The sequence below is a fragment of the Dreissena polymorpha genome, chromosome 8 (genome assembly GCF_020536995.1).
Source record: "Dreissena polymorpha isolate Duluth1 chromosome 8, UMN_Dpol_1.0, whole genome shotgun sequence".
Lineage (NCBI taxonomy): Eukaryota > Metazoa > Mollusca > Bivalvia > Myida > Dreissenidae > Dreissena > Dreissena polymorpha.
In genome coordinates, this window is record NC_068362.1 from 4338198 (window position 1) to 4626555 (window position 288358).

Sequence of the window (288358 nt, forward strand, 5' to 3'; positions counted from 1 at the left end):
GTCTATGTGCAACCTCCATTGAACTACGCGTAGATGTTAGTGGATGTTGGCCGAGCTCCACGAGAAGCGGGTCCGGGATTCTCGTGGATGGGAGAGTGCAGCCAAACAGCCCTTCCTAGACCAGACGCTCACGAGTGAGGACGTGTTGAACTGTTGTGCACATTAAAGAAGCCGGGAAACGTATCGCATCGTAAGTCACCCTTTATCATTTTTCCTGTTTAGTCTACCAGTACGGTCCACGAACACCAAAGCTAACCGGGATAAAACACAACATTGGCGTTGTCGGCAGGATTCAGTGTCTCATGTGTTTTTGTTTCCAGGTTTTGTCTTTTGGTAAACCACGTGGTGGACCACATGTTGTAGTTTAACAATTTTGTTATTGGTTTGAACCTGCCACGCAACGTAGGAATACTCTGACGCCATACTCCATTTGAAATTTTATTTGAATTTCCCGGCCACGTGTTAACTCGTCCGTGTCGGCCATCTTTGTTGTTGTCACCACAATTGAGGGCTTAAGTTCACGTGAAAGATAGGCACATGATAGGAATTTTATTTTATTTTTTTGTTTTGAAAAACGTTTTCATTGTCCTTACCATTGTAGCACAACTTTTCATTTAAGAATTTTTTGATTAAGTAACTTCAAGTCCGTTTTTATTGGTTTTGTTTAAATTTTCTTTATTTACCCTTTAAAGTTCTAAATTAACAATGGATATGGGAAGTGGATATACCCCACCATTTTCACCGGTAGCCCCCAGGAAAGTTCGTGTGAATTTTGACACTCCCACTAGATTATGCAATATTCTGGGGGTGGGCAGACAACTGGCACAGGCCATTGTTGTGATACGGGAAAACACGGGAAATTTGGTACCAAATACCTTGGGTACAATTATAGGGCGGCCGCTGACCTTGGGTGACATGACCGAGTTAGATTTTAGCACTAACCCCGCATTATTTAGAGAAACCCTGTGGTATGGGGGCGGTGCGGAAAATGCAAGTAGTCCCATGTACCCACACGGAAGGCGAGCAAATATGCCTGTGTTGGAGGATCCGGTAAGTCGCGAGAAAGCCCAACTTATGGCCCAAATTACAGCTCTTGAGGCTGACTTAAATGCTAGTTATGAACGTTTTAAGTCACAAACAACTTCATCCCGCTCATTAAACTATGGGCAAGATCCCCAAGAGGCAAAAAACTTGGCCCGGCCAGAGTCCTATGTGACATTGTCCCAGACCCCAAGGATATCTAGGGAATTTAATCTGCCCCCGGGACGACCAGATAGGGAACCTGTGCTAAGGTGGCACAGTCCAGTGACGACGCTCAAGACAGAGACCCGTTCCCCAATAACTCGTCCCCGCCTGCACTTGGGCGTGTTAAGTGACGACAATGAGGCCTTTTTGCATCAACTGTCACTTTTAAACGCTGCACGAGCTCTCCCAAGTTCTCCGGTGACAAGTACTCCAGCCACAATTTATCCCCCTGTGGTGTCTGGCCTAGTTACGAACAACCCTCCAGCTACAAACAACACACCAGCTCCAAACAACCGCCCAACTATAAGTAATTCTCCAGCTCCAAATATCCCTACTGTCCCAGCAGTAATGACAATCCCGAGTAACCCTCCAGCCCCAAATATTCTTACTGTCCCAGAAGTAATACCTGTAACGAATAACGTCCCTACTTCCGTCCCACTTCCGCCTACCATACCACATACTACTTCCGTCTCACTTCCACCTATCACACCAAACCTCCTTACCCCTTTAAAGAGGGATGTACTCACCAAGCTTCCCAAAGCTTTGCAATTTGACGGCCGCAGCAACTGGCCAGTCTTTCGGGGTAAGTTTGAAGGGTACGCCAAGTTGAACAGATGGTCAGACGAGGAAAGCGCAGAGTGCCTAGCCTGGTGTTTAATAGGAAAGGCATCAGATTTTTACGCGGTGTTAACCGAAGGAAATACTAAAGCACAGTACGCTGATCTTATGCAGCGGTTGGAGGAGCGTTTTGGGGCAAAGGAGCTCCCCGCCACGGCTCAGGGTCGTTTTCAGGTTGCCCACCAGGCATCAGGTGAGTCCCTGGAAGATTGGTCAGACCGTGTTCTGACGCTGGCAACTAAAGCCTTTAGGGACTTGCCTTCAAAATATGCTACCGAACAGGCGGTGGCAGAGTTTTGCCAAGGCCTGAGCGATAAGGAGGCAGGCAAACATGTGAGCCTACAAGTACCCACCTCAATGGGGGACGCCATGAACAAAATTAAAATGCATAATTATGTCCTCGCAGCATGTGCCTCTATTCCCAGGGATGGTGCTAAGGTAAGGCCAGAAGACTCAAAGCGGGTGCACGCCGTAAATATAGAGCCAAACCCAGTTGCAGTGGATGGGTCTATTGTTGGTAGGTTGGTTCAGGCGGTAGAGCGCCTAGAGGGCGCTATTGGGCATTTGTCCGGGGCCGTGGGAAATTAGGGCGTTGATCCCAGATCCCAACAACTGGGTCAGCCGCCCCGTAATAGAGGTTTGAATAATTCTCCCTATCAAGGGAACGCCCCTAATCGGGGATTTTATGGCCAAAACCAGGGTAGGTACGCCGAGGGTAGGGGTGCCGGCGGTCCACCTAGATACCCGAACCAGTACAACCCCTACAATAATCGCAATGCAATCCCAGTGGGTGCGCAGCGCGGAGGGTATAGTGGTGCTAACAGAGGTAGGTACCCTTACCAGCCTGTAGCGAACAGGGGGGTCGCCCTGGCTATGCGCCTCCACCAGGACCCGGAAGACGCGGAGGTGGAAGGCAAGATGTGTTATGTTATAGATGTAGGGGTTTAGGTCATTTTCAGCGGGAATGCCCACAGCCCGCCCCTGCCCCTCAACAACCTTTAAACTAGAAAAGGTCAGGCTTCGCGGCCCATGTCCGACCTTGACGTCCGTGGCCAAAAAGGGGAGGGCGCCGCCTGTGGAGGTAATAACAAGTGAACAGTCAGGTCAACCGGAAGTGGTTCATGTTAACCAACTCGGATCGGTTTCACAGTTTTGCATGAAGGTTCAGGTAGGCGACATAGTGGTAAACGCGGTGGTTGATTCAGCTGCCGAGGTCAGCATTATTTCGGATAAAATATATAAATCCATGAAACATCCCCCTCCTAAGCTACGTGACGTCAAACTGTTGACTGCAGGCAGGAAATTGTCCATGCATGGTTCTATTGTAGGCCCAGTAAAGCTACAAATTGGCAACTGTTGGTATACGGAAAATGTGTATGTTGCCCCAATACATACAGATATGCTCCTCGGTTTTGATATCTTGGTTAATCGTGGGAAAGCTATTCTTAACATGGCAGAAGCCATTCTAATTTTTGATGGACAGGTTCTGAGCCTAGACATAGGGTCAACAGACGGACATAGGCAGATCGCGGAAGTGCGAGTGGGGAAGAGGCGTGTAGTACCCCCAAATTCAGTTATGAAGGTTAACTGCCAGATGCCTAAATCTGAGACAGATTATGTGGTTGAATCTTTTGGTAACTCGAAGCTACTTGTCCCTAGGGTGGTACTGTCTGCGGGTTCTGATCCCGTATTGTGCCTAGTCAACCCTACGGACCGCTTTCAACTGGTCAAAAAGAATTCTCTTATTGCAAGGGCGTATCCAGTTGCAGAGTACCTATCCAAGGATTCTTTTGCCCCAGATTCAATGGGATGCCGGGTACAAGCTTGCTCTCGCGTGGATCCGGTGATGACGAAAGCATTGCCGGAGCACATCCGGGAATTATACGAACGTTCCGGAGAGCATCTAAATGAGTTAGAGCGGAAGCAGTTAGCGGACCTGCTGACCGAGTATCAAGATGTGTTCGCCAGGGATGAGTTTGACCTGGGTAATTTCACAGCTATCTCACACACTATTGATACCGGAAGCGCCCTACCGGTCACAGAGCGTATGCGGCGGACACCCGCCATGTTTGTACAGGAGGAGGAGTCTCATCTCGATAAGATGTTGAGGGCCGGTGTGATTGAGGAATCGACATCGGAGTGGTCCTCAGCCCCAGTGTTGATCCGGAAGCGAGATGGAAGCGTCAGGTGGTGTATTGACTACCGGAAGTTAAATGACGTCACTGTTAAGGATGTATTTCCCTTACCTCTGATCGATGACTGTCTAGACACTCTAGCAGGCAGTGTCTGGTTTTCTAAGCTCGATGCAAACTCGGCTTATTGGCAGGTGAACATTGCGGAGGAGGACCGGAAGAAGACTGCGTTTGTAACGAAGTACGGCCTCTTCCAACATGTAAAAATGGGATTCGGACTCTGCAATGCCCCCGCGACCTATTCCCGGGTAATGAACCTGGTTCTTAGGAGTCTCAATTGGGAGACCATGTTGGCTTTCCTGGATGACGTCATGGTTTTGGGTAGCTCATTTGCTGATCATCTGTCAAATCTGCGGGACGCTTTTTCCAGATTTCGTTTGCATGGTTTGAAGTTAAAGGCCAAAAAGTGTGTTCTTTTTCAGCGACAGGTTGAGTTTCTGGGTCGCAGAGTGAGCAGCAATGAGATTGCCATGACAGACACCGACATTCAGGTTGTTTTAGATTGGCCGATACCTAGGTGTGCCAAGGAGGTTGAGAGGTTCACCGGTTTAGCAAATTATCACCGAGTTTTTATCAAAAATTACTCTGATATAGCGGCGCCATTGTATCAGGTCACGGGCAAGAGTCTCTTCCGGTGGGAATATGAGCAACAAAAAGCGTTCGATGCATTGAAAAGGGCATTGACGTCTCCACCCTTACTAGGGCTCCCAAATCAGAATGATGAGTTTATCCTGGATACCGACGCGTCGGATGTTGCCATAGGAGCAGAACTCATCCAGCTTCAAGATGGGGAGGAACGGTTGATAGCGTACGGTAGCTACGCCCTGACCAAAGAACAGAGGCGTTATTGCACTACCCGGAAGGAGCTACTGGCGGTAGTACGGTTTACGCGTCAATTTAGACACTATTTGTTAGGTAGACCTTTCACAATCAGGACTGACCACTCGAGTTTAACGTGGCTGTTGCGCTTTAAGCAACCACAGGGACAGCTGGCTAGATGGATGGAGGAATTATCACAGTTTAATATGGTGCTGCAACACAGGGTTGGCCGAAAGCATGCGAATGCGGATGCTCTTTCCCGTTTTCCCTAGGGCTCATGCGATATTCGGTCTGGAGATTTGCCTTGTGGAGGGTGCAAGCACTGCCAGCGTGCGGATCTGTGGGATGCATTCACTGAGGACGTTGATGATGCCGTTCCATTGGTGCTGCCAACAGTGCAATCAGTCGTCCGTGACATTGGGGTGTTCACCGACGAGAGCACTGAAGGAGACAATGGTGAGACTGGCAGCGTCAGTGAGGTTATAGGAGCAGCAACAGGAGACAAGAGTGGCAAGTCGGATCCTGAATTGCAGGAGGAAGACCTCATTTTGAAAAATTTGTTTCAGAATTCATGTCAGGTTGATGTGTTGACAGTTGGTGGCGATTTTTGGGTATGTGCCTGTGTTCCAGAACCGGAACCGGAGGTTCAAGCCGGGCCAGCCGTGTCGGAACCCAGCAGTTGGGGTTTCACATGTGTGGATTTGCTAGAGGCGCAAAGTCAGGATCCGGATTAAAGCTTTGCTCTGCAGTGGCTGAGCAAGGGGATCGAGCCCGGGGAAGCGGAATTGTTTGCAGCCAGTCCAGGTGCTAAGTTTCATTGGTTAAACAAAAGTCAATTGTTATTAATTGATGATGTTTTATATGAAAACAATCCTGTGACTGGAGATAAGCTGTTGGTAATGCCAAAGTCCCTGAGGGAGGAGGCAATCCGGTTGAATCATGATATTCCCTCCGCGGGCCATCAGGGCATCAAGAGAACCAAGGAGAAGGTCAAGGAGAAATTCACCTGGTACGGTATGAGCAAAGAGGTGGCCGGATATGTGTCCGTGTGCGAGGCCTGTAACCGGAATAAAAAATCCGATCGGAAGGGAAAAGGTCCCATGACAGAGTATCAGGCTGGAGCTCCCATGGAGAGGGTCCATTTGGATTTTTTAGGTCCATTACCAAAAACATGCGATGGCAATGAGTATATACTCATGATGGTGGACCAGTTCACTAAATGGGTCGAATGTGTACCCCTCCCAACGCAGACGGCCGAAGACACAGCTCGAGCCGCTGTAAATCATTTTTTCTCCAGATTTGGTTTTCCCCTTCAGGTTTGTTCTGATCAGGGACGAAATTTTGAATCCAAGCTCTTCGCAGAGTTATGCAAGGTGCTGGAGATTCATAAGGCTCGTACCACGCCGTACCGTCCTTCAGCTAATGGCCAAGTAGAGCGTTACAACCGAACGCTAATGGACGCTGTCCGGTGTTATATTGGCAAACACCAGAACCGGTGGGACCAAAACCTACAGCAAATAGCAGGCGCACTACGTGCTTCTGTCAACCGTAGCACAGGTTTCACGGCAAACAGACTAATTTTGGGTCGGGAAGTAAATACTCCAGCCAATGTAATGTTTCCTTTAAATGGGAAACCTATGGAAGAAGAAAATTATGCTCACCAATTGGTGAATGATCTCCAAACCGCACATGAGTGCGCAAGGAGCAAACTAAGGGCCACCACAAAGCGCTTGAAGCGCAATTACGATATGCGTTTGTTAGAACGTAATTTCTAAGTTGGGGATGCAGTATACCTCCTTGACACCGCCACTATAAAAGGTAAGTGCAAAAAACTATGCCCTCCTTGGAAAGGACCCGGACTGGTGGTAAGAAAACTATCACACCTTCTCTTTCAAATCAAACCAAAGAATGCAGTCCTTGTCATGAACCATGATCGTCTTAAACCATGTAGGGATAGAACCTTGCCAGCCTGGCTAACAAAAGAAAGGGACCAGCCCGAATCTGACCTTGACGAAACGACAGATGGGCAATTATACTGTCTATGTAGGAAACCTTGGCAAGGCCGATTCATGATCCAGTGTGATCATTGCGATCAATGGTACCATGGATCATGTGTGAATGTTACGGCCACTGATGCTTTGGACATTCAAAAGTACCGTTGTCCGAAATGTTAATTTTAATGTTAGAAAACAACAAAACAAACAACCTGTTAACACTGATTATCCTGTGCAATGTGCGCAGGCTGATCAATGTTTACAGGCGTTTTATCATTTGTCTTGCCATGGTCATTTCAGGATCAATGGCGCTCAATGCATGTCTAATTGAATTAAACTGTGAACACTAATTAAACCGTGAACACTAATTAGCCTGTACAGTGTGCGCAGGCTGATCTTTGATAGTGTTTCCGGAATTTGTTTAAAAGAGAGTCTCTGTTATAAGTCGGGGATAAAAGTAAATGTATACGCATTAAGCCCTATTCTCCAAAAATCTATTTTTAAAGATTTTAGAATTGGAAAAAACAAACAACACTACAACAACTTGACTTGTGTTTTAATTCTACCCTTATTGTTTTAGGATGGATTCAGATCTAATAACGGTCGAGGAAGTGGAGTCTTCCTTTGATGAGGAGTTGCTGTTAGAGCCAGAAGGTGAGGGTTCTACACCCAGTAAAAGCTGGGCTGAGCAGATGGATGAGAGGGATAGGGTGTGGACCGCGGCAGCCCAGCGCATCATAGCTGAGCGGTCCGGTAAAGTGCCCACTGCATGCTCACCAGATGTTGAGGTATTAGATGCCAATAACAACATAAGTGCCTCCCCGGTCGCTGGCCATAGTAATGCTGACCATAACCAAGCCGCTCCGTATTCGAACGGTCGCGGTTATGGTAGGCCTTGGTATGGTAGGCGGCCGCGTGGGAGAAGAAGTTTCGATCCCCGCCGTTGGGAAAGATCCCAATCGTTCTTTAATAATAAGGGGAAATATGTACAACCTGTCCCAAAATTTGAAGGGGACAAAAGGGGAAAATACAATTTTGTACAACCTCTCCCACTTCTAGACCCACGAATAATGCCTGTCCGGAGCAATGAAGGGTTTAAGAAGAGGCCTCAGGCCCAGCGGGAAAGATATGGGGGGAATGATGGGGTTTCTTCCATTAAAAGGCCTAGGGTAGATTCGTGTTGTCCGGTCCGGGGTTGCGGAGAGACCTTTGACTTGAGACACGTTCTTAAATCTCACGTCCCGCAGGTCATGGACCTCAGGGTCCCACTAAGTGAGTCCCTTACACATAGAAGATTAGCATTTTTGATGGCGCTGGGGGTCAGGGTTGTCCGGGATGGAACGTCTGTAGGGGATTTGGCGTTGTTTGCATATAAGATGGGCTATGTACCCAAGGGGGGTGGGGAAAAACCCTCCCAGGTTGGGGCTGCAGAAGCTATTTCGAGATTAACAGGGGAAGAGGCAAATACCTTCTTTAGTTTATTGGACTGGAGCGTATTGGGCCGACTATGGGCCCTTCTTACTTGTGATGAGCAAAAGTTTTTTCAGGAGACTTATTCCCTGACAGCTGAGGAACAGGAGTCCAGGTGGCAGGTGGCTGTTGACAGCCATTGCCACTTGGACAGATGGTCTATCAAAGTGGGGGTGAGCCTGGATGGCAATATATTGACTAGGGATGGCAACGAATACCGATATTGGTATTCGGATATTCGGTCATCCTTCCGAACGAATATTCGGATATTCGGTCAACATCTGTTAGAAAAAAATCAACTTTGTTTACCGTACCATTACTCCATGAAATCTACTTTCGTTTTTACCGGAAGTTCCCCGGAAGTGACTTAATATTGACACAGCATTGCCGTCGCTAATTTTTAAAATTGAATGACGAAAACTGTTTTTTAACTTTTAATATTGTACATCAACAATAGAACGAGAAACATAATATTTATATGACGACAAAGCAATTACATAACAAAACAGTTAGATCTATAAATAATTCAACCTGAACTTAAACGTAGTATTTACATAGCGAACACGTGCTTTAATATTGTACATCAACAATAGAACGAGAAACATAATATTTACATGACGACAAAATAATTACATGACAAAACAGTTAGATCTATAAATAATTTAAACTGAACTTAAACGTATTATTTACATAGCGAACACATGCAAACAAAACACCGTTGCCACATTGAAAAGTCACTCGGATCGGCGTCACTGGGCACATGAACATTGTTCTTATTTAAAAACACGATTGCGTCGACCAGATCACTGGCGAGTCTATTTATTAGTTTATTGATGAGCAATCCAGTGGTTGAGACTAAGCGCTCAGATGGCACAGAAGTTGCAGGTACAGATAGAACACTCCTAGCAACATACGCGACTTAAAATATAATACCTCATTGAATATTGAGTAATTAATTAAAGCTTGGACCAAACGATACGCAAATACTCATTAGAGGTTGAGTAAATTATTTTCTAAAAGCTTTTTGATTGGACAACTTGATTATAACCATACGATCTTTTTTGTTTTTCACACCAAGTCGGCACTTTCCTATACTCATTTAATCTTTGATCATGTTAAATGTAATTCGAGTCTTTAGATCAAGACAGGTTGGTGTTTTAATTGCCATACGGTCTTATTTGTTTTTTACACCAAGTCGGCGCTTCCTTTACTCATTTAATCTTTGATAATTTTAAATGTAATTCGAGTCATTGGATCAAGTGCAGGTCGGTGTTTTGATTGCCGATGCGATTTGAACCTATCATAATTTTGACACAAAGTGACTGTCTTTGTTAGGCAATTAGCGGGATTTATGACCGGTATACTGTCATCACCATAGCGACGAAATATCCGGACTAAACATTATGACACGAGGAACAACTTTTTTACAATGTTTGAAGCAAATTTCACGAATACAAAGTCTTTGAAATTACTCGATGTTTTTTTATATTTTTTCTTCCGAATATTCGATTCGGAAAATAGTATCCGAATATTCGGTCCGGGACCGAATATTCGGATATTCGGAAATTCGTTGACATCCCTAATATTGACTCATCTTAAGGACCACTCCCCTTTGGTAGAAATAGAGGTAAACGTGAAGGCTATGGTTACCAATTTTTGTGACCCCCCACATACCCTGATGTTTCCCTACTGAAAACACTATCCTCCATGCGGTGTTTTCCCACCATTGGTTTACACCCTAAGGGGGCCTCCAGGTATTCAGACACCGACATAAATCAGTTCGCCAAATTACTTGGCAGGCCCGAGGTAGTGGGGTTTGGGGAGGTGGGTTTGGATCACTCTGTGCCCTATACAGAATGGTTGGGGCAGTCCATTCTACTAAGGCGTGTCCTGGGCTTTCTGGAAGAACGGCATGTTTTGATCCTTCACTGTAAGGGGTCAAAGGGAGATCAGGATGGCAGGGAAGTTAATATGCGCCTCCTATCAATACTTCATGGATTAATTAGTCCCAATCAGCGAATCCACCTGCATTGTTTCCGTGGAGACCTGGAAATGCTCCGGGCCTTCACGGATTCATTCCCAAATACTTATGTTGGGTATACCCACAAAACTAGTGATTTGTCACCAGCAGCGCTACTAGCATTGCGCACAATACCCACAGAGCGATTGCTCGTGGAAACAGATGCTCCTTATTTTGTCAGCCCTACCATTGGTCCTTTTTCTTCACCGAATGTGGTGGGGCTGGCAGCCAGGAATGTGGGAATGATAAGGGGCGAAAGCACAAGGGATGTGCTCACAGCCACTGTGTCAAACTTTGAAGATTTGTACCGCCTTAAGTTATAAAGTGCGATGTGTATTGCTAGCAGAATTTATGTAATGATATTACATCATAATTGCTATTTAAGTAAAAGCAAAATAGGGCACAAAATATGTGCAGACAGTGTTTATAAAATTGTTATTGCATTTGCGTAAAAATATTACGTTATTGCTTTATCTTTGTTGTTTTAGATGATGGTTCCACCTCTGGTCGCACCTGATTTCTTGTTTCTTCTTTTTTTTTTTTTTGACTTGTTTTCTAATTTTGGGAGGTCCCCGCTGTTGAGCTACGCCATTTTTTTTTTATGTAATCCCAAAATTGCTGAAATATCCATTATATAAATTCAAAAACAAATGTTAATGAATAAAACGAATTCATCTTAATAATGTAATATAAAGACTCATACAATTAAAAAATAATGCACAAAGCATGTGCTATCAGACATTGTCTAATTTCCAGAATCCGTACCGCCTAAAGATTTGGCAGTGAGGGTGGGAGTATTGTTATTGCAGAATTTGCACATTTTTAGCAATTGTAAACATTCATATTATCGTAATGTATACACATATATCTAATTCCTCTGGGAAGTAACCACTTTCGCCAAATCATACAAATGTTAAGATTCATACAAAAATTAAGACTCATACAAATATAGAGACTCGTATAATTTAGAATTATAATGTGTAGAATACAGATACTACTGCACAAACCACTGACTCATCAGCTGGGAACTGCCTATCATCAAGTGTTTCTATCCTTTAATCCCAGGACACTCTCCGGGCAGTGGATCCGTAGTGTTGGCCAAACACTACGGGTCAGTGGTTTAGCGTCCAGCTCTTCTCCTCTCGCATCATCCACAGCCAGTTGGATGCTTTTTCTGCAGCTTGTCCAAGTCTGCCTACAGCCCTCTTCCTGTCACCTCCCTTGATCCCAATGTTGCTGAGCATTCTCCATACTGATTGGGCTGGAAATCCTCTGCACCCTATTTCAACGGGGAACAGCCAGGCACTCCAACCGCGACTTTTACACTGTTCTTGTAGCTCAGTGTACTTTCCCATTTTCCGCTCGTAGGCCTCATCACACCTAGTCTCCCAGGGTACAGTGAGTTCTATCATCACCAGTTTCTTGTCCTTGGGAGACCATATAACTATGTCTGGTCTCTGTGTGGTATGGACTATGTCTGGGAATACCAGCTGTTTTCCTAGGTCGACCTTCATCTCCCAACGCTCTGATTCATCAAGGATAGATGTTGCTGCGGTTCTTGCCTTCTTGGCAGTTTGTCCTTCCTTGACGAATTTAATTGTTGGTACTGCCTTCTTGTTGGTAGGTCTTGTCTTCCTTCTCTCCCGCTCTAGTATGTCTGCTAGCTCCTTGAGGACTGTGTCGTGCCTCCATCTGTAGCGGCCTTGTGTTAGCGCTGTCTGGCAAGATGAGAGGGTGTGCTGCATGGTTCCTGGTTTGTCGCACAGCTGACACTTTGGGTCTTCCACTAACCCCCATCTGTGTAGATTGACTGGAGATGGCAGCAGATCATATACGGATCTCAGTAGGAATTTGAGTCGTAGTGGTTCGTAGTGCCAAATGTCTACCCATGTCAGGTGTCTTTCTGTGGTCTGCCATTGTGTCCATGCGCACTGCCCTCCCATCCCGACTGCTCTGGCGCGCCTGTCTTCCTCTTCTGAAAGCCTGATCTCATACTGGACCATTTGGCTTCTTTCTTTCTTACCGGCAGTGCTCCAGCGTTGTGGTTTTGAACTGCCCAGGCCTTGTCTTCCTATAGCTGTGGTGCCTACGATGTCTTTGTGTCGTAGCCTGCTTTCTGCCTGGGCGACTGCCTGGCTTGCTGACCACTTTCGCCCTGTGCGTGTCTCGATGCCTAATATAACACAACACATTAATAGTATATCAAACATTGGTCATTTTTATTCACCGAATGTGGTGGGGCTGGCAGCTAGGAATGTGGGAATGATAAGAGGCGAAAGCACAAGGGATGTGCTCACAGCCACTGTGTCAAACAGTAAATTATACATATAACACAACACATTAATAGTATATCAAACAGTAAATGGATGAAAACAAAAGTCCATAAATAAATAATAATTTATTAATGTATGTATACCTGTTATTTACCCAAGTTATTAAGTCATTTTTCGGGGCAGGAAAAGTAAATATGCGCCTCCTGTCAATACTACATGGACTAATTATCTTTTCTTTCTTTCTGGAAGAACTGCATGTTTTGATCCTTCACTGTACGGGGTCAAAGGGAGATCAGGATGGCAGGGAAGTTAATATGCGCCTCCTATCAGTACTACATGGATTAATTATCTTTTCTTTAATAATAAGGGGAAATATGTACCGCCTGTCCCAAAATTTGTCCCTGACCCGTAGTAGATTAGCATTTTTGATGGCTCTGGGAGTCCGGCTATCGTCCCTCCCAGATTGGAGCTGCGGAAGCTATTGCAAAATTCACGGGGAAAGATGCAAATCCCCCTGTTGTGTCTGGTCAGGCCAAAGATAATCCCTTAGTTACTAATAACCCTCCGGCCATCAGTATTCCTCCTGTCCCAGCAGTGATGACCATCACAAGTAAATAGAAATTCTTCCGTCGCCTTCGACATCGGCCACTTGAACGTATTCCTTTTTGTTATGAATGATGTGCTTTGTAAACAGCTGACTGTACAGATTTACACACTGGTCACAGAATAACCCACACTGTAGAACTCTGTCTCTGTTAAAGAATCATTGCTGAGAGTAATGTAATGTAGAAATAATGTAAACAATAATGTTAATTCTGTATATAAAAAAATGTTAGTGACCCCAGTTAAAAGAAAAATAATAAATAAAACATTAATATATATTAAGTATTCATCATTAAATATTTAGATAATAAAGGTCAGGTTATAATATAATACATAGAACTATTCCTCTAGTTACAGAAGGACTACAGCCTTTGGTTTTTCCTTTCTGGGAGAAGCTATTGACCTAGAGTTTGCCCTCTAGTTTCAGAACAAAACAGCTTCTTTGTTTATATTTATTACAGATGCTATGGCTTTATTTCACTGAGACTAAAATCTTCCTGTTTCGCAGGTCGACGTCCAGAGCACAGAAACAGTCTCTACCTCTGTTCTAAACTCTGCTATATAACCGACTGAGTTATTTCCGCGTCTTGAGTTTGAGCGGTATTCCAGATTGAACAAATGGTCGGACGAAGAGAACGCAGAACAGCCTCTGTTTTTCCTTGTGTAGGATCTCCACTAACCTTCTGCCATCTGAGTAAACAACTACAAACTGCAACTTTTTCCAGCAAAACAAATAGGTTTTTCCTTCAGTGCAACGGGCGCATTAATGAGTTTAACTCTTGCTGCAAAATCATTCTCCGCGTACTTTAGGTAATATTCATTTATTGTATGGAGGCAGTATATGTGGAGTTCTTATTAGGTATTTGGGCATAATATATGATATAAAATATATCTCCCAGGAAACAATCATTTATTTATGAATTCATTTAATGAACTTTGTCTTCATTCGTCCATTAAAATTTTCAACATTACTCTAGAACTTATTTTCATATCAACTATGCTTTTACTATAACTACAACTATAGTAACTACTACTATAGCAAAACTTTTACTACTACTACTACTACTGTTGCTGCTGCTGCTGCTTTTGGTGTTGCTGCTGGAGTGTACCCTTACTATGGAAACCGTTTTGGTGCGGTGTGATGTTGAGTTATTAGATACCAATAACAACATTACCGAGCAAAAGTCAGTTGACTTATTTACGCAAAGGGGGCCTCCAGGTATACAGACACCGACATAAATGCCTTTCGTCCGATCTCTCTTTCTGCGCGACGTCTGCAGTATACCACAACTAAAATTAATTCATCTCCATTAAATGTCAATAACCCCCTTTTTATAATCATAGAATAATAACCCACAATTGGTTATGCCTTGGTGCAAATAGGCTTGCTTACAAAATGCAAAGACATAATAAACAAAAACAGTTTCAGTGAATGGCTAATTTGCACAACTATGAAACTATACGCTTTAACCATAAAGCCATAATTAAATGAAATCAATGGTCACTGTGACTGTCTTTAATTTGATTATGCATATAAGCCTACAAATTGTGTAAATACAAATCTGCAAAAACAAAATCATTTTCCAAACAAGGTCCTGTAACTCCTGCCCTTTACAGGCTCACAGTTACAGACACACATATACAATACAATACCATATAAAATATACAGGCTCACAATTCCTCACACAATACTCACATTGGGACATAGACATACCCCATTAACTCAATATGCCTCTAAACCCGAGTGTATCAATACAAAAATCAACCCAGGTGCCTTGCTGTTTTTCAAGGCCATTTCCATACTTTGCCTGCATAAACGCTTTAAGAACTTCATCTTCCCGGTTTTCTCGTCCTGGCTGTTCAGGCTTTTCCCTGTTCCCTGGCCCCGAGAAACGAGTAAACTATTTTCAATTGAAATAATACTCGAATTTCCTGGCCGGCGAATTAATTGTATACCCGGTAAGCACATTTTTACGGCTTACGGGACATTTTAATTAATTATTGCAAAACACACAAAACAAAATGCGCCAATCAATTTAATTCAGTACAACAATTACATATTGTGAGGTCATTAATAAGCAATAAACAAATATAATAATTATAATCCATTGAGTTATGTCTGTTTTAATAGCTGAACAATTTGGGTCACAAACCACTTCATCTTCATTAAACTATATGGAGTTAAACCCCATTTTCTTGGCACATTGTTTACATTTTTATATCAGCGACGTAGATATTGTAAACATTCAGGTCATCAGGTCATCTGGTGCACTTTAATCCGCACCACTGATCACGCGACCTCGAAAACAGACAATATATATTCACGTCTAGACGGCTTGTAGCGTATCAGACGCCTAGCATGTCTAAAAATAAACTGCTCTACCTGAGCAGACGATTAGAATAGGCCACTGAATATTGAAAATGTATTTAAACAACAAACAAGACAAATACTCTGATGTTTCTTTACTGAAAACTCTATCCTATTCGCGGTGTTGATAATGTACATGTATTACGGGGTACGCGGAGTATAAAAGTAAATAGTTATCTTAAAACATTTTGAGAAAATTAATTTAATTGTTTTGAATAGGTATATGTCCTATTGTTTTATTTTTAACTCGGGTTTTTATCACAATATTGTCGGAATTACAAAATTGAAATTAATCTGAGTAGTGCTCTGCGAAAAGGGGTTTTAATGCATGAGCGTAAGGCATCGTCCCAGATTAGCTGGTGCCGTCCACATTAAACTTCCTGTAATTCTCCATTATATGACAGAGGTTTAAAGTGCTTTTGCACATTCACGGATGTGTTTATTTCCCGTGAAGTGGGTCTTTTTCCACTAAAAGGCCTAGGAAAGATTCCTGCTGTGGCAGATGAGTTTTTTTCGGTACAGCGCTTCCTTCTTTTTGAGATGTTCCCGTACATTCACGGATGTTTTTGTATTTTCTTATTAAATCCAGTCTTTTCCTGGTGGTCGTATGTGACAGTGCATAGCGACCACTGCTACAACGAACCACTGGATGTAGTAACTATTGTTGTGGTCCGCGAACATTCGCCATTGTTTTGGTACGGGAAAATACGGGAAATTTGTACACAAATACTTGGGTGTTTCCTGCAATATACCCATCTTGGCATCTCCGTCATCTTTTATTCTTCCATGTTAAGATTCGTGAATCGATCTTACTTAAATCACTTCGTCATTTCTGTATCATGTCATTTATTTTAGTAACTTCTGTAAATGAATAAATTTACCAACAATATGCTTAAGCAATGTCCTAGAATTTTGTCGCATGAGTTTGTTTCTTATAGGTGACAGTGCTTGACGACCACTGTCACACTCCATACTTAAAAAAAAAAAAGTAATAAAAAAAAATAAAACAGGGCCGGAAGTGTCTTTTTAAATTTTTATGTTACCGTGCTTGACGGCAACTGTCTGGTAGCTTCACTTTGATTTTTTGAATGACAGGAGATGTTACCCGGTGCATGTACACTTTAATTTTGGTTTCATTTTTGTAAAGTACATTATTTCTGAGTGTGATCTCCACATTCTAATACATAAGTGACTGTACTTGTTGGACGAAAGCCAACAAGAATGTTTTTTCTTGATTAATTAATTGTCGGACGATAGCCGACATTAATTTTTTTATTTTTAATTATCTAATGTGATGGAATTTTAAATATGCAAGAAACATATTGGTCACTAACCGCTAGAATGCAGCGGTCTGTATGTACCCCGCTGGACAAGGGCACTCCTGTGCCTGCGGGAAGGGGGAAATCATGGTCCCATTTGAGTCTCTGTCTCTGTGTATACCCCGCTGGGCAAGGGCACTCCTGTGCCTGCGGGAAGGGGGAAATCATGGTCCCATTTGAGTCTCTGTCTCTTCTGCCTTGGGTGCGACCGTACGATTACCATGGGGTGGCGGCCTAAGAGGAGAAAAGTGGGAAGAGTGTAGTGCCGGGCACCAGTCGTCTATGTGCAACCTCCATTGAACTACGCGTAGATGTTAGTGGATGTTGGCCGAGCTCCACGAGAAGCGGGTCCGGGATTCTCGTGGATGGGAGAGTGCAGCCAAACAGCCCTTCCTAGACCAGACGCTCACGAGTGAGGACGTGTTGAACTGTTGTGCACATTAAAGAAGCCGGGAAACGTATCGCATCGTAAGTCACCCTTTATCATTTTTCCTGTTTAGTCTACCAGTACGGTCCACGAACACCAAAGCTAACCGGGATAAAACACAACACTGCAGAACTGAACATCTGTTATTTTGTTTTATTGCAGCAATTTACCACATACATTGAGTTGAATCTAAGAATAAATACTGAATACCACCACATACAGTGTTCTTTTTCGACACGATCGGTCCGCTATCTGTTTCCAGAACAGAAAAGTAAATTGACCTACACTTTGCTAGTAGCAGATGGAGATGACTGGTACTGGACATCGAACAAAATCCACGTTCAAAATTGGTCGCACTAAAGTCTCATCTGTATTTCAACCGGCTTAAGAAAGTTTATTGTATGTCAACACGGCATGTACGTCCGTTTTCTGCAAAAGGAAGGGCTCTTTATGAAGAGAGAATTGATGACTTTAGGAAGCGCTGTTCTGCTTCATGGCGCAAAGTGACTGAAAGTTTGTGCATAGTAAGTAGTTTAACTTATGAGAGTAATGTTGGTGAAATTAACCTGATTGAACAGCAATTACCTATGAAAGTTACGTAAAAGTTAAAGACGAATTTGAAGTGTACTTAAAAAATGTGAAGTGAAGCGAGTCTTAAAGAATTATCGGCTCTCACTACAGACATGTCGCTACAGGAAAAAGCAAAGTTACATGCGCTGGAAAAGATTGACCAAAATAAACAATCAATATTAAAAAAAGACATATCCAGCACGAAGCCAAACTCTGTCCATGGTGGTGTGAAGACACACAGTTCGAGATCCTCTAGCCGTAGAAGTGAACTCATCGCATTGAAACAAGCAGAAGCCGAATCTGCCAAGATAAAACTGAAATATACTCAACAAGAAGCAGCTCTTTTGAAACAAAAGGCATAATCAGAAGCGAATCTTCAAGTTGTTTCTCAGCAAAAAGCTTTTGAAGCCGACGCTGCAGAAGTAAAGGTACTAGAAGAGCATGATGTTGAAGGCTCAGATGGGTCAGAAAATCATGTTGCACCAGACATTAAATTCAAATTGCAAACTTTGCCTGTTGTAAAACCTGACGATCTAGTTCAAGAATTCATCAAGAAATCCACAAACAATCCAACAGTATCTGACACTAATATGGTAGAAAATCTGTGCAAATTTCTCCTTAAAAAAGACTAAGCTCTCTCGCGACTGACTATATTAAGTGACAAAACTTTTTATCCCTGGAAATGTTTGTATGAATACCAATGATGACAATTTATAATAGCTGTATTAATACAAGTATCAAAAATGTTGATTTTGAATGCAAAAAATGACTTTGTTTGTGAAAATGTTCGTTTAAATACGAACAAAGATGACAGTTAATAAAAGTTCGTATTAATACGAAATATCAAAAATGTTGATTGTTAATGCAAAAAAAAGAACTTTTGCCTGAAAATGTTCGTACAAATACCAACAATGATGACATCTATGAATTTATCAAGTATTTCTGAAAAAAATTTATAGTGCGTAAATTTACGAAGTATGGTTATGTTAAGAATCTATGAATTAAACAAGTATTTCTGGTTGTTTTTAAGTGCGTAAATATACGAAGTCTGGTTTTGTTAAGAATCTACGAATGCACTGAGTACTTCTGAAATTGTTTAATAATGCGTAAATTTAGGAAGTCTGGTTTTGCTATGAATTTGCCAAGTACCGAGTATTTCAGAAAATATATAATAGTGTGTAAATGTACGACGTATGTTAAGAATATATGAACTGACCAAGTACATGACTTTGTGTTTCTGAAATTTTTTAATGCAGCATAAATTTACGAAATATGATTTTTTTGAGAATAAATGAATTGACAAAGTACGGGGTATTTCTGAAAAAATATAATAGTGCGTAAATTTACGAAATATGGTTTTGTTAAGAATATATGAGTTGACCTGGTATTTCTGAAAATTGTTAATAGTGCGTAAATTTACGAAGTAAGGTTTTCCTGAGAATATATGAATTGATGAAGTAATTCTGAAAAAAAATAGTAGTGCGTAAATTTACAAAGAATGGTTTTGTTAAGGATATATGAATTGACAAAGTATTTCTGAAAAGTTTTACTAGTTCGTAAATTTACGAAGTATGGTATTATTAAGAATATGAATTTGCCAATTATGTCTGAAAAGTTTTAATAGTGCGTAAATTTACGAAGTATGGTTTTATGTAGAAGAATATGAATTTACCAAGTATTTCTGAAAAGGTTAAATAGTGCGTAAATTTACCAAGTATGTTTTTGTTAAGAATCTATGAATTCACCAAATACTGAAATTTTTTAATAGTGCGTAAATTGACGAAGTATGTTTTGTTAAGAATCTATGTATTCACCAAGTATTTCTGAAATTTTTTAATAGTGCGTAAATTTACGAAGTATGTTTTTGTTCAGAATCTATGAATTTACCAAGTATTTCTGAAAGTTTTTAATAGTGCGTAAATTTACGAAGTATGGTTTTGTTAAGAATCTATGAATTCACCAAGTATTTCTGAAAGTTTTTAATAGTGCGTAAATTTAAGAAGTATGTTTTTGTTCAGAATCTATGAATTTACCAAGTATTTCTGAAAGTTTTTAATAGTGCGTAAATTTACGAAGTATGGTTTTGTTAAGAATCTATAACTGTTGTTTTTTTTAATAGTGCGTAAATTTACGAAGTATTTTTTGGTTAAGAATCTATGAATTGACAAAGTATTTCTGAAAAGTTTTACTAGTTCGTAAATTTAAGAAGTATGGTTTTGTTAAGAATATGAATTTACCAATTATGTCTGAAAATTTTTAATAGTGCGTAAATTTACGAAGTATGGTTTTATGTAGAAGAATATGAATTTACCAAGTATTTCTGAAAAGGGTAAATAGTGCGTAAATTTACGAAGTATGTTTTTGTTAAGAATCTATGAATTCACCAAATACTGAATTTTTTTAATAGTGCGTAAATTTACGAAGTATGTTTTGTTAAGAATCTATGAATTCACCAAGTATTTCTGAAAGTTTTTAATACTGCGTAAATTTACGAAGTATGTTTTGTTATGAATCTATGAATTCACCAAGTATTTCTGAAAGTTTTTAATAGTGCGTAAATTTACGAAGTATGTTTTTGTTCAGAATCTATGAATTTACCAAGTATTTCTGAAAGTTTTTAATAGTGTGTAAATTTACGAAGTATGGTTTTGTTAAGAATCTATGACTGTTTTTTTTTAATAGTGCGTAAATTTACGAAGTATTTTTTGGTTAAGAATCTATGAATTTACAAAGTATTTCTGAAAATATATAATAGTGCGTAAATTTACGAAGTATGGTTTTGTTAAGAAAATATGAATTGACCTCATATTTCGGAAAATTGTTACTAGTGCGTAAATTTACGAAGTAAGATTTGGTTGATAATATATGAATTGATGAAGTATTTCTGAAAAGTTTTACTAGTTCGTAAATTTACGAAGTATGGTATTGCTAAGAATATGAATTTACCAATTATGTCTGAAAATGTTAATCATATATTTCTTAAAAAAAAGAAGTTCATAAATTTATGCCACATGGTGACAAGCAATGAAAAAAACTACTGATTTTTCTCCCTTAAAATGTTCGTAAATTTACGAATAATTTCTTAGTTGATGTCAAATGTGTTCTTTTTGCATTAAAAATGTTAGTAAATTTACGCACTTTTTTAGGAAATATACAAGTTTGATAATTCCTGTTCATGCATTTTGATTCAAGGTTAAATTTGTGTGCAATAAAAGTGAGAAAAAAACACCTGTTTTTCTTCATTTTGCAACGAAAAAAGGGAATATCAAAGGATATTCCCTCATAGAATTCCGATGCGTTCTATTTAGTATATTTTGACCTAAACATTTACTTCAGCAGCAACTTCCCTGTATCTTGCAACTATGCTTTCAGCGCCATCGGCGATCTCGTTTAAGATAGGTGGTACAGAAAATACACGTCGAATACCTTTTTAAAGATATTTCTTGTTATATTTGATCGAGAATGTAACCCGCCTCCCAGTTTCGCTGAAAGGATCAAGTTCCCCGCGGGTACTACTTCCCCGTAGCCCCATTTTTTTCGTATCCTACATTTTTCGTACCAAATTATTTTTTTTCGTACCCAAATTTTTGCTCGTAACCAAATTTTTTTTCGTACCCAATTTTTTTCGTACCTAAAATTTTTTCGTAACCAAATATTTTTACATACTTAATTTTTTTTGCATAATTGTTGTACCAAAAATTTTCGTACCCATTTTTTTTCTACCCAAAATTTTCGTACCCACATACGCAATTGTGGTGATGTAGATAAACTTAAATAGATGCTTTTATATCAATCCTCTTCAAAAGCATCGTCACACCAGTACTGTCAGTACTTTGATTTTGTTACTCTACTAAAATTTGCTTTTAATGTTTGGGTTTTTCAAACTCTGAAGTTATTGAACAGGTGAAACTGATTTTTTTTATTATATGTGTTGTAATGAGTACTTTAAATTAATAAGAGTACGTGGGTTTTGAACGCTGAGGTGTATATGACGGTGCATACGAATATATAAATAGTTAACGTTTATACTGCTTAACAAGCACATGCTGTAGTAGACTACGCGATATGATGTTGAACACATATTCAGATTTAACACACGGCTGTCATAGCGTAGATCTGTCAAACGGCTGTCACAGCGTAGATCCGTCCTTCAGAATATCGGACGGATGTGATTTCCACCAGATACTCCGACCTACCCACCACCCTGTATCCCCATCCATTTAGGACATAGTCGAAATTAATACTGTTTAGTGCATTTATGAAAACATAAGTCTGTCAGAAATGCATTATATCAATCGAACATAATGCATAATACAATATAGAGGAATACCAACTGATATAATTAAGTTAAACAACTTGAAATGTTAATAAATAAAATGCTAGGTGTCATGAATGTCAGAGTGCATACTAGATTAGCATTTAGTAAACTGACAATCATCGGATTATACATTATGCTCTTCAAACATAGACAGTGCACGTGTACAGTGCATAATTTTACTGAATAATACAGTTTTCGTTGCAGATCTGAGTCCTTACATAAAGCAACATCGAGTGCAAAGGAATGCCAGATGCAATAAATACGTTTAGCAACATAAAATGTTGAACAATAAAATGCATTGTGTTATGTATGTCCCAGTTTATATTAGATTAGAATTGATCTGTTTTCATCGGATTATATCAGTATGCTTTTCTCACATCACCAATTCACGTTTACGATGATTATTTTAATGAATAATGAATATTTAAATAATTAGTGGAGGATTGCGGTTTTTAAGAGCTGTATAATTCCAAATTAACATACGCATTCTCATCTTTTTTTAAGTCAAGTTCCATGTCCAAAACCTGATTGAAAGGCGCATTATTTTTCGCTTTGCTTCTTGAGTATCGTTTGGTGTCAAATACGAATAAACGTGGAATGACGTTTCAGCCAGTGATTCATATTGATTCACACGTTGGGATTCTGAAAAAAGGAACGGTGGTTTATTGCATGGTGTATATTCTTTAGATTGTCTTCCCAATGCGTGTGTTACTTGAAAAGCATGCTTCAGAAAATAGACAATTAAGTGCTCTTGTCTACATCCAACAATTTAGAAAGTCTATCGTAAATACATTTAGATGTTTTTTTAACATATTCTTTATTATTGTGTTGCTTAAAATGAATTCATATTAACACTTCAATGTTAAACGAATAATTTCGGACGAAACTTAAGGTTTGGATTTTCTAAAGAATCCGATGTGTTTTTGAATTGACCGTTCCAATGCTATGTCATACGGTTGTTTTACTTCTGTGATTTTGGTTTAGGGAATTGCGTAAATTTGCCATTTTAGTGGACAACACATTAGGATATGACATTTCAACAGTTCCGAGGCGATACACACAGTTTATCCAGTTGTTTATGTTTATTGCGTATTTGGCGCGTGTTTGCTGTATCTAATGTGTTTATGCTGTTTGGTTTTTTTATTTCTGGTCAAAAATATACCACCACTTACTTTAAAATGGTTTCTCTCCTTCTCCTGCAGCTTAAGGTTAACTTCATTTTAAACTCGAGTTCTTATATTGTTTTGTTTTATCTTTGCACATCTTCGACGATTTATACAGTGGATCAGATAAAAAGTAAATGCTTTTACTTTAATAGTCAAAGCTTCTACGGCAATAATCAATGCTTGGAAAAAATAACGATCGTAATAACAGGCAGTTAATCAAACAACCCTATATAGTATTATATTAATATTCGGGAAAAATGTTTGTAAAATAGACTAGGGCATTTTTGTATAAGATTGGTTAATGTTTATGCATGAACGTTTGTTTCGTTCCATATGATATTCCGTAATATTTTTCAAACGTAAGATTATCAAATAATGTATTGATTTACTTTTATGAATGTGTTTCTCCATCAATTATTTCAAAATTAAAATGAAAATGCGTAAACGCAAGAAGTTGGATGTTTCATATATCTTTAAATGCATTTTATGTTTGAAATTAATACGCTTAAACTAAATTCATGAAGTGATTACTTCACAGGTTTGTAAGCTTTGACCACGCCATACTTCACATTTCAGAAGGATATCCGAAAAGAACCAGATGTTATAATTCAACCAATGAATCCGGAAGGTTTGAATATATGTCAAATGGTATTTTGATCCGTTGCATGTAACGATTTTTTTTTTTAAATAGGTTGTTAATTAAATTTCCATGTTTGTCATTTAGAAAAACTGCGGTTAAACTGTTAAAATGTCAAGCCATCTAATGCAGTTACTTGGCATTTCTGTTTTTAAACTCAAATGTGTATTTTTAATGATCATACCGACTGTGCAGGTGTCGTATTCAGCATTCTGATTAACATATTGGTTGTTCGTTCTGGAAAAAAAATGAATTGATTTTAACTTTGCTTCACATAATAGCATGTATTGCATTGAATAAAATAAATATTATACTAAATAAATGTGCATAATTACTTAGTTCATGTATATTAATAAAGAAACGAAAAATACATACTGCGGTCTAAATAAGTCATCATAAAGGGATGCAGGGCTCGGATCTCCTGAAATATATTACCAGCAATTATAATAGAACAATATATATATTGTAGTGAGCTGGTTTTTAAGTAAAAAAATTGTCTACCTTTTAAATACTTGTGTGTACAGTGACATTCGGTTGGTCTGGTGTTTTTACAAACATAATAAGTAGAATATGCATATGCATCTGATAATACACAGACCCACTAACATATAAATCAAACCATGTTTGTAATTTACCATTTTTGACCAAGAATCCTGCCAATGTTCTTTCTTGTAAAGTTGACTTGAAAACGGTCCGCTCGTAAACACACTTTTACTTCAATTATCTATGTTTAACACTGAATGTTTATAGCTTAAAATAACTCTCCGTGAAAGTTGAGTACACATATTTCGCGAATCCATGCTTGTTATACGTATATCTTCATTATTTGTATTGTTATTTGTAATGTTCAGTAGTAATCGGCATGTGATTTTTCCACTGTCCGCCATCTTGGAATGTCGACTTGTGGGTAATTTTTGCATAGCAACACACAGCGGTGTAAACATAAATCTCACCGGCGCTATATTTAAGCTTTAGGTAAGAAAGCTGCACTATTTTTAGCAGACATAAGGTCATTATTTAGTTCATATAGTCTGTTTTAAATTGTTTTGCCATTTAAAGTCTATTTTATTATTTATAAGTGTTAAGCGTGCGAGCGTTCCATAATTGGTCACGGCAGTTATTGTGACCCGTTTTTGGTCACACTGTGACCAATATTTGGTCACAGTGACCAACTTCTGGTCACAGTGACCAATTTCTGGTCACAAGTGGAACGCCGCGGCTATATAAAGTGACCAAATTTTGGTCACAAGATTCATTCTAGTCAAAACCTTAAGGCAGGCAACATCCACGCCAATTTTTTTCTTAAAAAGTACTTTTTCTTTTCGTGAGTAATTTAAGTAACTTATAGTAACAGTAATACCTTTGTAAGCAGATAATAAAGCGAACATTTAACATATTTCATTAAACTTGAGCATCCGTTAAAGTATTCAATCTATTTTGGTTATGATCGTTGGCAAGTGTCATTGTTCCTTAAATTCGACGAAGTCGCGTTTACGAGTGTAATTTTCATTGTCAAAAATATCACAGTGTGCGCTCAGTTTACCGTCGCAAGATTGAAAGTACTGTAAAACCTTAATTAAGGTTGCATGTCATTTTGTTGTTGGAAATATAACATTTTGTTAAATTATTCGTGGAAACTGAATAAAAGTTGTTTGAAAATGAATCGGACTTTGAGTTAAACATTAACCACCATTGATAAGGAGCGCACTAACGGAGCGTAACAATATATATTCAATTAGAACAATATAAACATAAATATCTCAATAAACTAAACTTTAATTTTAAAGTACAACTCATTTCGTACATACGTTGCATATTTTTCTTATATTTCCAAATAACTAGCACCAAGCGGACTGCCACAAGAGTTCCACCTACAGCCCCTCCTACTGAAGACCCAATTAACGTAGAAGAACTGCCACCTATCGACAATTGTACTATAATTACATACGATACTTTAACACCTTTTTATATGTTCAGAGTTTTAAATCTGTTATAAAAGTGTGTGTGACGTGTTTGACATACATAATAAATGACAATTACTTATTTAAACGCATGCCATTAAGCAATTGTTCGTTAACTAAAATGTTAATATTGTGCGATCATAACAATCATATTTAAATTATCAAACTCTTACAAACAAATAATATTACTACAGGAGCAAAATGTGCTCACTCAACTGTGTTTGTTAATGGCGTGATGTCTTTAAACAACACAAAAACCATACAATGCAATGTAAGACATACCCGATACAGCAGTCTTTGTCATCACACTTAGCTTGATGGTCTCATTCGATTTTCCTACATAATTTTCTGCATACAGTTTGACGTCGTACGTGGTGCCCGTAGCTAATTCAACGATAGTCACTCGAGATACTGTTGACTTTACGGTTTTGTAAGTCCAAGTCTCATCGGCTACCTTTTTATAACCTATTACGTACTTTTGGTCTTCATCACCGTTAATTCCAGGCATCCATTCAATTGTCACAGAATCTTCAGTTACCATGGCATAAATAACGTAAAATCCTTGAGGCATAGCGGGTGGCTCTTTCAATAAAATTTATTGTGAAGTGTTTCATTTATATTCGCATATGGCGTATATTTTTATTTTTTCAAAATTTGTTTTGCCCTTATACATCTAAGGTCCGTATATGCATGATAATTATTTGGTATCATTATAATCTAGGAATTTCATGTTTCAAGATAAGTTGGATATAAAACTACTGAATAAGAAACGTATTTGTTTCAGAATACGCAGTGAAAAATAAAATGTTAAATAGACATACCATTTTCTCGAAGGACAAACACATGTTCTGTAAAACCAAGGTCATTGTAAACACGAACCGAAGAGTTTGTAAAGTCATCATTTTGTAGTTGTGCCAATCACAGACTTGACTGAAGTCTGTCGTCTGATATGCTGATCTGATGTCTGCTGGTATTATTTAGTGGTTCCCAGTATTGTTCAACAAGCTTTCGCCAAGAATATGCCGTTTTACCATTTGGTGGAGGATACGCCACAATTGTGAACGAAAGAATAACGGAAGTATTTATTTTTCTAAAAGAAGTTTTAATTGGGGGAGTAAATGGTGATGGTCTCGGTGAACCTATCGAATGTAAATAAATTCTTAAATACAACTAAAACGTATACATTAACATTGGACATAATAATAAAAATATGAGCAATCCAATTAGTTTTGAGCTCAAAAAAGTGTCCTCCAAGTCAATTGTGTTTACAAACAATCAGTTTATTTACATCGCTGTTTACTCGCGAAAGAGAAAGTGAAAGTGACTCAGGTCACCAAAAATATAACGATGACTTTTAACGTTTTCCGGTATCACTCACAAAGTTGGTCTCTTCTAAATGATTAAAACGTTTGTAGTGATCTAATAAGTAACTTTCTGCTGGTAAAAAGTTGTTAAAATAGAATTAAAATTGAAATTTCTTTCGGCTTTTTTTAGCATATGTCAACGTTCTGAGGCTACACATCACGTTAGTTGCAAAAATGTAAACATTTCTTCCAATTATGAAACGGGTTTATCTTCCATAATTCTTGACAACGTTGTACCAAAGCTGTGTTATTAGCAGTTGTTATGTAAGAGTAACTGAAATCCGGTAAAAAGACCAGTTGATATGCATAATAATTGGATGTGTGACCTTTATAGAGCCTTTAACTATTTGAAAGATTTTGACAAATCTCACAATTAGCCATGGTAATCATCTGAAATATTCAATATCCATCACAGCAAAATCTTATCCCTGCATGGGGTCGTTTTAATGCAAATGCATGCGTCATAAAACTCCTTTTTGTTTAAATAATTAAGAATGCAGCAATATACAGATTTAACTCAGGACGTAGCGCTATATAGAAAACTTTCGAGAGCATAGTACTTCATTTCAGGAAGAAGTCGAAATGCAGAGTACATAATATCTCTGATTAACTACATGGATTAAATCTGCATATAAATACGCAAACCATTGAACAAGTAAAATATTTTAAAATATAAATAACATTTTTTAGGATGTACAAAATGCTGACAAGATATTCTTAGAATGAAAAAAACAAAGACACATTAATACCAACGGGATTCAAACCGTTGCCCTTTGCATGAAAGTGAAAGCGCTTTAAAAGTGCATATCGGGAGCTAATTATATAAACGAATGAACATACAGTACTTTAATTACATCGTAATTAATTGGCACTTTTGATTTAGATAGAGTGGTACAATTATTAACAAGTACGCGACATGTCTATGCGTGACTTCGAATTTCATTGGAGGCGTGTATTGAAACAAATCTGTGTCGGGATTGTTTGTTTTGTATTAATGATTTTACAAATATATCATGATAACCAAATAAACATATTATTTAAGAAATATTGCATTATTATTTGCTGCTAGGCGAAAAATGTCAATATGCGTCTTTCATATGACGGTCACGAGGATTATGAAACAAATATTTGATACCTTCTTGCGTGTACCGCTTGTTCATGGAGTGCATCATTTTCAAATGAATAATATTCCTAAACGATACTATGTTTAAGTATGATATGAATGTAATATCGCCCCCTGTTCAAAAGTTCTTACTTAATTATGATCTTGAGTTATTCGAAAATATGTTAACAAATATATTGAATGGACCCTGATATATACATATATACAAATATAAAATGTGCTAACTTACATAAGATCATGATTTCAAATTCCATCACTTGTTTTACAGCATTGTAACTGTTGTTTCCTTTGCATTGGTAGACACCCATATCGTACTCACATCGTGCATTTGAAACTTCGGCGGAAATTGTGTTGTCGTGTATTTCTCTCAGTAAGTGTTCACTACCGCGAGTTTTATTTACAATTTGCAGTACCGCTACAGGGTCACTGTCAGCTTCGCAGTAAAACGTTACATTCTGACCTTCGGTTATGGAAATAGTATTTGTAGAAAATAACCCATCGATGTAAAATCTTTTTATGGTGGAAGGGTCTACAATATTAAAATAAGATATTACACAATGTGTTACATGTCTATTAAACAACAATGTGCATTCAATGTTCCTGAATAAAAATGACATGTCAATGTATAAATAGTATTGCTCGTACATTTCACATCCACGTAAAATGTTGTTTCATCGAATGCCTCTTCAATGTCTCGTCCTGTAGGGTCCAATATGTTGCTTATTTTGCATGTGTAAGATCCTTCGTCAGCGGTCTTCAAACTTGTCAACAACAAAGTTTGCTCTGATCTTATCAAGGATGTATTTCCGCGAAACCACATGAATCTTGTCTCTGGTGGATTTCCTGGTATGTACGGGCACACAACAGACAACGTTGTGTTCAATAAAACTGTGTAATTTTCAATGAACTGAGCAGCAGATGGTGCTGAAATAAAGAATAGAGTGCCATTATAAGAAAGAAAGTGTGCCAATTGGGCCTTTTTCTTGTATCATTTCATTTCATGTCTACAAATCATAAGATGTCGGACTCGAAAATGCATCGCAGTTTTAGCTGACCTCTACACCTCTCAATACGCTTATATTTGCACTATTCTACTACATATATAATTCAATCTAGTACAATTTTAATTTTACATCAAACTTACATAAAATTTCAAATGTAAACGATGTAGTGAGATTTCCTTTAACAATCTCATCTGAAAAGGTTGCGTTCATTTCATTGATCACTTCAAATGTGTATACATTGTTACTGCTTTCCCGCAACGTTTTAATAGTGAGTTGAGTTCCATTCTGTTCCTCTCCCCAACGCAGTTTCCATTCATAGCGCAATGGGGCTGGGTTGCTTTTGCTGGCACACGTCATTACGAAACGGTCATTTTTTTACAGCTCGTATAATGTTTGATTCTATGGCACTTTTTCCGATTTGACACAATGAAATAGACGGTGGATCTGAAAAAAATATTCTTATTTTCAAATAATTTATGATGACATCTGCAAGACATTTATGTAAACGTACATTTTAAGTGTGCACATAATTGTATAATTGCGACTAAGATCTGTTACGATTTGTTTTATTATTTATTACTAATCACTAATTTGAACAATAGGTAAAATCAAATATCAATATATCGTCTCAGAAACGAAGACCAATTATACCGTTTGGTTATGTACATACAGGATATTTGACACTTTAACAAATAATGCAGGATATATGACTTGAAACTATGTGATTAATCAGCAACCAATATACTTTCGAGTGATTTATTCTTACCATATTAATTTTAACGCAACAGAGTCAGAGTATATACTAAAGTGTTAATCTTATACTTACTACATCTACGTTCGATTAGGAATATTCTCTATTCATTTGTACACTTCACATTTATTGAAAGCACTGGTTTGTATAAAGTATCAGTTAATATATGTTTAAACCACAAACGTATTGCACTAAGATAGAAAAAGGTCACTTATGGGATGTACTTCTCCAGAGGATAATATTATGACTTCGAATCGATTGAGTATGGATTAACAAGAAACGAGTGTTATATAAAATTACTCAAGAATCTATAATAAAATGTTCTTACATAAAATGTTCACAAGCAGGGTTGATGCATTCACAACAGTATACATATATCCATGCGTTGGGGTAATTACGCTTGTAGCACTGCAGATGACTTGCTCTGAAATGTCTGTTTGTTCCAGTTTCAGAGATATTACCGTATTGTTTATTATGGAACCATTTGGAAAAGTCCACGAAATGATTGGCGATGGATTTCCAGACGATTTACATTCAAGTGAAACAGTCTTGTTTTGCAGCACATATATACTTTCTGTTACAAGAAGCGCCCAGTAGAGAATCCACGGTTTACTTGTAATGCCTAAAACCACAAAGCGATATACATATTTATGACACAAAATACATTGTATAACGCTGCATTATGATCGATTGGAAATACTTTAGCTTTTGAACGAATAGCCTTAATTAAGTTCACATCTTTTTTCCGTATGTATTGCAATTATTTTAAACAAAGCTATGTAATTAATATTGTAATTTATATCATTTTTCTCGCACACCGTCAACATATTTGCTTTTTGTATCGCGGTATATAAGACTGATCTCAAACTACCTAAAACGTTATTAGAAAATAATAATAATTTCTAATAGACGACAGCTATACACATACCCAACACATCGATTAGCAATGTCCGTTTGGACATGATCGGTGTATATCCGTTTGAAACATTACAGTAAATCCGTTCACTGTGCTCTTTAGCTGTAAATGCAATTGAGAGACTGCTTGTTGTGACATCGGCGATCACAGTATAATTGCTATTCCCAGTAAGGTTCACGTCATCCGAGTAATTAAACGGCGTTCTATTGTCAAGATACCAGGTAATTGTGGACGTTGGACGTCCAATTGATGAAACACAGCTGATGTAATTTATTACCACACCGGGAAGGACGGACACTGTTTGAATTTCTGGTATTAAGGTTACATTGTCCACTGGAACTATATGATTGAAAATATTCATACACGTTTCATGTGCTGCTTGAATAGTAATTATTTCTCTTTATCAAATACAGTTTGGGTTAATTACAAATTTGGGAAATAATGTACTAATTAAAATGAAGTACTTTCACATGAAATGCAACCCTATTTTTAAAATCTAATATAGTAATAAACACATATTGTAACGAAATAACTCAGTATTATGCCATACAACGAACTATTAGATGTGGTAACGAAAATGGAAACAGCAGAAACACACATCTAGGCGTGTATATTTGAAAGTATGTATAACAGGTACACCAGTTGGATGATTTTCAAACATGTCCTTAATTTATTACTTAGACAGTTGATGGTTTCATGTTCAATAACTATAACACAACTTAACACTTTGGTGTTGTGGATGATTATCATTGTGATTGTTATTGTTATGTTGTTGATGCTGAAACTTCTGTGAGCGGTGATGATGTCTATGAAGTCTCTTCACAAATCAATTATCGTTCGGGGTATCAATAATCGATTACTTTCAAAAAGTGGCAAGCCCTAAGAGTGTGGTTGCAGACTTATTGTTGTAGGCGGAAATGTATGTGTGTAAGATTACTTCAATTTAGGCACCTGGAATGATTACATAATGAAGAAAACAAATGGTGCTCGTGTTATGTACACACTATTTTGATAACATGTAAACAAATCGAATATAATTTTTTTAATCATTGCCAGGATACATGTCGCTATTTTGACTATAACAGAAATGGTGTTATAAAACGCCGCGATAAAATTACTACGTAGAAAACAACAGAATAGTGCTACAAATTACAAATATAAAGTGCATACATAACATATACCTATAATATACGTGTATACACACAATCACAAAGTACTCGCTTTCAATATAATTACATTTGATTGATGATGAACATCAGACGGATATCATTTTCCAACATAATTAATGGAAATAAAAATGCTTTTTATATTTTCAAAAGTTTACTGACACCACACATCCATTGTCTTATAAGTAGAAATTGCTATTTGGTTGTGTAAATAATTTTTCATAATTGTGAACACCTCTAAATACTTTACAATATCTTGAAAGCTGAGATGCGCATACTTACTTGCAATTGACATGGTTAATTACAGAAACAAATGACCATACCTCATTTTTCAGTATTATAATATTGATAAGTTGTGCCCAACACTATGTTATGACTTTTTGAGCTTGTATCATGAGATGGACGTACGGGATTATGAAAACAACACTCCGCACAGGTATTCCATTAAAACATTGCACAACGTTTTGATCATAATAAATGGATTTTTTAAACTCTTAGATGAGCCTTGGAAATATATCCATGACCTTGGAGCTAAAAGGCTGGTTCTGTACCAGGACTTTCTGATGCCATGCTAGTCACTTTCATCAAGTTATTTAAAGATCCATCTGTTAAGGATCAAACACGTTGTTATGTCCCGGATAAAGTGTTTATTTTTACCTTTGATTTTTGGTCTGGTACAAGTACTCAAAACATGGCTAACCTCTAAATTAAGTGATTTTATGATTCATCCATACTGGACGAAGTTATTCTTCTGACAAAAAATTTCGTCAACAGTTTTCCGCCGATTCAAATTGTTGGTTTTTCATATGGTGCGTATGAAATAAGACAACAGAAAGTACCGTAAAAATATAATCGAATTTAATTACACATTCAAAAAGTAATATCAGCCACAGTTATTCTTCAATTGTTGGTGTAAAAGCATTGCGTTAATTATTAACTTACCTTTCAATGTAAGGTACAATGACGACTTGCTTGTTTCATTGATGAAACAGGTATATGTTCCGATCGATGCGGTTGAAAAGTTGAGAACTGTCAAGAAAAGTTCTGATAGTACTTGTCCATACGAAAGGCTCTCCAGTTTGAACGAGGATGAGTTTCGGACAGATGGAATATCGAATATCAAAACCGCAACACGTTCATCATTATGGCGGTACTCTATTCTAGTTCCTACCGATACATTGCAAACTAGACAAGAGAGAGTGATTTCAGAGTTCATATCCACAAAGTTGGTTTTCGATGTCAGTCACACGCTGCATGAATCGATATCTGAAGAGAAAATACAACCGAGTGAAAACCATCACTCCCTGTTGCTGAAGAAGCGTTAATCGTCAGACTATAAATATAATTATGTTAAACATCAATGAATAAACGTAATTTAGAATAAGCTACATTATGCTGTTATCATCACTTAGAACTGTTAAAATTATTGAAATTTGTCACTCGTATGTTGCAACTAAATTTCAATGGTGAACGGATTATCATAATTAAACCTCAACACATGAAATACTCTAAATTAAAAAACGGTGTATTTGTTTAGACGTAAATATTCCATTGGCATTATTGTAAACTATAAACAAACATCGCGCTAATAAAAATGAAACTTAATAAACATAACAGGTATACAATTGACAGTATGGACATTTCATAACATTAAAAAAACACCAAAAATGATTACACGGTCATCGCCTTGAACTGTACACTGTTAACCGGTTTGAAGGCGCCACAAACTCTACGCGTTACCCCGACTACATCGTGTTATTTTTTGGTCATAGTATTGCAAATCATATCACAAATAAATGAATTTGCAAATATATTCGCTTGATTTGGAAATTAACAACATTACTGGTTTTATACTTACCTGTGCATATAAATCAATGCTCGTTGATAAAGCAAGGTGCACAATAAAGTTTTATATAAACTGTACATAAAATTGACCTCTGTGGTACTTATAATACACATTTTGAGTTTTTAATTAATTAAACAAAAACACATTTTTAATAAACATTGTATCTTTTGACAATTATCCTCGACGTTGGAATTTCGTTGCCCCGTTGTCCGCAACAATTAACGTAGCCTCTCAAGTACCTTTCCTAATATATTTCCGCTGATTTATATTACTATAGAATCATATGTGACAACTTGTATTCTTTCTCACGTGCAAGTACACCGATCTCTATTCACATCTAAAATATTAAATGATACTTTAATGTTGTTTATCCCAGTTTCATTGAAATGGATAACGATTAAGCATCCGCCTTCGGTTGGCAGCTGTTTTAAATTACACTCGTCTCGGGGTCTCAATCAAGTAACCGGTTCGAGCTTAAGACATAGTTTTGCCTTCATAACTGGTCCTGTATTTGACACCCTTTCTTGAGCTAACGTATGCTAAGCTATTGGCTATATTTATATAGCGGATTTATTTTAGGTGTTTTCAGCATTCATCATCATCCATCCAATTACATATTTGGCCGTTGGGGGCAAATGTGGGACAACGATATAAAATTCCTTTTTCAGTGAGGTCTGTTGTTTGCTATAGTGAGTAATTCATCCATAGGAAAGGATGTCCACTCGTGTTCATTTTCCATTCAGCTTTTCTCCTCACGGCCTCGAGGTCGACCTCTCTCTTGCGTGCCCTGGAGAAAAATCTTGCACAGAGGGTCGTGCCTGATGACGTCTCCAAACCAAGCTAGTTGTCGTCGTGTGACGGTCGCCGGTAAGGGCTCTTGTGGACCAACATGTGTTGAGGTCATGGTCCGGACGTACTCGTTGGTCTTGGGCTCCGTACAGGAGATGCGAACCTGTCATGGCATACATGTATGTTTATATGAATGTATTCTGTGTTATGTGTCCACGTGAAGCGTCCAGGTCTCGAAGCTGTTGAGTATGATGGAATGTTGTTGAGCCTGTACTTGGCGGGGAAGCTGAAGAAACTGCTTGTCCACAACCTGCTCAGTCTGGCCATCGCTGCGGTCGCCATGGCAATTCTCATTCGGACCTCAGCGGTACTGCCGCCATCCTTGGACAGGGTTGCGCCACAGTGCTTGAAGCTGGTCACTAATTCTCGCCGTTCATGATGATGTCTGAACTGGTGTCGGTCGTGCTGTTCACCATGATTTTATACTTCTCCGTGCTGACCTCCTTCGTGAATGATCTTGTTCTTTCATACAGTCTGTTGGTGAGATCTTGAAGTTAACTGCCGGTGCCACCAATGAGGTTAATGTTATCAGCGACTCTTAAGTTGCAAATGGGTTAACTACCGATGGTTATAGAATTGTGGTGGCCATGAAGAGTCCCTTGAATTATCTTCTTAAAGAAAAGGTTGGACAGGACGGGAGAGAGAATACATTTCTGACTAACACCCACTGATTTCCTGAATAAGTTCCCCTGTTGTCTGACAAGTACTGCACTGCTGTCGTTTAAAAAGAGTTCTTAAATGCCCCCCTCTGTCAATATTGAATCATCTCATAACATACCATAGGCAATCATGCAACACGCGTTTGAAAGCTCTTATAAAGTCAATGAAGTTGTGGTAGAGCTTACGTTGGTTTTGTATGAGTTTTGCAGTTGAATATCTGTTTCATTGTGCTCCACCCAGCTCTGAGTCCGGCCTGCCCTCCTGCAAGAAATTCATCGGCCTTTCTTTTCAATCGATTAAATATAATGCGTAGAATGACTTTGCTGGGATGACTGATGAGACTGATGGTGCGGTAATTCTCGCACAACTTGAAGTTGCCCTTTTTCGGTAAGGGTATGACCAGTGACTGGGTATACTCCTTGGCCCACTCTTTATGCTCCTCCTAGATCTGTCGGCATAGTGCCGTCATCGCAGCAGTCGTTGCAACTCCTACATGCCTAATCAGCTCGGAAGGGACGTTGTCAATTCCAGGAGAGTTTCATGCCATAAGACTAAACACTGCCTACTCCGCCTCTGTCTTAAGTATTGGCGGACTTTCGTCGTCCGCTTCTGGTTTGGGACCGTTCTGAGGGAGACTGGAGTCCGGTTGAAGCGGATAGTTGTATAGGTTACTGCAGTATTCACTTAATCTTTTTAGGAATTTGGCACTCGGCACTTATGTCAGCGTCTGATATAACACTGGTCTTGGGCTGCCTGGTCTTCGTGAGGGTCTTGAGGGTGCTGTATGCCTTCTTACTGCTGCCTGCGGTCATCTCTTTGTCGATGATTGTCAATTGTTCCTAAATCCATTTCTCCTTGGCCTCGTTCATCTTCTTTCTTACCTCCATGTTTGCTTGTTGCTAATTTGCCCAAGAGTCCAGACTGGTGTATTAATCATACCTCAGCTAACTTCTTTTGTCACAAACGTCCATGATATCGGTCGTTACCAATGGCTTGTTCTTTCTTTTCTTTCTCCCAAGCACTTCTTTGGCCGATGACATTAGGGCATCCTTGTTGATGCTAATGCTGTAGATGTCATTGTCTAAGATGTTTAAAGTTGAAAACTTGCCATCTATCTGTGCTTGAAATATCTCTGCTATCACTGGATCTTTTAATTTCTTGAAGTAGAATCTCACACGAGAGTTCTATGGGATGCGTTTGCTCTTTAACTTAAGCGTAATAGTGATGAGCACTAAGTCATGGTCACTGCCGATGTTTGCGCCAGGAAACGTTCTTGTGTTCGCCTTGTTGATGCTGGAATTGAACCGTTGAGGCGCCTGTATGAAATCGATCTGGCTTTGTACTTTTTCGTTTTCAGCATGTTTTACGTTCCTGCTAAGTTGCGCAGTGCTTGTTAAATGGAATATATAAATCAAGGATATGGTATAATTACCTTTATAAACGCGTTCCTATAAAACATGTTAACGTGATCTTAAATATAATTGGATAATCATGTTTTGTTTCCTGTTGCCATCGTTCAATTTGTTTGCATTTAAATTTACTGAGCAATATCCAGCTTTAACATGTTCAACTGTTTGTTTTTTTGAAACTCTATTACAATACAATCCTCCTTATCGCTCACTCCATCTAAGAGCGCTCGCTCTTTCGACCATTTCTCGTGCGCGTGAAACTGTTGGCAATGCCTATGTGGTGATTCAAATGAGCCACATTATTTTCAATCTTTTCTCCATGATGTTGGAAACAAAATGCTATACTAGGCAGCAATTGCGCCCGTAAGGCTTTTTCAGCTTATCTTCTCGTTCCGAAGTATAAACGAGTATAAAGTATAAAACATATATATTTTCCTATTCCACTGGCGCAACCTTACTGCGAGTTGTCTGTAAACGTTTAATAACTTCGAGACAATATCTAGCTTTAATTTAAAATGGTGGCATTTTTTAAACCTTAAAAGTCAATTTATGCTTCAGAAATTGAAAGGAATATTTGATATTGAATTTTGAGATGATTGAAATTGTTTGCTTATACAATTATTTTAGTTGTGTTCAACTTAAAATAACGTTATTTTGCTAAATTAAATACGCTTTGTGAGGACATTAAGTTACACGTACATAAAACGTGAATTCCACACATTGTATTGCGGACATTTTTTGCGCTCGAACTTCAAATGTGCAAGTACGAATTGTGTGACTTTATACAACTACTCTCGCGTTATATTTAGAAAAACATCACTAATTTATACCTTCTGCATCGCAATATGTATTTAAACATAAAACTCATTTAACATACGTGTATCCAGACAGTTATACAGAATCCATAACACAATGTTCAGAAATAGTAAAGCCATCACTTTGTTGTTTTTTTACGAACAATATAATTACAGTGGTGAATACGAACGACTTTTGAACAAACTGAAACATAAACCCATGTTCAAGCATACAGACAGTTCATCAGATATGTGATAAGGAAGTTATTAATACTCCTTTTTCGTCATCGTGTTTTGTTATGTACCAAAAGGGAAGTTTAGTAGGCCTTTAACTAAATGTGCGACATACCAAAAAGGTGTTTATATTTTATCATACAAAATACGCTTAACATCGCATTTCTAAATGAAACGATTATTGTCCATTTAATGTGGATTTTCGCTGTTGCTATTGGTCGGGGAAGCATTTATAACATTGCGTCGCAGGTAAAGATATTCGGTTAATAATACTTATTGTAACTCACTTGAAAATGTTATTTTGTTTAAACCTATATAAATTATTCGCCATCAAATTGCGTAATGCCACCTTATTCTGCTGAACACAGTATTGACACATTATAATCAAAATGTATTTATAATAAAATGATTCCAGATTTCCCGAGCATTATATTAAATATAAGCTATATATTACATTAACATATACCAGTTGATTAAATTAACTTAAACCATCTAGGGTTGGATATAAGACTGATCTAATTTTGGTTAAAATGCGCCTAAAAAAAGACAAGAACAATTCAGGATACTGATTTAATAGCTATCGATTTTGGCCATGTCTTCAATTTGGTTAAATGTAAAGGTATTATTATTATAAAAAAGTAATTTGTAAATTTTCGTTTATTGTTCATTTTTTATTTATCATTTTGCAAATGTATTGCAATAACTTGAATATCATTTAAAACTTATGAGCGCCTACGATGATTGAATCAGGGTCTTCTGTGTCAAAATCAGATGCTGTTACTATGATTCTAAAGGTATTAATGATTTGAACTGCTTTAAACTTTGACGTTTTTGTATGTTACACAAAGGCTTAAGAAAGTGAAATTGATCGGTTAATTATGCCCACGTGGTTAACATACACCAACGGAAGTTATAAAGAGCTCTTCAGACGCATTGATATTTACATTATAGAAAACGTTGAAATGGCAAACCAAAGTGTTTGGAAGTTGAATCATTTGTAAGCAATGCTTTTACAGGAAGTTATACAAACAATATCTTGTATACATGGATTTGAAACAATATTTTTCACATATTTGCGCGATGCTAATCATGGACCACTTCGCTACATAGATACTCCGACAAATACTATATCAACTATTTATGCATACCTCAAGACGAATTACGCCAGAAAAACCATTTTATTTGAAGCGCAGTGTTATCTATCTTCTTGCGTTATAGGTTTGTTCACAACCAAAATGCGAGTTTTTGGCTCTCAATTGATTTGGTTCCTGTTTTCTGTTTCCAGGCCTTTAGGGAATAAGCCATAGTGTTAATCCATCAGGAACACGATTATTCATGAAATTTAACGAAATTCCGATTTAACGTTTAAGTATTTTAGCTCGACCATAATATATGAACTATAAATAGTCGAGCTCTCCTACTCACCCCGGCGTCGGCGTGAGCGTTAGCATGCGCTTGCGCGTGAGAATTGGAATGTTGAAGTTTACGTACCACCTCCAATATTTTCTATTTCCCTTTACAAATTTCTTTTATATTTTGCATACTTCTTTAGCAACATGCCTCCAATCTATAAACAAGAGCAGACAACTGTATCAAGCATTTTGTAAGAATTATGGCCCTTTTTTCATTTAGAATATGCATATTAATGATAAATATATGTTAAATGATACGTACCATCTCCAATATTTAATATGTACCTTGTACATATTGCTTGTATAATGTGCATACTTCTTTACCAACATGACCCTAATCTATACACAAAAGCAGACAACTGTTTGAAGCATTTTGTAAGAATTATGGTCCCTTTGTATACTTAGAAAATTGAACATTTGGTCAAGTTTTGTGTTTTGGTCCATTATACTCCTATAGTAGAATAGCTTTTGCTTTCCGACTTGAAAAACTCGATAACTATGATCAGGGGACTGTATAGGGCAAGTTGCATAACTCTGGTTGGCATTTATACGGAATTATTGCTTTTTTGTCTTAGTAACTTTGAATATTTTGTTGCATTATATGTATACATCGACGTTCCTTCTAAAGTATCGAGGCTTTTGCTTTCAAACTTAAAATACTTTCAAATAAATAAAGTGCGCTAAAATTGCCATAACTTCTTTATTAATGATCATATTTGATTCATACTTTGACAAAACAACACTTACTTGACATACTACACTGGATTTTACCTAAACCATCCCCTACGCCCCACCCCAGACCCAACTCCCCCATATTTTTTTTAAATTTGTTTACTTAATTTTGAAAGATTATCAAATAAATGACCACACCCTCACATTAAACTCCCCTCAACAACCACCCAGCCCTCCCCCAACCAAAAATACATTTTTTTGGAAATATTGTTAAAGCCACACACCTTGAAATGAAGTACATGTTAATCAATACATATAGATGCAAATTGAAATTGTGCAAGATTGTCATTAAATCTATAGCCTAGTTAGCAAGTAATTGTTGTTTTTTTTTAATTTTAAAACCGAAAGTAGGATTTCTAGACATATACGTCCATTTCGACAAACGCGATTATTTTTAAGTTGTAAAGCGCAAAAAACGGATTTCTACCTTGTAACCACCAGATGTATTCTTATTGAACGGCCACCGGAAAAACTTTGCGAAACCGAAATTTCGCAAACTTAAGTACCCTTTTTCTTGAAGGTTTGCTTATTTGTGATAAAGTATAAGATACAAGTCTAACTTGTGATTAATAATTGGTTATTTTTGCTTGTTAAATGCGTTTTCTTCACTATGAACTTTATTTGCAAAGTTGGGGTTCCCATGGGATTTTTGTAATAACCCATGGGATTTTTCATTATCCCATGGAAATTTTGGTTTCTCCCATGGGATTTTTCTCCAGCTTTTTTTATGGGAGAAAAAATCCCATGGGATTTTCAAAAACATAAAACACGTTCGTTTGTGCTTAGTTATCGATTTTAAGCATTGTTAAAACATTTGTGCTTCAATTTACTTTGATAGAAAAAAAATCCCATTTTTTTATGGGAAAAAAAAATCCCATGGGATTTTTTTCTGATTTTTAGAGATTTATTCATGTAACCTTCAGAAACACTACCTTTTAACAAATGATGAGCATTTCTCGCGATTTCAACGCGTTAAATCGTGTTAAAAAAAAAAAAAAATCCCATGGGTTTTTTTTGTCCCATGGGATTTTTTTTCCCATGGGATTTTTGTTCCAATGGGATTTTTTTTTAAGGTATAAGTTTCTAAAAGCTATATAATAATAATAATAATAATAATAATAATAATAATAATAATCGTGCTCAATATGATGAATTTGTACTTTTAATTGACTAACATTTTTATTCGAGCCGATCGTCGAGTCCGAATGGTGAGTATAAGAGCAATTGACCAGTACAAATAAATCTCACTTGTGTAGAGAACGCTACCGTACTATAAAATAATCTTGATAATAAGTCATATCATTCCTCGACAGAAAATGAAAACAGTATCCATATTGATGTCAGCAATGTCCCCTGCTATGATAAATATTGACAAAATGAAAAACCTTGACAATAATTCCGTGTCGAATACGCATTAGATTATAGCAATCAAATTCATATAAGCATTGATAAGATAATATGCGAAAATGGGTCTTATGTCAAAAACGGCCAGCGTAGCTCCATTCCATAATGTCCGGTATTAAGTCACGTCAAGTTTCGTGGTCGAATTATAGCATAATAATCATTTTCACATTACGCGAATCATATGAGTTTCCCTACATATATTGTGTTAAAATTTATGTTACACTAATGTGCGATGAGGAAAAGGGGATTTCGGTAATTCTACATTTGCCCGCCTAGTACCGAAATCCCCATATTTACGCCTTAAACGGTCAATAGGTCATCGGTATGAATGGTTTTTGACTTCACATGAATGTTAAGGTGCAAAAAAAATGATATTAATTTTAATTATTAAGCACTCTTGACAGCATTAAGTTGCCTCTCAGTGGGGATTTCGGTAATTTTACACTAGAACTTAAACGCGCGCCGGTACCGAAATCCTGCTGTACAAACCTTCAAGTGTCAACAAAATTATTATAGTGTTTTTTTTCATTAGCAACCAGTGACATGTATTATCTCCCATTCGGTTACTTCTTTTGGAAAATAATTAGCGGGGATTTCGGTACTGCTACATTCGTACGCCCAGAGCCGAAATCACCCATGTTTACGCCAATCCCCATATTACGCCTTAAAGGGTCTATATGTCATTATGTTTGGGTTTTGGCTTTGCATTAATGTTGATTTGTACACAATCATATTAGTGTTAATCATTTAAACACTCTTATCAGAATATTTTTTCCATTATTAAATAGTTTATTAATGTGAACAATGTGTAAACGAATGTAAAAAAGGTAAAATGTACATTTAAAACATTGGTTACACAAAAGTATATGTAAGTATAACATGACATAGTAATAATAAGTCTTCAGAAAGTATTTTCCAAACAAATCTGATGAAACAAATGCTATCGTACTACCTTATTAACAATATGCTATACACTTTTGCAATTTAGTTATCAATGTTTAATCAAAGCATAAATCAGCATATGTTGCCTCTTAGCGGGGATTTCGGTAATTCTTAACAAGCACATAAACCCGCGCCGGTACCGAAATCCCCGCTGTACAAACCTTCAAGTGTTAAAAAATACTGATTTAGGTTTAAATAAAGGGAACAATAGTATTTTTGGCCACCAAAAAGCACTTCCGCGTCAACAAAAAGATTGAAATTATGTCAGAAACCCAGCTTTGCATTGTATATATTGCAATACACCATCGGCCGCCGAGAGCGGAATACTGCGCTTGGCCGCTAAACAATGTGGATTGCATCAAATTAAATGTCAATTTTCGATTTTATTACAAAAATAAACACTGCCTTTTTACAAACATGTCAAGCACGTACACTTAACAAAAAAATCGATATATCTTTATGTAATGTAGAAAAGTAAAGCGCTTTATATATAACAATGTTTTATAATGTCTCTCTGGTTGAGAAAAAAAACTAAACAAAACCATGTAGAACATATAATATGTTTTCATAATTAAAAAAAAAATATTTAATGATGCACGTGATGTTTTATAATTGATATAAGTTCACGTGTCATTGAACGAGTTAAGGGAGAGATGCGAATTAAATTACACATAATTAAAAACTGATACTATACTGTCAGCTTGATTTATAAATTGTGTTCCATCGCGCCAATATATTCATTGTTCCATGAAATTGTGTATAAAAGCAAAACGATTGAAATTATGTCAGAAATCCTGCTTTTCACATGAAATGATCTTTAACACTTTATTTATTCCAATCAGGTAAATAACAAATACAATAATAGGGGAAGTCTATACTGTGTATTAGAAACTTGTTGTGGTGATCCCTATCTTATCCGCTCAATACACATCCACCTGGCTACTGTACAGAAAAAAAATAGATTTACTTCCAAAATAACTGATTTCATTAATTGCTAACTTGTTGTCTACATTTTAAATTAACAACGATAATGGATCAACATCACCGTTGCACAATTATTAAGTTCACAGTAATCTGTACTTTAAATAGAGGTAGACTAATTAAAGACGGTGCTAATAAAGAACAAAGCGTGAATGTGGATATTAAGAAATTAGATCCTTTTTTGCATGACACTGGCAGTATATCATTTTATCTTATATAAATAAGCCACATTTAAGATATGGATAAAATTAAAATAAGACACATTTGCATCTTTCATTTCTTGAAAAAAAAATAAGCACGCAGTCACATATAAATAAGATACATTGAAGACACAGAAAAAAATAAATAAGACACATTTGCATCTTTCACTAAATTTTCTTAAAAAAACATGTGAAACTGAAGAAAAACATTTATTACTGACACATTATTCTAAAAGTCGACTGACAACTTAAGTTCAAAGAGGGATTTACAATTAAATAAGATCCATTTTCGCATGATGCTGGTTGTAGAGCAAGCAATACATTTCTTACTGACACATTATTCTATAAGTCGACAGGCAACATAAATTCAAAGAGGGAACCACAATTAAATAAGATCAATTTTCGCATGATACTCGTTGTATAGCAAGTAGTCACATATTAATTACAGCTTGCATTAGTTGCAATAATTTTGTTAAGTGCGCGTGCTTCTGAACGTTGCGTTAAGCGAGAGTGTTGTCATTTTGTTAGTTTTATATTTTGGTATTATGTATGATTATTGCTTGTTTTGAATTTGAAATAAACGCTTTCTGGCAAATAAGCATCGTCTTAATTTTAATACAAATAATGAACATTTGACATACAAATTGTCCAATAACATACCGGCAATAACATTATATATATGTTAATTTCTTTGCATGTTTATACCGAAATTATAGCCGACATCGGCAGTTAGGGAAATTTTGTGACACACTTTAACACATCAAACATGCATGATAGTTCTTTTTTCATATGATATTCCCCTGGTTGCTTACCGGTGTATTGTTGCAGTTGATAACCCCGCCGGGACTACAGTAGGGTGCCAATACACACGTGTATCGTGTTCAATACAATCGTCTTAATTTTAATAAAAAAATAATGAACATACAAAATGTCCAATAACATATCGGCAATAACATTATATATATGTTAATCTCTTTGCATGTTTATACCGAAGTTATAGCCGACATCGGCAGTTAGGGAAATTTTGTGACACACTTTAACAAATCAAACATGCATGATAGTTCTTTTTTCATATGATATTCCCCTGGTTGCTTACCGGTGTATTGGTGCAGTTGATAACCCCGCCGGGACTACAGTAGGGTGCTAATACACACGTGTATCGTGTTCAATACCCGATCCATGCTACAACGTGTAAGAACGGGAATTTCGGTAATTCTACCTTTTTAAGCTTGCGCACCTCTAATGGGCACATATCCAAATATAATTTAATTAATTATTTTCCTAATCAGCATCATTTCACTAAACTACATGCAAATTTGTAGGTAGGCTTTCCATGCTTAAAAAAAAATAAACCGATTTTTTCAAAACCTACCTCACGCTCGGCTTTTGTCCAGTTTATTTTCACCCCTGGGGTATATAAAAGTTCCATAATTCATTCAAATTTCCAAATATGGGCATGCAGTTGGTGTGTACAGATGCAGTAAAGGTGTTTAAAGTTTAAACAAGATGAAATAAGTATTCTTTTACAGACATTTATTTTTTACAAATTTTAATCTATGGAATAGCGCCATGAAATGTAAGTGATTTCAGCCAAGTAAAAATTGGGTCGGTTAAAAACAAAGTGTCATAAAATTCAAAATAGTATCATTTAAGTTATATTTTAAACTAAGTTTTTATAGAAACACTATATACAGCAAAAATACCAAAAAATAGACAGATTTACCGTTTACTTTTTGAAATAAAAATAAAAATGCAACATGCATCATTCGTATTTTCAGAAGTAAATTAATCAATTTAGCCATAACGTTGTTTTAATTTTAAAATTGAAGGATGTGCATACAATTGTCAACATATTTAACAATAAACATAGCTTATGTGCTATATTAAATCAAATTACGTTAGAAAAGAAATAAAACGCGTCGCAAAAAGTATGCGATGTCGGCAGGAATCGAACCTGCGCGGGAAAATCCCAAAAGATTTCAAATTCATTGCCTTACCCACTCGGCCACGACAACTTCACATCTGTGTAACCTTAAATTAGATATATATAAGTAAACAGGTACAAAGGCTCGCTCGATCTTTGAAGAAATCGCGAAATTGTATTTTTCTGATGATAATTGGATCAAAGTCAATATTTATAGTGAAAATAATGTAATCTAAATGAATAAGTTAAACATATATCAAAATTCGAAGTTTGAAAAAAATAAAATGCATCTCTCGGAAATAAGCGATCATTGAAGATCGGCAATGGCTTATGTATGAAGTGAAAGGACAGTTGAAAGTTTCCATTTTGCACGTTAATGATTCTGATAATATGGTGACAAAGGCAGCAGTCCTATGTAGTATTGTGTTTGACCGGAGAGTAGCGTGATCTGTGTCGGTGTTGGGCGCTCTGAGGGCGCAATCCGGCTACATAGGTACATAGGAACCTCTTGTGGCTATAGTCCATGGATCGGGTTCGGCAGACAGGGAACATGTAAATTTTTATATGTATGTTTTATATCTTAATTACCTAAACGTATATTTATCCTGGTTACTTATTTACTGAGGTTTGAGTTAGTCGCAATGATTGTAGATACGTTGTACTATATTTAGTAAGTATTTGGAGGACGAGTGGCACGGGCACGCGCTTTATTATCACTTGTGCAAGGAACGCGTTTTGTTTATATACGTATTTTTGATATTCCGATAGGCTTAAGGGAGGTAACTTATTCAAGTAAAACGCGATATTTTTTGCAATGCCTTTTTATAACTCTTGTTTAATTAATTACATACGAATATACAGCTAAATTTAAGATGATTTTTACCAGAAAAAAATTTCGGAGAAAGATATATTGAGATTTTGATATTCCATAGAATGCGAGTCTCCATATATATTTCCTATTGCAGGGGAGGTAATTTTAATTTTTTAAAGTCTCCGAATTGGTCTTTGTTGTATCTATTTACGTTTATTTTCAAGCTAATGGCGATTAAAAAATTAATTATTATAAGTATGTGCTCACATGGATATTGGTACGGATATATCGTGTTCATATAACTGTTACTACATCCATTTCATTCATCATTCAGGTTGGGCTACACAAATCTCGTGAAGAGGCCAGTAGGACCTGTAAACAAACTCTCATACGCACACTCTTCACTCATCGTGGCGCTCTCGCATGTCTGAGGCGATATGTAAGACCGATGTCATATATAATACTGTATTCGCTGGTATTTTCGGTTGATATGTTTGATTGCTTAGGACGCAATGAATATAGTGTATTTATATTTAATCGAAGTGAGCTCATTGTTGTTTCTGGCGGTATTCAATTTCTGGTAATAGTTTCGCGATTAAAGACGTCGGTTCTCGGTTAGGTGTGGAATGTTCTTATTTGTTAATGTTCCAAGTGCTTAAAGGCGGTTTATCGCACTTTATTAGTCGGCGTTTCAAGAGAATGGGTAATAACTGCAAATCAGTAGGTGCTTAGAAGACTTAAGTACGGCAAGAACCACAACTCACTCTGCTAGGAACGATTACCACTGCCTGTCTGCAGCAGACGACAATTGATTCTGCTCTAGCAGTGAATGTATATACCAGCTTGTAAACGCCATTGGCCAGTCTAGTGTTTATCATTAAAATATGCACATATTGGCTGCTTTCATGGAAAACGAGGCTTAATGCACGTCAATTAAGATTAGCCTGTGCACAATGATAAGCATATGCAATGCGAACAAGCTAATCAAGGACGACAACAGCGAACAACTTCAGTGCCTTCAGCGCTTTGATTTATAATATACATTATGTCCTATGTTATATGGCGTATAGCTACTAATATATGTGTGTATAAAATATGTTAACCGTCTTTATTTTTTAAATAAATGAAATCATACTGAAACTCTACGAATTGAGGATTTACATGTTTTATGAGCTGTCAAAGATTATTACAAACAACAATTATTATCTTTTTTAATGCAGACACTTTAAAAGACTGTGGGTGCGGACCCAGGATCCTGCGATAAATCAAACGGAAAGGTACTTTAGGTACTTAAGCTACGTTGAAGAAACTCGGACATTGTTGACGCCCTGTCTTCAATAAATACTGTTTTTGAGTGAGGTAAAACTTACAAATGTATTTGTTAGCCAATTGACGTGTATCGTGGTATTTTGAAATTATTTTTAAAATAACTGGGCTAAGCATTGGTTTCGGTAGAAAAGTACTGCAACAATTTCGCTAGATTTGAACACATTTTAACACTCCGCATTATGATATTTTGATTCAATTTTTCATATTTATACCAAGTGAGTTTTCATTTGACCGCCTTGCGGATACAGATCCATTAGCATGTGCTTGTGTATTATAATAACAATTAATGAGTTAATTTAATACTTACAGTATCGTTATTTTCATCAACATCATCGTTTTCATCGTTATCATCATCATCATCATCAACATAATCATCATCTCATCATTATCATCATCATCATCATTATCATCATCATCATCATCATCAATCATCATCATCATCATCATCATCATCATCATCATCATCATCATCATCATCATCGTCATCATCATCGTCATCATCATCGTCATCATCATCATCATCATCATCATCATCATCATCATCATCATCATCATCATCATCATCATCATCATCATCATCATCATCGTCGTCGTCGTCGTCGTCGTCGCCCTCGTCCTCGTCCTCGTCCTGCTCCTCCGCCTCCACCGCATCATCAGCAGCAGCATCGTCATCAGCAACAGCAGCAGCATTATTGTCACTATCACCAACAACATCGTTATGGTCGTCATCGTCGTGATCATCATCATCAGTGTCATCATCATCATCATCATCGTCATTGTTATCGTCGTTGTTCTCCTCCTCGTCGTCGTCATCGTCATCATCGTCGTCATCGTCATTCTCATCATGAACAATTTCAACAACCGTAAAACCTATCGCTCAGCTCATTTTTGCAGTGAATTCGGATGTTATTTCAAATCTTTTTGATTAATAGAGTTTGCTGCTTAATGTATTAATAACTAAATAATAATATTGATAATATTGAAAATAAATGGTTTCAATTTTATTTATCCGTTTAAGATGCAGTATTTGACCAAGTCAATTTGTCGCTAAAAGTATTCATTACACATTCAATCCAAAAAGCGTTACGAGTTGCTATTGAAACTATAATCGCATTCCGATAAAAATGGTGTCTGTATTAGGGCCTGTTTAATTTCTACGCTTCATTGCAATTCATAAAAATATTTTTAAGGGTACCGGTATATCTAGACACACTCTGTTATCCAAACAATCCTTGTGATCATAAACACATAAACAATGAAATATAAATAAAATTAGATGATAAAAATGGTATCTTCCTTTTTGCTGTTGCAAGTTATCAACAGAGTAGCAAAACTTTTAAATATAAATTATATTCAATTCATAACACGCTTAAAGATTTGAAGTTAATCTAAATCTATAAGCACAAACATATTTATGTTTGTTAATACAAAGCTGTAGCAGTTTTTTGATTGCGCTTGAAAAGATGTGATTGTTGTTGTTGCATTAATAGTATCATTAGTTTGTATTTCCAGATTAGGTATTCCACCATACATTTTGTTTTTAATCAGATGTCTTATAATTGGCATTGCAATATTTCAATAACGAGTAATCAACACAATTGACTTTATGTATTTTAAATTGTTTATCCATATTATCATTAACACTTGAGGGAAAAATAAGCTGTGTCATTTTTTATTTTTTATTTTACTTATGGTTCAGACAACTCTGCTTTTACTATATGCCGTAATAATTATAAGTTTCCGTTCACTTAAAGATATTGTTTTTCGTGTTGGAAAATTTAAATACGAAAAATATTTAGAGACAAGTGTGTTATGTTTGTTTGTCAGTTATTTAATTGAAGTAGAAATAATACATCAGTGTACATAATTTTATTGTGTTGTTCCCTTCGTTGTTTACTTTAAAAATACAACTTAACAGCTTTGCAATCAACTGAAATAATATATAAAAAGTAAAAAACAATAAACGTTTGGCTTTCTTAATACGATATCATTTCAAACGCTGTTGGAAGGAACCATTGCTTATTAGAGGTTTACAAGGTAATTTACCCAAGTACGCAAATGTAATGGTCGATTGCCCTTAGGCATGATTCTGTTTTATTACTTTAATCCGGTTGTAAAAATGCATGACCGAAGGGTCATCAGATAAGCAAAAACAGGGCCAAAATCTGATAAAATAGCGCTGTTTAACTGACTGTACGAAAATCCGTTTGTCCGAAAATTTAGAATCATGAAAACATAAATATTTTGGCTTAAAAAGGAAATGTAAGAAAATTTAGAATGTAAGAGAAAATACGGTGGTTTTATGGTGTTTAAATCGATTAGAAATAGCAAAACCTAAAGACATTATCTCAAGTGTGATTTTCAAAAGATTTTATATGAATGTACACACACGGTAAAACTAGTCTATTAAAATGCAATACCTTCATAGGTTCTTATGTTTTAAATATTTATTAAACATAGGTATTTGTGAACACTTGTTGTTATATAATATTGAAATGTACACGCATACTGAACATAAAATCATTAGCATAACGGCTAAGTTGGTTTTTACTAAGATTGCAATAGTGTTTATTTTATTATTATGAATCTTATGAGGAACATTTTGAAAGTATGACACAGAGTATCTGAAGAAGATATATACATAATCACATATGTTGTTGTTGTTGTGGTTATTGTTTCAATATTTTTATAAGTATCATACATTCAATGACGAATAGCTATTACTTTGTCATACAAACACCATAATTATTATTGGATTGCGGAGATTAAACAAATCGATTCCCTAGTAACTGATATAACTGATACATTTTTTTGAGCGACAATTTGAAACTAAATCTATTATTATTTAAATTTGATTGTTTTAATTGCAGACTTTTTTTATTAACCCCAATTAATGTAAACGCAACGTTTCTTTTATTTAAATCGCTGAGTACGAAGCATCAAGCTATTTTTTAATTAATTGACAGTAATCTTTAATGTATGTCATAATATAAATTGAAATCAATCTTAATTAAAGCTTGAGTGGTTGGTTTGTAATAAGTTTTGTAAATGTTGCTGTAGGATTAGTATGCACAATAAATACTAACGCTCTGGCATATTGTGATGGTGATATGATTATATATTGCACAATGAATATGTGATGATGTTCTTGTGATAATATTGAGGCTATAATTAGTTTTTGAATTAAGCTAGCTAATTTCAAATAAGATACAAACACATCCCAATCCTAAAATTATCAGTAAGTTATAGTATTGTTTGCCTCTAGGCGCATAATTAATTGAAGGCCTAGTTTATCTGTTAATCCTCGCCCCATGTGGTGTCCCAGTGGGTACACTGATATTAATACACGATGTATTGGTCCACAATTAAATCTCTTATAAAAACATGTCTCTCAGGTGACTGAAAAATGGCTGTGTAGATACAACAAATACTACTACAACGGAGACTAAGATAACACATGTTACAATTAATTTGTCTTCCTTGCGTTCTTCTTATACGACAAACACTTCTAAAACAAAAAAGCAAAAAGCCGCTACTGCTACTGCTTCGGCTACTCTTACTGCTACTGCTACTGCTACTGCTGCCGCTGCCGCTGCCGCTGCCACTGCCACTGCCGCTGCCACTGCCGCTGCCACTGCCACTGCCGCTGCCACTGCCGCTGCCAGTGCTGCTGCTGCTGCTACTGCTAGTGCTACTGCTACTGCTACTGCTACTGCTACTGCCACTGCTACTGCCACTGCCACTGCCACTGCCGCTGCTACTGCCGCTGCTGCTGCTACTGATAGTGCTACTGCTACTGCTGCTGCTGCTGCTGCTTCTGCTGCTGTTGCTACTGCTACTGTTACTGCTACTGATACGGCTACTGATACGGCTACTGATACTGCTACTTCTACTGCTACTTCTACTGCTACTGCTAGTGCTACTGCTACTGATTCTGCTACTGCTACTGCTGCTGCTGCTGCTGCTGCTACTGCTGCTGCTGCTGCTACTGCTACTAATGATAATAATTCTCCTTCTACTTCTCTTTCTACTATTACTAGCGATGCTTCATAATTTATTTTTAAATGTATCATTTTGTTAATACAGGAAAGAACTGTTATATATATTTTCTTAAAGGTGTAAAGAATCTAAACTTTTCTGCGATTAAAGTTTTATTTAACTGGATTAGTATAGGCCACATAACAGACGCTATTGTACTGATTTGTACTAAACAACATTTTGTCATAATCAACAGTTTTAACATGCCGCAGTTTCCTCGGAAGTTAACCTTTGATTGGAGTTATGTATAAAACATTAACAAGGTATTTGTTGACAGTTTGTCCTGTCACAATTATATATTAGTTGAGCCAAACGTGTGATAAAGATCCCTTTTGGGGTGGCGATAAATACTATTTATATTGTTCAACAGTGGGAGACTGAGAAAACATATGTTACATTTAATTTGTCTACTTTGCCTGCTTCTTCTTTATATATTTTCCTTGCTAATCGTTTAAGTTTAGTTTTAGTTAAGTAGGTATATCAATTTACATTTTTTGATAGATATTTATTTGGATAGTAATAGTATGTTTTATTTGACTTGACATCATTGAACCGGTTTATTCATTGATAAGATCGGGATCTCCACAGGTGTTTAATCTCGATTGTTAGGTGGGGAGAAGGGTCCGAATGATAATGTTGTCGTCGGCTTACGAATCACATTTCACAAGTTTTAGACAAATATGCATACGTTATAAACCTAATTTAAGTATTACATAGATAATAACTTATCTTTATTTTGATGAACTACGTTTAAGGTATAAAACTATAATTATCTATGTGTTGTGTGCCGCATACATACCATCTTGCTTTTTTAAATTTGATCACAACGGTCCGAAGTCATAAACATTCATTATGCATGGTTGCTAAAGCACAGTGTATACTAACTAACCTATGTTTATTGTTGTTTGCTAGGGTTATTATTATTTTTATTTTTTTTTTATTTGGGGGGGGGAGGGCTTTTATAGAAGATTTCAACTAGTCCTTCAATTAACGAAAAAAATATTGGTATAGGAAATATAAAAGAGTAATAGACAGCTTCATTCATGCTGTTCTATTATGGTGTTTTAATGCATATAATTATGTATGGTTGATGAAGCACATTGTATGCTACCGATGTTTATTGTTGTTTGATGATGATGTTAAGTTGGTGTTGCTGTTGTTGTTAATGATGATGAGGAGGAGGAGAAGGAAGAAGAAAAAGATGATGATGATGATGATGGTGGTGGTGGTAGTAGTGACGACGACGACGATGATGATGATTTTGATTATGATAATGAGATTTGAATTAAATTAATGCGCAAAGATTTTTCTTTTTAGCGGCCAAGTGCATATATCTGCGCTCGGCCGCTGTAAGGGTTATGTAATATTTGCAATCTACATAGGAGTCAATAGCAGATACCAAGCACCATATGCTTATGAGAAACAAAAGCAAAATATTGGCAATCGCTGAAATCTCGAATATGACTTAATCATTTTATTAAAATGAAAACCGGTAACTATTTTAAACGGTTATTATATTGCAACAACTTAGCGTTGTTTATCCAAAAGACCATTGTTATAATTACAGGGACGTCAATAGGCCAAACTATTCAGGAAATATGATTTGAGTCGTCAAGGATAGATTTTGAGATCAATGTACGTCCGATGAGATTTAAAGGGAGTTGGAGGCGTAGGGACAGATTCGTTCGAGTACGCGATCATTTGAGAACAAATAATGTTGAAGCTTTATCGGAATTCCGGAAATTTGCGATCGGTACCGATTTTTCCTGGTTCTTTTTTATTGATTCTGATAAGTTAGCGGCCGGCACGGACATGAATATTAACTGACGAAAACCTCTTCGCTACTTTCCGAAAATCTTCGACATGTTGCAAATATCCGTAATATTCCGCATTGTACTCACCAGAAATTGCAACTAGAAAGACTACAATAAATCAATTAGCTACGGCTCGGGCGGGGATTTACCTTTTATCCCTGTAAGGGACCTAATGCCCCAGACTACCGGCTATTTTTTCCGGAATTCGAACTTGATACACTTGATATCCCTGAATTAAATATTTATATCCGCATTTTGATCTCTAGAGTGCTGACTGTTAGTATTGTATTTGACTGGAATGACTGTCGATTATGTGTTTTTAAGATTAAAACAAGCTTACGAAGAACTTTGTGTTTGCTTTTTTGTACGCTTTCTTTTTAAAAATGTATTGTCCGCCACGGACGCAACAATTGACCAAATGTACCAGATTGTGGTCTCTTTAAAGTGCTATGTTTTTACTGCCGTGATATCTTTAACAAACTACACATTATTGATCGTGGACGTTTTATACTCTTATTGATTTTGTTTCCCCAAAATATGCTCTTCTATTAGTAGATGTTTAGGTGACGATGTTCTAATTATAGATCTTACACGGCCAAGAAACACTAGATAGGTCTTTGCAAAGAGAGCTGTTGGATATCGTGAATGCGTTCAATGTGGCCTGTTTATTTCAGAAAGCTATGTGCAATGTTTTATGGGGATTTCTATCAAATTGCCAATTGCAAAATTTGATTTAATTCATTCGGACCTACAAGCGGGAAACTTCTTCATTAAAATTTAATGGGCTTTTAAGAAGTTCGTTGAAAGGCCAAATTTGACGTTAAACAGCAACGCCGAAAAAATTGCTACTCAGTCTTATTTATCACTTTTTTGTAAGATTTACCAGTAGACGTTCTTCAGTGAAATTAAGCAAACACACAGTGCCGACAAATATGGAAGGGTATTTAGGTAAAAATTACATCCTTCTTTGTGACTGTGTCATGATTCTTGATGGTACTTTCAATTAGTATGTAGACACCTTTTCATGCTTGATGACACTTACATCTTGCCTGATGTCCAATGTCTATTTACATTCTGCTTAATGGTATCATGCATGTGTACAGATGCAACATTCTTGTTCGTTAATTGCATGCTGCATATGTGTATGTTGGTTTGTGCAGAGAGACTTGTGCAATAGGCGCAGTGCATAATGTAATCAAATATTAATGCGTTTAATAAATTAACGCGATGGTAAGATGTGAGTTTCACCCAAGCACAAAGCAACATACTATCATGCATGATACAATGATGTCAATTGACAGTCATTCCGAAATGCTACGGAGGACTACGTAAATTTACGGCGTATAACGGAAATTTTATGTTATAGGAGAAGTTGCGCACCTTTGTAAGATATTTGCTACTGAACCGAAATTAACCGCGTGTTTGTAGACTTAACTTTTTTTGGTTAATGACTAACCATAATTTTTGTACAGTAATTTACCTTCAATAACCAAAGAAAGTCTATGGATATATTTCAATATATGCTACTAATGCATGTATGCAGAGCTCCAGATAAGACGCTTAAAGTCGTAAAACATTGAATTAAATTTAGTAAAAAAGTAGACTTAAATTCTGTGCGTACGGTTACACATTGGAAAAATAAAATAAGAATTCAAAATGTGTGATCATGCGTAAAACTCAATATCAATGCATATAATGTAAACATTTTATCAATGAGTTCCCACTCGTCTAGGCCCTCATTACAATTATGAAATCAACAGCACTTTAACTTTATTATGAATAACAGACCATCTTTACAACAGTCGAAAAGCCGAACGTTTTCCATGATCTGGTCCTTTTATCGCAAAAAGTCTGCTGTAGCCCGGCAATTGTCATGAGCTCTTCTTAGACTATAAACCTTAATGCGGATGTGCCAAAAAATATATTTACCTGATAAAAAAGAATTAATAATAGACTTTAAGGCTGGATTATTATAGAGTGTAAACCAAGATTTTGCTGAAAAAGTTATCTGGAACTTTGCATGTATGTTGAGAGGAAATCGATTACATAATTTCAAATTTACTAGAGTACTTTTATATTGCACCACATAAAATGCTATAAAACTATAATATTGAAGTGCACATATAAACTTTATTATAGATGGGTAGGTATTTCGTGTCAATCTCTTTCACATATGAAAGAGCTGTTGGCCATGCTGCTTTAAGTACATAAAGATGCATGACACAATTTAGATTAAGCAAAATAAAACACTAGGTATTTGCCAGGAGTCAAATATATACGAGCAGTAAGAGCGTAATCGTGCACAGCGAGACTTACTCATGTAGAATTGAAACTCTTATTGCTTTCTTTCGAAATAATTTCATGTGTCCGATCTAATATGCAATATGCCCGGTGTTTTTTTTGCGGATTAATGTTCCGTTTTAGATCCATAATTAACGAATGCCTCAATATTTTCAAAAATTAACACCGGAATAATGTTCACCGACATTTTTTCATACAGATTGGATATAAATATTATAGAGTTTAACAAAAAATACATTAAGCCCTGTTCTCCCTGCACACGTGCTGGACACACAGGTGGTTAGCGTGTGGCTATGATAATAATTAGTGAAAACATCTTTTTGAATGATAAATAATCATATTAAAACGAAAAATCAAATTTTCTATAAAAAAAATCACTATCGTTTTATATATAACAAGGTATCCAACTCGAAATCATCCGAAAACTGGGTGCATTGTTTTGAGCAGCCATTACTAAATTAATTTTGCAGCGATTTTCATGACCCGGTCTTATTCAACGCAGAAATGAATTTCCTTTTAGGAAATGTATATATATTGTTATATTTCTACACATGCTGGGTCAAATTTTAAGAAATAAAGCTATACATAATTCGCTTGACCCAGTTGTGATCGATCGGACCGTATTTATGAATGAAATCTCCAGTTGTAAAGACACAACTCCGCATTGGAGCAATGAAATCACTCTTGTGTTTAGAATGTCAGTTGGTTGAAATGTATGTAAACAAAGGTTTGAAAATGTTTGTTCAATACAATATCGTAAAATTGTATTACCTTTAAAATAATTAACAATGCTGCCTTTGTATAAGCGTTTTATACATTTATCATTGAACAACAAGCAACAGCCAAACTAAGTATTTTACAATTAACAGGAAATCATAATAATTAATTAAACAGACTGAATTTGCATGGGAACAATCGTCTTTTGTCCCAAAATCGTTAATAAAACAACCTCTCGACGATGTTTGAACATTAGATCTGTGCAATTCCATAGCTGATTTTGTTTACAGACAGACACATAAAAGCTCCCTAAAAATCTAAGTAGATAGAAATATGCGCGGCTGCCTCATCTCGATTTTTAACCATGAATATGGTTGAATTTAGTTTTAACCAACTTGTGGTTGACTTTGGTTTTAACCATTTCGTGGTTTAATTTGGTTTTAACCACCTTGTGGTTGAATTTAGTTTTAACCATTTCGTGGTTGAATTTGGTTTTAACCATTTTGAGGTTGAATTTAGTTTTAACCGTTTAGTGGTTGAATTTGGTTTTAACCATCTTGTGGTTGAATTTAGATTTAACCATTTTGTGGTTGAATTTGGTTTTAACCATTTCGTGGTTGAATTTCGTTTTAACCATTTCGTGGTTGAATTTGGTTTTAACCATTTCGTGCTTGAATTTGGTTTTAACCATTTCGTGGTTGAATTTCGTTTTAACCATCTTGTGGTTGAATTTTGTTTTAACCATTTCGTGGTTGAATTTTATTTTAACCACGTTTATGTAATTATGGTCATTTATGATTGCTTAACTACGTTATGGTTGAATTTTAATTTAAAAAATCCAACAAATTAAAGCCACACCTGAACCATGAATCTCGAAATACATGAAAATTCAATGAATTGACTTAAGTATTTTTTACTATATATAAAATGGATAGCACAACGGTACAAGAGTTGATTCAACGGCGTATTCAGCAAATTGAAAATCCACCACCACAAGATGAGCATCTAAATACATTTTTACAAGATTTAAAATGTTAACAAAAAATATTTAATAGCATACAATTCAAAAGTCGTAAAACTGTTAAAAACAGTTGGATTTATGATCCTCGTATTATGGATTTAGTAGATTATAAAACGGATTAAGGTTCATAACCAAACCCAGTTTGGGTTTGAAAATAACAATTACAAGTCTATTAGGCTTTTATTGTAAACCCATAAATTAAACGATTCGGGATAACCCAGCCACTGGACTAACGACTTGTTTCCGCGTTTTCAATAACTTTTTCAATTATATATACTTCTTGACTTGTCTTTTGTAGTTCTTGTCCATAAAACGTACCCGGTATTTCCTCACCATTATAATAAGTGATTTTATACGTTGGTGGATCCGTATATTGAACTTGTGACACTGTAAACACTTCCTCGGTCCATCTAGGCGTATATCCTTTTTCGAATATTCCCTTTTTTAGTGATTCTCACCTTATCGCCGACTTGAAATATTGGCTTACCGTACTTTTGAGGGTGTTTGGAGTACAAATTGAACCAAACTACGCTTTTGATCTTTTTATGACTAGCATCAAAAGGTGTCAGTTTGATTGATGAATGCTTTGTGTTGTTATAATCATTTACCATTTCATCAATGACATCGATATATTTTCGGATAGAGTTGGCTGAAAAATATTTGAACATCTTTTCCTTCATTGTTCTGTTCCACCGCTCTACCACGGAACTTTTCTCGTCGTTTTCTGTGGAATACAACTCGACTCCACTCCCAACGCCATTACATTTTTATTGTAGAACTCTTTTCCTTTATCGACCCACAACTTTTGGGGTTGCCTTTCCTAAAATATTTTGTAAAATGCTTCTGCAACCTCAACTCCGGTTTTACTCTTTAATGGGACAATCCATCCATATTTTGAAAATACATCTATAACTGTTAGCAAGTATTTTGCACCATTATTAAACTTAGCAAAAGCTTGCATGTCTACTAAATCAGCAGCCCATATTTTATCAATGCCATGGGCAACGACTATTCTTTTTCTAAAACGTTTTAGAACGGGTCTATGTAGTTCGTCTGCGAGCTGATCAGTCCATTTTAGTTCTTTAGCCACGACTTTTTTCCCCTTATAACCTAACCCAAACTTTGCCTTGGTAGATATTATTGGCTTTATTATACTACGCTCATTTTTTTCACGGATCGTTGGGTCTTTAATAGCATCCATTTGTACAAGCATACTTGTATCAGCTGCGTTTCTACTTGCTGTATCTGGAAAATGTTGGTAAGCTAAATCATGATGGTAGGCAGCATTATCAACTCGATCAACTGGTTTACTCTAGTTTTTATAAGCACCAGTTGAAGTTAATCGTTCGTTTAAATTAGTTCCAGGTCCTGCAAAGTTAATTCCTGGAATATGCATTATACCGGGAAATTTAGCCCACGGAAGCTTTACTTTACTAGTTACCGAATTTAACGACAAAACTAAGTCTCCTCTAGTTTAAGTATGCATTTTTACAAACTGTGTTTTAACACAACCGCAAACGACGCACTTTCCGCGAAGCATTGGTTTATTGTTTTTACTTACAACATTTTGCACATCAACTGTTTCAGTTTTGCTTTTGCACTCAATGCAAAACATTTTTAAATGAAAAAATAATTTATATTTAAATGGAAATTACAGATCTTTCGTGGAATGATGATATTTCAAAAAGATGCAACAATAGACTTTTACCGAGATCAATACGAGGTCTTATTATTGGTAAAAGCGGAAGCGGAAAAACTATACTATTGTTAAACCTTTTACTACGACCAGAATGGTTAGACTACAACAACTTGCAAGTTTTTGGAAGTCGCTATTTCAGCCGGAGTACAGAATTATTAAGAAAGCGTTTGAAGAAAAGCTGTCTAAAGAAGAGATTCTGAAATTGTTTGCCGAACAAGACTATATACTAGAGAATGACGTTTCACCAGTTCTTTTAGTTGAAGAAATGGCTAAATGTTTAGATAGGCCAGCTGATATTGAATGTATTTTTTTAAACGTCTGTTGATCCTAGAGACTTGAGTCGCTCTAAAAAGAATTTAATGATTTTTGACGACCTTTAGTTGGAAAAACAAAACAAATGTTGAACTTATTACATAAGAGGACGCCACAGCAATGTAGACTGCTTTTAATTCGCACAAAACTACTTTAAACTTCCAAGACAAACAATACGTGAAAATGCAAACTTTAAGTGTTTGTTCCCACAGGACATGAAAAATATTAATCACATCTACAACGGTCACGTTTCAACTGATATATAAGAAGAATTTAGAAGTTGTTGTAAAGTAGCCTAGGACCGTCCTCATGGATTTGCTGTTATAGATCTTACTAGTAAAAAAGTAGTGGTAGGTATAGATCAGGATTTGACTACTTTTACATACCTCACTAATTGAAAAAAAAATTTCTAAATAAAAATGGAAACAAGAGTGCTTGTGGACATGTTATCAGAATTAAAACAAATTAGGATTAATACAAGTCCGAAGAATTCTTTTCACATTATATTGAAAGGAAATAGCTCTCGAATTTGTACTTCATTAAGTCCAATAATTCAACTAGATGTAGACAAAAAATACGAAATGGCCTTAGTTAATTTGGAGACCTACTATTCATTTCCAAATAAAGACTCTTTTTCGCTATTGTCCTGACGGAGAAAAATGGTTTGATATTAATATTCCTGAAGGTTCATACGAAGTTGATGATATTAACGATTACGTCCAACAAATAATGAGGGAAAATAGGCATTACAATTTTGTCTCGGACGAGTACGCTATATCGCTAGAGTCAAACGACAGCACACTTATAACAGTACTAAATATTGCACAAAATTATAGAATAGACCTGACACCTGCAAAATCTATCAGAACGGTATTGGGGTTTAATGCAGAAGTATACGCATCAGGATATCACGAGTCAGAAAATATTGTAAATATATTAAGTATTAGTAGCTTGAGAGTAACTTGTGATATAATTAACTCATCATATGTTAACAATTCGACTGAAAACGTTATCTATAGTTTTTTTCCATCAGTCGGACCCTGGTATAAAATTATGGAAACACCAGTTAATTTGCTTTGTTTACCTGTTAGTTTATCGACAATTTCGTCAATTGAGACAAAACTCACTGATAAAAACGGGAAACTTGTAAATTTGCGTGATGAAGATCTTTCGATAAGATTTCATATAAGAGATAAGTAAAAATAAATTAAGTCCTAAATAAAATTAGTCATTACGAGAATGTAAAAGTAAATATTAGCGAAGGTCAGAGCGCAAAAATTAAAAAAGATATTCAAGCAGGAGAGGCAGTGGCTATCCTTTTAACACATAAGGATATATCCGGAGAAGGTGTGTTAGCCCTCACTCGAGCACAGATCAACACAATAACAAAAGCGTACCAAAGTTGAAAAGGAGTGACGATTAAAATGTCAAAAACACAAATAGAACACAACGCAAAAGTTGAAGGGGCATTTATTGGAGCTATTTTGTCGATGTTGGCAACCGCGGGTAAATTTCTGATGTCAAGCGTTTTATCAGGACTTGCAACCGGCTTACTAACCGGCGTAGGAGCCGCAGCCAGTAGTAAAGTTGTTAACAAATTAGTGGATCAGGTGTTATGTATTTAGAGAAAAACGGAAGAGGTTGTTAAGTAACACAAGCAGGTAAGGATTGTATTTAGCTCCGTGAAAGAAAGGTAGTTCGTTAGGAGAGGGGCTGTATCTTAAATCTGAAAAAGGAATGTACATGAGAAAGGGAACAGGATTGCTACTAGGACCAAATTCACCATTTAGCAGTATTCCAATATGAGGGATGCTTCTATAAAAAATATTTACATATATAAAAATGCAAAGATATAGTATGCTAATTCACAAGTTTATCCACAAGTCTAAACGACCACCACCAGCGTCAGTTAAATGGTTGCCTCACGAGAATCTTGCACATCCTGCAGAACCACTGTATGGTAAGTGGAACATTTTTGCGCAACAATCGCTCACTATTCAACCGAAAGCAGCACGAACTTTTGCATTAGGAATAGGTGTACGGCTTTTTCGAGGTGTTTGTTCTGTATCGCTCAGACAAAGTTTGAAGAAAAACAGATGTAGTTTGCAAGATGGAACTATTGCTGAATCTGTTGACGACATAATTGTTACCATTCAAAACAACTCAGAGGTTGCAGTAGATATTGATGAAGGTGAATCTTCATGTTTTGTTATACATCAGTCGTTTAAAAAAAATAATTTTAAAATATAAAAATGGAGTACAAAGATTCTTAATGTAACGCATACTATACGTATACAAGTGATGCTAAACTATATCCATCTCTACCACGAGTTGTCGTTCCGTCGGCTCCCGAACTGATAAGAGTTGAAGGAAGTGCTCAGTCATACAGAATTCAAAAGATTAACGAAATTCAGAAAGAAATTGCCGCAGAAAGAGACAAGCGTGCAAACTTGTCTAAAAAGTATCGCAGAGCAGTGAGAATTGTAGCAGGAGTAGACAACGCTCTTGTTGTTTCTTCAATGGTGTTAGGTGCTACGGGGATAGGAGTATTGAGTACAATCATTGCAGCGCCAGTTGCAATAGCAATGGAAGGTGCTGCCTTAGGTTTAGGACTATTGTCGTTGGAGGTCAAACTAATAAAAAGCTATCAATGAAAGTTGAAAAACACGAAAAAATTCAAACACTTGCAGATGCAAAGTTGAATACTATCAGTGATCTTATATCAAAGGCGTAAGCTGACGATCAAATTTCGGATGAAGAATACTCACTGATTCTAAGTAAATTAGATAAATTCAATCAAATGAAAGAGGAAATAAGATCTAAAATACGAGTAGGTATAGACGAGGAAACAAAACAGTCTCTTATTGCACCATGACGTGAAGATGCATTTTATCGTTTCAAAACATGTTTAGTAAAAAAAAACGAACCCCTCTCAATCAACGTATAACGTATTAAATCACGTCTCAAATCACGTCAAAAATCACGTCCCAAATCACGTTGAAAATTACGTCTAAAGTTTTGTGAAAGTATTACAGTTCCACAGTCTACGTCGTTCAACTGGAGGCTAAGTGTTAGAACACCAACCGAAAAACCGCGATACATTTTGATAGGATTCCAAACAGATCGCAAAAATAATCAAACAAGAAATACATCGATATTCGATCATTGCAATCTAAATAACATATATGTGACTGTTAACAATCAGCGATACCCTGAGGCTGATTACAACTTATCTTTTCCAAACCAAAAGGTCTCACGAGCTTACTATGAAGCGGCCAGATTTAGCGAAAAGTTTTATGGAATGTATCCGCTGATAACACAAAGTAACATTGCACCGGCGGATTTCAAAGACCTGTTTCCAATTATGGTGTTTTATGTCAGCAAACAAAGTGAGCGGTTAAAATATGCATCGGTAGAGATGCAAATCCAAGCGACATTCCACCACAATGTGCAAGCGGGAACAGAAGCGTACGCAGTTGTTATTTCCGACCAAATGATAAAATTAACCTCTGACGGATCTAAAATGTATATAGTGATGAAATAAAAAAAATGAATTGAATTGTAATTTATTTACCATTATTAAATAATGAATCGAATTGTAATACGTTTGCGTGGTGTAGCGTCAACGGTCTGGGCACGGCAAGGTATATGTGGTCCTCCATATGGTTTGATGATGATTGGAAATGTAGTGAATGGGAAATAGAAGGAAAAATAATACTAGAAAAGAAACAAAATGAATATTTGGAATGGATAGCCGGGGGCAGATCCATGCTAGAGAAGGATGAATATTTGGATTGGCTAGAAAAGAAAAAAAATGACTATTTGGAATGGCTAGAAAAGAAAAAGAACAAGGAAACATATAGAAATGGACAAGATGAATATTTTGTTTTGCTAGACAAGAGAAAAGATGAATATTTGGATTGGCTAGAAAAGGAAAAAAATGACTATTTGGAATGGCAAGACTGGGCATTGGAAGATCGAATAGACCAAGAAAAAGAAAAAAGAAAGTGGAAGAATGAGTCAGAAAATATTGTAAACATCCCTTAAAAAAGAAAACGACTTAAAGTATTTTATGTTTTATATAAAAAATGAAATACACGAAAAAAGTGCTAATTAATATGTTAAAGGATATCAACATTACTACTACGACTAATCAGAGTATAATGGAGTTAATGTTGATTGCAAAGGAGAACGGATTAAATTGGAATCGAAAGGATATTGTTTTTCCAGAACCTAATGCCGATGAAAAAAAGACCGCGATGTAGACCTAGACAGTTTTCGCCAAGAGTAATTGTAAAATTGACGAATGTTGAAACTGGAGAGGAAACAACCTATAATTCAAAATACCAAGCAATAAAAGCGCTTGGTTGTAATATAAAAAACAAAAACAACGGACAAATGGTAAATGAAATGAGGTATGAGGTAACGTTTTCATAAGCAAAACTATATGCTTATAAAAATGAAAATGACTTAAGTATTTTATTTACTATATAAAATGAATACTAAAACTGTCAAAGAGATGAAAAAAGCCGCAAAAGAGCTGGGTCTGCGCAGATATTCGCGGCTTAGAAAGCATGATCTGATTACGTTGTTAAGCGGCAATGCAGTGCCGGCTGTTAGCAACACATTTCTCGACGATCTTACTCCATTTATTGAAGTACCTGTTTTAAATCCTGTTAAGGCTACAAAGCCTGTTAAGGCTAAAAAGCCTAGTATGATAAAGAGAGCGATACAAAGTAGCTTTGATTGAATTCTAAATCGCCAAAGCCTGTAAAGAAAGCGATAAACAAAAAGGTGGACGCTCTTAAATCGCAAGTCGAATATATTTATAGTAAATATTACAAAAACAAGTTGCGAATTATAGATAGCAAATCCTCAATAAGAGGTTTTGCGAAGCAAAACGTTGTTGATGGAGTTGAAGGAACTGATGCAATGACATTCTTAAAGTGGTGCAAGTCAGAAATTGTAAATTTCCTAAGCAAAATTCGTCAAATAAAAATGAATCAAGTGCTCGTGTGTGAAATGGAGCGAGTAGATATAAAAAGTGGAGAAGTAATTAAAGACGAGGTGCCGTTTATATCAAAAACTGAATTAGTATTGGAGGGAACTGATGTAGTCGAATAGTACAATAAAGCATCAGACAAGGTTTTGGAAGCATACGCCGAGCGCGTTTTGCTATCACGTAGTATGCTCTAATGGTTCATTGTATAGTCGAGAGCCTGTAGTATATTCAGCTAAGAATCAAACAGATGATGTCGTGCAATTATTTCTTTACTCTGTTGAACAAACCACTAAGGATATTTACAACAAGTTAAAATTTTCCGAGGAAATGATATTCACGAAAGATGATAAAACTGAATACGATGCTGCAACCACATGTCAAAACTTAATATGGAAAAAGGGCAAAGCTATTGTTTACGGACACAGACAGTCTTGTCTACAAAATTAAAACAAAAGACTTTTATGCAGACATTTTAAACGATGTTGAAAGACTGTTTGATACGAGTAAATATCCAAAAGATCACCCCTCCGGAATTAGAACTGGTGTAAACAAGAAGGTTCTCGGAACGTTCAAAGATGAGGCAGCTGGAAAACAAATAGAGGAATTTGTAGGACGCAGAGCTCAACTGTATTCGTGTAAAATGTATGAAGGGAAGGAAAACAAAACGTGTAAGGGGTAAAAAAGAGCGTTGTCGAAAACACCATTACACACGACAATTATAAGAACGCGATGTTTTCTCGCCAAGAAGTGCCAAGGTCAATTAACGTTATCAGATCATACGCGCATGAAATATATACTGTTATGGTTAACAAAGTAGCTCTAAGCGCAAATGATGATAAACGTATTATACAAAAAGACGGTATTCACACACTGGCTTATGGAAATAAACTCCTAAGATATATAAAATGAGTTTTAATACCGAAACGTATATACATGTTGAAGGATTTGTATTACCAAACGAACCTCTATCCAATTGTCAGTTGATAGATGCTGCTCAAAAGTTAAAAATTAAAAACTTAAGTGGTGTCTATGTTCGCGATGAACTTCCGAAAAGACCTAAAAAGGTAGAATGTGGACTTCTAAATTTATGCGACTCGCGAGAAAATGGTACACACTGGACCGCTTGGATCAAAAACGGTCATGAAAAACTGTACTTTGACAGTAATGGGTTAGCACCGCCAGTTGAACTCGTTTGCTTTATTAGGAATCCTGTGTATTATAATAGCGAAAGAGTACAGACGGATGGTGAGGTTTTTTGCGGACACCTGTGTCTTTACATTCTTAAACAATGTGAGAGCGAAAGCTTTCAACATGTAATAAACTCATTATATTAAAAAAAATGTGTATATAAATATGTCTGTAAACATATTTGGTAAAACAAACGTCGGATCGTCGCAAAGAGTGATTTCAGGAGGTGTCACATTATCACAAGCCATTAATACGTTCTTAAGACGAGATGGTAAAAATGCAGCTGCTGAAAATATTAACATGGATTATCACAATCTAATCAAAATATTGGATCCTGCTAATGCTCAAGATGCTGCAACAAAACATTATGTCGATAATCGAACAGTTTCAAAGTCTGGAGATACTATGATTTAAACATGGGTGGTAGGATGGTTAAAGGATTACCTGTTCATTATCCTATATTGTACAGTGGAAATGAAGCACCCAGTTGGTCACACCTCACTAGTTTAGTGAATGAAGCAACTACTAATAATAAACAGTACATAGATGATCAAGATACTGTTACTAAATATTATGCTAATAATTTAACTAAAACAGGTTATTCGGGTTATGTTCCATTTTTGGAGGAGAATATTAGTAGAACTGGATTTGTAACAACTACAAGTTCAGTTACTGATGATAAATTTAGAGCATACGATGCATTTAATAGTCTTAACGATGATGGGTCTAATGGAAGCTGGGCTACACCTTCAAAAACCGGTTGGGTTCAAATTAAATGTCCTGAACCCGTGACAATTTGGAGAGTGGCGTTGAAAGCTAGAGCTATAGATGGTAAAAATATAACTGGATGGACTATTAGTGGAAGCCATAATGGAAAAGAATTTGAACCACTGTTGACATCTACAACTAAATTGTTTGGATCTGCTAATGCTCCTTTGTTTTTCGATATTTCAACTATTTAAGCATACCATTATTATAGACTCAATATAACAGCAAGTGCTGGAGCCGGAGATCTTGGAGTTCAAGATATGCAGTTGTATGTTTTATCAACCTAAGTTAAGAGTATCAAACTCTAATATACAAAATGAGATTGTATCCGTTTTTTCTAGAATGTAGTAAGCGCGGAACTGATAAGGAAAATAAGAGGTATTTGGAACTTCTTGGTTTTGGAAAATGTGGTATGATTATTGACAAAGACGATGGAACGTCTACGTTATTAAAATTTAATAAAACTAGTAAAATACCAAAAACATACAGCGTCCAACTGCATGATGAAATTAATCAAATGCTCTGGACTAAAAACGATTAGTTTGAAAAGATGGAAGCAACCATTAAAGAGTCAACAAAACAGTGGAACAACGTTAAAAAACGGGATCAACTTAGGTTTATTTACAAAAAACGTGTTAAAATTAAAGTGTGATATGGAGGGAAAAATATCGCAAAGGTGCTATTTCCACGGCATTCTTACTCGGAATGATCAAACCAAACGACATTGTTTACCAAGACTTCGAAAGTAAACATATACAAGGAGAACATTTTGCATAGGCCTAAACGGTCGAAAGTTATCCAGCCGCCCCGTCAAGATAATAAGAAAATTGAATTTTCATGTATTTCGCGATTCATGGTTCAGGTGTGGCTTTAATTTGGTAGAATTTTTGAAATTAAAAATTCAACCATAACGTAGTTAAGCAATCATAAATGACCATAATTACATAAACGTGGTTAAAACTAAATTCAACCACGAAATGGTTAAAACTAAAGTCAAGCACAAAATGGTTAAAACCAAATTCAAGCACGAAATGGTTAAAACCAAATTCAAGAACGAAATGGTTAAAACCAAATTCAACCACAAGATGGTTAAAACCAAATTCAACCACAAGATGTTTAAAACTAAATTATACCACAAGATGGTTAAAACTAAATTCAACCACGAAATGGTTAAAACTAAATTCAACCACAAGATGGTTAAAACTAAATTCAACCATATTCATGGTTAAACATCGAGATAAGCCAGTCGCGAATATTTCTATCTACTAATCTATGCAAGTTCACATATTTTCAATCGCATTAAACAAACAGAACCAATAAATAAGATAACCGAGGCGTATAGCTTTATTCCGTTGAAACATTGAGAGTTCAGGTGTCCCTTTGTTGGTTTATGTAAACCAAAAAGGTCGGTTTTGCTCAACAGTCTCAGAATGGCCTGTGTGATGCCCATCACCATGCAGAGAAGCTTCTAAAAAGAAAAACAAACAAAAATCTTCAAATTTGATAAATGATGCAGAAGTTTTGTAAATGTCCTGTGTTTTTGTTGTTGATTTTGAATAGTCTAGAAGAGTTTGGTACGAAAATCCAACAGTATTTATTTAGCGGATTTAGGCATAATCTTTATATAGTGATATGTAACCTAACAGCAAATCGGCAAAGTGCGAGCAGACGAAGAGCAAACAAGTTGTAAATAAGCTAAAAACCGGAAAGGTTAATTCGGATAATTGATAAATATTATAAATAAATTGATTATGATGGATTTGAACCACAACTTACTATAATATCGCCCATTATCATATGTCAACTAACTGCTTCTTAGAGCAAATGTAATTTGGGTGGTGCAATAGCAAAACCGCAGGAGCAGCAATACCGATAGAATACAGATGCCGACTTCAATGTTTTGCAGGAACAGCGATACCGAGAGAATACAGATGCCGAATTCAATGTTTGTTTCGATCTTTTTTTAAACAAACGTTACCTGATTTATGAGGATAATATTAATAATCAAAGCGTTGTGGGCGTTGAAGGCCTGGCGCAAGATTAAGTGTGCTTGCGAAGATTTATTGTCCGAATTTCTCCCTGTGTCCGAATTTTTACGGATTGACCCTGGCGGTTGAGTGCAGAAGCTCCGAGACTGTACGAAAAGACAATATTTGTCTATATACATGTACTACAGTGTACATAGACGGTGGAGGACTACACGATACTGGTGGTGGGATCCATAACCTTTTGTTAAGCTCTAAAGATCTGGTAGAGGTTCGTCTACATAGGCGGTGAAGATATAAAACATCAACAACAACATGGCCGCAAAAAACTGTTATTGTTGGCGTCAAATATATCACTTTCAATAGCCTAACATAGCTTTGTATTAGATAATTAACAGATCAGGAAAACACTCATACTTCTTTTGTAATGTGTATACAAAAGAAAATCGACTTCCCCTGATAAAGAACTGTGTACATATTGTGTACTTTGTCTCACGTAGCACTTTTCGCGCTCGGTTTGCGCGCTCGATCTGCGCAGTGAATACCGTATTCGGTTACTTCGTCTATATCCGAGAATGATCGTGAATATTAGTTGTTGTTTTTTTCTTTTTCTTTTTTCTGGAATGTCTTGTCAACGCAAAATATAATAATACTATTTTAAAATATGTTTATAAATACCCACTATAAGGTCTTCAAACATGTCTCAGAACAAAATTCTTCTTACTGTCTCCGTAAACACTCGTATATTTTCGGCCTAGACCGTCAAGTGAGGCACTTATTCTCGCATGAATATGTAAAAAGTACAAACTATGCCATAGCCAACGCTTAGCAATTTTCTTCAATAACATTTGTTTACACTTTTTATGACACAGTCATGTTATATAATGATGTTCTGTATTTAAAAGGCGGTTATTACAGATCTGCGAAGGACTACTTTTATTGCGCATGAATGAAGTGGTTAATCGGAGTTTTGGAAATTTGGTTTTTGGCAGACAGCCATTCGGATAGGCTCAGAAATTGGTATATTTACTATGGCATTGAAGCTACGCCCCAGGCCAAAAATAAGATCTCGAATATATTGAAGCAAATAAATTCAAAATAAATCGGTATTAATGCTATACATTTAAAGCGGGTTTTATTTGCCAAAATTTCTTTTGGAAAAAAGGTATCGCGATTTGTGGTAAACCTGTCTGAGACTATGGCTTATTCTCTTAAGACAGGAGAAGGAAAACAGGAGAAAAGTCGTATTTTGGCGGTGAATAACTTATAATTCAAGAAGAAAGAGAACGATGCGAAACAAAATAATTACTTTCATAGCGTATTTTTTCGCGACGTATGCATAAACGTGTGATATAGCATTTGTCAAAGTGTCTATGTAGCTCAAGTGGTCTATGAATACATCGCAAAAATATAAGACGCGGGAAGAAAATTTGCGAGTTTAAAAGTAGGTATGTATATGATTGTCAGAAAAGTTATAAAAATAGCTGTCAACACAGCTGTGCGCTGTGCGGCGGACTTTTGCACATATTATCGAAGCTTACTTAGAAACCTGTGTACCTTTTGACACAGAATTGCGATTTTTGTTCACAAATGTTAGCACAGAATGGCCATTTGTTACAGACAATTTGGTAAGTTTATCATGCCCTCCGACGCCGAGCTTGTATTAAAATCCCTTTTGTTAGCATATACGCAACTTATTATAAATCATATAAGTATTGCTTAAATAACATTTATTATTCTTTGTTGTAGAAAGTGTATAATACGAATTATTGAAATACATTATGCAATAGATAAGCATTCTATAACGGGAATTAATTTTTGTATTAATATTGAAGCGTCCATTTTAAGACACTCGCGGGGTTACCGAAATTATCCAATGAATCAAGTGCTTACCTAGAAACAATGGAGGTTCATGCACCCGTCTCCTTGCCAGTGATGCCAAGTACTCCGTAGGCTTTTCAGAGTTACTACCCGGCGTAGCCCCGACTGCCAACCTCGACAGGGCGGTTACAAGTCACCCATCCTTGTTGTCGGCGCACATCAAGTAGAGGCTGGTATTTTGCTTTTTGTCTCTCATGTGCTTCCCCAATTCGTTCTTCCCATGGCACTGTCAGTATGAGAAGAACTAGCTTATTCGTTGTTTTTTACAGAAAAAGCACGTCAGAAGCCGATTGTATTACAAATTGCTGGTTAAACGCTAGTAATCACACGACTACTGACCAACATGGCGGACGTACTTTATTTTAGACACAGACAACAGCGACGATTTTGACGTATTGACTTGAAAACGACTGGACTTACTGACGACGAAATGCGCCGAAGGTATAGGTTTTCTGCTCGGAGCCTAGACAGACTTGTCGACCTCCTGCACCATATTTTACGACGAAAGACGCGACGAAACATTTCTCGATAAATGCGACAGCATTTACTAATTACTCTACGATTCTTGACTACTGGGAATTAGCTTCAGGTTATCGGCGACACCTTCGGCGTTGACATAGCTACTGTATCTCGGGTTATTTTTTTCGGATTGAATGACCGAATGATTAAGTTTCCAATCACTTACGAAGACCGACGACACGTGACCAATGAATTATTCCGGGTACGGGGACTTCCTTCCGTCGTTGGTTCTATAGAACGAACCCACATCCGTTGTATATCGCCCGGGCAGCAAGATGAGGCAGCGTACGTCAACAGAAAGCATTTTAATTCCATCAAAGTACAGTCCACTTGTGACAAAAAAAGATTTTGTTTAAAAAAAAATGATTCAACAACAAAACACTCATGCTTAATCAATATGCTAGAATTTCAAAAGAAATATTCAAATGTATTTTAGAACTGTGAGTTAAATAGAAAATGAAAAAAAAGAAGAAAATGTAAACGAAGTAGTAAAAACATAGTGGTAGTAGTAGTAGTAGTTGTTGCAGTAATAGTAGTACATTTTATGATGTATACAACTATTGTCAAAAAATAATGAAACACTGTTACAATTTAAAAACTATGACAAGTATTTTGACATATTTTTTATAGACTATTAGTCATTCGGATGAAAGAACTTACCAGTAGATTAGCCTTTGCTTCTCAACGTATCTGGATATTAAATTAAACAAATCTTAATCTATAAAAAATAATGGCAATAAATTCCCCTTAATGTACTCCTACAAATAGAATTAGCATCAACACGGTCTCTTGATGGAATCGCTCATTAAATAACACAGGTAAATGTTGTGAACAGTAAAATACACATATTCATTTAAATAGCAAAACCATATATCTGTATAATCGTTAATTTTCGTAACCACAAGGACAATGTTTGCAGACACAACATTTAATCAACATTCTTATGTTTTCCGAAAATATTATACCACTTTCCTGGATACCAATGAATAAATGATTTTGAAGTAATATCACAATTATTTCAGCAAGGAACACTGTCTATAACCGCGAAAACAAATAATCCAAACTTTTTGCTTTACTTGTTTTTGTTTTGTTGTAAATAGCTTGCGTGCAACATATAATAGAATGTTCTGGCGGAATTGTGATTCGACTTTTTTGATTGGGTGATTTCGGACTGTTTAATCCAATCAGAAAAGAGCTCAATAAACCGGCTCCTATCTGTCATTAACACTCAACAAACTATTTTCTTTACAAAGTTACAAAAAATTGTTACCACACTTCTTAACATGACTATCAAGCAATGAGCGAGTCGATATTATTTCGACCATAAAAAGGCATGTAAACATAACGGTCGAGATATGTATTTTCAATCATGTCCGGTCGCTCGCCAACTCTTAAATTTAGGTCACCAACTAACATGGTATCACTCACTGGTGGTTGGCGTGTGGCTATGATATTAATTAGTAAAAATATCATTTTGAATGAAAAGTAATCGAATAATAATGAAAAATCAACTTCGCTGGAAAAGAATTCACTATCATATATATATATATATATATATATATATATATATATATATATATATATATATATATATATATATATATATATATATATATATATATGTATATATATATATATATATATAAGGTATTCAACTTAAAATCACCCGAAAACAGGATGCTTTGAACAGCAATAACTTCATCAATTGCGCAGCGATTTCCATCACATGGTCTTTTTCAACGTAGAAATGAATATATTTTCTGGAAATGTACATATCTTGCAATATTCTTTTTTGTCCTTCATCAATGAATGCAATGAATAAAATATGACATTAATAATGTTTGAATCAATGTAGAGAGGTACATCATTAAGTTGGTGAGTAGACCGTTTCGCCACTCTGTGGCGAAAGAGGTGATTGGGTTATATGTAGATACTGATTACTTTGTATCGGTATCGACTGATTTGCGAGACAATCGATTGAGAATGGTTGCAATGGAATGCAAAGCTATACAACAAGGGTGACCACTGTAACGAGTTTGCTTCAACTACGTCAGAATTAGTTCCCTTTTTATGGATATGTCTGTCTAATTGAACTTATTCACTCACTTATCACACACATTCATGAGCTTTATAAAATTTTACAATGCACGTGCATAAGTGCTAAAGATGAAAACACATTGGAACCTTTAAACTCCTGCCACACGTTATACCGACATATATAATCTGCACGAGTAACAAAAGAACATAACGACCAATTTCATTATTTATTTTGGTATAATGAGTAAACAATTATACTCCAGAAACTATGTCGGGAGGGAAATTTGTGTTCTTACACACTAGTTTAATAAAAGAGCACCAACTAAAAATATATAACAATTAAAACTGAAATCACCTCGAAGCGGTCAATAGAAAGCATTGGGGTTTGAACCGGTTTGACGGCAAGTCGAACCTCACAATTACGTTATAATAAATCAAACACAAAACACGCGTCTAAAACGATTCTAATTCATGCACATATGCAGACAGAACATGAAACATGAATGCAAAAACGTGACGCGCCAATCGAATATTTTACATTTTAGTGGTCTAGTGTCGTAAGTATCTGAAATCTATCAAAACGGGAATATGTTTCAAAGTTATTCCGACACACAGGCATATGGCACATCTGTAACAGATATAAAGATGCCAAGAAAGCTATGTATCTACTAATGTTTCAAACAAATAAGGTGTAAGAAAGATATTTAATATGTCTTATCTACTTAACAAAACATAGGTTATCTGCTTCCAGTCTCTACAGTCTGAAATCTGACAACATTGAATATGTGAACATGGATACGTTCAACTGCATCCACACAACACAAACCAAACTGTTGTTGTTTTGCTAACAATAAAACGCCAGATACCATATTCACATAACAAAACTGTAGTACTTGAATTTTCTAGAACGTAACAGTCATGTCACAAATTACGGAACACATGCTACTTTTCGTCCGAGTTATTTTTTAAACAAACACCTTATCGTTTATCTATAGAATGAATAGAAACAATTGGTCTTGCCTTTTCACGTGCACTTAATGTTTTATTTTAGCGCTTTTATATTGTAAGACATTAGCTTAAACTTTGGCATTAATTTCGAATTCCAAAACGTCTTCGTAAATTAGGAAACATGTTACCTGTTTGTTGTTCACAACAAAAGGTCTCGGCTTATAAAACAGTTTGCAACACCTGTACATAGGTGAAAACAAAGCACATGAAGGAAATTTGACATAAATGCTGATTAATTTTCCCGACTTTTTTATATTCCAGACAATGGAAGAATCTAAGTTACAATTGATGTTCATGTTTTTTTTTCAAAACTAATTTGGCACAACTGACACGATACATATCATAATGTGTTCATATTATACTCAATAATTTATAGAGTAATTTACACAGACAGAAATTACAACAAACAGAAACACAAAATACAACCCTCTTTGAAATTGTTCTAAGAACTTGTGTAATGTATTTTGTACAACTTCTTGATATCAATAATGATGTATCATATAATATGATAATGATAATATGAACAATAATCTTACGAAAACAACATCTAATTATATTGCACACAGTCACTTTTGATCAAACGGTATACACTGCATGTAGTTTGTTGGAAATTTTTAAACTAAACATAGTTCAATGCTATAACAATCATCCAATATTATCTATAATGGATTTTATTACATTTAGGCGAATTGATACTTTAATGATATTTTTTTTTAAATATTTAGTTTAATGAGTGGACTGTCATTCAAATGATTTGGGAATAGAAAATCGTTTAAGAATAATTGTATTACCATTAACTTTTTCATGAAACTAGAAGATAAGGTTGACACAATGACATTATATAATCAGTTTTTAAATAAGAATGCGGTAAGAAAAATATTCATCATTGACGATTATTTTGTTCTGATATTGGAGATTTACCTCTAGTGAAGGCACAATTGCATATGTCATCGTACAATTTATTCGGTATTTTTATCTCACTACCTCACGTACACTTCATGTTATTTAGGGCACTTATAATATATGGCATACCATCCGTTGAGCGTATTTGTATTAGCAAGGGGATCGCAGAAGTGAAATTACGTAGTAAGTTTCTCCACTTATAAATTCCGCAATAACAGCTATCGATTTTACGGCGCTGAAGACGATATTGAAATTGAATCGAAAACGTTGACATGAATAATCCTTTGGCATTGGAACTTTTTTATTGTGTATGAAATAATTTTTAGGGACGTGTTTCTTATATTCTACGGAGTTTTGCTTCCATAACATGTGAAATAGTACTTATAATTAGTCTATAATTATCCTAATCATTTAAGTAGCAGATTTAAGCAATAAGCAAGCACCGTGATGTGGAGATGATTAACACACACACACAAAATCCTATACATATGAACTTTAAATTGTAGTAGGCCAAGGTATTCAAATAGATCTTAGCTTAATACAGCAAACTACACAATGAGTTGTTCAATAAGCACTGGTTTCACGTTTCAAGTTATTGCGTAGTTTGTATCGTTGCACAAGGAATTGATCGATCGCAAACGTCGATCCTATTCATTTGCAGTCAAGACAGATATTTCATTCAACAATGTGGACAAAAAAAATTCCAACAGACGCAATCATATTTAAATATTTATGTTTGACGTTTAAATAAACGCGACTCTGAGCTAATATATTAGTTATTTAGTTTAAGTTTGTGCAGCTGAAGTGTTAACCGTCGGACTGTCCAAGCATGTTGTTAATAAGCTGTTGTACGATGCTTATTATATTATCGACGATTAACTACACAGGTATGTGCAACTATATGTTCATTAGTATTAAATTTAAAAATTGGAACAAACAGAAACGTTTATTCGACCTTAAAATCACACGCTCATCATCATATAAACGTACACAGTTAAATAAACGGCTTGGGCAATGTTTTAATTTGACATTCATACAATTTTATTATAGATATAATGTTCTTGATATATAGACATATAACTGACAGTGCTGAAGGCAACACAGCATGCGATATCGTTCAAATAGTGTAACCTATATGAACAGGAATGTAGATTCGATTTCATGAGAAAAATTATTCACATAAATTGACAATAATTGCTCTGTAAATACCAACATTATATCGTATTTTAGAGTAAAAAGTAACAATAATCTACTTTCCCATCATACACCGAAAACCGATTGTGCAAAAACAACACAAACTTTAGTTAAGACACAATATTGATCTCTATGAGAAGACGTGTATATCATTGTGTTCGTATATATTCGGCTATCATATGACATGTGGACAATTCACTTCAGGAATTTGATGCGTGTTTTATTTAATGACAATAATAGGTTTATCTTGTTTGATAGGTTGATAACAAGATAATGCCATATTTGTGAATAATTGTTTTATTTTCATAAAATGTATCTTAAATAAATTCTCTACATAGTGTTGGTATACACATATATTGGGATTATGTTTTTCGAAATCCGGTGTATATAGGGCAATTATAATCATTTTGATAGCAAAGGGTATATTTTTGTTCATCTGTTAAATCATTTTTTTTCCCGAGAGATTTGAGTTCTTACTTTGTGGGATACAAATATAATTTTGCACAGATATTTCTGTATGATCAATTTTCCAACCTAACTTATCGATCGCATTTATAACGCTTTACATATTACTGATTTTAACAATTTTAACAAACGCAATGAAGGCACTTGCTATCGAGCGCACGCAATCCTGTGAACATGACATGTTACATCTTCACATGTCTTATAGTATTTTACTACTTAGTTCGTTTACGTCATAAAGTACCGTAATCCAAATACTCTCAAGCGGGAAGGGCTTATTTACAGCAAACTTTTGAATCGTTTTTGTGTGTGTGTGTGTGTGTGTGTGTGTTTGTGTGTGCGTGCGTGCGTGCGTGCGCGCGTGCGTGCGTGCGTGCGTGCGTGCGTGCGTGCGTGTGCGCGCGTGTGTGTGTGTGTGTGTGTGTGTGTGTGTGTGTGTGTATGTATGCGCGTGTGTGTGTGTGTGTGTGTGTGTGTGTGTGTGTGTGTGTGTGTGTGTGTGTGTGTGTGTGTGTGTGTGTGTGTGTGTGTGTGTGTGTGTGTGTGTGTGTGTGTGGTGTGTTGTGTGTGTGTGTGTGTGTGTGTGTGTGTGTGTGTGTGTGTGTGTGTGTGTGTGTGTGTGTGTGTGTGTGTGTGTGTGTGTGTGTGTGGTGTGTGTGTGTGTGTGTGTGTGTGTGTGTGTGTGTGGTGTGTGTGTGTGTGTGTGTGTGTGTGTGTGTGTGTGTGTGTGGTGTGTGTGTGTGTGTGTGCGCGCGTGTGCGTGTAGGTGTGTGTGTGAGGGATGGTTGGTTGTCCGCGATAAGTTCCATGTCAAATATGTAATATACTTTTTCTAAATGTTTCATATTAAATCATCTGTTTAAAAATTAACTTGATTGTCTGAAAATTTGATAATCTACATAATCGAATGTAGATCTTAGGTTTCTGCATCATGTAACTAATTAGAAGTTTAATAGTGATAAACTTTGTTTCGATGTGGATTTGTGTTTACAATTGAGTCTTCCGCGATTAAATCAACATCATATGTAAGGTTTTGGGCTGCTAAAAACCGCTCACAAGTGGTTTGCATTTACCATTCCAAGGCAGTGACCCCCGTTGAAGGCATTTATGTGTGTGCTAAGTATGTGTGTGCTTGTCTTGTATTGAACATGTGTTGGGTGCCTTACTCTTTCGGGATTGGGTCCTAGTCATTCATAGGTCCAAATGCTATTATGAGATTACTTTCCGGCTGATGAAGCGAAATATATATATATTTGTGTTGATATTGATGTGATGATATAAATCTCTCCGCTATCGCGACATTCAATGTTTAAATAATTCATTATGGTGTCGAAATACTTTTTATTTCTCTTTATGGCGTATTTTTATATTCGACATCGAATTCATCATACTTCATTAAACTATTTTCATTATTGTTCAAAAACTCAGTATTTACTTTAACAAGAAATAAGAGCGGTTCATGATTATAAAAAGTTATGTCCAAATGTAAGGGCCAATCAAATATTCAAATATTTCATCGGTGAAGTTTAAATTTTGTGTGCAAATCGAAAAGTTGACATAAGTTAATCAAATATGTGGAATCAATTTTTTGCAGTTGTTGGTGTTGCAATAAAAAAGTCAGATGTTCATGCATTCATGCACCATTTTACAGTATATAAATATTACATGGCTGACAGGGTGACAGTAAATTTGTCAACTTGAGGAAATACTGTCAACCGAGGCGAAGCCAAGGTTGACAGTATTTTTCCGAAAGTTGACAAATTTACTGTCACCCTGTCAGGCATGTAATATTTTTTTTATTATACCGAATAGACTATTCAAACATGAACAATTTATATGAACCATGAGCAATTTTAATATTCAATAATTGAATTTAATTTCAGCAATGAACAACCATTAATATGTTGAGTGCTTCAGATTTACGGGCAGAGCAAAATGAACTTCGCTTTATTCGGCACCGACCTAGTAATAAATTTATCCCATAAATTTTCTTAGTCGTCAATTATTTCTTTAAAAATATAGATCTATTACAGAACCAGCTTTCCGTATTTTATTTTCATCACTTGATTACGCAATTTATGACGTATTTGTGTGACGTCATTTCGGTGACGAAACATTTTGGGACAACAATATGGACGTGGTGTTTTTTTTTAACAGTAAAATATTTGTTTAAAGCATCGAACGAATCCAAAACGTATTTCGGACTGTGTGTTTGTCATGCATAACACCTTAAGAACAGACACTGGAAGTGTATATCGTTGTAACTTTATTGTTATAAGCATTGGATTAAAGTTGCCTTTGAGGTAAGCGTGTCGTTTATACTAAATTGATTTTCTTTTTGACTCCTGTCAAAGCTTAAATAATGGCATTAATCTATTCTACAGCACAGTTACAGCTGCAATCGATATTTCAATTATCCAAATACAACGGACACGCACAACTGCGTACTACGCATGCGCGAATGGGACAGTATTATTTTCGAACATTCCGCACGTGATTGCTAAGGCAGCGGGATACAGTATTTTTTTGTCAGTACATTTTTTCCCGCTGGTGGCACGTGATTGCTATGGCAGCGGGATACAGTATATTTTGGACAGTAAATTTATTCCCGCTGGGTCTGACAGTATTTCTATGTCAGGATGGCCTATGGGAATTTAGCATTGTAAATAAAAGTGAGGTATAATAATAAAATATAGCTGTCACAATTATATTTAACTTTCAGTTAAATCTAGCTCTGTTCCCAACCTGCTAGAGACCGAAAGGATATACGATATTCTTATTCGCCCTTTTTTGTTCTGATAATGTATTGTTGTGATAGCCTCTGCTGAAAATTATAAAACAATTATAAAATAATTAAATATTATGTGCATTATGCAATATTCGTCATGATAGAAGGTCCCTTGTATTACACATCAGACATTAGAGTACTCATGTATACGATTTCGGATAGGGAATTCTTTAACGAATGGGAATTTCGTAAACTAGAGCATTATTTCAATTGAAAACCACAATGGCATTACTGATGAGATAAGTAAAGGAGCCCGATATAAAGAATAATTCCTCATGTTCGCTTTGACTGACATTAGTTAATTGGACTATAATTGTTGGCAAACAGTTGTTTTTCCAGAACCGAATGATATTATGGAGACCGCCATTTTTTTACAATACCGCAGTGAATGTTTAACATGCGGATCAAAGCCTCAGATGTAACGCGTATTCTGATTGGCTAACACTCAAGGGTCGGTAAAAATGTACGTCGAAGTACAATTTTGTACGTCGAAGTACAATTTTTGTACTTCGACGTACATATTGTACATCGAAGTACTTTTCTCTTTTTACCTAGTAGGTCTTGTTGACTTTTGACCCAAATGGTACGTCATACAGTTTATCCACCTTGTTATATGCCTCTTTCCGGTCCTTGCGTAACGGACCACAGTTGAAACCTAGCATCATTCAATAATAATAATAACATAAAAGCAAAGTAATAATCCGATGTTAAGGTAATAAACAGCATTTGTTTCGTGAACCTTCTGTGACTATCAAATGGATTGTTTGTTATTAAAAATCTGACAGTACTGGTGTGACGATGCTTTTAAAAAGGATGGATATAAAATCCACAATATAAGTTTATGTACATCACCATCATTTTGTATGAAGGTACGAAAATTGTGAGTACGACAAAAAATGGGTACGAAAATTTTAGATACAAAACATTTGCCCCCAAAAAAATTAGTTACGAAAAAAAAATTGGTTACGAAAAATCATTTGGGTACGAAAAAAAAAATTAGGTACGAAAAAAAAATGGGTACGAAAAAAAAATTGCGTACGAAATAAAATTGGGTACAAAAAATTGGGTACGAACAAAAATTTGGGGGTACAGGGAAATAGTACCCGTGGGGAACTTGACCCATTCAGCGAAACTGGGAGGGTTACATTCTCGATAAAATATAACAAGAAATATCTTTAACAAGATATTTGACGTGTATTTTGTTTACCACTTATCTTATTAAAAAACGTTCTGTTACTGTAAAACTTTTTCTGGGTTATAACATTACGTAACGTTGCAGATATATACAAAACTTGACATGCTCTTTAATTACACCATGCTCTTTAATTTCACATGTATATCATACCAAAATTTATATTTCGTTGTTTCCTTTCCTAAGTTAATGAGGTTATGTGTTCGGACGTGATTTCTCATGCCCATGTGCACGGACATATAATTTTTCTCTTTTGATTATTTTTTTTTCTCTAATTCAATAAACTTAGGCATGTTTGTTCGTTAAGTACGTCAATAATTTCATGATGATTCTCGAAAGTAGCTATGAGCACATAGTCGAATGCGACTTGAATACGTGAGTTCGCCCATGAACACATGGTAAGGTTAACTAAATCTCCGCGATATGACCTATGTGTTTTAAAACAGCAAACAATATCCAACAAACGAATGAATTATCAAACATAGTGTGTGCACTGATGTGGCTCTGTAATTTCTGTTTGAAAAGTTTATTAAATATGCAAAATGAGAGAGCACGCATATGAGCGAGTCTCATAACTATCAAAGCGCTATTATGCTGTTTATATACCATACTCGCTATAATGTTTACAAATGGCAGGTTCCAAACAATTCGTTTTCTTTATACTCATGATAGCGTTAAACGTTAATTATACACGTTTTCGTTCTGAATTTATTTACAGAATCACGACAAATGTCAAATACAATACAGACAATGCATAGTTCTTTCATTGATCTATAAACATATAATGGATTGAATATAACTGATTTAAAATTAACGTTTTCAAACTATTATTAAACCATTTTCCCAGAATATGTTGTCCTATTTATAGCTGAGCTTCCCTTACCTTTATAAATGATAATCTGCGAGGTATGCCGTACGCTAGTAATATTAAACATTTGAATTTCTCGATGAAAAGCGTTACAGTATTTATTATATTTTTTGGTTGATGATTATCAATATAAACATCATTTGTTTACAAAAGTTTTAGTCAGGAGTGGTATTATGCTTAAATAAATACAATTGAATATGCATGTATTTGTTTGATTTAAAGGGGCCTTTTCACAGATTTAGGCATATTTTGAAGTTTGTCATTAAATGATTTATATTGATAAATGTAAACATTGGATCTAAAAGGCTCCAGTAAAAAATCAAGAATAAAATTTAAAAAAAAAGGAAAGGAAAAGTAGATCCCATTAGGGCTCGAACCAGTGACCCCCGGAGTCCTAAAGTAAATACCAATTAGACCGCTCGGCCATCCTTCTAAGTATGTATGAGAGACGTATTTTATACTTTATATAAGCAATTTTCGTAGTTTCACAACGTTAAACGACAACAACAGAACTCTCCAAATTATTCAATCTTTTCGCGTTGCGACGCTTTATAATTTTCAGGTTTTTAAATCGTCAAAAGATGCATATAATGGCTATATTAGACCACTGTAAATGTTGAGTATTACTGTTTCCTCACGAATATCATAACTAAAACGAAAATTTGCGAATCTGAAACAACTTTTTTAAATTTTGTCAATTTACCAAAACGTATTTTCCAAAGATGTATTTGGCCCTTCTATGCCTTCTAAAACATGCGTTGAGACAAACCAAAATAAAACAATAAAGAGCTATCACGAGTAAATCTATTAACTAAGAAAGTCATTTTTGTCGAACACAACGGCATAGAAATGCCGTGCACAAAACGATATGATTAACCAACCTGTTAAAATTACACCTACATAACATAACTTAATGTCGCAAAAGTGTTCAAACTGTGTTACCGTAGTATAGGAGATTAGATTCATGTCAGACTTTTAGAACCGTAAAGTTAATGTGTAAAGATTGGATACAATAGTACATATAGCCAGTCACAATAACATTCATTATATAATAACACCCATTGTAAAAATACTATTATTCATGCATTTATATGTTTAACGGTAATGTGAATTTATCCAATTCATAACATAGCTTTGCATGCATATTTTGTGTATGAAAACACAGTAGTTCTGTCCTTTTTTAACAAGCTGCACAGCCACCCGTTCTCACTGCTAATTCAACAAATATAAGGGCGAATGAAGCTTTGAAGTTGACATGCACGTTCACAAGTGGATCCCTAGTACAGTGGAAATATCAAGGCCGGAATGACGTATTTAAAATCATTCAATCGGTTTATGCACATCCAAATGGAACCTGTTTGTTCAATCCTGATCCGATAGCGAGCCCCTTCGAACAATGTGAATGCAGCTCATCTACACAAACAACATGCACACTGAAGAAACAGACTTCAAATAACACAGGCGATCTATTGCAGTGCATTGTAACAGTCAACGGCGTTGAGCATGATAGTATAGTACTAACACTACAAGTGGCAGGTACATATTTAATCGTTTTATATTGTGTGGCTAATTTTTACTGTCTATATCAATATTAAAAATACCATATTTCTAGCATTGAGTGTTGCCGAGTAAACAACGGTAGGAGGTTTATATGTGAAATCTCAATTCACAAGTGCGACGCAAGTGTGACTTAATAATACGCGTCTCTACCACTTGCCATGCTATATTCCTTACCAAATGATCGAAGACATAGTTTCGATACAAATTAGTTCATTGTATTTTGATTTCGGAAAGCTATATTATTATAATTGTAATTGTTTCTGTGTGTAATCCTTCTTAGAAATGTAATCGCTCGCACTTTTAGGTAGCGTCAATGGATCATTACAAACATAATTCATAATCAATTAATAGTGATAAGTAATGACGTCGAATTAATCGATCAACATTCAGAACAAATACTATGACATATTTATTAATGCTTCATTGCGAGCAACATAAAAATGCATACTAATTTTTTTTTGAAAATTTGTTTAAATACTCGTTTAAGCTGTTTTCTTTATACTTCATAATTTATACTTAATATTCACTTTCATTTTACTGTTAACTTTCGGACTATTTTCCATAACTGTTTCAAAATATGAATCTGTTCCGAAAATAATTGCAGAACTACACACACTTGGTGTTCATGTTTGTGTATGATAGAGCACAAATGGTGTGTCCTACGAGAAACACCATTCAACACGCAAAACTGTTTTTGTTCGATTTCAGAAGAGACCACAACAGCGGCTCATGTAGGTATGTTCTTATCAAAATGATTGTTAACCCCACAAGAAAATGTTCAGATTAACTTTAGCTATTCAACATAATTTTAAGCAACATTTGATTTCATTGAATCATATTTAAAAAATATCCTAACTTCTGATGATCAATAAACTATTCACAGCTGCAAACTTTCGATGTAATATTTTTAATTTTTATTATTTAATAAGACATGCATGCATAATTGAATGAACGCAATGGCTCTACAATAGCGCACTATTTTATGCATGTCATATTGTAAACTTTTGTATTTTAATGTTTTATAGTTGTATAGTGAAGACAGTAATATGTTTCTAGTATAATTGTTAAACATGGTAGTTTCATAATACTATTGAGTGTAAATTAATTAATATAAGTACTTTGAGTTCACTTTTGTTTCAATAGTTGTGCATAGGTTAGTTTTGTTATAAAAATACAATCTTAAAGACGTTCACTTACATTTTATTTTCTTGGAGAATCCATCCAAATTATCGAATATTCAAAACACAATTAAGGACATATCACGTTCTGAAATGGTCAGAAGTGGGTGGGGTAATGCCATATACTAATTCTTCATATTAGCATTCTATATTAAATTTGGAACAATATGCAGAACTAAAATAACATATACTTCAGTGATACATGAACCAGTTCTAATGAAATCTTTCAAAAAGAGTAAATTATCACATGTTTTCACCTTATAAAATCACTTTCTTCTTGGGCGTTGTATGTCCTTATTTTGTTCATAGATCCATTGACGCCAGCTCGAACCTACACTACTGGAGAATATAATGTTAGAGTTGTATTAAATATTATATAGATATAGATATATTAAATATCTAAGCTAATTTCGCTTTTTATATTTATGATTATATTAAATTCATGATAATTATTATGAAAGTAGGTACACAGATTACTCAAACAAGCAACTTTCGCTCAGTTCTTCGATGTTGCTTGCAATAAAACACGGCAACAAATGTTCATGGCTTGTCATAAAATGAGGCATCTGTTTGCTCCTACTGCAAGAAAGCCACTTCTTAAATGAATAAAGAAAAGTCCCACTTTCCTACAAGTCGCAGTTGGAGAAAATAATGAACGATCGGTCATAACTGTTCTACCACTTCAATCTATTTTTGTTTCCAACCAACCATCACAGCTAACCGTAAGCCAGTACAAACATCAAAAACAGCGACAAAATTTAAGGTTAGACAATCTTTTACATTAAAAGAAGACTAACAAAATGCACACTAAACCTGTCCGGGCAGTTCAATATCGACAAAGAAATCGTGCAGACGCTATCAAATAACTTATTTTTTGTTTGATTTTGTTCATTATGTTTAAAATTGTACTGTTTAAAAAAACTGTCAGTTGCGGATAACATTTTAATAAAGTGTAAATATATTTGGACAATAATAGTCACAAAGAAAACAAACACTAGCATGAAGTAACGCAAATTTAGATAAATAAAACAACAAATAATTGAGGAGTATCTTTATATAAAACATGGAATAATAAAATACATACGTAATTTAAAATGACACGTTCAAACTAATTTTAAAAATTACAATTTATCTTCACTATGCCTTCCCGATTGACAGTTAATAGAAATGCACCTATGATGTTAAATAAATTATGTGTTTTAACATATGCTACATTGATCTTATATGAATAAATTAAAAACAGAAACTACAGAAAAACTACAGAAATTATACCAAGAGAATTTGGTTGGTCCATATCCACTTCATCCATGTGTCCACTACTTTTTTTAACAGGATACAAACTATAAACATATTGCGAGGGCTAGCCGAACCTCACCCTTACCCTAGAATCAATTACAAACTACATCAGCGTCTTAAATGAATATAAAGTCATCAACTAATGCTTATATTCACAAGTTTAACAATTATTGAACAATTTGATACTTCGATCTTTGTAAGGTGATATACACTTGATAGATGGCAGGACAAAATATACTCAGCAGATATTTTAATAATTCACTATTGCCAGTCATTTAACACAATTAATAAAGAATAACTGATTACTACCCTATCGTTTTGTGATAAATCGACTAAGTCTTGGACTTAATTAAAGGCGGCGCTGATTGAGAAGCCTTTACTGTTAACAATGAGTAAATGCATTGTATTCGCTGATCGATTGCATTTCCTTTTTTCAAAGCGAACATTATTACATATTGATCTATGTTGTTTGCGTTCAAGAGACAATACATGCAATTGTAATATGTTCAATGTGTTAACAAGGTCCCAGCCAATTAGACAAATATTCCTATAAACGATTACTATTACTATAATGAATGGTGTATAGTGTGGCATACGTAATAAAGAATACCTAGAAGTGGTAGCAATAGTAGAAGTATTAGTATTACTGATAGAAGTAGTAGTAGAAGTAGTAGTAGAAGTAGTAGTAGAAGTAGTAGTAGTTGAAGTAGTAGTAAAAGTAGAAGTAGTAGTAGTAGTAGTAGTAGTAGTAGTAGTAGTAGTAGTAGTAGTAGTAGTAGTAGTAGTAGTAGTAGTAGTAGTAGTAGTAATAGTAGTAGTAGTAGTAGTAGTAGTAGTTGCAGTAGTCATAGTAGTAGTCGTAATAGTATTGGTAGTAGTAGTAGAAGTAGCAGTAATAGAAGTAGGGAATGCTTTAATACTTTTTTATTGAAATCTACAGATAGTTTGTCAGACGCGGAAATCGCCGGTATTATCGTAGGTACCATCGCATTATTTGGGTTGACATTGCCCATATTCTGTTTGGTCGTTTCTATACAAGGTAACACTTAACGTGTGGTATTAACTCTCAATTCAATTTCCATACAATTCAGATATTTACATACAAGTTTAAAGATCAACTGTTACAATAAACTCACCTTGTTAAGAACAGTCTTAGACATTCTGAAACGCTTAGAGTAAATGGTAGATTTAAACGTCCACCAATATTCCAGGTGCAATTAGCAGAGAATGTGTTCAAAGTGCCCATCATGGTTCAATTTACAGTCGTTTATTTAAAGTCTATAAGTATTTTGCACGACATGACATGACTAAAACAAGTATACCAATACTCCTCACTTCCACGTTTTAGAAAAGATCAGCTATTAACAGTTCATGGCTGGATCAGAATGCTAATAGTCGGGTACACCGCTACATGTGTGATTAGTTAAAGATACTTTTTAATGAGACTTAAATGTTTTATTACATAGTTCGATAATTAAACAAATCTTCAATATTTATTTATAACATTAATTTTATATGTAAAAGGTAACTATTGTTTCAACCACTATATATTAAGTAATTAATTTATTATTAAACGACAGGCAGGCGAGGATGCTATCTCTGTGGATGGAAACATCTATACCTATTGTCAAAAAAAGCAGTCATCTGTAAAGGTAACGCTATGTATACTGGTCGTGTAGAGTTGAAAGTCATTGTTTGTTTCGTGGTGCATCACATAATTTTGTATTGACATGTATTTCAAAGTAAGACTTATATCAGTCAAATTGACTTTTAAGCAGCTCTTTTGTAAATGACTTGTTCAATCATTATACTTGTAAAGGTTCTCTGTCTGCACACATTTTTGGGAATTTTCATATGGAAAGGCTGTCGAAAACGTTGAGGACAGGTATTTAAATTATTTAATCAAAGGTTAACTTTCTTTAGGAGTTATTTAAATTATGAATTTATGTATTTTCTACAAATCTCTTTCTTCGCGCAAAGTTATATCTTTGGTTGATAATATGGATTAAAATAGAACATACACAGCATAAATCCTATATCATAGTCATTGCTTATAATATACACTACTATGGGAACAAACACCAGCAATTAGAAAGTCGTAAGATGCAAATTCAAACATGTCGTTCACTATTATCTCTAGAATTGCTTGCAATGTCGGGGTAACTCTAATTATTGTATGTTTCAAAACAAATAATGTGTATCTTGGCATTATCTTTTTTCACCGTTTTTACTTAAAGTCCATATACTCATTGCATTTTGTTCTACATTGGTTTTTATTTGTTCGCTTGCGAAAAACTAATGTCATTGCCAAGATTGTCAGTTCAGTTCGCTCTTAACTACGCTAAACCTACTACCCGCCATATCTGCCGCATCTGCCGTATCCGCGCGAGAAAGAGTTGTATAATTTATGCAAGAGGTTTGAGGTTTTCAACTATATTCATTCACAAATTGAAACATGATCTGAATATCGTGTTAAATGGAATATTGTTGAATGGAGCTTAAAAAGAAAAGAAGCAATAAACAATGTTTATATTATACGGGTCGCGGAAGAGATTCTTAATCAATGATTAAAATAGTCCACTATCTGCTGCGTCTTAATGACGTAGTATTTTCGCTCAGCACAGGTCATTCATTATCTAAGGCTATTAACACATGCGGGAAAACAACGCAATAGTATTTAATAAGGTAACGCTTGTTTATATTCACAGTTCTCAATTTATTAAACGTTGAACATGAGTTCAACAATAACTACGAGGATACGATAGACAACAACAAAAATGCTTCATAATCGCTAAAACCGAATATAAAAAACAGTTAAATATAACAAGAATTATCTTTTAAAAAGGTAGTCTTGCTGTCATTGAAATAAAGTTTAAAATTTTGGTTTTTAAAAAATAACATTGAAAACAAAAGTTTAACTATTGTGGTTTTTTTCACTTGGTAGTCGCATATTTGCCGCATGTAATGTGTGTTATAATAGGCAAACCATACATTAGCATAAGTAGATAAAAATTATACTATGGGAGTGAACACCATAATGTGTCCTCACATGGCTTATTATGAGTTTATTTCTTCATCATCGAAATATATCGTATGTTAATATTTGATTAACAGTTTTCTTTCCAAACATTTGAATCACACTTTCATTGCCGCGTCATGCGAAAATGGGTTTTGTGGTCTTTCGGCAAGCGTAGCTCAAGTTTTAATGTGATTTGCTTGAGAATGTATTACAATGCTGTTTAATGCCAATACATTAATTATTATAATTATATTGTGATTCATTGTTTGTTGGACTCAAACCAAGCGACGGGTACGCTCACGTAGTGAGTTACGATAGTGAACAGCACACTTTTTCAAATCTGTGAATAGGTTTGTGTATGGGTTTTCTTTGGCTGTTGTTAAAGCCTACCATACAATCCAATATTCTAAATGATTGATTTGAAATAGCACTTTTAAGTGTTTGTTTTCCTTTTTTAAACAAAATTAATGTTGAGGATTTCATTTAATCTGAGTAAGAATGTTCATTAAATCGATCAGATTTAATCAATCAATGCTTCTAATGAAAAATCACAACAATAAACAATTTATCAAATTTGCATGAATTCACAATGATAAAAAAGAGTGAATCTCTGAAAAAATATAAACCCAGCATTGTTTATTTTTTTTATTTTTATATAGAAAATTGATGCTACACTGATAAGATCTGTGGCCAAGGTCGAAGCAAAAGGTTTTAACAACGGTTAAGCAGAATGCCTTGTTAACACTCTAGATGACACATTTTTTGTCTGATCTTCATGAAACATGGTCCAAAGATTTGTCTTAACAATATCTTGGTTGAGTACGGAACTGGATCATGTGAGGTAAAAAACTAGGTCACTAGGTCAACTTAAAGAGGGTTGATTGTTGTTTTAATTGGAGATATCATTGCAAGGTGCGTGTGGTGGGCAGCGTACAGGACATTCAGGCAGAGGACTGGAAAACGCAGTTGATGTTTCAAAACAAAAGGAGAACATTTGCACTGCCAATCAACAGCTTAGGTATAAGCTCATTTTATATTACATATATTTGAGAGCTGTTTAAATGCACCGAAGTTAATGAGTAAATGTAGTGGGAGCATGGTCAGTATACTTTGTTGTTAAATCTGACTGATTCGGTTGTTCTACTATTCATTTTACAAAATCATTCTGCTGATTCAGTATACATTTCTGTATAATTATAGTTCTTAAATGGTCATCGGTGACAAATAGCCTGGTTTGTTCTGTCATGGATATCTAGGTTGTTATCATATAAACACATTATTTAAAATATTTTTCTTTTGGGCATTATTCAGTTTATAAAAAACTACTCTGAAGATAATATATTGATGTATATAGTTGTATATGTTACTTATGCCTTCTTCAAACCATTTCATGTTGAAGTTTCACAATTTGAAACAACGCTTGACATTTTAAATGCTATACTGTAAACAATAATAACATTTAAAAGTTTGGAATTTTCACAAAATTATTGCAAAATGTTCCGTAATATCAGGTTCAAGGACTGCACATGGAGGGAGGACGATTAGCATTTAGTCAGTACATATGCATAGTTTAGAAAACAAAGAATGTGTATTGTCAAAGTTTGTCATAAAATTACGATATAAATGGAGGTAATATCTTTCAAAATTAGCAAATTTTATTCGGTTCTATTTATTTTCCACGTGTTAGCTCATGTAAGAAAATATTCTTATGTAAGTGAAATGTCCAGAGCAGTTTCTTCATTTTATAATACCTAAACATAATAGTGTTAAACAGCACGTCACATAATTATTATTTTAATTTTGCCTGAATTGATGTGCTTCTAAGATGCACTTCACTTTCCTTTTGCTTATACAATACAAGATTCTTTCCTTTGTATGCTTACCTATATATTGTAACAAAATTTTGTAAAAAGATTTATCATAACAATACGAAATGCTTTTTGCAAGACGTGTAATTTCCTATATAATATAAATTTAAAAGCATGAACCTACAATACACCGACTTTATGCATTATTTTATTTAAACATAGATATGACAGATATATACATTTATTTTTAGGAATCCAGTCATATAGATTCAAGTGTATCTCAAAATAATTCTGGTACAATTAATTTGAATTTGTAAAACCTGAACAAAAATCAAAGCGAAGTTTAAAATTTAAACGCATAGATTGGTTATAACCTTCACACAAATAATGTTGAACAATAGATGATGTTAACACAAGGGATGTCTATTGAAACTGCAGACAGATTTGTGGAATGATCTTTTTAATTAAGCACAAAAAGCAGGGGGACCTTATATGAAATTGCCAAATGCAGTTTGTATTGGATCGTGCATCACTTATTTTAGAAAGTAGCCATATATTTTAAACACCTTAGGTTTTAAATCAATAATAACCATTTCACCTAGATTCATTTATTTTGTAAAGGCATTTTTTGTTTAGCCCGCATACAGGAAATTCGATATAGCATTCATAATTGTTGTATTCATGTACATGCGTTCTTTTGTGCTAGCCTGGACTGTCACTTTTTCATTCAGCGTGCAATTATAAAATACCTTACCTTAAATTATAACCATCATAAGAGGACTCGTCAAGCATGTGCAATATGCAATTGTTCAATGAAACAGTCATTATTGACAATCGGCTTGATTTGCGTCTTGCTCCTTTTAAGTATCCACTGATACAGATTTATAAATATTTTTTTCCGGTTACTATAAGAGCAACCTTTGGGGTTGTTGTTTCATTCTAGAGACTCTGGAGCAGTTTTTAGAACTGATATTGAATTAACTGAAGCAGTGGCATTCCTTAGCAAAGCTTTCCAACTTTAGTGATGCATAATGCTTTAATGACAAACATCTAAATATTAGAATCCACCGAATACACTGCAAGTGTTTGATAATGCATGCATAAATTCAGTTTCACACTGCAAGTTGTTTTAAGTATTACTCTAGATAATTGTTGCACTGTTTATTTGGTTGTATTAATTGAATATCTTGTTTTAAGTATGTTACCTATAAATTGCAATTACATGGACACAACAAATACAGTATTAATTGTACAGTATATCACGCTGCTTTATGTATAACTTACACTTTCATTCCAATGTTTAAATTCGAGATTCTATGCGTGTATCCTAATACCAACATTACACAATTTAGCCAATATAATTGTATTTTCTGATGAAGTTCAAAAATTGAATTAAATTGAGCAGGTTTAAAAAATATGATGTTTCACTTTGGTGTAATGTTGTGTTGCCCTGGTATCCTCCAAAAAGTATTGATAATGTGTGCCAATATGTTGGTTTCTCAAGCCAATTAAGCATTTACAAAATCTTTTAAAGTACAGGTGTTACTTGATGTCTTAATGCATTAATGGAATTGATTCAAAGCAATTATGAACTACTTTTTATTCAAAAATGGCAATCTATAATCTTAAAGACAAGGAAAACAAGTATTGTTGTAAGACTGCTCATAAACAAGACAGAATAACAACTGAACTTCATAATATGATAATACAATTTGTTTAATATTTCAAGTTCACACAAAAATAAATCAAGTCATGTTATAATCTAGTTAAAGATTTATTTATGTATTAGTTTAAAAAAATAAATAACGATGCTTTAAGTGAGCTGTTTGGCTAGTGGATAACTTAGGGCTTACAACATTTTGATTTTATTTCTATGCAACATACTTATTGACCAATAAGCTAAGATAAGTTTGAATATGTTAATTAATTATATAATATATGGTCCATTTATAATCGCAAAATAGGCAATCAATTTATTTTCATTAAGTAAAAATATATTGCAAACAACACGACTGTTCGGAACCAATAGTTTACACTGTGTCTGGAACTTTATTATTTACCACACTATAATATATAAGCCATTTTATTCATCACAATTATGTGTGTGTTCTGTTGAATGCTTTTCATGGTTTTCATAGCAATTAAGTATTTGAATTGTTATGATTTAAGGCCACAAGCGTCACTGCCCGGAATCGGTAAGTCTCACCAGCAAGTAGATGAAGAACAACATAACAAAAGGGGTCTATCTAGTAACTTTGAAGATCCAAATAGTCTACCCCAGTTTGAAGTGCGTAAGGACAGCCTAGCTCCTATAAGTGCAACTGTGGAGGGTGATAGTGACTCAACATCAAGGAAAAAGAAGAAGAAAAAAAAGAAAACAGAGGGAAATGATACTGCAAGGAGTGACAAGGATTAGCATCTGTACACGTGATAAAAAAATTACGATTATAATTGTTTTTGCATCATGTCAGAATACTTTTGCTGCTTTTCATTGCTTACATAAAAATTAATAATGTACACAGTTAAAAAAAGATGTTTAATCAGTCCCGAAGAAATAAATATTGTGCGAAAAGATCCATTAATCTATTTTTGTTTATTAAATAATAATTTGTGATTAATTTTTGTTTAATTCCATACAATTTACTAATGCAAGTTCATGCTTTCTCCATGTGGAAGTTTATGACAATCAGAATGGCAGTCCAACTTTTAGTCCGTCCATATTTATTACCATCCTTTTATATTTAAGGTATGCTGTATATTATTTGTGCATAGTTATCCCTATGTAAATGAGTGTAAGATAAATGCAGTAGCTGTGTGATTGCGGTCATGAATGTGCAGATTCAAGGAGTAGTGGTTTACAAGACCTGTTGCAGAAAGCATGACATAGATGGCACAATGACAGAGTTTATTTACCTGCACCTGCATCAGAGTGTGTCAATATTGAAACTCCATCATTCACTAAGCAATTTTAACACACATGTTCCCCATGTGGCGTAATTGACCCATCTCCATATCTCAAAGATCGAGGCCAAACTGTGAGGTCAAATGATATGACTTGTGAATGTTGTCTCTTCATAAATCATCAGCAAATGAAATTACTTTCCACAAACATCATAATTAAAATAACTTCTCAAACATGTTCATCATGTGGTAGCAATGTCTTTAATGCAAAGCCTTTCTTCTTAGATCAAAGGTCTAACTTAAAGGTCGCTGCTCAAAATACAGACTGTAACTTAATCATGCAACTGAAAAGTGTCCTAACATGCTCACCCAGCTGAGACGCCATGTTAAGAACAGTGCATAACTCATTACATATTGTTGTCTGAATATGCATTTTTATGCTTTGATCTATTTGTCGATTTATATTAAATGATTATTTTGCTACAGTCTCATGTAAGACTCTCGACAGACACTTCTTTATATTGTGGTATTTTTTTGTATTTTGTTTTTGCTATTACTCTATGTGTGTAATAATATTGTATATTGATCAATAAATATATATATTTAAAAAAATGTAAAGCACAGTGCTGGTATCGGAGTTAAACCATTAAGGTAACATTTTCAATTTCAAATTATAATTGTATGAATGACATTCTCCACAATAGACCGCACATGTTGCAGTAGGGCATCAATAATGTTACTACAAGTCAAGTTCATGTGTCTTCCTAATTAAGATAAAGTTTTTTACTTTATGAATGGAGATGTTACAATAAAGACGTTCAATTAATAAAAATGTGTGTATGTATATGTATGCATGGGATGTTTCTTCAACATAGTTTCACTGTATTCAGTAGTTTTTAATAAGAAAAGTTCTAGTATTCTTTTAATATGTGCATCTTTGCCATATATTAAGTTGTTGTGAAATCTTTTAGTGTTATTGCTTATGACACCCCTGTATTTATTTTAAGTCTTTATAATGGTTTGATAAAACAGTTATATGTGTATCAAACATATTCTGTACTTAGATTTTGTGATTTAGCCTCTGTAGATTTTGCCTGTATATCGTTGTATTAAGTCATTGTCATTTGCAAGGGTAATTTGACTAAAACAACATTTATTACAAAAAACAAAACAAAGATCTCGTTTAACATCTTTTTTGTTAAGAACCGGTAACATAAGTAATAAAATTGTTATGTGTTCCAGCACTACTACAAGGATGTATTTTTTAAACGCAATTTTACACTTAAAATCAAGTTAGTTGCATGACAGTGACTTCATGCTTAGACAATTAACAATGAAGATGCTCATTTGTCATTAAATACTGTTGCACTATATAACAGTTATAAATGAAGAACTTCTTAAAGGAATACTTATGCTTATATACTGTATAGACAATTAACATGGCTTGATTCGATGTGTTTTTTAGCTCACCTGAGCACAACGTTACTCATGGTGAGCTTTTGGGATCACCTTTTGTCCGTCGTGCGTCGTCCATCGTCCGTCGTGCGTCTTCAACATTTTGACTTGTTAATGCTCTAGAGGCCACATTTATTGTCTGATCGTCATGACACTTGGTGAAAAGATGTGTCTCAATGATATCTTGGTCGAGTTCGAAAATGGGTCACGAGTGGTCAAATAATAGATCACTAAGTCAATGAAAGAAAAAGCTTGTTAACACTCTATACGTCACATTGATTGTTCAATGTTCATGAAACTTTGTCAGAACATTTGTCCTAATTATATCTCAGCTGAGTTCGAAAATGGTTCCGGTAAGTTAAAAAAAACATGGCCGCCCTGGGGCGGGGCAGTTTTCCTTATATGGCTGTAGTAAAACCTTGTTAACACACCAGAAGTTTTATTTTTAGTCCAATCTTCATGAAACTTGGTCAGAACATTTGTTCTTATGATATATCGGCTGAGTTCTTAAATGGTTTCAGTTCGTTGAAAAACATGGCCTCCAGGGGGGCGAGACAGTTTTGCTTATATGGCTATAGTAAAACCTTGTTAACACTTTAGAAGTCACATTTACAGTCTAAGCTTGTTTACATTACAAGTGGAGTTTGTGTGAATTATATATACAACAAGACTATTGCCAAGCAATAAAAGTCCCCTAAATACCTGCAGGATCCACTTTCCATTTTCATCAATATTTCTTGTCTATTTGTTGTCATAGCAACGAGAATTCTTGACGTGGGGAAAATGAAATGACGTGCATAATCTCCATATTGCCATCTGGCCATGTTTCAAGTTTCATGAAAAGTATGAACAGATTTAAAAGTTATCGCATGATCCACCATTTTCGGCAATATTTCTAGTTAATTTGTTTCCATAGCAACCAGATTACTGACTTAAGAACAAAATAAAATGACGTGCATAATCTCCATATTGCCATCAGTCCATGTTTTAAGTTTCATGAAAAAATATGAAGCACTTTTAAAACTATCACAGGATAAAGAAAATTATGACAGACAGACACACAGAGCGCAAACCCCAAGTCCCTCACCGGTTTCACCGGTAGGGGACTAATAATGAGAGATGGTAAATCATTGTCAGTTTTCTTCCTTGAGGTGTTTGCAACATCTCGCCACTGTTAACGTCCGTGTACAAGTGAAATCCGATTGATGTTTGTATTATTCGTGGCCAATAGATCTAGCTTAGATGGTCGAATTTCACCTACTGTGACTCTGATGTTGAATTCATTACTAAAAGCGAACAACGCCATTGCCATCAGCGCGTTGATTTAATATGTGATATAGACATTCGGAACACTTAATATTTCCTTTACAGCAGAGCATGGCTGTTTTAATTTTATACACCGAATGGTGGTTTGATATCACTAATATGCCGTTCAAATAATAAGCATCGTAATGAAAATGTCATAGTGGTTGTTGTTGATAGTATTCAAATACCATGTTATGTGCATGTATTTTTTTCTTTTTTCAAATATACACACTTAACTAACTTAACGTCTTGCTTTACTTAAAGTATCCATATACATCGATATTACAAACATTTCATTTACATTTACTAGATAAGGTGTTACTTTAGGACTACATAGCGTAAGTTAACTACTTGACAATAGTTTACTATAAAATGAGGGTAGCAACGAAAGGGAAGATTTTCTTTTGAAATCATTAACGCATTAGATTCCATCGCAAGTTTTGAACATGATGGAGAGTTAGTTTGTTCCTTTTCCCTAGTTCCTAATTACTACTTTGGATAACAAAATAAGGAACTGGTCCCCATATCTTATTCAAGCTTAACCGTTACCGAAAAAAAAAACAGGCCTCCTGCAAACTGTTCTTGCTAATTTGCAGCAAAGTTGCAGCAAAGTTGCCGCAAACATGGTTTCTTGCAAACTTTTACCATGCAAATGAGCTTTGCGGCAACTTTGCTGCAAACTTCATTTGCATACGGGTTTTCAGCAACTTTTCCGCAAACTTAATTTACATGGTAAAAGTTTGCTGCAAATTTGCCGCAAAGTTCTTGCTATGTTCCTGCAAACTCCATTTGCATATGGGAGTTTGCGGAGACTTTGCTGCAAATATCTTTCAAAGGTGCCTCAAAGTTCTTGCAAAGTTCCCGCAAACTTCATTTGAATACGGGACTTTGCGGTAACTTTGCAGCAAAGATCTTGCAAAGTTGCCGCAAAGTTCTTGCAAAGTTGCCGCAAAGTTATTGCAAAGTTGTCACATGGTAAATTTTCTGTAAATTAAATGCCTTTCTTTTGTAAATGTTAGAAATGTAATATAGATGCTGCAACAAACATAAAACTAAAGCAGAAAAGTTTTCATTGACTATTGTATAATGTTGATTAAGTTACAAACTAGATTATATTACGTTTTTGATTTACAACTTTCAAGTGATAGCAATAGCTTTCATATATATGTAAGTGAAAAAAAGCTTTACATTTCCTGGCAGAGTAGTTATTAATAAATAAATCTAAGTATTGGTTACATTGCCATTTTATTTGGTCACTGATTAAGCAATAGATTGTTACAACTATGTTGGTTTTGTAAGATAGAGATACCTTCGACTGACTTATGTCTTTTATATGACCTTCTGCAAAGATAATTTATTTCGTTATCATTTATTTTAAATGTTTATCACCCACCACAACATGTATTTGAAACTGTTAAACAATAACATTAAATTAGACTTAACATTATAAGAAAACAATTCAAGAAAAACAATACAAACCTGTTTAATAGTCCAAAGCATTTCCAAAAGGACCACTTCATAACTCACGGAATTCCTTTTTTAGACTTGTTGACACACAAAATGTTGATTTCCACATTATACTTAAATGTTTAAGAATGTTCATCAAAGTCAGTATTTCAGGATATTGTAAAAACTTTAACTTTAAAACGTCCAACCTTTGCTTTGAAACTACATTTCAAACCAGTAACAGGTTCTGCGTGGATCTATGTTTACAATTTCAAATTGCAAATTCAAATTTGGCTCACAATCTGGAAAGAACCAATCAGAAGAGATCCCTTACAGAAACATAATGTTTGCTGCAACTTTGCGGCAACTTTGCAGCAACTTTGCGGCAAACTTGTTTGTGTGCTGGAAGGTTTGCAAAAAGAAAAGTGCCATCTGCGTCAGCGTGAATTGTTAAGTTTCTTGGGCAAAGATGAAGCTTGTAAATCTGGGATAACGATATAAAATTATAGTAGTATATACAAGTATAATATTTACTGTTACAAGTTGAAATATACAGTGGCACGTGTGAGGTCAAAATCTAGATTCATTTAAGTTTTTATTTAAGTAAATGTTGTATCAAAAACTATTCTAGATATCCACTTCAAACTTGGATCCAGGACATCTGTCCACTCCATAGTGGCAAGGCTGGTAACCATGTGACCTGTATTCATAAACTTATCTACCTTTGTTTTGACTTAGTTAATAACTATAATGGCCATTTTCAACTTAGATGGATTCTCAAAAACTATCGAAGCTTTCAACTAGAAACTTAATGCACATAATAATTCGATGACCCACTGCTATTGACTTGAGGCGACAACTCTGCCAAAAACTGGAAAGAGTTATTCCCCTTTTTTACTAAAAATATTAGTATTTGTCAAGCACCTGAAATCGAACGTGCAGCACCCTTTGTCAGTGCTTTTGTCGTCTGAAAAAAAAATAAGGAAGGGATTCTACTGAATTAATTTTTCTAAATACATTTTCATGCCAATGGAAATTCAAAAGATTGCACTTTTAAATAAACATACTCAACCATACAATTAATGTTTTCATATTATTTCCCTATTTAACTTTACGTACTATTCAAAGAATAAGGAGAGCTATCCTACTAATCACCAGAGCTTCTGCATTTTTGTCTTAATGCTACTTTGAAATATTATTTAGTCCATTGACATACATTGTATTTTATTCGTTGTAATGTTGCGCAGTTGTTTACAATCATGACCTCACATTTAAATTAGGCAAGAGTAGGCATATCTCTGTAAATGCTGTTAATAAAAGTTTCTTGCAAAAATCCTGCAACACTAATGTTTTGAAAAAGTTTCTTGCTAACTTCTTGCAAACTTTGCGGCTAGCCGCAAAGTTCTTGCAACTTTGCAGTAACTTTGCAAAATCTTTGCGGTTAGCCGCAAAGTCCTGCAAACTTCTTGCAAACCTTCCTGCAAACAAAAAATGTTGCCGCAAAGTTGCCGCAAAGCTGCAGCAAACATTCTGTTTCTGTAAGGCAACATATTTGTTATATGCTTTCGAAGAAAAATAATAAATACAATTCTTAGGTAAAAAAACAAAACACTACAATATATAAACCTTTTTTATTACGACACTTGTTCACGTTTCTACTTAGCTCTTGAATAGGATTTCTTGTGTAAGCATAACTGGGATAATAAAATAATTTTCTACCTGGCATACTCATTTCATATCAAGCACACCTAAAACCTATGAATTTATCTAACATGTACCTAATATATTAAAAAGAAATCAAGTACATTAAAAAAAAATATTAATACTCAAGTTACTTTTTTGCGGCGGAATAAGAAAAAAGGAACAAGATCCAAATTCTTGATTCAAATATGGGACTGGCATTTTCTTACTAACAACATAAATTAAAAGAGACCATATTATCAATAAACATTATTGTCATTGCAGGTAAGGTATAAAAAATATTGACTGCATTTACCCAGTTCGTTATTCGGTTTGAATGAGAAATAAGGAACTGGTTGCTTATTTCTTATTTAAATCGAATAAGGAACTGGCAGTTCGTACTTACAAAGTAAATTGAACTTAACAAAAGAGTACTGTTTATAAATGAAAATCATTTTACATGTAAGTATGATATTAAAACAAATAATTGCAATACATTTCTGCTTAGTTCAATTTTATGATTACCCAGTTTTGAAATCGGTTTATATAAGGAATATAGAACTAGTATGCTTTATGGATACAAACTAGTGTTCATATATAGACAGAAAGGGTGAAGTAAAGCAACAATCGTTTAAACAGATATTTTCATAAAACGAGAGTTTGTATTCAGCCAATTGTATTAAACATATTTGTGTTTATTGAGTGTTAACTATTTCTTTGTACTTAAATTAAACTTGACAGGATTTGTTTTTTAATTTTCAAAAAATTACTCCATGAGACGTACCGATTAAAGTAAAACAAAAGATATCATCTGACGGAAATCATAATTTTTGTCAAATAATTTAGGCTAGATTGCATATGTATAGGAGGAGCGAAAATTAAAACAAAACACTTTCAGGAGAGTTATTCTTATCAACTCACGCTAGCTTTTTATTACAGGCAAGTGACCTATAACATATACAGTACAGGACGGTACATGACACACGACATACAAATGAATAAAGCTTGGGTCAATGCAGGATCAGTTCAAAGCATTTGGGTTAAAAGCCTGAGAAAGACACGTCGAACCTCACACATAGCCCCAAATTAATTACTTACATAAATGTGTAAATAAAAAAAATAACCTCAATAGATTTGTTTTTTAAATACAAAAGCGATAACTAAGCATTTACATATGTTTTAATTGCAATTTAATTACACCGTGGTTAATATGCACGAAGCATTATATCAAAAGATGTCTGGTGCACGATGAAATGAAGAAAATGCAAATGTCATCCGCATTCTTTCTTTTTACAAGATTTTACATATTAGCATCAAATAGTACCTCCCACTCCCGAGTATCACAATGCGTTTACTATTGATGCAAAGCATCAAATGGCGTCGGGAATTTCTTCAACATGCAAGATATTCTGACAACAAAAATATATACATTGATCCGTAAAATAACTTCTTCTCCCCTAAGAGAAAAAAAAAACGTATAACATACGAGTCGCCGCACTTCAGTGAGACGCCAATAATGTAGGATTGTTATTAGCCATCTAGCGCAGTTTATAAAAACTTCATTTATTCTGCAAACAAATCAATGCACCATGTCAATTGCCCGATTTTGCTGTTCGTAATTAATAAATGTGAATTATGAACCGCGGTTATTACTTTGTTTTGGATCACTCTATGTTATTGCAAACTCAGTTTTATATTCGCCCATGTCTTAGGGAAATTATTTTAGAAATATCTAGATATAAATCCCGAAACGCCTCTTTACCTCTACACCCTCTTAGATGATTCGATCGACCCTAAAAATAGTTCATAACAGTTTTGGCATAATTAGCTTAAATGGCCGAGGTACGGATTTAAATTTCATTTAAAACATGGAAAGATTGTTTCATAACCCCTAGAGCTTTAACTTGTGGCTGTTTATTCTTTTTCTTTTCAATATTCAAGCATAATGCGTATTAAAGAAAGTGTTCCAATGTTCATACATAGCGAACATAGTGGTTTACATAAAAACGCATTTAGTGTGATATTTGATAATTATTCTTAATATTATTATCTCATCGCAAAAAACAGAACAGGAAATAACTAAACATAGTATTTTCTACATTTCAATTACATTTCTCTCCTTTTTAAGGTGCTATCTGTCCTATGATTTGGTGTAACATCATTAAAAAAAATATTTGGCAATAAACCCGACATAAACAATCACAAAAGAAATAACCTATTTGAACCCTTAGCGCCGCCATATTATTTATATTTCATGGCCATACTTTGCATTATTTAATTAAATTGAAATCTGAAACACTGATTACATAAAGTAATTATTCAATTTGGCTGAGATTTGCACGGTAATTTCCATCTGTTTGCAGTAAGTACCCAATGTGTTACTATGTTTTACAATCGAGTATGTAAGAATATTTAATACTTAGATGTTGACAATAACTTATCATACTTTACCGATACTTTCAAAACGTTCATTAACAACGAGTATTGCTGACTACAACACCAAATCGTGGATGGGTATATTGTCAAAAAGATCCCCACGTTCGAAAATGTTATATGATTGTTATTTTAATGTATTTGGGTTTATCTTATGACCCGGAATCTTCTTATATAACCATATGTGTGTGATCACTTAAAAAAGTGTTTACAATAAGCTATAATGTTTGCAACATATGATTCATGAATTAAAAAATTTAATTCAATAAGCATTATTAACTAATAACGTTCAGTCTTAAAACACATATTGAGGACGACTAGACCCAGTCCTTGCTGTTCCATCTTTAACCTTGATATTAAGTATTAATGATAATCATTTGTAATTTTTTATTTGATTATGTATAATTGTTACGCGTTCAGTGAGTTAATCCTTCGTTTTAAATATAAATCTTCATATTTCAGTGAATACACGTCAACGTTAGGAGCAAAACTATCAACACAATTACCAAGTCCGAATGAAATGGCCATGTGTTTTATTTATGTTAGTGCCAGAGTAAAATATGCGGACCATTATTTCGTTCGAACCTACCACGTACGACGTGAAGTCTTAATATATGTCAAGTATATTCGCTGACTTTGCGAACAGCTGCATAAATGTGTTTATGTATTCGACAGCAGAAAACCTGAGCGTCTGTATTTACTGTAAAAAATGTTGCTGTTTAAAAAAGCTTTTAAAGATTTATCATAATGGTTGTTCTGTCAGTTTTAGGTTTTTGTGTGGTTGACTCAATTTTATATGTATTATATGACTTTATATATGTATGACTTTATAGTCCGACAACATTGTTCAGTTTCTACATCATGTTATCGACACTTTACGCGTTAAGTAAACATTATTTATACACAAGTTTGAATGAATGAACGACACATATGGCTGTAGCTAAACGATCGTTGGATTGCGGGTTAGAATCCGCTTTGAAACATGACATTTAAAATAGAGTAATATGATCATTATTACAAAATTTTCGAAAGATAATGCTTAAATGATAAAAAATAAAATATATGAATCAAAGGATTTAGAAGCTGTTTTCAAAAAAATGCCTCTTGATGGAAATATCTTCTTTATTGTGCAGTCAATGACTCGATAAATTAATGTGTTCAATATTCCGATTATATCATCTTGATGAGAGCTTCTATTGCCTATACTTATATGAAAGGAAAACTATTCGACGTATACTATGGAAACACGTTACGATTTATTCCCTTTAAATCATATATACGTTATAGCTTGAGAAAGTGTATATTACTTCTAGCTAGAGCCACGAGACTGTAAACTTACTTCTACTTATCCCCCGTTCTCACAGAGCTGCGACTTTACGACGATCATCCCGATTAAGCCACGATATGAAAAAGGTTTGGATCGGGGCGGATCGAGGCCGATCGGAGTCTCAATCGAGCAATTTGGCAAATTATGGTCTTCATTTCGACCGTATTACGATGCCCCTATATATATACACAGAATATTGTTGGCCACGATCCTGCTACGTTTGTTTTGAGCATGTTCAAAATAAGCGTGTCGAGAGCGTAGAGCTCTCCGATCATGAAAACTCTACCGCGATCGTACTGAGCTTATGAGGACTCCACTACGTTTCTCCTGCGATGTGTCACGATCGGCCACGTATTCGGCCACGCTTTGGTCGTAGTAGACGCGGCGTTAACGGGGGGTTAAGACAGATTGCATACGATGACGTCATTATTTAAACATGCAAAGAAGTGAAAGCTGCTACATGTAGCTTCTAAATACGTATTCGATTACTTTTTATTTCAATCACTATGGTCAATACTTATTACCTCAGCGCCTTAGAACTTTGCAATAAAACCTAAGTTGCACATACATAGGAGGTTATAACGTGACCAACATGATAGAGACGTCTATGTCGAGACAGAAATGTTTCGCCGTGTTATACTCTTTATTATTATAAATTGTTAAGTTGCCGCTCACGTACCAGCCATATCGGCAAGAAAGTAATTAGCGTGTATATCTTTTTAATATTCGCTCTGGATCTTGTGCGAATTTTTAGCGGGTCACAACATTACAGCCCCTTGTAAGAAATTCGCAGCGAGTTGAGTCGAAATATAGAGCGAATATTAATACGATTTACCAGCTAATCTCTTTCGTTCCGATATGGCTGGAAAGTGTTTATTCGTGTTGCTCCCTATCAATCCGCATTTATTTATAACCTGGAAGTCATTAAGAATGTCATCTGTATGTTGAGACGGAATACGTTTAAACACGCATTATCTACGGTTACAACACAGTTTAAACGGCTTGGTCTAGGAAAGGGACGAACGTATTATTATGCATTAAATATCGATACGAATTAGTAAACCACGTTGCATCACGACAAATCAAGAAATATCATCATGGTACATGACTGTTTATTGCGAAATGTTAAAGTACAATATCAACGGCATAGAGCTTTAAATGTCAATATTGGCAGGTGTTAAAGTATGATAAAACTGAAACACGGCTTTTGTTGAAGTACTTACTTCTGACAGGGCCATGTAGTCTGTGTATCGTCTTCAAAGTAGAAATAAAGGAAAACATTAACAATCAGCAACAAGTGCATTAAATCAATTCGCTGAAACTGAATATTGATTTTTCTAACAAATACCAAGGCCGTAATCGAGCTACTTGACAAATTTATATATGTGATCAACATCAGAGGTGGTTGTAAATTTAAGACTTGTTACTCCGACTATATGCTAAGATAACATTGCTATTTCAATTTGTATACTAATTTATGGAAACATTTATAATAAAATATATATTTGGGCAAAAAGCAACGCTAATCCGAAAACTACGGTGGCACTTAGGTGACATCAGCGCTCCAAAAAAAAAGTCGGGAAAACACAAGTTCTGTTTTCCCTTCTCCAAAAAAAAAATAACTCGGGGAAACACAAAATAAGTCTGTTTTCAATAGGGTTTTTTTGAGACGGGAAAACAGAACTTGTGTTTTTCCGACTTCTTTCTTTTGAGTGGTGATGTCACCTTAGTGCCACCGTAGAAAACCAAGATACATCTTGAAATTCTGAGAAATACTTATAGGGCCATTTCGTGTGTAAAACAACAGCAAAAAAAAACCACACTCCCCAAATATGTTTTCAAACGAAAGCTATGTCATTTGTTAACAAAAAAAAATAAACTTTGGATTCGCTAAATTAAAAGATTATATACTGCCTGTTATTTATTGTTGAGATCACAATTCCTCACTCTGGATCAAACCGGCTTTTTATTGCATCAACCAGCCTCCGGTATAACGTGACAGTTGTCAATTGAAGGAAAACAAAGTGCACATCATGTCCAATACTTTGGATAGCGATACATAAAGAATTCAGTGCAGTTAGGCTATAGATTGCCTCGAACTTAGGCAAATATTATGAACTCTCGGTCCCGAGAATTGGAGAGGAACAAGGACAATTCGGATATCTAAGTTCTGTAGTATAACTTTGTTTTTAAACTACTCCCCATTGTTCGAGTTGTCGTCAGCAGTATTTCTATGAAACTAACAATACATATTTTTGTTTCATAGCTATAGTGCTTTAGACATAAAACACAATCGTATTCAAAGTCAAGTTTCTTGGAGCAAGTTTGAGGTAAACATTTATCCAACATTGTTAATACTTTTTTGTCAACAAAAATAACTGTCCATGGTCAGTTTCTAAGACTTGCCAAGCCAACCATTTAAAGTATTCTAATTGTTTGGTCAAAAGTGCAAGTCCGTGGTAATTGTATGTTGTAAAACTAACATATATCATGTATTTCAACTTTGTTTGTTTTAATTATTCATTTAATTTTCATAAAGTAAAACTATCAAACACTCACATTTTAAAATAGTGTTGTAATTATCTTTCGTTAGTTGTGTAAGCTTCGAAAACAACCCTATTGCCCAGCTGGACAACACAATAGTTGAAATTTAATGTCCCTGTCCAACCAGGTTTTTTTAACCTGTAAGTAAATTAGTTAAGGTACTTTAATTCAGTACATCTCTTATTCTAATTCATGAAAAAAAGTAAAGAATTTAGAAAGTTTTTACAGGACTTATTATTTGGAACCAAATATTGCCCATTAAAAAAGCAGCTCAATATTGGTGGAGTGTCAAAAAGTTGGTTTATCCATTAATACAACCCCAACGTAGATATTGGTTAATCAAATTTAATATAAAAATAGCGTACATGTACATTTATCTACAATGACATACCATTTTCATATAACAGAGTACTCCTCAGAGCAAAATTTGTCAAAGAATGCAGCAGCACCAATGAAAATAAAAACACACAATTGATTACATGTATTTTCTTTTGATTCAAATGCATTGTTACTAGTAAGTTTAACTGACATGTGCTATTTGCACTGATCCGAGAATTAAAATGTGAACACGTGCAAAATAATATGAGTAAACTTAGAAAACAAACAGTTGCTATTTGTTTTTTCTTTAGTTTTCCTTTAATTCTTTGATTTAATTAATGTTGCACCGAGGGACTAAATAAGCCTTAAAGGTATTTTGAAATTACCTAAGTAAAATTATTAATGCAACATAATGTGAACTATGTTTCAATTTTTAAAGAAAGCAGCTCATGCGATGTAAAAGCAATACTATTGAGGAACGCATCTTGTTTTTAGTATAAATATGTAATATTCTCTAAAGTCTAAGAATAAATTTACAATGGGTATTTAATTTACCATAAATTATACTAATATTGATAGGTGATTATGTTATATTTAGATCTAATAACTTGAGCTTTACAGGTAATGCTCATGTTTTATTTTCTTAAATAGTTATGGTAGAAGGTCATGATTTATTCCTTCAATTAAGATCCACTTACACAATTTGACGGTGCGTTTGATACATGAAAAAGTAGTTTGCCTGAGTTTTATACACATTTCAAACTTGATGTAATTGTACGAGACATGTTTTAACAATTTACACAATCTTCACAAAATATTATTTCTTGAGAGGTGATACTTCTCAAAATATTAATAAACATATGAGCTTGTTTAGCTGTGTAGTTTGGTTCATTTCTCGACATGCGGGAAGTCTAGGAACTGTATACCACAGGTACTGAAATGATATGATTAACGTGACACGCATCTTTTTAATCATGCTTTGTTTGTTTTGTTATACTGACGATGTACATTGTGTAAGTCATAATAAAACACATGTTCTGTTCTGTTCTTAAAACAAAATTAGATTGAGGGGTGCATCCGTATCTTACGCGCAACTGTCTTGTTGAAGTTGTGTCTCGCGTAACTCTAAAAGTACCGCTGCGAGAAAAAATGTTTCTGTACAGACATACAACCCATCAAGCAAACGTGCGCACTTGAGCATTTTGGTTATGCTTTAGATCTAACTTGAGTTATGGCTTTTTAAAACAGAAAATGACATTCTGATATTGTGCAGCTCATTATTAGAATTTAAATGTTGGTTCGGTTTATATAATAATAAGTTATGACTCGTTTGTAAGTAAAATAATGATTTTAACTTTTGTCGCTAGTAACTAAAACGTATTGCTGAAAGATAAGAGCAACTTTCAAGCTTATTTACCAACATGCGAATTATGTCACTGGCTAATTTGGTGCACTGTCTTTGTAACATATGTTGAGTTTTGATCCCTTTTTGCGAAACAAAAGGAAAAATAACACCATGGCTTATTATTGCATATGAATTTAACTATTTGCTAGTCTGTTTACACTTGATATTCATATGATCATATTAATCACCTATGTATTTGTGCTGTTGGCTATTTGGGGCATTTTTGTCCATAGTCACAAAATGGCGCTAAAGCTTGAAGTTGTATTGTATAATTGAACTTGATAATTGAAAATAAGTAAATGTATTTTAACGGTAAATTGTATAAAGATTCTTTCTCATATATTTTGACTCCTACACAGACACAGCTGCCATACTAAAATTTGTCTCACCTACAGTCGATTGGTGTATAACGGATAGCTAAGGACTTCGAGTCTCATTTCAACGTAAAAACCATGCATTCAGTAATTAAATCATTAAACTTAGATAGACACATGTCTTTCCTATTGAAAAATTCCAGCGGTTTTAAATTTCCAAAAAATATTATTTGTTTACAGCGCAAATTTCATGGTACACTGATTCAGCCATTACCGGATCGCTTAGGTCTTTATCGGATTACATGTGTATCGTGTTATTTCTTGAAATTTGACACAGCATTTGTAAACAAATAATTGCAATATATGTACATTTCCTGAAAGACAATTTATTTCTGCGTTTAATAAGACCAAGGTCATGGAAATCGCTGCACAATTGATGAAGTAATGGCTGTTTTAAGCGATGCACCCTATATTCGGTCATTTTGAGTTGAATCTATATATAGATTTGATAGTGGAAAATATGTTTTCAGAGAAATCGATTTTTCGTTATGATTTGATTATTTTTCATTAAAATTGATGTTTTCACTTATAAATATCATAGCCACACGCTAACCACATGAATATTGGACAACTTCAAAATTTTTGAGTTTATATTTATTTTGAGACAATCCCCACATTCCTGAATATAGGTCACCACATGTCCGTTATTCACTCAATCCCGAGTTGCAGCTTTCATGCTTATTTTATATGGTACGCATCAATCTGGTTTCTGAGCATTCTTACTTTTGTAAAGGACACATAATACTAAAATATTACATCAATGAACATTATGTTTACAAAACAAAATCTGCAAAATTCAAGAAACCATTCGTCTGCACTTTTCCTGTGGTCACAAAAACGGTGCGTACATAACGTGACCTTGTTTTGCTTTCGAAGAAAGCAACAGTTGTAAACATTGACACACATCAACAAAAACATGAATCGACTTAACAATGAAAGGCTTTTTGTATTCAATTCATAGAAAACTATAAATCTTAACATAAATAAAAGTATTTTGCAAAAAACGTTAAAGCTATCTGTTACTCACTAAAATCCGCTATACACCAATCGACTGTATCGTCTCGAACAATATTGTATGTAAGCTATATATACGCGCCCAAAAATAGTCGTATTGTACACAGATCTGTTAAATAACCTAATATCACACAATTACACAATTCGTTTGTATAAAAATAACACATACTCATAAAAACTTTATTATTCACACGCAGAGTATGGTATGTTACTTATTCCTTATTACATTGTATATGACATTGCTTCCTTCTGAAATTGATGTATTTGCTCGTTATATTCAAACTTAAATAGTCCGTCTTATCACTCGTTCGATATGTATGACAGTTCGTGAAACAGTAACGAAACGACATTTAAATAGTGTCATTGACGCAAATACTCGTACAAAATATGTGTTACAAAATTGCTGCATTAACAGGAAATGAATTGCATTGTAATTGACAATGATTGGTTACGGTTTTTGAAACTCATACAAACTTATAACCATACAAAAGGAAATAAAGGAAAACATCAACAATTTTTTCTTTAGAATCAACAGAGAACTCATCCCGAAAGTGACTGAGCAGCAGGTCAAGCGTGGTTCAGAAGCTCTCTCGGTGCCACGGCAAGTGTGATAGAGATGCGGCAGCCGGTAGATGAGTGGATGCAAGCCATGGTCAAGAACCGTTTACCAGGGAAGTTCAAGGCTTGGATCTATCAACACGGAGTTCTACCAAGACTTCTGTGGCCCCTTTTTGTTTACGACGTCCCAGTAGCTAAGGAAAAGAAACTAAGCGGCTACATCAGAAGATATCTCGGTGTTGCAAGAAGCTTCTCAAGTATCGACCTGTACAGCTTACAGCTCACAGAGGAATTCAAGGTCACCAGTCAGGCAAGTCATGATGATAAAATCAGTGCAGATGAAAAAGTCAGTGAAGCCCGGGTGGAAGTCAACACAGGTCGGGACTGGAGAGCAGATAAGGCAGTCAACGACGCAGAATCCAGGCTCAGCGACATTGTGCGACATTGTGTGGAAAACTACATCTGGCAAGTTTGTATTGGGATGTGACATTAAAGCCTGCTGGACTGCAGAGAAAAAGAATATGGTACAGGGTGAAATTCGGTCGACATTGGAGTCAAGACAAGGGGCAGCCGTTGCAATTTAAAACAGGGCAGTTGGTACAAATGGGAAGGTGTCCAACCAAGGAGTGTCTTGGAGTATTATGTGGCAGGCCAGCAAACCAAGAGCACATCCTGTCGTTTTGCAGAACATCACTTACAGGAGGGAGATATCGATGGCGGCACGACAAGATTCTGAGCAAGATTGCAACCAGATTTGATGTGGCACGAAAGAAGACGCCACCAAAACAGACAATGTCGACCTTCATCAATTTCGTCAGAGAGGAAGGATCAGCACCAAGAAAAAAACAAGTATACAGATTCAAGCATCATAGCTTCAGCGAGAGACTGTGAACTACCATTTTAGAGAGTCGAGTTTAAACTGTTGTGTTCCGTCATAGAAATAACGTCACACGAGATGCGTCATAAATTGCGTAATCAATTGAATTAAAATACAAGTACGGAAAGCTGGTTTTGTAATAGATTTTAATTGAAGGACAATACAGCTCATACAGCAACATAAAGGAAATCTGTTTCACTCAAAAGTGGATTTTGTCTTCAAATGTGTCGCAGTTTTTCTAAGTAAAGTTTCATAAGCAAAGGTCTTTTTCAACAAAAACCCACACTATTCAGTTTAAAATGGTGTCGCTTGGTAAGATGATATTGATACAATTCAGGTATGATTGCTGCACTTCCCTTTTCATGGACTGTGAAGCTGTTAATACTGGTGTTATTATGTAACTATATATATCAATTGACACATTTTCACAACTGATTATATAATCTAAAACATCACGAGAACATTAATTTTTAAATGTTAGCCTTCCATGTTTAGGAATTAGTTAGTATTGCCAGCTTAATCATTTCAGGGGGTCGATCGTACGCAAGTAACTGTCGTGGCGTAAGTGAGAAAAATAGTAACTGCTGTTGAAAACGGATGATTTGTGAATGATTTTGTCGGGATTTTTGAAAGGTTTGTACATGTTGATGCATTATCAATCTGAAAAAAGTTATTGAAGACGTTATACGCAAGTGCCTCGTTGTTTACGATGAACATGGTTCATTGTATTTGCATTTTAGGCCATATAGAAATATTTCTCAGCCGTTTTCATGGAAAGGTGGACTCAAGAACTACCAAGAACTACTGGTGTCATGAACACCAGGATGCTTCCAACAGGCAATCGAAACGCATGCATCAATTCGAAAATTAACCCACATTTTCATAACTGATGGACGGAACGATAGACTGACATACAGACAGATAGACGGTGTAAAATCAATATACCTCCCTTCGGGAGCATCATAAAACACAATTTAAATTTAATTGCAGTCTTTTTATGTCTCTCTTCATGCTAAAAACACAAATGTTTCAGAAACCATGAGTTTGACGTAAGGACTACGAACAAAAGAAAGAAAGGAACGATCAGCAACCTCGGCGGAATTCAAAAAGGCGTTCAGTCTATTCGGGAACACTACACAGTTAATGAAGCAAACATACTACCTCTTTAAAACCTGTCATTACATCTAATGCTTTAAACAAACTCTAGATATAAAACGAAAACAATGCCCTTTTGATAATACCTGATTTTAAGTGACTGACATTTAAAAGGGATTCATATTGACACTGTTTTTTTGTTTGTTTTTGAATCATAAATATGATTTAAGCATAGAATACGTAATGCAACAGAGATAATTTCATGGTAGCAGTATTCGAGCAAGAAATTATGAAATTATTTTAAAATATGATTTTTTACTCTTTCTAAATTGTGAACATTAAATATAACCGTACTAAATCTATAAATCATTGTCTTGTAAAATAGATGTGTATGTATTTGTTAATGTACTGTAAAACGTCAAATAATAACTTTTAATGTTAAATATTTTTATAAGTTGCTAAGATGCATACGGTTTAAACAAGATTTCTAAGCTCAAGTGATATTATAACAGGACAACTAACCGTTACGTATTGCATACAAAGGGCACCATTGTTCGATATCGATTTGCGCGTTTCAGATGGCGTATTTTAGGGATAAAAATATGAACAATCCCGGATGTAAACCTGAAGCATATCAATTAATATTGTATTCTTAATATTAAATTGAACAAAATGTGTATCACACTGGAACTAGTAAGAGCATGTATTTGTCTTACATGACAATTTTAGTGCTATGACGATATGAGGTCATAAATTGCAAAAGTAAAAAAAAAATGGTATTAAAGTATACAATACTGTAGATTTGAACAAGTAAAAATTACTTAACATCATTATTGAATATGACCCCTCATTTATTTCTCCAAAAAACTAATCTCCGTCGGTATTTAATGCGGAATAACCCAAACTTGATTTTTTCTATGTTTAAAGCTAACTTGACAATTATCATGTTAGCTTGTGTCGTATGGGTCCTTAGCCGTGATTCTGACATCTGCTTTGTATTTATTTCTTAAAACATTGTGAGTGATTGTGTTGATTAAATTTAACATTCATCATTTTGCATCGTGCTACATGTTTTGCTTACATTGTTATATCTAAGAATACATTTTAGATGTCGAAGATGTCATAATATTGATCAATATGAGATTAAAGGTAACTAATACTTGCGTGGCACAGTAAACGTTGTTTAACCCGTTTTGCGGCTTTGTGTTTTACATGAATACGTGAATCTGTATCGTATACTACACATAAGCTGTTCCATACTCATAAGACAAAATAAAATGTACTAGATTTATTGTTACGTTTATTAACACATAAAAATGATTCAAAATAAATTCAAATTAATGTAAATTGACTAGAACTATGTATACACACCGGATGTACTATTTAAGAATGTAAAACAATAATGAAATATAAAAGCTCATTACTATTTGAAATGAGAATCACGACGGTTTTGGGGGATATCAATTACGATAAAATAAAAGCAAACTCGAACTCCATGGTTTATGTTTATATAGTAAAAGCTAAACTATACTATTAGTGCCTTAAAATATGCTTTATCAACACAAATCCATACAATATAAACACATAGCATGAATTTCAACAATATGTTCAAATATATTATCAATGAATAAGTACGCTGAAATCCAAACACAATGTATACATATTTTTTTATTATCAATGTGTCATTGTGTTATAATCACAGAAAAATAACAAAATCACATACCATTGGTACATTAATACTGGAAAAAACCAAACAAGTATACAAAAAACAAACACCCATTGCCAGAATGTCCATTCTTAGCATGGAGCATAATGTAAGATGACAAAAACTTTAAAATCAACTGTGATAACTAAATAATTAAAATAAATGTTGCCTATTTATATAAGCATGGATATGTTATAAAAATATATATTGCCATTTAAGGATATTTGGACAAAAACAATGACGTGAACGAAAATATACCAACATTTCAACAGACATTAGAACGACGATAAAGCTCAGATTAATTAAAGGAAACGTCGTGATTTTTGGTTGAATAGGAATGTCCTAAATTAAACAAAAACTTACACAGTACTCAACTTTAATACAAACAATTCAAACAATAAACTAATAAGAATGTAAGAGTTTTACAGCAAAGGTAGAATTACTCTTGATTTATTCCCGCACCACATTCCTTAATATGATTTTTCATGCAATGCTTCCATTAAACAATTTTCCACAGACGTGGCAACACAATTTCGGAGCATCGTGTTTATTCATGCGCTGTTTCAACAGCCTTCTTGTCTTAAACGTTTTGGTGCGTGTTGCACAGGCATGCTTTCCTTCCCCATGGTCCGGAAGCTGCATTTTGCATTCGAAGAATTGATAGGGTTTTGTAAGATTCGAACATATTTCAAAGGTGTATATTTTTCATCCGAATGTGTACTTAAATGTTGTAGAAGAGGTATCTTAACTGACTTGGCTTCGAACACAGTTTACACTAATACTTCGATGCCTTGCTAAGGTGAAGGTCATTTTCATGCTTGTTTAGCCAATACGTCGTAGTGAACACCTTCCTACACTGACCTCAAACTTTAGGACTATCGGTGTGGGAACGGGTGTGAGGCTGAAGTGAATTTTTGCATTTAAATGTTTTTCCGCACCCTGGAAAATCGCACACGTTGAAGTTTTTGCAGTATCAGTGTTCCTAAGCCTTTGCAGTTGTGATCAAATTTTGCACCTATTGGACAATGGACGGCGCATTGCAACTCTCAGCAACCCTTGGGTTATAAAGCTGAGAGTTGAATTATTGCAATAATGACAAATAGAGTGGGAGTCATTGAATGTGTAATCAACGCAGTCCAGCAAAGACTTTTTTAATCGGTGAGCATTTCATCATATTTGGCGAATTCTTTCATGTTTTATTACAATGGTCATTGTACAACGGAGATCACCTTCAATGCGAAGAGTGCGGTGTTGCTTTATCTTGCGCATACTCTTTAAAGCGGCACATGCAGCTTCATAGAATCTTTAAAAGTAATTTTACTCATCGGTTTAATAATTTTTCTCTTGTTTTATAAACGTAAAATAAACACTGATTTCATAAGATTTATAACACTTTTACTGTTTTATTTACAAAAGTGTTAATGAACATGGAACTGACTGGCTGTGCGTAAAATGTAAATTTGGTAAAAATACTACCCTTGTACATTTGTGGGTACAATCAACTTACATTGTATTTTTCTTTACATTTTTTACACTGTAATTAATAGTCGTTGTAGGAATATATAATAGATTTTGAATGTTTAATTTGACTCATGTTATTTTTCAAATGTGTTCCTTATAAACGTAACCAAATAAAATGTTGTGTCATTACTTAAGTACTTTGAATGACTTTCTGATGCAACACATTAATTAAAAAATGCTAGAAACTTGATCAGGTCCAGGTCGTTTACGGCCGAGTAATTACAACACTCATTCGCTTACAAAGAATTTGCATTCTTTATTCTTAAAAAGAGATACCACAATGATTACACATTGTGTCAGAATATAAGATCCTTGATGACTTAAGGACGTTCATAACATGTCTCTGGTGTATTTTTTATGAAAGCCAAAGGAGACCCCCGCTAAAATACATATACTTATATAGTAAATATCGGGATTTTCATTTTTCGCGGAACTGTCTCTTTCCGCGAAAAACCAATGCCAGCATGGCCATAAAACACTACATACAAATCGAAATCTAAAAAGCGCGTAACTTTCATATATTTTTCGTCGGAACAATTATTGTTCAACCCTGTAGAAAAAGCGGGCTCAATTAATCGCGCGGAACCTTAATATTATCTACTCTGTACAAACAGAAGGGTATAAAATCGCGCGGAGATTGTAGAATGCTATTTTAAGAAGTCTATTAAAGAGAGAAAATCCAGTAAATACCAGATCCAAAAAGCGCGGAACACAAATATCGTCCGCGAAAATTAAGCATTGAATTACTGTAAAAATCTCGGGTTGTTAGGTGTAATAATCCCTAGTTACCCGAAAAATTTGATTGGATCCGATACTTAGAAATAACCAATCAGAAACTGTGTAAAAATGCAACACAATCAGTGCGTTCAGTAAGTATAACGTTTCAAGATGGCGGAGCGAATTGCATGGTTATTGTTTCTATGTTACAGTATACTGAATAACCGTTTCATGTAGGGCTGGACTCTCTAAAATATATCATAGTTGATCCGAAGGCATGTTGTACACTTTAATCTATTGTTCTGGCTTTATCTTTTGGAGAAAGTAGTAGGGCGTGAATAGGTGCTCACTACTAAATCCCTGACATATGATAAACTTAACGACTATAGTAAAACATTTCACTGAAATAGATTACATTCCGCTAGAAAACGGCCGGAAAAAAAGTTGCAAAGTCAGTCGATTTTGACTTTTGACAAGTTCTTTCTTGGTTCGTACATGAAATATCTTTTTTATTGACCCCGCTTAGAATGGCCTTTAAGAAAAGGAATGGTTATGGGGGTCTCTATGTGTAAAATGTTGCATTTATTTTCGCTCAAAGATGTCGCTTTTACATTGAATTATATAGGGAAACTATTTAGTATACTATGACCTTCTACTCGATGGATTCGCAGATAATTCGGAAATAGATCAGATTGGGATCAATAACTTTATTGCATACGATCATTTACATGTATTACCAGGTTTGCATTTGTACTTTTTAAATAATGTATAAAACTATCCGATAATATGCATACTGTTGTCAATCGTTAATTAAATGAGCCGCGTTCTGAGAAAACTGGGCTTAATCAAGTTAATGCATGTGCGTAAAGTGTCATCCCAGATTAGCCTGTGCAGTCCGCACATGCTAATCAGGGATGACACTTTCCGCTTTTATGGTATTTTTAGTTTCAAGGAAGTCCCTCCTTACCGAAAATCAAGTTTAGGCGGAAATGGTCGTCCCTGATTAGCCTGTGCGGACTGCACAGGCTAATCTGGAATGACACTTAACGCGCATGCATTAAGCCCTGTATTCTCAGAACGCGACTGAAATAATAACTTATTGTAATGTTATGTACTTGTGTGTTGTATTCGTTTAATTGAACGTCAATATAGTAATACATTTATTTTTGTTTTCAACCTATTAATTAAAATAAGGTATTGTTTTTAATCCGTTTTTAGTTTCGTTATAGCTGACGTAGATTAAAACATTTCGTCTAAGTTAATAAATGAAATTATTAATAAATTTATGTTTTTTATATATTTTATATATAAATTGTGTAGGTGTGTGTTGCCAGTAATGGTTGAAGATATGCCAAACAAATTGTGCCTCTCTATACAGACAGATTTCAGGTCTCAATATATCCGGTTTGTCAGCTATTGGTTTGTATTATTCTAATCCACATTGCAGCAAGAATAACTGGATAACTTAACTTTTCAATAGCTATTACATGTAATTTAAAGTAATCATGTTTCTAAATCATTCACTAAATGCGGCTAATTCTCCACATGAAAGTGTTGTACGTTGGAAGTTTTTTGTGACAAAAACTTGGAGTAGATCTATTTTACTCCCAAACTTTCTTTAAAAAAGCGCAGCCGCTGTAGAGTGATTGAAAATCTACTTCTTTAAAATACTTAAAAGTGAATAGACCCTTTTCACAATAAGCCAATAGAGCGTAGTCAAATGACTCGCAGAATTCCAGAATGAGGCTTAACGTGTAGAGATTTCTAAGAGTGCATCGCAATATCTCTCTGCTTTTGATCATTCAGCGACTTAATGATATTGCCACAACACAAGTTGACTTCGTCAGAAATAGCCGTTAATTACTTAATATATACTTTCCATTTTAAGTGCAAATATATGAAATACATTTTCTTGATTAAAGTACGTGTTTGTATTCATTTTTTTTGCACAAATTCTGACACCCCAAGTATGGCTTTCAATTCTTAGTGTGTGTAAATTGACAGTCTAAAACTTATTGTATTATCTGACACTTTTTTTTGCGCATTATTTGGGCGATCAATCAATTATTTTGTTTATTGATAGATCTTGCATTTAAATGCCCCTGTTATCAGCACAAACCCATAACCTCGTTATGATCAGATACTGTGCAGACAAATACTAAATAACAACGTTATGTCATAAACCACAGGTTGCAGATACCTGGTCATTTAACACAATTAATGACACCTCCATGTGACCATGCCTTCTCGTGGTTGTAGCATTGCGTAGCCGTTTCTCGGAACAAATGAACGCCAAATACTCATTTGTTGCTTTTATTGAACATAAAAGATATTGTCAACATTGAAAGTCATCTGTCCAAACAGATTGTCAGAAACTAAATACTGTATACATATTAGCCAGTTTTATCATAATTATAAAGTGCTTTATACATATATATTTTAAATATTTCAAAAAATTTATGCTAAACATTAGTGTCATTTTCTTCTATTTTATAGGACCTTGTCGTATGCTTGATTCAACTCTTACACGTTCTATGATTCATGAAATAGTACACACACTAATACATCCATACCTTTGAGAATTGTAGTCTTATAATATTTTGCATTGTATACTGCTAATTTATGACTTCGATTTGTGCAATACTCGATGTTTAGTCTTCAGACCACATTTACTCTGATGCTAATGGGTAACTTGTATTTTTATGCCCCCGGTAGGGTGGCATATAGCCGTTGAACTGTCCGTCAGTCAGTAAGTATGTCAGTCTGTCCGTCCGTCCGAAAAAAACTTTAACGTTGGCCTTAACTTTTGCAATATTGAAGACAGCAACTTGATATTTGGCATGCAATTTTTTTTTCAAAGCGTCGCAGTGTTTCTGACGAACACATCTCTTGTTATTTATAAAGATTAAATATACTTTATTAATATGCATTAATGATACTAAATATTATGTCCTTGAATTATTATTTAGGTGTTATAATTTTTATATTAGAATTACTAATCAATTTATTGACTTAACACAGCATGACATGTGATGGTTGTCTGTATGCATATGTTTGACCTAATTGTAACCAGTGTCAGTGCGCCTTAAAATCTTGATATTCAACGCAATTTGCATAGCGAAGGAAAATGCAGTTACACGTTCAGCCTCATTCTGCAATAAGACGCGTCAGGTGATATGATTGCTATCTAAACGTAGTATCGGTGTTCATATTGTGAAACTGGTCTATTATTCGATTATGATTAATTTGATTAATCAAGTTAATTTTTGTTAAAAATCTGTTAAATGTTTTGAAAATTATTGTATAACATAAAGGTAATGTATAGGGAATTTAGTTACCTACACATTCTTTTAAAAGAAATTTGAATTGTAAATGTATACTTCATTTATTTTGTAGGAATTCTGAGAAACTTTGGCACCATGTATGGCGCGTGAGCGCACAATGTATGTTGGCAAAAGGATATTGGAATAAGCAAAGGTAAATTGTATGTAAAGGAGTCTTGACAATTGCAAATATGGTTAAGTGGCCCTAGCCTTCATATATAAATAAAAAGCTGAAGGAGTATTTATGAAAAATCGTGTAATCAAGTGTGCAATCTGTTACATTTTATTTATTAGCTCATCTATTTTTTTGAAAAAAATTTATGAGTTATTGTCATCACCTTGGCGTCGGCGTCTGGCTAAGTTTTGTGTTTAGGTCCAATTTTCTCATAAAGTATCAACGCTATTGCATTCAAACTTGGTACACTTACTTACTATCATGAGTGGACTGGGCAGACAAAGTTAGATAACTCCGGCGTGCATTTTGACAGAATCATGTGCCCTTTTTATACTTAGAAAATTGAAAATATGGTTAGGCTTTATGTTTAGGTCCATTTTAATCCTTAAGTATCAAAGCTATTGCTTTCATACTTGCAACACTTACAAACTATCATAAGGGGACGGTGCAGGCAAAGTTATGTAACTTTGACTGGCATTTTGACAGAATTATGTGCCCTTTTTATACTTAGAAAAATGAAAATTTGGTTAAGTTTTGTGTTTTGGTACACTTTACTCCTAAAGTATCATATATATTGCTTTCATACTTTAAACACTCGCAAATTAACATTAGGGGAAAGTACAGGACAAGTTGAATGACTCTGGTTGTCATTTTGACGGAATTATGGCCCTTTTCTTACTTAGTAACTTTGAATATATGGTAACATTTTGTGTTTGGTCTACTTTACTTCTCAAGTATCAAGGCTATTGCTTTCAAACTTCAAATACTTTCATGCCATTATGAGGGTACTGTACCTGGCAAGTTGAATTTTACCTTGTCCTTTGAATGACCTTGAACTTTAAGGTGAAATTATTAAATTTTGCTAAAATTGCCATAACTTCTTTATTTATGATCAGATTTGATGGATACTTTGTCAAACCAACTCTTACCTGACATACCACAATAGACTCCACCCAAACCATCCCCCACGCCCCCCCCCCCCCCAGAATGCCCCCCCCCACCCAAAAAAAGTACTTTTTTTTCTTTTTGAAAGATCATATAAAAAATGACCACACCCTCACACTATACCCCCCAACTTTTTTTTTTGAAACATGGTGTTTTTTTTGCATTTTTGGAAGATAATGTAATAAATGACCACATCCCACACTATACACCCTTTCTCCACCCCACCCCTCCATCCTTTGTGATTGAAGTATAGGTCCCTTCACCTCTAAAATCAATAGATGAGCGGTCTGCACCCGCAGGGCGGTGCTCTTGTTAACAATCAAAAGCGACATAACTTAGAAGCTTCACTTAGTTTACTTTGTCAGACTGGCGTAGTGGATATGGTGTTCACCTAGTGATGGGAATCTTTTTGGGTTCAACCCTGTTTATTAGCGTTTTCTTTATCTTCATATATACCAAGTACTGATTATTCCCAGAAAACAGACTTTAGAATGGCTTAATAAGCCTAAAGCTTTCAATGCAATCAAGCATAAATAAAATGGCTTAACTCTAGCATGAATGCTTTTGTATTACAGGGACTGAACATTACACAGTCATTTCAACATTTAGAGTCTTGTCAGCAATGATGGAGCAGTACATCAGATTTCCAGAATCTCTTCATGAGCTGAAGATCATTGCCGATGGATTTTATCAACGATGTAGAATGCTTGGCGTTGTAGGGGCTGTTGATGGAACCCACAGTGCATGTCCTGCTCCAACATCCGAGCATAGGTCCTTGTTTATCAGCAGTTTAGTTCGTCAAGCAATCTGTGACAGTAACTTGAAATGTTTGGACATATGCCCTGGATGGCCAAGTTCTGTGCCCATTTATATAGGAACGGTCCAGTGGCGCATTAAATGGAAACTCTTCCGAATGAGTACCATTTTCTCGAGGATTCAGCTTACCGCCTGACAAGAAATCTTGCTTGTTGTTCCGTATCGAGGCAATGGGCATTTGTATCATTTGCAAAAGATACTGCGATATTTGTGCCTGTGTTCATGCTTTATAGATGATTAACAATTGAGAGCCATAACCTGTTTTGTAGGATGGTGTTATTAAGTGGGACAATGAATTTTGTGAAGGTTTAAAGACTGGAAAAGATAATTTAAAGTCAAAAGAGTTCTGTTATTGTTAAGCATGCTTTATTGATTTGTAATGTTTGAAATATAGCATTATTAACAGAATAAAATGTCCATAATTTGAATATTCTACTGTTTTCAGCAACATTTTATTTTATTTGATATAGTACAAAATTCTGCATCATGTTATATCATGATCCGTTTCGTGAACAATGACATTTCAATGTATATTTAATAATTTGGCAATGGGTGTTACACGCAATGGCCCTACCATTAGCCAAAAAAGAAATTGCTTAGTAGTTTTGCCACCTTCTAGAGAAAAATACTTCTCAGGAACAATTGCATTTCAGAAAGTCTATGGCTAGTAAAATTTGGATTTCTTTGGGATACCCAAGGTTACCTATTTATTTTTAATGAATTTGCAATAAAAAGCTTTGAGAGAATTTTCCAACATAATGTCACAGAGTCGAAAAAGTGTATGGAATAAAGTGGAAGTTGATATAATGTGTAATACACATTATATGCTTCTTTGATTCAAAGTTTGTGTTTTCACCAAAACTGCAAACATAGTAAGCTTTATTGTATTGCAACTAAATAAAAGATTCATATTTAAATTGTATTATTTGAATGCGCTGTCTAATACATATGAGCCTCGCTCTGTGAAAAAGGGGTTTAATGCATGTGCACTCCATATTACCCCTTTTCACAGAGCAAAGCTCAAATATGTTCAATAAAACCAAAGATAATCAAACATAAAATTAGACATTTAACCCTGTACCACTCGAAAACGCACTAAGACGCATTCAAGGATTTTTTTTAATTTAAGACCTTTCTTACTGTATTAAAGTTTTAAAGGCTTTGTTTCCAACACAAGGATACTGATGAGCAGCATGTAGCCATTTTAAAATTGCCTCAGAGCAGGAAAAGGTTAATAATAACACAACATCAATTATACTTAAGTTATTTTAACACTTCGGTTCCAATCAAAGTGCCATAGCACCTATAAATTTGGTATGTAATTATTTCATTTCAAGGAATGGCACAGTGGTAAAGAAGTTTACTCTTGAAGACCCTGGTTTGAATCCCAATGAACCCAAATTATCTTTTTCTTTTATCAATACAGCCTGGCTTTTATAGAACCGATGTTCATACTATTGCAAGTAACTTGCAACTGTTTAACCAAAATCGGAGATGGTGAGAGGCAAAATTAATGGCTGTGCAACTTAAATTATCTATTCATACTCAAACAATATAATGTTGATTTACAGTTTCTTGTACAACATGCATCTAATACTACAGCCAAATTTGCTTACAAAAAATATTACAAAAAACACAAGTCATTGAAGACTTAACTTAATGGCATCAACCATTTAGCAGGAATAAAATATAAAGAGAAAAATTATGGCAATTTTTTCATCTGAACATACAATTCTTGATATACAATCCCATAGCATATAAAATCGACAGTTTACTATTTATCCGTTCTATATGTCAGCATAAAGACAAGATGGTATTGACAGTGCAATGAAACACAAGCAATCCTATTACACTTGCTTTTAATTATATGAACTGTACCTTCCTTAACATTCAAGAATTTTAATATAAATACATGATGAAAGATGAGCTTTTTCTTGTCTTAAAATAACTTGATACTTTGCAATGACCAAACAATACAACTCAACATACAAATTATCCAACAAAATATATTTTAATGACACAATATTTTTATTCAACAATAGGAATAGCTTAAGATTGCAACGTATTACACTAAAGTCACAATGTCAATCTAAGCAAAGAGTAAAATCATAAAGAGATGTCCACAACCGATGACGTGCAAGCTGGCTCTAAGACAGATATCCACAACAGAGATTGTCCTTGCTGGCTCTGACTCTAATGTCCACAAGTAAATAACATGCAAGCTATCTCTGCCTGATGTCCTAAACATATGACGTGCAAGTTGGCTCTAACACAGATGTCCACAACAGATTACGTGCAAGCTACCACTAACACGGATGTCCACAACAGAGGATGTGCAAGCTGGCTCTAATACTGATGTACAAAAGAGATGACGTGTAAGCTGGCTATTACACGGGTGTTCATAACCGATGATGTGCAAGCTAGCACTAACACGGATGTCCACAACAGAGGACGTGCAAGCTGGGTCTAACACGGATGTCCACAACAAATGACGTGCAAGCTGGCTCTCACTCGGTTGTCCACAACAGATGTCAGATGGGCAAGCTGGCTCTGCCCCAGATATGTACACAGAAGATGATGTTCAAGTTGGGAACACTGCTACAGCTATAAAATACAAAAACCATGTTTCATACTTGCATATTATTTTACTACATGTATTTCTTCCACAATATAGAACATTATACTCATTATTTGCATTCTGCTATTGATATCTGACGGTTTACCAGATGCTTTGTTTGTGTGAAGATAGTTCATACCAGAAATTAGCCGTAAAACACTTTTTAGACATAATGTGCATTCTGCTTTAAGAAATATAGCTCACAATTCACTGGTTAAATCAATTTTTTTTGGACTAAATTGGCTTGCCATGCAGACAAAATGTTGAGTTTTGAAACTGCGTTGTATCTGGTGTGAATCTTGTGTTATTTTATTTGGTCAGTATATCAGACATGTACACCTGTTATATGTTAACTGTAAGAGTTTAGAATGTCTTGACAGTCATTGTGTTTGTAATACATTGTGTTATCTTTCCGATTTGTGTGACAGTTAAATATAATAATCAATAATCTTGTTCTGCATGCCGGTCAAACTGTTCCGTGGTAAACACCTACCCATTGTGGTCAACTCGTACCTGTTGTTTAGTCCACTTGTACCTACCCGAACTTAACCCGTACCCGATATACAGAAAAAGGTGTAGGATGGTTAGCTTATAAGTCAAACTCATAGAGACAATGTTTATTTTCCTCTTAATGTTTCCACTTAAATTATCTAAGCATTTCTCACGCAAGTTGTCTGCTGCAGATATGTATGAAGCAGCGAAAGTGTTGATGAAAATTGACACTTGTGGTTGGTGTCTTTCAAGAGTTTGACAATTGTGACAAAATAATACAAATGTAACAAGTTGAATAGTTTGAATGAGGTACGAGTTGACAAAAATGGGTACGAGTTGACCAAGGTACGAGTTGCGTTTGGGATGAATTGCCTGTAAAGCCTTGTACTTTTTATTTTTAATTGAAGATGTATACGGTGCTGGACTAGAGCACACGACTACCATAACAATAACTTGGCTATCTACTAACTGAGCTTAAGGGAAGATGTTTCTTACCCACAAACACTATCTATATATTTCATTTTTTGACGACATATGACGTGTTTATGTTTTATCAGAGACGTTTGCATATCGACAAACCGTGAAAACAACACTCGATGCTCTTGAGCTGTTTTAATTGCATTCAAATTCATAATTAATGTATGTTAAATACTAACCTCATGGCTAATGTCATCAAAATTGATCACTCTTTTGCCCTTAAAATGTTTTGTGTTAATGTGAAACAGCCGTCATCATGATGACTGCATGAATGCTAGATAAGACGCGAGTTTTGATTGGTTCATTCTAGGTGTCGGAACCAATCAAATTTTATCGCGTAACCACATAGCAACCCGAATTTCGTGCAGTAAGTCAATGCTATTGAAAATTCGCGCGGAGTAATGAATCTTCTGCGCGATATTTGATTAGCAACCCGCAATTTACATAGCAACCCGACTTTTGTACAGAAGTTCAATGTCTAATTATTCCGACGGAAGATATGAAAGTTCCGCGCGATTTTTAGACCCCGCTTTTTGTACGTTGTTTTATCGACAATTGTTCCGAGGAAGATACGAAAGTTCCGCGCGATTTTTGCACAGTTCGCGAAGATGAAGATTCAATAAGCGTTCCGCGCAATTTTTGAACCCGCTTTTTTCTACGATGATTTGCACAATTCCGCGAAAATTTGGTTTCTCGAGATTCCTACATGAAATTTCCGCCAGAAATGATAATAACTATATAATTATATGTATTTTAGCGGGGTCCCCTTTGGCTTTCCATAATTTTTTAACTTAAATACATATTTAAATCTTGACACAAACATGTGTTTGTTGTGTGGATTGACTAGAAAGTTCATGACTAAACAAAAGCTGCTTTAGTAAGAAGCATAACATTGGTCAGACAGTTACCACCTGTTGATATTTAACCGGCCTCACTTTATTTGTAATCGAATAGGTTTAAGTGAACAAAAATAGATTGCGAATTGTTAAAAACACACTGAAAATAAAAATCTTAATGGGGCCTTATCATAGATTTTGTCATGTATTGCAAATTGTCATTAAATGCTTTATATTGATAAATGTAAACATTGGATCTAAAAAGCTCCAGTAAATAAAAACAAAAATACAATTACAGAAAGAAAAAAAGTAACCTTAAACTGGGCTCGAACCACTTACTTTTGGAGTAAAAAGTCTATCGCTTAGATTACTCGATTACTCGGCCATCCGTGCTCATACAATGAATTATGTATTTTGTACTTTATATAAGCACTCCTCTTAGTACCTCAAAATGTAACGACAATAACAGAACTGCCCAAATTATTCAATCGTTTCGCGTTGCAACGCTTGATAATTTTCGGGTTTTTAAATCCTCAAAAGATGCATATAATGGATATTGTAGAGCATGGTTAAGGTTCTGTATTACTGTTTCCTCACACATACCAACTACAACGAAAAATCGCGAATCTGAAACATTTTTTTAATTTTGTCAATTTACCAAAACGTGAAAAGGCCCCTTTAAAAAAGTAAATAAGATAGGAAAAATACATGTGCTTATACCTACGTATTTTCATGCAGACGTCGCGGAGTGTACATAGTTATATATTTCAAAATACTCTGTTGTTTTGGAGTTTGAGTCAATGATAGCGCCATGCTGCAGCTGTTGTTATACATTTGTTTACGATAGCCTAAACATATATACTTCGAAACAAAAACTTTGATGAAACAGGTTTTCATTATTGTTCACAGTTCCTCACGTTTGTCTAACGATATCTTTCATCAGTTGAAACAGTCCATAGTAATCATACTCGATAGGGTTGATATATAAAGCCACGAAATTCATTTGCAGTTAATCGATCAGAAATAATCTTGATCGCGGGTTCGATCCCCGGCTCGGCCGCATAGCTCGTGTGAAGGTTAGTAATGGTATCCTTTATACAGCCTATCTCTCACTGACCTCTGATTTAAGTGGGGCAGTTGTCAGTAACTGACATACGTATTGCCACTTAGTACTGATTAAACTGGAAAGTGTGAGTTGATTAATTGACTGCCGTTATTCGAGTAAGATATTGTTGCAAACGGCGAAAACTGAAGTTAAAAAAACAAAGAAAAATAAATAAATAAATGAAAAAAAACGTTAAGCAAACAAAGCAGGAAATATTTCATTTTGAAAGCAAACAAATGAATTCTTTAACGTTGTAAACGTTTGCGCTGTTTATGATATAAATAATTTTATTTTAATAATTTATTAATAAGAAAAAGGAGACCTTTTCTCAAGTTAATAATTCATAAAAAGGCGGTCAAGAACTTTAACATCGTATTATTGGAAAATATTTATAAATATATATATTTTTTTCTGCAAAGAAATGTTTTAAAATTGTATGTTTTTGATATTAGTATGTATATTAAATGATTAACGTAGTCTTTTTATAATCTAAACATCGATTTGTTATATGATTGAATAGACAATGCACGTACACTAAAATTTATTTATTAAACTCCACTTTATATTTATGAAAAAAAGTAAATACTTGTAAAAGAGTTTTATCGAAAAGCGTAATCGAATGTTTAGGTATACATATTTATAAGATAGGCATTGAATGCACTCTGAATATCGTACAATGCGGATTCATTTCTATTTGCTACATGATCGATCCAATATTTAGCTTACCTGAGTATTAAGTGCTCAACGTGACCTTTGTGATTTCTGACTTACGTTGTCGTTCGTCGTAAACATATAGTTCGTTACTACTGCAGATGCTCAATATGTATTGTAATGTTTTACCATGCCAATCCGCAAACAAACCGGCAATCATCAATTATATATCAAATGGGATAGAAAATAAACTAGGGCTTATCTAACAACAAACACTGCTGTCGTGGACTTTAAGATATAAACTGTAATATAAGCCGAATTCAGCCAAATTAAGGATGCAATTCGGCCATTGGGTTAACTTGAAAATATCTAGGATATGTTCGAAACTGGAACAAATGGAATTAAAAACTAAGTAACCGGGTATTTTGTCAATAAAACATTGTTTCCAAACTATTCTCTAAAAATTCCTCAACTCATTTCTTCTTTGCCCGTGGTCCCGTCTGGGACAAAAGCCGCCAACCAGTTCTTCAAAGCGTCTCTCTCTTGGGTGAGTTTCTCAAGCTGCCCCGAAGTCTTGCCCCCGTTGTTTTGCATCTGCAACAAGGGTCGCGGCGCCAGGTATTTCTAAGCCGCCTTCACTTCCTCTTTCATTGGATTTTTCAGGTGAGAGATTGCTTTATCGTATTGGATGCAAACTTGCGAAGGGTGAGGCGTATCCATCGCAAACGTCTCTGAAGGATGTCCTCCGTAATTTGCTGCTGCTTTGTTCTTCTTCATAATTCCTCATGAATGATAATGTCTGTCCATCGGATCTTAAGGATCTTTCTGAACGTGTGTATGGATTTTTGTTACGGTGGTGACCGTAGTTCTCCAGGGGTCTGCTTCGTAGAGTAGTATTGTTTTAACAATGGTATTAAAGAGCCTAATCTTGGTGGAGATGCCAATCGCGCTTGATACCCAGATGTTCTTCAGCTGATGAAATGCTGCAAGTGCTTTACCGATGCGGGCTCTGCATCTGTGTTTGTTCCTTAATCTTCAAGTTTGTAAAATTAGTTATATTGTTTTTATCCTGTCTCTGTTGCAAACATTGACCAAATAATGCAGAGTCGGATAAACTAGTCGATATCCGGCAGTACATCACGTGACCGTGATCTAACCGTGAGTATGTATTCCTACGCGCCGATTAAAATGTTAACGTGTTCTAATATTTGACCATTGACATTTATTGGGACGCATAATGAATGCTATCGTTATATTAGACTATATAATATCTTTTTTTCTTCTTTAAAACATATTACCGAACCAGCTCTCCGTATTTATCATTTTCATTTACTTGATGACGCAATTTATGACGTATCTAGTGTGACGTCATTTCTCAGACAAAACATACTATCTAGTTTCTCTCATGATTTAAGGGACAACATTTTTGACGTGGTGGTTTTAACAGTATTTTTTCAAAGAATTTAAAGCATCGAACGAATCATAAACGTTTTCCGGATTGTTCGTTTGTCATTCATAAGTGTTAACTTCGATAGGAATAAAATAATTCGCTACGACAGGATTACGATTTCGTAGATCGGGATTTGGTTCAGAATGGTTAGCATTCGATACAAACGCTATCAAAAATAGTGTGGTTTAAAATACATTTCGATACAGATGGAAAAACAGAAATGGATTCCGACAAAGGGATGGAAGAACAGAAAATGGATGTGTAAATCGTTGTTAATGTTTTGTTATGAGCAATGAATTAAAGTTGTCATTAAGGTGAAAACAATTTAGTTATTGTCGCTAAAGCACGCCTTTTTTTCTTTTTCTAAGCCTCAACGGATAAACTTTCTCCATCTCGGCACCAACCATGTATTCTCTATATATTTGCAATATCTAGGCCAATTACAATAATAGGTAAAGTTGGTTCAAAGTCACCCAGTCAAATTGTAGAAAAAAACTCATTATCATTCTAAATGCAAAGTACGAGAATATCCTGATAAAACTTTGTAATAATGTTAACATAGATATTAATAGGCCAAATTCGAATCTAGCGAACGTTAAGACACAAACTAGGTAACCGTGTCAAATTTTAGGAAAAAAACTTTTTAGCTCTCAATTTGTCACCTGACAGTATGAAACTAGTGTCTAGATGAAACTTGGCAGTTATGTTTATATCGGAAATGTCTAAGCAAGGCTCGAACTTTGTTTAAATTTGGTGAAAAACTATGTCGCAATTTAAAATCTTTGAAAATGACTTCAACAACACGATATTAAAGAAACTTTACCAGAATTGTTTTTTGACCATATCGGGACCACGCTGGAATCCACTTTATAATCAAACTGTATTACTCCATATTGCTTACACTAGGTTCAGATTTATGTTGATACAATCAAAGTTACGTTAACTGATGCGTCAAATGAGGCAAAAACAAGTTAAACGGGTCAAATCTTCGAAAACAATTGTTACTACGCAAGAAGAAACATTCCACGTTTTACGCATCTTGGTCAGAATATTTCTCAATGCAATGTCTAGGCGATTTGCAAATCTTGGCTGAGTGCAACCGAAGTATTTAAGTTGCAATCGGTCAATCGCTTTAAACAGATCTGGGAATAAGAATAGCTTTTCTAATTATTTTTCTGAAGTTTATTCAATTCTAATTTTACTGAATAATACAGTTTTCGTTGCAGATCTGAGTCCTTACATAAAGCAACATCGAGTGCAAAGGAATACCAGATGCAATAAATACGTTTAGCAACATAAAATGTTGAACAATAAAATGCATTGTGTTATGTATGTCCCAGTTTATATTAGGTTAGAATTGTTTACGATGATTATTTTAATGAATAATAAATATTTAAATAATTAGTGGAGGATTGCGGTTTTTAAGAGCTGTGTAATTCCATATTAACATACGCATTCTCATCTTTTTTTAAGTCAAGTTCCATGTCCAAAACCTGATTGAAAGGCGCATTAGTTGTCGCTTGTGCTTCTTGAGTATCGTTCGGTGTCAAATAAGAATAAACGTGGAATGACGTTTCAGCCAGTGATTCATATTGATTCACACGTTGGGATTCTGAAAAAAGGAACGGTGGTTTATTGCATGGTGTATATGCTTTAGATTGTCTTCCCAATGCGTGTGTTACTTGAAAAGCATGCTTCAGAAAATAGACAATTAAGTGCTCTTGTCTACATCCAACAATTTAGAAAGTCTATCGTAAATACATTTAGATGTTTTCTTTACATATTTTTTTATTATTGTGATGCTTAAAATGAATTTGTATTAACACTTCAATGTTAAACGAATAATTTCAGGCAAAACATAAGGTTTGGATATTCTAAAGAATCCGATGTGTTTTTGAATTGACCGTTCCAATGCTATGACATACGGTTGTTTTACTTCTGTGATTTTGGTTTAGGGAATTGCGTAAATTTGCCATTTTAGTAGACAACACATTAGGATATGACATTTCAACAGTTCCGAGGCGATACACAAAGTTTATCCAGTTGTTTATGTTTATTGCGCATTTGGCGCGTGTTTGCTGTATTTTATGTGTTTATGCTGTTTGGTTTTTTATTTCTAGTCAAAAATATACCACCACTTACTTTAAAATGGATTCTCTCCTTCTCCTGTAGCTTAAGGTTAACTTCAATTTAAACTCGAGTTCTTATATTGTTTTGTTTTATCTTTGCACATCTTCGATGATTTATACAGTGGATCAGATAAAAAGTAAATGCTTTTACTTTAATAGTCAAAGCTTCTACGGCAATAATCAATGCTTGGAAAAAATAACGATCGTAATAACAGGCAGTTAATCAAACAACCCTATATAGTATTTTATTTTATGCTTTCCGGTGGTTTATAGAGAAATATCAGTGAAATAAAATTGGTATTCCACTGTTTTAAACAGTGAAAAATAACAGTGACAAATATCGATATTTTTCACTGTTTTACTGTGAAATGACGTCATTTTTTCGACGAAATGACGTCATTAATCCAGCGAAATTATCCAGTTAAACTCATTTACAATGTAAATAAACGGTCAAAAAAGCATAAAATAAAAAGAAAATTTGTTGGATTCGATGGAATATCGATTTTATTTCACTCGTAATCATAGAAAATATATATTTTCACTCGTGGCTTCGCCACTCGTGAAAATATTGTTTTCTATGTTCACTCGTGAAATAAATTCCATATTCCACCGAATCCAACAAATATCCTCTATATATTAATATTCGGGAAAAATGTTTGTAAAATAGACTAGGGCATTTTTGTATAAGATTGGTTAATGTTTATGCATGAACGTTTATTTCGTCCCATATGGTATTCCTTTATATTTTTCAAACGTAAGATTATCAAATAATGTATTGATTTACTTTTATGAATGTGTTTCTCCATAAATTATTTCACAATCAAAATGAAAATGCGTAAACCAGATGTTATAATTCAACCAATGAATCCGGAAGGTTTGATTAAATGTCAAATGGTATTTTGATCCGTTGCATGTAACGATTTTTTTTAATAGGTTGTTAATTAAATTTCCATGTTTGTAATTTTGAAAAACTGCGGTTTAACTGTTAAAATGTCAAGCCATCTAATGCAGTTACTTGGCATTTCTGTTTTTAAACTCAAATGTGTATTTGTAATGATCATACCGACTGTGCAGGTGTCGTATTCAGCATTCAGATTAACATATTGGTTGTTCGTTCTGAAAAAAATGAATTGATTTTAACTTTGCTTCAAATAATAGCATGTATTGCATTGACTAAAATAAATATTATACTAAATAAATGTGCATAATCACTTAGCTCATGTATATTAATAAAGAAACGAAAAATACATACTGCGGTCTAGATAAGTCATCATAAAGGAATGCAGGGCTCGGATCTCCTGAAATATATTACCAGCAATTATAATATAATATATATATATATATATATATATATATATATATATATATATATATATATATATATATATATATATATATATTTAATTAGAACAATATAAACATACATATCTCAATAATCTAAACTTTAATCTTAAAGTACAACTCATTTCGTACATACGTTGCATATTTTTTTTATATTTCCAAATAACTAGCACCAAGCTGACTGCCACAAGAGTTCCACCTACAGCCCCTCCTACTGAAGACCCAATTAACGTAGAAGAACTGCCACCTATCGAATATTGTACTATAATTACATGCGATACTTTAACACCTTATTATATGTTCAGAGTGTTAAATCTGTTATAAAAGTGTGTGTGACGTGTTTGACATACATAATAAATGACAATTACTTATTCAAACGCATGTCATTAAGCAATTGTTCGTTAACTAAAATGTTAATATTGTGCGATCATTACAATCATATTTAAATTATCAAACTCTTACAAACAAATAATATTACTACATGAGCAAAATGTGCTCACTCAACTGTGTTTGTTAATGACCTGATGTCTTTAAACAACACAAAAACCATACAATGCAATGTAAGACATACCCGATACAGCAGTCTTTGTCATCACACTTAGCTTGATGGTCTCATTCGATTTCCCTACATAATTTTCTGCATACAGTTTGACGTCGTACGTGGTGCCCGCAGCTAATTCAAAGATAGTCAATCGAGTTACTGTTGACTTTACGGTTTTGTAAGTCCAAGTCTCATCGGCTACTTTTTTATAACCTATTATGTACTTTTGGTCTTCATTCCCGTTCATTCCAGGCATCCATTCAATTGTCAAAGAATCTTCCGTTACCATGGCGTAAATAACGTGAAATCCTTGAGGCATAGCGGGTGGCTCTAACAATTAAATCAATTATTTTTGTTAAGTGTCTTATTTATATTCGCATATGGCGTATATTTTTATTTTTGCAAAATGTGTTTTACCCTTATACAACGAAAGTCATTATATGAATGATCATCAGTTGGTATTATTATAATCTAGCAATTTCACGTTGCAATTTAAGTTAGATATAAAACTGCTGAAAAAGAAACGTATTTCTTTTCAGAATACGAAGTAAAAAAATAAAATGTTGCATAGACATACCATTTTCTCGAAGGACAAACACATGTTCTGTAAAACCAAGGTCATTGTAAACACGAACCGAATAGTTTGTAAAGTCGTCATTTTGTAGTTGTGTCAATAACAGACTTGACTGCAGTCTGTCGTCTGATATGCTGATCTGATGTCTGCTGGCATTATTTATTGGTTCCCAGTATTGTTCAACAAGCTTTCGCCAAGAATATGCCGATTTACCATTTGGTGGAGGATACGCCACAATTGTGAACGAAAGAGTAACGGAAGTATTCATTTTTCTAAAAGACGTTTTAATTGGGGGAGTAAATGGCGATGGTCTCGGTGAACCTATTAAATTTAAATAAATTATTAAATACAACTAAAACGTATACATTAACATTGATACAAGCTGGGGCAGGAAATGCAAAGCATATTCTGTTAACTATTTGAAAGCTTTCGACAACCTCACGTGTAGCCATGGTAATCACCTGAAATTTTCAATATCCATCACAGCAAAATCTAATCCCTGCATGGGGTCGATTGAATACAAATGCATTCATCATACAACTCATTTTTGTTTAAATAATTAAGAATGCAGCAATATATACATTAAACTCAGAACGTAGCGTTATATAGAAAACATTCGAGATTATTATAGTATTTCATTTCAGAAAGAAGGCGTAATGCAGAGTACATAATATCTCTGATTACCAACATGGATTAAAGCTGCATATAAAGACAAAAACAATTGAACAAGTAAAATATTTTAAAATATAAATAACATTTTCTTGGATGTACAAATTGCTGACAAGATATTATCAGAACGAAAAGAACAAAGACACGTTAATACCAACGGGATACTAACCGTTGCCCTTTGCATGAAAGTGAAAGCGCGTTAAAAGTGCATATCGAAAGCTACATGTAATTTTTTATAGAGAATAACAGGTAACTGTCTGATCGTTTTGTAATATATCAGGCGAGGCTTAGAGTAAAATAACGGCGAGGCTTGCCGAGCCGTTATTTTATTCGTGCCGAGCCTGATATATTACAAAACGATCAGGCAGTAAACTGTTTTTCTGTTTATCATACCACTGACACCACTCACCCCGTTTTTCAAGAAAAAATGAAAAATAATCGCTACGACCTGGAGCCGCCGCATTCGTTTATCGCGTATGAATCTTTCTAAAAATAGCATTGTTCATCAACAAGAAAAGTAGCGCCATTTAATGTAATTTAATAACGCTTTTCTGTCTCTTTCTTCTTAAATTCTGCAACAAAACTTTATGTAGCAATACTTTATTTCACAAAATAAAAGCATATGGTATACATTTTAAGGCAAAACTTGTTAACCGTTGCAACATGTCAAGGCCAGTGAAGTCGCTCACGTCTTCGCAGTGTGTCAACACGTGTAAAGAATTGAAGTATGTTTATTACAATTTGGAATATATACTGCGCGTTTGGTTTACTGTGGTAGTTGTGCGTAGATATTGAGGTTCGGCACGTTAAGTAAAGCTCCAAAACACATGCCATTTATTGGATTTTGGCCAGGAAACTGTGCTTGTGAAACTGCCGGGTGGGTGGGGAGAGAAAATGTTCATTTCGGAAGTGTTGACAGAAGTGCATGAAACAGATGAAGTTGCAGTAAAACATGTTGCCAAAAGGTTTGAACATCTTTTTTGTGTTTGTTCGGAAATTTCACTGTAATGGATTATCGATTGTACGTTTTTGTGTCCTGTTATTTGCATCATTTCGGTGGGTGCGATATTGGAATCCCTTAGTTTTTGAACAAGGTGTTTTCTAGCAGAATGATTACTTATGTTTTTTTTTTTTTTCAAAACCGGCCTCGATTGCCATAGTTTTCAACATTTTGGGGAAAAAAATCACCAAGTTTCTGCCGTGATTAAACAGTGATTAAATTTACCTTTTCCTTGTTGTTATTTTTAGATTGTTCTGCTTTGCTTTCAGGCAGTCACTTGTAAGGTAAAATTCTGGACCACTGCTCCGGAAGATAGAGTATGGGTACTTTGCTCTTTGAAGTTTCCGCTCAAAGCTTCCCACGATGCTACGCAATGTGACAGGCTCGTATTCATCACCATCATTCTTGCGAATGGAGAGCAGATATATGCAGCAAGATATATATCTAGATGGTCGACTGATAAATTGTGGATTGCCTTCGTTTCGCCTTTCTTGGCAAGATATTTTTGAAATCGACTCACATCTGCCAGTGTTTTCCGGATGGTGTTTTTGTTAGCCTTCAATTATTTTTTACATCTTAGGTTGTTATTTCTATGGCGTCTGATATGTTTTCACTGTTCTCAGTTTTTGATTTTGTTGCAGTAAGGAATTCTAAATGACTTTTATTTGAATTGACATTTGCATTTGTGCTTTCATCAAATGGTTCATTAAACACTCAGATTTATTCCAAACTGATTGGCAAAGTCTTCCTAAGATCGACATAACAACTTCCTCCATTAAACCGTCCTAAACAATGTCATCTTATCTCCATCCACAAAGTCTGACATGGTAATGTTTATTTATTGTATTAAATATCTTTTTTAATGTTTAAGTCCTCAAAAGTTTTCAAAAGAAATTAACTTTAACTAGCCTTATGAAACACAATTCCTGTGTCAACATTGGCAAACTGTAGAAGACGACAAATGTAACCTTAATAATCATTTATGATTTAAAATTGTTTCATTATTTATGCATATTACATTGGGTTTTATTGTGAAGTGTGTTACTATTTTATGTTTTACTATTTTTACTGGTTTTTTATTGTTTGTTTTTATTTGTTTGGTCTGTTTATATTAAGTGCTGAACTTTTGACATTACCTTTGACCTTTGATGTTTGCATATGAAGGCGTGTCGAAAAAAGTAGTCCGTTTGTTACATGACGTCATCAGCATGTACTTATTCATTATTAATATCTGGAAAATACTTTTTTCTGTTTTTGTTTCTGTTTGTGGATTAAATGTTATACCTCTTGGTATCAAATTGTTTGTTTTGATAAATCTGATTCAGTTTTACAATAAAACAAAACATATTAATTAAGTCTTAGTAGCCTCCACACATGACTAATATATGAACTTCATGTTGACCGTGATATAAAAAAGGTATCAGACAACATGATATCAAGCAGATATTAATGTGGTGGTATGATAAAAATGAATGAACATACCATACTTTAAGTACTTCTTAATGCATGGGCACTTTTGATTTAGATAGAGTGGTACAGTTATAAACAATAGCGCGATTGAAACAAAATTGTGTTGGGATTGTTTGGATTGTTTGTTTTGTATTAACGATTTAACAAATATATCAGGGTTTCCAAATAAACATATTATTAAAGAAACATTGCATTATTATTTGTGGCTAGGCGAAACATGTCATAATGCGTCTTTCATATGACGGCCACGAGGATTATGAAAATTATTGGATAGTTTCTTGCGTGTACCGCTTTTTCAGGGAGTGCACCAATTTCAAATGAATAATATTACTAAACGATACTATGTTTTAGTATGTGGTATGAATGTAATATCGCCCCCTGTTGAAAAGTTCTAATTTAATTATGACCTTGAGTTATTCGAAAATATGTAAATTAATATATTGAATGGACCCTGGTATATACTTATATACACATATATATTGTGTTTACTTACATAAGATCATGATTTCAAATTCCATCACTTGTTTTATAGCATTGTAACTGTTGTTTCCTTCGCATTGGTAGACACCCATATCGTACTCACATCGTGCATTTGAAACTCTGGCGGAAATTGTGTTGTCGTGTATTTCTCTCAGTAAGTGTTCAGTTCCACGAGTTTTATTTACAATTTGAAGTACCGCTACAGGGTCACTGTCAGCTTCGCAGTATAACGTAACATTCTGACCTTCGATTATGGAAGTAGTATTTGTAGAAAATAACCCATCGATGTTAAATCTTTTTATGGTGGCAGGGTCTACAAGATTAAAATAAGATATAACACATTGTGTTACAGGTCTGTTAAACAACAATGTGTATTCAATATTCCCGAATAAAAATGACGTTTCAATGTATCAATAGTACTGCTCGTACATTCCACATCCACGTAAAATGATGTTTCATCGAATGCCTCTTCAATGTCTCGTCCTGTAGGGTCCAATATGTTGCTTATTTTGCAGGTGTAAGATCCTTCGTCAGCGATCTTCAAACGTGTCAACGACAAAGTTTGCTCTGACCTTATCAAGGATGTATTTCCTCGAAACCACATGAATCTTGTCTCTGGGGGGTTTCCTGGTATGTACGGACACACAACAGACAACGTTGTGTTCAATAGAACTGTGTAATTTCCAATGAACTGAGCGGCAGGTGGTGCTGAAATAAAGAATATAATGCCATTATAAAAAGAAAGTGTGCCAATTGGGCCTTTTGCTTGTAACATGTCATTTGATGTCTAGAAATCACTAGCTGTCGGATTGGAAAATGCATCGCAACTTTTAGTTGACCCCTATACCTCTCAATACGCCTATATTTGCACAATTTATTTTTCGGTTTTTACTTCGATAATAAAAAAAACATTTGTGCCGGGATCAACTTTTGTAAACACAATAAATTATATATATATGTTATTGATTAATTTTAAACACATACCCTATGAATTTAATTGTCTTTTACACGTTATGTTGTTATTTAATATGATAGATACGGCATTTTAGTAGTTCAATCTACATGTAAATACATGTTATAGGCTTCCGGTTGTTGGTCTTGATTATAAACACAGCATATCAACTATGACTTGGACTACATACACAATTCAGTCTATGAAAATTTTAATTTTACATCAAACTTACTCACATAAAATTTCAAATGTAAACGATGTAGTGAGATTTCCTTTAACAATCTCATTTGAGAAGGTTGAGTTCATTTCATTGATCACTTCAAGTGTGTATATATTGTTACTGCTTTCTCGCAGAGTTTCAATAGTGAGTTGAGTGCCATTCTGTTCCTCTCCCCAAGGCAGTATCCATTTGTAGCGCAATGGGGCTGGGTTGCTTTTGCTGGTACACGTCATTACAAAAGGGTCATTTTTTGCAGCCCGTATAATGTTTGATTTTATGGTACTTGTTCCGATTTGACACAATGGAACTGACGGTGGATCTGAAACAAATACTCATATTTTCAAATAGTTTATGATGCCATTTGCAAAACTATGTAATTAACATTGTACACCTTCTACATATAAGCATATTGTATCGAGGTATATAAGACTGATATCTCAAACTACCTAAACAGTTATGAGAAAATCATGATTATTACATATAGACGATTACTAATCATGCACATACCCAACACATCGATTAGGAAAGTCCGTTTGGATATGACCGGTGTATATCCGTTTGAAACATTACAGTAAATCCGTTCACTGTGCTCTTTAGCTGTAAATGCAATTGATAGACTGCTTGTCGTGACATCGGCGATCACAGTATTATTGCTATTCCCAGTAAGGTTCACGTCATCAGAGTAATCAAACGGCGTTCTATTGTCAAGATACCAGGTAATTGTGGGCGTTGGGCGTCCAATTGATGAAACACAGCTGATGTAATTTATTACCACACCGGAAAGGACGGACACTGTTTGAATTTCTGGTATTAAGGTTACATTTTCCACTGGAACTAAATGATTGAAAATATTCATGAACATTTCAAAAACACATACTCGGTAGAACGGCATTAGCACGTACATAAATAAAATGCATAGCATATATTTCGAAGAAACTCAAAACATCGATGAGCATGGTCTATTTAACCGTGTTTTAAGAGACTGCATGCATGATGATTATTAAATAAGTGTTTATATGATAAGTGTGAACTACTTAATAAATCTAATGGAAATGGTTTATTTGGCAAAATTAATGTTCAAATGTTCATGTAATTATTATAAGAAAAATGTTACAATTATATGTGTGTTATACCCTTATTTGTGAAGTAGATCCCTGTTTGTGGCTTTAAGTTTTCGGAAGTTGTTATGGATTTTCGTTTTAGCTAATATATTGTTGCATTATATTTTAAAAGAGTATAGCTGTTTGCACTTGTTTTGTTCATCGTATTTCCTTATATATTTGTCTATATTGTGTGATGTTGGACGACACATCTAACAGTTTTTCCAAAATACAGTGTTTTGTATAATGACTAATCGGTGACCTTCATTGTATCTAATAGGCAAATATATTTTTACGGTTTTGACAGGCAGAATAAATGCCATAAAATATACGCTGGTACTAAACTCAATATCTGAGGTGTAAAATGAGTTTGAATGAAATACGTCACGTATGTTTAATCAACAAATGGTTAATCATGTTTCTGAATTAAATAAAACATCATTATCATATATATCGCAATTGTTTAAGAGTTAAGAATATGTGTTATTGATTGCTTATAACTATATTTTATCCTTCGATGTGAAGTTGTCTTCAGTGAATGTAAATATGAACTATATGTCCACACTATATATTTCTATATCGTATTGTCTTTGAATTGGGATATTTATGTTTTAATCAATTCATAATTGTAATTATGTCATCATTATTGTGATTTTAGCTTGCGTATATACAGTAGATTGTGTATTTAACATACAGCGGCCCTAATGTATATTTGAGTCGCGTTCTGAGAAAACAGGGCATAATGCTTGTGCGTAAAGTGTCGTCCCAGATTAGCCTGTGCAGTCCGCACAGGCCAATCAGGGACAACATTGTCCGCCTAAATTGGATTTTTGCTAAAAAGAGACTTCAGCACAGAAGGACTGCACAGGCTAATCTGGGACGACACTTTACGCACATGCATTATGCCAAGTTTTCTCAGAACACGACTCATTTGATAAAATCAACTAAGCTTGTGTGGTATGTTCTTCACGCTGATATAGTGGGCAGAGTTACATTATGTACGACGTGGCATGGAATAATATAATAATAATATATTCTTATTCAAATTAATGTGACCCTCTTTATTTATATGATCGGTTTGGGTCTGTAAAATACAATAAAGATGCCATCAAGATTATATAGAACGGTCACATGTTCTTGTATGGACCGCTCGTGCTCAATATGCGTAAAAATATTGAAGAATTTCGTCACCGCCGGGTTACAAGAATTACGTCACCGCCGGGTTACACGCAGCTTACATGCACCGTGCTGTGGCGTTTTTTATAGTGTGGTTTTCCTAGTGCGACTGCAAAAAACTGACACATTATGTGTTATCTTTTGTACTTTAAATAATATTTAAATTATCTTTCATTATAAATGAAACATACTTCTTATTGTAAATAGTTTCTTGATTAAAACTGACTTTTTTATTTAAGTGCAGATAAAATGCTTAACAAGATGAACATGTTCGCTATTAAAAGACATATTAAACAAAACCCAATTCGGACACAATGTCATTACAGTGACCGACCAGACAGCCCAACATTCATAAGGATTTCACACTTCGACTTCGGTCATTATACAAGTTGGGGCTGCCTGACTGGTCAAATGTTTGTCATGTAGGCCCTCTAGGGGGTTTTCTTTTTCTAAAATGTGCATGCATTATGTAAAATCATCTGGTTTTGGCTCGAATTTGCCATGTTTTTACTGTCTTCTAACAAATAACGAAATCTTTTATTCTGATGAAACTGTAACAATACATTATATATTATATATACCTGAAATTGTTTCATGGTAGACACGTCCGCATTGTTTGATATATATGAATTCAGTTTGCAGTTTCATTTGCAGTCATATAAACATAGTTAACCTTTGAAATATAAAATTTAAAAGGAAGAAAATAGTATGACAATCACATTACTTCCTTTCATTTGATTAATTTATGACATAAACAGAATTGCTTGACTAGTAATACTTTCAGTATGCCAAATTAAATTTAAGTTAATTACAAATTTGGGAAATAATGCACTAATTAAACTGAAGTACTTTGACATGAAATGAAGCCGTATTTTTATCTGATATATTTAGAAACACATATTTTAACGAAATAACTCAGTATTATGCAATACAATTAACTATTAGATCTGGTAACGAAAATTTAGAAAGCTTAAATGCATACCTAGGGTGTATATTTAGAAGTATGTAGAAAATGTACACCAGTTGGATGATTTTCAAATATTTTGTGAATTTATTAGGTAGAAACTAGATGGTTTCATGTTCAACAACTATAACACAGCATACCACTTTTGGTGTTGAGGATGATTATTATGTTTATTGTTATTGTTATGTTGTTGATACTGAAATTTTTGTTAGTGATGATGATGTATATGACGGTACTTAACAAATCAATTATCGTTCGGAGAATCAATAATCCATTTATATCAAAATGTGGTAGTTCAATATATACTTACTTAATGAGCATTTCAATCAATTTTAAAAACACGTTGGATTAACTGTATTTTATAACTCCTCATTTAACGTTGTTGATTATTTGTGAATTAACTCGGTATTATTCAAGCCCTAACACTGTGTTTGCATACTTATTGTTGTAGGCGGAAATTTATACGTGTAAGATTACTTCATTTTAGGCACCTGGAATGACTACATGTAAACCAGTCGAATATAATTATTTTTAATCATAGCCAGGATACGTGTCGCTATTTTGACTATAACAGAAATTGTGTTATGAAATGCTGCGATAGCATTACTACGTAAAAACAACATAATAGTGCTACAAATTACAAATATAAATTGCATACATAAAATGTACCAATACTATACGTGTATATATACAATCACTAAGTACTCGCTTTTAATATAATTACATTTTGTTGATGATGAACATAAGACGGTCTTTATTTTCAGACATTATTGATGGAAATAAAAAGGCATTTTTTTCTTTTCAAATATTTAAACTGACACCACCCATCCATCGTCTAATGAGTACAAATTGTTATTTGATTGTGTAAATATATTGTCATAATTGTGAACACCTCTTAATACTTTACAGCTGAGATGCGCATATTTACTTGCAATTGACAAGGTTAATTACAGAAACTACTAAGCATACTTCATTTTGTAATATGATAATGTTGATAAGATTGTGCCCAACACGATGTTATGACTTTTTGAGCTTGTATCATGACTAAGACGTACAGGATTATGAGGAAAAACACTCCGCACAGGTATTCCATTAAAAAATTGAACAACTGTTGGATAATAATAAATGGATTTTTGGAAATATATCCATGACCTTGGAGCTTAAAGGCTGGTTCTGTACCAGGACTTTTTGTTGCCATGCTAGTCACTTTCGCAAAATTATGTAAAGCTCCATCTGTCAAGGATCAAACACGGTGTTATGTCCCGGATACAGTATTTACTTTTAACTTTGACATGGGTCTGGTACAAGTATTCGTAACACGGCATTGTCCTGCTAACCTCTTATTCAAAGGATTCTATGATTCATCCATACTGGACGAAGTTATTCTTCGGACAAACAGTTCCGTCAACAGTATTCCGCCAATTCTAATTGTTGGTTTTTCATATGGTGGAATACGATAAACAGAAACTACCGTAAAGATTTAATGGAATGTAATGACACATTTAAAAAAGTAATATCAGCCACAGTTATTCTTTCATTTTTGGTGTAAAAGCATTGCGTTAATTATTAACTTACCTTTCAATGTAAGGTACAATGACGACTTGCTTGTTTCATTGATGAAACAGGTATATGTTCCGATTGATGCGTCTGTAAATTTGCGAACTTTCAAGAAAAGTTCTGATATTTCTTGTCCATACGAAAGGCTCTCCAGTTTGAAAGATGATGAGTTTGTGACTGATGTAATACCGAATATAAAAACCGCAACACGTTCATCATTATGGCGGTACTCTATTCTAGTTACTTCCGACACATTGCAAACTAGACAAGAGAGGGTGATTTCAGAGTTCATATCTACAAAGTTGGTTTTCGATGTCAGTGACACGCTGCATGAATCGATATCTGAAAACCATCACTCCCTGTTACATAAGCGTTATTCGGCAGATTATGACCATAATTATATTAAACTTCGGTGGATAAACGTAATTTAAAATAAGCTACTATAATTATGTTGTTATCATTACCAATAACCTTTAAATTTACTGAATTTTTTACTCGTATGCTGCAGCTACATTCCAATGGCAAATGGATTATTATAATTAAAACTCATTACATGAAAGACTCTCAATTAAAAATAGTTTAGTTGGCGAAGACGTAAATATCCCATTGACATTATTTCGGGAAACTATTGTAAACTATAACATCGCACTAATAAAAATAAAACTTGCTGAACACAGCAGGTATATAATTGATAGTATGGACATTTCACAACATACAAAAACACACCAACAATGATTACACGATCATCACCTTGAACTGTACACTGTAAAGCGGTTTTAAGGCGCCAAACACTTTTTCAAACATGTTTGAAACAAAATGCTATGCTAGGCAGCAGATGCGCCCGAATGGCTTATTCAGCTTCACTTCTAGTTTCGGTGCTACCTTTGGTCGTTTTGAACAGCACAATCCCGAATTTCAGCCATCGATGATAAATATTATATCTTCATCAGAAGTGTCGGAATTGCAGTTTTAATTTATTTTAATACATTTTCACCTTGTCCATACTTAATCGCGGAAGTTGGAACAATATTTATGTTCATGTATCATTGATATTGAGCTTATCGCATCGATAACACTATAACATCATTGTTGTCGTATTCATGTGCACGTGCATAATTGAAGAAAAACTATAAAAAAAAACTATTTTCCTATTCCGTTAGAGCAAACTTTTCTGTAAACTTGTAATCAGCTTCGACTAAATATCTAGCTTTTACTTAAAATAGTGACATTCGTTAAGTCTTTGGAGTCAATTTATGCTTCAGGAATTGAATGGAATATTTGATATGGAATTTAGTGTTAATTTAATTTGTTTGTATATAAAATTGTTTCAGTTGTGTACAGCCTTAAAGAACGTAGAATATGACTTTTATTTTTCCTAAATAAAATACGCTTTGTGAGAACATTTAATTACAAGTATATTAAAGGAAAATTCCACACATTATATCGTTGACTTTTTTTGCGCTCGAAATTAAAATGTGCAAGTTCGAATTGTGTGACTTCATACAAATAACTCGCTTTATATGGAGAAAACATCATCAATTTTAACCTTCTGTATCGCAATATGTATTTAAACATAAAACTCATTTTACATACGTGTATCCAGACAGTTATACATAATCCATAACACAATATTCAGAAATAGTCTAGCCATCACTTTGATTTTTTTAACAATATATTTACAATGGCGAGTACGAACGACTTTTGAACCAACTGAAACCTAAATCCATGTTCAAATATACTGACAGTGCATCCGATATGTGATAAGGAAGTTATTAATACTCATTTTTCCTCATCGTGTTTTGTGTACAAACAGGGAAGTTAAGTATGCCTTTAACTAATTGTGCGACATACCAAAGAGGTGTTTCTATTTTATCATTCAAAATACTTTGAACATCGCGTGTCTAAATGAAACGATACATATCCATTAAATGTGGCTTTTCGCCGTTGCTATTGGTCTGGGAAGCATTTATAACATTGCGTCGAAGGTGAAGATATTCGGATAATAATTGTAACTGAAGTGAAAATGTTATTTTGTTAAAATCAATATAAATTATTCGCCATCAAATTGCGTAATGCCACCTTATTCTGCTGAAAACAGTATTGACACATTATAATCAAACTGTATTTATAATAAAATGTTTTTAGATCTTGCGAGCATAATATTAAACATAAGCTATATATTATATTAACCTATACGAGTTGATTTAGTTTACTTAAACCAGCTAGGTCACAGATTTTCAGGCGTGTATACATGAGGCGAAACAACTTGTTTTAGCAATCTCAGGAATACGATACGCATTGAAGGCATTCCATTTGGAATCGTGTAATGGTATAATTATAACAACAACACTGATGATAATAATAATACTGAAATAAGACTGAACTAATTTTGGTTAAAGTGCGTCTAAAAAAAGAGACTAGAACAATTCAGGATACTGATTCAATAGCTATCGAGTTTGGTCCTTTCTTCAATTTGGTTAAATGTTAAGGTATAACTATTATAAGACATTAATTTGTTAATTTACGTTTACTGTCCATTTGTGTGTAACATTTTGCAAATGTATTGCAATAACTTGAATATCATCTAAAACTTATAAGCGCGTAAGTTGATTGAATCAGGGTCTTCTGTGTAAAAGGCATATGCTGTTACCATGATGCTGAAGGTATTCATAATTTGAACTGCTTTAAACATTTACGTTTTTGTATGTTACCCATCGGCTTAAGGAAGTGAAATTGATCGGTTAATTATACCCACGTGGTTAACATACAGCAACGGAAGTTATACAAAGCTGATAACTGTCTTCAGACGCTTTGAAATTTACTTTATAGAAAACGTTGAAATTACTTTACCAGTGAAATTGGATGATTTATTATTTGTAAGCAATTCTTTCACAGAAAGTTATAAATACACTATCTTGTCTCCATGGATTTTAGCATTCTGCGATGTGACAGCTTTAACTTAACTGACCCCATGATTCAATGCCTCGTCTTTGAACTGTTTAAATTTGTCATTGACCTAGAACTAATTAAAATAAAACATACGTTCTCGTATTACTCTCTCGAAAATATCCAAAAAGTCGTTGAAAATGTCAATGTCCATTTTCAATGCGAAATTGTCTAAGTCATAACTACATATTTCCCCCATTTATATATAGGAATGTTTTCGTCCTAAGCGGTACCGTCACAAACAAGATTTACCTTGCCAGCGGTTCAGTAGCCCCCCCCCCCCCTGAAAAACATAAAAACAGCGATTCCGTCGCCCCCTATGTAGATTCTCGGCCGAAACCACGGTGCCGACTCAGGCCTCGGTCCGCTCGATCTACTGGGCCCGTCGTTGGCGCTCCTCGAACCACGGGTGCCTGTTGGTGAGGGTTAATTAGGTCAAGTTAGGGTTACTTACCCTCATTTAATCCTAATTCAACCTAATTGGGCTAAGAAAAACCGCCTGAGTCGGAACTGGGTCCGTCGTTCGCGCTCCTCGACACTCGGGGGCTTGGAGGTTTATCCAATTTTCAGACAACTGTATTGCAGAGTTCTTAATGTGTTGAGTAGACATTGGTGCTTTAAAGAAGGGCATTGAAACTTTAGCCATGAAACAGCGTCAACTGAAAAGGAGCGGTAAAGGCAACCTCCCTAAAACGAGTGATCCACTGTCTGATGACGACATAAATCAATTATGGGCGTCGAAACAGCTCGGTGTATCTACCCCTGATACAATTCTTCAGACTTTATGGTTGTATAACACCATACATTTTGGTTTGCGAAGCTGTCAAGAACATCGTGATATGTGTTGGGGTGACATTTCCCTGTTCACTGACGAACATGGCCGTGAATATTTGCAGTTCACCGAAAGACAAACCAAGACGCGTTCTGGTGTGAACCCTAGGGATGTGAGACTTGTAAAGCCGAAAATGTGGGCTAATACACAAAACCCTGATCGATGCCCTATTAGTGTTTACAAGACTTATGCCGACAAAAGACCATACAGTTATAGTAATGCTGATCATCCTTTTTACATTGCAACAACAACTGTTCACCTACCTTCACTCCAGGAAAAATGGTTCAAACGAAATCCAGTCGGAGTAAACAAGCTTGCCTCTATGTTGAAACGTATGGTGAAGCAGGCTGGCATGAATCCTGACAAACGACTGTCAAACCACAGTGCAAGGAAATACCTCGTCCAAAAACTAAATGACAATAACATTCCTCCAAACCAAATCATGCAGATCTCTGGTCATAGAAACATTGCCTCCATCAATAATTACAGTCACATAAATCCGATCCAACATAGGAATATTTCACAGATCCTGCACTCGAATTCAAATGAAAACACCTCTATGAACTACACATTAAATCCCACAACACAGCAGTCTACATCCCTGATGTCGAATGAATCTCGTTCAAATTTCCATGTAACAGGAGGAATTCAGAGTATCTTCAGTGGGCCAATTCACGGAGGAACATTCAACGTGCATATTCATCAACACGCTAACGAAGCGGAACCATCCTGAAAACGCATAAGATGCATCGAAAGTGACACTGATAGTGAATGATTTTGAATCCGTGTACTTTGACCTCAATAAAATTACACGAAAAAGGCACGCGCGGAATACATAAAATACGTAGCTATGACGTCAGAATGTCGGAACATCTGATATTATTTTTGTTTGTTTTGTTTAAATTGTTTGATTAGCTTCACCTGGTTAAATTCAATAAATATTGACAACTTGACACCGAGAAATTTTGAGCTTTTTATTTTTTGTTATAAAAAACAACAACAAAAAACACGAGTGTTCGTCCAGAACTACTTCTCATGCTCAGGTACACACAATGACCGCATTGCTGCTTCGTTCTAGATATCGACCTTTCCTCTATATGGCACGGAGGGGAATACATGTGTGTTTTAAAGCATTTTGTTGGTCATGTTATAAATAGATTCTTGCATTCGTGGTCGTTTTGTATTGAATTTATTAAACTCGTCATCTAAATGAAGATAAAAACTCGGCAAGCCTCGTTTTTATCTTCATTTAGATGACTCGTATAATAAATTCAATACAAAACGACCACTCATGCAAGATCCTATATATATACTTTGTACGAGTCTCTAAAGAACATTAAGAACAATGTTATTATTTATTTTGACATATTAAGAAAACAACTTCAGAAAATGGGTCGGGAGAGAAAGTCATCGTATTGTATAAAAGAGCACCAACTAAACATATATCACAATTAAAACTGAAATCACCACGGAGCGGCCAATCCGAAGCACTGTGGATTTGAACAGATTTCAGTGCAAGCCGGACCTCACAATCACCTTATAATTACCTTATAATTAATCAAACAAAAAACATGCGTCTAAAACGATTTTAATCAAATGCGCATATTCAGACAGAAAATGAAACATGCATGCAAAAACGTTTCACGCGAATCGAATATTTTACGTTTTAGTGGTCTAGTGTCGTAAGTATCTGAAATACAATGTATATCAAAACAATAAGGGAATATGTTTCAAAGTTATGCGCACACACAGGCATATGGCCCATCTGTAAATATATTAAGTTGCCAAGAAAGCGAAGTATCTACAAAAATGTTTCAAACAAACTAGGTGTAAGAAAGATCTTTAGTATGTCTTTTCCACGTAACAAAAAATGGGTTTACTACTTACAGTCCCTACAGACTGAAACCTGACAACATTGAAGACGGGGACAGGGGTACGTTCAGCTGCATCCACACAGCACAAATCAAACTGATGTTGTTTAACATACAGCAAACAATAAAACTCTAGATTCTATATCCACATTACAAAACTGGTGTACTTTGAATTTTTGAAACGGAGCATTCATGTCGCAATACCAACTACTTATCGTCCGAGTTATTTAAAAAAACTGCTAATCGTTTAACTACAGTATACGAATAGAAACAATAGTTTTTGCCTTTTCACATGTACTAAATATTTTATTTTTAGCGTTATTATGTTGTTTGACAGTTTAAAATGTTCCCGAATTTCGAAACGTCTTTTTAAATAAGGAAACATGTTATCTCGTTGCTTTACACAACAAAGGGGTTAGGGTCGTGTAAAACAGTTTGCAACATCTGTACAAAGGTGAAAACAAAAAACATTATAGAAATTTAACATCAATGCTGATTTATTTTTCCGACTTTTTTTAATATTCCAGACAAATGAAAGAATCTACGTTACAATCGATGTTCATGAAAAAAGTTATTAATTTGGCACAACTGACAGGATATATATCAGAATGTGTTAATATTACATGTATACACAATAATTTATAGAGTAATTTACATTTACAAAGACAGAGATTACAACAAACGGAAACATAAAGTACAACCCTCTCTGAAATTGTTCTAATAACTTGTATATCTTATTTTGTATTGCTTCTTGATATCAATAATGATCTATCATATAATATGATTAAAATAATATGAACAATAATCTTACGCTATCAACATCTAATTCTATTGTACACAGTCATGTTATATGAACAAGTATACACTGCATGTAGTATATTGAAAATTGAACTCAAAATATATATTTCAATGCAATATCACCCAATATTAATTATATTTGATTGTATCACATATAGGCAAATTGGTACTTCTTAAATATTGTTTTATATAAATATTTAGTTTAATGAGTGAACTGTCAATGTTTTGGGAATAGACAATCGATTAAGAATAATTGTATTACCATTAACGTTTTCATAAAGCTAGAACAAAAGGTTGACACAATTACATGATCAGTTTTTAAGTAAGAAGGCTGAAAGCAAATATTGATCATTGACGTTCATTGTGTCCTGTCATTGGTGATTTACCACTAGTGAAGGGTCAATTGTATATGTCATCGTAAAATGTATTCGGTATCTTTATCTCACTATCACTAGCGTATTTTTATTTACAAGGGGATCCCAGAAGTGAAATTGCGTAGTACGTTTCGTTCACGTATAAATTTCGCAATAACAACTTTCGAATTTACGTCGCTGAGGACGATTTTGAAGTTTACTTAATATAATGCTTTGATATTAATAATCCTTTGCAATCGGAACTTGTTTATTGTGTCAGAAATATTATTTTACGTACATGTGTAGTTCTTCCATTGCATCTGTTTTGCTTTCATAAATTTGAGACAGTACTTATCAGTGTATAATTATCCAAATCTGTAGCAGGTTTGATCAATTTTGCAAATATTGTGATAAGGAGAAATTGGGGTAGGCCTAGGTAAATATTCAAATCGATCTTAGCGTAATACAGCAAACTGCACAATGAGTTGTTCAATAAGCACTGGTGGTGTAATGTTTACAGTATTTGAATTGCGTAGTTTGTATCGATGCACAAGGAATTGATCGTTCGCAAACGTTGGTCATATTCAGTAAAGACAATTTGTTTTAATAAACGCGACACTGAGCAAATCTATTGTTGACCGTTTAGGTATTTAGTTTAAGTTTGTGTAGCTAAAGTTAACCGTCTGACTGTTCAAGAATGTTGTTAATTAGCTGTTGGACGATCGTAATTATATCATCGACGATTAACTTCACAGGTATGTGATAATACATAAGATTTATATTTAAACAAGTGAACAAAACAGAACGTGTATTCAACATTGATATTACACGCTCATCATCATATAAACGTGCACAATCAAAAACACGGCATGGGTCATGTTTAAATTTGACATTTAGACAATTTTGTTATGAATAAATGATCTAGATATAAAGAAATATAACTGACAGTGCTAAAGGCAAAACATGCGGTATCGTCTACATTGTGTAACAAATATATATTGGGTTGTAGATTCGATCTGATGAGAAAAACTGATTCGCAAAATTCGGCAATAATTGCTCTGTAAATGGCAACATAACATCATATTTTAGAGTAAAAAGCAACAATAAGCTACTTTCCCTGTATACACCAAACACCGATAGAGCAAAGACAACACACATTTTAGGTAACACACAATATGAATCTCTATAACAAGAAGTGTGTATTATTATGTTCCTAAACATTTGGCTATCATATGACATGCGAACAATTTACTTCAGGAATTCGACGTATGTTTAATTCAATGAAAATAATATGCTCATCATATTTGGTAGATTGATTGACATTATAATGCCAAATTTTTAAATAATTGATTTATGTTCATAAGGTATCATAAACTATATTTTTCTCCATGGTGTGGGTATACACACATTGTGGGATGTATTGTTTTCGAGATCGGATGTATATAAAGCAATAATTATTATTTTGATAGCAAATGGTATATTTTTGTTTATCTGTTGGATCAGTTTTTAAACGGGCGAATTGAGTTTTTACTTTTTGGGATGATAAATTTAATTGTGCACAGATATGTATGTATGGTCGATTTCCAACTTGTTAATTTACTTCAAGGTTCATCTATGCCTTAGTGCTTATTGCTTAATTATAAAACGTAATATATTTGTTATTCATACATACATGTTAGGATTAATATCGCTTTCCACAATTGTTTAAGTAACCACTGCTGAAATCCATAATGTGTAATGAACTTTTCGCATTTATATTACTTTTCAGAGTAATGATTTTAACAAACGCAGTGAAGACACTTGCTATCCAGCACATGCAATCTTGTAAACTTTACAAATATAAATAAATCTTTATATGTCCAATCGAAGTATACTACTTAGTTTGTTTAAGTCATAAAGCACTTTAAAACTAATTATGCAAATAGTGTCGATCGGGAAGGGATTATTTACAGCAAACTGTTGAATCATTTGTGTGTGTGTGTGTGTGTGTGTGTGTGTGTGTGTGTGTGTGTGTGTGTGTGTGTGTGTGTGTGTGTGTGTGTGTGTGTGTGTGTGTGTGTGTGTGTGTGTGTGTGTGTCGGGGGGGGGGGGGGGGTCTTAACGTTTGTCCACAATAAGTTCCATGTCAAATATGTTATATATTTTTCTAAATGTTTCATATTAAATAATCCGTTTAAAATCAACTTGATTTTCTGAAAATTAATTATCTACATAATCGAATGTAGATCATAAGTCTATGCAGCATCTCACTAATTACTAGTTTAATTGCGATAAACTTAACATGCATTCCCTTTTATTTCTTTAAATTTGAATCCGTTTGCTTCGATGTGGATTTATGTTTACATTTGAATCTTCCGCGATCAATTAAAAATCATATGTAAGGTTTGGGGCTGCTCAAAACCGCTTCCAAGTGGTTTGCATTTACCATTCCAAGGCAGTGACTCACGTTGTATGCATGTGTGTGTGGGCTAAGTATGCGTGTGTTTGCCTTGTATTGAACATGTATTGTGCGCTTTACTCTTTCGGGATTCGGTCCTGACCATACACAGGTCCAATTTCTATAATGAGATTTCTTTCCTGCTGATGTGGCGGACGATACTTGTGTATATTATTGACCATTATAAAATTTATTTATGAAGAAAAAACAATTATGATTAATGTGAATGTCACTATCAGAGGCCAGTTTAGTACCAACACATAACTTCTTCATTTTTTTAAATTACATGCATTATACTTTTCAAACTTTGACAATTCTTCACCAATCAGTTTGCGACTTATGTATGAACTAATTCATTTTATGACAAACTGGTTAAGTATAGATGTGTTTGTCCTTTCGACATTAATATTTATAATACTTGTCTCGCATTATATAGTATCTCTCTCTCTGCGTCCGATAATTGATAGTTAATTTACTTAGCCACATGCTTTATATATTGTCATATTACGTTTGCATGCGTCGTCTTAGTACTTGTTTTTAAAAGGTATTCACCTCTTGAAAACAAAGATTTGTTATTTTGTTTTTTTTCTACACTTTTATAACCATATTCAAAAAGACATTGTATATTGATGTGATGATATCAATCTCTCCGCTATCGCTACATTCAGTGTTTAAGTAATCCATTTCGTATCAAGATATTTTTTTATTTCTCTTATAGGCGAATTTGTATCTTTGACATCGAATGCATTGTACTTCAATCAAATATATCCATTATCGTTCCAAAACTCAGTATTTACATAAAAAGGAAATAAGAGTGGTGCATGATTATAAACATTTATGTCAAAATGTATAAACCCATCGAAATAACACCGATGTTAAAGAAAATTATCTGCCTCATACGTAAAATTATAAACAATAACATATTGACTTTTCGCCGTGTTACCTACAGCTCACTATCAGCGATTGGTCGCCTTGCATATATAGAGTAAACATCACCCGACTGCAATATCATGATATTGCCTGAGGCCTGGACGTATCATTAATAGTGAGCTATCGGTGATAATATAAACACTATATATGCTTACAAGCGGATGAATATTTATCTGGAGAATTGTTTGTACAACAGATAAATACACTATCATCCATATTCAAAAATGTGTCTCATAAAGATAAATCCAAATAAAACGATTTACTTCGATTTTGGTTACGGCTACATCTTTCATAATATTATATTTAGTTCAATACAAATGGCTCCACTTGGTCGCTAGGCGCAGTAATTGTTATACTTTCGAAATAAATGAATGGGGTTTGCGTATCCCTTAAGCAAACGTAAAAGTTGGACTTTCTATATATCAATTATTCGCATAGTATGATATTCTCGTGTACGTATTAAACATTTGTTTGATTCTTTTTTCAGATTTAAGTCCTGGCACATTTAATGCGATATTTTAATACGCTCTTACGTGTGTCCTAGCACGGTCAGCTTTTTAGCGTTTTGTTCATTCTATAATTTGTCAACCATGAGATATGCCTCTTCCCGATCCTTGCGTAACGGACCACAGTTAAAACCTACCATCATTTAATAGTAATGATAACATTATACACATAGTAATAATCCGATGATTATGTAATAAAACACAACTTTTTCGTGAACCTTCGTGGGCCTTCTGTGGCTACAAAATGGATTGTTCGTAATATTGATAACAAAAAAAAAACAGCAAACCTGTTATAATTACAATAGCAAGAATCAAATTACAACAGAGAATACACAAACGAACCTGGAACTTCTCGATGCAAAAGCAAGCGCACTCCCACTATAACACCCAAGTGTGCGTAATGGATCAAACGTTATTAATACTAAATTTTGAAATTATCGATGAAAAGCGTTACATATGTTTAATTCAACATCATTTGGTCAACATAGTATTAGTCAGGAATGTTAGTATGCTTATTTAAATTTTATTTCCAAATATGTCTTTGGGCCTTCTATGCTACCTTACACATGCGTTTAAACAAACAAAACTTAAACAATATAGCGCTATGGCGAGCAAATCTATTAACTTAGAAAGTCATTTTTTATCAAACACATTACGGCATATAACTGCCGTGCACAGAACGACATGATAAACTAATTCATTAAAAATTACCCCAAAATAAGATAACTTTATGTCGCGAAGGTGTTCAACCGATATTACCGTAGTATAGGAGAAATGGTTTATGTCAGACTTTAAGTACCGTAAATTTAATAAGTAAAGATTGGATACAATAGCACATATAACCAGTCACAATAACATTCATTATAATTATAATAACACACATTGGGAAAAAATTATGATTCATGCGTTTATATGTTTAACGTTTATATGTATTTATCAAATTCATTACATAGCTTTGCATGCATAATTTGTAAGTCCTTTTTTTACAAGCTGCACAGGCACCCGTTCTCACTGCTAATTCAACCAACATAAGGGTGAACGAAGCTTTGGAGTTGACATGCACGTTCACAAGTGGGACTCTAATACAGTGGAAATATCAAGGCCGGAATGGCACATTAATTCAATCCGTTGCTACAAAGCCAGATGGAACCTGTTTGTTCGATCCTGATCCGATAGCGAGTTCCTTCAAACAATGTGAATGCAGCCTATCAACAAAAACAACATGCACACTGAAAGAACAGACCTTATCTAACACAGGCGATACATGGAAGTGCATTGTAACAGCCAATGGCGAGGAGCATGATAGTAACCCAGTAATACTACAAGTGGCAGGTATATATCTGATCGTTTTATATAGTATGGCTTAATTTTACTATCTATATCAATAATAAAAAATACTTTCTTACTAGCATCGATTGTTGCCGAGTTACCACGGTAATAAGTTTATATGAGTGTGAATTCACGAGTGCGAACCAAGAGTGACTTAATAATACGCGTCTCTACCACTTGCTATGCTATATTCCTCACCAATTTATCAAATAAATAGTTTAAATTCTAATTAGTTCTTAGTATTTTGATTTTGTTAAGCTATTAAATGATAATTTTAATTGATTCGTTCTGTAATCCTTCTTAGAAATTTAATAGCACGCAACTTTTGGTTGCGTCAATGGATCAGTACAAACATAATCTATAAACAATTTATATATATACAAGCAAATGAAAATGGCTGAAGTATCCAGAAAAGCTCAATAAACATGATTCGAAGTGTGTTAATTAAAAAAGAAACAAAATCATGTTTCAAAATGTTACAACTTTTTCATGGCAAGTCAACAGTTAATGTAAATTTTACTCATAGGGGTGTATTGAGACAAAGTGTACTTGGTGATGGGATGAACAGTTGTTAGGTATGGCTATTCCCTCTTTCCTGTATCACACTGTCTCACTTTCACCTTGACCTTGTTTGGACCTTTTGTAAGTCAAATTGTCTATGTTTGAGCCTTGCTCTGGGAAAACCGGGTTTAATTCATGTGCGGTTAAGTGTCGTCCCAAATTTGCTTGGTCAGTTGCAAAGGTTAATCAGTGACAAACCTTTCCGTTTGTATTGTATTTTTGGTTTGAAAGAAGTCTCTTAGGGAAAATCCAGTTTTGTGTGTGAAAGTATAGTTCCTGATTAGCCTGTGCAGTCTCTGGGACGACACTTTACGCCCATTAAACCCCGTTTTCCCATAGCCAGGCTTGTATCTTAATATTGCTGTCGGTCTAATACTATAACACATGAAGACAGTTCTGACATGCTCCTAGTTGACGACACAAATGTGACTGTTTGACTGTGGTTTCTCGTTTGCCATAGAAGTCATGGAGCACTGTGTGTATATGCGTAGCCCAATTTAGTGCAAACGTTAAACAATCAAAAAGTACCACTAATTAGTTTCATTTCTTTAAGAAGACCTATTTTAATTATTGTTTGATGCACAAATGGTATTAGAAGTGGCTTTAATTGTTCTTCTGTGAATATATGTACATCAAACGAATTTAATGCAGTTATTAAGTATATCATGTGAGATAGGAGTTGAGGTTGTATAGACATCCAGGATGAAGTTAAGCATGTTGGTAAAGGTATATGATTGAATAATAATTGCATATACATATATCCTGATGTCAAATATGGCTCACAGAAGGAATTTGTGAATTATTGGTTTTGAAAAAAAGGAAATGAAATCATTACTTTTAATCTGATTTGAAAAGCTTTCTGGGAAAACAGGGTTTGATATATGTGCTGTATGCGTCGTCCCAGATAATAGACGACACTTTCACCATTTATGGAATTTTTCATTTTAAAGAGTCACTTCCTAGCAAACAATGCAGTGTGGGCAGAAAGTGTGGTCCCTGTTTTGCCTGTGTTTGTCAGTTCATAATGTTTGTGCTTTCTTCTGTTCACTTCTCCACCTGCACTGTCTGGCAGATGTTAAAGAATCTTCACAGGAATGATCCTTAAGTGACCGTCTCTCATACATGTAGTTGTTCCAAACGTTCCGGTCCATTGCATGTGAAGGTCATTTACGTGAAAAACAAGGCAACCACAGGGTGCAAGTTTCCTTCTATGGCTATAAATAAACCATTCTGAATCCTTTTGCAGTCTCATTTTTATCTAAACTTCGTGAAATATGCCCAGATCATTTGTTTTAAAGATACCTCGGCCATTTTTGAAAATGGTTTTCAAAAAATCACACAAGTTGCTATGAACAGATCAGTTCCCAGAAGTATCACATGCGCGAACTAAGGCCTCTGACCTTTTTGTTTATATTGAAGGAAATTAATTGTTTCTGAAGTGTATTGTTAAATAAGGAGAGGTAATTAATTTATTATGCTAATGCTTGTTTTAAATAGTTCATGATCGTCTTAACTATTTGTTAACTGTTAATTTGATACATACCTAACTATCACTAAAACTATTTATAACTAATGTAACACCAATGTAAAAGAATTTAAAAATAACTCTCTTCCAATATGAGCATATTTGATACAACATTTGTCTCCCTTTAAACTGTTTAGGGCCTGTTGAATTGTTTTTCTGTTCGTGAAAATTAATAGTTGGATAAAAAAATTGATTTGTTGACAAATTATAGAAAACAAATAATTCAACCAATATTTGAAAGGAAAAAAATATGCTATGTAAGTGTAAGACGGTGTCAAATATGAAATCCTCTGCTGGGATCTAACAAAAACAATAAGAAATGTACACGCTGCAAAATCCCCTTCAAATATAAGTTTTCAGTTATCTTGTGCTGATTTTTTTAATATAAATGAACAACATAGATGATAGGAGACAATTTTTGACAGTGATTGAAGCTGCAATACATGTTTTTGATAATGTTTTAGCGCAATGGTTTGAAAATTTTTTGATTTATGATTTTGAGGTATGAGTCGTGCTCTGAGAGAATACGATTGGATGCTTGTGTGTAAAGTGTCGACCCAGATTAGCCTGTGCAGTCAGTTCAAGCTTTTTGGGGATAATACTTTCTGCTTTAACTGGTTTTTTTGCTAAGAAGAAACTTCATTTTAAGAAGCAATAACAGCGGAACGTGTCATCCTGGATTAGCACAGGCTAATCTGGGAAACACTTATGGAATTTTGCCTCGTTTTCCCAAAGCATGGTTCATAAAATATGTAATAATACTTCTTGTATTCCAGATCTGAGCGGTAGCCATTTGGTACATTTCACATGTTGTAATGGTAGTTGCCACGACAAAACAAATTTTGTGAACTACAACCGATACCTTGTAGTGGCGCCGGATGTCCTCTATGTTGGTGCAATGTAAGTATGTTGGTAATGGTAGGTGGCTGGGTTAGTGCGTGGTGGAGGTGGCGGTTGTGTAGGAAGAGTAGTTGTGGTGGAAGTGTTGGTTGGTTCAGTCGTAGCAGTATTTGTAGTAGTGGTCGCGGAAGAAATGGCTGTATTCGTGGATGTTGTTGTGGTAGTAGTTAGAGTTGTAGTTGTAGATGTAATAGTTTAATTAACAGTAGTGATGATGGTGGTGGTAGTACAGGTAGTATATTACTTGCAGTGGGGGTAGCAGTGGTTGTTGTGGAAGTGGCAGAAGTGGTGGCTGTCCTGTAAGCAGTTGACGTTTTTTGCTGTCTTAATCTTAACAATTGTCATCGTATTAGGAAAACAAAATTGCACATCAGTCCATAATACCTGTTTATGTCTTATTAAGTCAAAATGTAACATTAAATGTAAAATAACGCAATTTATTTGAAGACTGCAAAACTGATTTAAGTGAGCATTATTAACTGTTACATGAACAGCTCTTCAAATCTGAGAGGAGCGGTTTGGGAATATTTCTTCTACATTATTAGAGCCACATCATGAAAAATGGATCTTACGCCATTTGCGCAAGCATTTAGTTCCGGAAAGAGTCTGTGGATTTCCATTATAGAGTAACCCAAAGTTTCGTGGTCTCATTGGCAGAGAGTAAGCTCCTGACCAGACTGTGTGTGGATGCCCAGTTTGCAGGCTGGAGGGTTTTGTCCTAATATAAAGAAGTGAAACTCCAGCTGCTGGACCCATTTTTGCATGGCACAGCTCATATTCTGATTCTGCTGATACAGTGTATAACAATGTTCTTCGGAATAGTTAGTCTCATTTTAATATGTATCATTTTTACAGCCCTGAAATAATGATTGAATAAAAATAACTGCCTGCTGTGTGGTATTTTCTTTTTTTCAGGAACTACTTGTATGGGTTGAATAAAAAAGATCTGACCTGTACAGTAAGTAGTGATTATTCCTTTATTGCTTACACCTTTAATAACAAAATGTATGTCAACATTCTTCTAAGAAGACTTTAAACAGCATTAAACTATTGTGTCACTTTTTGTCAACATATGAAATGTATAACTAAAAAATTTAAAAGAAAGCAACACATGAAATACACATTAAATTTACGCTTACATAAATACTCAAACATCAACAAATATTTAACAAAAAGATATTTCATAAAAAAAATGTAAAGCCACAAAACATCAGTTTTCCTTTGAGCAAAAGCCAGAATTTTAACACCAAATGTGGTATGGTGACATTTATTTAATAAGATATAAAATGCTCATTTTTATGTTTTTGATGGCAAAATATATTCCATTTGAATTTCCTGCACAAAATATATATTCATACGACACACGGACACTAACATGGTATATGGATATGTGTTGAATATACTGTCCCGCAAAAAAAAAAAAGCATTTTGTATCTTGTTAAATCTATGTTACCAGACCACATTTAGGATTGATATTTTGGCTATTGCTATTGGGAACATTAATTTTGGATTTGAAATATTCTATGAAATAGTTGTTGAAGTACAATGCCTATTAGTGAAAGTAACAAATTGAACAGTTAACAAACTTTATCATGATTATATTAATGTTTGTCCTTTTAAAGTCACTATATATTGACTGTCAGTGTGTATTCTTGTTAACGATTTTTATATATGTGTTTTTTTTAAAGAAATATCGGGCATTTCCAACAGACGAGGCTACTAAAAAACGATGCAGATTGCAGGGCAAAACAGACGTTAGATTTGTTGTGGTTTAATTTAACCGATTGAGGATCATTTTCACATTTGTATTTGATTTTTATCCCTTAATTTTAACATTTCTTGCAAGTTTATCATTCTGTTCAAAGACTGTTTGGCATTACGTGAAACGTAATATTAAGAAATCTGAACTGAAGATTTACATCAATCGTATTAAAACCATTACTTTCTGTGCACCAATTGGCATTTGTTCTGTTAACTGCATGATTGTCAGTGCGTTTATAAAAGCATGAAGTAAGTTGTACATGCTTTTAAAAATACTTTATAATTGGAAAAAACAGAACCACAATTTCCATTGTTACCATAACAAACTCTAAAACGCTATGAGACATTCACATTGCTGTGTTGGATGTGGTGTGTGATAACATTTGCCTGGTAAATGTCAATGATACCTCTACGTATGGCAAACACATGATAGCCTTGTTTTAGAAAAACTGGGCTAAATGCATGTGCATTTTGCACGACTTATTACGGACAACACCTTATGCCTAAACTGGATTCTCGTTTAAGCGAAACTTCCTGCTTACAAAAAAATCCAGTAAAGGCTTAAGTGTTGTCACAGAATAGCCTGTGCAGACTAGCCAATTGATTTGTCACACATGTCAATCATAGTAATGTTAATGTATATAATAAAAATGTATAAAGTTTGGAAAGTGTTCATAGAACTGTTGCTTGTTTTGAAGGTCCCAGACTGCCAGAACCACATTCGAGTCATCACGGAGAATAACAATCGTAGCCAGCTGTTTGTGTGCGGGACCGGGGCCTACTTCCCCACCAAATATACCCTCAATGTAAGCTTGTTAAGTCCTTGAAAATGTATGTAAGCAGTTTTTTTTATCATAGTTTGTTGTTGAATAATTCACAGTCAGAAGTGTTTATGCCTAACAATTTAATCACAGGTACAAAGCATGAGTAATTTTATATCGCACATCTATACTCCTGACTAAGCTTATTTTACAACACATTATGAAAAAAATATTATTGATTCAAACACAATTATGAATGTTGTGAAGTTCATCCCTGCGTTTCACTGACATCATCAAACAGCATCTTAACAATTTGACACAATTAAATAGATTAAAATTTAACAAATTCAGGTTCATGGATAAACATTAAAATTATATAATAGGGTATCCCTTTAGTCGATACTGTTGTGAATGTAACATGTCTACAAACTTATTTAAAGTTAATAGTTTAATCACCTTTAGGTTTTGTGTAAAGAATTACATCATAAAATAAAATGTTTGAGTTTCAATGTGTTAAACAGATCAATCATGTTAAGCACATGCATATTTACTGTACAGATGCCCAGATTTTTTCAGAAGTAGTTTTAAAATATTATTCATAAGGCTGACTCATACTTTTTGCATAATAGCCTACACTTGATTTGATTCTTTGTCTTAAGAAAGCAAGTGTTGTATTTTGTTTGTCTATAGAAATCTAGTGTGTTGTGTAAGAATGTTTGTCGGTAGAAAAATGTAGACCATGCACATATTTTGTGTGTTGGGGTATTCTATGTCACTTTTGAGGCAAGGTATTCATGGCTGTTGGATTTTGGCCTAATTCTTAATATCAAACGTATATGTTTTTCCAAACAACTGCCTAAATTGTCTAATTGAAGATAACCGATTCTTTAAAATATAAAGCTTAATAAATTGCAACATTAAGTTCATTTCCCTATACAGCTCTATAAGTTTAACCTTCGTTAATATATTAAATATGGTTTTATTCTCATTTTTTAAAGTATTTGTAAGCAAAACACAACAACACAAATACTCAATTTTGGCCAAAAACCCATTATTTTTCTAAATCTGAAGGGCTCGTGCCCCATTCCCAAAGTCCCTAAAGTATTTTAAAACGTAAAGCCAGTAATGTTCAGAATTCTTCAATTTTAGTATGCATAGAAAGGTAAGTTAATTATTTAAAAAATTGAATACAGTTTGTCAGTTGATTTATCATCATTTTATATATAAAGTTAAGTTTTTACGCCTTATACAAAACCTTACAGTAATTAATATCATTTATTTGTGTTCATTTTTTGTGACATATGCTTCAGAGAACATGCACCATTCATTACATTCAAAATCAAGTCAGTTAATTTCTGGTGCATTATGATTTTCTTGTTTTTGATCAAATCTTGTCATAAGGCAAGCATGGCAATACACCTGCATACAAGCATGTGCATTCATATATAACTCTATAATGCAGTAAATTGCTGCAATTGTTCCATTTTTATTAACAATAAAACGATTAAAATTATAAAAATGCACTTTAGTAGGACTCATAACGGTTTTAAAGGACTAAATCTGTATAAATCGTTTTTGTCTATGATTTGTTTGCATGGTCCTATTTAACTTGTCACTATGTCATGGGCGTATGTGTTTACTTTTCTTTACTTGTTTTAAACTCACCTGAACACAACGTGCTCAATGGTAAGCTTTAGTGATCACCTTTTGTCCGCCGTCCGTTTTGAATAGTTAACGTTTGTATTGTTAACACTCAAGAGGCCACATTTATTTCTAATCTTCATGAAACTTGGTCAGAAAATATATCCAACTGATATCTTGGACGAGTTTGAAAATGGTTTCTGATGGTTGAAAAACATAGGGGTGTCCATTATCCGGATTCTTCTGCTTATCCGGATTTCAATTTTAGCTGTCCATTGTCATTTTTAGATTAATGTAAATCCGATTAAATTGGAAAAAATAGTTTGAAAGCACGATCAATTGAGAACGTAATTAATACATTTATTAAAGCTTTATCGTCTTTCCGGAAAATGCGCTGTGTACCGATTTTACCAGGTATTTTATTTATTTATTTCTTAATGGCTAACGGATACAACGGACATGAAGTATACCTGACGAAAAATTGTCGTTATTTTCCGACACTTTTACAAATCAACAAAACGTTGCACATGTCCGACATCATGAATTATTCTAATTGTTCGATTAGCAAAGTGAAGCAGTTCGATATCAAATTGTAAAACAACGTGTTAACCAAATTATATGTTGATTACGTATTTGCTAGGTTAATGGATTTCATTTCCTTGTCATTCAAACGATATACACATTTTATTTCATGGGCAAAACACGTATATTTTTCTGATTGACGATTTAATATACGTTTGATGTCCTAAATTAACAAACATACAATGATGAATTCACATGCGATGATAAGGACGGTTTATAATATTTGGCAAATTATTCACCAGAAATTGCAATTAGAACGACTATCAATTAGTATAATTAGTGAGGGTTCGATGGCTGGGCACTGCCCTTTATTTATTTTGGGATCTGGGTCCCAAGACCCTTCAGCCTAATTTTCCGGATTTTAAATTTCGTACAATTGACACCCATGAAAACATGAATGCCAGGGGTTGAGACATTATTCCTGATTTGATGTCAGGGGGCGAGACATTATTCCTTATTTGATGTCAGGGTGTGAGACATTTTTCCTTATTTGATGTCAGGGGGCGAGACATGTTTCCTTATATGGCTTAAATAAAACCCTTTTTACACTTTTGAGGCCTCATTTATTGTCAGATCTTCATGAAACATCGTCAAAAGATGTGTCTTCATGATATCTTTGACGAGTTTGAAAATGGTTCAGGTCTGTTGAAAACCTTCCGCCAGGGGATGGGGAATATTTTCTTGCATGGCTATATATGGCTATAGTAAAACTTTTCTAACTCTCTAAATGCCACTTTTATTGTCCAATCTTCATGAAACATGGTCAGAAGATATTTATCAATGATATCTTGGAAGAGTTCGTGAATGCTTCCGGCTGGTTTAAAATCATTGCCGCCAGCGGAAAGGCATTTTGCCTAATATGGCTATAGTAACACGTGTTAACATTTAAATGCCACATTAATTATACAATCTTCATTAAACTTAGTCAGAACATTTGTATGGGAGCTTGGATGAGTTTAAAATTGGTTCCAGTCATTTGCAAAACATGGTTTATATGGGGGCCTGACATTTTTCTTTTATGGTTATATAGTCAAACCTTATTAACACTCTTGATGCCACATTTATTGTCCAATATTAATGAAACTTGGTCAGAAGATTTCTCCAAACTATATCTTGGACATGTTCGAAAATCGTTTCTGTTCGTTGAAAAAATGGCCACTACATGGCGGGAAAGATTTCCTTATTTCCAATATGTATTAAACTTGGTCAGAACATTTGTTGTCACGATGTCTTAAATGAGTTTGAAAATGGTTTTGGTAAGTTGAAAAATATGGCATCCATACAGGGGAGCGTGTTTCCTTATATGGCTTTAGTAAAACCTTGTTAACATTCTGGAACTCATATCTAAAGTTACATCTTAATGACACTTGTTCGGAACTTTTGTTCTAATGATATCTTGGGCTGCACAGAACAGATAAGTTCCTTTAAATCTTAGGTGAGCGACTTTGGGACTTTCAAGCCCTCTTGTTTACATCATATTCTATGACCTGTGTTGAAGAATATCTGATTAAATGGTTGTTATGTCTTGCTGATTACATCAATTGTTAGTGATTATGAATCTCAGTATGGGAAAGCATTCTTTTAATCTGATGTTTTTTAACCGAGTTACTTTGCAAGATAGCTCAAAATGTAATAATTCCATGTGTGTGTAGCTGTTAACCCGAGCTTTTCACCTTATATGACCTTTACATAAAACCAGCAGACCTTAATGAATACACCTCATCCATTCCATTGGCTGATTTGAGCATAATCCCCAGGAACATGAGCAACACCATAGCGTCTTTGTCGTAAAGGATGTAACACTGCTCATTGTAGGGAAATGCGGACCAATTTCTGCATGTTCATATTTGTGCATAATTATAGATTTATGTCCAGTTACTATTATACATAAAATGCGTTAAAAAACACCACAATACTTTATATTTTGTTTAAGCTCACCTGAGCACAACCTGCTGAATGGTGAGCTTTTGTGATCACCTTTTGTCCATTGTCCATCGTAATCAATTGCCTTGTTAATACTTGAGGCACATTTATTGTCCATAAAACTTGGTCAGAAGATTTTTCCAAATGATATCTTGGAAGAGTTCAAAATTGGTTCCGGTTTGTTGAAACAATTGAACGCCAGTGTGCTAAAATTGCTATTGTAAAACCGTGTTTACACTCTAGAGGCCGCATTTATAGCCCAATCATCATGACACTTGGTCAGAAGATTTGTCCTAATGATATCTTTGATGAGTTCCAAAATGGTTCCTGTAGGTTGTAAAACATGGCTGTCACGGGGGCAGAGCATTTTTCGATAAATGGCTATATATGGCAATACATGTAGTAAAACCTTTCTAGAGGCCACATTTATGGTCTGTTCTTTAGGAAACTTGGTCTGGAGATTTGTCGCAATTATATCTTGGGACGAGTTCGAAAATGGTTCCGGTTGGTTGAAAAACATTGCCCTAAGGGGACGGGGCATTTTTCCCTTTATGTCCACAGTAGAAACTTGTTAACACTCTGAAAGACACATTTATAGTCCAATGTTAATGACATTTGTTCTTATGCTATCTTCAAAATTCAAAAATGTTTCCAGTCTGTTGAAAAACATGGCCACAATAGGGCTGGTCACTTTTTCTTATATGGCAATAGTAAAAACTTGTTAACACTCTTGAGACCACATTTATTGTCCTATCTTCATGAAACTTGGTCAGAAAAATAGTCCTAGTGATTTCTTTGACATGTTAAAAAATGATCTGGTTACTTGATGAAAATGGCTGCCTGGGGACGGGGCATTATTCTTAATATGGTGATATATGGCAATAGTAAAACCTTGTTTACACTCTAGAGGTCACATTAATTGTCCGATCTTCATTGAACTTAATTAAAAGTCTTTTTTCCCAAATATATCTTAGATTAGTTAAAACATTGTTTGAGTTGGATGAAAAATGTCCGTCATGGGGCTGGGCATTTTTCTTTATACGGCTATAGTCAAAACTTGTTAACACTCTAAAAGTCACATTTATAGTTCAATCTTCAAGACACTTGTTCAGAACATGTGTTCCAATTATATCTTAGATGAGTTTGAAAATCGTTCATGTCGTTGAAAAACATGGCCACCAGGGGGCAGACAGTTTTTCCCTAATGACTGTAGTAAAACCTTGTTAAAACTCTTAAAGTCACTATATAGTTGAATCTTAATGAAACTAGGTCTGAAAATTTGTTCTAATGATATATTGGGCTTCACAGAACAGGTTAGTTCCTTGGTATCTTATGTGAGCAACTCTGGACCTTGTATGCCCTCCTGTTTCTTGTCTTGTCTTCCTCTCTGTCGGATCGTCTGTCCGTCTGGTTGTCTGTCTTTCTGTTTGTATTTTCTTCCTTAACTTGTGCTTGAGGTTATACAAACAAATTTACGTTGGTAGAGTTTTTAGACACAATTGTAATTGTTTTAAACTTGATTCAGTTTTTTCCTTCTGTAACTTAAATTGTTATAACATGATAATTACAATTTGCTTCACTTAAAGACATGCATGTACAGGGGTTACTATTGTTACAATCTCTATTTCTGTGCTGTTAAAACTGTTATGTTTGCGTTGTTTTTCAGACAAATTTTACAGATGTTGTGAGTAGTGGTAGAGGAAACGGCATCTGTTCATTCGATCCAAATGATAATGCAACATCCTTATTCACAAGTATGTACACATAAAAGCCTCATTCTGGGTAAAATGGGCTTAATGCCTCTACGGAATGTGTCGTCTCAGATATGATTGTTCGGACAGCAAAGGCTTATCACGGACGACAATTGTTCCTTTTGTGGAATTTTTTGTTCTTAGGAAGTTTCTTCTAAACAAAAATGCAGTTTAGGCAGAAAGTGTTGTCCCTGATGAGACTGTGTGGACTGCACATGCTAATCTACGATGAAAATTTTCGCACATGTATTTAGCGATGTTTTTCCATAACAAAGCTCTTTTGACAACACAACTTGAGAGTGAAAACAATAGCTTAAGGCACCTGTGTGACGTCTTGTCATTGATTGTCAGGTTTAGACTTCAATGACACGTTTAGCTGTTACTTCTGTTTCAATGATTAAGAACCTGAAATGTTTATAAATTATATAAAAAATTACTATAAGTATTAAGTACTGAAGAATTCCACAAAATATATTGAGTTTGATGAACAAGATATACATAACTTTTTTACAATTTAAAGGAGTTGTTTGGTGACTAGCTTTCAATATAAAACTTCTATATATCTATTGTTGATAAACATGTTTAATGATTGGCTTCATTTGGTACATATGTTTATTTGTAATGTAAAGTGGGTACTAAAATTCTTTAATATATTAATTGTTCACGTCTAAAAGGGACTTGTTCACTTGGGTTATGCCTTTAAGGACACCATGACTCTGTTGTTGATAAATATATTTTACCAAATTTGTTTTATATTATTTGATAAATTACAATTAACAACAAATTAATTTAAATAAAATTCACCTAAGTTTGTTCGTAAGAATTACCTTTTATTTAAAACGCATGGAATTTTATTGCCTTGATTGTTTATTTAAATTATACTAAATAATTGAAGCAGTTGTTTCAAACATATTGATCATTATGTTTACAGATACAGGAAACCTGGGAAATGGGGCTGCAATGTATTTCGGCACCTACTCCGACTTTCTGAAGAACAATCCTGTGTTCTTTCGACCCACATTCGTCGGGACAGACGGCATCGAGTATAACGACAAGAGTACGAACCAAAATGACTCCAAGTGGCTCAATCGTATGTGTACTATGCTGTCATCATGTTGGTATTTCCGGCGTTATTTTGTATATGTTTTACCCCTTAGATAATCAGCGCTTGGAGTGTTGGTTAGGCCATATGGTAGTGTAAATTGTATCCGCTAAATGCGACGGAAGTCTGCTCTTTTTTTAAATAAATGAGCCTCACCTTGGGAAAAAGTGGATAAATACATGTGTGTAAAGTGTCAGTCTAGTTAAGCAGAGCGGATTAGCTTGTGCAGTCCACATAGACTAATCAGCAGCAACACTTTGCGCTTAGACTTGATTTTGGTTCAGAAAAAACTTCCATTAAACAAATAGAAAATTCCACATGGTTGACATGTAACCCAGAGCTCAGGGGGAAGATTTAGACTTTTTAAATATATTTTAGATATAAAATTATTAGGTCACATAACTAATATACGTTACATACTGAAGTAGATCTTAAAGGAAGAGATTCCGCAATAAAAAAATGTGGTTCTGAATACGGTCTCTTCACTCTCACATGTCTCGTTCGTCCATTAGTGAAACTTTTTACGAAAGAAGATACATTTAACGAATGTTCTACGTGAAACAGATGGCTGAAGAATGCGTCTTCCCGCTATGAGCTCCGTGGTCAATGTGATTTATACATCACTGCACTACTCGAGGAAAACTACTCAAGTTATTAATCAATCAAATGTAAAATAACAATATAAATGATAACTCGAGTGTAAAAACCGGTCTCGTATAATTTAAAGGTGGAGTTGACTCAACCAACATAATTATTCTTAAGTATTGTAAAATACGATATGGCCACGTACTCCCCCCTCCTTACGTAAAATGACATCCCGTCAATTAACTACATTACAAAGCTGACAAATTAACTAAGCTGGCAGCGTTATGATTTGAATTAATAACATATATACTTACATTATTGTTAGTATTAAACTAAACAACACCATTCTTTAATAAAACAATTACAAAAGCAATACAACTAAAATTTGTATTTCTGAAATGTAAAAAATGTTTCAAATAACCTTGACCTTAAATAACATTAAACAAATCAACACTATACAATTTATAATGTTCTCCCCCCTTTCAAAATAACATTGGGTCCTCACAGTAAATTAAAATACAATGCATATTTAACCTACAATTTACAAAAACTTTTAACTGTACGAACGTGACATAAAACATAAATAAAATCATATCTCAATCATAAACCTATTGGTTATTATGCATTACAGCATTAATAATTTGATGTCCCATCCCATTGTCAATTTTATGCAGAATTTTAGACATCATTAATGTTTCTATCGCTTGACATTTTCGGTCAACAAGCTAAGTTCTTTACATCTGGAAATTGTCGTATCTTATGGGTGGTTTTTTATCTCGGCAAAGGTGTAGGTTTCATGCTAATTTCTTGTGCCTGAAGTTGGCCATTTTCATCTACCTCTGGAGGAAGTTCTATGTATAACTCATTTTCTAGCCCGTCATTGTCTGGTGTTATTGCCCTGTGTTCTTGTATACCTCTTGCAATTTCAATTTCACCCTTTTATAATCTAAACGTTTGGAGGCTTATTAACATTGCTTTCATCAATATTCCTTCATTTGGTTCCGATGTAAGATTATCTCTTTGCGAATTCTGATCTTGATGACCTATGTGATGTTCATGGGCGTCCCCGTACCATATGCAAGTATTGCATAATCATAGCCATCATCGTTATCATCATCATCATCCGTATCTGTATCAGAGTCCTCTTGGACCGATGTGATACAACTTTGGTGTTCTTTACTGTCCTTGGATGCATCCCTGATATATTCGGTAGCATCATCATTATCATGTTCTTCCATTTCAATCATTACATTTTTATCTTGATGTTCCACCAACTACAAATGATTGCGGTGCAATGTTCACTCGTTTAGAGTATTCACACTTCTAACTCTAAAAAATGTATTTCTAGTCATGGCTGTTCTGGAACTTCAACTTCATGCTGCTCTTCTTCAAACGTATCGGCTATAGTATGTGTACTTTCAAATGCGAGCTTTTTCACTAGACAGGGTTCTCCTTTCTCGAGTTTCACTGGTATTGACTTGATATCGTAATAATTCTTCTGTTTTATTTCGATGCCTGTGTGTGTTTGATGATTATCTCATTGGTCTTCACTATCTGCTCTTGTTGTTGTTCATGTTATTCGTGTGGGGTCTTAGCAGCAGACTCCTCCCTTGCTTTGGCAAACTGGTTGAATATATGCAGTTTGGCCTTCTGCGGAAGAGAAGTTCATAAGGTGAAACCCGCGCCGCTTCGTGTGGAGTGGAATTATACACGTAGACGAGGCTGCCTAGGTATCTTTTCCAGTCTGCTTTCTGGTCCTCTTGTAAATGTACTTAGCATTTCCAACAGTGTTCTGTTGAACCGCTCTGGTCCTGCGTTACCCTGTGGATGATATGGGGTCGTCCTGCTCTTTTGCATATTTGTGATGCGACATAATTTATGTATTATCTGGCTTTTGAAGTTTGCCCTCTTGTCAGAATGGAGTCGAGCAGGAATGCCAGTGTACAATAAATTCAATATAAAGAGCTTCAGTGGTTGTTCTTCCTGTCTAGTTCTTTGTTGGAATGGCTTTAGCAAATTTAGTGCAATGGTCTGTTATGATCAAGATGTTACTTTAGCGGTTGTTCTTGCTGTCTGGAATGGCGTAAGCGAATTTAGGGAAATGATCTGTAATGATTAAGATGTTACTGATGTTACCTTTAGATGGTTCCAGTGTGAGAAAATTCATACAAACTAGTTCAAGTAGATAGGTATTTGTTATGTTGACTTATGATTCTCGATCAATCTTTCCTTGTCGCCTGATGTATCTATCGCATTTAGAGAGCCAAGTCTTCACATATGTTGCCATTTCATGCCAGTAGTAGCTTTACCTCAGTAGCCTTAGTGTTCGGTCTTGACGAGGTGGGACTGATTGGTCGTGTATCCTTCCCGATATTTCTCCTCTGTACTGTGTTGGTATGTGTTGGTAAGTTGTTCGACTACCTCTTCACTATCAGTTATGCTCCGAAATAAGTCGTACCTATTTATTCGAAAGTTCTTGAACTGTTTCTTTATAGTCTACTCATGTCCATTGTTTAACAATCACTGCGATACGCACTTCTCAATCTTGGAATCTTCTCTTTGTGCTCTAAGTATCTCTCTGAGATCAAGTTACAAATGGCTTTCACTGTGCTATTTTCCATCTTTACCCTCTCAACATCATCGCGATCCTTTACTCTTTCATATGGAAGTTTACTTAGTCCATCTGCATACTGGTTCTTCATTCCTGCTCTATAGAAGCTGTCAAAAAATATTCACCTAGTGCTGCGGCCCATCGCTAACCAGTGGCATCAAATTTCGCAGTGGTAAGAACATAAGTCAGCGGGTTCATGTCTGTTAGATCAGTTGTTGACAGGTAATCGCTGAACTTCTCTGTCACCGCCCACTTCAGCGCAAAATACTCTAACTTATATGGATTGTAATTTCTTTTGCACTTGCTTAGTGCACGATAACATAGGCGATAACTCGTCTTTGATCGTTCTGTACTTGGTACAGTTCTGCACCTTATGCTGTTCCAGACGCGTCTGGATATGCCAGAACTGGAAGCGTAGATAACCGCTCTTTCAAATGATGAACTACTGCTAACGTCCTATTTGTCCACTTTCATTCTGGTTTTGTAGTCCTTTTAGCATTCTTCTTGGATGAAGTAGGTGGCAACGATTCATTCAAAGGCCTCACTATGTCACTAAATCTTTTAAAGAAACGACGGTAGTACCCTGCAAATGCTACAACTGACCTCAGTCGTCTGCATTAGTTGGAACAGGCCAGTTCATCACCTTCTCAACCTTTGCCGGTTCTGTTGAACCTCCTTCACCACTTACGACATGACCAAGGAAACTGATACTGGGCTTGAAGAATAATTTTTTTCAGGTGCTAATTTTAAGTTGACTTCGTGTAAATTAGGCGAAAAAGGTCTAATCGCTCTAGATGTTGTTGGAACATTTAACTTAAGATAACCAAATCTAAATATATTAAACATATTGGCCAATTATCGCTTGCATAATATGCTGGTTTGTTGCTGGGGAATTCGTAAGACCAAATGGCATTGACACATATTCATAGAACCCCAGGTTACCGACCGTGAATGCAGTTCGTTCTTTGTGTGACTCTTCAACCTCCACCTGTTGGCAACCAGACTTCAGTTCTTTAGTACTGAAGTACTTGGAACCGTGAAATAAGTTGAAAATCTCTTCCATACGTGGCAGTGCGAACGCGTGTTTAATGGTTATACCGTTTAACTGGCGGTAGTCGACTCAAAGTTGTAGTTAACCGTTCTTTTCGCGTGCCAGCACAACGTTTGAAGTGTATGGAGATTTAGACAGTCTTATAACACCAGCTAATAATAGTTGTTTAATATGATAGCGAACTTCTTCTATTATTAACGGAGGGATGCGATGATGTCGTTGTTTGAAAGTAATATCATAACCTAAGTCAATCCTGTGTTTAATTCTGTTACAAATGTCAATGTAAGTATCTCCTGTTGATATAATGTCTTGATATTTTCTATGAAAGTCAATGCTGTTTCTGGTTTGGTTTCAGTATATTATCTTCATCTATATTTAATTTCTCAATTATATTCTCTCTTTTTTCATGGATCTTCTCAAAAACTTCATCTGTGACTGTAGCTGGTTGAATCTCACATATGATTGCATGAGGTTGTATGACAACAGGATTTGTTGTAACATTGGACAGGTAAATCCTAACTTGTTGTCTCTTCTGTCCAGTGTATTGGATCACAGTTGGTGTTACATCAATGAGTGGAGTAGCACACTCATCACACTCGTGCATGAAAGCAGGGGTGTGCGTATACTTTAATTCTTGATCAGTATATCCCACAATATCCATTGATTGATATGGGTAGTTAACTATATTATGTGTTGCAGCACATTTAACAACTTACAGCTTATCTATTTTAGCTTCGTGCTTTACTCTCTTTCTCTCACACACAAAGTCCAAAATGATACAATGCATCGGTTAGGTAGTGGAGCTATCTGTAAAAATCTCTCGCCATGTTTCATAGAGCAATATTTCATCAATTCTTGAAGTACATTGGCACCAAGTATGATAGGAGTCCTTCCTGAATATCGGGTGTCAGGTGTTACAAGAAGAAGGCAGGGTAAAGATTTAGAGTCAGACAGTTCATCTTCAACAGTAATATCAGTCTCGATGTATCCTGTGTATGGTAGATTTTTTCCATCGGCACATTCAATGTTAAAAATATTTCCTACTGGCTGAAGAGAAGATATACAAGAAAGATGTTCTTGGTAAAATTTCTGTGAGACTAAGCTTACTTCACTTCCGTTATCCAATAAAACTTATTTCCAACAGTGATGTCAACTTCGTTGGTTTCTCCACGACTGTCTTTAAGCGCCTTGACCTCTGAAGCCTTGTTGATTCATTCCGCGATAGCCTCCTTGTAAAGAAACTCGTGCTTGGTATCTTTCTCTGAAGCCACCTCGCGGCTCATATGCCGGTGCATGAACATCGTGGTGTCTAGGCATATCAAATTGATTTGATTGGCGTTGTTGTTGCTGCTGTTCTATCTTGCCGATCCGATCATTGATGTGTTATATAAGCTCACAGTTTCATCCTCTTGTTTTTATACATTCACTGCAGATTTGCATATTTTTCCTTACTTTTTTCTCTTTCCTGGTAAAGCCTGGTCTATTTTCCGTACCACACGTTACATGTGTATACAATAAATGGAACATTCTCAAACTTAATTATAAGTGATACAGTTGTTGTATTTTGTTGTTATTTATTTAATGGGGTATTAGTTCATGAATATATGAGACTAATTCTAACATATCTTTCACAAAAAATAATAATTTCAAAAAATTAAAAAATAAATTTTTAGTTTTTAAAAATCAATTTCAATTTATATTTATAAATGTTTGTTCAAACTTAGCTGGGCATTATGAAATACTAAATTTTAATACTACATGTACTACCCACTTGGCTGCATTCTTATAACGAAACAGCTTTCCTATAGATTCTGTACACAAGACAACCGTTGATGTGTGTGGGATTAATTAGATTTAGCACTACGTTTGTACCAGGGGAACAGTAATGTATGGGAACCATACGCAAACATTGCTTGAAAATATTAACATGATTTTATATTTTCGATAAACAACAATAGTTTTTGGTGAAATCAACTCCATTTTTAAACAGATTTGCTATGAGGGTGAATATACTGGTAACATTTGAATCACTTGAATTCATGGAGTTTATTTATTTTTTTATCATAACACATCGTTCATGTAACCAAACTGAATCATACTTACATTTTGTTTAATGATGAGCTGTTAACAATAACATTTGTTCTAATTGTATCCCATCTGAGTTCTAAAAATTTTCCGGTTCATTGAAAAATATGGCAGCCAGGGAGGGGCAGTTTAGTTATTATGGCTATAGTAAAACCTTGTTAACATTCTAAGAGTCACATTTATAGTCAAATCTTCAAAAACAACTTGGTCAGAACATTTGTTCTTATGATAGCTAGGCTGACTATGAAAATGGTAACAGTCCGTTAAAAACATGTCCGCCAGGGGGCGGGGCAGTTTTCCTTATATGGCTACAGTAAAACCTTGTTAATACTCTAGAAGTCATATTTATTGTCCAATCTACATAAAACGTGGTCGTAAAATTTGTCTCAATGATTGCTCAGTTCATTTTGAAAATGGTTCCGGTCCATTGAAAAATATAGCCGCAAGTGGGGGGCAGTTTTCCTGATATGGCTATATAGTAAAACCCTGTTAACACTCTAGGAGTTACATTTATTGTTGAATCTTCACGACATTTGGTCAGAATATTTGTTGTTATGATAGCAAGGCTGATTATGAAAATAGTTACGGTTCGTTGAAAAACATGGTCGCCAGGGGACGCGGCAGTTTTCCTTAAATGGCTATAGTTAAACCTTGTTGAAACTCTTAAGTCACATATATAGTCCAATCTCCGTGGAACTAGATCCAAAGATTTGTTCTGATCAAATGATAGCTCAGCTGAGTTCGAAAACAGTTCTTTGAAAAACATTGCCGCAAGGGAAGCGGCAGTTTTCCTAATATGACAATATTAAAAGCATGTTAACACTTTAGTTGTAATGAGGATGTTGGTGCACAATGATGATGATGATGATGATGATGATGATGATGATGATGATGATGCTCCTCCTCCTCCTCCTCCTCCTCATCATCATCATCATCATATGATGATGGTGATAATGATGATTGATGAGGTGGAGGTGGTGATGGCGTTGTTGTTGTTGTTGATGATGATAAAATGATGATGATGATGATGATGATGATGATGATGATGATGATGATGATGATGATGATGATGATGATGATGATGATGATGATGATGATGATGATGATGATGATGATGATGATGATGATGATGATGATGATGATGATGATGATGATAATGATGATGATAATAAGATGATGATGATGATGATGATGATGATGATTATGATGATGATGATGATGATGATGATGATGATGATGATGATGATGATGATGATGATGATGATGATGATGATGATGATGATGATGATGATGATGATGATGATGATGATGATGATAATGAAACAACCCAAATATGTAATAATAATTATTGCATTACCCAAAAAATTTATTGCTATTTCTTTAGACTGTTATCTTTATTTTTTAGCAAAAATTAAACAGAGTGTTAAAAACAATAAAACAACAATAATATGAATCTTATTTGATCTTTCATTCAATATCCCAATATCTATCAAACTCATTTATACCAGTGCATTGTTTCAGTACAATAGTGTTGATTGATGCCTTCTAAATGTGTAACATTCCCTGGAAATTGGCCCCAATTAACTGGGCACTCCCATCAAAGAACTTTATCTTGTGGTCAGCTGGATTCCATTCATAAGATAGATTACAGCTTAATCATTTTAGGCCTACAATTTGCATTCAGACAGTAGTTTGTGTGTGATTATGAGAGATTTGTGATTTTTATAGTTTTTTGTTTTTTTAATTAAAAATATCATTGCAAGGTGAATCTGATAATTATTACAGATGTTAAAAACAATATGTCAAAAATGTAAACAATTTGGTAGTTAAAAAAACAATTTATCACATCTTTTAAGAAGCACACAAAAGAATAGTTGTTTAAGCAGTTGTTTTTGCGAAAATAATGTTTTAATGCTACATATTTTTTGTGCATTTAAATTATAAATAGTTTTACAGTTGTTTTGATATGATTAATTTTCCAACGTAGTTGGTGTGTTTACTTCTATATTTGTACACATTTGTAACTATAAACAAGATCAATAAAAGAAGACCAATGTTAAATTTATAGTACATTTTTAATATACTCATTTACTGCTTGACAACCGTCTTTGATATACGATAAGAATTCAACATATTGTTTTAATCATGCAAAATCTTTTTCAGAAACTCTCAATTTAATAAAAAATACAGTTCTTATCAGAATCTAAAGCTTTTCTTGCAAAAACAAGTTGTAACTTGCCATCCCCTATAACATCCAAAGATGCTGAGCTATCATGCTTATCTCATGATTTCAAAGCTGGACAACAATTTGTAAAAAAATATGTACTTCCATTAACTTTTGCTGATGCTCATTATTAAATTACCGCCCAAACATTACTTTTATCCAAAATACTGCTTTGCCGCAACGGGTAATAAATGTATGTTGTAAAAAACATAACCATACACAAACAAAGCTTCTTATAACACATATATGTATATATCTGCCAAAACAACAAACCCTTTCTTTTCACAAGTCAACGTAAACAACCCTTGCTTAACGTAAATCTACTCAGGTGAGCGACCTCTTGTTTATTTTTTTGCGTTGGATGGAGGCTTTATGATAAAATATTACTTTAAAATGACTTATAAAAGCTTGATATTAAGTGTGTGTGTTTTTTTCTTAAAATTACATGAGTGGTTTCGTAAATTAGTGGATTTTTCATTTTAGGAGAAAAAAATATGTGCTTTTTAATTTATGTATTGGCTAACCTACACAATGAAAATTAATGTCCCTCGAATTATTATGATTGTGCAGTACTTAATATATTTCTCTTGCATGAATATAGTTTTTGTGTATGTAGCAATTAGCAGTAAGCTGGTGGATATCTATCCAAACTCTTACTCTTTACTTCAATAGCTATTTTTTGTTTTTGAAGTTGATTATGTGTTCAAATTTTCTGATTGGTGTGCCCTGTAAGCTTGCCTTTCATGATAGAGATGAAATCCTTCATTGTCTTTGTAGTATATTGTAATAATCCATCCTGATAAATGTAGCATAGTATTTTCAAAATAGTAAGTTGAAAGTTCAGATTTTCAATTCAACACTTGAATAGAAAAACTTTATATTTAAAAATAAAATAATAACATAAAATTATGAGAAAAATAGGTTAAATTTAAACTTATATTTCAAGAAGTAACATTAATATTAACAAATACTAACTTTTAAACAATCATTATTAAATCAGTATACTAGCTGTTGCATGTATTAAATATAAATAATTTTGTGTTATATGTATTGATTATTGCTTTAATTTTCTACCGTATTATTGTGTTTATTTTTTATGTAATGTTCATGTACATAAACTACACTTAGTATGTTATTTGGTAACACATATATTTGTTAATAATTATTATCATGTTACTTTGACAAAAATATAATATACCTTACTTACTTATCAGACTATCATATTAGTTAAAACATATTGCCCCTACTGAGTGGGAAGTATCAGAAATTGCCCTTTTCCGTCCCATTGTTGTCTAAGTCACTAATTGGTCAAACATTGGAAAAGCATTGTTTCCATTTTAGAGATAACATTAAAGACTCAATTGTGTTTAAACTTTGTCTAACTACTTCTTGACAACGTCTTGACAGAAGTCGAATCTTGATACACGTGTGTTCAACAACTAAGGCAATTCTTAACAAAAGATTGTTACATAAGGTTTCAACTTTTGGTAACTTAATCTTGATGAAACGTGGTCAGAATATTAATTTTTACAAGTTCTTGGCCGTGTTGTAAGCATGGTCATGTTGGTAAAAAACTAGGTCAACAGGTCAGATTTTAGAAAAAGCCTGTTACCCTTCTGGAAGCCAAATTATTATTCAACCTTAATAAAACTTGATCAGGAGGTTTTATTTTTTGCAATATCAAGGTTGTTTTTGAAAATCTGTGCAATATGGGGTAAAACTATTTCATAAGGTTAAGTCTTTGGCAATGGTGAACCTTGAACTCAAGCTAGCGCTTCAGGTTTATCATTGCTTTCTTATTTTCTACATTGTTTAAATCTGGGTCTGTTTTTTGGTACAACAGTTCATTTGCTATTTCTTATTTAATCTGACATACAGAGATTAGTTGCATAATGAAATTGATTAAGTTTATGTATTTATGAAGTATCAGCATAACAGATATTTTGCATGCAGAAACCAACCATTTTATATTATGTTACTTTATTAAAGACATTTTTAGGAATGCAATATTGAATCATTGAGAAAACTTTTGAATTGATACCAATATTTTTGTTACTTTTTAAATTCGTTCTTTCCTAAGTATTGTGAATGTGTAAATGTTTTTGTGCCGATTTGTTAGGAACAATCATGTTTCCCATTGTTATAGACATTAATTTATATTAAAAAAAACTGACTTCATTTAATTTGTTTTACCATAAATGTTGCAATTTTTCAGTCCCCCAATTCGCAGGCACGTTCGATGAAGGGAACCAAGTTTTTACATTTTTCAGAGAAACTGCTCTCGAGTTCCCAGATCCGTCAGTGAAACAAACATACGCCAGAGTTGCTAAAGTGTGCAAGGTAGGTTTTCCATCGTTGCACTTCTCATATCATACACACACACACACACACATTACACCCAAATCATACAAATTATTCCCAGAGAAGAGTATTGTGAACATCGTAACACAAACCGATAAAGGTGAGTTATTGCTATCACCCTCTGTCCGGAGTTGTCAGATGTGCAATGTCATCTTTAAGCTCTTGATGCCATATTTGTTAATCATTGTTTATGAATGTTTGTCAGGATTTTTATCTGGACAATAGCTTAGCTGTGCCTGAATCTGGGTCACATGCATCTAAAAACTTGGCAACTGGTTTGAATATTAGAAAATGCGAGTTACCAATCTAGAGGCCACATTTTTTACTCAATCTTCATGCATCTTGGAAAGAATGTTAATTTAGACATAGCATGCATGCCGAGTTTGAATCGTGGTCATATGCGTCCTAAAACTTGGGGCCACGTTTATGACTCAATGAAATTAAACTTGTTTACAATGTCTACATAGTACTATATAGTCCATCAACACAAGGGTACTATCGGTTTGCCCTTAATTAGTATGTCCAAAATGTTTGATGCATATTTATTAGGTTTGTACCAAAGTTGTGGAGAATGTATCGAAAAGCTGTGGAAAGGTGTTACCGTTTTAGTAGCTATATGAACTGACACACATTGACCAGCAATATGTTTGTAATTGCAGCAAGACCTTGGTGGTGGCTACATGAACAATACTAAATGGCTGTCATTCCAGAAGGCAAGACTTAATTGCTCGCTGCCGGGCCGTGACCCATACTACTTTGATTATCTCTGTAAGAATTGACCTGTACAAAGTTGACCATTACTACTTTAATGATCTCTGTGAGAATTTACCCTTAAAAAATTGGCCAGCTTTGATGATCTTTGAAAGAATTAACCAGCGCTACTTTGATTGTAAGAATTTACTCATACTACTTTGATCATCTTTGAAAGAATTAACCAGTACTACTTTGATTATCTCTGTTAGACTTCACTCATACAATTTGATTATCTCTGAAATAATTGACCCTTTCTAATTTGATTAACTCTCTTAGAATTGACGTATGCTTTTATGATGATCTCTCTTCTGTTAGAATTGATCTATACTATAAGATGATATCTGCAACAATATATCAAGGCAATACAAAAATAATTAAGTAATCATGACTCAATTTAAAACACCAGTAATAGAAGAAGAAGCATCTCTTACTATCAAATAATTGTTATTTTTGCAGATGATATCTTCAAAAGTGGAGACCAATACTTTGGGCTTTTTGTCAAGCATGGGTATGTACGACAGAAGAAGTACAATTACTACATCTTTTCCCAACTTTGTTTGTAAATGAAACTATATTTTAATGCCGACAAGAAACACTGTTTGGCATCCCTTTAATCAGCTTGGGCTGTGTCATTTTTTTCGTATGTCATTTGTTGTTTCGGGGTTTACAGCCCTTCTGTGGCAAAGGCTGCATTATGTTAATATATTGGCTGTGTTTTGAACCTCGGGTTAAATAAAAAGAAAGAATGACCATATTCTTCATGAACGCTTAAATGTGAAATAAAAGCTACATGGATTACATTAACCAAGAACAATACTGTTTTACCCTTCCTGAGCACGACTCATGGTGAGCTTTTGCGATAATCATTTGTCTGTTGTTTGTCGTGCGTTATCTGTTGTGAATTTTCAACATTGACCTTGGTAACACTATAGAAGCCACATTTACTGCTCAAATTTCATGAAGATTGGTCAGAACATTTTGGTCTTTGCTGGCTTTGAAACTGTGTCGTATGGGGTGAAAAACAAGTCAGCAGATCAAATGAGAAAAACATCTTGTGAACACTCTAGAAGTCATTTATTTTGTATAATCGTCATAAAACTGGCTAAGAACATTTGTTTTATTCAATCTTGGCTGAATTTGAAAATGGCTCCAGCCTGTTAAAGACATAGCCACTATGGCCTTATATTGCCAAAGGGATTCCTTGTGAATACTTTAGAAGTCAAACTTGTTGTCAAAACATCCTGATACTTTCCCAAATTATACGCAAAAGTCCATTTCATCCAGTCCATTGGACATAATGTTATGCAGGGAGTGATAGAGTTTTTATTATATACCTTGTTAACACTCTATAAGTCACATTTTTAATATAATATTCATGAAACATACTTGAATCATTTCTTTTAATGATATCTTTGCCGATTTTGACGATGGTTTCAGTTCGTAAAAAAAACATTACCCCGACGGAGCGGGGAATTTTTCTTTATATTTCTATAGTAAACCCTTGTAAAAACTCTTTATGCCTCATTTTACGTCCTGTTATAACTTAATAAATAAATAAATATACAGCTTTTTTTCACTGTGCCAAGTTTTTGTTAGATTGTAAATTGTATGCTGTGGTATGTCAGTTCTAAACATTTGCCTTGTGAAAAACAAGGGGCAACATTATTGGCAAATCGTCTTTGTCGTTAAAATTTACATAATTTTTTTCTATGTGATAACTCGGCTTAGTCCTGTACTTGAACATGTTGTGTCAAAAACTAGATCAGCATGTTAACTTGCTTAGGAAATTATTTTGCTAAGGAGATTTTTTTGTAATGATATCTATGTTAAGCAAGAAGTCATGTTTTCAGCTCATCTGAACTCTTCCTTCCTCAAAGGTCAATGTCACACTTAAGACTTTAAAGATAAGCATTAAACAGATTGTTAACACAGTTAACTTTGACATTGATCATAATATTTGAATATTAACTTTCTAAACCTGTCCAACAATGACAACAATGAGAAGACTTCATTTCATGCGAAACAGTTTGTACACATGAAAGGGTAAAGAAGCTTGGTCAGAAGTAAAATTTATCAAACCAACTTTGCAGTACGGCCCGCCATAGTCTTTGGCCCAATTGTTTACACTTTTTCTCCTCTATAAGTTTGAATTTATATTTATTTAGGCATTACTATATCAAAATCCTTGGGCTTATACAGATTCCATTGAGTCCTTTTTCTGGCATGAATCATTACTCAGTGTCTGTGTTAAGATCACAAGAACAGTCCCTGAGTGGGGATCGAATATGGTACCTCTCAGTCACTGGGGTCAAACCATTGCCCAGTATTATGTACACGTTTGCACTCATCTCAGAAGATTAGATTTAAGATTCCACTCAGATGAGTATTGAGAATATCTGACAAAGCATAAATAATCTCAAATCTCAGCGATGAGACATATGCACATATTCTTCCTTAAACTTAATACACAAAAAACAAATTGAACATGATTATCAAACATATCTGAGGTATTGAGAAAAAAATATAAAATTGTGGCAGAATATTTACTTTAGTATGTTCATGATACTAGGGTCAAACCTATGACATTATTAGGACTGTGCGTCCTCCACTATTGTAGTTGTTTGTGTTCACTTGCAGGGCTGACCTCAACTCCTCAGCCATCTGTATGTTCAGCAAGTCACGAATAGAGGAGTCCTTCAACGGCAGGTTCAAGTACAAGGATGGTGATGTCTGGAAGCCAGTTCCGGATAACCTCAATCCTAATCCAAGACTTGATAATGTAAGATAGTCCTAATGTACATAAATAAAAACATGTACCTTTGGATACAATTGATAGGTCCTTGTAAACAGTCAAATTCAAATTGCAACAAATCCATAAACTACACCTTAATTTCAAGTGTTATAAATGTTTAAGCCTTTGTTAATAATTAGGTTAATCTTAACCCATGTCCCTTGTGTAAACATGTCAAACAAACTGCCTTTTGCCACTGTCAATGTACATACATGTAGCATGTTAAACTATTTTTCCAACTTCCAGTGTACAGCCCACGATTCTAATGCGGCCATATTTGAAAACCGTGTTTCGGAATATCAGCTAATGGACAAGAACGTGGATATGGAATACGAGGGCCCGATATTCTACAAGCATGGTGTACAGTTCATGAAGATCGTGGTCGGGCCAGAGTTCAATAAAAGTAGAAACATCTATTTGGCTTCAGGTAATAGAGCCATCGAAGTTTTGAAAATGTTAAATGTATTTATATGCCTGGCTGTATGTCCATCCGTCCATTTTTCCTTACATTATTAACCTATGTTATAACATTAATGATTCTTGTCGTGAATGTGGTCTTTGAACACTTTCAACACACCCACTCCACCATTTCATTTTTACCTACTTTTGGACATAAACTTGTTTAGAAGATCCAAAGTATTTGTTATTCCAAACAAATGCTCCCAAAATAATGCTTTTTTAGTCCAACATCAATAATGCTTACTACAAATATTTGATACTTGCATGGATGATGTCTTTACACTTAGGCTTAACATCCCATTACGTATAACCTATTTTTTCCATCCAACTCTCAGCAAACTCTGTGACCACATTTTGACCTTGGCATTGACCTAAATTGGGATTAACACATATTAAAATTGGTCAATTAATCGATACTTACAAGGCTTTCACCAGAGGCATCAGTGTTTGTTGAACGCAGAATCGTGTTTGTATAATATCTTTGAGAATATCCTACACAATGATGTTCAGTACAAAGGCCATATATAACAAGAGCACCGCCTTGCGTGTGCAGACCGCTCATCTATTTTCTTTTTAAAGGTGAAGGGACTCTCAATTTCAATCACAAAGGAGGGAGGGGTGGAGTGAAGAGGGGTGTATAGTGTGGGGATGTGGACATTTATTACATTATCTTCCAAAAATGCGAAAAAAATGCAAAAAAAAATAAGTTCGGGGTTGGGGGGTGGGGGGGAGGGGATTCTTGGGTGCGATGGTTGGACGGTTTTTCAAAAATAAAATAATAAAAATAAATATTTGTGTTTTTTAACCGTTTCAAAAAAAATGGGGGGGGGTGGGTGGGGGGGTAAAGTGTGAGGGTGTGGTGGTCATTTGTGATATGATCTTAAAAAAAATAGGGGGGGGGGGGAGGATTCGGGGGGGGAAGCGGGGGAGAGTATCAATCAAATCTAATCATAAATAAAAAAGTTGTGGCAATTTTAGCAAAATTAAATAATTTGACCTTGAGAGTCAAGGTCATTCAAAGGTCAAGGTAAAATTCAACTTGCCAGGTACAGAAACCTCATGATAGCATGAAAGTATTTGAAGTTTGAAAGCAATAGCCTTGATATTTTAGAAGTAAAGTGGATCGAAACACAAAATTTAACCATATATTCAAAGTTACTAAGTCAAAAAAGGGCCATAATTCCGCAAAAATGACAACCAGAGTTATGCAACTTGTCCTTTTACTGTACCCTTATGATAGTTTGCGATTGTTCCAAGTATGAAAGCAATATCTATGATACTTTAGGGGTAAAGGGGACCAAAACACAAAACTTAACTAAATTTTAAATTTTCAAAGTATAAAGGGCCCATAATTCCGTCCAAATGCCAGTCAGAGCTACATAACTTTGCCTGTATTTACAGATAAGGGAAGAGTGCACGACATTTTTATGAAGACATTCCCCAGCGGCAAGCCGAGATGTATTGAAAATGCTGTGTACAAGCCTTTGAAGAAAGATGCTCCTATATGGGACATGAAACTTGAGGTTTGCAATCTTGATAATGTTACTTATGAGCCTCGCTCTGGGAAAACAGGGCATAATGAATGTGTGTAAAGTGTGGTCCCATATTAGCCTGTGCATTTCGCACAGTCTAATCAGGCATGACACTCTCCACCTATACTGGATTTTTGCTAAGATGATCCTTCAATTAAAGAACAAAAGAGTGAAAATAGTCATATTTGATAAGACTTTGTATACTGCATAGGTTAATCTGGGGCGACACTTTACGCTCATTCAAAAAGCCCCATTTCCCAGAGTGTGGCGAATATCTAAAGATAGAGACTATATTTCGGTAATGAAAGGTCCTATTAAACTGATACTCTCACTTGTCTTGTGGGTTTTTTGAAGATTATAAATGAAACATAATTTAAGTCATTCAGTGAAATAAAAATACTTTAATTTAATGTTTTTATTTGAGAATATAAAAAAAATGGACGGTTTGCTTTAGCCTCATTACACTTAGCTTGTATTGTGTTAACAATATTACATAATCATGATTGCAAATTGTTGTGTGATATTGTAGTTGGGGAAAAATGCTATAATTTTTGGTATTGTTGTTGTTAAATTATATCTTTTATTTTGATTGTTTGTGTTAATACTTAAAAGTCAATAATAATTAGGTCATACTTTTCATAATATCATACTAATGTTCAATATTACGTATAGAAAAATGATAAAACCTTCCCATTTCAAATGACAGATAGGGAATGATTAATTTCTTAATTACTGGTTTTCTCAATTGATTTACGTCATAGATTGATCTAAAATGTTTGTGATAGTGTTTCTTGATAGAACAATTAGAAAACGTATCTGGTTACTTAGTAGATATACACATTTTACAAGTAATATGAGGATCATGAATTTTTTTTATTTGCCGAACGTATCTTAATTTGTATATTTATCTAATATTTTTAAACCTGTATATGTCAAATATAGCAGTAATTAAATTAATTTGAATTAATTATTTAATAATAATTTCAAAGATCACATTAAAATAAAATTACTCTAGTGTAAGAACTTAACTTTAAGTAGGGTACATGTATAAGATGAATGAATTATCTGAATAAAGCCCATTATATAATAATTAAGAAAGATTAGTGATGAACATGAGCACAAACCTTTCAGGCCTTCATGAGTAAATGTTTCATCGGAGCTGTTTTAACCCTTTCCCACTTAGAGTCAAAGTGAAACTGGCTTTGTGCAAACAACATAAAACCAGAACAGCCTGCGAGTTACTGTCTGTTCAGGTTTTATGCTGTTTGCTGCTCATCAGTATCTAAGGTTTGGAGATAAAGCCTTATACACTTGAATCTAGTAAGAAATGCTTTAAATAAAATATAGCGTTCTGAGGGACTACACATGTGTGAAAATACATTAATAAGTGGTTAAGGGTTAAAACAGCAAAACATCCAAATTAACCAAAAAGCGAAGGTTACAGTGATCTCTATCCGCTTTCAATTTTCTTCTCTCAAGAGTTCAAACCTGTACCTGGGCACCGATCATGAAGTGGTGAAATTCGACCTGACAAACACCTGCGCAAAAATGGCTAAATGTGACGCATGCGTGTATAACACTCTGTGTGCATACTGCAATAACTTTTGCGATGTCAGGTAGGGAGCTTCACATTTTGCAGTTATCAGTGTTTGAAATTGTAGGCAAAATTTAGTCATACCAGCTCAAGCTTCAAGGTCACGATTCAAGGTCAAATAGTTGTGCCATTGAATGTCCCCAGGCATCTCATATACCTATTGAAGGATTTTCATGAATCTAATTCGAAAGATTTGGTCAATGAGATGCTAGGCAGAATGCATGGGTTCAATGTCAAGTTCACACGATTACAGTTTTGAATTAAAATGTAAATGATGAAATTGGGAATGTGTAAAGCAATGAAAATCTTGTTTTGTGGCATAGTCAAAATTCTTGTTTTTTTCGTGAAGGTGTTTTTTTTCATGTTCATTTTTCTTATAACTAATCATTACATATATTCACCATCTAATTTGTCTCATAGTCAATATGTCAGGTGCTTGACAGAAAATGAAAATTTATCATAGCAAAAGAATATCTGAGTGTGTTGTCTTAGGACCACCGTAGTTATCTATGCCATTTAAAGTATGTTCATGAAACTTTTTTTAATTCAATATAAGACATACAATGTATACATGTATATGATCATAAAACAAAGTGATATCATGTAGCAGCAATAATATTCACACATTTTATACAATATATGCTAATATATAGGTGTTTTTACACACACACAAACAGAATAGTTATGAATAAGGATGAGTTGCATAAAGTGGGTAGAAAGCATACTGGACTAGTTTATAAAAGTTTAATGTGTTTCCATTTTTGTTAAAATGTATGAAGTGTATGATTGTTTAGGGCAATTTATTTTTTAATTTGAATCTTCAGTTTTAAATAATTGATAAAACAATTCATTGTGGGTATTTGTTTTCTGTATTTCATGCTGAATATAAAATATTTCATTAATATAATTATGTAATTCACAGCGTTATTAACCTCTTGTATTTACTCCTAAACTGTTGTCTAAGAGAGATAGTTTTACATTTAATTGTTGTTTCTCTAGAAAGGTTGTCAATTGATTCAATAGAGATTGAATATGTTTACACTCCCAGAAAATTGGATCCCAGATTTGTGTTGGATAGGTTACACTCAAAAAGATGTTATTTCTAGCTATGATTCTCTTGATGTATTTATATTGAAAAAAAATCAGTGTGCTATCAGTAGTTGATTTAAATGGCATGACAAATATTTGTTTCCAATTAAATTCTTATTTCTCCAAGAAGGTTTTGCCATTTAGTTTGAGCTTTGGAGATTTCGGCAGGGGTTTTAATTTGAAGTGTGTAAAATATTTTGTTCGTTTTGTTTTGTTTTGCAATTATGTTTTCTACGAATGTTTTTTGAGTACATGGTGTGTTATGTGTATTGGTTTCAGCTTTAATATGTGTGGGTATACTTTTGATCAATGTGTAGTACATCAGGTAATTACTTGTAGGTATTCCGAATATTTAACTTAAGTTATCAAAAGAATACAAGTCGTTCATTCTGTAGTCGTACAATTGATCTACATATTGAATGTTTCTTTCGAACCAATGTTTATAGAAAAACGTTTTATTGTTAGTAGTTATGTCTTTATTGTTCCATAGAATGATTTTACTGTTTATTTTGGTTTCTAAATTATGAATAACTTTACACCATGCGGATAGAACATTCGATAGAAAACTGTTTTTGATTGAAATTTTATCTAAGATATTATTGTCGATATTACATTCAAAAAGTAAAGAGTCACAATATGTTTTAGAATTTTCTGGTAGAATAATTTCTATTTACTCGTATTGGTATTATCTAGATATATTTTAACCCAATTGCATTTGATTGCATTCAGGAATGAATCTATATCCGTTAGTATGATACCTCCATATTCTACTGATTGAATTAATTGAGTTCACTAAATTTTATCAGGTTTACCGTCCAATATGAAATTAAATATTTCTAATTTTATATCTTCAATAATATCATTTGGTGGGTTTGGGAGAACTGTTAGTGTATACATTAATTTAGGGAGTGCAAACGTTTTAAACACGGTGTTTTTTCCGATTAGTTTAAGTTTACGATACTGCCATGATTTCAAACAATTTTTTAATTTTTGTTGTTTAGGCAATATGTTTTTTAGAATTGTTTAATTTTAATTGTTTGTACAGTATTCTAAACGTTGTTGCCGTATCTGATATCCAGTTGAATTTCATTTATTTTTTAAGATGAGTATTACTTTGTTTAAATTTTCCTACTCGTAGCACAGTACATTTACTTTTATTTAGTTTAAGTCCCGATGCCATTCCAAAAAGGGCTAGCGATTCTAAAAGATTATTGAATGAGTCACTACTGTCCTTTAAAAAAATAAGTTGAATCGTCAGCAAATAGGGACTGTTTAATTGCTTCGTCAGGTTCTAGCGATAGTCCATGTTTATGTTTATTTGATTGGATATAGTGTGATAGATATTCGATGCATATAATAAATAGAGAGGATGAAGGTGGACATCCCTGTCTTACCCCTCGTTCGATGATAAAACTGCTTGAGAAAAAGCCATTGTTAATTATTATATTGTTAATATCGGTATAAAATAGTTTAACCCATTTAATTAGACTTTCACCGAAATTCATATTTTCTAAGCAAGAGAACATAAACGAATGGTCTAGTGAGCCGAAAGCCTTTTCGAAGTCTGCAAAGAAAATGAGGCCAGAATTGTTTGGTTGGTTGAAATAATGTTTGCATTTTTGTATTAGATGAACGTTTTCACCAATGTAACGTCCTTTAATGAAACCAGATTGAGATCTTGAAATAATGTTCAACATGCTGTGCACGTGCTCGTAGTATTATTCCAGTGAGATGTGTATGATAAATTCCTTCTAATACTTGTTTTTTTTATGTTATTTCATTTCCAATGTCTTTGTTATCGTTTGTGTTTGTTTCATGTAGTTTTTTTTCAAGTGTTTCAATGATTTTGATGGTTTCATTTTCTAGTTTGTGTGTTTCTTTTTTGTAAATGATGTGTATCTAATTGTTGTGTTACGTATATTTCCTTCAATTATCTCCCATAAGGTGTTTGGGTTCGCATCTTTATTATTTTGAACTGTATTGAATATTTCTTGTTTTATTTGCGTTTGAAATTGTGTATCTAATAAGAGGCTGTTGTTAATTTTAAAGTATCCTGGGCCTCTTTCAGGTTGTATTCTGTGTAGTTTAAGTTCAACTAGAGAGTGGTCAGTCATAAATCCTGGTTTTATGCTGCATGTGTCAATAATGTTGCAAAGTGACTCAGATATCAAAAAATAGTCTAATCTACAAACTATTGTTGGTTTTGTGTTTGAGTGCTAGGTGAATTTGCTTTCGTTTGGGTATACCGTACGCCAGATGTCTATCATATTGTAGTTTTCAATTATGTTATTTGAAATATTTCTATTTTTAGGATGAGTATAAAGGTTTTCCTTCTTTTTATCTAATAATGGGTTAAGAAAAGTATTGAAATCACCACCGATTATAATGTTTTTATCTTGGTCATTAATTATAAAGGATTGTAATGTATCGTAAAATGTGGAATCATCTATGTTGGGGCAGTAAACGTTGATTTATGTTTATTGTGTTTCGTGTATTTTAATATCTATACTTGCTGAGATAGATTTCTCCGCCCCATTCATCCTTTAAGGTGTGTGCTAAAATATGTGTCAAGACACTTTCTTGTAATAGGCATATACTTTTTTTTTCGTCTAACCATTTGAAGATTTTTACGCGTTTGTCTTTATTGTTTAGCCCTTTTACATTAAAAACACATAATTTAATCATTTAAAGAGGTGGAGGGTAATGTAAATGATAATTTATGCGTGCTTGTCCAGTTAGTTTCTATTTTAAAACATGTCCAGATGGTTTTTATTATAAGACATAAGATGTCCATACATACAAACAAAAATAGAAAACTGAAAATAGGGATACAAACGATGAATATTCCATAGAAATGAAGAAATAAAAAGAAATAATCACAAAAGTGAAAAAAGAACACAATTAACGACTGGTCACCAATAGAGATATAAAAAAGCATTTGTATAAACTACATATAGTGGACGGAAACAAAAAAAACCTATAAATTATGAAGAACATAAAAGTAAAAAAGACAATATGTGTATCGGTAGCTTGCCTAAACATTACAAAGATATACAGACATATGCAATCAGTAAATAGTTATTTTCAGAATTATTTTTCGAAAAGTTATGTTTAAATAGAGTATTTTTCGTAACATTTTTAGAGCAGATATCAATCAATACAATGTTATAAAACTCTATTAAGTTGATTTAATTTTTCACTAACAACATGTATTATATTTATGCTGTCTTATTCTCCTTTTTTAAATGCAGATATTAGCTTTTACAATGTCATTAAGAAATATTTTTTGTATTTATATAAAAAATCACTTAATGTTCTACTTTTGTAATTCTTGTGTAAGATTATTGTTATTTTCATGTCATCATAAGTGCATAACAATAACGTATAAATGACATAGACTATTTACACATTTATACATGTAATAGTAGCATTTACTAAAGATTCGATAATGCGCTTGTTACGTGCGTAAGATGGTGTATCAAAGTACAATGCTAACACTATCGTATATGAACTATATACATTTTGGATTATATGCACACAGAAATTCATGTCATACATGTAATAATGGTACTACATATCTTAATTTAAATCGTAAAACGCCGATTACCCGTATATATTATCAGATAAAACGTACGAAAATACACAAGTTTGATACGCATTTCATTTGAAATACCATATATAATACAGAGTTTCATTGATTAAAACACTAACACACAAAAACCACATTATATTTGAGATTGAAATCAGTAAAGGTACACATGTGCTATTTTATAAGAGACTTGTTAAACAGTATTGTTGTTATGTGTCATAAAAATATCAGGTCGATATTACAAAGACATAAGTTTGCTTTATAAGTCAGTCACTATATAATAATCAAACATTAATATAAATAGTTTTATATGATCAACAACTATAATGCATACATTACAACTTGGATTTTTTGTTCCCTAAATGTAATAAGAGCACATGTACATGATATTTATAAAATAGTAACATGTATGTAATTTTAACCTTTATTGAAAGAGTTATATAAGGATCATAAGATGTAAATACATGCTTTGTTTTGATTAGATAGTATGATCAGATATTAGTCCTACTTTGCAGAATCTGTGTAGTTATAAAAATTTAAAAGAGAAAGCAAAAATTTGACAACCCTGTTATTTTTTGCAGGAATTTTCTTTAATTGACACTTACATTTGTTTTGATTTTCGTGTATAAGTATAATTATTACTCTTACAGAAAAATAAGGGTTTCACAAGCGTGATATGTTTTCTTAACAAATGTCACTCATCTATATAGGAAAAGCAAGGTTGAACTCGGAAGGACAATGATACTGAATAGGACAGTGTAATTGTATTTAACATCCAGATTTCACTCAACACCGCAAAAAAAGCTTCATATGAAAGCGAAAATGAAGCAAGCGTTTGAAAGAAGTAAGAAGGAAAATAAAAAGATGATCTTAGGTTCTCCATTTCGTATACACTCAAACACCATGACTGGTTTCACATTAACAAATTAAATAAACAATCTTTGCATTGTAGCTATCTAAGTGCATAAATTAAACATCTTATTACATTTTCATGAATCTTGGCCCAAATGTTTTGTTCATTCGGACAATGGGTAGAAGCCATAAGACAGTAACTTGAACTCCAAGCCATGTAACTCTTAGAGGTTAAATGTTTTGGAATGTATTTCCCTGTCTATTCTTTATCCACTGTGCTCTTTAAAGGGTTTGTCTGAAACTTGCATCAATAGTAATCCTTAGGCAGTAAGCAGCGAGAAGAAGCCATGTGGCAGTTACGCCAGTACAAGGTCAGGGTCACATGTTTTAATGTTAAAAGGAATACTGGGACAAAAAGCTGTCAAGCAGACTGCCTTGTAAACATGAATTCATTTTTAACTACACGTATTACAGATTATTGATTAATTTCGGTATCGGTGTTGTGTTTGTTGTTTCAGTTCATGTACAGGCACTGGTTACCTTAGAGCAGACCACAACGATGTGCATCAAACTGTCAGCCTAGTGGATATTCTTAAGGATAAACAAATTATTAAAGGTACATTATTTTTTGCAAAAAATATTTGATGGAAAAGGGTATTTAAATTACATAACTTCAGGTGAAAAATCTACAACAGGTTGTGGTCAAATCTTAAATCCACTCTTGTACATTTCCTTTTCTTATATTATACATACTAAAGTGTGTTACTTAAACTTGTTAATAAAACTTTTGTTCTTAAACTAGTTGTTCTATCACTCTTGTTGTATTATATTGATTACAAGAAGTTCTGTTTAAGAAATCAATGATAATTTAACACCTGCTAGGAATAAACAGTGAATTAACAACTTCATTCATTTACCCCAGTCTCTGAGCTTTGGTCACTGTTAATTACCCATTGCAACCATGTTGATGAAACAAACGAGTTTGTGTGATGCTTAATGAGTGCAAATTTTCAGAGCTTGTGTGGCATTGAAAATATTCCTCTGTTGAGCGAATAAATCACGTCAAACGACCCAAACCATGCTTACAATTAAAACTGAATTAATCAACAGCATGCAGCAATATTGCTTGTACATCACTAATTAACCTTGCACCTTAAAATTTAGAAATTTTACATTTAACAAACGCTTCCAGAATCAGCGCGTGCAAAAGAAAACGACGTGTGCACAAGATACCACCGCACAATTAAGGTTTAAGATCACTAATAATTCTAGAACCATCGACATGTCGGGCTACATAACTAATTACCTACCGTTACATCTTTAACCACTATGTATGAGTATTGGTGTTGCTGCATTCTATAAATTCAATATCTTCTTATATATTTATTCTTTTTTACTGTTCATACCCCCACTCTCACTGTACAATATGTGTTGTTGTTGTAAAGTTATCGGCAGTCTCAATATTGTACTTAATATTGTACTTTGTTATATTGCCCATGTTGTATATGTTATACACTTGGGTGAGAAATAAAGTTCTGTTCTGTTCTTCTGTTCTGTTAATAATACAAACGTACTTACCTGTGTCAAGACCTGTCTATTGAGCAATAATTGATTTTTCATAGAAATTATTAAATAATATGATAAAATAGGAAGTTTACTTGGATTTGGAATTCAAAAGTTATGTTGAGAGATAAAGGATGTTCACCACCTAAAATAGAGATTGTTTTACAGCATTTAACAATTAACAAACTTTACATATTTCTTTCAATTTGGATTACATGCATTTTGTGTAGCACACACAAGCATGTTGTGTGTGCTTATTAAACATTTACATGTATATGTTTTTCCCATCAATGGAAATTTTAACATCATCATAGTTATGCCAAATTAAAACTTATTTATGTGATCTTCAAGCGTCAAAAGCCTTAGACTTATTGAAAATGTATTTAGTATAAAAATGTATAAAAATATATATATTGTGGGTAAATATAATTTAATATACCATTTACATCTGTGTATGTAACTGGACTAACCACCACTTCATTTACTGCATTGTAGAGATTACAGAGAGTACAGTGCCCACTTCTCAGACAGCTTTCGTGGGAGTCTGCAGCACACTTCAGATCACGTCACAAAATATCCGCTTCACAGATGTCACTTGGTTTAAAAAAGCAAGCACAGCCAATGGTCGGAAAAGGAGAAGCGATGCAGATGCGTACACTGTTATTGAAGACCCAACTAGAACTGCCACATCTAAATCTGGCAATTTAATTATTTGCAATTTGACAACAAACGATAGTGGCATATATATTGCAAGGAGCACAGACGATGGGCGAATACTGGCAAAGATACAATTGAACGTTCAAACTTCGACAGGTAAGTAGTGTTGATGTGTATTTTTCTTATTGAGAATTGTGTTAGTGTAAAACTGTACATGTCAGTGATTGTATAAAAGAAAAGGGAAAACAGTGAAAGACCATTGTTATAAATCTGTTAATTCCAATTTATAATTTTTAATTTGAATTGTAGATAGATTTAAATGCCATGACTTATTAGATAGAACTTGGTATTCATTATAACCTATCTGACATAAAATACATTTTTATCTTCAGAAAATAAAGACTTAGTGGAAGTTTGGAAACAGGCCGTCGATGATTGGGAAGTATCCTTCAGAAAGTGGCAGGACTGTTATTCAGATTAGTTTGTAAGCTGAATGTGTAGAATTTATATAAGCCTCGATCTAGGAAACCTTGGGATGCATGTGCGTAAAGGGTCTTCCCAGATTAGCCTGTGCATTTGCACAGGCTAATCGGGGACAACACTTTACACACATTCATGTAGCCATGATTTCCCAGAGCGTTGCATATATTTTAAATTCATGTGCTGTTGTATTTATGGCATGATTTGTGTTTAAAGAGTTTAGATCTATTGATGTATTATTTTTAAGTACCAAGACAATAAACACACTTTGTAAAATAAAAAATATGTTTTGTGGAAAGATGATAATTGATGTATCCTTTTGAACATGTGTTTTGACAAAAAGGAGTATGGCTAGTTAAATAAATCAGTAACCGACAGCGTTAGCAGTAAATAGTGTTTCTCCTATTTGAACAGTAGTTATTTTATAAAAGGGGATCATTAACTATTGAAACAGAGAAAATTAATATTTTCATGAGCTCTCACCAGTTACTACTTGACCAAATAGTCACTGCAAATTACAATGTACATGATGTTGATCCATTCCTGCTCCAAAGCAAAGAGAAAATGGGTTAATGCAACCAGCATAAAACCAGAACTGCATGCATATAACTCGCAATCTGTTCAGGTTTTATGCTGTTTGCTGCTCATCAGTATCTTAGGGTTGGAAATGAAGCCTTTAAAACTAAGTATAGTAAGAAAAGTCTCCGATTTAATTAGATGTTCTAAGGAACTACAAATGCGTCATTTGCGTATCCGAGTGCTTAAGGGTAACATCATTCGAGAAAGAAAAGCAGAGAGTGTTCAGACTTGTTGTAAAAACTGTAGTTCTTTTTCAGGAAACCTGTTAAGCCACACGGTCATCCTGATGTGTGTTGTTTACCTTCTGATGTCAGACATCTTGGTCACATCTTACCAACGTCTTATCAAACACTTGAAAATTTCAGAATGTTACCCTGAGATAATTAGATTGCAAATGTCATTAGCAAAGCGAAGGCAGGCTATACTACTCGATCCGGTTCTCATATTGGTTTAGGTCTATGTAAATGTTGTCTTTTTGCTAAAATGGTGTTTCATAATTGCTTTATTTAACTTGAAACAATAACCACAGGATTTAACCCTTTACCACTAAGATACATATTTCGACGCATTTGTGGTCCCTTAGAAAGGAACATTTAATTAAATACCTTTCTTTCTAAATCCATGTTTTTAAGGGTTCATTTCCAACCCTTAGTTACTGATTAGCAGCAAATAGCATAAATCCTATACAGACTGCAAGTTACTCGCAGGCTGTTATGGTTTTATGTTGTTTGCACATAGCCATTTTCACTTCGCATCTGAGTGGGAAGGGTTAAGTTACGAACTAAGCCAAGTTTAAGTGAATATTTTATATTGTTCTTTTTTGCATTTATTATTATACAAATGGGCAATGCTGCCGCCATATCAAACAAGCATGACATGAATCAAGCATGCCAAAGACATTGTTCACTTGCCATAGTGAGTGGGTGAGTGGAATTTAACACTCAAGATAATGCTAGTGGCTTGAAAACAAATTGGACAATTTCGTAGTTTAGGGCAATAACTCTCTTCTGTATGTATAGGGTGATTGCCTTTTGTTCGTTTTTCATGAGTAAACATAAATTCATAAATAATGAAGGGAGTAACATATGACTTCATATATATTGATGGAGGACATTTAGAGTAAGGTCTATGGGTACACATACTGAAACCTTTTCTAAATTATCTTTCGGATTATTTCCTTTTGTTTCTCTTTGAGAAAAACTAATACTTAGTGGGGATCACAGTGACATCCCGTTTTGTGTGTTGATGTGTTTTTTCGTTATTTCGAAATCTATAGAGTATATATTGTGTGATTATGCACATAGATTGCCAAGCAAAGACTTAACACATTTCAAAATCTGTTGGGTGTAAATGTGGTGAAAAGAATTGATGTGTGTACATTCTAATAATTTGTTACCACTTTGTAACTAAACTTCCATAAAACAGATTACCAGTTAAGGGCAAAACAGACTAACAAAATTTTCATCGATGCTTTTTTTCGTTTTACAAAGCTAGCTTAAATATTTGTAACTGTGACTGTGTTGTCTGCATTTGTAACAAATGTTTGCAATTTTGATTATACAGTAATAGAAATTTCATAATAAATGTATGCGTCACTTTCGCTTTGTGTCGCATAGTCACACTATAATTTTAACCTTCAAGTTGTGTCTTGTAGTCACACTTGGTCAGTCTATTTCTGAATTGTAGTAACAATAGTTCAAATAAGGTTAAACCCAAAAGAAGTGTCCTTAAGGATGACAGGTGACCGGTAGCTGCGGAATCGGACAGCCAGAGTGCAGAAATATCCTATCACGTATCTTTTCAGTTAATAAAAAAACAGTGTCTGTATGTTCCCGAAAGTTTGCTCATAATATCATAAGAATTATTATCTCAATCCTAAATATATCAATTTATTACACAATATTTTACTTTTACTGTGTTTTTATATTGTAGCCGTCATTGTTTTATTGCGTAAGTTTCTTACAGCATGTGTATTTATATCACACAATTTTCGATTATTAACTCTTTAATAAGTTTAATTAATGCTTCATAATAGTATCAATCGCTCTTATTGTTTATCAACTGTATGTGTACAACGTCATTCAATATAATTATATAAATAGGTTATTCATCAAATTAGAAAGTTTCAAGTTTCGTTTTAACATGGCGAATTGTTAACACTGATCATTTATACAAGAGAGAGAGAGAGAGAGAGAGAGAAGGACGAAGAGAGAGAGAGAGAGAGGGAGAGACGGAGGGAGGGATGGAGGGAGGGAGGGATGAGGGAGGATGTAGGGAGGGGAGGTTAGTGAGGTAGGTAGGATGGGAGTGAGTGGATGGCGGTGAGGGATTTCGTTAGTTTTCGTTCTTTAGTTACTGGCTGTCGTTTCTTTCATGCTTTCTTTCTTTCTTTCTTTAGTTCGTTGCTTTTCTTTCTTGTTTCTTTCGTTGTGCTTTCTTTCTTTCTTTCGTTCTTTTGTGCTCTCTCTCTCTAGCTCCTCTCTATCGCGCTCTCTCTCTCTCGTCTCTCTCTATCTCATCTCTCTCTTCTCTCTCTCTCTCTCTCTCTCGCTCGTCGCTCTCTCTCTCTCTTCTCTCTCCCTCTCTCTCTCTCTCTCTCTCTCCCTCTCTCTCTACTTCTCTAGAGAGAGGAAAGTGTGAGTTGTTAAACAAAAAAAAAGCATAATATGACATAAATACTGTTGTAAACGGTGAACAAATAAAAGCAATTGCATACATACAACAGTGAAATTAATAAATTGTCATAATTTTACATAAAATCATTCCAGCTTTCTATATGGGCCTCTGGAGCGACTGCAAATTTGTGTTGTACTGATTTTTGTAACAATTACTTGTAAAATAGTAAGAAGCTTAAATTAAATTGCTAGTAATTAATGATAATAATTAGTTAAACCATTGCTTCTTTTATTAATGAATGCATCAGTATTAATGTTAAGTTAATCTTCCTTACAGTCACTATCTCTGTCTATGTGGTATATATATATATATATATATATAATTACTTTTACATTGTAAATACTACTCGAACAATCAATAATTACGTTATTACTTAGAACGAACTACAGTATGAATTTTTTACTTCACGAAAAAGTTAATAAATTTAGCATTTCAGCAATTTTCCATGTTGAACCGAGTCATCTCAATGCTAAACAAAATCTCTGGATGGCAAAATCGTTATCATAACTTGTCATAGTTTCAAATTTTAATATTGCATTGTGGCGTGCTGTAGTCCCAGTCATCTTTTTTAAAATAGGCCTCGCGTTATCTTATTTAATATAAGAACAAATTGATTATGCCTTATTATTGAGGGTTTAAATGTCTTTAACTGTACCTATATAAAATGATCGATGTGTATTTAACCTAGTATTTTCTCTAATTTGTTTCTGGAGGTCATTCGATCGGATTTAAATTAAAATTGTTTAAACGCAAGGAGTTCCAAAAACTGTCGGGCATCAGTTAAAAACGACTTACTTGTGAGAGGATATGCAGATAAGTCTCAACGGAAGCGGAATAGAACAGTTCTTTGTCAAAATTCTAAAAATATGCGTGTTTTAAAAATAAAGTGTACACATGTAGTTGACAAAAACTACATAATTATAAAGACGTGAACCTCAAACTTCCGTTTTATCCACTATTGAGTAAGACTTTAGCAACTCAATCTTTTAATAGTTGTTTCAAACGTTGTAGAAAAGATATGACCGATCCATGCTTCAGCGGATATAAATGTACCGGTACATATGTATTTGTATTATAATTTACAAAACGTAAGCATATTTCGGTAAAATATTTTATTGTACAAAAAACGCCATAGCACAATCAAAGTATACTGTGTTATAAGCTTCAGTGAACGTGTAATAGCAAAATAAAAAACAACAAAAACACAATAAATTATCCAGAATTATAAATTTGATACGCGGACCAGGGTGGGTATAGTCGATGCTACAATTGTTCACCAATTCGGAAGTCGATATTGACGATATTCACCGGGAACTGCTGCTGAAGAGGCAGCGGTACCTGCGCGATAACGTGATCATGGAGGAATAGCCTCCATGATTCAGGTCATTCAGGTAAGTTATCGCATAGACTGTTAAATGTTAAATTGTTAAAATGTTGATTGAATAATAAAAGAACTGGCGAACATAAACGTTGAAAATGTTCAATTAGATATCATAAACTAACAAATGCTTTATGTATTACTTCAAGAATTAGCGCACACTTGACATATTTTTTTCGGAATAATAAAATATATGGTTTCTTGTAAAGTTTTTTATGGTTAAATGAGTGGCGCTTAAAAAGGTACCGTGGTATTTGGCAATTACCAATTTCAAGCTGAAACATAACAATACATTTTGAAAGTAGCTAAAACCAAGGGGTGTATTATTTTTCCTGCAGAGAGAGATCGACCACGACAGGCAGAAGGCGCGCCTGCTGGATATGCTGACCAAGCGCGGACCGGAAGCGTACGACAATTTCATGGACTGCCTGAGCGAGGACTACCCCTGGGTGGTGCAGAACTTCCGGGAGAAGAAGGTCGAGCTCATGGAGCAGGATAGATGTGAGGCCGTCTGCTGCGGGGTTCATGCCCGAGTATACTGATTTAGCGGCCGCCTGCTACGGGGTTCAAGCCCGTGTTAACTTATCTAGCGGCAGTCTGCTACGGGGTTCATGTCCGAGTTTACTGATCTATGGGCCGTCTGCTACGGTGTTCAAGCCCGTCTTTACTTATCTAGCGGCCGTCGGCTACGGTGTTCACGACCGAGTTAACTGATCTATGAGCCGTCTGCTACGGGGTTCACGACCGAGTTTACTGATCTATGAGCCGTCTGCTACGGGGTTCATGTCCGAGTTTACTGATCTATGGGCCCTCTGCTACGGGGTTCAAGCCCGTGTTTACTTATCTAGCGGCCGTCGGCTACGGGGTTCACGACCGAGTTAACTGATCTATGGGCCGTCTGCTACGGGATTCATGACCGAGTTTACTGATCTATGAGCCGTCTGCTACGGGGTTCATGTCCGAGTTTACTGATCTATGGACCGTCTGCTACGGGGTTCATGTCCGAGTTTACTGATCTATGGGCCGTCTGCTAAGGGGTTCGTGTCCGAGTTTACTGATCTATGGGCCGTCTGCTACGGGGTTCATGTCCGAGTTTACTGATCTATGGGCCGTCGGCTACGGGGTTCATGTCCGAGTTTACTGATCTATGGGCCGTCGGCTACGGGGTTCATGTCCGAGTTTACTGATCTATTGGCCGTCTGCTACGGGGTTCATGTCCAAGTTTACTGATCTATGGGCCGTCGGCTACGAGGTTCATGTCCGAGTTTACTGATCTATAGGCCGTCTGCTACGGGGTTCATGTCCGAGTTTACTGATCTATGGGCCGTCGGCTACGGGGTTCATGTCCGAATTTACTGATCTATGGGCCGTCGGCTACGGGGTTCATGTCCGAGTTTACTGATCTATTGGCCGTCTGCTACGGGGTTCATGTCCAAGTTTACTGATCTATGGGCCGTCGGCTACGAGGTTCATATCCGAGTTTACTGATCTATAGGCCGTCTGCTACGGGGTTCATGTCCGAGTTTACTGATCTATGGGCCGTCGGCTACGGGGTTCATGTCCGAATTTACTGATCTATGGGCCGTCGGCAACGGGGTTCATGTCCGAGTTTACTGATCTATGGGCCGTCGGATACGGGGTTCATGTCCGAGTTAACTAATCTATGGGTCGTTTGCTACGGGGTTCATGTCCGAGTTTACTGATCTATGGGCCGTCGGCTACGGGGTTCATATCCGAGTTTACTGATCTATGGGCCGTCTGCTACGGGGTTCATGTCCAAGTGTACTGATCAATCGGCCGTCTGCTATGGAGTTCACGCCCGAGTTTACTGATATAGCGGCCGTCTGTGGAATTGCTAACGTCTGCGTTTACTGATCTATATGCCGTCTGCTGCAGTGTTCACGCCCGAGTTAACAGATCTAGGGACCATCTGCTGCATCGTTCATGTCTGCGTTAACAGATCTAGGAGCCGTCTGCTGCAGTGTTTACGCCCAAGTTTGCTGCAAGGTGCACGAAGACTTTAAAGATTACGTGACTGTCTGCTGCAGCGTTAAAATACTGATTACGAATGCGTTTGCTGCAAGGTACACGCGCGAGTTAACTGATTTAGAACATACCTGTAGCCGGGGGGGGGGGCATTTTTTGACGAGTAATCAACAATTTTGTACTATAAGTTGCACTCGACGCAAAAACGGTTATTAATCTGTTCCCGGAATCCAGTGAGTCTTCGTATTTAAGCGTTACAATAATGTTAAATTCAATAGAATACCGACAGGTCACCATATTATTAATTTCTCGATGAAGTCATTTCCAAGATAGCTCCACACAATCTTCACGCAGAGTTGTCGTTCCTTGCTCTCCCATACAACTCTGCGAAAGGCTCAGCACGCCATTTTGTCTATGAAATAGCTAAAACCGAACAAACGCATTCAATGTATATTTGATTGGATATTTAAGATCGCATGCATTAAATTAAGAAATATGACTTTTAAATGTACGATAAATCGTGCAAATACTTGCAATTTTTAATGCAACTCTTTGGAACTATTTTATTGCCCATTTACGCAGATGGAATCATTCCACGCACTTTACATATGTAAATAATTGAACATAATGTTTATTGAGTGACGTTAGGAATTGCTTCGACGTGTGTATGTATGTTGGTTTCTTAACAACAAAAAACCATATCAATTTTATAATTATAAATTAAGACTGATATAAGATATCATGGTATGAGATGGTTTTCTTTAATGCAGTGAGTGCAATGTAACCGTCGTGCAAGAGATTGTTTAGTATACTGTAACCTCAATGATGAACGCTTGGTATGATCATGACATGAATGAGACGCTTTCATAACAATAGTCCTGTCTGAGCCCAACACAGAGGTGAATGTAATGTAACCGTCGTGCAAGAGATTGAGCTCCACATACAAAACTTTCCACAATGTTTAAATTATATAAAACTTGACACTAGGAAATATGTCCTTCTCTTTAACAGTTGTTATAATGAATTTTAAACGTAATTACATATGATCAGGTTGACGTTAACGTATAATGTTCATTAACTGTGACGGATCTTGAGCATAATGGGCAAATAAGTCCATCTTTTTTCTTCAACGTCCGGTATACATTGTTAAGGACTAAGACCATAGGGCCAGCAGTTTGTGGTTATAGGGTCTTATGGAGCCTTTATTGTTATATGTTTCTGAAATTCGTTTTGAAAAAGATAACTAATTTCTTACACTTCAAATGCAACTGCAATAAACAAGACTGTTGTCAAGCAATATAAGTCCCCTACCGGCTCCACCATTGTCAGAAATTCCAACATTTTCTGATTTAAAAAATATATATTTGTTGCCATAGCAACCATAATTTTTGACGTAAGAACAAAATGAAATGACGTGCATAATGTCCATATTGCCATATTTCCATGTTCCAAGTTTTGTGAAAAAATATTAAAAACTTTTAAAGTTATCGCAGGATCCAGAAAACAACCATTTTCAGCAGTATTTCTAGTCTATTTGTTGCCATAGCAACCAGAATTTTAGACGTAGGAACAAAATGAAATGACGTGCATAAAGTCCATATTGCCATCTATACAGGTTCCAAGTTTCATGAAAAAATATTAAGAACTTTTAAAGTTACCGCAGGATCCAGAAAAGTGACAGACTCACAGACGCACAGAGCGAAAACCATAAGTCCCCTCCGGTTAAACCGGTAGGGGACTAAAAAGAACATGTTCAATTTACTTTCATTTAAACCAATTGTAATGTGCTTAACAGAGCACCAGAACAGTAACTTTCTGAGGGCATGATGAATTGAAACAAAACAAGTATCAACCGCATCTCGTATTTTATTGATAAGCTTTGGAGATTAAAGCATCCTACAATTATATATTCAGATCACCGTCATGCAGTCTATAAAAAAACTCGAAGACTTAGATTGTGAATTGTAATACAGGTTAATTATTTTTTGTTTTCATGATTATTCATTATGAAGGGTTGGATACATTGATCTATGATTTACACAATTATTTGTATATATAATCACAGTGCATATTCTCTGATTCAACAGCGTGTATTTCTGTTTACGTTATGGCACTAACATGCTCACAACAAGGCACACTTAAATGGAACACTTTTATTCTGAACTCGCTCATACTTCGAGAATACAACTTCATTACTGCTATACATACTAATCACGGACATTAGTTACGAAATCACTTGTAATTTACAGACAACAATTACTAACTATAACACATATTTATGATACGAAAAAAGATTTGCAACGTTTAACTAATAAATTTACTCAAGAAATTGCGTTGAAACTGTTTTTTAGTTAATATTTTCATTTAACATAGTTCAAATGAAAAACACCAACCCACACTAGGTCAGCTTAAATGCTATCAACGTAATCAAACTCAGCCTAATACCTCTATAAAAACCATTTTCTTGTTTTCGTTACAATGAGCTTGACCCGTCTTGCCCCAACTGGATCCCGATCATATGTATGCATTTAAGCAACTTGTACATTCAAACAACTCTACCCAGACACAAGTTATTCAGCCTTAAGTATGTTTTATTTTTAGAAACAATCTACCTGGTTTTTAACCAACTGTCGAAAAATGCAAGTTCAAGCAAGGCTACTTATTTACAAAAAACAATGAAAAACATCATTCAAATAAAGGTAATTTAGGGGAAAAAATATTACTATTTTCGGCAACATTGACCTTGACCTATTGTATCCAAAATGCATTCCTAAACTACATCTTCCTGTCAGTAACCTTTCAAATAAATATGATAAAGTGTTAAGTTATTGATAGGAGTCGGTTTTCCTACTCTCAAGTTACAGTGACCTTGACCCAACAAGCATTAAATGTACAGTGATCTTGACCAAACTAGCCCAAAAAAACAGTGATCTTGACCAAACTAGCCCAAAAGTAACAGTGATCTTGAGCAAAATAGCCCAAAAGTAACATTGATCTTGACCAAACTAGCCCAAAAGAAACAGTGATCTTGCCCAAACTAGCCCAAAAGAAACAGTGATCTTGACCAAACTAGCCCAAAAGTAACAGTGATCTTGACCAAACAAGCCCATAAGTAACAGTGATCTTGACCAAACAAGCCCATAAGTAACAGTGATCTTGACCAAACAAGCCCATAAGTAACAGTGATCTTGCCCAAACTAGCCCAAAAGTAACAGTGGCAATGACCATATTAGCCCAAAAGTAACAGTGGCAATGACCATATTAGCCCAAAAGTAACAGTGATCTTGAGCAAAATAGCCCAAAAGTAACATTGATCTTGACCAAACTAGCCCAAAAGTAACATTGATCTTGACCAAACTAGCCCAAAAGTAACAGTGATCTTGACCAAACAAGCCCATAAGTAACAGTGATCTTGCCCAAACTAGCCCAAAAGTAACAGTGGCAATGACCATATTAGCCCAAAAGTAACAGTGGCAATGACCATATTAGCCCAAAAGTAACAGTGATCTTGAGCAAAATAGCCCAAAAGTAACAGTGATCTTCACCAAACTAGCCCAAAAGTAACAGTGATCTTGACCAAACAAGCCCATAAGTAACAGTGATCTTGACCAAACAAGCCCATAAGTAACAGTGATCTTGCCCAAACTAGCCCAAAAGTAACAGTGATCTTGACCAAACAAGCCCATAAGTAACAGTGATCTTGACCAAACAAGCCCATAAGTAACAGTGATCTTGACCAAACAAGCCCATAAGTAACAGTGATCTTGCCCAAACAAGCCCATAAGTAACAGTGATCTTGCCCAAACAAGCCCATAAGTAACAGTGATCTTGACCAAACAAGCCCATAAGTAACAGTGATCTTGACCAAACAAGCCCATAAGTAACAGTGATCTTGCCCAAACTAGCCCAAAAGTAACAGTGGCAATGACCATATTAGCCCAAAAGTAACAGTGGCAATGACCATATTAGCCCAAAAGTAACAGTGATCTTGAGCAAAATAGCCCAAAAGTAACATTGATCTTGACCAAACTAGCCCAAAAGTAACATTGATCTTGACCAAACTAGCCCAAAAGTAACAGTGATCTTGACCAAACAAGCCCATAAGTAACAGTGATCTTGCCCAAACTAGCCCAAAAGTAACAGTGGCAATGACCATATTAGCCCAAAAGTAACAGTGGCAATGACCATATTAGCCCAAAAGTAACAGTGATCTTGAGCAAAATAGCCCAAAAGTAACAGTGATCTTCACCAAACTAGCCCAAAAGTAACAGTGATCTTGACCAAACAAGCCCATAAGTAACAGTGATCTTGACCAAACAAGCCCATAAGTAACAGTGGCAATGACCATATTAGCCCAAAAGTAACAGTGAAATTGACCATATTAGCCCAAAAGTAACAGTGACCATATTAGCCCAAAAGTAACAGTAAAATTGACCATATTAGCCCAAAAGTAACAGTGACAATGACCATATTAGCCCAAAAGTAAAAGTGAAATTGACCATATTAGCCCAAAAGTAACAGTGACAATGACCATATTAGCCAAAAAGTAACAGTCACATTGACCATATTAGCCCAAAAGTAACAGTGAAATTGACCATATTAGCCCAAAAGTAACAGTGACCATATTAGCCCAAAAGTAACAGTGACCTTGACCATATTAGCCCAAAAGTAACAGTGACATTGACCATATTAGCCCAAAAGTAACAGTGACCTTGACCATATTAGCCCAAAAGTACCAGTGACATTGACCATATTAGCCCAAAAGTAACAGTGAAATTGACCATATTAGCCCAAAAGTAACAGTGACCATATTAGCCCAAAATTAACAGTGAAATTGACCATATTAGCCCAAAAGTAACAGTGACAATGACCATATTAGCCCAAAAGTAACAGTGAAATTGACCATATTAGCCCAAAAGTAACAGTGACATTGACCATATTAGCCCAAAAGTAACAGTGAAATTAACCATATTAGCCCAAACGTAACAGTGACCATATTAGCCCAAAAGTAACAGTGAAATTGACCATATTAGCCCAAAAGTAACAGTGACAATGACCATATTAGCCCAAAAGTAACAGTGAAATTGACCATATTAGCCCAAAAGTAACAGTCACATTGACCATATTAGCCCAAAAGTAACAGTGACATTGACCATATTAGCCCAAAAGTAACAGTGAAATTGACCATATAAGCCCAAAAGTAACAGTGACATTGACCATATTAGCCCAAAAGTAACAGTGACATTGACCATATTAGCCCAAAAGTAACAGTGACCTTGACCATATTAGCCCAAAAGTAACAGTGACAATGACCATATTAGCCAACAAGGGACAAAATTGTCACAAAACCAGGTTTTCATTGTGAAAAAAAAATCTGATAAAGGGAGAAAACTCAAACTGAACTTTTGAAATGACCAAAAAAAATTAACCCCCTTTGTAATTTTTTTTTTTTTTTTTAAATCTATTTTTAGTCGTGGCGACCTTGACATTGGAGATATTGACGTGAATCTTTCGTGGGACACACCGTCCCATGATGGTGAACAAATGTGCCAAATGATTTTAAAATCTCACAATGAATGACATAGTTATGGCCAGGACAAGCTCATTTATGGCCATTTTTGACCTTTGAACTCAAAGTGTGACCTTGACCTTGGAGATATCGACGTAATTATTTCGCGCGACACACCGTCCAATGATGGTGAACAAATGTGCCAAATGATTTTAAAATCTGACGATGAACGACATAGTTATGGCTCGGACAAGCTCATTTATGGCCATTTTTGACCTTTGAACTCAAAGTGTGACCTTGACCTTGGAGATATCGACGTAATTATTTCGCGCGACACACCGTCCAATGATGGTGAACAAATGTGCCAAATGATTTTAAAATCTGACAATGAACGACATAGTTATGGCCCGGACAAGCTTATTCCGCCAGCCCGCCAGCCCGCCAGCCAGCCAGCCAGCCCGCCAGCCAGCCAGCCCGCCAGCCCGCCCGCATTCGCCAATCTAATAACCAGTTTTTTCCTTCGGAAAACCTGGTTAAAAAGTAACAGTGACATTGACCATATTAGCCCAAAAGTAACAGTGAAATTGACCCAATAGCCCAAAATACAATCCCAGGCTAGGTTTCAATTTGAGCTTGCTATATTCCTCAAGATTGGTCCAAGCATGTAAAATGCCTAATTGTCTAAATCAAATCACGTTTTCCATTAAATTAAAAACATAAATAAATGCTAATAACGCCTAATATAACACATGAACAGGTCCAAACAAACACAAAGCTGCTATCACAGTTGACGCTCTCCTGGAATGGGTCCTTCCCATTTCTCACCTGAAGAAAGAAATGGTTGATAAAGAAATAAAACAAAATATATAAGATAAATAATGCAATTTTAATAACAAAACAAACACATCAGTCTTAATGTGGACCTATATGCAAGTCAAGATAGAGAAATATAACAGTTAATTAAACTAGAACTGTGACGCATAATAATAGTGCATTCCAGAAAAAAAATATTTTAGTTCAAATCACAAAGACATTTGAAAAAGGATTTATAAAAACATTGATTTCATTGAAATGATATAAAATGGTTACACTTGAAGGTGAGTGACAACTTACTTACTTAAGCCATAAAAGAAAAAATGCCCCGCCCCCTGGCAGCATGTTTTTCAAGAGAACCATTTTCGAATTAATACAAGATATCATTAGGACAAATGTTCTGACCAAGTTTCATGAAGATTGGACTTTAAATGTGGCCTCTAGAGTGTTAACAAGGTTTTACTACAGCCATGCAAGGAAAAATGCCCCCGCCCCGCGGTAGCCATGTTTTTCAACCAACCGGAGCAATTTTCGAAAACGTCCAAGATATCATTGGGACCAATCTTATGACCAAGTTCTATGAAGATTGAACAATTAATGTGGCCTCTAGAGTGATAACATTTGCAAATGTTGATGAGGCACGACGGACAACAGGTGATCACAAAAGCTCGCCATTGAGCAGGTTGTCCTAAAAATGAAGCTATATAACGTCACATAATGTTTTGACACACCCATAGAGAATTAACAATCAATGCTAAATTTTCATTTTTGATCTCTAAGTATGACCTTCAAGGTAGCCGTAAGCTTTTGGAGCGCCAAAAAACGTCTCACACAGTTTAAAATGTATTCCACATTATTTCAAATCCTTTAAAAAAATGGTGTTGTTACAAAGTACACAAGCCCTTTTTCTAATAGAATCATATTCTTTTAGACATTTTACCTCTTAGTATGAGTTTGCCCTTGAAGAGACACGTGGTTGTAGAGTGTGATACACTGATCCATACAGGTGAGCATGATCGCAACTTTATTTAAGATTTGTAAATGTAAAAAAAACATACAGCAGATATACCATTAGTATTGTGACAATAATTTCCTTATCTTCAACCACTTCATGTTTTCACAAAAATTACATGTAGCTTTTGTCTGACTTTTATCGGATCATACGATTGTCTACTACTGTCAATAAGTTGCAAACACAGTTAACAGTTTATACACATTTTTACAACCATCTGCATTTGGATATGAAATTCTGGCATTTTTAATGGGCAAGCATATTCACAAACAAATCTAACTAACTGGTAAATTCTTACCAAGAACTTGGGCTAAAATAGGAAACCGATCAGACCCGAAGAGCATGACTGGACCGTCAGTGGTGTGGGCTATTATAGTCGGAGAGCCAAACGCCTACACAAAAATAAAACATAAAAATTACAATAAGTTCTGCAACTGTCAATATTAGATATACTACAACAGAGTTGCATTGATAAACAAGAGGACCTAGATGACCTCAAGAATGTCCACGGACTTACACATTTACCATAGTGCTTTATATGGTTAGTGTGTACATTTTAATGGCGTTATATTAGAAAGCCATTAAACCTGCATGGATTTAACAACCGTTTAACATGACAGTCTAAGACACAGCTTTGTCCTCTGAACTTGAAGTGGTGACCTTGACCTCCAGTCAGCCTGATTGACTTACATCTTCCAAACAACATCTGAATGACAAGTTTGCTCATGGACATCCTTTGCTTAGGGTATATGCAGCAGATACTAAAACAATGAAGACTGACCTATTGACCTTCAAGTATGACCTTAACCTTGAGCCAGCTTCACTGAAATATGCCTTCTGCATATTGCCTCAATTTTCTTACAATTGTAACAAAGTTTCATAATTACTTTCAAAGAGGATAGATATTGAGTGAACATGATGATGGAGGCTAAAAATTTTGACCTTCTATTGTGACCTTGCCTTCTGACTAGCCTGACAGATTCATGCTTTCTGCACATTATTTTAAAAATGTAGCAAAAGTTTCAAAAAAAAATATTTCAGTTGGATAGAAAATATGGATTGGAAACGAACACCCATATAGATTCAAACATTTTTACCTTATTGTATGACATTAACCTTGAGCCAGGGAGACTCAATCATGCCGTCTGCACATCATCTCAAGGACTTGAATATTTTAGCTATTGTTATAAAATTGTATGAAAGGTAATGGACATGTGGAGCGGAGACAACAAGAGCTGTCAGAAGACAGCGCGCTCTACTATTCGAGTGCTTGACAGTATAACGTAAGCCATCATTCAATAAGGTCAAGGTGATATAGTCATATTCTAACTGGAAGAGGACTATAATTGAAACATATTGATCGCTTATGTTTTAAAGAAGTTGTACATTATAGACGATTCTGCGTTCAGGTATATTTTCCACAACCTATTGAACATTTGTAAAGACATAAAACAAACTAATAAGATTGTATTTCAAGTTTGATAGCAATAGCTTGGGTGGAATGGTTGGACAGTCTTTCAAAAATAAAATAAGAAAAATAAATATTTGTGTGTTTGGGGGGGGGGATTCTGTGGTGGGGCTTTGGGGATGGTTTCGGTGGAGTCCATTGTGGTATATCAGGTAAGTGTTGTTTTGTCAAATTATGCATCAAATCAGATCATAAATAAAGAAGTTATGACAATTTCAGCAAAATTTAATAATTTGACCTTGAGAGTCAAAGACATTCAAAAGTCAAGGTCAAATTCAACTTGCCAGGTACAGTACCCTCATGATAGTTAGAAAGTATTTGAAGTTTGAAAGCAATAGCCTTGATACTCTAGAAGTAAAGTGGCTAAACACAAAAACAAGAGCACCGCATAACAGGTGCCAACGCTCAGCTGCGGATGTGGTAGTGAATAAATGAAAGCTTGTCAGAATTATTTTTTTTAGAAGTCACAGTGACCTTGACCTTGAACTAGTGGACCCAAAAATGGGTGTGGCATGTAGAACACATCATATTTTTACATATGAAGTTTCAAAGTTGTAGGTGGAAGCACTTTGATTTTAGAGCCAATGATAAGGTTTTAGCACTGCGGACGGCAGACGCCGGACGGCAAATGCCGAACGACGAGCTGCCTATGACAATACCTCGGGTTTTCTCCGAAAACAGCTGAGCTAATACACAAAATATTCAAAGTAACTAAGTAAAACAAGACTATTGCCAATCAATATATGTCCACTACCGGCTCCACCATTGTCAGAATTTTGTTTTGTATTTGTTACCGTAGCAACAAGACTTTTTGACGTAGGAACAAAATGAAATGACGTGCATAATCTCCATATTGCCATCTATCCATGTTTCAAGTTTCATGAAAAAATATGAAGAACTTATAAAGTTATTGCAGGATCCAGAAAAGTGTGACAGATGGACAGACAGACAGACAGACAGACTCACAGACACATAGAGCGAAGAGACCGGTAGGGGACAAAAAGGACCATTATTCCATCATAATGCCAACCAGTTATGCAACTTTTCCTGTACAGTCCCCAAATGATAGTTAGGGAGTGTTCCATTTCTGAAAGCAAAAGCTATGATACTTTAGGAGTAAAGTGGACCAAAACACACAGCTTAACCAAATTTTCAATTTTCTAAATATAAAAGGGGCCATAATTCTGTCAAAATTCCAGTCAGAGTTACATAACCTTGCCTGCACATTCCCTTATTATAGTTAGTAAGTGTTGCAAGTATGAAAACAATAGCTTTCATACTTAAGGAATAAAGTGGAACTTAACACAAAAATTAACCAAATTTTAAATTTTCTATGTACAAAAGGGAACATAATTCTTACAAAGTGCTTGATACAGATGTCTGCTCTTTTGTATAGATTGGGGTCTTGTTGGTAGTAGTATGCAAAATATGAAAGCAATATGTCAAGGAACAAAGAAAATATTTGAGGTGGTACGCAAACTTTAACATTCCAACGCTCACGCACACGCTGACGCCGGGGTGAGTAGGATAGCTCCACTATATATATTTCATATGTAATAGTCGAGCTAAAAAGAAGGTACAAATCTTTTACCTTTAAGTACAAACTTGATTTGAGCCGGCATGACTCACTTAAGTCTTTTGCAAATTGTCTAAATGCCTTTAATATTTTATGTACTTGGTAAGTTTCAAGAAAATACTTCAAAAGGTATAGGAGATATGGGGTAGAGAAGAAAATATAGGCTCAAACCTCTGAACTTAAAGTGCATTTAGCCAGCATAACTGATTCATACCTTCAGCTTATCGCCTCAATTTCCCTTACATTTGAGACAAGTTTTATGAAAATCTGTCAAGGGGCATCAGAGATTTAGATCAGACATGAAAGTGTTGTGAAAAGATGAAAATTGCTATGATTGTTCTGTTATAAGTAGTCTTTTTTAATTTGCAGTCTGCACAGGCTAATCTGGGACGAAGATTTACACACAAGTATCGAGCCCAGTGTTCAAAAAGCAAGCCTCATATTTAGCAACACAAACCCCATGGTTCAAGGTGTCATTTTTATACTGCATCAACCTGTCCGTGACCTAGCCCTAGATAATAACCTTAACCTATTTAAGCACAAAAGCCCAGGGTTGTAACCAAATGCTTCAATGTTACCTTTGGAAAATGATTTAACCTGTCCATGACTTATTAATATATATGGGCAATGCTCTGTAAAAAGGGGGTTTAATCAATGCGCGTAAAGTATTGTCCAAGCTTAGCCTGTGCAGTCTGCACAGGATAAACAGGGACCACACTTTGCGCTTTTTGGTATTTTTCACTTTTATTATATTTTTCGTTTACAGAAAGTCTCTTCTTTGCAAAAATCCAGTTTAGGCGGCAAGTGTTGATTGAAGAATACTTACACCATGGTTCAAGGCCATATTAGTGAACTATTTTAAATGTTCTTGACATTGAAATAATTAAAAGCATACATACATACACGAGCCCATGGTACTGACCCCATGGTTCAAGGCCTCGTCTGTGAAATGTTTTAACCTGTCCTTCAAAATGAACTTATTCTAAGCATATTGACGCACAAGAGTCCTTGAAACTGACCCCATGATTCAAGGCCTCATCTGTGAACTGTTTCAATCTGTCCTTGACCTTGCTGCTGTGCATGTCCTCCAGACCATGAGAGATCTGGGTGTCTGACAGCCCTGCATGCTTACCAGCCTGGTCATACATAGGGAATAGAATAGTTTACTTTGAATTAGGCATGTAAAGCTCATTGTCATTAATATAAATATTTAAAATAACAAGATGTGTTTGAAGTAAATACAAAACACACATTATATTGAAGAAAGAGCAATTTACAAAAACAAGAAGGAAAAATGCTTTTGTGAGAATGTCACATGGATGAGGTAAATACATAGTGACTATACAACTCTGAACATAATGTAATGATTGCAAAATTTATTAGATTATTCTCTATCAAATTTCTCTTGTGAAACAAGAGATGTGTTTGTCAGAAACACAATGCCCCCTTATGCGCCGCTTTTATTTTTTTGACCTTTGACCTTGAAGGATGACCTTGACCTTGACCTTTCACCACTTAAAATGTGCAGCATCATGAGATACACATGCATGCCAAATATCAAGTTGCAATCTTCAATATTGCAAAAGTTATTCAATATTGCAAAACTTTAACCTAAAACGACAGACAGACAGGCAAAAAACAATACACCCCCCGATCATTCGATCCGGGGGCATAAAAATATGATGTTTTCAAACTACATAAAGAAGGCAATTCCTCATATTTTCAAGCATTTTAAACTAAATAAGGCTAGTTGTTTTAATGCGTTTTTGTTAAACCTAATAAGCAGTTCGATAAACTTGAAGATATTTGGACTGATTCAATAATATTTCGGAATTACAATGAGTACCAGTATTTGAGGATTAAAGTGAGTTTGTTAGTGTGTAACCAGCGATGGATGAGTGCAAATTTCTGTTTATTCGTAAATTTGTGAAAAGTTTACCTTCCATTTCATTTGTCATATAAGACTTACATCAACACAATCTTTTTCATTCCATAATACTTTGGTTCTCATCGTTTTCTACAGTTCTTCACACAAATGTTTATTATTTGCTAACACCGATTGAACACATTTAAATATTATTTCATTCTTGATATTGTACTTTGAACCCAGTTATAATTCTATAAATCTTAAGATATTTATTTATTTCCCTGTAAAAAGAACAATAAACTTTTAAAGAGTTTGGCTACCAAACATTCCATTGACTTGCATTTTGTTCCAAATATAAGCAATAGCTTGATGATAATTTTCAATATTTAACTATTTGATATCCTTTAGCTTCATATTAGGTCAAGTTGGATAAAGTAAATTTACTGTTTTTCAAATACTTTGGATTAATTTTCTTAAAAATATTCAAAATGAGCCGTCCTCTGGGAAAACCAGGCTTAACCCTTTGCATGCTGGGAAATTTGTCGTCTGCTAAAATGTTGTCTGCTAAATTTCTAAAATTAGCATTATCTTCGATTTTTTTTCAAAGAATACTATCAGAATAGCAAACAGTTTGGATCCTGATGAGACGCCACGTTTTGTGGCGTCTCATCTGGATCCAAACTGTTTGCAAAGGCCTTCAAAATTCGGTTCCAGCGCTTAAAGGCTTAAATCATGTGTGTTAAGACTTAAGTGTTGTCCAAGATTGTTCCGCAGTCTGCACATGCTTATGAGAGAGGACACTTTCCTCCTAGACTGTATTTTCTTTTAAGTAGACACTTTCTTGAAATGAAAAATTTATAAAAGTTGACAGTGTTGTTTAACCCTTAACCAATCAGAAGCAAAGTGAAAATGGCTTTTGCAACCAGCATAAAACCAGAACAGCCTGCGAGTAACTCGCAGTCTGTTCAGGTTTTATGCTGTTTGCTGCTCATCAGTATCTTAAAGTTAGAAATGAAGCCTTTAAAACTTGGATCTAGTTAGAAAGGTTTTTAATTTAATTTAACTTTCTGAGGGATTACAAATGCGTCAAAATACGTATCCAAGTGGTAAAGGGTGAACTGGAGTGCGGCTCAAATGATATTTACCTCCTTCAAACTTGCCGCTTCCGTAATGTCTTCATCCTATCACAACAAAATAAAAGAAAGGATTCACAAATGCTTTAAATTAAGTTAAACATATATTTTTTCTTCTGACTAAAATAACCATTCGAATTTCTAATACTAAATGATAAAAAAATAACAACAAAATATTTCTTTCTAATTAAAAGAAAATATGTTTAAGACAGACCCATTGTATTTCAAAATCATTGATGACATTGGTTTTTAATGAGGAAGTAAAAATAATTCATGTTCTAAACATAGACCTGGCGTGACTGTTATGACATGTATGTATAATAAAAGCCTGGCAATGAAGCATTATTTCAATTGCAACACATGTGAATTTCTGGACACATTAACCCATTTATGCCTAGCGTCCTGAAAAAAGGACATTGCGAACAGCATAGACCCAGATGAGACGCCGCATAATGGGGCGTATCATCTGGGTCTGCGCTGTTTGCTTACAAGGAATTTCTTTTTGAAATATTCTAAATATAGAAATAAATATACTTGACATCCCTAATTTTGGAAATAAATTGATCCAATTTAGAAGGATGGGCGAGTCCACTAGGCATAAATGGGTTAACCCTTTCCCTCTCACAAGCAAAGTAAAAATGCCTTTGCGCAAACAGCATAAAACTAGAACAGCCTGTGAGTAACTCCCAGTCTGCTCAGGTTTTATGCGGTTTGCTGCTCATCAGTATCAAAGGGTTGAAAATGAAGCTTTGAAAACTTGAATCTAGTAAGAGGTCTTTAATTAAATTTAACTTTCTTAGGGACTACAAGTGCGTCAAAATACTTATATAAGGGGTAAAGGGTTTAACCTTGTAGTTAGAAATTGAATAGATACAGGCCCTGGTTTTAAACAATCATAAAAACACATTAAGCCGGTGCTTTCACTAGGCTCTAAAAGAGACGTGCTCTGTAAGAAGGGGCTAACCCTTTGCATGCTGGGAAATTTGTCGTCTGCTAAAATGTCTGCTGAATTTCTAAAATTAGCATTTTCTTCCTTTTTTTTCAAAGAATATTATCAGAATAGCAAACAGTTTGGATCCTGATGAGACTCCACGTTCTGTGGCGTCTCATCTGGATCCAAACTGTTTGCAAAGGCCTTCAAAATTCGGTTCCAGCACTAAAAGGGGTTAAATGCATGTGCATAAAGTGTCATCCCAGATTAGCTTGTGCAGTCTGCACAGGCTAATCAGGGACAACACTTTCCACCTTAACTGAATTTTTGCTAAGAAGAGACTTCTTGAAACGCAAACTTTCATAAAAGCGGAAAGTGTAGTCCCTGAAGCGGACTGCACAGGTTTATATGGGACAACACTTTATGCACAAGCATTAAACCCCTTTTTCACAGAGCACAGCCAAAATACAAAGTATCATGACTCTTGAGCTCAACATTATAGAGTCAAATTTATTTATTCTGTTGAGTCAATATCCAGATAGATATTTGGCGAATTGTTTTAAGTCATGGCGTTAATTTGGCTGTTTTTAACATTCATTTTAATGCTACAAAAATGACGCTTGCGTGTCATGGTGCTTCAAAATCCAGTCAAACCAAAAATCTGAGTATCAAAACAAATGAAATTAAGGTCATCATGGCCTAATGGATTTTGTGTCTGCCTAGATTCCATAAGGTCACGTTCACAGGTTCGATCCCCACTGTGGGAGCATTTAAACATCTCCCCCAGAGATACCAAGTACTGGTTACACCAAGAAAACTGACTTGAGGGTGTTATAAGAAGCCTTAGGCATTTGATGCAATCAAGCCTAAATAAAAATAGCTTTAAACTTAATAAAACCCAAAAGAGTCCTGCCCCTGTACCCAACTCCAGTTGCGCAGTCACATCTGTCTTGAGAGCTCCTCAGTCTTAAAGCAACTATGCAAATACTACCCCTGCACACAATAATGAAACGCCCCACCCCCCTCGCACCCAGACATACCCGACTCCAGTTGCGGTGCCACATCTGTCGTGAGAGCTCCTCAGTCTTCGTAGAGTCCATCATGTCCACAGCCGTGATGAAGCGCTGTGTCTTCAGTGTCCCCTTCACAAACATCATCTCTGATGCATTCTGGGAGAAAATGGTGAATATTTGAGTTGCACACTTCTCAAAATGATGAAAAAAAGGTAATCCATTTAGAAAAAAAAAATGGTGGAAAAAATTGAGTTCTGTTATATACAAGTTAACAAATTTGTGATCTGAAAATCTGTCAATGTGATTTACGTCCTACTTTATCCAAAAATGTGTTCTGTATAAAGACTTGACTGCAATAATGTAGACAAAACGTTAAGAAATGTCGAAAAAAATTGTATCAAACAGATACAATACCACAAAGAAACACTTTCTACTAACTAGACTACTGTTCTGCTGATCTTAAGTGAATCTCAAAGGACAAATCCACTGGAGTTACCAAGATCCGATCTTAAGTTAATCTCAGAGGACAAATGCACTGGGGTCACCACGATCTGATCTTAAGCGAATCTCAGAGGACACATGTGCCGGAGTCACCATGATCTGATCTTAAGCGAATCTAAGAGGACAAATGTGCTGGAGTCACCCAGATCTGATCTTAAGTGAATCTCAGAGTACACATGTGCTGGAGTCACCATGCTCTGATCTTAAGTGAATCTCAGAGTACACATGTGCTGGAGTCACCATGCTCTGATCTTAAGTGAATCTCAGGGGACAAATGCGCCGGAGACACCCAGATCTAATCTTAAGTGAATCTCGGAGGACACATGTGCTGCAGTCACCAAGATCAGATCTTAAGAGAATCTAAGAGGACAAATGTGCTGCAGTCACCAAGATCTGATCTTAAGAGAATCTAAGAGGACAAATGTGCTGCAGTCACCAAGATCTGATCTTAAGAGAATCTAAGAGGACAAATGTGCTGCAGTCACCAAGATCTGATCTTAAGAGAATCTAAGAGGACAAATGTGCTGCAGTCACCAAGATCTGATCTTAAGAGAATCTAAGAGGACAAATGTGCTGCAGTCACCAAGATCTGATCTTAAGAGAATCTAAGAGGACAAATGTGCTGGAGTCACCCAGATCTGATCTTAAGAGAATCTAAGAGGACAAATGTGCTGCAGTCACCAAGATCTGATCTTAAGAGAATCTAAGAGGACAAATGTGCTGGAGTCACCCAGATCTGATCTTAAGTGAATCTCAGAGTACACATGTGCTGGAGTCACCATGCTCTGATCTTAAGCGAATCTAAGAGGACAAATGTGCTGGAGTCACCCAGATCTGATCTTAAGTGAATCTCAGAGGACAAATGCGCCGGAGACACCCAGATCTAATCTTAAGTGAATCTCGGAGGACACATGTGCTGCAGTCACCAAGATCTGATCTTAAGAGAATCTCAGAGGACACATGTGCCGGAGTCACCAAGATCTGATCTTAAGTGAATCTAAGAGGATAAATGTGCTGTTGTCACCATGATCTGATCTTAAGTGAATCTCAGAGGACAAATGCACTGGAGTCACCAAGATCTGATCTTACGTGAATCTCAGAGCACACATGTGCTGGAGTCACCAAGATCTGATCTTAAGTGAATCTCAGAGGACACATGGGCATGTGTCACCAAGATCTGATCTTAAGTGAATCTAAGAGGACAAATGTGCTGAAGTCACCACGATCTGATCTAAAGCGAATCTCAGAGGACACATGTGCTGGAGTCACCATGATCTGATCTTAAGTGAATCTCAGAGGACACATGTGCTGGAGTCACCAAGATCTGATCTTAAGTGAATCTCAGAGGACACATGTGCTGGAGTCACCATGCTCTGATCTTAAGTGAATCTCGGAGGACACATGTGCTGGATTCACCATGATCTGATCTTAAGTGAATCTCAGAGGACACATGTGCTGGAGTCACCAAGATCTGATCTTAAGTGAATCTAAGAGGACAAATGTGCTGGAGCCTCGAAGATCTGATCTGAAACGAATCTCGGAGGACACATGAGCTGGAGTCACCACGATCTGATCTTAAGTGAATCTTGGAGGACACATGTGCTGAAGCCACCACGATCTGATCTTAAATGAATATCGGAGGACACATGAGCTGGAGTCACCAAGATCTGATCTTAAGTGAATCTCAGAGGACACATGTGCTGGAGCCACCACGATCTGATCTGAAATGAATCTCGGAGGACAAATGAGCTGGAGCCACCAAGATCTGATCTTAAGTGAATCTCAGAGGACACATGTGCTTGAGTCACCAAGATCTGATCTTAAGTGAATCTCAGAGGACATATGTGCTTGAGTTACCATGATCTGATCTTAAGTGAATCTCAGAGAACATATGAGCTGGAGTCACCATGATCTGAACTTAAGTGAATCTAAGAGGACACATGAGCTGGAGTCACCAAGATCTGATCTTAAGTGAATCTAAGAGGACACATGAGTTGGAGTCACCAAGATTTGAACTTAAGTGAATCTCGGAGGACACATGTGCTGGAGTCACCAAGATTTGAACTTAAGTGAATCTAGGAGGACACATGTGCTGGAGTCACCAAGATTTGAACTTAAGTGAATCTAGGAGGACACATGTGCTGGAGTCACCAAGATTTGAACTTAAGTGAATCTCGGAGGACACATGTGCTGGATTCACCAAGATCTGATTTTAAGCAAATCTCAGAGGACACATGAGCTGGAGTCACCAAGATCTGATCTTAACAAGGAGAAAGACTCAAATGTTCAACAATAAAAACATTGTCGTATCCCTATAGAAAATATCAATTATCTACACCAAGGCCAAATTTCTTAATATTAAAGTATTTTTTTATAAGGGTTAATTTAAACTCACTTTTTGTGTTGCAAATAAAGTGGGCTAAAATTTCATATTTTTTATGAAAAAAATAAGCTTTAAAACAAAAATATAAGTGAGATAAAAAGCACACATACTTTTGTTAAAAATACCATTAACTGTAAAATTCTGGTCAAAGACCAATAGATATAGGAAAATACCTTATTAATCTATATAATATTGTTGATATGCATTTTTACAAAATCAGTGCTCAGACATCACTAAATAGTAGGGTTCAAGGCCTGTTCCAATTTATGGATGCGCCAGACTGCCCTTTATACTGCTCTGCCTTTGTTCGTATAATTGATATCAGTAAACATTAAGGAAAAACTGTCTCTAACTCAGTGAAAGGACAAATTCTCAGTCAAAGTGCATTATCTGCAAGTGAACAAATACAATGAGCTCTAAAATTGAACATTTCAAGCTAAAATGCATGTAAATTAATATTTGAATTATTTGGATCAATAGTATCAAGCAATAAAAAGGACCAATTGTTCTTAATCTGAAGATTTCAAGACACGAATGTTCCCAATATCAGAGGTTTTGCGCTAATTTTACCAAATTGGTAGGGTATAGGTACTTTACCCAAATGGGCAAATAAAATCACTGCTAACTCCCAATGAGTCTTGCATTGCTTTCATCAGTGTGTAATACAATGATATTCATGTAAGTTTTATAACACCTTGCAAAAATAACAGCCTGTAAAAGTGCCCTTTTCAGAAATGTCCACAATGCTTTTTCTGAATCCTTGCTGGAGCACATAAAATGGAACTACAGCTCCATTGAGGCTTGTAATTAAGCCTTGTTCTGGGAAATCTGGGCATTATGCATGTATGTAAACTGTCATCCCAGATTGCTTAACTCTTTCAGTGCTGGAACCGAATTTTGAAGGCCTGTGCAAAAAGTTTGGATCTAGTTGAGACGCCACAGAATGTGGCGTCTCATCAGGATCCAAACTGTTTGCTATTCTGATAGTATTCTTTGAAAAAAATCGAAGAAAATGCTAATTTTAGAAATTTAGCAGACAACATTTTAGCAGACGACAAATTTCCCAGCATGCAAAGGGTTAAGACACTTTCCCCCTACACTGAAAAATATTCATAAAAGCAAAAAAGGGTCTCCGGAATTGGCTTGTGTCGACTGTAAATGCTAATCTGGGAATAACCGATCATGCTCATGCATTTAGCCCAGTTTTCCCAGATTACTGTTCATTTCCCTTACTCCCCAGACATTATTAAGACATAAATTGAGCCCCATAATGGTTGCACAAATACAGCCATTATTGCCAAATGGAGGACCCATAACCAAAGATACGATTTTCAAAAGAACATGTTGAGATAACACATGAAAATAAAACTGTTATTGTTTCAAATTTACTGAATTGCAAAAAAAATGTTTGTTTTTTTTTACCTCTTTAGATTGTGCAAATCCTTAAAACAATAAAAAGGATTTGATCCCAAAAAGACAATTTTTTATCAAATTTCAATTTATGTAAATATCTCGAATCATCAAATTTGAAAAAGAGTAAATGAAAAATAGACCCATAGTTATGTAGAGTAGCTATGACTAATCATTTCAAATTATTACAATGACATTCTGGAACTTTGATACGTACCCCAGTGTGAAATGTAAGCGCATACTGCAGGGCACTAATAAACAGAAATCAACCTGGCAGCTAAGTTTGCCTTGCTACATGTAAACAAATTTTAGTAAGTTAAAGATTAACCCCATTAACAAAACTGTTTTCCAACATCAAATTGAATACTTGAGCTGCTCTCTGGGAAAACTGGACTTAATGCATGTGCGTACAGTGTTGTCCCCATGTATGTAGGAGACAACACTTTACACACATGTATGTAGGAGACAACACTTTACACACATGTATGTAGGAGACAACACTTTACACACATGTATGTAGGAGACAACACTTTACACACATGTATGTAGGAGACAACACTTTACACACATGTATGTAGGAGACAACACTTTACACACATGTATGTAGGAGACAACACTTTACACACATGTATGTAGGAGACAACACTTTACACACATGTATGTAGGAGACAACACTTTACACACATGTATGTAGGAGACAACACTTTACACACATGTATGTAGGAGACAACACTTTACACACATGTATTTAGGAGACAACACTTTACACACATGTATGTAGAAGACAACACTTTACACACATGTATGTAGGAGACAACACTTTACACACATGTATGTAGGAGACAACACTTAACACACATGTATGTAGGAGACAACACTTTACACACATGTATGTAGGAGACTACACTTTACACACATGTATGTAGGAGACAACACTTTACACACATGTATGTAGGAGACAACACTTTACACACATATATGTAGGAGACAACACTTTACACACATGTATGTAGGAGACAACACTTTACACACATGTATGTTGGAGACAACACTTTACACACATGTATGTAGGAGACAACACTTTACACACATGTATGTAGGAGACAAAACTTTACACACATGTATGTAGGAGACAACACTTTACACACATGTATGTAGGAGACAACACTTTACACACATGTATGTAGGAGACAACACTTTACACACATGTAAGTAGGAGACAACACTTTACACACATGTATGTAGGAGACAACACTTTACACACATGTATGTAGGAGACAACACTTTACACACATATATGTAGGAGACAACACTTAACACACATGTATGTAGGAGACTACACTTTACACACATGTATGTAGGAGACTACACTTTACACACATGTATGTAGGAGACTACACTTTACACACATGTATGTAGTCCCATTTTCCCAGAGCGCTGATCACTTATATGACAATATCAAATAGATTGTAATCAATAATAAAGAATTGTTCAATTTTTACTTCTATCCTGCCAATGACCTTCAACCAGTAGTTATACAAATTAATGAAAAACACAACTTAAGCCTATTATTCTTGAAAAAAGACTTAAAATTCATTAGAAATCAGAGCCTGACAATTTAGCAGAGTATCATACCGTAGGCAAAACAAGAGGCACCTGGAAATATTTGGCAAGGAGTTTCAGCTCTTTCCTTGTGTACTGTTTTCGATTAGCACTTGGCGGCCGTGTGTTATCTGAAACAACAATCAAATTAGTAACATTTGAGCCTCTTTCTGGGAATATTGGGCTTACTGAATATGTGTGAAGTGTTGCCACAGATTAGAATGTGCCGTCTGCACAGGCTTATCAGGGACAACACTTTTGTTGCATATAATTGCAATGCTTCATTTCTTAACTCATGTATGCCTAGCGTCTAGAAAAAAGACCTTGGCAAACAGCGTAGACCCAGATGAACCGCCGCATGATGCGGCGTCTTATCTGGGTCTGCGCTGTTTGCTTAAAGGAATTTCTGTAAGAAATATTCTAAATATAGAAATATTGTTAGACATCCCTAATTTTGGAATAAATTGATCCAATTTGAAGGATGGCAGTGTTCACTAGGCATTAATGGGTTAAACAAGCTCATTATTTGTAAAAATTCATGTTCAATTGAATTACAGACAAAAAAAATAAAAGAAGAATAAAGCAAACAATTATCAACACTCAAAATGTTCAGGGACCTATACAAACAAAGGGATGAGACACTCACTGAACCGAAGAACAAGCTATCGCGTTGTTACGCAAAAGGGAACGAGACTTGCGACCCAACGAGACTTCGCGCTTCGAGGCAAATTTTAACAGCCGCCATTTTGACAAAGCGAGACCGTGACAAAGCAATCGAGAAATAATAAGAGTACAAATTAACCAAGTGTTGCCAACACAGAAGTATTCATTGCAAAGGTTTGTTGAGTTTGATACATCTTATTGTTTCATTTGTTTTCGACTATGCTTTGTATTTACTTATAAAACAACGGTGGGTATTTTCACCAAATCATGCGTATCATTGTTTACACTTCCATAATCCGAGAAACGTGTGTCGTGGCTTTTTTCAAAAGGCTTGGTCAAATAAAGCTCTATACTATTGTTTTTTTGTATTCTTACAAACGTTACATTTCAACGCATTGTGTGATGCTAATTTTATTTGTATTGTTAGCAAATTAATGATTTTAAATGAGCACAAAGGCAATACAATTTAAGTCATTTTTTAATTTTTACCACTATCAGTTTCATCAACATATGTCGTGGCTCTTTTTGAAAGGCTCAGTCAATACTAGCCCTATATTAATCTTATGGGTATCTTTACAAACATTACATTTTAACGCATTGAGTGATGCTAATTTTATTTGTATTATTTACAAATTCATGATTTTGAATGAGCACAAAGGCAATACAATTTTAGTCATTTTTTTATAGGTTACCACTTTGTTTGTATAGGTCCCTGAAATGTTTAAAGCCATCAATTACATGTGAATATTGTAATGCAAACACATCAGAAATTAACCTGCCCCTTTCATGATTCCCCCAAGAAAGACAGGCTTCAGTCGTAAATTCATGTTCCATCTATTCTGATACCTGCACAAAACCTGTGAAACAGAAGAGAACAATGTCAAGTAAAGCATCTTGTTTCCAAGGTTTTCATTTAATTTTGAATAATTCTAAAGGTAATAAAGTAAAACAGTAACTGAAACATGGACTAAAAAGGATTAAGTGTATTTGTGTGCATTGGACTCATCATGAAGCTTTCATGTGATTGAGATGTTTTGATATGCTAAGGCCAAAAAAAAAAAAGGTCCATTTTGGGTCACCCGACCGTGTTTCCCGTATTGGTGCCGACCCTCAACTTTTTATTGGGAGTCGCTAAAAAAAAAATCATATTTAAAAAATCGTTCATTTTCGTTCATAAAAGATGTAATATCAAGCAAACAAAGCATATATATACAGGTATTTAATATATTCTAATTATAAGCTTTAGTAGCCTTCCATTCTAGTACCCCCCCCCCCCCCAATTTTTTTTTTAAATAAACTACCTACCGACCCTTTTTTTCAAAGGAGACTAGTCCATATAAATGTACTCCCAGAGCCTTTGATGATTTTTGCTATAGCGGCTATGGAACACTTGATTGAATTCGATGCTTTACATACAAAAGATAATATCACATTATAATTGTTGCCATAATAAAAAACAATCAATATTAAAAGAAGATGTTGCTTTCTCTATTTCTGACTTATTGGATGCTATATTAATATTGTAAATGTTTGGGTACGAACAGAGACAGGACGAATAAATGGTTCGCAAAAATGTTTTAAAATGCTGAGTGACATCACTAAAGATTGATCGAATTCGATGCGTTTACATACAAAAGATAATATCACCTCAAATGCAAACCATGTATATGGCGAAACTACATCATAAAACAGCTCGACAGTTTTCTTCATGGGGGCAGACATTTTGGACTCTAAAAAATGGTGCATTGTGTACACACCGGTCTTACAAGTGACGTCACCATCTATGTATAGAATGAAAAATGGTGTATTATGCGGAGCCGGCGAGCACACGACACTAATAACAACGGTCCGCTCCACTCAACACTAAATGCGCTACATCACCATGCTGGTTAACAGTAGAAAAAGGAACTGACAGTTATTCGTTTAAACCATATTGATAGGTTGTGAAATATTAACTAATGTAAAAAAGAAACACATGCAATTTTCTCCAAAAAAGTGTCAAAGTTATTAAATATTTTAATCAATTAACGAACCAACGAAAGAACGAACGAATGAATTAATTAATTTATTAACTAATTAATTAATTAATGGTTGAACGAACAAACGAATTCATTAACCCATTTATGCCTAGCGTCTAGAAAAAAGGCCTTGGCAAACAGCGTAGACCCAGATGAGACGCCGCATGATGCGGCGTCTCATCAGGGTCTGCGCTGTTTGCTTAAAGGAATTTCTGTAAGAAATATTCTAAATATAGAAATAAATATACTAGACATCCCTAATTTTGGAAATAAATTTAGAAGGATTGGAGAGTCCACTAGGCATAAATGGGTTAAATTATTCATTAATTGGTGAATTAATGAATGAATTAATTCAATAATTAGTTCGCTAGTTATAATTAATTAATTAATTAATTAATAAGTTAATTATTTGATTAAATATTCATCACAGATGCGACTTAAAAACTTATATGATAATAGGTGCTACCTAATTTACGGGCAAAAGCTTGGATATTTGATTACCATGTATTGTAATACATATATGGAAATTATTGTGTACAAAACATTACAAGACTTTCAATAAAAAAGTAATGCATCCAAAGAATTAAATAACATTTTTTGCTTTATGATAAAAGTGTTTTATATCAGCCAAGCTTTAAGATCTTATATCTTATAATTGAGTGCTTCTTAGCCTTTGTTATTCAAAGCTTGTTCAGTGGCTTCGGCGTAGTGGATATGGTGTCCGCTTAGCGACTGTTGTGTCTTGGTATTGATCCCTTAATTAAGTGTGAGTGTTCTTTAGATGACCCTTAAGACCCCAAGTACTGGTCGTACCCAGGAAACCGGTTGTTTCATTGAATGTCTCAATTCGATTAAATCTTGCTAAATTCGTTGATTCTAGCATAAACTGATTAATCATACAAGAATGTGATTTGTCGATTCAATTTTGATTATCAATGTTTAGACTAATTATGTGGAACTAAAGGACAGCGTGCTTGTTTTGCAATTGAAGTATGCCATAAATACAGGCATCTGAAAGAATGTTACTTTCCTTTGGCAAAGTAGTGTCGCTTAGTTGAAATTATGTTGCCACTAAATAACATGCCATTGTGTAGCAATTCATAAATAACTGTCTAAACTGCATTAAATTAGTTTGTAAGCAAACAAACAAAATGTTATATCATCCATATTTTTTATTTATACATTTAAGTAACACGCAAAACAAACATAGATGTATAATAATCAGTAATTATATGAGGTTATTTAATTGTCAATGATCGTCTTTCTATGCTTAGCTGCTAGCAAAAGCATGTCAAAGATGTTAATATATTTAGTAAATATATATATATATATATATATATATATATATATATATATATATTATACAAAGGTATATGGTAATGTTTGGATATTGAAAACACTTTAATAACTTATTTGCATGTATAAGAATAGTAACAAAATAAATAAATACTAAAACACTGTCATTAACTTACAAGAATCTTTACGTTCATGTACTAACAAAGTGATGTTATCTTTTGAAAAACTGTAGAATCAATAATGGCTTATGTATCGAAAACGATATAATACATTCACGAAAAATAAGCATAATACAGCACAGTATTCAGTTTGTTGGAAACAATAGCTTATACATTAAATTGTATTACCTAAAAAATACAAAATGCTAGTTTTTAACAAGCGTTTACAAATGTATCATGGAACAACAAGTAACAGCAAATTGATTAATTACACACTTAACAGTGAAACCATCTTTATGCATTATCTAAACAAGCTTGTTGCTACTGTTGAGAATTACACTGTCTTACTAAAAAATGATCATAACACGGTGGTTTAGGTAGTGAGTCCTTTTACATACTTATGTTTTATTACTAGTTTAACATTTATTTGCATGCACTGGTCGACAAGCAGACTACGAATGATTCGTATTTCTTCAACATGTTAATTGCCTTCTAATTGTTAATTTTACAACACTTCGACAATATTTGAACATCTGATCTTCATAACAACGTAGCTGATTTTCGTTAAAATTAATTGATTGCTTCCAGTCACGTGACCTAGATGGCGCAGCAGAAAATCAGCTATGTGGAAACTTTTATATAGTGAAGGAATCACTCCTTTGTTGATTTATGAAAACTGTCAGTTTTGCTCAATAGAATGGTTTGTGTGATGCCCAGCTCTTGGCAGAACAGCTTCTAAAAACGAAAAAACCAACAACAACAACAAAAATCTTAAAATTTGATAAATGATGCAGACAATTTGTAAATGACATGTTTTTGTGTGTGTGTTGATTTCGAACAATCCGGAAGATTTGTTACGAAATAATTTGGTACGAAATCCATCGGTATCAGATTGTGTGGTTTTAGGCCTAAACTTTATATAGTGATATGTAACCTTTTGGGATATCGGCACAATGCGAGCAGACGAGGTGTAAATAAGTTTTAAATAAGCTAAAATGCTAAAAAGTTAAATCGGAATATCCTTAAATTTTGTGAATAGACGTGTTTCTGATTGATAACAACCACAACTTACCAGAATATTGCTCATGATCACACGTAAAACTGCTTTCTGAGAGCGAATGGAAAATAGGTTACGAATTCTGTCAAGTAAACAGTAGGGTGGCGTTATTGAAATACCGCGAGAATCCTTCGAGAATACAGATGCCGATAATATTTTGAAAAAATATTGTTTTAATCAAGCGTTTGTGATTTGTCAATAATAATAGCAATTCGATATCGAAAAGATAAAAGCAAATAAATTCGAAAGAAATCGGGATTCATGCAATACATTTGAGACGGGTTATGTTTGCTGAAATTGTGTTTGGAAAAGACTGTAACTATTTGTAGTGAACCAGTCTACGGCTTATACCCACTTAAGGCCGGGAAAAAGGAAACAGGAATTGTATACAAACGGATGCAGAACATGTATATATAGCGGAGAAAAACATATAATGCGAGAATATTTAGCGCGATTCGCAATACAATAAATATGTCATTTGTATACTTTTTCCTGAGGTATGTATTTACATGTAATTTAGCATTTGTCGAAGTGTTTTTGATTTTTTCAAGGTCATAAATAGCATCGCGAAAATATATGTCGCGTGACGAAAATTTTTGAGATGAATCCCTTGTCTATTGTTTTGTGTAAATTTCCATATATGAAGCTTTTGCCCGTATTAAGTATTAATGTAACTATTAAAGATGTTAAGTGATTGACATTGCTTATATGACTTCCCACTACACCAAAATGTACCACACTCGAACCGGAAACATGATATTTATTTTGTAAACTGTATATAATATGACCCCGTGTTGTATCTATGTATACCTGGGAGAAATAAAGTATTGTTCTGTTCTGTTCTGTTCTGTTTTGTTCTGTTCTGTTCTGTTCTGGCTCATGGCGATTTGCGATAAGTGTCACACAACGATTCACTATAGATTCTTAACGATTCGCCAAAACAGCGATTTGCCACATGTTCATATCGATTCGCCGCAACGAACATATCATATATATGTATAGAATTTGGTAATAAGGAATATTTGATAACATTTGATGTGATAATTACATGCAATTAAAGTAATATTTTATACGACAATTTCCTTCGAAAAATTGTATCCCAAATAATAAACTTCAATTCATTGGCTGAAAATAAATGCTGCAATACGTTATCCCTGAATCGTTTGACATCTTAACTTAATATTAAATTAAAAGTTCTTTCACATTCGGTCGAACAATTATGTTTATGTATGAATAAGACACGATTATTTCGGTACGAATTATGTGATTATTGGACGGGTTAACAGTTACGGGAAATAAAATTAAATATGAATTTGAAGATAACTATTTCACAGGCGCCTTTGAAGCCGTATATCTAGACTATCTGAAGATGTAATAAATGTTCATGATCAATTAAATCAAGAGGTTGAACAAATCCATACGCTACTTGATTCAGTATCGCAATAATGCGTTAACGTAGAGCATAACATATACTTTTAAATTGCACATATTTTTCCTATACAAAATATCAGTTACCGTAATTACTCTATGTTTTCGGACACTCTAAGTTTTCGGACACATCCTTTTTTAGCAAAAATAATTATTTTTCGTGACTCTTCATTTTCGGACACACGAATTTTCGTCCGTTATTTATGTCTCTTAGTTTTCGGACAGTATATTTTACAGCGCTATTTTACCAAATTTCGAACCTTTTTTCGATATCTAATGACACTTCGATCATGGGGTTTTACAACCAGATTAACATCATAAAACATTGCGGGTGCATGCCTGAGGGCAATGGACCATTACATTTGCGTTATTGAGTAAATAACCTTGTAAACCGGTCTTAAACAATGGTTTCGCCCGATATCATAAGCGTTATGACAATTACCAGGGGTAGGGCCAATTAACAGTTCAATTATCTACCGCAATGGTTCTACCCCTTCTCAGTAAAATAACTGTGACAAATACTAAATGTTTCAAATTGTGATGCACCCTATTACAAGTTTTACGAACAATGGAAGGTGTTAAACAACAACTATCGGAAATGAACAAACAAAGAATTCATAGTTTGCTTTTTTATTGCGTTAATTACAGGTTCATACAAGCGTGTATCGGTGCATCACATGCTCATTTTTGAACTCGTTGGTCAAAGTACAACCTTGAAGGAGCTTTCTGTCAAATAAATTAAGCATTTACAATTATTTAAAATGCAGTGCAAACATGTATAACTGTAATTTTTACTACAGTTGTATACGGCATGGTATTTTACAAGCGCGTGCTATTACTGGTAGTCGTTGATACAATTGACGCTATTTTCGGACACTTCCATTTCCGACTCTAAGTTTTCGGACACCTGTATTTTGTTAATATTTTTCGAATCTAAGTTTTCGGACACGAAAAAAAATTTTTTTTAAGTGTCCGAAAACATAGAGTAATTACGGTAAGCCATATTTTTTTTAATGACTCTAATGCAGAGCGCACTTTTTACCAACCATATTTCTACCCTTTTTATTATTGCAGATAGTGCTCACATGAGATCAATTTAAAGATGAGAGCATTATGTTCTCGTCGAAATGTAAAGACACGGTTTCTTCTGTAAAGCAATAACGAAATTTAATTTAGTTGATTAATTTGAACATGCTCGTTATGTACAATATTTGTGTAAAAGACCCATTTGACGGGTACGCTCGTTTTCCTCTCTATCAACTATCAAATGTGCGTTCATAAAAAGAACTTGTAAACTGTTAAACGATCTCGCGCTTAATTGATTTTCGCTTGTATTTCTTTAAGTTGTGTGAAAGCTCTTTTCAATCGAATCGGCAAAACACATTTAAAACCAATTAAACCATAAAATGAACAAATTGATCGTTTGTTAGATCGAGACAGAATATCAAAGGTCCTGATTGATTAAACGTATGTTACCCAACGAAACTGTGTTTAATGTTGTGAACAGGTGGAATTTGTATTATCTTCAGCTGACATAATTTATCGTGCGTGCAAGAAATGCTTATCACAATGTAAAGTGTTCGGTTGTATGTTGAATATGTAGCAAATGTGTCTCTTATGTCAAATTGCAAATAACAAGTATAACTATGAGATAAAGAGCTATTTCCCGAAACACAATCATATCTAAATGCCAAGTTTAATTAAAACAAATATCGTAAAGAAATATACAACAATTAAAGAATGAATTTTAAATTATAAAGAATACAACAATTTTATTTAACGTTACAAACTTCGCGTAACAGTTTACTTATGGCTTTGATAATTTCCACAATTTTATTCAATTGTGTACTCTTCTCTTTAACATTTGGCTTCCATAATGCTATTTTTCAGGTGACGTGTATTTTAAGAACACGCTTCATGATTTCAGAACACAGTTCATGATTGCAATACACAGTTCATGATTGCAATACACAGTTCATGACTGCAGTACACAGTTCATGATTGCAGTACACAGATCATGTGTGCAGTACACAGTTCGTTATTTCAGTACAAAGTTCGTTATTTCAGTACAATGCTCATAATTTCTGTACACAGTTTGTCATTTCAGTACACAGTTCATGATTGCAGTACACAGTTCATGATTTCAGTACACACTTCATGATTGCAGTAAACAGCTCATAATAGCAGTACACAGCTCATTATTGCATTACACAGATCAGTATTGCAGTACACAGCTCAGTATTGCAGTACACAGCTCATAATTGCATTACACAGTTCAGTATTGCAGTACATAGTTCATGATTGCAATACACAGTTCATGATTTCAGTACACACTTCATGATTGCAGTACACAGCTTATAATAGCAGTACACAGCTCTTTATTGAAGTACACAGCTCATTATTGCAGTACACAGCTCATTATTGCAGTACACAGTTCATTATTGCATTGCACAGTTCATTATAACAGTACACAGTTCGTTATTTCAGTACACAGTTCATTAATACGCGCAGCAAAACAGATTACAACAAGATAACAATAGACACAAAAATTCCCCTGACAGAAATGTATGCTTTTAAGTCAGATTAAACGACTAAAGCCTTTGATACAAAGCTTCAAAGAGGCGCTTTTTTACAATTGATCTTGCGCAATAAGTAATAACATTTGGTGTGATCGTATATGCAAAATTTGTAAATTTATTTAATAAATTACTCAATCACAGTGTTTAATCATTGTTGCAGCTATACTCAGTTTGCATTAATTATTTACAATATAACATACATATAAATATGTATAATGTCGTGTTAATTTACAAAATGTAAGTAAAGTAAAAACCATGTTTGCTTTCGCATGTAAGTTAAACATTAATTTTTCAGCATGCACAGGAAAAAGGCGATTAAAATGTAGCACTAAGACCATATTCCATAAATGCTGTCTTCCAACCGAACATAGTTGAACACAATTCATTCGAAAGCTTTCTTTGTTTTTAAGAACATTATAAAAAAAGTATTTGTTTGATTTTATACAATATAATGGATTTTGAACAAATGAGAACAGCACATGATTTTTTTAAGATAGATTAACAATCTAAGGCCTTTTTCGCTCTTTGAAAAAAATGGAAACAGGATTATACTGAATGTTGCAAAACAATAATATAAAGCAAATTATAAAAATCTATAACAAGAAACAAGCAGTTTACGGAGATTCAAAACTCAACATTGACCGAGCGGATTAGCGTGCGTAACAAAGGTTTGGTTAATTTTGTGTTCTTTTGCTTGGTTTTAATTTTACAGCTGATTCAGAGGTACAAACATGTAATTAAACGAAAACCTCTTCAGACTGTACACAAGTTGCGCTTTGGTTATTGATTTCATATTGATGCTTTTTTTTAAAGATAAAGTCCTGATTAGTGTCTGTAAGTCATTTAAAAATAAAGACTCAATTTGTAAATTAACCATGTGTTCGTAAAACACCTTTCATGTTATCTTTCCAATTTTAAAATAAGTTAAAAGCTTTGCTGCTGACATTTTTTAATTTACTGTACTTTAACAAAATGTCTAAACAATAATTTTTAATGAAAAGTCTAAGGTCATGGTAAATAATAGTACTGCTTGTGTATAATGACTATGAAACATGAACAAAGCATAACTGTGTACTGTTCATTTGGCAATACAACGGCTGTTACAATTTGCATAATTGATTATACATCGTATCTGTACATTATAAGAATGCCATACTTTTTTGACATCAAAGTAGCAAGTATCCGTAACGTTACACTGTGACCAATTATTGAGCAAGGCAGTACAAAAGATTTTTGTTAGCAGTGTATATTCAGACAAAATATTATAAAACATGTTGGCCAATTTTACTTCAGAGATATACCTGATAAGTCTTCGTTGGTAAGTACATTAGCTAATTAGCTTTTGAGCAGTTTCTCCGGCAGCGTGGTTACTTTCATAAAGACAGTTATACAAGTTCATGCACACTATTTAAAATATTATGGCAATAACATATTTTTGAGCGACCTTTCAAGCTAAGCCGAACCTAAATAACATGTTTTAAATGAAAGGCAGATTTTAAGTAAAAAATTACACTATACTGACACTATTATTTTGAAGTTGAGCCTACACAAGTAAAACTATGTTACCTGGCTTAATTCTGAAATGAAACTTGTATAGGTACAGATAAGTACTAAATCTATGTAAAAAATATTTAAAGCAGCAAAACAGCCATATAATCACTCTGGATCAGCAGACGATTTATTTCATAAATCAATCTCTGGGTTAATGGTCGCCATCTTTTGAACTACTTTCAAAAGTACAACAACAACAATAACAGTAGAAGACAATTTTAATTGCGAAAAGTTGAAAAATTTAGTACATGTGTCACGGTTGTTGAGTGAAATAGTGTTATTTTCAACTGTGTATGAAGCATGTGAACTGGTAGTGGAATAACCGAATTGTTGGTGGAAATGGAATTTAGAAATATATCTAATAATTCATTATCGTGTAGAATTATCATCAGCATCATTTCTGTAGAACATTGCAATATTCAAAATACAAGTGTTTCATAGATATGGTGCTTTTGACATAGTTCACTAACCATCAAGACTGAATTGATTCATGCACACAGGTAAAGTAAATAATTGAATTTGTGCAGAATGTTTATTTTTTACAAATTATTATTTAATTTGACCAATTTATTTTAGATTGATTGCACTGAAACTCAAAGTCTAAAGCTTAGTAAGACACTTAAGCCAGTTTTCTGAGAAGAAACAATACTTGTTCAGAGTATAGCAGGCTCATGCGGCCTCTGGTTTATTTATTTGGCCTCGGCCTTTAACCTGGGTCGCTTTGATTTCAGGTGTTTAGCCCCCATATCAACAAGGCTCTCGACCCTATATGTAGTTATTCATATTGTTTAAAGATTTTGAGAACCCTCACTCGGTGCCAGTGGGGATAAAAAGGGACCTTCTTATAGCTTGCTAGATGAATGCATCAAATATGCCAGCAACACTTTATAATCAATAACTTTATAATTGATGATTCTGTTCTTTTAACTACATAACTAATTTACCAAAACAATGTGAAACACATTTTTATGCCCCCAAAGGAGGGCATATAGTGATCGCACTATCCGTCTGTCTATCAGTCACACTTTGCATTTAGGTTTCGAAAAAATGCTCATAACTTCTATGTCGCTTCAGATGTAACATTCATATTTGGTATGCATGTGTATATGGACAAGGCCTTCCCATACACACACAAATTTTGACCCCTTTGACCATGAACTTAGGGTCGGCGTTTAGGTTTTGAAAAATGCTCATAACTTCTATTAAAGCGTTTATCGGGGGCGTATGTCATCCTACGGAGACAGCTCTTGTTTTTGCTACTGTCCTCTGCACAAACCATGATATATCTGCATATATGCATCCAACCAAATCAGTAAAACTATTTGTCACTTAATTACAGTAAACTTATTGCATGTTAACTTTTCAACAATATATATATACATGTATATATAATTATATATAACAGATCTTGAAAAAAACACACATCAAACTTCAAATTGTTTTAGTAAATTATAGGCTTTAATTGGTATTGTGACATTGACACCACTCATGCATGCGACTATACAATTATACAACTATGGAACACATTATTTATGAGAAATTCCAATACATCAACATATCTTCTCAGATTTAAGGCAGATAATCTAGTGCTTTTTTGCTGCCATTTTTACTATTACACATTTTTTCATTTTATGTTATGATGCATTGATCTTGTTTCTAAATTAACCAAGCAATCATGTTAAACTTTTGAAGAAAGATGTTGTCTGATAAATATAGAAAATATAATCACTACAAAGTGAACAAAATTCAGTTGAATACTGTGACCAACAGAGATTTGCCAAAGAGCAATTCAGATCATGATTTAAATTAAATACAAGTTATATGAAAGTCTGCCTATTGGATCCCAGTTAAGACTAATTTGTCAAATCTGCACATTAGTTTTCCCTCAGCCATGTAGAATTGGGGACTAAATACCATCAAGTCATGTAAAAAGGAGCAGGGTATAGCACGCTGCTATTGATCTCTTGAGCTTTCACATGAATTTTACGGGTAATTTTCATACAACAAATGATATTATATAGTGTAATGATAAAGCATTATGAGCACAAATTATATCTCGTACTAGTGGTGCAAAAATCATTTAAGTGTCACATTTCAAAAGAAAATTTATATAAAAAGGTATTATTAATTGTTAAAACGTTATAAAAGGTTATTTCAATTCACTAAAGCATTTAATTACAAGAACAATTGCATTTTATGTCCATTACAATACATGTAACAGTATTGGCATTGTATTTATCTGCATTTGATGTGCATTTAATACACTTAAAAATGCAGACAAGACACACTTCTAACAGAAACAAATTAATGTATTTTTTTCTGCATTTTTCCAGCATTAATACTCTTCAAGTGTATTTTTTATCATCCCAAATACACTTTACCAGGAGAAAGGTATATTAAAATGCATTTTTAGTTTGTTTTAAGTATATTTTCAAATGCATTAAGACACTCTTTTCTTTTGCAAAAAAATTTTGAACAAAAACTTAAAAATATTTAATATACTAAAGTGTAGTAATAATTAAAGTTTTGTATGAGCATCAAAAACAGTGTCAAATTCATACCAGTGCCTATTTAGTAGCAGTAGGCCTTATATGGTCTACTTGTGGTAGAAATAATGCATTTTGTATAATACAACATACATAAATTAAAAAATATAGCTGCCCATACAGTTCAATACAATGTTCAATTAACTACACTATGCAAAGTTGAAATATGACATCAAGCTTGGAATAATCTTTTCAATAATGAATCATATGCTGTTTTAATTTATAAGTGAAATAGACACTTGCATATTAAAACTGATTTTACATCAAAACTAAATGTTTAATTTGATTTTTAGCTCCACTGGCCAAAGGTCCTGTGTCCATCGTGCATCCATGCATAAACTTTTCCTTTAAACATCTTCTCCTAAACTACTGGTCCAATTCTGATGAAATTTCTTAGGATGTTCCTGGGGTGAACCTCTTTCAAATTTGTTCAAATTATGCCTCTGGGATCAAATTTGACTCTGCCCTGGGGGTCACAAAATTGAAAATTTGCTTAAATAAGGCCTATTTTGTGAAAATTTCAAAATCTCCTGTCCATAACCATTGGGCCTAGGGCTATCAAATTTGGTATGTAGAGACATCTAATAGTCCTCTACCAAATTTGTTCAAATTATACCCCTGGGGTCAAATTTGACGCTGCCCCAGGGGTCACAAAATTGAACATATGCTTATATAGGGTACATTTTGTGAAAATTTTACAAATCTTCTCGTCCATAACCATTGGGCCTGGGGCTACCAAATTTGGTATGAAGTGGCATCTTATAGTCCTCTACCAAGTTTGTTCAATTATGCCCCTGGGGTCAAGTTTGACCCTGCCCCGAGGGTCACAAAATTGAAAATATGCTTATATAAGGCCTATTTTGTGAAAACTTCAAAAAAATTCTTGTCCATAACAATCCGGCCTAGGGCTATCAAATTTGGTATATAGTGACATCTAATAGTCCTCTACCAAATTTTTTCAAATTTAATCCCTAGGGTCAAATTTGACCCTGCCCCGGGGGTCAAAAAATTGAACATATGCTTATATAATGCCTATTTTGTGATTCCTTAAGAAAAAAAATTGTCCATAACCATTAGGCCTAGGGCTACACAATTTGGTATGTAGTGACATTGTATAGTCCTCTACTTAGTTTGTTCAAATTATGCCCCAGGGGTCAAATTTGACCCTGCCCCGGGGGCCACAAAATCAATTATATGCTTATATAGTGCCTATTTTGTGAAAATTTTAAAACTCTTCTTGTCGTTAACCATAAGGCATAGGGCTACCAAATTTGGTATGTAGTGACATGTTATAGTTCTCTACCAAGTTTGTTCAAATTATGCCCCTTGGGTCTAATTTGACCCTGCCCGGGGTCACAAAACTGAACATACGCTTATATGGGGCCTATTTTGTGAAAACTTTAAAAATCTTGTTGTCCATAACCATTGGGCCTAGGGCTACCAAATTTGGTATGTAGTGACATCTAATAAACCTCTACCAAATGTGTTCAAATAATGACTCTGGCGTCAACTTTGACCCTGCCCCGGGGGGTCACAAAATTGAATAAACGCTTTTAAAGCGCCTATTTTGTGAAATCTTTAAAAATCTTCTTGTCGAAAACCATTTGGACTATGGCTACCAAATTTGGTATGCAGTAACATCTTATAGTCCTCTACCAAGTTCGTTCAAATTATGCCCTTTGGGTCAAACTTGATCCTGACCCACATGTCACAAAATTGAACATTATATACGCTTATATCTTGCTTATTTCGTAAAAACTTTAAAAATATTCTTGTCCTTTACTCTAGGACCTAGGGCTACCACATTTTGTATGTAGTGAGATATAGTAGTCCTCTACAAATTTTGCTCAAATTATGCCCCTGGGGTTAAATTTGACCCAGCCCAGAAGGTCACAAAAGTGTACATGTGCTTAAATAGGGCCTATATTTAAGTATTTGCACATGCAGAGAAATTTGTTTCAGCCTTTTCTCAGCAGTGGAGCGATACAGGGCCATCATGGCCCTCTTGTTTAAATACTCAAAAAATGAAACCGTGTTCATGCTTGCATGAACACAGTTTATAAATGCTGTCAGAATTATAAAATATGCAATTACAATAAATACAAATACCAGGGAAAAGTGCTTTTTGTACTAAAAAATTCGAATGAATATTACAATAATACATTCTGAATACATGTACTTTAGTATGTAATTAACAGTTTTGTCTGAGAAAATCACTTAATTTCATATATTTATTCAAATTCACATAAATCATATTTCAAAAACACATAATTACTTCAAATCCTTTCACACAATACTGAAAAAAATGCACAGTTTCTGATTGTTATTGATTCTTTATTAATTTATACATGTACCTTTTTTAAAATTTTGATGCATCCTCAATTGTATAATGCACATCTTAATCTGTTTTAACATAATAATTATAATATAAAGATTAAGGCTGACACAGTAAAATAATAATCCATGATTTCTGCAGTACTTGCAGACAAACTAGGAATACTGCTGTGATATTATCTATCTATCTAATGGGATATTAATTTGGCTTCAATAGAAAAAAATCAAAGCATACACATGTATAAAATGTGTATGTATATATTAGTTAAACTTAAATTGATTGACCATCGATAAAAAGATATTATAATATATGTATATATACATATATTTTTGTAAAACTAAAAAATAAATATGTATGTTTCTATTACATCATTTAGGACTTTTATTTTCAGACAAAGTAGAGTGAAGCTTAAAACAGTATCCAATTGTAACAGTCAATTTTGGGAAAATCAACCTTATAATTATTTTCTGTGTTGGCCAATGTCATAATTGGTATAAAATGTACATTGAACTGGAAGTTTTCTTTATTTTAAATGATAACATTTGCTTGGTCAGCCATAATTGTCACAATCAAGTGGTCTTTTTACACTGTAGTTTTCTCACTGACTATGGGTTTGTTCTGAGAATGAGCCACACAAAGTATCGTTGGGGAGATGAGTTGTCAACTTTATGTTTATCAGTCTTTCATAATCCAGTATACCTGTAAAAAGGGAATTTGTAACTAATAATCACACAATATACACAATTAAAATTGTATGCATTTAGATTTATTTGTACTGCACATTAATCATTTTCCAAAAATATGTAGCAACATTACATTATATAATGCTGCAATACTAAAGTAATTTACTAATTAAAGGTCGCTGATGTGTAATGGATGTGGTGTCCACCTAATGATCTGGAGGTCACTGGTTTGATCCCCAGTGTGGGAGCATTCTTAAGAAATCTCCAAGAGACACCCAAGTACTGGTTCTAGGCCCAGGAAACGAACTCAACAGCATTTCGCATACATGTACGTAGTTAGTACTTAAAATTTAATCGAACTAAAAATGGGTTAAAACTAACAACTGAAACCCTTATTAATACAATTTATTTTGAATCAAGCAAATGTGCAAATTCATTAAAAATAATTAGTAAAATTTAAAAATTCTACTTTAAAGTAATCATGATAATTTAGATCATTTACATAATATTTAATGATGATAATGATACAATTATATATTCCCTAAATGATAAAAATAAAACATGTAATGTTAATTTATGAAAAAAACGTTTTATTTTTATCAATATCATGGTAATTACAACTAGATACAGGCAATTAGATCAGAAACGTGCATTAATTATATTAATGAACAACCCAGACATTTGTAGTGATTTATGGTCACTATTTGATTAACGTTCTATACATGACCTGTCATAAAAGGTATTTTTTAACCAGTACTACAATCGGCAATGATAGTCTTGATTGCATACATTTATTCCAACGTCTATTATCGATTCGCTTCCTCAAACAGAATAAATATTTAATGTTTACATCGCGAAACGTAATGCATCCAGTTTCACTTTCGGTTTGGTTGGAAAATTGGTCAAAATGCAACACAAATGAACGTTAATAGTGCTATTAATATCAAAGTTTCGGTAAAAAGTTTGGCGCTAGTTCAACGCGCATCGTATACAGCCTCATAACAATAGACTGACAACCTTTTGGGTAGTAAAGTAGTAATACAAGGCAATATGGCGACCGTTAGCCACGAGGCCTATCTTACGGAGGAATCCGAGATAGCCGATGTATCACGATTGCCATATAATCTATTTTAGCAATAAAGTTGTTAATATAGGGTAGGGTTTTTTAAACCGATTTTTATATTGACCGAAATACGCTGCCATAGCGATGGGTGTTTTATTATTTAGAATTCTTTGATCCGATTGTTGAATAATTTCCTCCAAATAGTAAAGAAGGTAGTTTTACAGCCTTTCCCCCTCCCCATCAATACAAACAAACAAAAATCAACAGAAAAAAAGGTTATATAAGGTTTAAACTATATGTTTAAATGATCATATATGATACACAACGTCTTTTATATTTTCCCGAAAGAAATAAAAGCAGACTCGTACATATTCTACTCAGTATATCCTGATTTAAACCATCAACTCCGCAATTCGATTTCTCAATAATTACCACTACGTTGAAATAGCTATCTTATATGTATACTGGCATGCGAATGTCGCGAGATATCGCGAGAATGAAAGGTACGTATAAGGCTTCAATTCGATAGTGATTTATCATAAGTGTGAGGCGGTTCATCTTTGTTAAGGACGAATTAACAAAGGAGCGAAGGATTGCACACGATATATTTTTGTGGAAAGTTCAATGCAGTTCAATCAAACACTTGTTATTTTGGGAGTTTCACATTTGTGCAAATATTGTGGTTTTTTGTAACGGGAATAATAGTTAATTTAGATTTGGGTAAGTTAATTTTTTACTATTATTATTATTATTATTATTATTATTATTATTATTATTATTATTATTATTATTATAAGCAGTATCATTATTATTTTATTTTTTCTATTTTTTTATTATTATTACTATTATAAGCAGTATCATTATTATTATTTTTATTATTATTATTATTAGTAGTATTATTACTATTACTTTTATCATTATTATTTATTTATTTATTTATTTTTATTTTTCATAATCAATAAATACTTATAATAATGAAAATTATTATTTTTATTATTATGTAAATGCAAGGCTTTTTGTTGTTTTAATTTCAATCGACATAAGCTCAGGTATTTATTATAAGTTTATGTTTTCATTATACATTTCTTCCTAGTGAAAGGGGCAACGTAATGTGTCTCACTTCACTTCGATGAAAGCGGATATAAGTCGATGAATAAACAAGTTATTTTAAAACATACGGTAATAAAATCGTAATAAAAATGTCGCAAGGGCTAATGTATCGAAACAAGTACAATATTGTTTGCCATTTTACAGAAGGTATGCATTGTAAATAGTGTTGTTTTTTATATAAATAGTTTTGATAAAACAATGCAATCTATTTAAGAAAACGTTTTTCTGGATAATCTGTTAGTTGAAATTGTTTTTAAAGATCGCTTTTTCTTGGAACACCTTACTGGATATCGATGGCACCGACCACAGTTGCAGACTCAACAAAGGACGTGGAAACAAAAAAGGCATCGCAAAGAAAGGTAGGATGGCATAGAACTTTAACAATACCGAACTTGTCGCCCCCCCCCCCCCCCCCCGCCACCGCCTCGACTAGCCAAAGATGTTTATTGATCTATCTTTGGAATAACTGACTGAATGGCCGGCCGGCCGAACAACCGAACGACCGACTGACCTATTCGATCCGACTCAAACCGACCCAGACTGACTGACAGACTGAATACAAATACGGTAAAATGTAGTTGTTTTTGTCACTTTAGTATTCCTTCCTATACAACCTCGGTGGAAAATATGTTTATATTAAGTGTTGAAACTTTGAATAATTATATTATGTGCTCGGAGAAATATTTATTATCGATGGTCCCAATTCAAAATGCCGAACTTACAAAAACACAAGTTTTCAAGAGACGTATTTTTGTTAAACATTTCTTGCACAAAATCAAATAAATATTATTTTTAACATTTTTAAAAGTGTCTCGTGATAGAGCATGTTCGTATGGAATTAATTTGACGTTAAGTTAATAAATCTGCTGTAAAATGTATCTTCGTCATTTAGACTTGCATTTATGTGATGTTTCGGCAAATTGGACAGCTAATTGTAATAGATATCGTTTCAATAGAATAAATTATTCCACTGTTTTCCATTAGATATAGCAAAGCAAGGCGTGTTTTTCTGTTTTACACGGTGGCACAGAGGTGACAACCGCAATTCTTTATTTATATTGTGACTCAGCTTAGTAACTTGTGGGAACAACTTATAAAGTTGAGGGAACAACTTCATAAGTTGTGGCTTCAACTTAATAACTTGTGGAAACAACTTTTAAAATAACTTGTGGAAACAACTAAGTACGTTGTCCCCACAACTTATTAAGATGAGACCTCAGCTTAGTAACTTGTGGCCACAACTTCCTTACTTGTTCCCAAAACTTATTAAGTTGAAGCCTCAACTTTGTAATTTGTTCATTTAACTTACTAAGTTATTCCTTCAACTTAATAACTTGCGGGAACAACTTGAGGCCTCAACTTAGAAACTTGTGGGGACAACTTCATAACTTGTTCCCACAACTTATTAGTTGTTGCCTCAACTAAATAACTTGTGGGACCTACTAAGTTGAGGCCACTACTTTAAGTTTAACCAATCAGATCGGCGTTTCATCTTTACCGTTTTATCACAATTAGTACCCCTTATACTACTAGATGCTCGGGTTCGAGCGCCGGTCTGAGCACTATCCCTGTAAGCTATAGATCCCCGATTCGAACCCTGTCTGAGCACATGCCATGTAAGCCATGGATCTCAGATTTGAGACCCTATCTGAGCAATCGCCAAGTTAGCGACTGGGCTCAGGGTTCGAACGCTGGTGTGAAAACTAGCCACATAAGCGACGGATTCCGGTTTCGAATCCAGGCCTGATAGCTCCCTTTTTGAACGATGGGTCTTTGGGTTTTAGCCCCAGTCCAAGGACTTTCCCTGTAAGCGACTGGGACCCCAGTCTGAGCATTCGCACTCTACGTAACGGGTCCCGGTTTGGAGGCCCTGCCCGAGCACTCATCCTGTGTGCTATGGGCCCCGGGCTAAAATCCCGGCTAAGTACTTACCATTTAAGCGAACGGACCCTGATCCAAGTCATAGTCTAAGCGCCGGACCCGAAAAATGCGGGATTAATAGTTACAGGGCTAGTGCTCAGACCGGCGCTCGAACCCGAACACCCATCGCTTGCAAGGCGAGCTCTTATTCCGGGACTCGAAACCAGGAAATGTTGCTTACGGAGCTAGTGCTCATTTCGGCAACCGGTCGCTTAGAAGGCGAGTGCTCAGTATGGTATGTTAGCGACGGCTGTTTGGTTCGAGTCCCTGTGTGAACCCGTAGCTTTCGGTGCGAGTGCTCAGACTGAGGTTCGCAAACGGGATCCTTCCCTTACTGGGCAAGTGGTAAGACACAGGCTTGAACCCGGGATCCATAGCTTTCAGGGCTAGTACTCAGACTGGGGCTCGAAGCCGGGACCTGTCACTGTTGGTGCACCGAGGCTCGATCTAGAGACCCAAAGCTTTCAGGGCTAATGCTCCACCGTGATTCAAACCCAGGGACCGCCGAAAACTTAGGCATCTAGCTCTCCCCACGTAAACGATGGTTCCCGGGATCGAGCCCCGGTCAGAGCAATCGCCCTTTACAAGAAGGGTCCCGGGTTCGAATCCAAAATCCATGGACAATTCTCTTATGAAGCGAGTGCTTCGGGACTCGAAACCGGGATCCGACGCTTACGTTGCTAGTTCTCAGACCAGGGATGGAATCCTGAACCCAGTCGCTAACAAGGCAAGTGCTCAAACAGGGGCTCAATCCTGGGATCCATAGCTTCGTCAATTTACCTTAAACATACATGGCTATATTGATACTTAAATAATATAATTAGCGCGCAAAATGCCGAAGTTACAATTTTTTGCAGCTTCGTCATTTTGACTTCATTCAATTGCGGTTCGTCATTACATCACATGACTTTTTTGAGCTGTTGCGATTGGTTAACTAGTTCGTTATTTTGGGGGTATATGCGCATTGATTTCCCGCTTTGCACAGTATCAAAATCGCGAAATGCCAAAAAATGTAGGTTCGGAATTTTGAATTGGGACCATCGTTATGCATTTACGCAATATACAAGTGTCGAAAACGATAAAAAAAAGTGGACTACATATACTTTAAATTTGTTGTTTTTGTGTCTGTTGATCTGTTGCTATCTAATGCAGAATCAACCATTCAATATTATAAATATGGTTCAAAAATAATTATTATAATCAAAGCAATAAATATACAACTGTTACTTCTACAAATAATACAACTACTTATGCCACTGCTACTGCTGTTGCTGCTGCTGCTCCTGCTGCTGCTACTACTACTACTACTACTACTACTACTACTACTACTACTACTACTACTACTACTACTACTACTACTACTACTACTACTGAACAAATATATACCACTGTAAAGAAATCATCGATAATCTCAAATCTTTCTCCCACCAAGGAAATTAATTTATTACATGGAGATTAGAAACGATATTGTATTCAATTTGCATTGATTAAATCACATTAAACAAGAAAAAATATAGGCTTAATAATTATTTGTCAATAGTACATTAATATGAATCAATAACAAGATGAACTTGAATACATAATTTGTGATTATTGTCAACAAATTATTGTTCATTTATTGTTCATTTACATATTTACATTGACATAAACTTATGAACGTAGAAATTATACGATGAGGTGGTACTCGTGACAAATTAAAAACCTATCAAATAAAATATCTCAACACAATTGACGCCATTTTTTCTTTGCAAGAAAATTGCAATAAATTATTATGTGGTTGTTCTCTTAAATTGAAATAATGTGTTCATGAGATTCGATACATTGATTGTTCGTGCATTATTCGTAAATCGATGTAATTGCGTATAAGAATATGCGCGAATATTGCGCGGAATATTCTTTTTTAATAATGTCAACATTTCACATAAGTAACACACATATATATGACTGAACGATATTGACTTCATTGCACGTGTTCCGTCCTGAAATGTATGAGTATAGAAATATTTCATCATGCCGGAAGTGGATTTGACGATCTATATCACACGAATGCTTAATTTCAGACTAACAAGCCGCTAATCGAAAAGCGTCGCCGGGCTCGGATCAACGACTGCTTGACTCAGCTGAAGACCATAGTGCTTGGCTCCAGCGAACAACAAGTATGTTGTTGTTGTTAATGTGTAAGGTTAAGAAATATTTAAATCGCTTCTATGATAGTGTTAACTTTTGCTAATTGATGTTTTATTGGACGCATATTGGTACCAATATGGTTATTTGAAATTCGAAATAAGTAGTTTTGTTTTTATTGCAATTCATAATCTAAGTATGAGGTTTTGAAATATGCATAAAAAGAATTTGTAGATAATATAATTCCCATTAATGTAACGTTGTGACTTTTTCTCTGATACTTAAATAATACAATTATTATATTTTTGCGATACGAATTTATAAAACCAAAGTCAAAGGACAAAAAAGCAAAAAAACAATAAATTTAATGTGGAAACTGCGGTTTTACTCGAAACAGTTAAATAGTCATCAGGTGAAATGGACTTGTTAATAATAGTCTTATAATACATGTGATTCAACTAACACAAATGTAAAATTTGGATAAGTCTACCGTCTAACATAATTTTTATTAAAGCAGGAACAGAATATAGAAACATATTTCCTTCCTCGGTAGTTAGACCAAGGACTTCAACCAAGGCGCACAATCTTACTAAAACTACACCATTAAGGTGCGGTTGAGACAAAATAAAAACAAACACTTCGAGAAATAATAATTTTGGTTCGTCGGTTAAACTTATATTATTTTAACAATTTTTTGATAAAATATAACTTTTAACTTATATAATGAATGTTCAAACGACGTGTACTTCAAGTGATGGATGATAGGCTTTAGTGATTTTCGATTGATGATAATTCACTAGGCACCTGATTTGTTTAAATTTTTCTTGGTCGATAGTGCTATAATTGATAGGTTCGTTGTTAAATGTATAATATTGAAAATACATCCACATCAAAAGTCCATGTAATGAACACGAAAGGACATGACACACGCGGCCAATTTGCAAGAAAGAGTGATCTCGACATATACAATGAAAACTGCAGTATCTTCGCTCATGTAGATAATATTAATGATGCCTTTTTTGATATTTAAACATAAAAAATGAAATGTTCTTGGACAAAAATCCATTTGATAAAAAGCGCTTGGTCTTTCATTATTCACGCAGGTTGTATTTTCGCATTTCTCAGTTGAATCCGCCTGTTGAATTATAAATATATAAACCTACAATATAAGCAATTAAATATACATACATGTCCGAAATTTCTCCTTAAAATGACATTGCAATCGGGTACAAAAGACAAAAAGACGGCAAACGCCAGACAAACAAATCGAACGCGCAACAACGTTAGTCTCTTCTTTTCTGTTATATCAGCAGAGCGATTATTCAAGTTATATTGAAATGAAAACGAACGTTAATAAAGCTTCAATTGCCTTTTCTCAATATTGTAAGAGATCGCATTTCAATAATTAACTCGCTGCACAGCGAATGATTGATTAAAAACCTCCATGTTTACATATTTAATTTCTTAAGCGTGCCAGATGAGTCTGAACGAAAAATGTAAATTTAAATTTAGCAATCGATCAAACCTGACCGATAAATGTAGAGGATAATAAAATCGCGCGACACCTGGGTATATGACCTGAACAACGAATTTTGTTTCATAAAGCAGCGTTTCACAATTGAATAATGTAAGATACGGAATAAATAATGGCTCGTGTGCTCGCATGTTCAGGTACGCGCTTACGTGGTCTCGTTGATCTGACGAGAGTTCACGTTGTATCTCATGTACTCCATATTATCACGAAGAGCGTTTAAGAAAGATCGAAGGTCCACTTGTAGAAACAGATACTATTCAAATTAGATGTAAATGAGGGATTTGAACGTGTCCGAACAAAACGGTATACGGAAAGAGCACGTGTGTGGCAATTTTAGCAAACTAAATAATTGCATTGGAAATGCGTGGTCGAGCATGTTTAGCGCCCATCAATATGATAAGTCATACTGATCACTAGTGATGCACGGAAACATTTATGTTTAGGGTAGAGAGATGGTAGTGAGCTCCATCTGGAGCTTAACAAAAAAATACGATTGACAAATGAGTTTCGATATGTCATTCGTAACCGCAAAAGGTTTCCCAATTATACACCCGTCTGATATACATTAAACAAAACGCCTTAACTTTAAAGCATAAACAATGATATAGTGCGTTTCATTTAAATTTGATACAATCTTTAGTATCCGCAGATTCTTTGGAAATCTGACATCCAGTAAGGATAAAAACACAACAAGCAACTAACGAAAAAAGGGCAGTGGAGCCGAAAAGGTTGTTATCTTACATGACAAACATGACAACCTAAAACAAATGTTTATCTTGAAAGCTTTATAGAGTTAATATTTTTCAGGCCGGTCGCACTTCCAAGTTGGAGAAGGCGGACATTCTGGAAATGACAGTGGAGTTCGTGAAATCACGATTGAACAAAGCTACGGGTAAGACAATTCATGTGTAAAAACGTGTAACGTTGAAACTAGTATACAGTCACCACTGAAAAGTTAACTGTGATATACCTTTATAATTATTAATTTGCTGATCGAATATGTTGTAAAAAGTAACATTTTCTAACGAGTTTGTCTCGGCATATGTCTTAGATGTACACAGTTTTTGAGCACCATGAAACCGGGAGCATTTTTGTAAACACCAGCATGGGCAATAAGAGAATAAATTAACATACATCTAACGTAAATGAATAAATTGTATGGAAAGCTTGATGATACTTATATTAATTTAAAATTAGTATGTTAATGAGACATGTTAACTTTGTAATTAATAAAATACATACACTCTTATATGCAATGTTTCATTTTGGTTACATGAAGCCGCTTCTACCTAATATGTATGAATACACGTAAATGTTTTTATGAGCTTTACTGGGCTAATTGTGAGGTTAGTCAAGTCACCAAATTCGATTGCTTTGCATTTAACGTTCCAAGGCGTTGACTCAAACTTTAATAATTGAATTAGTGTTTTGATTTTATAGTTTCCTTTATCGTATAATACTAGCTGTTTGTAAGAGAAATGGGTCTCCTTTTAATATTCTTGACTGTTATTATTTCTATATTTTATACTTAAATAATAATAATGTGCGGTTTTCACCGTGTTGCTTTTAAGAGGTATTGATAATTCATTATGATTACATTACATTGATCTACGTTCATGAGGACAGTTGTTAACCGAACTAAAATATTACATGATATTTTAGGCTCCGATGACCCTATTCCTCTGAAAGGGGACACGTCTATTAAGTGTGATGCAACCTATGTCGCTGGCTACTCAGAATGCCTGCACGATATCTCCAGGTTTCTAGAAGAATCTCTTGCGAACAATACCACCTTAAAAGAAAAACTCGAACGGCATGTGTGTAATAAATTGAAATTGAATATTTTTAACAATCTTTCTGATGCGTACACTACGAGCAATAACGCAGTCTGTCAAACATCCACAGGACATTCCGTGTCATCTTACAGCGATGACATGATTGATTTAAGGACAAATGGAACACATGTATCAAATGAGAAAAGCACAGGGGAGCGGATAAGTCTTAACGGCTTTCTGACTCACACTGAAACCACCGATCAACAATTAACTGCCACCGGACAAGATAGGCAGAACAGTCAGCCGATTGGATGGTTGTATGGGGAACAGGTCGTTTTGATGATGCCATTAAACCCCTCAATTGAGCATACACACGAACCGCAAACCTTCATAAATATCATACCCCTAACTAACAATTCATGTGTTTCAGTTAACTCTCAAAGAATTTATACTTTTCCAACACAAAATGCCATGTCTCAAAGTAGCATTTGCTCAGAACGCGCCCGTGACGTTTTAACGTTTTCAACACCAAACGCACAGCCACTATGTATGAATAATTCAGAATTGACCCAATATGCGGTTGTGTGTTCAAAACCAAATGCACAAACTGAATGTATGAATAGCTCAGAATGTACCCAATATGTCGCAGTGTGCTCAACCCCAAATGGACAATCAGACAGCATTGATACCACACAACGCGCTCAAGGATTGGCTTGTTCTATATATGCTCCATCTTGTAAAAGCTTGCAATTTCGCACTGCGCCTACTCACAACGCTGATACGATACCTTGCTGGCGACCATGGTGATCGTATCGATTATGTGTGGTTGTGTCTCAACATATCTGATACATATAGATTTGAAACTATATATATATATATATATATATATATATATATATATATATATATATATATATATATATATTTATTTATTTATTTATTTTTAAACATATTTATATTTGTATTTTCATTTATAAAGCTGATCATGCACGGAAACTTACTATCATAAATTTACCACGAAGTTATTAAATTCATTTTTAACATATAGGCTTAATTAGTTTTGAATTGGTAAATTACATTCACGTATTTTGGTTTAGTACTTGTTTAATCATTGAGGATACATGGACTTAACACACGGATAAGTCATTGAACACACAACAACAACAACACAAGCAAGTATAGATATCCGCGGGTAAGACGTGTTGCTTAACTATCGCATGGAAATCAGATAATTTTCTATTTATTGAACCAACCCAAAAGCAATATCCATTTGTAGTATAAAAACATGTGCAATTTAAAACATTTTTGCAATACACATTGGCAATAAATGAAATATTTCTCCTTTGAAACGATTTGTTTAAACTTTGACTTTTATTTGCAGCGCCCCATTTAATATTAATCCTGATTGTTAACAAATTACTGGATTTTAACTTAGAAAAATTTAGACATATGAAGGTCTAATAAATAACGATTACAAATCATTACACAGAATAAACATGATTTCTTGTGCATATGTGTTTATTATCATTGCGAATATAATGACATTCATAAACATAAAAACAATGCTGCAACAAGGTTTATTGATTTCAAAATAGCATAATCTTTAAAGTTGCTTTCTTATAATAAATATTACTTTTAAGTCTTTTCATATAGATGCGTATTTTAAAATTTAATCTGTATACAAATAAGTTGGGTGATAAGTAGTCATTTATATAATTTTATATACACACACATGAAAAGTTAAATGGAAAAGCTTTGTAAGAACCATGAGATTTAATGTTGCTGATCTTCAACATTTTTGACATCTTGATTACTGGTAAAATTATTCGTTTGAACCAAATGTCCGACTGACATACTTATCTCGAAACATTGGGTTAGTACAATCAGCGTTTTCATCAATCAATTTAGCTAGAATAACTGTTAACTGACTAATTAAGAAATAGAAAACCTCACTGAGGGCCATATGGTCACTATTCTGCCATTGGGCCTGAAGTGAGGTTTTCTATTTATTATATTATACCGAACATTTGTGTGCAGATACATATGATACCTCACATTAATTTTTTCTTCTTTCGTATATAAACTACACAGGTCCGTTATTTTGAATAGTGCCCTGTAAAGATGCGCGCGCATGTAATAGTGCCCACTAGAATGGCTATGTGTAAAATTTATGCAAGTTTGACATCCGAGTTATTTTTGCTTTATATACTTGGGGTAAACGCACGATTCGTTTGGCAGGTCACCAGTGTATGTTTTTTATTATTAATTACATCTTTAAAGATACAAAAATTAAATGTTATATTTGGGATTAATGTTTTGCAACAAGTTGTCTGTAATAAAAGCAGATATTTCTATATAAAATGTATCTCTATATGTGGAATACTTTACAATAAAATTGGATTTTGTGTAAAGAAGCGAAGTTTTCCGGGTCCAACTTTCGCAGGGAGACAATTCGCGCACATCAATAATACCGTACAAATTATTAATAGTAACGATTCGTATGGCAGGTCACGAGTGTGTGTGTTTTATTATTAATCGCATCTAAATATTAAAAACATGCTATATTTGGGATCAATATTTTGCAACATGTTGTCTGTGATATGCCCAGTTATCTATATATAAAATGTATCTCAATATGTGAAATGCTTTACAATAAAAATGAATTTTGTGTAAATAAGCAAATTTTTCCGTATCCAACTTTTGCAGGGAAACAACTCGCGCACAACAATAATACGGTACATATTATTAATAGTATCTAAATATTTATGAAATTTAAATTGTGTTATTAATTTTTATTTCTATTAACATTTATCTGCACAAACATGTTTGGTAAAATATAAGAAATAGAAAACCTCACTCCAGGCCCAGTTGCAAAATAGTGACCAGCCAGGCAGCACCAAATAGTATATGGATCTGCTAATAGAAGGTAATAAATGACCATGCTAAGACGTTTATGGGAAATTAAATATAGGAAAATTACGCAGTTTAATACGGCATTTGACTTTCGTTTCTCTACAAGTCAGTTTTGCACGATCTCCCTGGTTGATAAGTAGTTGTGTGAGTGAAATCGGCCATAAAGGAAATGGTTTGAACTTTGAACTATGCGTCGTTGCTCCGATGAACAATGACAAAGCTTGTTACGCCATAACGTAGAGGTCGTTTTCATCTTTTATTGTCATGTGTAGAGGCTCAGCTTTTCTATATGTAAGAATTTTAATAAAGTGTTAAAGTAAGATGAAAGTGTATTAATCGAATCATTTGTATTATATTGATCGTTTTAGAAATTGCATTTTTGTCGTGTATTTATTTTTTGTCGAACATTCTTTTTTTATTACATTTTTAAAATTCGTTCACTGTAATCTGTATTCTTTATCAGAGGACAACACGTTTATGTTAATCGTAATTCAACATTACCCCTTCTGGCTGTAAATTTACCTCAACGCGCATGAATTTTACGTTTTAGAAATCGGTCTACAAAAGGACGCTTCGTGGAGATCCTTGATGAAACGATTAATACAAATAAACGGTCATTGTAATAATATAAGCCGCGATCTATAAAATAAGTGGTTAATTTCATTTGCGTAAAATAGCGTCCCACACTAAAGTGTGCAGGCTATTCTGTGAGAACACTTTCCGGTCATATTGATTTTTTCATTCCAAACAATTCTTTCTTCTAAACAAAAATCAAGTTTAGGCGAAAGTGTGTCTTTGATTTGTCCCCACATGCTTATCTGGGACGACACTTTACGCACATGCAATAAGTCAGGTTTTCAAAAACGACGCTCATGTCATTTGTAGTGCTCGGCGGCTCTCCATAAAATGCGTAACACTTTGCGTTGTCAAACTTCCCTTGCCCTTATAAGACTATTGCGACGATCTGGTCGATAAAATAAGTAGGAACTGCATGAACTAACTCTCTTTTGCTGACTCTGTAAATTTATATTGTATAAAAATGAATATGTTTGTTGTCCTTTTTTTGTATATATTTTTACACCATATTTATTTGATATGTACCCGTTTACGTATTTTCTTGCAAATCTTCAAGACATTAAGGAAACACTGTGCCTTTTTAAATATATAATTACAACTAGGATTGATTTATGCATAATTGTATGCGCAAAATGTCATTTAATTAAGCTTGTTAACGTCATATGCAATGAAATTAAATCTCACAAAAGAAAATAGTTTTCCTATTCTAAACAAGGTAGAAATGTGTAAGTATAAATCATGTAATCGCTTTATTTTATATTGTGTTCATACGCATTTTTTGCATCTTTACTCATTCAGTTTCAAAATCAACTTGATCTTTGATCACAAATTCACATCAAATTCATTAATCAAATTCGCCCATCATCATTAATTGCTAAGTTTATGAATAAGAAGTTTGTTAAGTCGTCACGATATTAAATATTAAAGTCATTTAGCATAAAGGAAGACATTTACAATCCAATTACATTAAATTGAAACGTTTGATATGCTCGAGTAAATTAACATTTTCCTTTGCCAAAAATATTCATTTTTTGCTCTAATGAAAAATGCAATTCTACGTCGAGGTAATTGACATCGCCCGGACAAACATACCATACAGCATTGTGGTATCAATGACATTATAAAATTACATGGTCTTATTTTTTTTTTATTGGAAAAAAATTGAGAATCATGATACGCTAAATTATAAAATAAAAAAGTATTTACTGTAATCTCGTATACAGTTTCGGGGGCTTATTGGTTATGAATGTCCCATAAGCTAACTTGTGCTGGACTTTTCCGTGAAAAAGAACTTTCCGTTTTTATGAAATGTTTCGTTTAATTGAAGTCTTTTCTAACTGAAACTCCTGTTTAGGCGTGTAGTGTTGTCTGTCCCTGATTAGTTTGTACGAACTGATGCTGTCGGTAATTTGATGGGGGACGTAGTTAGAAATATCGGGTAATCCGCAATTTCATATGAGAACTAACCAACAATCAAATGACAATATAATATTGGGGAGACGGAAAACTACAACGGGCGAGGCATGGTCAGGGGTGATAACCCCAAAAAAGGGTTAGGGTAAGGGTTAGGGTTAGGGGTCTGGTTAGGGTTAGGGTTGGGTTTAGGCTAACCCAAACCCTAACCCGACCCCTAACACTAACCCAAACCCTAACCCTAACCCTCTAACCCCCCCCCCCCCCCCTGCGCAATACCATACCATGGCTCGCCCGTTGTAGTTTTCCGTCTCCCATAATATTGTTTTTGTTTTTTTCCGTTGTATAATTATTGCGGAAGAATTTGAGGAATCACAAGTAAAAGATGATACCGCTTTTATTGATATAATATGTTAGATCATCGATCGATTCGCAAACAAAGATACAAAAAAAAGTATAATCCAGCTACGATTGAACATTAATCCAAAACCTAAGAAAAACGATTTTTAAAAGTAATGTGTCAGTTTTGGGTAGTATTGTTGTGTCATTTAGTAAAGCTTGAATTATTGAATGATTAAAGTGACTGACGTCAGGCGATGTAATTTCGTCTTATTCCTGCATGGACTGTCAAAGTAGAGAATGATATCAGATAACGATAACGCACTACTAACAATTTGCTTCATCTTGAATAGTCACAGGTCAATAACGATTTGCAGCATATAACTATTTGCCAGATATAACGATTTTCCACATTAATGTTCACCAAAGTTCCATAACGACTTGCGATAGGTAACGATCTGCCACACAACGTTTCGATACAGCTTGTTAACGATTCGCCACAGGTTCTCAACGCTCAGCTACAACAGCGATTTGCCAAAGAACGATTTGCCACATGTAGATATCGTTTTGCCGCCACGCACACATCCTGGATATGTGTTGAATTCGGTAGAGAGGAACATTTGATAAAATGGATGTGATAATTACATGCAATTAAAGTAATATTTTATACTACAAACATCTTTGGAAATTGTTATCCAACAAATTGCACTTTATTGGCTGAAAATAATCGCTGCAATACGTGATCTCTTGATCGTTAAACATTTATGATTTATCATACTTTGCTATTAAATTTATTTTTCTTTCACATGTGGTCGAACGGGTTTTTTTATGAATATAACACGGTATCGGTTCGCAATATGAATTATTGGACGGGTTAACAGTTAAGGGATATAAATTTAGAGGGATATTTTCACGGTTTGGTAAATTGACAAAATTGAAAAAAGTTGTTTCAGATTCGCAAATGTTCGGTTTAGATATGATATTTGTGTGGAAACAGTATTACTGAACATTTGCCATGGTCTACTATAGCCATTATATGCATCTTTTGACGATTTAAAAACCTAAAAATTATAAAGCGTTGCAACGCGAAACGATTGAATAATTTGGAGAGTTCTGTTGTTGTCGTTTAATTTTGTGAAACTACGAAGATTGCTTATATAACGTATAAAATACGCATCTTAGTATGCTTGGCAGGATAGCTCAGTTGGCTTACGCGTTTTTACTTCAGGATCCCGGGGGTCACTGGTTAGAGCCCTGGTGCGGGCTACTTTTTATTTCCTTTTTTAAATTTTATTTTTGATTTTTTACTGGAGCTTTTAAATTGAATGTTTACATTTATCAATATAAAGCATTAAATGACAAACTTTAAAACATGCCAAAATATGTAAAAAGGCCCCTTTAATATCAATTAAAGGATAACTATTTCATTGGCGCTGTAGGAAACAGAGGTTACGCAGTAACTTTTTCGATGCAATAATTGTCAAGTTCCTTTCGCAATAACTTTAAATTATGCAATATCTGTACCACGGAGTATAGAGACACAACTCCTGGCACGATCGCCTTTTGAGGGCTTAGAAGACAAAGCAACACACGTGTCTTGTATAATAAAATTCGTCACTTTATTGATTGACGCCAAGAGATGTTAAATGACGTACAGACGACGAAGATGTTAAGACTCGAAGACGGTTATCTGCAAATAACAATGTTACCTAGACATACAACAGCATTCATTCAGACACATGCATTATATAAAATACATGATTTAACAAAGGTTGTATAGGTCATGATACAAAGAATATCGCATGAATACATAATTGTACATTCATACAGATCACACTTATACAATCAATCAATTAACATATAACACTATGTGGTTTTCCTGCCCTTTACCAAAAATCTAATCTTATAGAGATATCAAAAATTTACTGATAAAATATTAGGAATACTAGCTATAAGGAAAATTAATTTTCGTATAAAGCTGACAATTATGAGGTAACAAAAATATTACTTACTGCATATTGCTATCTGTAGTCCCCAAAAATGATTAACAGTCGTGCCAGACCCACTAGTTTCAGAGTCTACTAGCACATGAGTGACCAACCTACTTGTTTCAAGGTTTTAAGTACACTGAAGAGTTGGGCGACTTGCAATAGAAATTCAAATAATTAATACGCATGAGTTCTAGGCCTGACCAGTCGAAGTTCAAGAATGGGCCCTAAACATCAGATCTAATTATAACTTATTTGGAGCATCCCTGCTCACCTTGGAATGCCCTGTCTCTGTTAATTCTTACAACAACAGTGACACTAGCAGAGGTTGCAGCTCGGTGAAACTGTCATTTTAATTAAAAATTATGGCCCTAGCAGACATGGGAAATGAACACAACACGCCCATTTATCTGTCCACCCATGACAGGTGGTTCCTGCAAGTCTTAGTCTCTCACAGGCGCCTTTGATGCCGTATATCTAGATTTTTTGAAGATGTAATGTTAAATGCTCAGGAACATTAGAATCACGAGGTTGAACAATTCTATACGCTACTTGATTCAGTATCACAACCATGCGGTCACATAGAGCATGTCAGCAATTATGAAATGTCACATCTTTTATCTATACAAAACTTATCTGGTAAGCCATATTCGTAAGAAAAGACCCTTTTATAAAGCACCCTTTTTACCAACTTGTTTCATTATCTCAGATTTTTCCCACATGGGATCAATTTGTAGATTATAATGTTGTATTCTCTGCGAAATTGTAAAGCAGAAAATCAAAACACTGCACACATATTTCTTTTAATAAAACTTCACATAAAACCATCGAAAAATATGCACACGTACATGTTAAATAATTATGTAAAAATAAGATGTCGTGGATCTTTCTGATGGCCATGAATTAATCATTTTTTTATTATATGTGCTTAAAAAATAAGCATATTTTCTAAGAAGTTGCCGCTTACCAAACAATTACAAACAACAAAGAAATAACGACAATAAAAGCAAAACAAGATTTATTAATTTTAAACGCGTTAACATAAATTCGAAATTCATTGTGTCTTTAAATTGATGGTAGTTGAAACTTCTAAAAAAGAAAAGTTCGTAAATAACTTATTAAAAAAAAACAGTTTCTTCTGTAATGCAATAACGCAATTTAGTTGGTTAACTTGTAAATGCTCATTAGGTACGATATTTGTGTCAAAAACCCATTTGATGGGGACGCTCGTTTTCCACTATCATCTATCAAATGTTCGTTCATAAAAAGAATATGTAAACTATTTAACGATCTCGCACTTAATTGATTTCGCTTGTATTTCTTCAGATCGCGTGAAAGCTTTTCTGAATCGAATTTGCAAAACACCTTTGAATTGCATTTAAACCATAAAATGAACAAATTGATCTTGTGGTAGATCGGAAGAGTATTGAAGGTCCGGGTTGATTAAACCTATGCTTCAACACAAAATACGTTCAATGTTATAATAAAAAGTCGAAAAACGTATTTATTATCTTCAGCATACTTGATTCAACGTGCGTGCAAGAATGGCTTAGTAGAGTGTTTTGTTGAAAGTGGATCTTTTATGTCGAATTGAAAGGAACAAATAAAAAGGATTAGATATAAAGCTATTTCCCGACACAAAATCTTATCTTAATTCAATTTTTAATTAAAATAAATATCGAAAGAAATATACAAGATTTCAATATTTTTTTAGCCTTTTAATGAATAAAGAAATACAACAATTTAATTAAATGTTGCAATCTGCACGTTACAGTTTAGTTATGGCTTTCATAATTAACAACAACTTAATTCAACAGAACAATATGCTCGTAAAAATGTGATTCCCATAATGGTATCTTTCAAGTGACGTGTAATTTAAGAACGCGGTTTAGTATTGCAGTACAATTTTCATAATTGCAGTACTCAGTTTATTATTGCAGTGCAAAGTTCATTATTGCATGTCACCGTTCATTATTTGCAGTACACAGTTCATTATTGCAGTACATGTTCATTACTGCAGTACACAGTTCATTATTGCAGTACACAGTTCAATATTGCAATACACAGTTCAATATTGCAACACACAGTTAATTATTGCAATACACAGTTCATTAGTGCAGCATTCAGTTCATTATTGCCGTACACAGTTCATTATTGCAGATACCAGTTCATTATTGCAGTACACAGTTCATTATTGAAGTACACAGTTCATTATTGCAGTACACAGTTCCTTATTGCAGTTCAATATTGCAATACACAGTTAATGATTGCAATACACAGTTCATTAGTTCAGCATTCATATCATTATTGTCGTACACAGTTCATTATTGCAGTACGCAGTTAATTGAAACGCTCAGTAAAACAGCTTACAACAAGAGTACAATAGTCGCAAAAAACCGCCCGTCAGTAAAATATGTTTCAAAATCAGATAAAACAACGAAAGCCGTTTATTCCGAGCTTCAAAGGGACGCCATTTTACAATTTATCTTGTAACACAAGTTATAATATTTGACGTGATCGGATATGCAAATGAGCCACGCAGTGTGGAAAGGGGTTTCATGCATGTGCGTAAATTGTCGTCCCATATTAGCTTCACGCCGGGTATGCGAATACTTCGTTGACGGATGGCACTTCACTAACAGAGAACAACAAACGCCACGCGCGAGAGGTAAGTTCCTCTGTTTTATTTAAAGTTATATCCTAAAGATTAGTTTTTAAGACAAGACACATGGTCGAGATGATAAATGGTGTATCCTTTTGTATTGGGAATACACAATTTCACGGAAGAATGGTACAGTTTTGCCCCAAAAATAGAAAATTCGACCGGAAAACAGCATAAACTGGATGAACAGTAAACATTTTAACAAAATAAAACTACTTAGAATTATTGCAAGAAAGTGTTTGCTATTCCAGCATGTAGAGGAATCACTGTGCTTCAAATACTGAAATTGTGATAGTATTCAATGAAATATAAACAAATATAGTGCATGTTGTAATAGGTGGCATACATAAAGTTGCAGGCACTTTGTTTACCGATAAAGGGCACTTCAGATTACGGAGACTTTCAACAAAGCGGGCACTCTAATAACTGAGTTTTATCTTCTACCTTAAATGCATTTATTTATATTATCGCTATTCATACGAAACATTTTGAAAATATATTTTTCAAAAATCACATTACTATAAATTTATACTATGTTTATTATAATTGCAATTTTCAAATAAGATAATATTTATTATTAAATAAATGAACTTGTTTTTTTATTGGTCACTTGAGATTCAGAGAAAAGAAAATACAACGGATAATGCGGATCAACACAATCGTGTTTTATTTTACTTATAGCAGGGCTCTAGATAACGGTAGTGAAGTGGTCTTTATGAGGCAAATACACATTTGTTCTTCATAAAATCCTATGTCGGTTGTGCTTATTTGAATCGCATCATCCAGACGATACTTATGCGTAGCAACAAAATTAAAAAGAGAATGGTAAAACTCCCTTAATTTTGAGCCCTGCTTATAGGGAGCACTTCCCTTTACGCGACGCTAACGTTTGCTCGAAGTGCGATTCACCTGACCCTAAATCACTGTATTGGTTGAGTTTAAAGAAACACGGGTAAATTAAATCGTAAAAACAACTGATTCTGGAAAAAAGGAATGCGTACATAAAATGTTTAAATGTCATATTATGGAGTCAGTACTTAGTATACCCCCACAAACGAAGTTTAGGGTGCTATATAGGATAGAACTTGTCTGTCGTTTTCGGCATTGAGACAAAAAGTTCCAATAGAATTTCGGACCTGCATCGCTGCTGATATTAATCTCTGAGATGCAGTTTAAGCAGAGTGATTATTCATGACATGCTATCTAATATATAAGTAAATAGCCTTAGTACCTTCATTTGGACATAAAGATAAATGCTTTAGATCAACCGTTTAGAACGTAATTTAAAATATATGGTCATATAGATTTTACTCATTAGACATATCCAATTTGTTTAACATTTATCTTTCACATGTATACTAAATCATAATCATATTTCAAAGGGATAAGAACATGCTTCGGTAATTCGTTTTTTATTTGCGTACTAAGTACATACATTTTTATTTATTGCCTGCTTACTTTAACAGTATTCCACAGCGAATTCTGCATTTTTTATTCACAAACAACAAGTGTGTTATATCTGGAAAAAAAGTGTGTAGATGTCGGGAAACGAAGTGCCATTGTCTTTTAGATGATCGGTAAACGAAGTGCAGATGAAAAATGTGCATGCGACTCTTAAAACATTTGAATTTTCTCAAATACATATGTACACTAAAATGTAACATGTTGTTACATTACTGGATATATTGATCTTTTATTTCGAATAGTAAGCACGTTCTTGATTTATTTCCAAGTATGTTTATTTTGTTAAAATATGTACTGATCATTCAATTCATGCTGAATATCGATGGAATTTTATCGGTTTTTTTAATAATTCACCGTTTTTCCGCGAATTTCTTTCTTCGCAATACGAAGTGCTATACCATTAATCACCCAAACAATGTTCTGTGTCTAAAAACCAAATAAACAGAACATTAATACAAAAAAAGCTGAATAACTCACCTCTCGCGCGTGGCTTTTGTTGTTCTCTGTTAGTGAAGTGCCATCCGTCAACGAAGTATTCGCATACCCGGCGTGAGCTTGTGCAGTCCGCACAGGCTTATCAGGGACGACAATTTCCACCGTAACTGAATTTTTGCGAAGAAGAGACTTTCGTTAGAAGAAAAAATATCACAAAAGCGGAAATTGTCGTCCCGGATCAGCCTGTGCGGACTGCACTGGCTAATCTGGGACGACACTTTACGGACATGCATTAAACCCCCTTTTCTCAGACCCAATATAAATTCATATATATATGAATATAAAATATTTAATATGTATATCTCCCCGATTTCTTTAAAGCAGATTCCTAAACATCCTTTATAATGATTTAAACCATCAACTTCGCAATTAATCAATCAATACAACTACATGTACGTTGAAATACCTATCTTATATGTATACTGGCATGCGAAAGTCGCGAGATATCGCGTGAATGAAAGGTACGTAAAAGGCTTCGATTCGATAGTGATTTATCATAAGTGTGCGAAGTCACAAGTTTGTTCAGGACGAATAAACAAAGGAGAACGGGATTGCAAACGCTAGATTTGTGTCGAAAGTGCAAAGCAAACAATTATTATTTAGGGTTGCATTTGTGCAAATAATTGAACATTGTGGTTTTGTTACGGGAATAAATAGTTTATTAAGTTCTGAATAAGTTAAATTTATACTAAATTATATTTCTTTTTCTTCTTCTTCTTCTTCTTCCTTCTTCTTCTTCTTCTTCTTCTTCTTCTTCTTCTTCTTCTTCTTCTTCTTCTTCTTCTTATTATTATTATTATTATTATTATTATTATTATTATAATTATTATTATTATTATTATTTTATTCTTCTTCTTCTTATTATTATTATTATAATCATCATGTTTATTTTTTTATTATGTCCTTGTTAGTGTTGTTGTTGTTTATATTTCAATCAACATAAGCTAATGTATTTATTATCATTTTATTTTTTCATCATGCATTTCTTCGTAGCGAAAGGGGTAACATGGTATGACTCATTTCACTTTTGATAAAAGCGGAAATAAGTCGATGAATAAACAATTTATTTTAAAACATACGGTAATAAAATCGTAATAAAAATGTCGTTAGGGCTAATGCATCGAAACACGATCTATATTATTTGCCATTTTAAAGAAGGTTTTCATGGTAAATCTATCTATTTAAGAAAACGATTTTCGAGAAAATCTGTAAGTTAAAATCGTTTTTACAGACCGCCTTTTCTTGGAACATCTTACTTAATATCGATGACAACCACAGTTGCAGACTCAACAAAGGACATACAAACAAGAAAGGCATCTCAAAGAAAGGTAGCTAGGCATAAAAGTAAGACAAGACCAAACTGGTCGCCATCCCTTGTCCCCCCCCCCCCCCCCACACACACACACCGCCTCGACTTACCAAAGATGTTTATTGATAGATTTTGGACTAACTGACTGAATGAATGACCGGCCGCCCGAACAACCGGACGGACGGCTGACCGACGTAATTCGACTCAATCCGACCCAGACTTACTGACAGACAAACTAAAAAAATACGATAAAATTGAGTTGTTTTTGTTACTTTAGTATTCCTTCCTGTACAACCTCGCTAGAACATATACTTATATTAAGTGTTTAAACTTAAAATAAACATAGCATGTGCTCGGAGAAAAATTTATTATGCATTTACGCAATATACAAGTGTCAATAACGTTAAAAAAGTGGACTTAAGATACTTTAAAGTTTTTGTTTTTGTGTCTGATGATCTGTTGTTGTCTCAAGCAGAATCAATCGTTCATTATTATATTTATGGTTCAATAATAATTATTATGATAAAAACAATAAACAAACAGCTGTTACTACTACTTCTACTACTACTACTACTACTACTACTACTACTTCTACTACTACTACTACTACTACTACTACTACCACTACTACTACTACTACTACTACTACTACTACTACTTCTACTACTACTACTACTACTACTACTACTACTACTACTACTACTACTACAACTACCACTACTACAACTACTACTACTACTACTACTACTACTACTACTACTACTACTACTACTACTACTACTACTACTACTACTACTACTACTACTACTACTACTACTTATACTACTACTACTACTACTACTACTACTACTACTACTACTACTACTACTACTACTACTACTACTACTACTACTACTACTACTACTACTACTACTACTACTAGTACTACTACAACTACTACTACTACTACTACTACGATGAGGTGGTACTCGTGACAACGTTAAAATCTACTCAATAAAATATATCAACAATTATGACGCTATTTTTTCTTTGCGAGAGAATTGAAATAAATAATCATGTTCATGTGGTTGTGATCTTAAATTGAAACAATGTGTTAATGACATCGATACATTGCTCGTTCGTACATTATTCGTAAATCGATGTATTGCTTATAAGAATATGCGCGAATATTGCTCGGAATGTGTTTAAATGTCATCATTTCATTTAAGTAACAAACATACCAGTATATATGACTGAACGATATTGACTTCATTGCACGTGTTTCCGCCCTGACATGTATGAGTATACAAATATTGTTTTTATACTGGAAGTGGATTTGAAGATCTATATCACACGAATGCTTACTTTCAGACTAACAAGCCGCTGATCGAAAAGCGTCGCCGGGCTCGGATCAACGACTGCTTGACTCAGCTGAAGACCATCGTGCTTGGCTCCAACGAACAACAAATATGCCTTCTGCCGTTTTAGTGTTATCAAAATAGTGTTTATGTAAGTGTTAATAAACCTCGTATTAAATCACGTGTTAGCTGTGTTTATTGCTACATATGGATGCTTTTTAATACTTATATAATCATGAAGGTAAGACATGTATTGTAATTTGAAGGATCATACAACATAACAGTGCGAATTCAAACCACGTATAATTTAAGAAGCAACGGCACAATTGAGATTTATAGATGTACTTGTATAATTTATGTCAGCATATAGTCTATATTAAACAAAACAAACAGCATACTGTGAGGGGTAAAGGAGCTTTATTCTACAAACTAACTAACAAACTCCTACTAATTTAGCGCGCGCAATGTTAAGTTTAAATCATACGCATAAATACACAAAACAATAGTGCGCATACCGTTGTAAAATACAAATACAGTGTATCTTAATTTGACAAAACATAATCTTATGTAATAAACAATTACAATACATATAAAAGTTCAAAATGTCCAAACCCTAAAGTAGGATAATAGGAGTAGGAAAAAGTCAAATTTGAACTGTGCTGAGAATAGTCATACAATTGTTTGCATATCCCTTACACAATTAAGTCGCGTTTGTAAATCGTCACTGATAAATGATTGATAACACGTGGATTTCCAATCTCCTAACAGTTGGATAGTAGTAGCTGACATGACATTCTTGTAACAAAAAGATGCTCCGCGTCTCTGAAACGAATGTGTTCCAATTTTGTCGGGGTCAGCGCCGCTTCGACTTAGACAATCTCTAACACGAGCAATAAAAACGTCATCGCGTAGAGGCATTGCAAGTAGCCTTGTTCATAATAGACAAAAGCGGGGCAAGCAGTGTTTGCACATTTGGTCAACTCGAAATAGTGATAAATAGCCTAGGCTGGACAATAACGATTGTCTGCCATGCGTGTTAATTGGCACCTCGAAGATCCGCGATTGGTATTGAATAACTTTGCTTCCAACGAATTGACACTGCAAGTTTGTAGTGTTTAAACGATATTAAGAAACTTAATACCACATCAGTAAAATTTAAAAACAATTATAATTTCGAAATATAATAATAATTATAATTTCGTAGGAGCACACACTATACATTCGAATCACAAAATGGAACTGATTTGTTTTTAATTTTCTTGGTCGACAGTGTTATAATTTATAGACTCGTTTTTAAATATATTACATTGAACAAACAACAATATCAAAAATCCATGTAATGAACACGAACGGACAAGACACATAATTATTATGGTCTATTTTTCTTAAAAGAATGATCTCGATATTATAACATCTAAATATGGTCTTTTTTATTTCTTAATAATGCCCAACAGAATACACTTTTCTAGGACAAAAGTCCATTTGATAAAAAAGCGCAAAGTCTTTTATTATTTACGCAGGTTGTGTTGTTTGCATTTCTCAGTTGAATTCGTCTGTCGAATTATAAATATATTAATCTACAATAAACCTACAATACAAGCAATTAAATATACATGCATGTCCAAAATTTATCCTTACAAATACTTTCTCTGTCGCCATCGGGTATACAAACTGAACGCGAAACCACGTTTCAGCACCTACTACTTTTATAACAGCAAAGCGATTATTCTCGTTATATTGAAATGAAAACAAACGTTTATGTAGCTTTAATTGCTTTTTCTCAACATTGTGCGAGATCGAATTTCAATAATTAAATCGCTGCACAGTGAATGATTGATTAAACATATCCATGTTTACAGATTTATTTTCTTACGCGTACCAGATATGTAACAACAAAAATGTAAATTTAAATTTAGCAATCGATCAAACATGACCGATAACAGGGGAGGATAATAAACTCGCACGACACCTGTGTACATAGCCTGAACAACGAATCTTGTTTCATAAAGCAGCGCTTCACAATTGAAGAATGTAAGATACAAAATAAATTATGGCTCGTGTGCACGCCTGTTCGGGCACGCGCTGACGTGATCTCGTTTATCTGACGAGAGTTTCACGCTGTATCTTATGTACTCCAAATTATCATGAAGAGCGTTTAAGAAAGATCGGAGGTCCACTTGAATAAACAGATACTATTCAAATTAGATGTTAATGATGGATTTGAACGTGTCCTAACAAAACGGTATTCGGAAAGAGCACGTGTGTGGCAATTTTAGTAGACTAAATAATTGAATTGGAAAGGCGGGTTGCTTGCAAGGATATAATCCACACATTGTGTAAGTTGAACGAGGTTTAACGGTTTCAACACATTGTGTTTAAGTTGAATGAGGTTTAACGGTTTCGATACATTGTGTAAGTTGAACGAGGTTTAACGGTTTCATTGTGTAAGTTGAACGAGGTTTAACGGTTTCGATATGTCCATCGTAACCGCAAAGAGTTTCCCGATTATACACCCGTCTGATTCACATTTGAACAAAACGCCTTTACATTTAGACAAAGAAAATGTCTACATAGTGCGTTTCACATAAATTTGATACGATTTTAAGGATCCGCAGATTCTATGGAAATCTGTCATCCAGTAAGAATAAAAGCACAACAACTAACGAAACAAGGAAAGTGGAGCCGATGAAACGAATATGTCACTTGCATGACAAAACATGACAACCTAAAACAAATGTTTATATAAAAAAGCTTAATATATAGTTAATATTTCAGGCTGGTCGCTCTCCAAGATTGAGAAGGCGGACAGTCTGGAGATGACAGTGGAGTTCATGAAATCACGATTGAACAAATCTACGGTTAAGACAATGAATGTGTAAAAAGGTGAAACGTTGAAAAAAGTACTAGTATACCGTCTTAACTTAAAAGTTGACTGAGTTAGACATTTTAGAAATGGCTCTCCTTTTAATATTCTCAACTATTATTATTTTATATTTTATACTTAAATAATGTAAATGTGTTTTTAACAGTGCTACTTTTTATGAGGTATTGATTACACATTATATTAACATTTTATGGATCTTCCTACATGAGGACACTTGTAATCAGAACTAAAATAATACATGATATTTTAGGCTCCGAGGAACCTATTCCTCTGAAAGGGGACACGTCTATTAAGTGGGATGCCACCTATGTCGCCGGCTACTCAGACTGCCTGCACGAGATTTCCAGGTTTCTATAAGAATCTCTTACGAACAATTCCACCTTAAAAGACAGACTCGAACGGCATGTGTGTGATAAATTGAATTCGAATATTGTTCCCAATCGTTCTGATAACGCAGTCTGTCAAGCATCCCCAGGACATTTCGTACCATCGCAGTCTGTCAAGCATCCCCAGGACATTTCGTACCATCGCAGTCTGTCAAGCATCCCCAGGACATTCCGTACCATCGCAGTCTGTCAAGCATCCCCAGGACATTTCGTACCGTCGCAGTCTGTCAAGCATCCCCAGGACATTCCGTACCATCTTGCTCCGAAGAAGTGATGGATTTAAGGAGAAGTGAAACACATGTATAGAAAGACAAAAACAAAGGGGAGCTGATAAGTCTTAACGATTTTCTGAATGACACTTAAACCACCGATCAGCAGTTTACTGCAATAGGACAAGATCTGCAGAATAGTCAGCCGATTGGATGGATTGGGTGGTTAAATGGGGACCAGATCGTTTTGATGATGCCATTAACCCCCTCGTTAGAGCCTACACAACAACAACAAACCTTCAGACAAATCCACAGGTTCTAAACGATTCGCCACAGGTTCTGAACGAATAGCCACAACAGCGATTATCCTTATGTTCATAACGATTCGCCGCCACGCAAACATCATAGATATGTGTTGAATCTGGTAGCAAGGAACATTTAATTAAAGTTGATGCGATAATCACATGCAATTAAAATTATATGTTGTACGACAAACACCTTCAGAAATGTTTATTCAAAATATTTGCACAAATATTAAAAATGATAATTATAAAACAATAATTATGCTGAAAATAATTGCAGCAAAACATTATCTCTGAATCTTCAAACATTTATGATTTATCATAATTTACTATTTTAATTTTTATTTCACATTCGATCGAACAATTATATTTATAAATATTTCACGGTTATATCGGTACGCATTATGTGATTATTGGACTGATTCAAAGTTACGGGAATAAAAATTAGATATTATTGCAACCTTTATTATGTTCAGGTTTTTAAATCGTCAAAAGATGCAAGAAATTGATAGTTTATAGCATGGTAAATGTTCAGTATTACTGTTTCCTCATAAATATAATAACTACAACGACATTTTTTTTTATAGTTTGTCAATCTACCAAAACGTGTAAGGTCCCTTCAATTACTAAGACACAGTTTCTTCGGTAATGCAATAACACAATTAAGTTGGTGTACTCGTGAATGCTCTAAATGTTCGTTATGTACAATACTTATGTAAACAACCCATTTGATGGGAACGCTCGTTTTCCAATAATATTTATAAAATGTTTGTTAATAAGAAGAACTTGTGCACTATTGAATGATCTCGCGCTTAATTGATTTCACTTGTATTTCTTCAGATCCCGTGAAAAATGTTTTTTTTCTTATCAAATTTGCAAAACACCTTTTAAGTGCATTTAAACCATAAAGTGAACAAATTTATCGTTTGTTGGATCGAAAGAGTTCTTAGGTTCTGGTTGATTAAACGTATGCTACCCCAAAACATACGTTCAATGTTATACGAAAGTCGAAAAACGTTTTTATTATCTTCAGTTAAATTGTTTTACGTGCGTGCAAGTATTGCTTATTACACTGTATAGTGTTTTGTTGCATGTTGAATGTGTAGCAAATTGGCCTGTAACGTCGAATTGAGAGGTACAAGTAAAATTATTATATATAAGGCTATTTCCCGAACCAAAAGCATAATTATCTGACAATGCGACTTCTCACTGAGCTTTCTCACAACACTGATACGATACCTTTCTGGCGACCATGGTGTCGTTTCGTCTATGTATAATTGTGTCTCAAAATATCTGTGAAATGTGTTGATACTTAATGTATATTAAATATATACTTAGAAACATTTTTATATAATGTTTTTTTATTTATTTATAAAGCTCATCACAATCACGGAAACTTAGTTTTATGAATAGACCACGGATTTATTAAATTCAGTTTTAACATGTAGGCTTAATTGTTTTTGAATTAAAATTGGTAAATTACATACACGCATTTTGGTTTAGTACCTTTTTATTCATTGAGGATACATGGACTAAACACATGGATAGGTCATTGAACTCAAAACAACAACAACAACACAGGCAAGTACAGATATCCGCGATTAAGACGTTTTGCAAAATTATCGCATGTAAATCAGATAATTTTCTATTAAGTGAACACATCCCAGAAGCAATATCCATTAGTAGTATAAAAACCTGTGCAATTCAAAACACATTTGCTATACAGATTGAAAATTAAATGAAATATTTCTCCTCCGAAACAATTTGATTTTAATTTGACTTTCATTTGCAGCGCCACATTTAATACTAATCCAGATTGTTAACAAATCATTGGATTTTAATGAGTCATATTTAGACATATGAGGATCTAAAAAAAATACGATTACACATTATTCCACAGAATTAACATGATTTCTCGCCAATATGTGTATTATTATGGTTAATATAACGACAGTCTAAAATATAACTACAATGTTGAAACAATGTTTGTTTTTTATTTCAAAATAGCATAACCTTTTAAATTGCTTGCTTGTAATAAATATTATTTTTGAGTCTTTTCATATAGATGAGTATTTTAAAATTTAATCTTAATACTAATAACTTGGATGATAAGTAGCCATATATATATATATATATATATATATATATATATATATATATATATATATATATATATATATATATATATATATATATATATATATATATATATATTTACATAAACACACACACACCCACATGTAAGGCTATACGGAAAAGCTTTGGTAGTACCATATGATTTGATGTTGTTGTTGTTGTTAGAAAATTGTTAACATCTTGATTACTGGTAAAATTTTACGATTGAACTACATGTCCGACTGGCATACTTATCTCGAAACATTGCGTTAGTACAATCGGCGTTTTCATGTTGAAAGACATCTATCAATTTACCTAGAAAAACTGTTCACTAATTAATTATACTATGTTCACCTTTACAGCTAGCTAATTGAAGGTAATTAATGACCATGCAAAGACGTTTATGGGAAATTAAATCTAGGAAAATTACGCAGTTTAATACGGTATTTGACTTTCGTTTCTTAACGTTCCAGTTTTGTAGGATCTCCCTGGTTGATAAGTACTTGTGTGAGTGAAATCGGCAATAAAGCAAATGGTTTGAACTAAACATCGTTGACCCGATGAACAATGACAAAGCTTGTTACGCGATCACGTACATATTGTTTTAACGTCATATGTAGAGGCTCAGCTTTCATAATAATAATTTTATGAAAGTGTTTAAGTAAGATGAAAGGATATTACCGGAAGCATTTTTATTATATTGATCGTTTTAAAAAATGCATTTTTGTCGTGTATTCCTTTTTTGTCGTGCATTCCTTTTTTGTGTTACCTTCTGACTTGGAATTTACGTAAATACACATGAACTGTATGTGTCAGACATTGGTCTACAAAAGAAGTTTCTTGGGAGATCTTTGATGGAACGATAAAACAAATTACCGGTTATTGGTAAAATATATATAGGCCGCGATCTATAAAATCAGTGATTAATGCATGTGCGTAAAATAGCGTCCCACATTTAACTGTGCAGTCCGAACAGGCTATTCTGTGACGATACTTTCCGCTTATAGGAAATTTTTCAAATATCACTCTTCGAAAAGAAAATTCAGATAAGGCTGAAAGTGTCGTCCTTGATTTGTCTGTACGGGCTAATCTGGGACGACACTTCACGCACATGCATTAGCCCGGTTTTCCCAGAGCGAGGCTAATATCATTTGTAGTGCTCGGCGGCTCTTCGTTATATGTAACATTTTGCGATGTCGAATGTTCGTTGAAATGAACATGCCATTAAAAGAGTATTGCGACGATCTGGTTGATAAAAAAAGTGCTTACATTATAAAAACACACTCTCTCCCAGTGGGCATCCAACGTTGCTGCAACGTTGTATTTAGGTTGCATTCGAACGTTGCAGTTTGGTTGTACCAATGGTCTAAAAGAAAGGTTTCCCGACGTTTTTTCCAATCGTTGCTGCAACGTTTTTTTCCCAAACGTTGCTGCAACGTTGTATTTAGGTCGCATTAAAACGCAGTATTTTTTAATTCTATTTTCTTAAATAATATAAAATTAAAAAAAAATTGTCTTAACAGCAATCCGCTCTTTCGATTAGTATCGGCAGCTATGGACATTTTCGAGTTCGTTCTTAGAGAGAACCATTATTTGATGTCTTTAGTGGAGTTAATGAAACGCTCACCGAGTGGGAATCGAACCCACCAACTCCCGGTCGCTAGGCGGACACCTCATCCACTACACCACGGCGACAATTAACGTTTCAGTCAAAATGTTGACTATTTATTTTTTGTTGACACTTTGAAACTAGATTCTACCATTTTAATGCATAACACATCTTAAACAAAATATTTCATTCGGCGATTTTGAGTTAAAGTTCATCTTTAGCATCTTTAAGTTTAAGCAACTGATCTGAAAAATTTAAAAAATTGAATTTCTAAAATTTACAAGAAATCATATTTTCATTGATGCTATGCATGAACTGTATTATTATAAAGTACGATTCCTACTCGGGGAGCGTTTTATTATCTCCTCTTTAGACACCAAGTACTGGTTCTTTCTAGGAACAGGACTCGACAGTGTGCATATCCTCCGATAATACTCGAAAGAGCGGTTGGCAGTTAATAGTTTGTTTATTTATTTATTTTTATTATTAAAAACAAAGAATTAAAAAATACTACGTTTGAATGCAACCTAAATACAACGTTGCAGCAACGTTTGGAAAAAAAACGTCGGGAAAACATTCATGTACACCATTGTGACAACCAAACTGCAACGTTTGAATGCAACCTAAATACAACGTTGCAGCAACGTTGGAAAAAAACGTCGGGAAAACTTTCGTATACAACATTGTGACAGCCAAACTGCAACGTTTGAATGCAACCTTAATACAACGTTGCAGCACCGTTGGAAAAAAGTCGGGAAAGCTTTCATATACACCATTGTGACAACCAAACTGCAACGTTTGAATGCAACCTTAATACAAAGTTGCAGCAACGTTGGAAAAAAAACGTCGGGAAAACTTTCATAAACACCATTGTGACAACCAAACTGCAACGTTTGAATGCAACCTAAATACAACGTTGCAGCAACGTTGGAAAAAAACGTCGGGAAAACTTTTATATACACCATTGTGACAACCAAACTGCAAAGTTTGATGAAACGTCCGGGTTATGTTTTGTAATGCAACGTTGTGGCAACGTTCGGTAATGGTTGCCGACGTTGCGACCTAAATATTACTTTGCCACAACGTTGCATACAAAACATTACCCGTACGTCCGGGTAATGTTTAGTATGCAACGTTGTGGCAACGTTTGGTAATGGTTGCCGACGTTGCGACCTAAATATTACGTTGCAGCAACGTTCGCACAACGTTTGATGCCCACTGGGCAGCTTGTGCTTACAAAGTGAATTTATATTGTATATATGGCTGTTTTTTTCCTTTCTTTGTATATATGATCACACCTTTATTAATATGTTATTTACCCGTTGACGTATTTGCTTGCAAATATTCAGGACATTAAGGAAAAACATATTAGTTATACATATAATTACAACTAGGATTGATTTATGCATAACTGCATGCGCAAAATGTCATTCAATTAAATTGTTTAACGTCATGTGCAATAAAATTAAATCTCACAATAGAAAATATTTTTAGTACTGAACAAAGTAGAAATGTTTATATATACATCATTTTATGGAATTATTTAATATTTGCTCAGACGCATTTTTGCATCTTAACTCATTCAATGTCAAAATCAACTCGATCTTTTATCACAAAACTCGTCCATTTCATTGAGCTAATTCGACCAGCATCATCAATTGTGAAGTTTATGAATAAGTCGTTTGTCAAGTCGACACGATATTAAACATAAAATGTCGTTTGTCATAAAGGCAGACATTTAAAATCCAATTATATTTAATTGAAACGTTTGATATGCTCGAGTAAATAAACATTTTTCTATGCAAGAAAATATTCATTTTACGCTAAAATGATAAATGCAATTCAACGTGGAGGTAATTGACATCGCCCGGATTCAAATAACATACAACATTGTGGTATGAATGGAATTATACCAGTACAAAGCCTATAGTTTTCTTCTATGGTAAAAAAGGTTGATGACCATGATTCGCTAAATTCAAAATAAATAAAAAATCCGTTATAATATCGTATACCATTTTATGCGATTAGCGGTTATGAATGTCCCATAAGCTAAACTGAGCTGGCCGTATCAGCGAAGGAGGACACAATACTAGTGTAAACTTATTTTTATTGATGGGACGTTCGTTGACTTTAATACAAACACATCGGACATTGACCGAACCCCGACTATAATACAAACACATCGGACATTGACCGAACCCCGACTATAATACAAATACATCGGATATTGACCGAACCCCGACTATAATACATACACATCGGTCATTGACCGAACCCCGACAATAATTCAAACACATCGTACATTGACCGAACCCCGACAATAATACAAACACATCGGACATTGACCGAACCCCGACAATAATACAAACACATCGGACATTGACCGAACCCCGACAATAATACAAACACATCGGACATTGACCGAACCCCGACAATAATACAAACACATCGGACATTGACCGAACCCCGACAATAATACAAACACATCGGACATTGACCGAACCCCGACAATAATACAAACACATCGGACATTGACCGAACCCCGACAATAATACAAACACATCGGACATTGACCGAACCCCGACAATAATACAAACACATCGGACATTGACCGAACCCCGACAATAATACAAACACATCGGACATTGACCGAACCCCGACAATAATACAAACACATCGGACATTGACCGAACCCCGACAATAATACAAACACATCGGACATTGACCGAAGCTTATCCTCTTTTTTTTTCAAAAGTCAGTATGTATGACTACAGTACGAATGTATTTATTTACGAAAATGTTTTTTTTTTAAACCACGAAATTCCATGCCGACAAATATAAATGAATATACAGGATATCAAAATATAACAGCTGTATATCGCCACCCCTCAAACGGGCATCGATCGCAGAATGATTTAATATGCAATAACAGTATACTAGACAAATGAACCATGGTAAATGTGTATAGAGTTATATTAATTATTTTCAAACAATATTTTTCTAACTGAATGCTTTATCAAATAATGTTAGGTATGTTTGTTTTACAAACTGCACGGGCCAATCTGGGACCACGCTTTATGAGGTGCATTATCCCAGTTTATTTAAAGGGATCTTTTCACGCTTTGGTAAATTGACAAAATTGAAAAAAGTTGTTTCAGATTCGTAAGTTTTCGTTTGTGTTATGATAATTGTGAGGAAACAGTAATACTGAACATTAACCATGCTCTAATATAGCCATTATATGCATCTTTTGACGATTTTAAAACCTAAAAATTATAAAGCGTTGCAACGCGAAACGATTGAATAATTTGGAGAGTTCTGTTTTTGTCGTTAAATTTTGTGAAACTACGAAGATTGCTTATATAATGTATAAAATACATTCAAGGATGTGTACTCGGCGGAATAGCTCAGTTGGCTAAAGCGTTTTTACTTCAGGACTCTGGCAGGACTCCAGGGGTCACTGGTTCGAAACCTGCTCCGGGCAATGTTCTTTTCCTTTTTTTATTTTTTTTCTTGATTTTTTACTGGAGCTTTTACGATCCAATGTTTACATTTATCAATATAAAGCATTTAATGAATAAGTTAAAAAAATGCCAAAATCTGTGAAAAGGCCCCTTTAATGCTTTCCGGTGGTTTGTAGAGAAATATCAGTGAATTAAAACTGATAATTTCACTGTTTCAAACAGTGAAAATTATCAGTGAGCATTATTGATAATTTTCATTGTTTACTGTGAAATGACGTCATTTTTTACGAAATGACGTCATTATCCCAGCAAAATTCGTTAGTTAAACTCTTGAACAATGTATATGAACTGTGAAAAATGCATTAAATAAAAAGAAAATTTGTTGGATTCGGTGGATTATCGATTTTAATTCACTCGTGATCATAGAAAATATATATATTCACTCGTGGCTGCGCCACTCGTGAAAATATTATTTTCTATGATCACTCGTGAATTAAAATCGATAATCCACCGGATCCAACAAATATCCTCTATTTTCTTAGAACGAGGCTGATATGACAGTGAATGAACGCGGTCTCTATTTGAGTCGTGTTCTGAGAAAACTGGGCATAATGCTTGTGCGTAAAGGGATGACACTGTTCGCTTTTATGACATATTTCGTTTAAATGAAGTCTCTTCTTAGCAAAAATCCAATTTAAGCGGAAAGTGTCGTCCCTGATTAGCCTGTACGGACTGCACAGGCTAATCAAGGACGAAACTTTACGTAAATGCATTATGCTCAGTTTTTTCAGAACACGACTCAAATTTTCATTTTGGTTTATTTAACGATTCCCCCCAACCACATTGCTTTAATTCAGTTGTTTGCACTTGAGTTCTTGGTGTCAGTTGTTTTGCCAAAATGAAGCTTAGCATGATGCTTAACAAAAAAACACGATACCGTGCCACCTTCATCAGTACCATGTTGCATGTCGCCGAATGTATTGTCACTGCCACCATAGTTGAATAAAAGTGGATTGAGCTCAGTATGGGTATCACCGCGATAACGACTTTTGTCGCACGCAGTACACAGCTCTGCTGTCGTTAAATTGATAGGGGATGTATTTAGAAATTTCCCTTAATCGGCAATTTCACATAAAAATTTATTACAGATCAATATAATAGTGTTTTGATTTTTTTGGTTGTATAATGATTGCGGTAGAATTTGAGATATCAAAAAGTAAAAAAACGTACACGCTTCTTTTAATATTATGTTTTAGATCATTAATCGATTTGCACATAAAAGATACAGAAAAATTATAAAACCTGCGCACAGGTGAACATTAATTCAATATTAAAAAACAATATTTTTTTTAAAAGTAAAGCGTCCGTTTTAAACACTATTGATGTACCATAAAGTTATGCTTGAATGAAAGTATTATTTCAAAAGAAGCGTTTAGTTTTTTATTTTTAAATTAAATCAATATATATATCCAAAAGAAATCACCAGTATATGATATTGTCATTTGATCCGTTATATATTCTTATGTAAAATTGGCGATTAACCGATTTTTAAACGAAGTCGCCCCCATCACATGTTCGATAGTACTACTGCGTGATACATGTGTCAAGAGCCGTTGTGAGTCCGAACCACTTCCATTCAACTCTGGTGGCAGTTACAAACCTTTGACATCATGCAACACGGTACTAATGCATCCAAGCTGGCACTATATCGCGGTTTGTTTGTTTAGCTTGCGTAGCTTCGGTTTGGAAAGGAAAACTGACACCGAAACTGACGTTCAAACAGCTGCTTTTAAGCTATGTGGGTGGGGCGAATCGTTCGATGAGTGACAGTGTATTTTAGAAGGCTTTAATAAACTAGCATATACGCTTCGTTATTAGAAAACTCGGCTTTATGCAGGTGCATTAAGTATCGTCCCAAACAAGGCTGTGTAGTCCACACAGGCTAATCATGGACGTTACTTTCCGCCTTAACCCTTTCAGTGCGGGAACCGAATTTTGAAGGCCTGTGCAAACAGTTTTGATCCAGATGAGACGCCACAGAACGTGGCGTCTCATCAGGATCCAAACTGTTTGCTATTCTGATAGTATTCTTTGAAAAAAATCGAGGAAAATGCTAATTTTTGAAATTTAGCAGACAACATTTTAGCAGACGACAAATTTCCCAGCATGCAAATGGTTAACTTGACTTCAGTAAGAAGAGACTTCTTTTAAACGAAACTAACCTTAAAAACACCTTACACACTATCAGGCTCATACTTAGCTCTAACAGGTGAAAAGGTCGATTACCTATGGATCAAGAATAAATTATTTGAGCTTTTCCACGACAAAACTAAGTTGCAACAGTGTTGATATTATAAAATCTTACATGTATGACATAAAAACGTAAAACAAAGAAAAAAAAACATCTGATAAACCGTTCAATATTGAAAACAGTTTATGAATATGACACATTTAATGTATAAATATTTTATAGGAATTATTATTCTATAATACTATTATTATCTTTTTAATGGTTTCGCTATTGACTGCCGTTTAAAGAATTGCGATGTACAGTTTTGATATCCTGTAAAATCATTATATACGTCGGAATGAAATATCGCGTTTTAGAAACAAGAGAAGACTTTTTGTTAAGCACATTAATTTTTGGATTGCTGATGTTTTGATTTTAGCGAAAATAGAGTTAAGGCGGAAAGTGCCCTACCTGATTAGCCTGTGCGGACTACGCACATGCATTAACCCCCGTTTTTCCGTTTTTCCTAAAGAGGGGGGGGGGGCTTAAATGATTCCATTTCGACCATTGTATTTACATGTAGCCAGATCAGTTCGAGCGAGTTTCTTACAAATATTTATCTTAATGTAAATCACAATAAAATAAACACCCAACTGTTCACATGTTCAAAAAATACATGCGATTTCAGTCCAATAAATTGTTTTTATACTTGTCGTTCCACTTTAATGATTTTATGAATTGAGTTTCAGTTTCAAATGTCGCTCGCACTAAATTGTTATGAGTAGTTTATTTGAAACCTATTTGTGTAAGTTTGATTGCATCGAGAACCACAGAGATCCAAGAAGAGAGATTTCCTGGACGCTAGGAGGACTTCATTTGAGCCTAGTTTTTGGAAATCTGGACTAAATGCACGTGCGTAAAGCGTCCTCTAAGTTTAGCCTATGTGGAATAAAGGGACTATGGATTTTTGTTTGTTTAAAGACAGTCTCATGTTATTGCAAATCCAGTCAAGGCGTTTTCTACATAAATAACACTTTTGTGAAACAGAATGTACTTTATTTCAATTCAAGTATGGCCTGTGCAACATTTCGAAATGACAGTTGTATTAAAAATCAACATATGGAAACAAAGGTTTATACAATATCAAATATAATTTGTCAAATTTGATTGCAAGTGCAGAATGTATATAGTCTGGTTATGCTAGAATCGAAATAAAGTTCGCTTTATCAATTTTATATCCGTCAATATCTTAGCTATGATATTCATTTTAACATTAGAATGCAAACAATCGTAGTTTGTCAACAGAAAATAATGTCAAAACTCATATAACACTTGAACGGCGTTCACATTATCATGATGTACGGTGAATGCGTGGAGATTATCAAAGAAATACCGATGATCTTTGTTAATGTTAGTGTAAGATCGAATATATCATTTCATGGATGGACATATCAAAGCTAATTTTACAAGTGCCCTTTATTTTCATCGTAAATAAATGAAAATCAATGAAATGTTTGTCTGTAAAAATGTTTGATATGCCACCTTACCAACCAAATTAAAGCATTAAAACGTATCTATAGTTACAAGACTATTAAAAATAATATTAATTATTAACGAGCAAAATAAAGCAACGACATAGACAATTTGTAGAATTAACATTATAGCAACATTATGGTTATGTTTTTATTCACAATTATTATAAAGCAAACATTTACTATAAAGACCTTCATTTGTCTAAATAAGTTTTTTTTAAACATGATCATTTGCGAAAAATAACTATTGATTAAAATTGGGTGGTGCGAATAGGTAATATTTCAAACAAATCGTTTTGCAAGATCAATCGTTCGATTCATTGTAAATGTGCTTAGCTAATGTGTTGTAAATTGCACAGGTTTTATACTTCTAATGTGTTTGCCTTTGGGGTTTGTTCACTTTATAGAAAACAATCTGATTAACATGTGATCGTTTACAAACAATCAATCGAATGGTATCAAATATAAAGCCCTATTAACACTCGAAATCAACGAATATTTCTTAAGAAATAGTTAACATACAAAAAATGAGTATACCTTATAGTAATGTCAACGCTACATTCAGTCATTTAACATAGATTAAACGAGATACAACATGCTCGTTTTTATTTATTGTGTGACAAAATATTTTCCATGTGAGTTTCGCGCGACGATATCCGAACATTTACGAGCAAACGCGAGTTTAGCTACGGCAGCTTACGAGAACCACGTCGTGCTTTCGGTGCTGCCTGAAGCCAATCTCGCGTTTGCTCGTTTATGTTCGCATATCGTCGAGGAAATTCACATGGACTAAATTGTGACACAAACAATAAAAACGAGAATTGTCTATCTCGTTTAATGTGTTTCCATACCACATCTAGCGTTGAAATGTTGACTATTGCTTTTGTGTGTGGGTCAACTTTATGTTTTACGAAATATTCGTTTATTTTAGTTTGTATGTGGCTTTAAATAATCGTTACCAAACTTCTCTGTAAAGTCTTCCAAGCGGATATGTACTATAGCCTCGGTTGTTGTTGCCGTGTATATACGTATTGTGTTCATTCCCTGTATCCACAACGTTTCCTGTATCCACAACGATTTAAGTTATTTAATAAAACAATATAAAGGCATGCGATCAACCAAAACTAAAACATTTGAAGCCTACATGAAATATATTTATATAATAAATGTTTGGTATTACCGGTGTCAATATATTGGGTCTGGTAAGCTTTATTAATTAAAAAACACTTTATAGCAAAATGTTTTCATCAAAATATTTTCTTTATAGCAAAATATCAAAATCAATATATATTTCATATCAGATCCTATCACAGAATGTTCAGACACAAACACGCATAAACAATATGATCACCATGGTCGCCAGTAAGATATCCTATCAGCGCCAATTGTATGCGCAGTGTGAGATTGCAAGGTCAAACAAGCTGGGGCAATTGTGGAACAAGCTAATCCTTGGGCAAGTGGTGGGGTAGTGGTTCTGTCAGATGGTCCTTTTGGGGTTGAACACACCACCGCATATTGAGTCAATTCCAAGTTATTCATATCTTGAGGTTGAGCATTTGGTGTTGAAAACGCCAAAACCTCATTGGCGCGTTCCGAGCACACGATTTTCGGAGATAGGTTACTTTGTGTTTGAAACGTTGATATTCTTTGAGAATTTCCTAGAAAACATGCGTTGTTAGATAAGGGTAGGATTTGTCTGAAGGTTTGCGGTTGTTTTATATGCTCTAAAAATGGAGACGGAAGTGGTATCAACACCACCCGATCCCCATAAAGCCACCCCATAGGCTGCCCATACTGCAAATCTTGTCCTATTGCAGTAAACTGTTGAATGGAGGTTTTAGTGTGAGTCGGCAAGCCGTTTGAACCTATCAGCTCCCCTGTGTTTTTCTCATTTGATACATGTGATCCATTTGTCCTTAAATCCTTCACTTCATCGCAGTTAGATGACACGGAATGTTCTTGTGATGTGTGACATTCTTCGTTATTGCTCTTAGCGTGTGCATCCGAAAGATTGGTAACACTATTCGAATTTAATTTATCACACATATGACGTTCGAGTTTTTCTTTTAAGGTGGTATTATTTGATAGAGTTTGTTCTAGAAACCGGGAGATCTCGGAGAGGCATTCGGAGTAGCCGGCAACATATGTGGCATCACACTTGATTGACGTGTCACTTGATTGCAGGGAGTTAATAACCATGGAGCCTAAAAAATAATGTGTTATTTTAGCTTTTGTTAAAAACTGTTTTTAGGTACGCATTTCAATGGAATTTCACACAACCTGTAATCAATATCTCTTTTGAATAACGCATTAAAACACATGAACACTTATGTATAAAATATAGATGAGAAGAGAAAGTCATCTTAAAATCATATGATAGTTTACAATTTATACATTTAAGGACATTATGAAAACAAAACTCTAGTTAATAAATGATTATAGCTGTGATCCACGCATTGAAATGGCCCAAACAAAAAGTAGGGAGTTTGACGGCTAGCCTTAAGTCCCACTTGACCAATATTTACTCACAAAATATCCACGTTTATACATAAATATTGGGTAGAAGCGGTTATATGTGGCAAAATCGAAATATTGCAAATATGAGTGTATGTCTATTAGTACCTACAAATTACATTTTCAAATGCATACTTGTTTAAATTGATATAAGTGACGATCCATAAACGTTCCATTGAATCTATTGATTTACATCGTACATTTATCTCTATGGTGACCTACTATTCAATGCCCGTGCGGTAGTTTACAAAAATGCTAATGCTTTAATAATGCTCGAAAACTGTATGAATAAAAGCAGTATGCTGAGACAAACTCGAATGGAAATATTTCTTTATACAAAGTCTTCAAATAACAAATTAAATTTACAACTATTTGTCCTGCACGTCTAACTCAGTCAACTTTTCAGTGGATATTTTATACTTTCTCATTTTACCACAAGAGTTTTCCTACCCGAAGATTTGCTCAATCGTGATTTCACGAACTCCACTGTCATTTCCAGAATGTCCGCCTTCTCTAACTTCGATGTGCGACCGACCTAAAAAATACAGGCAATAGTAGGCTAAATGAGGTTAAACTATATTTAAAGGTGTATACATGTCATGTAAGTTAACAATCTTTTCATCGCCTGTACTTCTATCCTTATTTATTTGTTGTGGTTTTTATCCATCCTGGATGGTTGATTTCAAAAGAATCTACGGACACTGAAGATTGTACCAAATGTATAATTATGCTACGCACGTTATCATTGTCCAAACGTTAAGGCGTTTTGTTCCCAAGGTCAATCTGACAGACATATACTGGCAAAACAGTTACCTACTTTTGACATAAGGAAACAGATAAACCTTGTTCAACTTACATATTTTGTATCGGAAGCATGTCATAATAACATGTTTATTTGAACAAACAGAGCGTTATTTGGTTTCTCTTGCAGTTTGCATAACTGTTAAATGTATGTTTATCAAGTATTTTCTCAAACAGTTGCTCATTGTAACATGTCTTCAGCTATTTTGTTTAATGACCCGTTACAGACAAAGACTTTTCTGTATTCTGAGAGAACGGTTACCGATATCTTTCTTTTACGACAAATTAATTATTTCCGATTCCGAGCGGACGATCGGAGAAATAGTTTTTATTACATCTTTAATAATACACTAACAAGTTGGTTATGATAATTTATATATTTTCTTATTGTAAAATACTCGACCCATAAAGGACCAAAAACAGTCACGTCATTCTTGTTAATATTCATGGACAGAAAACCTATCTTTGCTGAGTGTCAACTACACAAAGATAAATTCAACATTTTTTTCTGAATCGATTAAAGAAGTATTTAATAAACGATAAAAACGGCCTATCGCACTTACTAATGGTATTTTGTGGTTCAATGTTGGCAGAGCTCACTCACCACTCTAATATGAATAACAATGAATTGATACAGCTATGATGATCTTTATAAATTACCATATCAATGGACGCTAAACATGCATTATCACTCCTCTTTAGTTCCTATTTGTACGCTGTAGTTTACTTTTATTGCCACACTCGTGCTGTTTCTTAATACCGTCTTGTTAGGACACGTTCGAAACCCAAATTTGATTTGAATTTTATTTTTAACAACTCGACTAACTGGCGGTCTGAAGCGAACAAAGATGTACAGTCGAACACTTACGATAAATTCACTCGAGTCGAGGCCTGTATACGTACCTTTCAGACACGTGATATCTCGCGACATTCGCATGCCAGTAACATATATAGGTATTACAACGCAGTGGTGGCGAGTGAGAAATCGAATTGTTGAGTGGATGGTTTAAATCATGATAAAGAATGTTAACAAGGTTGCTTTATTGATTTCGGACTGATGTAAAAGACGCTATTTCTCATAATGATTATTGTATATTATTTATTTGAAACCTCATTTTAATACAGCCGTGCTCTGTGAAAAGGGGGTTTAATGCATATGCATGTTTAGAGTTGTCCCAGATTATTCCGTGCAGTTCGCACAGGCTAATCAGGGACGACAATTTCCGCTTTTATAATATTTTCTGTTAAAATAAAGTCTCTTCTTAGTAAAAACACAGTTTAGGCGGAAATTGCCGTCCTTGATTAGCCTTGCGGACTGCACAGGCTAATCTGGGACGACACTTAACGCACATGCATTAAACTCCCTATTCACAGAGCGCGGCTCATTTTAATTTTTTGGAGGGGAGTGGGCTGTCAGACAACAGTCTTTACTATTTGGAGGAAAGCTATATGACTATTTTATTAAATATTTTGTTATTAATGAGACAACCATCACTATGGCGGTTAATTTAGGTTAATATTAAAACCTGTAAAAAAAAATTACCCTCCCATTGGCAATTCAATTTCTACAATCTTTTCAAGGTGTTATAAAATTTTAAAGCCTCGATTTTTTTTTACATAAATTTAGTATAAGAACTCTTTTTCTACACATATCATTTCATAAATAAGTCAGTAAACTGTATGCTTAACATTGTTATGCTCTTCTTCAAAATAATTGGGTCAGAATACTGTTTTTATAATATTAAGTTTGTGCTTTGTGTTCTCGTCAAAATAAAACAGACACTTGACACATGTAGAAAACAGGCTTTCGGAAGATGGGATTCTACAGACGTCCATTAAAGAAATAATCCAAAAAATGACGACAATTCTTTAATTAAACCACCGAAACATGTTAAAACGTTTATGTTGAATTATCAGATGTAAGAATTAAACAGTCGTGGAAGCACAAATTCCGAAATCCTCTTTTCTACATGTGTCAGTTGTCTGAATCATTTTGACGAGAGCACAGCGCTCTCATCTTTTAACTGATCGCATGCGAGCGCAGTCTGAAATAATAAAAATGCTAGAAATATGTTTGGTTAAAATGGCGCTTTAAAAAGATTCTCTGTAGAAATTTTTTTCTATTTAATAAATTGGTGAGGTAATGCATGCGACGTTTAATATTTATTGCGATACCGAATCCAGTAACGCACAGATTTGTTCAACTTCGTGATTTTAATTTGTCAGCGCATTTAACATAGCATTCAGCATCTCGAGATAAACTAGATAAACGGCTTTAAAGGCGCCGGTTTGATAATTATCCTTTAATTTATATTTAATTTTATTTCCTGTAACTGTTTACCAGTCCAATACTCACATAAAGCCTACCGATATAACCGTGTTATATTCATATACATAATAGTTCGCCCAAAAATGAAAAACTATTAAATTTTATAGTCAAGTAAGATAAATATGACATGTTCAATGATTTAGTGATAACTTATTACACAACAAGTATTTTCAGCCAACGTGATAGGTTCGGTTAATGTGAAGTTAATACTCGATACGAAGTAGAAAACGCCAGTTCGGGTTAAAGAAGAAATTCTAGTCAAGCGCGAAGAAGAAATATGAACAATTATTTTGACTTAGCTAAGAATTATATCTAGATTATTTCTTATTTTCTTATGATAAGCTTGAATAACGTAAATATGGAATAAGAATTATATCTAGTATTTTTCTTATGATAAGCTTGAATAACGTAAATATGGAATAAGGAACTATTAGAAAGTAACCAACTTCCTTTATATCGAATCTAGTAATTGATCACAAGTTGGCGACTGTCCATCTTTGTTCGGAACGAGAACGAATAAACACGTGGGTGAGTGATTACAAACAAATATTTACGTAATGCATTTCATTGAAAAGCATGTCATTTTTGAGTCTTACATTTGTGCAAATAATAGAACATATTTATTACTACTCCTACTGCTGTTGTAATTATCATTACCACCACCACCACAACCGCCGCCACCGCCACTGCCACGGCCACAGCCGCCACCGCAACCGCCACCACCTCCACCTCAACCTCCACCACCGCCACCGCCAACGCCGTCGCCGCCACCACCGCCACCACCAACATCACCACCACCACCAATTATATCATGCACATAAATTGTCTCTTTTATTGTAAACGAACATCAATTCCACAAATAAAAAATAGCGTCTGTAAAAACACATTGTGATAAATTGAACGATATAATAATGGCCGATCTAGACGAGTCATATACTCTGACGGTCAGAATATAATATATATGAAGGTGACAGGGTGTGTCGGAAGAAAATTTCTAATGAAACATATGCCGGGAGGTTAGCAACAATGGTCACGATACAAACAGATTAAAAAGCCATTCATGACTTATGTCAGGGTATTTTTCAATTTGTCTTCTGTACGTATTCAGCCGTTGTGCTATATTAAGAGGTAGTATCATATTTGTCTAGCACCGATAACGATATAGGTCCATCTGGCCGAGGACGCAATTAACTGAGATTGTATAAACTGTTGAAGTCTAGTTATAATGTAGAAGATTATTGCACTCTTACTTCCAGTATCTCATCGTTCTGCGTTTAGTAAATTTAGACTTGGTGTTGCACCCATTCGTATTGAAACTGGACGTTATGAAGGGCTTATAGAAGAAAATAGAACATGCCCATTTTGTTCGTGTAAAAATGTAGAAAATGAACTTTATGTTATACTTGAATGTCAAATATATAATGACTTAAGAGATAGTTTACTCTCGATGGCAAATGTATGCAATTCTGAGTTTCCAAGCTTATCAAAAATAGATCAATTTGTTATGCTGTTCTCAAATAGAGACTTGATTAGACAATGTGCCAAAACCTGTCATGCAATTTTAAAAAGACGACAATTTTTACTTTGTAAATAATGTCATTATGTTTCAGTGTAATATAAAATGTTAATTTAATGTTAATGTAGAAATTAAGTGCTAATCAGTTCAATACTGATCTGATCAGGAAAGATATTAGATTATTTTAATGTATTTTATTAGCGCGCTAGTGCTCCCTCCAATTTACAGCAATCGTTGTCTTAACCTTGATTATTTTATCGCAGTTTTTTAAAGAAAGAATAGCACTTATTTTCTATCTCTTATTATTGTAAATAGTGATAATAGAATGATATCATATATAATTCTATGCAAACTTTTGCAATATCTCATATAGCTCGACAACCGATGTTGCCAGGGTTGATGCCTCTATACACAAGATTTATTAAATAATTAAGGCGTATATATATATAAAGTATATTTCACTTCGTTACTCGCTTTATTGACATTATAAGAATATATGCTTCTTACAAAACCAGAATGAAAGCCATGTGAATAAAAATACAATTTAAATACTGTTCAAACGGTTACATTTCAAGACGGGATTTTGGTACAATAGCATTAGTAATTATTCCTGTTTACAGGCGGATAAGATCAGTCACTTCTCTGTTCTCGCTTTCCCTTTTGCAAGCAGAATATCATCAATTCTCGTTATATTGAAATGAATACGAACCTTAACGCAGATTTAATTGCGTTTCCTAAATTCTGCACACATATCGAATTTCAATAATTAAATTGCGGAACATCGAGTGATTTATTTAACATCCTCCATATTTACAGTTAAAATTTCTTAAGCGTGTCAGATAAGCCACGGACAGAAGAGTGTACATTAAGATTGGCAATCAATAAAACTCGACCTATACATGGCAAAGGTACTACAATTGCAAGGCACTTGGGTACAGTAAATAAATACAACGCTCAAATAATATTTTATCTGTAGAGGTTCTCAGAGGGAGATACGAAATAAGTAACGTCTCGTGCGCACGCGTGTTTAAGCACGCGCTGACGTGGTCTCGTTTATCTGACGATAGTGTCCCGTACTATTTTAAGTATTACTATTATCACGAAGCGAGGTTGAGAAATATCGATGGTCTAGTGCTTAAGATAAAATTTAAATGTGCTGTACATGTTGGATAAAAACGTGCCACAACTAGACCCGGGTATTCAGAAAGAGCATGTGTATGGAAAGGAATTTTAGTACATTTAGAATACGCAGTGAAAATATACAAGCAAAGATTGAAAAGAAGTGGAAAGGCATGTCCTGCGTTAATGCAGTCAACATAGGCTAATTAGGGCCTTTACTGAATTTTTGTTTAAGAGATACTTCGTTTAAACGGAAAATTCAATGCAATTGGGAATCGTCGTCCCTGATTAGCCCGTGCTGACTGCAGAGGCTAATATGGGGCGACATTTTTCTGACATGCAAAGACCATGTTTTCCAGAGCGAAGCTAAATTAAAATTTATGAATACAAAATAATCAATATAAGAAGTTTGAAATACACTGAAAACTAACCAAGCAACACCAACTGTATTTCAACTAGAACGACTTAAAAGCAAATTTGTCAAATCCCTGCGAGGTTAACTTTCGTTGGAATCGATTTCTAGTAACTTATTACATAAACAAATAAGATATAAAGTGAACTAATCCCCCAAAGCAATATTCATTAAAGTATATTGCATTTTATGTTTAGCAAGCTATTTGCATGGAACATTCACAACAAATCAAAACATTCGCTTTGTGAATCACTTTGTTTGGTCAGTTAGTAAATCAACATAATTTAAATAGACAAACGATAGCCGGAAACTGACTTTCATAAATAAGCAAAGTGCGACAAGAACATTTTAAAGTTTATGTTATATATTAGCCTAAATCTGTGAAAATGGGGTTTAAATGCATGTGCGTAAAGTGTCGTCTGGGACGAGACTTTACGCACATGCATTAAACCCCGTTTTGACAGAGCAGAACCCATATATATTTGTTGTTTTGTTTTTCATTACAATTCAATAGAATATTGTTGTAATTTTTATACTTATACAAAAAAAGTTCATATCTTTCGTCTATTGTTTGTTTAATGGTCCTTTAATTCACCCGACGATTAGACGATCGATAGGTTGTCGTACTTGTGTATTCACCATCCATTCCCCGCATTGCGTGCAAATCTCTTATCACACTTTAAGAACTTTTATTTCGATTTATTTATTGGCAATAAACACTCCTTTACAAAAGCTTTCACGCGCCATATTCCTTTTATTACTGCTTTATAGAATTGAAACTGAACATTCTGTTTCCCGTACATGTGAATATTGCAATCGCTATATATTGTCGAATAGATCGATTCGAATACTTCACCAAGTATTCGATTATTAAACGAGGTCGATGCGATGTTATGGTTATGCAGGGTCCCGTAAATTAACAGGTCTTACGACCTATGCCTAGCTAGGATTGATGTTTCTAGTTTAAAAATAAAAGATTGATAATAGTTAAATAACAAACGTAACAAAATAGGAAAATCCTTCAAATTAATTAATTGTGTTGATAAATAGTTATATTGCTTAGCAATCATGTCTCTTTAAATTTGTTTTTATAAATGTAAGCACGTCATATGCTTATTAATCTAGTCACCAGCATAAGTCTTTCTTACGAAAAATCTTTCGCGTAGGACAGTGCTGGTTTTCAAATTGTAAACTGGCTAATAAAGCTACATAATCGAACTAAAGTTATTGAGTTGTTTAACCACCGACTAACGTACTTAAGTCAATGAATTTAACATACATCAAACGATTTTCCTCGAATTATTAACTTTTAAAGATTTATGATTATAATTCACCGTAACGAGTTAATTGATCGCCACGTACGACAATTCAATAGGCAAATAATTCTAGAAAATAAGACATTTGCATACCTACAGTTTCACGTTTCGGATGGTATTTGACATTTCGGCTATTAAACATCAGTTGTGCATGACCTCCACTGTTTAATGTCTCATTTTATGATGGTACTAGCTAATAAAGCAAATAGTTTGGTATCTTAGATCGTTCACCAATTTAACAATGAAACATCATGTCACACGAACTCATTGACAGTGTATAACTTCTTATGCTTAACGGCTTAGCGTCTATAGATTACAGGTTCGGATATAAACATGCCATAAAAGTGAATTAAAATAAGCAATTATATTAGCTTTATATTTTACTAAAAACTGGCTTTTTTCATATTTCGTACCGAATATATATTTCGTATCAAATGTAAGAATATATGTACATATGTACATTTAATTGATATTGTTCAAAACGACAGCAACCTGTTGCAGAAAAGCGTTCTCAAATTTAGCCTAAAAACGAAAAAGAACTTTGAGTAAAACATATCTGTGGTAATGTTGGGATGAGGTATACATATAGGTCGTGATCTGTGATATTTTTCGTTTCAAGAAAGTCTTTTCTAAGCAAAAATCCTATTGAAGGTGGAAAGTGTCGTCCCTGATTAGCCTGTACAAACTGCATAGGCTAATCTGGGACGACACTTTACGCACATGCATTAAGCCCCCTTTTCACAGAGCTTGGTCAATATTGAAAGATTTACAAACATAAATGACCACAATGCTCATAATAAGTATTTCTACATTGAAATCGTTTACATTAAAAAAAAACATATGCTCAAAGATTTTTTTAATACTTAAGGTTATGTTTAACGTAATGCATCATTAAATAAAAATAGTATATACCAAGCAAACAACAATTTATATCAACCATTTTATTTAATAATTTATTGCGTTCGCAAATAATATATGGAATATCAATTCGTACACATATGAATACGAATTAGATCGACGGATACTAAATTCATATTATGTTAATTTCTTTTTGATCGCTCAGTGTCTTCCATTGATATTTTCATTAATTGATTAATCGATTTATTAATCAATTAATCATATTCAATTAATTGATTAATTGATCAATTAATCAATTAATCAATTGAACTGGCTGACTGAAAAAAGGCGATGTTATTCATCAGACTCCAATTAAATTATATAACGATACAACTAACGATTACGCAATAATAATTATTTGCTGCATCACGAATAATTATTGCCACAGGTTCATAGTGATTTGCAACAAATAACGATTTGCCAAATACATCGATTTCCCACAGTAATATTCAACACAGGTTCATGACGATTCGCCACAGGTTCTGAACGATTCGCCACAACAGCGATTATCCTCATGTTCATATCGATTCGCCGCCACGCAAACATCATATATATGTGTTGAATTTGGTAGCAAGGAACATTTAATTAAAGTTGATGTGATGCGATAATCACATGCAATTAAAATTATATGTTGTACGACAAACACATTCAGAAATATTTATCCAACAATATTTGCAAAAATAATCATTATACAATAATAATTATGCTGAAAATAATTGCAGCAATACGTTATCTGCGAATCGTTAAACATTTATGGTTTATCATACTTGACTATTTTTTTTCACATTCGGTTGAACGATTATATCTATGCATATTACACGGTTATATCGGTACGAATTATGTGGTAATTGGACTGATCTATAGTTACGGGGATTAAAATTAAATATTATTGCAACCTTTATAATTTTCGGGTTTTTAAATCGTCAAAAGACGCAAGTAATTGATAGTTTAAAGCATAGTAAATGTTCAGTATTACTGTTTACTCATAAAAATCATAACTACAACGAAAATTTGCGCATTTAAAACATATTTTTTTATTTTGTCAAGTTACCAAAACGTGAAAAGGTCCATGTAATTACTTATTTAATAGACACAGTTTCTTCTGTAATGCAATAACACAACTTAGTTGGTTTACTCGTGAATGCTCTAAATGTTTGTTTTGTACAATATTTATGTCAAAAATCGATTTGATGAGAACGCTCGTTTTCCAACATCATCTATCAAATGTTCGGATTCCGCTACATGTCCGACTGGCATACTTATCGCGAAACATTGTGTTAGTACAATCGGCGTTTTCATGTTGAAAGACATCTATCAATTTACCTAGAAAAACTGTTCGCTGATTAATTATACTATGTTCACCTTTACAGTTTGCTAATTGAAGGTAATTAATGACCATGCAACGACGTTTATGGGAAATTAAATCTAGGAAAATTACGCAGTTTAATACTGTATTTGACTTTCGTTTGTTAACGTTCCAGTTTTGTAGGATCTCCCTGGTTGATAAGTACTTGTGTGAGTGAAATCGGCAATAAAGCAAATGGTTTGAACTAAACGTCGTTGACTCGATGAACAATGACAAAGCTTTTTAGGCGATCACGTACATATTGTTTTAACGTCA

At 34.6% G+C, this 288358-nt stretch overlaps 5 protein-coding genes and 2 long non-coding RNA genes across 19 annotated transcripts in view; 2 read left to right on the forward strand and 5 right to left on the reverse strand.

Annotated features, from left to right (window-relative positions):
- Nucleotides 1-11470: 11470 nt before the first annotated feature.
- LOC127842170 (uncharacterized) lies at nt 11471-13924 on the reverse strand. Its single transcript, XM_052371524.1, has 2 exons — nt 13915-13924; nt 11471-12531 (listed from the first exon to the last, which is right to left on the reverse strand). Exons 1-2 carry the CDS (start codon nt 13922-13924, stop codon nt 11471-11473), a joined length of 1071 nt encoding a protein of 356 aa, XP_052227484.1.
- Nucleotides 13925-26320: 12396 nt separating this feature from the next.
- On the reverse strand, nt 26321-132874 carry LOC127842527 (uncharacterized). The gene is made up of 3 exons (XR_008031686.1): nt 132560-132874; nt 132185-132312; nt 26321-26454 (listed from the first exon to the last, which is right to left on the reverse strand). It is a non-coding gene; the product is annotated as an uncharacterized LOC127842527 (long non-coding RNA).
- A 1572-nt stretch (nt 132875-134446) lies between these two features.
- On the reverse strand, nt 134447-142457 carry LOC127842171 (hemicentin-2-like). Its single transcript, XM_052371525.1, has 5 exons — nt 142163-142457; nt 137855-138181; nt 137364-137666; nt 136612-136883; nt 134447-134629 (listed from the first exon to the last, which is right to left on the reverse strand). Exons 1-5 carry the CDS (start codon nt 142434-142436, stop codon nt 134447-134449), a joined length of 1359 nt encoding a protein of 452 aa, XP_052227485.1. The 5' UTR covers nt 142437-142457.
- A 6948-nt stretch (nt 142458-149405) lies between these two features.
- On the forward strand, nt 149406-194956 carry LOC127842425 (semaphorin-2A-like). Of its 2 annotated transcripts, XM_052371922.1 has the most exons (19): nt 149406-149699; nt 153808-154149; nt 157009-157132; nt 158048-158090; nt 158821-158886; nt 159592-159699; nt 165467-165554; nt 166483-166641; nt 177425-177549; nt 178230-178338; nt 178780-178831; nt 180961-181102; nt 181361-181541; nt 182975-183096; nt 184585-184721; nt 190748-190845; nt 192288-192605; nt 192842-192933; nt 193766-194956. In XM_052371922.1, the coding sequence occupies exons 1-18, from the start codon at nt 149642-149644 to the stop codon at nt 192928-192930; spliced, it is 2361 nt and encodes a 786-aa protein (XP_052227882.1). In that variant the 5' UTR covers nt 149406-149641; the 3' UTR covers nt 192931-192933; nt 193766-194956. The 2 variants fall into 2 exon arrangements, with proteins under 2 accessions (XP_052227882.1, XP_052227881.1); XM_052371921.1 differs by lacking the exon at nt 193766-194956 and having other exon boundaries at nt 192842-193490.
- An 8823-nt stretch (nt 194957-203779) lies between these two features.
- LOC127842373 (glutathione S-transferase kappa 1-like) lies at nt 203780-231622 on the reverse strand. 11 transcript variants are annotated; one of them, XR_008031569.1, is made up of 10 exons: nt 223077-223166; nt 222205-222286; nt 220800-220897; nt 214898-215026; nt 212939-212974; nt 210946-211062; nt 207181-207274; nt 205609-205882; nt 204292-204823; nt 203788-204259 (listed from the first exon to the last, which is right to left on the reverse strand). XR_008031569.1 is itself a non-coding variant. In XM_052371852.1 (8 exons), exons 1-8 carry the CDS (start codon nt 223149-223151, stop codon nt 205839-205841), a joined length of 675 nt encoding a protein of 224 aa, XP_052227812.1. In that variant the 5' UTR covers nt 223152-223166; the 3' UTR covers nt 205602-205838. The 11 variants fall into 11 exon arrangements, 1 of the variants encoding a protein (XP_052227812.1); XR_008031568.1 differs by having other exon boundaries at nt 203789-204195; nt 204260-204823; XR_008031567.1 differs by having other exon boundaries at nt 203795-204259; nt 204664-204823.
- Nucleotides 231623-238662: 7040 nt separating this feature from the next.
- On the forward strand, nt 238663-265283 carry LOC127842366 (transcription factor HES-4-like). 2 transcript variants are annotated; one of them, XM_052371830.1, is made up of 5 exons: nt 238663-238863; nt 239513-239612; nt 243234-243329; nt 245639-245723; nt 264237-265283. In XM_052371830.1, the coding sequence occupies exons 2-5, from the start codon at nt 239547-239549 to the stop codon at nt 264341-264343; spliced, it is 354 nt and encodes a 117-aa protein (XP_052227790.1). In that variant the 5' UTR covers nt 238663-238863; nt 239513-239546; the 3' UTR covers nt 264344-265283. The 2 variants fall into 2 exon arrangements, with proteins under 2 accessions (XP_052227790.1, XP_052227789.1); XM_052371829.1 differs by lacking the exon at nt 264237-265283 and adding an exon at nt 246494-248115.
- A 10097-nt stretch (nt 265284-275380) lies between these two features.
- The window catches only part of LOC127842377 (uncharacterized), a 17332-nt gene continuing 4354 nt past the window's right edge, over nt 275381-288358 (reverse strand). Inside the window, exons 2-3 of the long non-coding RNA XR_008031582.1 lie at nt 278798-278882; nt 275381-278037 (exon numbers count right to left, since the gene is read on the reverse strand). This is a non-coding gene — a long non-coding RNA (uncharacterized LOC127842377). The remainder of the gene's footprint in view (nt 278038-278797; nt 278883-288358) is intronic.

Coding starts and splice junctions, on each gene's coding strand:
- LOC127842171 (XM_052371525.1), bottom strand. CDS start 142,436: ATGAACTCTGAAATCACCCTCTCTTGTCTAGTTTGCAATGTGTCGGAA. Junction 138,182..142,162: donor ATTGTACCTTACATTGAAAG/GTAAGTTAATAA, acceptor TCAATCATTTAG/TTCCAGTGGAAAATGTAACC. Junction 137,667..137,854: donor TTTCCTAATCGATGTGTTGG/GTATGTGCATGA, acceptor TATTTGTTTCAG/ATCCACCGTCAGTTCCATTG.
- LOC127842373 (XM_052371852.1), bottom strand. CDS start 223,151: ATGTCTGCCCCCATGAAGAAAACTGTCGAGCTGTTTTATGATGTAGTT. Junction 212,975..214,897: donor GGCACCGCAACTGGAGTCGG/GTATGTCTGGGT, acceptor TTGTTGTGATAG/GATGAAGACATTACGGAAGC. Junction 211,063..212,938: donor AAGCGGCAAGTTTGAAGGAG/GTAAATATCATT, acceptor ATGTATGACCAG/GCTGGTAAGCATGCAGGGCT.
- LOC127842366 (XM_052371829.1), top strand. CDS start 239,547: ATGGCACCGACCACAGTTGCAGACTCAACAAAGGACGTGGAAACAAAA. Junction 239,613..243,233: donor AAAAGGCATCGCAAAGAAAG/GTAGGATGGCAT, acceptor GCTTAATTTCAG/ACTAACAAGCCGCTAATCGA. Junction 243,330..245,638: donor TTGGCTCCAGCGAACAACAA/GTATGTTGTTGT, acceptor AATATTTTTCAG/GCCGGTCGCACTTCCAAGTT.
- LOC127842425 (XM_052371922.1), top strand. CDS start 149,642: ATGTTGTTAATTAGCTGTTGGACGATCGTAATTATATCATCGACGATT. Junction 166,642..177,424: donor TGACTCCAAGTGGCTCAATC/GTATGTGTACTA, acceptor GCAATTTTTCAG/TCCCCCAATTCGCAGGCACG. Junction 178,339..178,779: donor ATACTACTTTGATTATCTCT/GTAAGAATTGAC, acceptor TTATTTTTGCAG/ATGATATCTTCAAAAGTGGA.